Raw genomic sequence first — 288,358 nt, forward strand, 5'->3', positions numbered from 1 at the left:
CAGAATCCTGCATAATAATGGGGGAATACAAGTGAAAAGCCTTCATGTCTCAGATCTTATGTAAGATAAATTCTCTGTGGCAACCCAACAACAAAAGGGGAGACAAAAACATTTTAGTCTCTGTGACATATAGCTACAGCAAATAGTAGACACAGCTTAAATCCTAGGTGGATTAACATAAAACCTCAGGCCAAGGCACTGTGTGTTGTATTTTCCCTGATACATCATATTTTACAAGGCGTGTTAAAGTCAGAGAACACAGATTAAAGAGACAAAACAAGCATCATAACCCTACTCAGATATAGCAGAAACCTTGCAATTATTGAACTGGGAACTATCATGAGTATATTAAAAGCTCAAATGACAAAAACAAACAACATGAAAGAATGCACAGATAATGCAGGCAGAGAGATGAGAACTCCAAGAAAGAATTGAAAAGAAGTGCTAGAAAGAAATAAAAAAAAATGATAAAAATAAAGACTGCTTTGGATGGGTTCATTAGTAGACTGGACACAGTCACGGAAATAATGCATTTGACAATATGTCAATAGCAACTTTCTAAATTAAAACGTAAAAAGTAAAAAGAATGAAAAATATGGAAGAGCATGTTCTAGACATGTGTGAGTGTTACAAAATGTGTAATGTGCATAATGCAAATAATATATGGAGGAGAGAGAGAGAAGGGAACAGAAGAAAGAGTCTAAGTAATAATGGCTGATCCTTTTTCAAAATTAAAGACAGACACCAGATCACAGTTCTAGGAAACTCAGAGTAGCAAACTCTCTGACAAACATTTAAAAATCTACTTCCTGGCATAATATTCCAACTGCAGAAAATCGAACAAAAAGAAAATCTTCAAAGAAGCCAAGAAGGGGTGGAGGAAGCCAACACTGTATAGAATTATGTAAGCAAGAAGAGAATGGTGTAAAATTTTAGATATTTAAATAAAAACAAATAAAAATACAACCTAGAAGTCTGTATCAACTGAAATTCTTTGAAGAGGAAATAAGGACTTTCTCAGAAAAATGGAACTTGAAGTAATATTTTGGTAGCAAGCCTCCTTTTTAAGAAATATTAAAAGAAATTATTCAGAGGAAAAAAATGACTCATTTTAGAAACTTGGATCTATATAAAGAAAGAGTATTTGGGAAAAACTAAATGAAGGTAAAATAATGTTTTTTGGTTCTTAGAGGATACAACATAAAATTTGTTCTAATTAATAATAGCAAAAATATTTTGGATGGTTCTAGCTTACGGATAAATGAGAAATGAATGAGCAATGTTATATGTGATGACACAGGGGGAACTGAGACTACATTCATGTACCTGTAATGCCTGTGAAGTAAGGTAGTGTTATTTGAAAGTGGACTTGGATTACCCCTAAATGTATATTGCAAACTCTAAGGTAATCTCTAAAAGCAGGTAAAATAGAAGTAAAAAAGGGGTAAGAGAAAGTAGAATAATAGAAAATGCCCAATTCAAACTGGAAAAGGCAGTAAAATATGTAAAACAAAACAAAATGTAAAAACAAAAACAAGGACAATGGGCAGAAAACAGTTACAAATTATGGTAAGTATTAACATAAATATATCAGTAATCACCTTAAATGTGAATGATCTGAATATACCAATAAAAAGAGCCTATCGCAGTGGATTAAAAGCAAGAACCTACTATGGGTTGGCTACAAGAAATTCACTTTATATATAAAGACACATATAAATTAAGATAAAGGGATGGAGAAAGATATAGCATGCTAACATTAACCAAAAACATCTAGAGTAAATATATTAATTTCAGACAAAGTAGACTTGTGAGTAAGGAAAATGATGAGGCATTTAAAATAAGGGCCAAGCGTGGTGGCTCATGCCTGTGATCCCAGCACTTTGGGAGACTAAGAAGGGAAGATCACTTGAAGTCAAGAGTTTGAGACCAACCTGGCCAACATGATGAAGCCCTGTCTCTAGCAAAAAACACAAAAACTAGCCAGGTGTGGCAGCACATGCCTGTAGTTCCAGCTACTCAGGAGGCTGAGCAGGGAGAATTGCTTGAACCCGGGAGGCAGAGGTTGCAGTGAGCCAAGATTGTGCCAAGCACTCCAGCCTGGGCAACAGAGCAAGACCCTGTCTCAAAAAATAAATAAATAAATAAATAATAAATTTAAAAAGGTATTAACTCTCCAATGAAACACAATAATCCTCATTGTGTCTATGCCTAATGGAGTGTCAAAATACATGAGCTAAAAACTGATATAACTGCAAAGGGAAATAAATAAACCCACTATTATGGTTGAAGACTATGGTACCACTCTATCAGCGACTGACAGAGTCAACACACACCAAATAAGACACAGTTAATCAGAACAGCACCAGCAATTACCTGGTTTTAATTACATCATCTGACAACACAAAATATATATTCTTCCTAAGCCTACATGGCACATTCACCAGGATATACCACATTCTAGGTCACAAAACACAATTTAATGAATTTAAACTATTGAAGTTATTTAAGTATAGTGTTAGTCCACAACGAAAAAGTCAAAGTCAAAAATAAAAAGCTGAAAATTCCAAAATATTTGCAGAATACAATAAATTTTAAGCAATACATGAGTCAAAGAAGAAGTCTGAAGAAAAAATAAAAAGTTTGAAGTGAAAATTAAAATACAACTTTTCAAAATGTGTGGGATGCAACAAAACCAGTGATTAGAGAGAAATTTGTAGCACTGAATGCATGCATCAGAAAAGAAAGATCTAAAATAAATAAAAGCTTCTGCTTTAGAAAACTAGAAAAATAAAAGCAAAATCAATCTGAAGTAAGCAGAAGCAAATCTGTAATACAAATTAGGGCAGAAAGAAATGACATAGAAAACAGGAAATTAGTAGAGTAAATCAATGAAACCAAAAGCTAGTGTTTTTTGAAAAGTTCAATAAAATTGTTAATCCTCTAACCAAGCTAACCAGAAAAAAGAGAAAACACACAAATCACTAAGATCAGAACTGAAAAAGAGTAATTAACATTGACTTCATAGACATTAAGAAATTATGCATAAGTATTTTAAACAATTTCATGCTCACAAATTTGATAACCTAGATGAAATGGACCGATTCCACAGAAGACACAATATAAAAATTGCACACAAGAAGAACTACATAATCTGAATAGGTCTAATAAATTAAATCAACAATTAGTTACTTTTGAAAACAGAAAGCATCGGTCCCAGATGTTTCCAGTGGTGAATCTACCAAACTCCCAAGGAAGAATTTAAGTCAATTTTTTTTCAAACTTTTACAGAAAATATAAACATAGGGAATACTTCCTCTTTCTAGGTAGCCAGCAACACTCCAACACCACATCCAAAGACCTATCAAAAAATGATAATTACTAATATCTCATGAACATAAATGCAAAAATCTTCAACAAAATTTTGGCAAATCAAATCCACTATATAAAAGGAATTATACACCATGACTAAATGGGCTTTATTCCAGATATAACGGTTAGTTCAAATTCAAAAGCTGATAAATAACAATGTGAGGTAATGCATATGTTAATTAGTTATTTAGCCATTCAACAAAATATGCATATTTGAACATCGTGTTTTACATGCTAAATATATGCTTATTTGTAAAGTAAACATTAATTGGCCTGGCATAATGGTCCATGCCTGTAATCTTAGCACGTTGGGAGGCTGAGGCAGGTGAATTGCTTGAGCTCAGGAGTTCAAGACCAATCTAGGCAACATGAGGAAACCCCTTCTCTACAAAAAATATGAAAAAAAAAAAAAAAATGTCTGGCGTGGTAGTGTAGGCCTGTAGTTCCAGCTATGTGGGAGGCTGAGGTGGGAGAATCACCCAAGCTAGGGAGCTCGAGGCTGCAGTGAGCTGTGACCATGCCACTGCATTCCAGCCTGCGTGACAGAGTGAGACCCCGTCTCAAAAAAATTAATTAATTAGTTTTAAAATCAATGTAATTTATCACAGTAGGCTAAGAAAGAAATATCATACAATCATATCTATAATGCTGAAAAGGCATTTGACAAATCCAACACACATTTCTCATTAAAACGCCGAACAAGTTAGGCATAAAGGGGAAAAATTTCTACTTGATAACTACTTAAACATACAAAAACTATGTTTTTGTAGTTTATACCATAGTAAACAGTGTAAAACTGGATGCTTTCCCCCTAAGACAGAGAACAAGACAAGGGTGTCTGGTCTCACCACTCCTATTCAACATGGTCATGAAAGTACTAGCTTATACAATAAGAAAAGGAAATGAATTTAAACAGACTGGGGAGAAAGAACTAAAACTGCCTTAGTATGCGAATGTCATGATTTGCATACTACATAGAAAATTCCAAAGAATCAACAAAGAAGTTCTGTGAACAATGAAGTAATAAGAGTAGTGTTGTAGGATTCAAGGTTAATGTGCAAAAGTTGTTTTCCTATATACCAGCAATGAACACTTAGAGTTTAAAATTAAAAACATAAAATCATTCATATTAGCACAAAAAATATGCAACACTTAGATATAAGGCCTACAAAATATGTATAAGATCTACATGAGAAAAGCTGCAAAATGTTGATTACATTAAATCAAAGATGATTTGAATAAATGTAAAGATATGATCATGAATAGAAAGACTCAATATTGTCAAAACCTGAATTCTTCCCAAATTGATCTATAGACTGAATGCAATCTCAACCAAAATTCTAGTAATTTCTTTTGTAAATATTGACACACTGATTCTAAAGTTTATATGGAAAGGCAGAAGACCCAGCATGGCCAAACAGTACTGAAGGATGAGAAAGAGGACCTACCCTACCCAATTTCAAGAGTGATCACAACTGGGTGGCATCATTGAAAGAAGAGGCAAATAGATCAACGGAACAGAATAGACAGTCCAGAAACAGACCCACACAAATATAATCAATAGTTCTTTGACAAAGGAGCAAAGGCAAGTGAATGGAAAAAGTAGGCTTTTCAACAAATGATGCTGGAACAAGTGGACATCCATGTGGAAAAGTGTAAATCTATAAATGGAACTTACACCTTTCACAAAATGAAAAGTATTATTTATATATAACCCCCAATTATTTTCTATTTAGCCCTTTGTCTATTGTTTACAGTAGCAGCTCTCTTCCTCAGCTCTCTAGGTGTTGAGTTTTAATTGTATCCTTTGCTTCTGTCAGTTCATCACTTACCTTTCTTATTTTCCAATTATATTCTTAAACAATGTATGATTTTTATCACAACAAAAATATTTTTAGCTTCATAAAACCAGGATGCAAATATTCATACTTTATGTGAAATGATTTTTTTAATCTGGAATTTTAAATTAATTACACTGCTTTTTTGTTCTCACTTATAAGTAAGAGCTGAGCAGTGAAAACACATGGGCACAGGGAGGGGAACAACACACACCGGCTTGTCGGGGGATGGGGTCGTGGGGAGGGAGAGCATTAGGAAAAATAGCTAATACATGCTGGACTTAATACCTAGGTGTTGGGTTGATAGGTGCAACAAACCACCATGGCACACGTTTACATATGCAGCAAACCTGCACATCCTGTGCATGTATCCCAGAACTTAAAATAAAAATAAATAATTACACTGCTTTTCAATTTTAAAATATGCTTTGTTGCTCAGTATTTCATTTGACACTGATAAAAATACTAATGTCAATAACATCATAATTTAATAGATGAGGAAACAGAACACAGAGAGGGGAGATTACTTGTCAAGGTACAATATTCTGGCAGAATAAGAATTAAATTTGTGTCTTATAATATTTTTCCCTATTCTAAGGATCCTGGAGCCTAGCTTACTTTAGTATTAATTAATGTCTCAACAATTTCCAATAAAAACAACACATGTACAATAAGAAAATCAAAGAAAAAACCTCAAAACACATATAGAGCGTAAGAAGAAACAAAGTTAATGGACTTATAAAATTTTGATTGAATAAATTATTTGTTTCTGCTTGCAGATTTTTTGGTACATAAAAATATAATGTCAAAAAATATGACGCCTATTTCATAACATCAGTATAAGAAAATATATGAAAGTGAAAATGAACTTAATTCTTAGCATAAATTTCTAGAAGCACTCACTATATGCAGAGTAAGTATTAACCTTAATTGAAGATTATTAAGCACCTAATATGTCAAGCACAATGCTATCTTTGTTACTATTCTCTCTTTAATCTTTTGAAGTAGGTTTTGTCTCTATTTTATAGCTAACAAGCCTGAATTTCAGAGATATCAAGTGCTCTCTTCAAGATTACTCAAGTAAATGACAGAATCAGAATTAAAACACTTCCTTCATCTCAAGTCCAGTGCCCTTTTACTGTATATTACAGTTCAAGGTAAGGAATACTTAAAAGCATAATGGATGGTGTATTTCATTGTCAGTTTCACACTATGGTGGCTGATGAACTGTAGGGAAAAAAAATGGATGACGTGTTGGTTTGCTTTACTGTAGGATGAGCACCAGTAGTACTAATATTCAAAATCATAGTCATAATAGCAATCACTTCCTGAGTGGCTATCAACATACCTTATTTACACCATGTTAGGTGATTTCAAGCTTCTATCTCAGATGGCCACAGAAACTTTGCAATTAAATCATTATGATCCCCATTTACAAATGAAAAAAAGCAAAACTAAACAAAACAAAAAACTCATGCTTACAGTGACCAGGGGATTGTCCAAAGTTAGACAAATAAATATTGGAACTGAGGTTTGCTCCTCAAGGGTCCAAACTCTTTATCTATTTTAATTCTTTGTTAACCAAAATCAAAATGGTCATTTTCATCCTTTCTATTTTCCCTCTTGACAATAGGTTAAAATTACACTTGCAATTAAACATTTCTTCAGTTTGCTAATTGTGTGCCCAATTTCATGCTCTGGCTGAAAGCACCCACAATTAGCAAGCACTGATTAGATGCTTATGCAATTTCCAAAAGGATAACTTTAGTATGCATAAAAGGAGGCTACCTTTTAAGAAGTTGGCCTTTACTGGTATAAGTTTTAAAGGTTTTTATGTAGGGAAAATATCAATTCAAATACAACATCAAACTGCATTTTCTAAATGCATTTTAAATGCTCGCCACTGTGACAGGTCTCTATGTAAATGTTTATTGTATGAAAGCATAAACTCTGACAGAAAAGCATTTTTACAAGACAAAAGGAAGTGTAGAAGGCTACACAAGACTGCAGAGATGGCAGTAACTAGACATGAAAAACACAAATGTGCCCATTATTTCCAGGAACCTGAAAGACACATTTCTTGTTTGCTAGTTAGACTATCATCTCTGCCCAATTTTATGCATTTTAAAGCTAGCAGTTCTAGAAGGACCCTTGTGCATCATTGGATGTCTCAGCACATTTGTAATGGGTTTTGGGACCTTAAATTTTTAGGGCCCTGATTTGAATCCAATCTAAGTCACTACCATTTAAAAGCCATGTTTCCCTTGTTCAAAGTAGTCACTGAATTTGCCCATTTTATACATCTCTGAACACTGCTGAATTTACACGTTAAATAATTTAATTCATGCCAACTTGGCCACTGCAAGACACAGAGATTTGAGATGAGAGTCAGTGCAAAAGCAGGAGGAGAGTTTTGGCCTCGGTAGTATGGGCAGAATTACGAACCTGGCTCTAACTTTCAGTAAAGAAACAGTGGAAACACATAAAGAATCCTCTAATGCCTTTTTGTTAAAAAGGAAACTACAAACCATCCCCGACTTACAATGATTCACCTTACAAATTTTCAGCTTTATGATGGTGCAAAAGCAAAGGATTATTGAGTAGAATCATACTTTGAGTGCCCATACAACTCTGCGTTTTACCTTCAGTACAGTGTTCGATGAATAACATGAGATAATCAAGGCTTTATTATAAAATAGAACCTGTGTTAGATAATTTTGCTCAACTGTAGGCTAATATAAGTGCTCTGAGCATGTTTACAGTAGGCTCGGCTAAGCTATGATGCGTGCTAGGTATAAAACACATTTTCAACTTACATTATTTTCAACATACTATGGGTTTATTGAGTTGTAACTCCATTGTAAATCGAGGAGCATCTTTGCATGTTTTTCTCATTGAACATATTGCTTAGAGAAAAGAAACAGACCCAAATCAGTGGCTTCATATTTATCATTATGACTCAGTATTTTCCTAAAGAAGCTGATTACCCAATGGAAATATTAAGAAAATGGGGGAAATTGTGTGGTTAAAGTAGTTATCATTTGCACATAGTTAAACAGCTCTAGGTACACATATGGATATGCATCATATAACATGCAGGTATTAATTTGGAGAAGATTCCAAGACATATTACACTGAGAAATGTGCACCTTATTTTCCAGAATCATAGCATAATCAGATAATGATAAAGGTGTGACTACTGATTCACTTTAGGAACTGTTCCAGATGATAGTTTTTAATGTTCTTTCAAATCATTCTATATATTTTTAGCCCAGAAGACTGAACTAGTTGCTTCACAAATTAAGTTTCCTTTCCTCCTTTTCACCCAAAATAAACTGTATTAGAAATTAGAAAAAGAGAAACAGAAAAATTTTAAAAGCTTTTTTCTTTCAAAAATTATCATGACATATTTTCCTCTTTTCTAAGTAATTTATACATAAAAACATAGGAAACATTACCTTGTTTTTCATAGAATTGTCTGTGAACCATTGCATAATTTCTCGCAAATACTACTACCTTCTACTGGTCCAGAGCAGATTCTGGCTATCATATGCATCCAAAAAACTTGCAAATGAGGCCATTAAAGAGGTTTTACATATACAAAACATTTGTTTAAATCTTTGGTAATTTTGACTTTAATCTGGAGAAACAAAAACCTGTTAGTAAGATTCATGTTTTGAAGACTTGTGACCACTGTGAGCAAACTGCAGCCACAGGCATTTCGGGAGCTCCAACTGGTCAGAACACAGGAGAATGAAGTCCCGTCTCTGCATAAACTGAATTATACAAATTCTACATGCGCAGTGACCAATCACTGGAGACTTCGAAAGAAGTGACGTGATTGGTTATTGATCATGATGTATGTCTCCTCTTTATGCAGTGAATTGTGGACTGAAGGCCTAGCAGCAAAGTTTGTAATTTATGCAATTATGGTTGATATGCTGTGGACTGAAATTGAACTGTGTTGTAGAAGACTGGTATTATTTAAATCAATTCCAGTAAATGAAATTCTTGCAGATAGGAATCACACAAAGAGAAAATTTCCTGTAATTATGTGAAATGGAAGACTCACCAAATTTAGAAATACTGTGTGTGTGGCTATTTGCAAAATTGTCTTAAGGTTTACATAGATATATAAGTTTGATAAAAATGTCATAAAAATATTAATATAAAAATAATCAAATTTTGATGGAAACACCGTTCCTCTTCTTATAGGGAGTGTGTCATATGAGAAAAACTGATACCTTAGTAATAACTCATTGATATATCTATCCTGTTTGCTCTCTTTTACAAAAGAAAGAAAAAAGTACACAGTATTTCTGCATGATAAACTGTAGTATATTCACATAAAAGTCTCCAGAAAATAATTTAAATGTGAAATGCTTTTGATTCCCTGAAGAAACCAAATATATTCTTCAGTGTACCTCACAACTGCAGCTTTTTATCAGATTGCTTTAATAATGGCACCTCTGTTCAATTTGTTATATTTCATCAGACGTGTGTGGCAGTCAGCACAAAGGACAAGTTAGACTTTAAAATGAACTGGTGCAACTCTTCTGATAATAAAAGGAGAGTGACAGATGTAATTATAAGGTACGGACAGATAAATGTAGGATTCTCAAGGACGTTGGTGGCCTACTGTTTAGAGCTTATGGAACAAACACCACTGAGAAAATTCCTCTGTATTTTCCACTTCCTCCATTTTGTTTTTTTTTTCTTTCTTTTCTAAATTTCCAGAGAGCTCCTACTCTGGATGATCTCATGGTCACTAAGGAGGATATACATATAAACACATACTTATAATAATAATACAAATGTGATAAAATATGCATAACACATTTTCTGGCAATTCACTGCTTGATAACCCCTATCTTAATTTGGCTTTCAAAAGACAGAGTAGGCATTTTGATCACCACTCACAGAGAAGAAACTAAGGATTAGCCAAATGGAGTAATTTACTCAAGGTTACCTGAGTAACCTTGTAAAATGTTACTCATCAGAGAGCAAGTCAAAAGGAAACAATTTTTAGTAAAGTGTATACAACTGTATATAACTGCATATATGTATGCCTCCTAAATTCTGATACGAAGAGACTTTTCAAATACATTGGTGAAAAACTTTGAAAAATGCCGGCCGGGCGCGGTGGCTCAGGCCTGTAATCCCAGCACTTTGGGAGGCCGAGACGGGCGGATCACGAGGTCAGGAGATCGAGACCATCCTGGCTAACATGGTGAAACCCTGTCTCTACTAAAAATACAAAAAACTAGCCGGGCGAGGTGGCGGCACCTGTAGTCCCAGCTACTCGGGAGGCTGAGGCAGGAGAATGGCGGGAACCCGGGAGGCGGAGCTTGCAGTGAGCTGAGATCGCACCACTGCACTCCAGCCTGGGTGGCAGAGCGAAACTCCGTCTCAAAAAAAAAGAAAAGAAAAGAAAAATGCCAACATTTTTAGTTATTTTTTGAAGCATCGTGTAAGCTGTATAAAAAAAGATGAACATAGAAAGTTTTCATAGCTAAATACCTTAGTTTTGTAGCAGGACGAGTGGCAGACCAAACTCCTCAGACACCAAGTAACAGAAGGAAGGGGTTTCCTCGGCCGGGGGCATCGGCAAGACTTCAGTCTCACGAGCCGAGCTCCCTGAGTGGGCAATTCCTGTCCCTTTTAAGGGCTCACAACTCTAACGGGGTGCATAAATAAAATAAAAATAAAACTTGTAGAAGAACAGTTCTTATGATTATTGCTGTATAAGTTCACTCTGATTAATACTATTAAATAGTACAGAAATTAACAATGATTTATTACTTAAAATCAGTACCTTCCTTTATAAATGAATCACTTCATGGCAGTTGGTGTCTACAAATGCCTATTTAATGATGTAGGATTCCCTCTCCATTTGGGGTCAATACTACCTTTTGGATCAACAATGTCTATTCAGTGACATCTTTACTCTCAGCCATTTTTAGCCACAGAAACTAAGTTTCTGCATCTACACTTTTTTCACTGTAAAATACAATCCTCAGTTGATTATCATGGGAAAAGTTTGTGTTTCATTAGTAATGTAAAAACCACTTAAACTCACACACAACACATGCCATACACAGCTTGTGCTCTTCCCATGGAAAGCATCGGTGCTAGAATGCAGAACAACTGGGCTTATCCTATAAACAACAGATCTTGCAAAAGCAAAGAAAGTTTTGCTCATTTATATCTCTGTCTCTCTCTCCGCCCCTCCTGGTTGCATTGTCATCTCCTTATTGCTAAATATATTCCCTAAATGATCACATTTTCAATGTACTTTTCCATTTTCATTATTTTTTAATATCTGAAAATGAAATGATCTGATAACTTGATTCTTTAAAAAGCCATAATTATCTGTGCAAACACAAAAGCCTAAAAATATCACAAATCCACATCCATGTATTCAAAATTCATCTACTTGCATCATTTAGATGAGAACTACCAGAAAACTTTTAAGTCGAGCTGTTCCCTTCTTTTCTATGGTGATATGTGACAAAAAGGAGCAGAGGCAATGATGAGGACTGTAGCTAATATCTGTCATGTGCTTAGTTTGGCAAGACATTGTTGTCCATGTACTATCTCATTTAAACCTCCCAATGACCCTATAAAGCTGGTGTGACTTTTCTCTTTCTGTACATTAGGAAACTCAGGCAGAGAGAAATTCTGTTGTTGGTGGTCACATATTTACTTAGCATCTAAGCCAAGATTTCATTCCAGACAGTTTAACTACAGGGCCTAGACTTTTAACCAACAGTCAATATTTACAGATATTAAGACTATTTTTGACAAGTTCTGTGGCTTTAGAGAGCTAGGCATGGGATGTACTGAATTGTAGAGATACTTAACACTTGAGAAATGAAAATTGTCTCAGTGAACATAATGAAACTATGATTCAATGACACAATAATAGTGATCTCTCAGGTACCTCATGCACCTCTCTCGAAAAAGAATGCTAGTTAAATATATAAACTAATGCACCTTATTGGCAGAATAATTGATTCAAGAAATATAATCAACATAGTGTTTCATTTTTGTAGTACAGCACTGATTCCAGGAACGCCTAGCCACAGAAGCAGTGAGAACCATTTCCAGCATGCATCCCTATGTTATGGCAAACATTGGTTGAATCCCTTCCAAAGCTTTGCTGAAAACTACATCGACTGCATTTTAAAGTAGCGTGTAGAAATTGTATATGTCATTATAAAACTGCCAGATAATTAAATAAGTCAAGTAATATTTCTTTTTCTTTCTTTTTTTTTTCTTGAGACGGAGTCTCGCTCTGTCGCCCAGACTGAAGTGCACTGGCCGGATCTCGGCTCACTGCAAGCTCTGCCTCCCGGGTTCACGCCATTCTCCTGCCTCAGCCTCCTGAGTAGCTGGGACTACAGGCGCCCACCACCTCGCCCGGCTAGTTTTTTTTTTTTTTTTTTTGTATTTTTTTAGTAGAGATGGGGTTTCACCGTGTTAGCCAGGATGGTCTCGATCTCCTGACCTTGTGATCTGCCCGTCTCGGCCTCCCAAAGTGCTGGGATTACAGGCTTGAGCCACCGCGCCCGGCCAAGTAATATTTCTTAATAATAGTCTTTCTAAGAACCATGTGAGAAGCCGGCATTTTGTTCTCATATACCAACAAGGAAGTAATACTATGAAAAGTCATCAACAATGAAGGAAAATTAGAACTCCTTAAAACTTACATTTTAATTTCCTTTTATACTAAGTGTTGTGGACTGAATGTTTACATCCTTACAAAATTGATGTGTAATTTTGAAATCCTAACCTTCAATGTGATGATATTAACAGGTAGGGCCTTTTTGAAGTAATTAGGTCATGAGGTGGAACCCTCATGAATGGGATTAGCGTCCTTATAAAAGAAACCCCTGGCCGGGTGCGGTGGCTCCCGCCTGTAATCCCAGCACTTTGGGAGGCTGAGGTGGGCAGATCACAAGGCCAGGAGATCGAGACCATCTGGTCAAGATGGTGAAATCCCATCTCTACTAAAAATACAAAACTTAGCTGGGCGCGGTGGCACGAGCCTGTAATCCCAGCTACTCTGGAGGCTGAGGCAGGAGAATTGCTTGAACTAGGGAGTCGGAGGTTGCAGTGAACCGAGATGGTGCCACCGCACTGCAGCCTGGCGACAGAGCAAGACTCCATCTAAAAACAAAAACAAAAAAAACGAACCCCAGAGCTCTCTCACCTTCTTTCTGCCACGTGAGGAAACAAGATGTAGGCAATCTGCACCTCAGATGAGGGCTCTCACCAGAACCCAACCATGCTGGCACCCAGACTTTCATCTCCAGAACTGTGAGGAATACATTGTTGTTTATAAACCAATTTTTTATAGCAGACTGAATGGACTGAGGCAACCAAGTCAGTGAACTGGGAAAGTAGACAACCTGGCCATATAAAAAGAAAGAGGCCTCCAATCAATTGAAGCTAATTTAAAATACCTTTAAAGTTTTGGTTAGATTTTTTTTCCTATAAGAAGATAATAAATGCTGTTCACATGTATAAAAACCATCTCTCTACCAACATTACTACCATATTGATACGGTGTTGCAGAGATGATTGTTTTCAAATAATAAAATGTTCATAACAGAAACTTCTTATTCAGCTAAGTAACAATATTTATTTTATTTTAATGGGCATCTTTAGAACAAAAAACGAGCAACATTAAAATACATCTGGATCTAGGACAATGGACTCATAGCGACGATGTGATTCAAGCACCCAGACTCGCCGATTTTATGTGCCTGAGTCTTGTAGAAGATCTAGTTCCATGATAGAATACAGTCCCTAGGAGAGGAGTACGTGAGTCTGTATTTGTATCTCAGCGGCTAGCACGTATTTAGTCGCTAATAAATATTTGGGGGTAACTGAAGAAGTAAATTCTGGAAGATGATGATTCAAATTTCAGAAGTAGCCATGGAAATGTGTTGTACTCTGCACATGTAACACACACAGGCTAGATACAATCACACCGCTACTCTGTTCTGACTTCAATAATTGTTTGATTTCTCTTTTTTTTTTTTCCTGAGACAGGGTCTCACTCTGTCACTCAGGCTGGAGTGCAGTGGTGCAATCACAGCTCACAACAGCCTTGACCTCCCGGGCTCAAGGGATCTTCCTGCCTCAGCTTCCCAAGGGACTACAGGTGCATGCCACCACTCCTGGATAAGTTTTTAAAAATTGTTCTGTAAAGACAGTGTCTCAGTATGTTGCCCAGGATGATCGTAAACTCCTGAACTCGAGATCCTCCGGCGTCAGCCTCCCAAAGTGCTGGGATTACAGGTGAGAGCCATCATGCCTCACCTGGAATATATATATTTTTTAAATCCCAAGGTCAATATTACATTATTATTAAATAGATTAAACAAAGTAGAAGAACCAGTCAAATATATTTGCTAATATCGATACTACCATTGAGCACATAATTGGAGAGACATAGACTGAATGTTTTCCTCTTTCAGTTCATTTACACATACATCAATTATAAACAGTTCTTTCCATTTGGCAGATAATTATTTCTAAGTTTAATAGAAAATATATCAGTAAGTAAAATGAATATACACATGTCTTAGATGTCAAAAGCATTTTTTTCTAATTCACCTAGAAACCTTTTTAAACCATCTTTTGTACCTCAGGACAGAATAATTACTCCTTTCCACATTGTTATTACTACATAGGCTTGTTTTTCATTCAAATAAACTTTATCCAGTGCTTATTAGGTGAGAAACTCTGTTCTGTGTGAAAACAGAAATGCAGAGATAAATTGGGCATGGATTCTTTTCTCAAGATAGTGACAAAAGTCATATCTGAGAAAGGATGTATTTTTTTGGTTCTCCCACCCTTTTACCAGGAAGTCAACCAGCCCGTACCACCTTGACTTGAAAGATCAACCAAAACCCTAATGGTACATAATGTTCATATATGTCCATGCAATTCTCTGTTCTATTCAGTAATCTGATATGCATCTTGTTTGTGTGTCATTTCAAACATGCTGGCAATCACAAAATCATCTATATATAGGCAGGTTCCAAGTTGCATGTACTGTTGGTTCTTTTATAAGAAATAATGTGACACGATACCATGCTATCCTTTGAAATTGTCATGGTAGGGGATACAGCTTAGCAGTTAAAAAGCTTGTCATTCTTTTATGCCAACTTGTTTGGGACCATTTGTTTCAGAACTCACTCCTGCACTATTTAGCTGTATAATCCCTTCCCTTAATTTCTTCATTTTTAGAAAAATGTTGAAAATAATGGCGCCAGTGTATCATTCTTGTTTTATTATTTATGAGGACTAAAACGCTCTGTATTAACTGTCATTTGGTATGACCTTGAAGATCATTATTTTTAGTAACTTTCTCAATAAGATTTGTGTAACATTTTAAAATCTGTAACTCTTTAGCTTAACATTATTTAATTTACAACATCTGAAAACCAAACCCATGGCTTAAAGCTCTAAGGTCATGCTTAGCAAGGTCATGGAGCACCATTCATGAAGACAATATGAATGGTACTTTCTGGAGTTAGGTTTCCTGATTCTTTGAAAACAAACCTCAGTAGGGACATTGGTGTCCTTACTTGTAAAGTAAGTCATGTGATTTGAAAATGTCAAATAGGTAATGATAGTAATTGCACCAGGTCACATAGTCAATGACTGGCAGAGCTAAATCCTCCAGCACTTGGTTTTGTGCTGGCTCCATAATTGCTCAAAGCTGTTTTGGGGACATCCCATTCTGTCATGGTGATCTCGCCATCATATAAATATTAAAACTCACCATTTTCTAGTCTATTTGGCCCACATAAATTATGCCACATTATTGAATACTAGAAGTATTTTCAGAGATTTAGAGTAGCCAAATAAGTCTTTAAATTCAAGAATATCTGGTTCTGGAGGATATTTTGATTTTTTTTTTACCTCAATTTGCTTGTGTATAATTACACGTGTAAAAACTATCAGTGCATAGCTATTGATATATAAATAGGGGAGTTTTTGTTTTATTCTCACTTAGCTCATTGAAAACAGCAGTTCTTAAAGTTGCCTTTGCCCTGACTCTTCCTAGTGAGTTCTTCAGCTGGTTTGTGAACTGGTCTTATATTTTGGAATATGGTATGGTAGCCAACATCTCCACTTCTGGGAATCAAAATCATGGGGCAACAGGTCCAGTGTAAGGTTCTGCACTATGGAATTAGATTCAGCTCAAAAGTGATGGATCAAGGGAACCTCCTCTGAAAGTCAATGCACAGACTCTCCTGTTATCCTCTGGAGGACTTGCTAGAGAGAGAGCAGTAAGCCAAGAGACGGGCTTGTCAAAGGAGAGCAAGAATTTTTGAACCAGAAGGTGAGAGATGGAACTTGGGAAAATTCCCTGTTTCCAGTGAAAAGTGTAGCTGCTATGACTATTTACAGGATGGCAAGGGTCTCACAAATCGTGAAAGTGTCATTAAGAGCCTCAATTCTACACACCCACAGGGCAATGTTTGTACATACATCATTTTACCATACTTTGAGATAGGCTATCCTTCGAAATACGTCACTTAAGAGCATGAATTTCACGTAACTTATATGCCAAATGTGATAGGCTTAATGGCTTAATAGGAGGATATTTTAATTCATGACCCTCTTAGGGTTTTAAAAAAATCCTGTGACTAAACTCCTCCTATGGGGTAGGTGACTCATTGAACAAACATACAAATGCACAACACACAATAAATGCTGAGTAAACTCTTTGCATGTTTGTTTTAGCCTGTTTAAAGGAATTCCAGCTATTTGAAATATAATGAATGTCCAGTATGACACACAGAATTTCCAATGTCTCTTGTAGAACTGTAGTTTGAGTTTCTCTGGTCTTCTGAGAGTTTCAAATATAGTAATTATTATTGTAAATATCAAAAGGAAGATGATCTATAAAGAGATTAACCATTTGACACTTTTATTGAGGAAAATATTAAGCAACAAGGATTCCCCACCCCCCCCCAATAACTGAAATATTTTAGGTAATGACTTGGCCATGGGTGGTAGTTCACGCCTGTAATCCTGGCACTTTGGGAGACCAAGGCGGGCATATCACCTGAGGTCAGGAGTTCAAGACCAGCCTGGCCAACATGGTGAAACCCCATCTCTATTAAAAATACAAAAATTAGCTGGCATGGTGGCAGGTGCCTGTAATCCCAGCTACTCATGAAGCTGAGGCAGGAGAATCATTTGAACCTGGGAGGCAGAAGTTGTAGTGAGTCAAGATCGTGCCACTGCACTCCAGCCTGAGTGACAAAGAGAGAGACTCTATCTCAAAAAAAAAAAAAAGAAAAAGAAAAAAAAACTTTTTTAGACACTGTTATATATGTGTACAAACACAGGAAGTAGAGACAGATTAATGTGAGGGTGACAGAATAGCAGTTCTGCCATGTTAGCAAAGTATTTAATCTCAACTAGTATGTATTCATAATAATTGAGATAATAATGCCCGCCTATAAATTACTACCAGGATTAAATAATCTAGTGTATGGAACACACTGAGCTCAGATTATAATACATTGGGTACAAAAGAGGTCTTTAATGTTGCTTTTTTTCTTCCTTATCTATTAACTGATTATGCATAATGTGTTTCTGCTTAGGAATGCAAATATCTTTGCCCTGAAATGTCTGTTGACGAAAAATCTTTTTTCTTCTACGTGTATTTCAGTTACTGGTACAACTTGTACAACTCTTTTCATAACAGAGTTAGATTAGATCTAACGCTTGATGTTTTTCTGTGGTTTGCACTGCTTGAAAAAGAGAACTTACCTCTTCTCTGGTATGTACTTTGCTATTTTCTCACAGTAATATGTTTGCAACCCAGAAATGAAGGCAACTTGCCTCAAAGAACTGTAAAATGTATCTTATATATTAAATCTATGAACTAACATGCAGTTTGGCAATAATGTTTTGATTGTCACCTATGTAATAAGCCACTGAGAAAACCTGCTAACTGTTTGGAGGAAGGGAGGCAAGATGGCGCACTTCCGGGTTCTTCATCACCAACTTTTCCGGCACGTGAAATTGCAGCCGGCACCCGGAAAGGTGCAGACCAACCGGGCATGCGCCAGGTGACGTCAATCCGAAGAGACCGAGATTTACCTGGCCGCACCTACAGAACGCCCCTCGACACGCCCGCATCCCGCCTATTGCCCTCCCACTCCTAGAAAAGCCACTCCCGGCGAGACCGGCGGGGTGGGCTTCCTCAGCCCCTACTGTTGTTGGGACTGCATCAGGAACGCCGCCCGAGAGCTCCACCGGGCAACTCTGTCGGCCTCCTTTGCCGGAGGCCGACAGACCTCACCTTCCACACCTTCTTCCCTGAAGCTAGGTGACCAAATAATAAATTTGCAGTTTTGCTCTTAGCCTTGCCTACTCACTGGTTCTTTTGTGCTCGCTCTGGTGGTCTTAGAAAAAACAAATCACTAACATGGTCCTTACTATAAACAGTCCCAAAACTCTTAACTATTGAGCAGTGTTCAAAGATCAGTGTGATATAACCTTTGCTGGCTGAACGTTATGTTCTCACACTAGGCTTATCACTCTATAGGGAACGTTTCCTGGATGAGAGAGCACTTGCATTTTAAATTTAAAAATATACATATACATATACACATACATACATATATTGTCCTTCCACAGTGAGGAAACTAGGTCACTCTAATTAATTAAAATTTTGATAGAATTTATAAGATGAATGATAGATGTGAAATTTACTTTCTCTTTTCATAAAGCATCATTTTTACTGTCTTGTTCTACAGTGAGCAATGGTTCTATGACTTAAAACATCAAAGTGATGATATATGATGATGTAGCTTATACATATGTTTCTGTGCTTCTGACCTGAGAGAACTTTAGATGGTTTTATCTGGAAATAGGAGATATAAAAATATTCATTATCCTGAAATACCATCTGGAATACTTAGATACAGATGATGAATAGAAAACTAGCATAATTATTGTGGGGAAGGGGGTAGAAAGCATTAGAAGCTCTTACTTTCTGAATGTAACACATTAGCATATTTCTCTAACTTTTAGCAAGGCACTTAATCTTTCAAAGCTTCATATTCTCATATATGAAGTAGGAATCATCATAATTTTCCTGACAGCCCAAGATCTGGGTTAAGGGTCAAGATGAACAGTAGATATAAAAACGCTTTGCAAACCATAATTCAATATACTCAAATAAATACTTACTAAATGTCTGATACAGTGTTAAGTCCTGAGCAATTACAAAAATGTCTAAGATGTCATCAGAGGGACATGCTCAGATAAACCTGTGACAAATAATGTGAAGACAAAAGAAGCCCTTGGGAGAGAGCAGGAGAGTGAAGGATGGATCAAGATGACTGGAATGCCAACTAGTGAAGACAGGCCACACTGTCACTGCAGAGAAAGACAGAAAGAAAATCTAGCATTGAAATCCAACAATCATCTCATGCTTTTAAAGTGTCATCCATGGGCAAAACTTCACGTGAAACTTTCCAGTAGGAATTTAAAAAGTTAACTGGCCCTGTCATGCCAGTATGTAAGTTACCAAATAAGCAAGAAAATATATAAATAATAAAATTGTAAAATAGGGTGAAATTGTGCTTGTAAATGAGAAAATGGTAAAAGTAATGAGCTTTCATCAGTTTGTATAATTTTATACCGTGACATACTTTGATGAATTTTATAAAATATTATTTTCCATGTTAATAACTATAACCAGTGACCTTGAGAAATAAATCAAGTAAAAATTTTCCTTGGATTTCAGAGAAATCCCATCAGGAGTTTAAATTATTTACACAAATTAAAGTGTTTCAAGCAAAGGGAAAACTGTCAATCTGCATAGAGAAAAAATTTTCTTTATCTTAATAGTGATGTCACATATGAGGACCAATGACAATATTGTACCTAAATTTGCTAATCTACATGAGCAATCATCACATATTAAATAATTTTAAATTAAAAAGATTAACATTCTGGTAAACTAGATATACAATACATGTCATCAATAAACATGAAATTTGACAGACATTATTTTTACGTACTGATAATATTTGTGTTTATACAAATCCGGGTATATAGTAAAGTTATAGCTTCTTATTTTTTTGTGTGTGTCTTTTTTTTTTTTTTTCCTTTTTGTGGAGAACGGGGTCTCGCTATATTACCCAGGCAGGTCTCGAACTCCTGGGCTCAAGCTATCCTCCCGCCTCTGCCTCCCTGAGAGCTGGGATTACAGGCATGAGCCACCGCGCCCGGCAGTTATAGCTTCTTAAACGTTTATTTAAACTTCTTGAGATCATGGATTTTACTGCTCACATACACCTTCAATCAATTTATTTTCATTTTAACCTATGTCTTTCTTCTGAATATGCACTGATGGAAAAAGTGGCTAATAATTAGCCTACAATTGGTATACAGTTGAAAGAAATAACGATGCTAATTGATTGTCTCCAACTTGCAAAATAATTCATGCTATTTTGCAGTCAAGATTGGTCAATAAGGAACTAGTACCCCAAAGTAGATGGATTACATGTTCTGCAGATGAAGGAAATATAACTGAGCTGTCTCTAGAAAGAGGTCAGGTTGATAAGAAATACTAATATCCTTCAAACATCCACACACATGCTCATACACACATGCACGCATGCACACACAGCTAGAGATAGATGAATTTTGTTTAATAACATTGCAAGGCACTGAGAGAAAATTTATGTTTCATTGAACATTATTAGACTTTATAAAGGAAGCTACATTGAGAAGGGGAGAAAATGAAGGAGAACTAATATATATGGAGCTCCTAATATTTTTCTGGAATATGATAGGCTTTTAGGTATGTAATCTCATAGCAGAAATAAACAAGAAGAATAGGTTCTTAAAGAGACATTCTCCACATCTACAAGAATAATTGTGGGCAGAATTGAAACAGCTTATACTCATCCCTATTCTACAAAACTACATATTCTGCTAAATCAAATATAATAAGTAGCTGGTAGAGTATAATGGACCATTATTTACCCATGTATAATAGGGACAATGGATTTAGTAACTATCACACTATTTTTTACATAATGTTTCATATAAGAAATGGAAGCGTGGACCAACACAAGATTTAGGTTTGGGGATCAGGGTATGAAACCATTTTCTCAAAAACCATAAACAAAATTTTGAGAAGAAAGAGGCTTAGCAGGGGAGATCACAGTATTCTTCAGGATTCCTAGAAGCAAAACTAGGCATTTAGCACAATTTCTTTTAACTCTACATGCACACTTACGAAATATATTTTACATATTTGTGCTATATACATATATATTTATGCACATTTATTTAATAAAAAAAGTAACATTCCTTTTTTGTTATAATTGTTCTTCTTTTTTAAAAAAAAAAACCTTTATTTTATGCAGGTGCAGGTTTGTTACATAGGTAAACTTTTGTCATAGAGGTTTGTTGTACAGATTATTTCATCACCCAGGTATTAAGCCTGGTACCCAACCCATTACTTTGTTATTTTTCCTGTTCCTCTCTTTTCTTCCAACCTCAACCCTCCACCCTCCCATCCCCTACCCTCCCTTCACCATCCCAGCCTCCCACCCTCCCTCTACCCTCCACCCTCCCTCCACCCACCCACCCTCCATCCACCCCTCCTCCACCCAAAGGCCCTAGTGCATTTTCTGTCCCTCTATGTGTCCATGAATAGCACCATTTCTAAACACCCCCAAATAACTGCATACTCTCAAAGCAACTATAATCTGAATATCATCTATTTTATGTTTAAGCCGAGCCTCCCTGACCCCTCCTGTCTCCCAAAAGGCAAGACTCAACTATACAGGAAGTTCTAAAGTATTCTGGACAAGCCATGACTTAGCACATGTTGTACACTGATTTCTCTCCTTTCTCTGCAATAAACAATAATTTTTTCTGTGTTGCTTTCTGGGGCCCCTAGGCCAAAATTGATTATCCGCACTTTCTTACCCCATAGCACTCTGTTGACACTGCCACTAGGATTATTTTAGAATATTCAAAAGTTGTAGCATTTGGAAATTAGTAGCTCTGGCTTCTAAGGGCCAGTGTCAAACTTTGATTAACTGTTTTTTAGTATTCATCTCACTAGCTTTGATAGGAAGTTCCACAGTAATGCATATTAAGTCCAGCACCCTTGTAACACCTTCACACATGTTCTAGCAGATGAATAACAGATGCAGTGAACCTATGTAAGAAGGCCTTTGCTTGTGTCAGTTACAGGCGCGTGGATCAGGGATGTGTTTCTTTCTAGTATGTCCGCGATCCATGTGACTATAACTGCTGTGGCATTGCTGCATGCTTCATTATTATCATCTGCACACTGCAGAAGAGGAAATAGATGTTTTCAGTAAGTTTTTATTTCAGAACACATGTGCAGAAAGCCTTAACTCATAAAGTCAAATCACACATACTCTATGATATGACAGAGGGTTTGAATGTTTTGTATTTTTTCATCAATGAACTAAGGATAATTGAGGTAAAAGATTAAGAATGACTTCTGAGAAAACTAAATAAGGAGAGATGAGGCAAAACAGTATCTTCCTTTTTTCTCTCTCAAGAATTCTTCAATTGTTGTAATCAAGACTAAAGGTTTTCCATTATACTATAATACAACACTCCCTCCAGTCATCTGTTGAGAAAAAAGAGGTGCAAAAACTAACAGATAACATTTTGACATAGTCTAAAGAACAGAATTTAACTTTTAGCTTTTTTTTTTTAGGAGTTTTGTTTGCTTTTCGGTGTCTGGAGTTTTTGTTTTGTTTTTTAAATTTCCCTCCACACATAATATGTGGTTATATAATCTAAAAGTCTAGATTTGAATCTTGATTCTATTGCTCACAAACTGAATGCCCTTGATGAAATCACCTAATTCATTGTGCCTTAGGTCCTCACGTATAAATTGGTCATAATAATAATAATACCTACCTGAAATGAACAAAGCATATTTATTTAATAATTTAATAATAACAATTAAATCTGTTCCATTTTAGAAGTGCTTCTAAGGATGGTGTCTGACACGTAACAGGTACGACATACGTATTTTTAAATGACAATAAAAACGTAAATTGATATATTTGTTCTATATGACTAAAATAATACCCATTTCTTGGATATTATTCTTACTGACATTTCAAGGCAAAAAGTAGTTTAGAATGTCTTATAATTAATTTGGAATATAAATAAGTATAAAGATTTAAACTGGAAAAGTCCCATCAACTGATGTCAAGTAATGTTACTGCTATAATTGGGAATACAGGCAAAAGAGAAAAGAAAGAAGAAAGGAAGGGAAAGAGATTAAGAGAGAAAAGAGAGAAAGATAAATGCAGAATGAAGAGAGAGAAAGAAAAGGAGAAAGGAAGGGAGAGAAAGAAACAAGATCAGCTGGGCATGTTGACCCACGCCTGTAATTCCAGCACTTTGGGAGGCTGAGGCGGGTGGATCACGAGGTCAGGCATTCGAGACCAGCCTGGCCAACATAGTGAAACTCCATCTCTACCAAAAATACAAAAAATTAGCTGGGCGTGATGTCAGGCTCCTGTAATCCCAGCTACTCAAGAGGCTGAGGCAGGAGAATCGCTTGAACCTGGGAGGCAGAAGATGCAGTGAGCCGAGATCGTGCCACTGCACTCCAGCCTGAGCAACAGGAAAATGTGATACTCTGTTTCCAAAAAAAAAAAAAAAAACAACAACAAAATCGTGTCCTTTGCATGGATATGGATGACGCTACAGGCCATAATCCTTAGCAAACTAATACAAGAACAGAAAACCAAATGCTACCTGTTCTCACTTATAAGTGGAAGCTAAATGATGGGAACACACGGGCACATAGAGGGAAGAATACACACTAGGGCCTATCAGAGGGCCGAGGGTGGGAGGAGGAAGAGGATCAGAAATAATAACTAATGGGTACTATGCTTAATATTCAGGTGATGAAATAATCTATACAACAAGCCTCCAAGACACAAGTTTACCTGTGTAACAAACTTGCACTTGTACTCCTGAACTTAGAAGTTAAAACAAATAACACCTAATAGTCCTGAGAAAAGACAATCCTGAAAAGTGACATGATGAGTCAAATACTCAAGTTTCCATAACTTTTATAAGTGTTAGAAAAGTTTTATAGTAAGCAATTTATGATCTGAAAACAAATTTGTTATTATACGTATTAGAATGCAATTTCAAATTATTCCACCTACTTTACCTGTATATTGGATTTAAAATATTCAAGTAGTCTATTTTAAAATGTTCTATACTAATTGTCTATACAAAAGGAGGAAAGAAAATTGAGATTTTGTTAATGTGTTTTTTATAAAGTATGAATTAATTAGATGATTTCATAAACACTTTATGCAAAGTTAGCTTTCTCTGGAAACACATAAACTTTTAAAAAGTCCATAAGCATTAATTTGTGACTTACTAATATAAATTATTCTAATGAAACCTAATATGTCCTACTGCATACTGTGGAATTATTCCTTACTAAATTATATATACAAATTTTCAACAGTGTAAACTGGGCTATTACTAAGGCATATTAAAAATATAAATAATTGTTTTACATTTTTAAAGGTCCTTGAATCAATATCCCTTGGTTTTGCTTTAAAACATTTGAAAATAATAAATATCACAATTAAGGTAATAAATATGACATTTATGGCTGGGCGTGGTAGCTCACACCTCTAATTCCAGCACTTTGGGAGGCTGAGGTTGGTGGATCACTTGAGGTCAGGAGCTTGAGACTAAACCAGCCTGGCCAACATGGTGAGACCCCATATTTACCAAAAATACAAAAATTAACTGGGTGTGGCGGTGGTCACCTAAAATCCCAGCTACTCAGGAGGCTGAGGCAGGAGAATTGCTTGAACCTGGGAGGCAGAGGTTGCAATGAGCAAGACTGTGCCACTGTACTCCTACTTCAGCCTGGGTGACAGAGCAAGTCTCCAGCTCAAACTAAATAAATAATAAACATGCCATTTATATGTGTATAAATTATATGTATAAGCATTTCTATAGTCAAATGTCTAAATGTTAAGAAAAGTAAAATAGCTCAGAATAGCCTGAACTATGCAAGGTATGCAGGTCCAGAGAGATATGAGCGTGGGACATCAGTCATGCCTTCATCCTCCAACACTCCACATCCCAACCCCTGCACCCATGTCTGGGGGCAATTATTTCAATGCATTTTGTTCCTGATTAGCTGCTTCACCCCTTATCCTCCTGCTTCTGGAATTTCTGATATAAAGAACAATGTATAGCTAATCAATAGCTTAAGCTATTTTTACGTAAATTCTTAGTAAACAATTCAGGAACTGCCTCTTTCTCTCCAAAAAAAAATCACTGAGTATAGCATGTTCTCACTTATAAGAAGGAACTAAACACTGGGCACTCCTGGGAACAACAGACACTGTGGACTACTAGAGGGCAGAGAGAGGGAGGGCGTTGTGGGTTGAAAGGCTACCTATTGGATATGTAAACTAAAAATAGAATCCTAAGGCCCCCAGTCATCTGAATAGACCCCTCTTCTCAGCCAAGGGCATTCCAAAGATAACCTGAAAACACGCCTTGTTACCACTAACACAGACCTCAAGACTGATAGAAGAGACTCTTTAAGTCCCATAAGAAACATTTACAGTCTATTCTCTCAGAAGCCTGCTACCTTGAGGTTTTGTCTGCATGATCAGACCTTGGTCTCTACAACCCCTTATCACAAACCAGATATTCCTTTCTATGCATTCTAGGTCTTTAGATAATAACAAATTGCCAATCAGAAAATCTTTGTATCCACCTATAACCTGGAAGCCCCCCACTTCCAATTTGGAAGTCTCCAGCTTCCTCCACTTCCATTTCCACCTATAACCTGAAAGCCCCTCACTTCACCTTTTCAGACTGAATCACTATATACCTAATATGTATTGATTGATGTCTCACGTCTTCCTAAATGTATAAAACCAAGTTGTAGCCCAACAACCTTGGGCACATGTTCTCAGGACCTCCTGAGGCTGTGTGATGAGCATATCCTTGCAAAATAAACCTCTAAATTGATTGAAACTTGTCTTAGATACTTTTTAGTGTACAAGTGCCAATATGGTTTGGCTGTGATCCACCCAAATCTCATCTTGAATTGCAGCTCCCATAATTCCCATGTGTTGTAGGAGGAACCCAGTAGGAGATAATTGAATCATGGGGGCAGTTTCCCCCATACTGTTCTCATAGTAGTGAAAAATTCTCATGAGATCTGATGGTTTTATAAAGGATCTCCTCTTTTGCTTGACTCTCATTCTGTCTTGCCTGCCACCATGTAAGATGTGCCTTTTGCTTTCTTCCATTATTGTGAGACTTCCCTAGCCATGTAGAACTGAGAGTCCATTAAATCTCTTTTTCTTTATACATACACATTCTCTGGTATGTCTTTATTAGCAGCATGAAAACAGACTAATACAGGTGCTATGCTCATTACCCATGTGATGGGATCTGTACCCCAAACCTCTGCATCACTTAAAACACCCATGTTTACAAACCTGCACATATACTCCCGGTATCTAAAATGAAAGTTGAAATTATTAAAAAAAGAAAACAAACCCTTTAGCTGCCACAGATTGGAGTGTACATTTAGGAAAACTTGCATCTATGCTCCCGGGTTGTAATCTTCAAGCATTGCCCTTATAAATAAACACTCTATTAGTTTCACCTCAGTTTCTTCCTTTTAGGTCAACAATGTCTAACATCAGAAATACTATGGCCAATTCATTATAGTTTCCACTATATTTGCCAATGAATATTTAGGTTTGGCATATGTATTGATAATTACAAGTAAATCATTAAATTACATGAAAAACATGTATATCATAAACAAACTGCTTTGCAATATACATTTCATATTTATGAAGAATAAAACTTTCTCATAAATTATAGAAAAATATTTTAGAATATTACAGAACACAAGATTATAGAAAATATAATATAGCCTCGACTATCAAGGGTAAATTATATCCAAAAGAATCCAAACATTATAGAAAAATTTACCAAGAACGTTACATGACTGAAGTAGCTCGAGAACAAAATTTCACTTTGTGTTTCCTAGTATGCAAGAGAAATGGAAAACAGGATGGGGTATGAAATTCTATTTACTAATAAAATGAAGCATATGTATTGATAAGGAAAGCAAATGTTTTTCAATGACTAAATTGATAACAATGAATACAACTAAGAATATTGTCTTCAACAATGGATAGTTTTATATCTCATTTCCACTGAGCTTTTGAAAAAGTTAGTGTTATAACAAATGGTGACCAGTGAAAGTGTGTGAAGGGTTATACTTATATAATAAAAATGGCTAACATTTATTAAGCTCCTACTATATGGGCACACTGGAACCACTTAAAGTACATTCACCTCTTTAAAGCCCATGAAAACCAAAAATAGGTACTATATGGTATTCACTTATTCAACCAAACGTACTGAACGCTTATTTAGTTTCAGGCACTTAGGACTTATAAGTAAACCAACAGCAAAAAGCCTTGCCCATCATTTAAAATAAAATAACTGAGACTGAAGAGGCTAATGAAACCTAAGGTCATAGAACAAGTCACTTGGTGGAACCAAAGCTTGAAACTAGTAAGATTGTTAGCCCATGCTCCTAAATGTTAAGTCAGAGGTGCTTTCAATATGTAAATACATATCAGGTTTTTTAAGTAAATTTATTTCCGGTGATCCAAGATCAGAATTATTTCTGACCAAATAGGAAGGTATGTCACCAGTATGAGGGGAAAAATAGTGGGAGAAGGCCAATTTGGAGTGAAAATAATCTCCCAGAAGCCAAAAACGTTAAGTATCCCATTTATTTGTTTTTTTTTCTCAAATATCTACTGAGTACCTAACTCTGTGCTATGCACTAATTATAGACACCAGAGAAGTGTAAATAAATAAGATGTGATGTTTGCCTACCAACAGGCACAGTCTTGTTGGTTGGGGTGAAAGAGATCAGAATAGGCCACCCCAAAATATCCCACTTTAACGTAAGGAGTATTTTAAGCTGAAGGCAATTAGAAATAGCAAACACAAGATGAACTCTCTGTCTTCCGCAAGGCATGAATTTTCTGTTTGTAAAGGAAACTTACACCTGTCAAGGTGTCCTACTTTCTTAGGTCAGGAAGAAGCGAATAAGTCACCACCTGAGATGCCTTATGGCTGCATAACAAACCTTACTAAAGAGCCCTTATTCACTACACATTTCCTAGTCTCCTAGTCACCTTCCCACAACCTACCCCCGCCATCCAGGGATTAAACCCTCCTTTTCTTTGTCTAGTCTCTTCCCCACACTTTATCACACTTTGTTAAAATGGGATACAGGGCCTGGATCTAACTGCCTCTTTAGGGTATTCCTTGCGTTTAGGTGAGCGGCCCCCTGTTCCTCCCCAGCCCCTATATATGAAATAAATATGTATTCCTGCTAATCTCTCTTTTGTCAGTATAATTTACAGGCCTCAGTCACTGAACCTAAGAAGGAAGAAAAATGTTATTTATTTATTTATTTATTTATTTTTTTCTCCACAGACAGAGGCTCAGCAGGTTTAAAGTCCATCAGAATCATGATCAATATTGGTTTTACTATGCAATGTTTGCAATCTTAAACAACTTGTTAGCCCACCCCATTTTCTTACTTCTAAAATTGGATAAATACTATCTACTAATACTTCAAAATATTACTAAGGAAGTATGTAAAATGCCACTTATAAAATATCTGAAACCTAGTTGCTAAGTAAATAGCACTTTTCCCCATACTCCTATATATGTTATTTTGATTAAACTCTCTAAGGCAGTTCTGAGGTCTTGAAAGAGCACTAGAACTTAGACTTTTGAAGATTTTAGAAAGTTTCCTTTGAATTTTGGTCATGTTAGTTTAGTAGTTGTAGCTGATTGTTACTTCATGCATTCATTCAATCTTTCATTAGGCAAATGTTTGTTAAACAACTACCATTTGGTGACATCATGCTCAATACCAGGGAATGAAATTTAGCATCCCTGCTAGGGAAGAACTAAAAGTATTCACAACAGTAAGGACATAAAGGTTTTAGTAGAGAATATTAGTAGGACACACTCTGACTGGCTAATTTGATCTTGGATTTGTTTGCTTAGAAATTGATGCTCCAGCAGGTGCAATGTTTCATGCCTATAATCCCAGCACTTTGGGAGGCTGAGGTGGGAAGATCTCTTGAAGCCAGTAGTTTGAGATCAGCCTGGACAAATTAGCAAGACCTCTATCTAGAAAAAAAAATTTTTAAATTAGCTGAGCATGGTTCTGTGTACCTGTATGGATGCTGACGTGGGACGATCATCGAGCCTAGGATTTTGAGGCTGCAGGGAGCCATGATCTTGCTTTTGCACTTCAGCCTGAGTCATAGAGTGAGAAAAAAAAAAAAAAAAAAAAAAGAGCAAGGTGGTACCCTGAATTGGATCTTGGGAGAGGAGTAGGATATTAATGAAAAAACTGATGGAATTTAAATGATCCTAGAGTTTACTTAATGGTAATATACCAGTGAAAATAGTCTGTGCTAGGAAAGAAACTTTAAGGATACATTTTGAGGTGAGGCATTATTGGAAAACTTTGTGTTGTCCCTGGTGTCCGATTTGGTTGTAGTATATAGTAAGCACATACTACAAAGCTTTCATTTCCTTTTCTGTTTATTTTTAATTTCTTTTTTTTCTTTTCTTTTTTTTTTTTTTTGAGACAGAGTCTCGTTCTGTCGCCCAGGCTGGAGTGCAGTGGTGCGATCTGGGCTCACTGCAAGCTCCACCTCCCGGGTTTATGCCATTCTCCTGCCTCAGCCTCCGAGTAGCTGGGACTACAGGCGCCCGCCACCACGCCCGGCTAATTTTTTGTATTTTCAGTAGAGACGGGGCTTCACCGTGGTAGCCAGGATGGTCTCGATCTCTTGACCTCGTGACCTCGTGATCTGCCTGCCTCGGCCTCCCAAAGTGCTGGGATTATAGGTGTGAGCCACCGGGTCTGGCCTACAAAGCTTGTCATAGGTAAAAATACTTTCATCTGTTTTATAAAAGAAACAGGAAGTTTATGCAGATATGGTGCTAAATGACTTATTCAGACAAATTAAACAGTTTAACCGAGCAAAAAATGATTCACGAATTGGGCAGCTGCCCCTGCAAAACAAAATAGGTTCAGGGTGACACCATGGTACCACTGCAGGTTTGGAGTGGATGTATGGACAAAGGAAAGCCACATGCAGAAAACGGAAGTGAGGCACAGAAACAGACAAATTGGTTACAGCTGGTGTTTGGCTTATTTGAACACAGTGTGAACAGGTGGACCCTGTGTGTGATTGAAGTAGGACCCTGTGTGTGGTTGTCGTAATGGGCTGAGACTCAGCTACGTGTTACAAGAGTAGGCTATAGTTTGTTTACACATCCAGTTAGGTTACAGTTCACTATGTGTGGAAAAACCTTTAGGTTGAACTTAAAACACGTAAGACAGCATCTTTAGGCTAAACTTAATTCAACATTTCTGTTTCATTTCTGGCATAACTATTATATACAGAATGTAAATAGTTCTAATATACTTTAAGCGTATCATTATGTATGACATAGTATGAGTGAACTTTAGTTAAAACTGATATGAACATGGTAATGAGAAAAATTTACACGCAAGTGATTTTGAAAACAGAATGGATGGCTTACAAATTACTGGAAATGTTATAACACAAACCAGAAGAATTCAATGGAAGGCAGTAAGGTATTCTGAAATGAAAATTATAAAAGTATCAAGACCAATGAAGGTTATTTGAATATCAAAGATATTATGCATGAATCTATGATTTTGAACTAATGTAACAAGAAAAAATACTGTCTTAAAATTTATATCATTTAATGGAAAAAAAATTGAGAAGTGAACCAACCAGGAAGAATTTTCATAAGAAAAAAAATTGCAGAGCAATAGGCAGTAACCAAATCCATAATGATAGCTTTAAGTGGAAAATTACATTTATTGCCTTAATACATTTAAATTACAAAACAAAATCAAAGCCCAATAAAGAATATTGGTCCTATCTTATAGAAACATGAAGACACAAAAACAAATGATTTTAACACTAATATGAGGCTGCAACTGTACACATTAAAAACAAAAATATAAAATAAGCTTTTGAGAATAATGTGTTATGATTGTTTGGTTATTTTATCTTACTAAAGATTCCAACATTAGTGAAGTCTATTGTACCTACCTGATAAATAGTAAAGCTATGACTTTTTACTCTTAGGGATCTTGTAATCCATTTGAGTGTAATAAGAAGACTGGAAATATTAGTGATACAGTTTGTTTTCAAACAAGAGGATAACCCATGTTCCCATTCCATGTGGTTTTTTTTTTTTATGTGACTCTGCCGTGTTTCCCATCTCCCACATTCACACACCTTTAATCTACACTGGTCCTATGACTTGTTTTGGTCAAGAGAATGCGTGCAGATGCAGAGGTTGCACTGAATGATTTCTATAGGCATGAGCTTTTGGACATTTTAAAGCTTCCATTCTCACCCTTGGAGCTGTGTCTTTGTTCACAGATAACATGATTGTCTACGTAGAATTACTCAAAGAACAAGAAAACAACTCCTGGAACTAATAGAGAACTGATTTTGATATGTGTGTAAGAATAAGAGAAAACGGGAAGCAGTGAGGGCTGTTTCAACTAAGAAAGATTTGCAGAAGAGTGAATGGTCACTGCGTTTTGGAATGGTGATGTTTGACCAGGATGGGAGAGAGCATCTCTGATGGGTGTACAATGTGGAGATAACCCCTGATAAAATGAGAATACCACTAGCCGGGTGTAGTGGCTCATGCCTGTAATCTCAGCACTTTGGGAGGCCGAGGTGGGTAGATCATGAGGTCAGGAGTTCAAGACCAGCCTGGCCAAGATGGTGAAACCCTGTCTCTACTAAAAATACAAAATTTAGTCAGGTACAGTGGCAGGCACTTGTAATCTCAGCTACTCGGGAGGCTGAGGAAGGAGAAACGCTAGAACCTGGGTGGCAGAGGTTGCAGTGAGCCGAGATCATACCACTGTACTTTAGCCTGGGCGACAGTTAGACTCCATCAAAAAAAAAAAAAAAAAAAAAAAGAGAGAGAGAGAGAGAGAATACCATAGGTGTGGATTGGTAAAAATATTTTGATTAAAGTGGAAGGAGAAATATAAGGCTAAATTATCATTATCTTTATTTTTATTCTGGTTAACGCATTGTCCTGAAGGCTGCATAGGAATTATTTAACTTATTTATCACAAAATTTATGAGTTCACAATTATCAGAATACCACTTTTATGTATGAGAAATTTGAAGCTTAGAAAGTTAAGAACCCACAGAAATCATTCTCTGCATAACTAGTGGAGCTCTGAATTCTAACCCCAATTATGGTTTAGGCTTTATACAAGCAGTGAATTTTACAGGGTTGCTTTTGTATATGTGTGTCTGTGTGTCTGTGTGTGTGTGTGTGTGTGTGTGTGAGAGAGAGAGAGAGAGAGAGAGAGAGAGAAACAGGGACACAGAAAAAGAAAGAGACAGAGGTGGGATAGAGAGAAATAGTTCAAAGGAGGAGTATGATAGCAAAGACAGAGACTAAAAGTACCTTGTCTCTTATTTTCATTCCTTTCCAAAATCTAGGTGTATGGACTTTCACACAGGTGAGGGGTTTTGGGAAACCTCCTGTGTAACTAATAGTGCCTCTAGGAGTAGACTAATGACCTCACTGTCTAGAGAAGGGGAATACTAATCAATTACTTTTGTTTTGTTTTTACAGTTTAAGAAGAAAAGCCTCTTCATGTAATGAAGACATTTCTAGAGAGAAGGGTTGGGAGTTTTCTAACTCTGAGATAAATTGTTCTGGTCAAGAATTTGAGGAGCTGGATGGCACCTTTGAAATTCGTTGTGTTTATAAACTGGGAGTGCTACATCCTAAGAATTACCACTATTGGAGTGAACAGGTGGAAACTGTATAATTAAACTTAATATTAAGGGAATGGGGTTGCCTTCTCTCAAAACTCCTGTATGTGAATGAGATAGGGATCTTAGAAATAGGAAAGCGTAGTCTACCAGAGTAGGCAGAGCATAGGCCTCAGTTGCCAGTGTGGGAGTGCTAGCTATGACTATAGTGAGAATGGTCATCTCACTCCAGTCCTTCCCTTGGCTCTGAAAGATAGACTGCCCCCTCTGGCTTGGAACTGTGGAAGTACTGGGCTCCTTGCATAATTGGGAGTGATGTGATCAAGATAGACATGTGGAATATCCTGTTAATAAGTTAACACATGAGAATATACATCATTCAGAGGAATACATTAAAGTGGAGTGCTTCTTCTCACATCCCAAGTTTGTGGAAAAGGCTCTGTTTTGTTATGAAATAAAGCAGTGAAAGTATATTTTTTAATCCAAGTCTGTCTATAAGACTATAAACAGGGCAGAATTTTAAAACTTTTTTTGCTAGACTTTGCACATCTAGAAGTGAAAGTTTTGTTTTGTTCCCTTAGCTTCAATTTTAGGACTCTCTCTGGCTACATTCTTCAGAAACACAGAAAAAAAGTCCAAGGCATAGGCTGGAATGAGTTGCAGGCAAAATTGCCAAAGTGGACCCCTAGGTCAACGTTTAGTTGCTTCTTTAGGTGACTACAAGTGATATTCAAAGATGGGGTTGGTTCAAGCAGTATGTAACTAATGCTATGTTCTTAGCATATGTTGCCTAGGGAAAACTAAAAGACCTGACATTTCTAGTTAACAAAGAAGCTAAGGGAACAAAACAAAACTTTCACTTCTAGATGTGCAAAGTCTAGCAAAAAAAGTTTTAAAATTCTGCCCTGTTTACAGTCTTATAGACAGACTTGGATTAAAAAATATACTTTCACTGCTTTATTTCATAACAAAACAGAGCCTTTTCCACAAACTTGGGATGTGAGAAGAAGCACTCCACTTTAATGTATTCCTCTGAATGATGTATATTCTCATGTGTTAACTTATTAACAGGATATTCCACATGTCTGTCTTGATCACATCACTCCCAATTATGCAAGGAGCCCAGTACTTCTCTTTCCAAGTACAAAGAGAATGTACTTGGCCTAGTAGTATCTGGTTCTTCCTAAAATACTAGCTTCTTAAAAAGAGACAAAACTACACTGAACAAATACACTAAATATCAAAAGGGAGAGACGGTGGGCCTTTATACATCTTTCTTTAAAAGACCTGTTACAGATTGAATTCCCTTTGAACAAAACATTAATATATGTTCTTTTAAAGATTACAAAATTTGATTGCTCTCCAGAGAGTTTGAAAGGAACTAGCTATTAAAAAGCTATGTTCATTGCTTTTTGTCCCTCAGAATCTAAGATAAAGAACATGAAAAAATAGTTAAAATAGAACAGAACTACAAATTTGCTTTGTAAAATGTTGTAATACTTGCACTAAAGTTTTTTAAAAAGGTTGAAACCATTTTTTAATAAAGTGCATCAAATTTTCTTAACCTCTTTTAAATATCCAGGTCCTAGTTGGAGGGAGATGTTTTGACCTTCATATTGCTTCCACAAAATTACACTTTTGAAGTGTGATCCTTACAGCACTGCTGCTCCAACAGGGTGCTTTAGGTTTCTATGGGATTTTCAAAAAACAAAATTACCAAAGTTGGATATATTTTAAAAAGCATATGCTCTGAAGTACATGTCAATATATCCTAAGCAGCAGAATTTTTGCATTTGTTTTTGGCATGAGATTGGTTGCACACAATTGATGTTTTAACAAAGTTATTTTTAAATAAATATGCGTCTTAGACTGTCTCCTGTGAATATTACTTAATCCTTATTTGTTATCAAAAGAAATATTCTAAGAGTGGGTAAAGAAGTCTGAAGTTAAATAGGTTTCTATTTAGATTTGTGTCAAAACAACTACTGCAAAGTCTCCATGTCAAAGTAAATAGAACATCCTAATGGAGAAGGTGGGCTTACTACCTGTTCTTCAACCTGCTTCTACTGCATCCCAATAACTCAATTTCAAGGCTTTGAGAACAAAGCCACTGTGCAGTCAAAATGGCTATGAGAGATGAAAGTTGTTGTAAAGTTTCTGAATTTTTTAATTAGTGGCATAATTAACCCTTATGTTTAAGTTTTCCTGAATCATTCAAAATATATTATCAGGAAAATATTTTATCTATTTACTTGATATTTATAGAATATTCAGGAACAGAAAAATATACTCTTTTAGGTACATATGAAATATTTAACAACATAGACCACATTCTGACACATAAAATGAATTTGAAAAGTATTAAAATGATTGAAATCATACAATGTGGACTAACTAGCAATAAAATGAGAAAGAAAACCCAAATAAAAATAGAAACGAAAAAGGAGACATCATAACAAATACCACATAAATACAAAGGATCATTAGAGACTACTATGAACAACTATACACCAATTGAAAATCTAGTTGAAAACCTAGAGGATGTGGATAAATTCTTAGACATATAACTTACTAAGATTGGACCAGAAAGAAGGAGAAAACCTGAATAGATCATATGATTGAATCAGTAATAAAAAGCCTCACAAAAAAGAAAAGTACTTAACTGGATGGCTTCGTCACTGGATTCTACTCAATCTATGAAGGAGAATTAATACAAATTATTCTCAAACTATTTCAAAAAATTGAAGCTGAGGAATTCTTCCAAACTCATTCTGCAAGCCCAGTCTAAATCTAATAACAAAACCAGATAAGGACACACACACACACACACACACACACACGAAAATTACAGGCCAAAACCTCTGACAAATACAGATGCAAAATCTTCAAGAAAATAGTAGCAAGCTAATTCCAGCACAGATCAGAAAGATAATACAATGTAAGCAAGTGGCATGTATGCCAGGAATGCAAGGATGGTTTAATATATACAAATCAATAAACATCATACATTAAATCAATATAATGAAAGACAAAAATACAATAATTTTGATAGATGCAGAAAAAACATTTAATACAATTTAATATGCTTTTATGTTAAAAATCTCAATAACATAGGTGAAGGAAATTACCTCAAAATAATAAAAGGTACATATTACAAACATATAGGTAACATCATACCAAAAAAGAAAAAGCTATAATCTTTTCCTCTCAGAACTAGAGAAAAGACAGAGATGCTAACTATCACCACTTGCACTCAATATAGAACTAGAAGTCCCAGCCAGAGCAATTGGGAAATGAAAATTAAAGGACATCCAAATTCGAATGAATGAAGTAAAATTGTTCCTGTCTGCAGATGACATGATCTTATATATAGAAAAACTGAAACATTCTACTGAAAAACTCTTAGAGCTAATAAACCAATTCAGTAAAGTTGCAGAATACAAAATCAACACACAAAAATCCATAGCATTTCTATACACAAACAATAAACTAACTAAAAAAAATAAATCAAGAAGACAGTCCAAGTTACAACAGCTACAAAAGAAAGAGAAAAAGAAAACCTAGAAGTGAATTTAACCAAGGAGGTACAAGACTTTTAAAAGGAAAACTGCAAAGCACTGATGAAAAAACTGAAGAGGATACAAATGAATGGAAACATATATCATACTCATGTATCAGAAGAATTAATAATGTTAAAATGGCCATATTACCGAAAAGAATCTGTGGAGTCAATGCCATCTTTATAAAATTACAAATGACATTCTTCACAGAAATATAAAAAAGTCCTAAAATTTGTATGAAACCACAAAAGACCCAAACAGCCAAATAAATCCTGAATAAAATAAATATGGAAGCATCATATTACCAGATTTAAAAATATACTACAAAGCCATAGTAACCAAAACAGCATGGTACTGGCATAAAATCATCTATAGGCTAATGGAACAAAATACAGAATGCAAAAACTAATCCACGTATCTACAGTCAATTGATTTTTTGACCAATGTACTGAAAACACTCATTGAGGAAAGGGTGGGTTCTTCAATAAATAGTGCTGGGATAACTGAGTAACTCATGCAGAAAGTAACTAATCCCCCACCTCTCACCATATACAAAGCTCAACTCAAAATAGATCAAAGACCAAGATATAAGACCTGAAATGATAAGATCTCTGGAAGCAAACAGGGTAAATTCTTCAAGACATTGTTCTAGAAAATACTTTATGAATAATAAAAAGTTCCTCAAAAGTACAACAAAAGCAAAAATAAACAAACAGTATTATATCAAACTACAAAGCTTCTGCACAGCAAAAGAAACAATCAGACTGAAAGCCTACAGAATGAGAGAAAATATTTGCAAACTCTTCATCTGACAAGGGATTCATATCTAAAATACACAAAAAACTCAAACATCTAAACAGCAAAACAACTTGATTAAAAAACGGGCAAATGATCTGAACTGACGTTTCTCAAAAGAAGACATTTATATACCCAACAAATGAAAAATGCTCAACGCCGCTAGTCCCCAGGGAAATACAAATTAAAACCACAATGTGATAGCATCTTACCCCAGTTAGGATGGCTATTATCAAAAAGACAAAATGTAACCAATGCTTGCAAGGATGTGGAGAAAACAGAACTCACATACATTGTTGGTGGGAATGTAAAGTAGTTCAGCCAATGTGGGGAACAGTATAGAGGTTCCTCAAAAATTACAAAATAGAACTATCATATGATCCAGCAATCCCACTACTTGGCATTTATCCAAAGGAGATGAAATGAGTATATCAAAAAGACATCTTCATCTCTATGTCTATTGAAGCACTATTCACAATGACCAAGATATGGAATCAACTTAGGTGTCCAATAAGAGAAGAATGGATAAAGAAAACGTGGTGTATATACACAACGGAATACTATTTAGCCATAAAGAAACAGTGAAATTCTGTCATCTGTGGCAACGTGTATAGAAATAATAGATATTATGTTAAGTGACATAAGCCAGGAACAGAAAGTTAAACACTATGTGTTCTCACTGAAATGTGGATGCTAAAAATAGTTGACCTTATAAAAGTAAAATGTATAATAGAAGACACTAGAGGCTGGAAAGAGTAGGGAATAGGGAGAGAGAGTGAGAGATTTGTCAAAGGATACAAAATTACAGCTAGATGAGAATAAGCTCTTGTGTTCTCTACCACTTTAGGATGATTATAGTTAATAATAATATATTTTATAGTTTCAAACAGTTAAAAGGAGGATATTGAATGTTCCCAACATAATGTAATGACAAAGGTTTGAGATGATAGGTATGCTCATTATTTCAATCTGATCAATATACAGTGTATGTACTGAAGCATCACTTTGTAATAATTTACACATTATACATACATATTTTTATATCAGTTTAAGACAATATAATTTTAAAAGTGTTATAAAATAAAATAGAAATCAGTTACAAAAATGTATTTTTCTTTTTTTAATGAGACATAGTCTCACTCCATAGCCCAGGCTGGAGTGCAGTGGTGCGGTCTTGGCTCACTGCCACCTCCGCCTCCTGGGTTTAAGCGATTCTCCTGTCTCAGCCTCCCAAGTAGCTGAGACTACAGGCATGCATCACTACACCTGGCTAATTTTGTATTTTTGGTGGAGATGGGGTTTCACCATGTTGGCCAGGCTGGTCCCGAACTCCAGACCTCAGGCGATCCACATGCCTCAGCCTGCCAAGGTGCTGGGATTACAGGCGTGAGCCACTGCACCCAACCAAAATATATCTTAAAAACTCCAAATGTAAAAAAAAAAAAAAAAAAAAAAAAAAAAAACAGAACAGACTTCTAAATTAACCAAGGGTCAAGGATGTAGTCACAGGGAAATTATAATTTGAAAACAGATAAAAATAATAGAGAAAATAAGTGAAACTTAAAGCAGGTTCTTTGTAACAATCAATAATAGTGATAAACTATTATCCAGATTACTGAGAGAAAGAGAAAGGAATGATAAATGTCAGGATAGCAAGAGGCCAGGCCCCATGGCTCACGCCTGTAATCCCAACACTTTGGGAGGCCAAGACAGGCGGATCACCTGAGGTCAGGAATTAAAGACCAGCCTGGCCCACATGGTGAAATCCCGTCTCTGCTAAAAATCCCAAAATCAGCTGGGTGTTGTGGTGGGTGCCTGTAATCCCAGCTACTCGGAAGGCTAAGACACGAGAATCCCTTGAACCTGGGAGGGAGAGGTTGCAGTGAGCCAAGATCTGACCACTGCACTCCAGCCTGTGTGAGAACAAGACTCGATCTCAAAAAAAAAAAAAAAAAAAAAGGATAACAAGAGAGTATTACTAACCAATTTATGCTCCCCAAATTCAACAACTTTGATGAAATTGACACATGCAAAGATACAAACTAATATTTACTGAAGAAGAAATAGCATAAATAGTCCCATATCTATTGAAAAAATTAAATTATTGGTTTAACTTCTTTCAAAAAAGTAAATTTTAGGTTCAAATGACTTCAATAGTGAATTTTTTCCAACAATGAAGGAAGAAATATTACTACCTCTAAACAATCTTCCTAACAATAAAGAGGAGAAAAAAATTTCCAACTCATTTTATGAGCCACCATTACTACATAGAAAACCTTGTGGAGAAATTATGTTAAAGAAAACTACAGATCAATATACTTCATGAATATAAATACAAAAATCCTTACATTTATTATATCATATCCAGCAATATATAAAACAATTAGTATATCGTACCAAACGGAGTTTTGTCAGGAATACAGTGTTGATTTTATATTCAAAAACCAATCAGTGGGGCTGGGCATGGTGGATCACACCTGTTATCGCAGCACTTTGGGAGGCTGAGGTGGGCAGATTGCTTAACGTCAGGAGTTCGAGACCAGCCTGGTCAACATGGCGAAAACTCATCTCTACTGAAAATACAAAAATTATGCCGGCATGGTGGCACGTGCCTGTAGTCCCAGTTACTCGGGAGGCTGAGGCATGAGAATCACTTGAACTCCGGAGGTGGAGGTTGCAGTGACCCAAGATCATGCCACTGCACTCCAACCTGGACGAAAGAGTGAGACTGTGCCTCCAAAGAAAAAAAAAAAGTAGTTTCTTGTAACAACAAACTAAGAAGAAAAAGTATATGCTCATCTTTATGCATGATAAAAATTATTTAACAAAATTCAATAGTCATTTATAATAAAAACCCCTAGCAAACTGGTAATAGAAAAGAACTTCTTCAACCTGATAAAGAGTATCTACAAAAGCCTGCAGGTAATATACTTATTGGGAAAAGACTGGACGTATTTCCCCCAAGATTGGGAACAAAGCAGGGAGGCTTGCTTTTCTCACATTCACCTAGAGGTCCTAATCAATGCAGTAAATCTACAGAAATAAATAAATAAATAGGGACACATAGATTGGAAAGGAGCAAACATAAAATTTTCTTTATTCACAGTAGACATGGTGGCCTATATAGAAAATCCCAAATACTTTACAGAAAAGCTACTAAAACGAGTGAGAATAGCAAGGTCATAGGATACAAAAAGTATTCCATTATGTTTGCTTATATTAGAAATAACAATTCATGATCAAATGAAGGAAAAAGTATGGTTTAAAATACCAACAAAAATTAAAGCAAACAAAATACATACAAAATATGTGGGCTTAAAAATGCAAAACGTAAGAGATAAATTTAAAAGGCCTAAATAAATGGAGCTATATAATAGACAGATATATTGGAAGACTGAATATTGTTAGAGTGTCAATTCTCCTCCAAACTGAATTATACATTCAACGCAATCTCAAATATAATCCAGCTATTCTAAAGGTTACATGCAAAAGCAAAGGATCTAGAATGAAATTAAAAAAACAAATGAGAAAGTGAAACAACTAAGGGGGACTCGCATTAACTGATTTCTTTTTTTTCTTTCTTTTTTTTTTTTTTTTTTTGTTGAGATGGAGTTTCACTGTTGTTGCCCAGGCTGAGGTGCAATGGCTGATCTTGGCTCACTGTAACCTCTGCCTCCCAGGTTTAAGCGATTCTCCTGCCTCAGCCACCCAAGTAGCTGTGGTTACAGGCATGTGCCACCACAGCCGGCTAATTTTTGTATTTTTCGTAGAGATGGAATTTCACCATATTGGCCAGGCTGGTCTCGAACACCTGACCTCAAGTGATCCGCCTGCCTTGGCCTTCCAAAGTGCTGGGATTACAGGCGTGAGCCACCGCATCTGGCTCTGATTTCTATACTTATTCTAATGTTATGCAATCAAGACAATTTGGTGTTTGCCAAAGGACATAAATATAGACAAATGAAAGGTCCAACTACAGAGACAGACTAGAGCATCTGGATATAGACTCACAAATATATGGTCAACTGATTTCTCATTAAGGCACTAAGGCAATTTAAAGGAGAAAAGATGATGCTAAAAAAAAAAAAAAAAACGTTCAATTGCATAAGCATATGTAGAAAAAGACTCTCAACCAACTTAAAATGAATGATAGACCCAAATGTAAAATATGTAACTACAAAAGTTATCAAAGAAAACAGAGGAGAAAATATTTGTGACATCGTTTTACGCAACAATATTTTGTATGGCGTAAAAAATCACAAACTGGTCAGGAAAATCATTGATAAAAATTAAAACATTCTATTTGAAAGACACTGTGAAAATATAAAAAACAAACCACAGTCTGGGGAAAATATTTGCAAAAAACCTATAATTAAGGACTTGTGTGCAAATTATGTATAATGAATTCCTACAACTCAGTAATAGAAAACAACACAATAAAAAAACAAAACAAAACGAAACAAAAAAACTGGACCGGGCACGGTGGCCGATGCCTGTAATCTGAGCACTTTGGGAGGCCGAGGTGGGCGGATCAACTGAGGTCAGGAAATCAAGACCAGCCTGGCCCCGCCTCTGCTAAAAATAGAAAAATTAGCTGGGCGTGGTGGCAGGCGCCTATCATTCCAGCTACTGGGGAGGCGGAGGCAGGAGAATCGCTTGAACCCGGGAGGCGGAGGTTTCAAGGAGCCCAGATTCCAGATTGCGTCATTGCACTCCAACCTGGGTGACAGAGAGCAAGATTCCGTCTCAAAAAAAAAAAAAAAAAAAAAGACAGAAAACGAACTGAACTGTCTTCCCCAAAGAAAAGAAGAAAAGATAAGGATGGCAAACACTCACATGAAAAATGTTCAGCATCATTAACCATGAGGGAATTACAGTTTAAAACTACATTTAAAAAACAAAAAACACTACATCTATTAAAAGGGCTGTATTTAAAAGAGACAATACCAATTGCTGACAAATATGCAAAACAGCTAAAACTTTTACATTTTTCGGCTAGAAATGCAAAATGGTACAAGCACAGTTTGTTATTTTCTTATAAAATTAAACATACAAAAATGAACATATACCACCCTACCCAGCCATCTACTCCAACATTGTTACCCAACAATAATGAATACATATGCCCACACAATAATCTGTACATGGAAGCTTACTGCAGCTTTATTTAAAAAAAAAATAAAAGAGAGAAAAAGAAAAAATCTCCAATGTTTATCACCTAATGAATGGATAAGCAAACAACTCTGGCACATATATAAATTATGATACAATGGAAAAATTCTCTGCAAAAAAGGGAACAAACTATAGATCTCAAGAGCATCATAAATGAAAGAAGCAGAAATAGCATGGGTACAAACTATATAGTTTCATTTATGTGGCATTCTAGAAAAGGTCCAACTACAGAGGCAGAACGCAAAACAGTGGTGACCAGGGGCTAAGGATTGGGGGAGAGTATTGATTACATCAGAGCATGGGGGTCCTTCTGGGGCCACTGGTTACACGACTGCATACCTTTGCCAAAATTCGTAGAATGGTACACATGAAAATGGTGAATTTTAATGCATTAAAGTATGATTTAATGAACCTGACTTAAAAAAAAAAAAAACTAAACTAAACTAAAAGAAAGCCTGTAAGTATAGATGGTTAAAGTTAGTGAAAGTGTGGTTTCACCCAGGGCTGTCTGTGGATATATGAGCTAAAATGATAAAGAACCAGATGCATGATATTCAGGAAGAAATCAAAAGAGAGTGTGTTTTCGGGAGAAACCTTTCTGGAAACCCTCAACCAAGTGTGAGCAGAAAGATGCTTAGTGCCTCTGGAAAAATGCCAATCTCAGCACCGTGTGAATATCAGTAAGCCGATCAGAGCTGCTGAATCTTTCTGCCAAAAAACAAAGCTGGGGCAGTTCCAATGCTTTTTACCCTCCATTTCCCAGCCTTATCTCTGCACTTCAACCACTTAATCACAATCCTTCCACATTCCCCGCCTCACTTCTTGCTATGGGGAGGTGGCTAAGAGCCACGGAATACAAGCAAAGGTTGAGGGACTGGGTGTGTTCAGTCCATAAAAGAAATGATGGGTGAAGTTAACGATTCTTATTTTCAAATATGTGAAAGACTCTCAGTAAAAGATAAAAGATATAACATTTGTTATAAGAAGCCCTTAAGTCATAATGAGGATTAGCAGATGCATGATATTAAATTATAGAGAAATTTATCAGTTTATTATAGAGAAAATAAAATCAGTTTAATATAAAGCATTTCTAACCATTAGAGACATCTGATAGAATAACACTTCTTATTTATTGAGATAGTGTTATTCCCATTATCTCTTTTAATTTTGTAACAACAGTGTGAAGTAGGCACATTAGAATAATAACTTCTGTCATTTATTGAAATAGCTGTTATACACATTACCTCTTTTAATTTTGTAACAACAATTTGAAGTACACATTACTATCTTAAAGGTATACAAACTGAAATTTAGCTCGATGATATAAAATACTTAAGTTTACATAGCTAATGACCAACATAGTGAAGATTTGAACCCAGGTCTTTCTGACTTTGCTATCCTGTCTTCCAGTTGGCTGCATGTGGGGATCCTGAGCTTCGCATCATTGACTGTAGGTAAGATCACTGGGTTCCACTTGACTGGTCTGTTTTATAAGGGATTCAGTGGTGGATAAGCTAGATATCATCTACATACTGCTTAGATATCATCCAATCATTAGATATTATGAGATTATCAGTGAATTTTCTTACTTACATAATAAATGAATATGTATTGTCCTCCCTTATTACTGTCCAAGTCTTTATTTCTCTTGCAAATAAAGGAAAGCCATCCTCTCCATCACCCTAAATTACCAGAGGTATGTTCAGGGGAAAGGGATGACTTCTTAGTCACTAACAGCATAACCGTGGCCTTGGCAGTGTGAGTGGAGTTTGCCGATGGGATAACCTGCTCTCACATGCAGATGCTGCTCCTGGCCCTGAATTGTAAAGCAGGCTGGCCAGCCTCCATCCTTCAGCACTGTGCCAACGTCTGTGTGGAAGGAGGCACTTTTCCCTCCCTACTATGGAGTTCTTTCATATAGCTCCAAAGGCTTATTTGGAGCACCAATGGATATTTATAAGAAAAGTTTGGAATCCTGAAAAGGGCTGATAAGAAAGTCCTTTAATGTTCGTTTCCCACCTCATGTACTCATTATCCTCCAAGTTATTAAAACATGAGGACTATATTTAATTCTTTTGGCTAGTTACCTTTTATGTTTTGTGTATTAATTTATCTACTTTTTAAACACATTTTGTTATTTTTAGATGAGTGGTTTGGGAATCATAAAATTGTAAATTTTTAAGGAACATTAGCTGCCAACTAAGCCATCTACTGCCTACTATGAGAAGCTCTTCTAGAGAATCCCTGAAAAAAACAGCATTAAATTTTTGCTCAAACACCCAACATATTCAAAGAGCAGGTCATTTTTGCCATAAGCTCTAGTTATGAGGAAGTTATTTTTCACAAATACCTAAATTTCATCTCCTAATAACTTATATCATTTATTGCTCTTGGGAGCAACACAGAACTCCATCTGACTTTCCAAAGGCAGGCCTGAAAGTATTTATAGATATTAACCTTCCTTGACCATTAAAATTGGTTATCTCTATTATCCTGCCTAGATCTCTAACATTTAATCCTATTTGTGCTAGATGGTAACTAACCTTCTAACATTCCCATAATCTTCTCTGTGCCCTTTTCTTGGGTCACTGAGAATCAGAAAACTAAAATTTCTAAGACTCCCTTGTCAACTGTATTTCATCAAGTTTGGGGGTAAAATTGAAACCCAGAGAATAAACAAGGGATTGGGTTTCTGGCAGCAGCCTTCAGAAGTACCCACAGTCAGTGGCAGGAGGTCCTGTAGCCTTAGTAGCTGTGGTGTCTCCAGTAGCCGCAGGGGAGGTGGCTCCGGCTCAGAGGTGGAGAGAGTGTGGGGTTCTAGGCTCCAGCTCAAAAACTATAACACCTTCTAATCTCTGCCTAATACCACCTTTTCCCCTTTACCCTAGATCACATTTCTCTCCACCTTTAATCCATACACACATTTGTTTTATCAACTTGTACCCTGATGTAGGAGCTATTATTATTCTTTTCACACTGTGCATTGTGACAGTTTTCTGTGTCCACCACTTACCTCATCCCTGGATCAGTCATGAGAATCATACTTAGCATTTGACTCATAAATATTAGGTATGGACATTTCTCATGAATTTGCATCATATCTCCCTTTAGCCTTCTCTGCTTTAGACTACATACTTCCAGTATATTCAATGTCCCTCATAAAACATCAATTTCAAATGCTTCATCTTTCTGATCATCCTTTTCATGCCACTGTCTCCTGTTTCAATGGTTTTAAAAAATGTCCATGCAGAAATAAACAAAACATTCCAGATATGGTCCAATAACAAACTTCAAAATGAAAAGGACTAATATTCCTTTTAGCTGAATACTCTGCTTTCATTAATGCAAACTTTGTATTTGTTTTTTGCAGAAATCACCTAACAGGCAAAACTTATATCAAAATTCTGTCCAAACACCAACACTATAACTTAACTCAGAATTCCAAACTCTCAAAATAATTTCAGTTATTCATTCTTTGATTTTTACCATTTGTAAATTTAATGCGCTGCCATTCTATGCCTTCATTCAAGATATTGCAAGAATGTTGAATAAGAAAATCTAAATTCAGAGGATGCTATGCAAAGTTGGTGAATCTAGCCTCACTTTTAGCCGTAAGTTAGAGGTACCATTATCACTCTCAACTTCGTTAGCCCCTTACACTGAATGTTCCCAACTCTCGACAGTTTCACTAGTTTCTCACTAGTCAACAGTTTAGAAATTTAAAAATTATTTAAAATCTATTTATTGTATATGCATATACGTATACATGCTTGAATTTATGTTTTACAGGCTGAAATTTATTTTTAGGATTTGGCATTATTGGTTTTTTTAATGAGGAACTTTTGTCAAAAAGAAAATAATCATAGTTACCACTTGCTATTGTTGATATTTAATAGAATTAAAATTCCTAGCTATTTTGCATTCTAAAAGGTTTCTTTGACAAATCGTTGCTTTTAAAATTAGACTCTTTTTGACATGAAAATTATTGCTACAATAGATTTATGGTTCATGGCAGTCCCTGCAGGAGGTCTGCAACTCAGGTCTAAGAAACAAAGTCCAAAATCCCAAAGAAAAAACAGTTATGGCAAAAAACTAGTAGTTTAGAGAACAAAACCAGTATTCAAAGATAAGAGGGTCAGAATCTAAGAGACAAAATTTGGTATTCATGCAAAAGGAGAGAGACAGAGAGAGAGAAAGAAAGAGAGAGAAAGACAGAAACAGAGAAACAGAGAGTGACAGAGACATTGTGGTTAAAGAAATAAGAGAGCAACTCAAAAAACTTGTTTTCTGAAGTAGCTACTAGAAATAACATCCTCCACTAGGTACCTGAAGGGAGGCAAAGAAAGAAAACCACGGCCTTTTCTCTCATAAAGCTCATCAACTATTTGGAAATCTGTGATTGACTCACATGATAGATTAAATCTACAAAAGCAAACTTTCAACATCAATGCGAGACCACATTAAAGATCTAGAAAGCAATGCTATAGATGTAGGATGTAATACCGAGTAAATGATAAACAGGATAAAAGCTCAGGAGAAGAATATGCCATCTATTGGTGGATTAGTTAAGGAACAATGTTCGTTAGAAGTCAAGCCCAGATTGAGGATAAATGAGATCTTAGTATGTGAGGCTGTGAGGATCATTTTAGTTGAGCAAGTATATATGTATTTACACACACAGAGAGAGCTAGAGAGAGAAAGGGTAAAAAGATAATTGCATGTCTTCATTAGTAGCTTAATCTGTTTGCAGCAAAGTGATATTACATGAGTCAAAGTTGCAATAAGATATGGACAAAAAGAGGCATTGAATTGGGACCTCGATGTACAAAAAATTGTTTCATCTAAACGCCATGAGAAAATATCGGGGCTTTTTAAATAGGAGATTGACGTAATAAGCCACAATACTTTTGTTTTCTGTCTTGATTAGTTCAGTCTTTTGGGCAATCATTCTAGTAGTAAATATTAATCGACTAAGGTGTTTATAATTTGCCCTTTGAAGTCAGAAATCAAGGAAAAGAGTTCAAGAATATTTTTCCAAGGTTGACATACTTTAGTCATCAGTTCACAGAAGAGATCTGACAAGTAAGGTCTTGGCAAAGCCTCCCTAACGCCTTTAACAACAGCTGCTTTTGAGTTTCTTTCTCACATTGGCACACCTGTTAAGCCACTCAGCCCCTGTCTGTTTGGGAAACCAACAGTTACCCAGCCTGGGGGAAGACAAAATCTCATCCGTATGCTTACAAGTAGCCATTTATGTAAAATGTGAAAGTAAATTGCCTCAGTTTTATTTGCTGAATTTGACATGGATCAGTGACAATTTCTAACACTGAGCGGTTTCACAGAGTCAAATATATTGTTTCAAATTTTTGTTTTTAATACACCTGATTTTTTTTTTTGTTACTTCTAATTTTCATGATTCAGTGATTTGGAAGACGAAATGAATAGTAATGAAGATGAGAGACAGTTTTGCTTAGTTCCTTTGCCAGGTGAAACTGTTTGGAATGCAGAACAAGTGTGTGTGCAATGATCTTCGCAGATGGAAAAGAAAGGGTAATAAGAGATGAACTTTGGCCTTCAGCCAAAAGACCATAAAGGTGGAAACATGCAGAACCAGTCAGAATGATTGAAGGTTGTTTTGGTGTTTAACGGGGTTGTGGTTTTACTCTGTGGTTTGTCTTTAGTACAGGATAGTAAATGACAAATTTTTGAACACTGCCTGTTTGCCATCTGTTTCTGAGAAATTATAACTGATAACAGACAATACAAAAGCATGACCTTGCTATGCTTCAGTGGAAACCACCCAAACAAAACCTATCCCATTTTGTCCCTGTTTCTAGAGAGATGCTCAGAGAAGACAAGGAAAGAAAAGTACACAAACCATCATCACGTTAAATTTTATTTTATTTAATCAAGAAGAAATCATAGAATACTGGTCTTATGAGGATTCTATTTTACAATTAGCCATACATTCATAAGAGACAGTTTTCATGGATGTCTTTAAAAGGACTTAACAGATAAATAGAAAATCAAATAGTACTATATTTCTCAATGCTATTTATCAGAAACACCTGTTGTACTACATTAGACTCATTATTCATGTTCAATTTATTTTAAAAAGGTAATATGTAGAGAGATCAATTATTTACTGTACTCACAAGCATGGATGATAATTGGCATTTATCTGTTTCCAAAAATGAAGTACACCTTAGAATGGAAAAATATTTGCATTGTGGGCGATTTTTGAAAGAATATATTTGTAGAAAAGGAAAACAAGGCATGATTTCAGGCACTGACAGTTATATTGAAATAAAGATATATTTTTTCTTTTTTTTTTCTTTTTTTTTTTGAGATGGAGTCTCACTCTGTCTCCAAAGCTGGAGTGCAGCAGTGCCATGGAGACTCACTGCAACCTCTGACTCCCGAGTTCAAGTGTTCTCCTGCCTCAGCCTCCTGAGTAGCTATCACCACAGGTGCGCACCACCATGCCTGGTTAATTTTTTGTAGTTTTAGTAGAGATGGGGTTTTGCCATGTTGGCCAGGCTGGTCTCGAACTCCTAACCTCAGATGACCACCTGCTTCGGCCTCCCAAAGTGCTGGAATTAAAGATATCTTTAAAAAACGTGAAATATTCAGATAATTATGTTATGTTTATTTCATGTATTGTGGACTTATAACTTGAATATACTTAGTATAAACTAGGTTTATAAATTTATAATTATGTAATCTATAAGTTAACATGCTATGTTGAGCGATATCATTACAGATTTCTCATAAATTTGCCTATTAGATAAAGGGATTTAATTTTTCTAAGAGATTATAACAGAGCATTTAATTTTATAAAAGATCCACTTAATTTTCCAATTAAAATATCCATAAATGCATTTTGGATTTTCATCTAAGCTGCTAATAATCATGTGATTTCATAACAAATGGCTAAAACTTACTTCAGAGTTCATGAAAAATGACTTGTAGTTGAAACTGCTTCAAAAGTACAAAAAAAAACCCTAAAATAACTGTTTCTATAACAAGCCAAAGACATTATTTCTTATAACTTCATACCACAATCATTCCATTCAGGAAAGTGATGTATTAAACAAATACAACATAAACATTAAATTATGCAACCAAATCACTATATGGGACTAAATTCAGCAACTGCTATAACCACAAATTATGCAACTCCAAATATTTTTAACTATTTCTGTATATTACAGATACAAATAATATTATTCTTAATCCTTAATATTTATGTCATTTTGTCTAACTGAAAGTGCTTTCATGTGCATTGTATCATTTATTTCTGGGAAACCAAGCTATTAGTCTACTTGTCTCTCAATAGAAAGACACATTCTAGCGTGAGTTACAAGTGCTACGAACACGACACAACTCAATGTAATGATGCAGACTAGGGAAACCACACACATTCATCAGTGTAAACACAGGTGACCTATGCATGCCAGGCCAGCTATCTGCTTGGAGCTGCCATCCTGCTGAGACTGGCCCAGCTCCCTGACAGTAAATCTTTACGCCATTATTTTATCCTCTGTGGCTGACAAGACATCTCACGCTGTGAGGAGCCAAATGTTTATGTGCAAGGACATCGCGTCCATTATTGTTATTAGAGTTCTACCCCCATGCATTCGCAAGCAACATTAAAAACCAAATGGGTGAGAAAAAGACTTCCCCCTGGGCCTCAGCTTTACAAACAAAGCCCAGTTTCCATGGAATATGTAATGGATTTTTTTTTTTTTTAATATACAAAGAACTGTTCTGGGATAATTTCTTACCAAGCAGTCAGGGGAAGCAACAAACTTACAAGAGGACAGTAAGAAAGCACGAGATAAAGAGTCCAGAGATGTGATTTCTACTTCTGCCGCTAACCGGTTATGTGATCCTAGCAGATACCTTACCTTGGTTCTTCCTTCTCCTCTTCCGTTTCTTTCCCTTTTAATGAGAGGCTTCCTTTCAGCCAAAAATGTATTTAAGGACTAAATGTTCTATAATGCCCCACTCATCTTTCTATAAATTCACTTCCAAGAGAACATCCAATACTTCCTAAGATGATTTTCCCAAGTCATGATGATACAAAGGTACTGAAGAAAACTTCAAAATTGTTTTGAATTGGAACATTTTTTTCTAGTCATTGACCATCACAATAGCATTCAACTATGGACGACTCAGGTCTGGTTTTAAAAATGTAATGTTCCTTTTCCAAAAGACACTTTGGGATTTAGCATATTTTTCAAAGAGTAGTTTACATATATTGGTAAGAGTCAATACAAATGTTCTATTTTTATTAAACATGGAGACATACTCTGTAGATTGAAAATTTATACACAATCTGTCCAAGAAGCTCCAGGAAGGCAGTGACTATGACTGTCTTGTTTGCTATTATATTTTGGGGTGTCTAAAATAATATGACACACCACAAAGGGTCTATAAACATTGATAATAAAAATTAAACTACAATGACTCAGTAAAGGTGCAGAGTTAAGAACCAAAGAGATAGCTATGTGGAATCATTAGCTCATCTGGAATCAGGAGCTGGCAACACTGAGGAATGACTGCTTTCCCTGTGACTAGAGGAGTTAAGGAAACTTTAAAATGGACCAAAAACAGAAGCAGACTCTTCAGTGAGAAAGAAAAGAACATGAGCTGGCAACCTCTCAATTTTCATCATTTTGTTCATCTGTAACCACCGGAACAGAATTTCCAGCTGTATAAGTCATAGTATGCCTTGTAATAAAGCAAGTTACATTGTGTTTAAAACAGAAGCTGTGAATATGTAAGCCCTGCTGAGTAAAAGGGAAAGGCTTTTTCTACCATATTGGTTCCAGAAAGGCTCCTCACTCAGTCTCTGGATGGAAGCAAGGTAGTGACAACATAAGGAGGTTATCCAGCCTTCTTCATGACAACTAAGTCTTCAAAGCTGATGAAATATAGTTGCCTTCTTTCTCCTCCCAACCACAAAATTATAATGTCAAATCAAAATAGACTGAAATGATCCAGTCTCTTTACTTTCTTGCAATTCTACACTTTGATTTCTGTCATGATCTATTTGGTCTGAAAAGGCCTATATGTTCAAATACCCATTTCTACTACTTCTTGAAGTTCAAAGTTATTTTTAATGACTTGTCTGTGAAAGAAGTCCATAATATTCTATTTCTCTTCCTTTAAGAATAAATCAGTCATTAATAATCACCCAAACTGGAAACACATCTCCAGAAGTAAAAAGATTGTTAAAGGGGTCATGACAGTAAAAATTTTCAGTGAAGTCAAATGTCTTGAAATCCTACTTATTAATCATACTTGTCAAAAATCTTTTGTTCAAAATTTCAGCGGAATTCACACATTACATAATTCTGACAGCAGTTTGGTAATGAGCCCATATCATAAATGAAGAATGAAAAAGGAAGTAGCCCACAGTGAGATAATGAGAACCAATGGTCTTAGGTCTGTTTCCCAAAAGCCCCATGTCCTTGATAAAATTTTTTTTTTTTTTTGAGACAGAGTCGTGCTCTGTCACCCAGGCTGGAGTGTAGTGGCCGGATCTCAGCTCACTGCAAGCTCCGCCTCCCGGGTTCACGCCATTCTCCTGCCTCAGACTCCCCAGCAGCTGGGACCACAGGCGCCCGCCACCTCGCCCGGCTAGTTTTTTGTATTTTTTAGTAGAGACGGGGTTTCACCGTGTTAGCCAGGATGGTCTCGATCTCCTGACCTCGCGATCCGCCCATCTCGGCCTCCCAAAGTGCTGGGATTACAGGCTTGAGCCACCGCGCCCCGCCTGTCCTTGATAAATTCATTCTCTCCCCTAGAAGAAAATCTAGGTAGTACCATTCAGGACATAGGCATGGGCAAGGACTTCATGTCTAAAACACCAAAAGCAACGGCAGCAAAAGCCAAAATTGACAAATGGGATCTAATTAAACTAAAGAGCTTCTGCACAGCAAAAGAAACTACCATCAGAGTGAACAGGCAACCTACAGAATGGGAGAAAATTTTTGCAACCTACCCATCTGACAAAGGGCTAATATCCAGAATCTACAAAGAACTCAAACAAATATACAAGAAAAAAACAAACAACCCCATCAAAAAGTGGGGAAAGGATATGAACAGACATTTCTCAAAAGAAGACATTCATACAGCCAACAGACACATGAAAAAATGCTCATCATCACTGGCCATCAGAGAAATGCAAATCAAAACCACAATGAGATACCACCTCACACCAGTTAGAATGGCAATCATTAAGAAGTCAGGAAACAACAGGTGTTGGAGAGGATGTGGAGAAATAGGAACACTTTTACACTGTTGGTGGGATTGTAAACTAGTTCAACCATTATGGAAAACAGTATGGCAATTCCTCAAGGATCTAGAACTAAATGTACCATATGACCCAGCCATCCCACTACTGGGTATATACCCAAAGGATTATAAATTATTCTACTACAAAGACACATGCACACGTATGTTTATTGCGGCACTATTCACAATAGCAAAGACTTGGAATCAACCCAAATGTCCATCTGTGACAGACTGGATTAAGAAAATGTGGCACATATACACCATGGAATACTATGCAGCCATAAAAAAGGATGAGTTTGCGTCCTTTGTAGGGACATGGATGCAGCTGGAAACCATCATTCTTAGCAAACTATCACAAGAACAGAAAACCAAACACCGCATGTTCTCACTCATAGGTGGGAACTGAACAATGAGATCACTTGGACTCGGGAAGGGGAACATCACACACTGGGGCCTATCATGGGGAGAGGGGAGGAGGGAGGGATTGCATTGGGGAGTTATACATGATATAAATGATGAATTGATGGGTGCTGACGAGTTGGTGGGTGCAGCACACCAACATGGCATAAGTATACATATGTAACAAACCTGCACGTTATGCACATGTACCCTAGAACTTAAAGTATAATTAAAAAATTGAAAAAAAAATTCATTCTCTCTGTCATTCAGAAAATGTTCCTCTTTCAAGTAACTTTATATTACACTAGGAAGGCATTAAGAGTTTGCCATTTTCTTGTGTTAAAATTAACACAAATAAATGTAGGTGGCTTTAAAATGGGGTTAATTTTTGTAACTGAATTTAACTTTTTTCTTTTCTGTCCTTGTTTTGGAAGCATTTTGAGAAATTCCTTTTTCATTATTGTTCAATTTATCGTTATTTCTAATTGTTATACTTTTTCACCTTTCAAGTATCCTTCTTCACATACTTTATTTTTATTTCTCCTCCCACCATTTATGCTTTTTAAAATATTTTATTAGGATAGCCAACCTATCATAATATAAGCCCATCCAACCTGTGCACATGGTCTGTATCTGTTATTTGAAAAGGTTTTTACTTAGTGATGACAAAGGATACTTTACTGTGACAGACAATGGTTTTGCATTAAAACACACATACAAATTTCAGAATAATATCTAGCATTGATGACACACTATCTCAACCTTGCAATTTACGCCCAGATGAATTAGTTCATTGGTTTTTGTAGCCAGTGTCTAAGGAAGGGAGTGACAGCAACAAGAGAATATCATAATGTTGTTTCCACTCAGGAACTGCCTTATTCATTATCTTGGTGTTCTCTACAGGTAACAGTTTCTATGTCATAACATAAACAACACTAAGAAGAACTTCATAAAATGTGAAAGTTCTGAGTTGTAGAGTAATTCAATGTTAAACATTGTAAGACAAGAGAATGCTTTCTCCCCACATGTCCATACCAGTTTATACTATCAACAGCAAAGTACATAAGTTCCTATTATTCCGTATCATCACAACCCTTGGTCAGTCCTGTTATGTGACATGGCATCTTATACATTTTAGTTACATTGTCCTAATTACTAACGAGGTTGAATGACACTGCATATCTTACAGGCTATTCTTGTTTCCAACCTGTTAAGCGTTTATTATGGTCCCATGCTTTTCCTCCTTGAGTCAAAAGAGTTGTTTATAAACTCTGCATAATAACACACACATTTTTTGTGTTTTCTGATATTTTAAAATACTGTCTGTCCACTAAGTTGCTCTAAAAAAATACTCAATTTTTCAGTTTTTCACTTACTACCCCACACTGTTGCGAGCTCAGACAATGAGGTAAGAGGGTTTAGAATTCTCCCTGATTTCCTGTGATCTCAGTTACATATTAGAGTGTGATAGTCTGTTTTATGGAGGATCTAGTTGTTGTTGTTGTTTTTTTTTTAATTTTTTTTTCACTATGTTGCCCAGGCTGGACTGCAGTCACTAGCCACGAGTGTGATCATAGCTGAACTCCTGGGCTCAAGCAATTCTCACACCTCTGCCTCCTGAGTAGTTGCAATACAGGTGCGTACCAGTCGACCTGGCTGTTTTCTAATGAGAGGAACCTTCAGAGTAACCGATCTCCTATACCTCCTAAAGCTACAATTCTGCATATCTGATTATTAGCACTATACCATTTTATTTTTCCATTTAATTCAAATGTATGACTTCCAGCGTACTCTTTCTATTATACTGGTAGGGGTGAAATAATCAGATTTTATATATTTATTTATTTTTTATTATACTTGAAGTTATAGGATATGTGTCCTGAACATGCAGGTTTGTTACATAGGTATACAACTGCCGTGGTGGTTTGCTGCACCCATCAACCCGCCATCTACATTACGTATTTCTCCTAATGCTATCCCTCCCCTAGCCCCCCACCCCCCAACAGGCCCCACTGTATGATGTCCCCTCCCTGTGTCCATGTGTTCTCATTGTTCAACTCCCACTTATAAGTGAGAACACACGGTGTTTGGTTTTCTGTTCTTGCGATAGTTTGCTGAGAATGATGCTTTCCAGCTTCATCCATGTCCCTGCAAAGGACATGAATTCATCCTTTTTTATGGCTGCATAGTATTCCATAGGTTACATATGCCACATTTTCTTTATCCAGTCTGTCATTGATGGACATTTGGGTTGGTCCAAGTCTTTGCTATTGTGAACACTGCTGCAATAAACATACACGTGCATGTGTCTTTATAGTAGAATGATTGATAATCCTTTGGGTATATACCCAGTAGTGGGATTGCTGGGTCAAATGGTATTTCTGGTGCTAAATCCTTGAGGAATCACCACACTGTCTTCCACAATGGTTGAACTAGTTTACAGTCCCACCAACAGTGTAAAAGTGTTCCTATTTCTCCACATCCTCTCCAGCATCTGTTGTTTCCTGACATTTTAATGATCACTATTCTAACTGGCATGAGATGGTATCTCATTATGGTTTTGATTTGCATTTCTCTAGTGACCAGTGATGGTGATTTTTTTTTTCATATGTTTGTTGGCTGCATAAATGTCTTCTTTTGAGAAGTGTCTTTTCAGATTTTGTATATTTCTCTTTAAGATCTTTAAGACTATGGTTTGGGAAATAAATAGAAAGACCACAAGAAATATGAAGAGAAAAAGCCTGTTGGAATATTACTGTAATAGCCCAGAAAAAAGATTATGGAAATTTAGACTAAAATAACATCACCAAAAATGGAGAGAAATGAGCAGAACTAAAGGACTCATTTCCTATTGAGAAAGATGTAAATTTTTGAAAACATTTTAAATGAGTCTATTTAATAAGATGGTTATTCATATGCAATATTCAGAATAATTTCCAGTTTCTTCCATTTATTTTGGAATTGTCACTGAGGGAAAAAATCACAAAAATTTAAAAACAGCAATGAAAAACTCATGTTTTCATTTCACTGAAGTTTGAAATTATGACAATATGTAGCTATATGAAATTAATCCTCTGGCATTTATCATGTATTTACATCATGTCAAATGTATCATAAGTTCTGCTACTTTACACATGCATCACACCCTGTAAAAAGAAAATATATCAATATATACTGCAGAAGCTGTTCATTACCATTTTAATAGGGATTGCTGTAGATCAGTAAAACTTGGTTCTATTATTGCTCCAGGTATTCAGCTAAATTTATCAGCTGGAAGATAGATCAGCAGCATAATATCTTGAAAATAACAGTCATTCAATATATACTTATTAAGTTGTATATAAATCCCTTTCAAGTTACAAATGATTATCTAAAACCATAGAATATTCATTTACCAGATTTTCATTTGACAATGTAAAGAGGCAATGTTTCCTTAAGAGATCCACTTTGGTCATCATTTTCAGTTTGCTTTTTGATTTATCCTACTGACATTCTGAATTGCCTTTTAAATTTTTTTTTCTGTCTTCTTCTGTCTATTACAAAGCAAGAGAAGTATTTCCCATCATCTGTCTGCCAACAGTTAGATTTAATGTGATTAAATTGGGAATTATCCTGTGAACTATGGTAATCAGCCACTTCTCTACTCTGTTGATTTGATTCATTCCTATTCTTCTATTTCCATTTTAATAATTTTATCATTTCACATTAATTTGCTTCCAATAAATTAAATTAAATGCATCAAAGGGCCTCAAAGCAAATTATCTTTTTGCTATGTCAGGTCTTAAAGATCCAAAATATGATTGTGTTTTTTGTTCTGTAGGTTATAAATATGTATTACACATTGGGGAAAAAACACTTTCAAATTAATTTTTCATTGCTTACAAAATATCTGAGAATTTCATCTAGGCCCAAAGAAGTTTTAACATAAATCTATTTGGTCTTTTAGACTCAAAATCTTCATATGTTTATAAGATAAGAAAATATTAGTTTTTAAAAAAACATTTAAAGAAGCATTGCATGATAAAAAATTCTCATTCACAGCATAAAAATCTGGTTTGTAGACTTTTTTCTTTGTAGGTAAAACATTTTTCTAATTAAAAATGACCCCAAGCTACAGGTTTTATTATTTTTTCCTAATTATAACTACAAAGAGAAAAGTCATTTCCTTATAAAGTTTGAAAAAGTTCAGTTCTTTCCCATGGGAAAATATTTGTGTTTTGTCACACCCCATATCTTTGGAAAATAGAAAAGTAAAGGCATAAAAGTTTGTTCCAAAGGATCACTTGAAAATAACTTACTTAAAACACAAAATCTACCTTATAAAAGGTACTAAGCATTGCATTTAAGTCCCTGCAGTGGTCTGTGTACCCATGAAGTAGAGAAATACCAAAGTATTTTATGAGAGAGATTTATCCAACTTGTGATACTGAAGCCTCATTTTCCCGTGCAGTCTTGGCTCCAGGTCAGGTGAGGAAGTGACTATAGCCAGATCCAGGGTCTGATGGGATAAGACTTGTGGTGTGTTGGGTGATGAGTTGGAAAGGTTGGGAGCTGAGGCTGAGGGGTCAAAGCTGCACTGAAGTCTCCATAAATTAATGGAACTGCTAAAGTAACTGTGGCGTACAAATATAAAACATGTTCTTCATACATGGGAACCATTCTTAGGAGGTCTATAGACTAGTAGAGTAAAAGATTTCTTTTAAAAATTTCTAATCAAAGGAATAGGTAAAGAGAGATGAAAGTTGACAGGAGAGAATGATTGCTTCTAACTGTTGGGATCAAGAAGGTCAAAATGGAGTTTGAGCCCTGAATTTGCTATGCTATGTTGTTTATCAAATAAGACCTTATGTTTTTCTTTTTGCAGCCACCATGCTGAACCAGTCTGCCAACGCTTGTTGCTTCCCAGTGATTTCTCTTTATCATTGCTCATGAGGAATATGCCAGGATTTTAAACCTTTTAAATACATTTTTTTCCAAGATTAAACAATTAATGTTTTATAATATTTTTAATGGCCTAGTAACAACCAAAAAACAGACCAGAGAAAAATGTTTAAATATTAGGTTTTTATGTTTTCAGTTATTTGTTTTTTAACATAATCCCTCAGACAAGGTTCTTATAAAGATACTGAATTGTTCTTTCTTTCAGTGTACACCACAGACTAATATAAGATTATTTTTTCTTCTCCTTCTGAACAGAAGGACACCATGCTCAGATTTTCTGGCCATTCTTTAAAGGAAATGGGGTGAGGAAAGGAACTGGAGATAAAGTCCAGAATGGAGCCCTAAAGGTTGCTGTCAGACAACGAGGGAGCCAATTTGGACTGAGATGCTGTAGCACTGCTGGATTCCTCCTTCTCTGGAGGTAGCAACAGCTCCTGGGATTTACCTGCCTCTTGTTATCCCTTCACCCATTGGCACTACAGACTCTGCCCTCGGTCAGGCCTCAGATGAAACAAGGGCATAGGGCATATGGCCGGGAGTCCCTGTCCTCTTGCGACCATTGATATTGTGCCCTGGCTCAGAGCCTTTCTGACTAAAGAATCATTGCCCATTATTTCTCTCCAGGGTGCTCTAGGATTTGCTTTTTCATTTGTCCTGTGTCAAACTGGCTTGGATTCCATTTCATTTTTGTTCTTTTTCCCACTCACCAGCACTGTTTCACTAGCCGACTCTTGTCTTGACACCTTCTTTCTGGCACACTGACTGCAGGTCACAGAACACCAGCTTCTCTTGCATGTGATTATCATGAACAGGTTACATATCTTTGTAGAACTGATGACTCAAGACTCCACTCTAAAATTAGATACTGGTCAGGCAAGTCTATTTAGTGTGGATAACAAGAATGGTTTTAATCAGAAACTGAAACATTATTTTTGCCAGAAAATTTGAGAACAGTGTCCACAGAGGAACTTCCAGAAATGTACTTAAGGATGAATTAGCTTCCTCAATTATAATTTTAAAATACACATATTTAATTACTGTGTGTATATATGCTTTTACATGTAATGTATATTTATGTTATATAATTTATAGCTTATATGTTATATATTACTATTACTATATATTATACTTCTTATATAGATTTATTTATATCTGAACCCTCTGAAAATTTTAATGTAAATAATTAAAAATAATGGTTTAACTTATATACACATAAATACATGCATGCGTGTGCACACACACGCATACTAGCGAGCCTTCACATATATTTCACAAAGCTATGGTATTTAAGCACAGAAGCAGACAATGAACATGCTCAAGCTCCCTTCTCGAACATGTTCATGAACTACATTATGTTATTTTCTAAAAGGAGGATTTTTCTAGGCTTCATTTTGCCAGGCTTTTAAGCAAATATGTTTTCACTTTTACAAGAATGGGAGAGGCTTACTTAACCATGGCAAGGCACTTGTAAAGTGTGAATACAAGACTATAAATCATTAATGTGAATTTAATGTTGGAAACCGTTTTACTGAAAGTTTTAACACAGTAATTCGTCACCTGTAACAGTGACCTATATGACTTTTCCCATAGCTTCATATGAAATTTCAGACAGTATCTTTAGATAAAATACAGTTCAGAGAGCTCACAGGAAAAAAATACTCATTTTTTAAAGTATATTACCAACACTATTGCAGAGAGACAGATCTGGAAGTCCCTGCAGCTTGCATTCCCCACCCTAACCACAAACACCCACGTAAACATACACAAATTCACACACACAGACACACACACACAGACACACACACACACACCCTGGGTAGCTTAGTTGAGACCTGACTCCACAGATCTGACTTAGGTCAAGAACATACAATTCTGTGGATATACTAAAAGCCATTGAATTTTACACTTTCAATGGGTCACCTATATAGTATGTGAATAAATATATCTCAGTCAAGCTGTTAAAAAAATACAGTTATGCAGCCATTAGGTGCCAAGTGCCCCTCACCCCCAGCTCCAACAAGATACCTCCTCACTTCCGCAAAAAATTTTTGCTGTTTCATACCCACAGGCATGTTCCCTGCCCTCATTTTTCGTAGATACATATTATAGAACATGATGGGATAGAGACCCTTCTCCACTGGCGCTGTGGCCAGGGGGTATGCAGACGCTCTAAGTCTGACATAGAATGAGGGATGAGAATCAAGGTTATTATATGCAATCTACTACTTAAAGTTAAGTTCCCTCCAGCCCCCATGCAATGATCTGGCTTCTATCCGCACTACCTACTGCTAGTGTTATAACACTGTGCCTCTTTTGAATGGCAACCATAGCCATGATTTTTTTCTTGTGATACACACATTCATTCATTATTCATTCAGTGAATTGTAAATGTGGGGATAGAACAGCAAATAAGACAGACACCTGTCCTGATCTTCGGGGCTTACATTATCAAAGTACGTATCAGTGCATCCTTCAAGCCCTGCTTTTAGAAGTACTTGCGTATTTCACTAAATGATTTCTTAAAATTTCTTTAAAAAATTTCTATCTTTTAAATAAGTTATGATAAGCTTTTTTTTTCTTTAAAAAACAGTAACTAGGCCGGGCGCGGTGGCTCAAGCCTGTAATCCCAGCACTTTGGGAGGCCGAGATGGGCGGATCACGGGGTTCAGGAGATCGAGACCATCCTGACGAACATGGTGAAACCTCGTCTCTACTAAAAAATACAAAAAACTATTGGTGGCGGGCGCCTGTAGTCCCAGCTACTCGGGAGGCTGAGGCAGGAGAATGGCGTAAAACCCGGGAGGCGGAGCTTGCAGTGAGCTAAGATCCGGCCACTGCACTCCAGCCTGGGTGACAGAGCCAGACTCCGTCTCAAAAAAAAAAAAAAAAAAAAAAAAAAAAAAAAAAAAAAAACAGTAACTATAGCTTCACCAACCTAAAAGTTATCTTCAATTATACATATTGTAAGGTCATTCGTATTTTGTTTCATGTTTTTTTCTTGAATGTTCTCAGTTACGAACTAGTGCTAATTTTAAAACATTTTTTTATCTGACTCTCTCACAAAGCTTGAAGAACAATTTTTGTCTTCACAGTTACTGTGCCAAGTTTGCAAATAATAAAAACAAAACCATAAAATATTAGATTTTAATATGCTCACTGTTAGACACATATTCTTCTTTTTTGAATCTCTATGATCTTTGTAAAATTGTAATTCTCTATGCAGTGATGAAAATGTCAGGAAAAACATTTTTTTTTCTCTTTCCTCCCAAACACCTGCATGAAACTCTTGAGCAGAGATCAAAGAAAACACAATCTATTAGAACGTGATAATACTGGGCCACTGTCACACCAGCACCTGCCTTCCGTTACCCCACATAACCAGAGATTAAAGAGTACAAAGAGCTAAAGATTGAAGCTGACAGAAATAATCATAGAAACAGAAAAATAAATTAGAAGCAAAGAAATCCAAAGAGGAAAAAGAACTGAAACAGAATGAACTGTCCTGCTACTTCTTATAAAATATGGCCTATATTATAATTAACATAAAATATGTTCTTCTCTTATGAATTATTAGAAACCTGCTATTTTCTGCTTCTGGAAGACGTTTGTCTTTTTTTTTTTTTTTTTTTTTTTGAGATGGAGTCTTGCTCTGTCACCCAGGCTGGAGTGCAGTGGCACGATCTCGGATTAGCCAGGATGGTCTCAATCTCCTGACCTCGTGATCTACCCGCCTCAGCCTCCCGAAGTGCTGGGATTACAGGCGTGAGTCACCGCTCCTGGCCAAGTTTGTCTCTTTTCAATTGCAAAGTATTGGAAGGCTGCTATACCTTATTTCTTGTTAGGCTTTTACTTATTCACATTTTAGGCATTTTCTCCCTAACAAACATTAATAGATAGACCCTGATCACAAATGTTGTCTTCTTTACATTTGTTTACTTTTTTATTTTTATTTTATTTATTTATTTTTTTTGAGACGAAGTCTCACTCTGTCGCCCAGGCTGGAGTGCAGTGGCCGGATCTCAGCTCACTGCAAGCTCCGCCTCCCGGGTTCACGCCATTCTCCTGCCTCAGCCTCCCGAGTAGCTGGGACTACAGGCGCCCGCTACCTTGCCCGGCTAGTTTTTTGTATTTTTTTTTTTTAGCAGAGACGGGGTTTCACCCTGTTAGCCAGGATGGTCTCGATCTCCTGACCTCGTGATCCACCCGTCTCGGCCTCCCAAAGTGCTGGGATTACAGGCTTGAGCCACCGCGCCCGGCCTACATTTGTTTATTATTCTTTCCACATTACCTCTAACAGTGAGATTTGTTTCCTTTTCCTTTCTCCAAGCCTATTTATTATTTTCCTTTGCAGAACATCAACATCAATTCATCCTTCAAACACTGGAGTTTAAAATTTTCTCAGTCAAGATGCTTTATATTAAAGAAGAGAAAAATGCACCAAACAAGAGCACACTGGGACAACTGCAGGGATACTGACTCTTTTACAGGAAGCAATTACAGTAGGTGCTATGGAAAACCTTAGCCACAAAGGAAGCCCAATAGTAAAAGCCTCTTTTAATCAAATAGAAGTCTCCAAATACACACAATAATTCTCATTAATGTGTTAAATTTCCCTCCTCATGTACATTTTGCCACTCCACTTAGAGAGCATACTCTATGCATTGCAGGGAAAAAGGAGAATTGACGCATCTTTAATGAGCCATCAGGCTAATTCACCAAAGATGACCTTCCAGCCCTAAGGAGATCTTCAGATAATTGATCTCCAGTGTGCACATTATCAAACAACAGTGCAAATTAGAACCAGTCACCAAAGACAGTCACTCTCTAAATGATTTCCTGACATTTGAGAACATTAGAGAAGAAAAATATCTTTCCTTTGGGATTCACATCAGTGTTGTCAATATAATTCCTTTGCAAACTCCAGAAAGAAATATTCCAAAAGAAGAGAATAACAAAACAAGGCCATAAACATAAAAGGTGGCATATGTTTTTCATATTACAATGTTTTGCTAAGATATTTCATGAGAAGTTAAGGCTTTTGTAGTTTTCTTGTTTCTTCTCCTGATAACCCCAGAATTAGAACAGGTAGGTAGAGCACACAGGCAGGCATCCTGCCATGGAACTTAAGGAGGACCAGGAAGACTTCCTTATACTCTGACCCCATCTTTAAAAATGCACATCCTCAATAGTGAAGCTTTAAAAGCTACTAAGTCTTGGGTGCTGTTGGCTATTTCATAATAGTTACTAGAACAGACCATGCAGTCAGACTGCCTTCCTTCTTCTTCTGACTCTGTCACTTCTTAGCTGTGGTGTGGACAAAGACTTTTAACCTTTGTAAGTTTCAGTGTCCTTGTCTACTAAAATTGTGATAATAATTGACCCATGTCTTTGATAGATTCTGATTATTATATGAGATAATGCCTTGACCACAGTGCCTGGCACATGGAAAGATCTCAGCAATTGCTAACTAATGTCATTTTTACTTCTGAATACTCAGATCAACTCCACTCCCTGGAGGAGGGGTTGAGAAATGTGAGATCACAAGGCTCCTGTGCAGAGGGTAATAAATCCTTAGTAACTGTATCATAGTAAATGGTAGTGAGAGGCAAGAAAATATATTTTACACTCAAGCAAGTTTTACTTAACCTTCTGAAGTACGGTTTCCTCCCCCATAAAATGGGAATAATAACAGAATCTATCTTACATGATACTTGTGGGGATTCCATGAGATGCGATAATGCTTGTAAAATGGTTAGAATGCATAGGATGTGGCACAGGGCGAGTGCTCCTTGAAAGTTATTGGTTATCAGGTCTTTTGTTTATAGGAGAGAATGATATCATATTATGCTTTTTCCAGTAACGTGTTTCATCTTTTTAAAATAGTGAACAGAGCTTCTCTAAGTAAAAATAGCAAGCATTTTAAAAGATACATACAAAATAAATTGGTATGTTAGCCTTTTAGTCTCAAATATATAATGCTCATATAGTTGCTACCAGATGGAATCACATAATTGACACCTGAGGCATTCAGCCATACCCTGCCTAACTATGTTTCAGTCAACTATGCTTCACATATGCAATGGTGGTTTTGTAATACTATCATATTTTTACTGTACCTTTTCTATTTCAGATATGTTTCAACACACAAATACTTACCATGGTGTTACAATTGCCTATAGCATTAGTACAGCTGCATGTTCTATAGGTTTGTAGTCTAGGAGCCATAGGTTATACCATATAGCCCAGGTGTATAGTAGGCTCCGCCATCTAGGTTTTGGAATTACACTCTGTGGTTTTTGTACCATGACAAAATCAGCTAGAGTCACATTTCTCAGAACATTCCCATCATTAAGAAACACCAGACTGCCGGGCGCGGTGGCTCAAGCCTGTAATCCCAGCACTTTGGGAGGCCGAGATGGACGGATCACGAGTTCAGGAGATCCAGACCATCCTGGCTAACAGGGTGAAACCCCGTCTCTATTAAAAATACAAAAACACTAGCCGGGCGAGGTGGTGGCGCCTGTAGTCCCAGCTACTCAGGAGGCTGAGGCAGGAGAATGGCGTGAACCCGGGAGGCGGAGCTTGAAGTGAGCCGAGATCGCGCCACTGCACTCCAGCCTGGGCGACAGAGCGAGACTCCGTCTCAAAAAAAAAAAAAAAAAAGAAAGAAAGAAACACCAGACTGTATTAAACTGTTTGAATAATATTGTCAGATTCATGAAGATCTGTATATTTTAATATGCTACCAAATGAGATACCAGTGATACTCATCCCAGCCAAAATAAAATATGTGTATAAGAGCTGCCTTCATATCCCATCTACTTTGTCCAACAAACTGGAGGTCCCTTGTCAGAGCCTCAAGGAACTAAACACTGCAGGGATACAGGGATTTCTCCTAATGCTTAACAATTTAAGTCACTGTCAGTTCATCATTTTTTTTTTTTTTTTTTTTTTTTTTTTTTTGAGATGGAGTCTCGCTCTGTCTCCCGGGCTGGAGTGCAGTGGCCGGATCTCAGCTCACTGCAAGCTCCGCCTCCCGGGTTTACGCCATTCTCCTGCCTCACCCTCCCGAGTAGCTGGGACTACAGGCACGCGCCACCTCGCCTGGCTAGTTTTTTGTATTTTTTTTTAGTTTCACCGTGTTAGCCAGGATGGTCTCAATCTCCTGACCTCGTGATCCGCCCGTCTCGGCCTCCCAAAGTGCTGGAATTACAGGCTTGAGCCACCGCGCCCGGCCTCAGTTCATCATTTTGGATGTGATATCATTAGGGAATAGTCACAAGCTCCTCTTTAGTTCAGTCAGTTTCTCTTAACCTGGATATGACCTTACAGACAGAAATAGAACAACATTCAATAAAAGCAACCAACAGGTTTATTACTAGAACTGATCTGAATTGTTGTAGAACCTGCCTACACAGCATGAATTACTGCAACAGGTGTGCATATGACTAGATACAAGGTCATTATAGACACACTATATGGTCACATGGGTTATAGACAATATATGTGGATGTTATATAGAATAATACAAATTTATACAACTCGAATAACATATATGTTGGTTTTTGTTCCTTTAAAAAACCAAGAATACAGCAGACTGATGGGTCTTGACTCTTTATCCAGTTTGCCAGTCTGTGTCTTTTAATTGGAGCATTTAGTCCATTAACATTTAAGGTTAATATTGTTATGTGTGAACTTGATCCTGCCATTATGATATTAACTGGTTATTTTGCTCGTTAGTTGATGCAGTTTCTTCTTAGCCTCGATGGTCTTTACATTTTGGCATGTTTTTGCAATGGCTGGTACCGGTTGTTCCTTTCCATGTTTAGGGCTTCCTTCAGGGTCTCTTGTAAGGCAGGCCTGGTGGTGACAAAATCTCTAAGCATTTGCTTATCTGTAAAGGATTTTATTTCTCCTTCACTGATGAAACTTAGTTTGGCTGGATATGAAATTCTGGGTTGAAAATTCTTTTCTTTAAGAATGTTGAATATTGGCCCCCACTCTCTTCTGGCTTATAGAGTTTCTGCTGAGAGGTCTGCTGTTAGTCTGATGGGCTTCCCTTTGTGGGTAACCCAACCTTTCTCTCTGGCTGCCCTTAAGATTTTTTCCTTCATTTCAACTTTGGTGAATCTGGCAATTATGTGTCTTGGAGTTGCTCTTCTCGAGGAGTATCTTTGTGGTGTTCTCTGTATTTCCTGAATTTGAATATTGGCCTGCCCTACTAGGTTGGGGAAGTTCTCCTGGATGATATCCTGAAGAGTGTTTTCCAACTTGGTTCCATTTTCCCCCTCACTTTCAGGCACCCCAATCAGATGTAGATTTGGTCTTTTTACATAATCCCATACTTCTTGCAGGCTTTGTTCATTTCTTTTTCTTCTTTTTTCTTTTGGTTTCTCTTCTCGCTTCATTTCATTCATTTGATCCTCAATCGCTGATACTCTTTCTTCCAGTTGATCGAGTCGGTTACTGAAGCTTGTGGATTTGTTAGGAGACCCATCTCACATGCAGAGACATACATAGGCTGAAAATAAAGGGATGGAGGAAGATCTACCAAGCAAATGGAGAACAAAAAAAAAGCAGGGGTTGCAATCCTAGTCTCTGATAAAATAGGCTTTAAACCATCAAAGATCAAAAGAGACAAAGAAGGCCATTACATAATGGTAAAGGGATCAATTCAACAGGAAGAGCTAACTATCCTAAATATATATGCACCCAATACAGGAGCACCCAGATTCATAAAGCAAGTCCTTAGAGACTTACAAAGAGACTTAGACTCCCATACAATAATAATGGGAGACTTCAACACTCCACTGTCAACATTAGACAGATCAACGAGACAGAAAGTTAACAAGGATATGCAGGAATTGAACTCATCTCTGCACCAAGCGGACCTAATAGACATCTATAGAACTCTCCACCCCAAATCAACAGAATATACATACTTCTCAGCACCACATCACACTTATTCCAAAATTGACCACATAATTGGAAGTAAAGCACTCCTTAGCAAATGTAAAAGAACAGAAATTGGCCGGGCACGGTGGCTCAAGCCTGTAATCCCAGCACTTTGGGAGGCCGAGACGGGCAGATCACGAGGTCAGGAGATCGAGACCATCCTGGCTAACACAGTGAAACCCCGTCTCTATTAAAAATACAAAAACTAGCCGGGCGAGGTGGCGGGCGCCTGTAGTCCCAGCTACTCGGGAGGCTGAGGCAGGAGAATGGCGTAAACCCGGGAGGCGGAGCTTGCAGTGAGCTGAGATCCGGCCACTGCACTCCATCCTGGGCGACAGAGCGAGACTCCACCTCAAAAAAAAAAAAAAAAAAGAACAGAAATTATAACAAACTGTCTCTCAGACCACAGTGCAATCAAACTAGAACTCAGGACTAAGAAACTCAATCAAAACCGCTCAACTACATGGAAACTGAACAACCTGCTCCTGAATGACTACTGGGTACATAACGAAATGAAGGCAGAAATAAAGATGTTCTTTGAAACCAATGAGAACAAAGATACAACATACCAGAATCTCTGGGACACATTTAATGCAGTGTGTAGAGGGAAATTTATAGCACTAAATGCCCACAAGAGAAAGCTGGAAAGATCTAAAATTGACACTCTAACATCACAATTAAAAGAACTAGAGAGGCAAGAGCAAACACATTTAAAAGCTAGCAGAAGGCAAGAAATAACTAAGATCAGAGCAGAACTGAACGAGATAGAGACACAAAAAACCCTCCAAAAAATCAATGAATCCAGGAGTTGGTTTTCTGAAAAAATCAACAAAATTGGCAGACCGCTAGCAAGACTAATAAAGAAGAAAAGAGAGAAGAATCAAATAGACTCAATAAAAAATGATAAAGGGGATATCACCACGGACCCCACAGAAATGCAAACTACCATCAGAGAATACTATAAACACCTCTACGCAAATCAACTAGAAAATCTAGAAGAAATGGATAATTTCCTGGACACTTACACTCTCCCAAGACTAAACCAGGAAGAAGTTGAATCCCTGAATAGACCAATAGCAGGCTCTGAAATTGAGGCAACAATTAAGAGCCTACCAACCAAAAAAAGTCCAGGACCAGATGGATTCACAGCTGAATTCTACCAGAGGTACAAGGAGGAGCTGGTACCATTCCTTCTGAAACTATTCCAATCAATTGAAAAAGAGGGAATCCTCCCTAACTCATTTTATGAGGCCAACATCATCCTGATACCAAAGCCTGGCACAGACACAACAAAAAAGAGAATTTTAGACCAATATCCCTGATGAACATCGATGCAAAAATCCTCAATAAAATACTGGCAAACCAGATTCAGCAGCACATCAAAAAGCTTATCCACCATGATCAAGTGGGCTTCATCCCTGGGTTGCAAGGCTGGTTCAACATTCGCAAATCAATAAACGTAATCCAGCATATAAACAGAACCAAAGACAAGAACCACATGATTATCTCAATAGATGCAGAAAAGGCTTTTGACAAAATTCAACAGCCCTTCATGCTAAAAACGCTCAATAAATTCGGTATTGATGGAACGTACCTCAAAATAATAAGAGCTATTCATGACAAACCCACAGCCAATATCATCCTGAATGGGCAAAAACTGGAAAAATTCCCTTTGAAAACTGGCACAAGACAGGGATGCCCTCTCTCACCACTCCTATTCAACATAGTGTTGGAAGTTCTGGCTAGGGCAATCAGGCAAGAGAAAGAAATCAAGGGTATCCAGTTAGGAAAAGAAGAAGTCAAATTGTCCCTGTTTGCAGATGACATGATTGTATATTTAGAAAACCCCATTGTCTCAGCCCAAAATCTCCTTAAGCTGATAAACAACTTCAACAAAGTCTCAGGATACAAAATTAATGTGCAAAAATCACAAGCATTCTTATACACCAGTAACAGACAAACAGAGAGCCATATCATGAATGAACTTCCATTCACAATTGCTTCAAAGAGAATAAAATACCTAGGAATCCAACTTACAAGGGATGTAAAGGACTTCTTCAAGGAGAACTACAAACCACTGCTCAGTGAAATAAAAGAGGACACTAACAAATGGAAGAACATACCGTGCTCATGGACAGGAAGAATCAATATCGTGAAAATGGCCATACTGCCCAAGGTTATTTATAGATTCAATGCCATCCCCATCAAGCTACCAATGACTTTCTTCACAGAATTGGAAAAAACTGCTTTAAAGTTCATATGGAACCAAAAAAGAGCCCACATTGCCAAGACAATCCTAAGTCAAAAGAACAAAGCTGGAGGCATCACGCTACTTCAAACTATAATACAAACTATACTACAAACTTCAACTATACTTCAAGGACTTCAAACTATACTACAAGGCTACAGTAACCAAAACAGCATAGTACTGGTACCAAAACAGAGATATAGACCAATGGAACAGAACAGAGTCCTCAGAAATAATACCACACATCTACAGCCATCTGATCTTTGACAAACCTGAGAGAAACAAGAAATGGGGAAAGGATTCCCTATTTAATAAATGGTGCTGGGAAAATTGGCTAGCCATAAGTAGAAAGCTGAAACTGGATCCTTTCCTTACTCCTTATACGAAAATTAATTCAAGATGGATTAGAGACTTAAATGTTAGACCTAATACCATAAAAACCCTAGAAGAAAATCTAGGTAGTACCATTCAGGACACAGGCATGGGCAAGGACTTCATGTCTAAAACACCAAAAGCAACGGCAGCAAAAGCCAAAATTGACAAATGGGATTTAATTAAACTAAAGAGCTTCTGCACAGCAAAAGAAACTACCATCAGAGTGAACAGGCAACCTACAGGATGGGAGAAAATTTTTGCAATCTACTCATCTGACAAAGGGCTGATATCCAGAACCTACAAAGAACTCAAACAAATTTACAAGAAAAAAACAAACAACCCCATCAAAAAGTGGGCAAAGGATATAAACAGACATTTCTCAAAAGAAGACATTCATACAGCCAACAGACACATGAAAAAATGTTCATCATCACTGGCCATCAGAGAAATGCAAATCAAAACCACAATGAGATACCATGTCACACCAGTTAGAATGGCAATCATTAAGAAGTCAGGAAACAACAGGTGTTGGAGAGGATGTGGAGAAATAGGAACACTTTTACACTGTTGGTGGGATTGTAAACTAGTTCAACCATTATGGAAAACAGTATGGCGATTCCTCAAGGATCTAGAACTAGATGTACCATATGACCCAGCCATCCCACTACTGGGTATATACCCAAAGGATTATAAATTATTCTACTACAAAGACACATGCACACGTATGTTTATTGCGGCACTATTCACAATAGCAAAGACTTGGAATCAACCCAAATGTTCATCTGTGACAGACTGGATTAAGAAAATGTGGCACATATACACCATGGAATATTATGCAGCCATAAAAAAGGATGAGTTTGCGTCCTTTGTAGGGACATGGATGCAGCTGGAAACCATCATTCTTAGCAAACTATCACAAGAACAGAAAACCAAACACCGCATGTTCTCACTCATAGGTGGGAACTGAACAATGAGATCACTTGGACTCGGGAAGGGGAACATCACACACTGGGGCCTATCATGGGGAGGGGGGAGGGGGGAGGGATTGCATTGGGAGTTATACCTGATATAAATGACGAATTGATGGGTGCTGACGAGTTGATGGGTGCAGCACACCAACATGGCACAAGTATACATAAGTAACAATCCTGCACATTATGCACATGTTCCCTAGAACTTAAAGTATAATAAAAAAAAAAACAAACCAAGAATTAGGTAAACATGATTAATATTGATTTTTAAAATTAAACCAGTATCTTAATATTTTCCCATATCTTAGTATTTTGCCATTTCAAATCCAATAGCCTTTCTAAACCAGTCTGAGTTACACTTTAGGTGGGGTTTAGGAATCACTTCCTACTCTGCATAGGTCAGAGGCACTCTGTACATGCACATTACATACCAGTGTGCCAGTGTGTGTTCAACTTCAAAATCGGTCCTGTCCCTGAGAAAATACACATTAGAAAGGATCAAATCAAAGAGCATTTTCTAATAGTGATTATAGAACTCAAACAATATCGAGCAAGAGTAATACGTCTGAACTACTGAGAAAATTGTGGTGAAACTTAGAAAAGCACATAACCATTGAAGTGAACTAGGTGGTGGCTTCAGAGTTTCCTGCTGAAAAAGAAAAAGAAAATAAAATCCTAGTAAAAATTAAGGAAGAATGAAGAAAGCAAAGCAAGTGACACAAGGAACTTGCTTTTCCATGCTACGGTAATAGATATCTTGTCAATCAATGTATAAACTGCAAACCTAAGACTCCCTTTGTTTAATATAAAACTTCAGTTTTCATATGTAATATGTATGAAAAACGTGAAATTAAAAACCAGTATGCTTTTGTGTTTCTGCAACTTCACTATTTTACAAGGTGTCCGAATAAATGTATCAGAGAATCTATGGTCATAATGACTTATGACGCTACTGCAAGAATTTATGAAGCAATTCCTCTGATCATTTAAAGTGAGCCAGTCAGCAAAATTTCAATATTTGGTTTTCAGAAATAAACCACTATTACTCTCGAGGTTTTTATTTGATTAAATTTGTTGCTGACATTATTGCCCAAATTGTGAATACCGTATTAGATTTGCGAAGTTTAGAGATATACAATTTATATGCGTGTGTCCAATGACACTGTGATTATACATTTCTATGTATGCCTCTGGCAATGACTGTAGGGTCAATTTCAGTTTTATGTCTGGAATACAGTTGAAAAGCAACGTTATGAGGGGATTTTGAAATCACAGCTTAGACTTGGCAAAGAGACGCCTAACATTTTCTATACAAACAGATGAAATGCCAGAGCAGAGTCTCAATGTCAGAGCTTTTGAAGGAAATCTGGTTTGGCTCAACCAGAGTTAGCTGTGTGTGTTAAGACGATTTGACCTAGAAACAAAATGCTCTTTACAAATAATCAGTGAAGCTGAAGGGAAATTAAAATGATTTTAGTGGTTGACCTTCTTAGTTGCATACTGGACAATTATGAGAAGGTAATTACTACCTGAGCATAGGTTGTAAAATAATGACCATTGCTAGTACAAAGTTGCCAAGTAATTTCCGACTTCTTTTTTTTTTGAGGCGGAGTCTCGCTCTGTCACCCGGACTGGAGTGCAGTGGCCGGATCTCAGCTCACTGCAAGCTCCGCCTCCCGGGTTTACGCCATTCTCCTGCCTCAGCCTCCCGAGTAGCTGGGACTATAGGCGCCGCCACCTCGCCCGGCTAGATTTTTGTATTTTTTTAGTAGAGACGGGGTTTCACCGTTTTAGCCAGGATGGTCTCGATCTCCTGACCTCGTGATCCGCCCGTCTCGGCCTCCCAAAGTGCTGGGATTACAGGCTTGAGCCACCGCGCCCGGCCCCGACTTCTTTAGTTATTTAAACACAGAATTATAAGAGGGAAAAACTGGAAAACATATTGAAAAATCATAGCCCATTTCGGCAATTTTTTTAGATAAGGAGGAACTGGGCTTTTTTTCTAGTAACACCCCCTGAATTTCATGTGTGTATCTGTGTGTGTGTGTGTGTGTTTATCTGAATCTTTGGAGTAATAATATAATGCCTTTTGAAAATTCCTAAGTTAAAATATAATTTACATGCCATAAAATTCACTGTGATCAGCATACAGTTCCATAATTTTTGACAAATGCAAATGTTTGGTAATCACCAGCACATTCAAGATACAGCACAATCCCATCACCCCCCCCCCCCCAAAATTCCTGTGGGCACCTTTGTAGTCCACCTCCCCCCTACTTGTGTGTCCTGGAATTCACTGATTTGTTTTCTGTCTCCATAGCTTTGCCTTTATGACCCACTATTTAATGACAGTAAAAATGCACCTGTTGTTCAAGATGTTTGGTGGAAACAGTCTCATACTGTACTGTTTAATATTATAAGACAGTTTCCTAAAGTGAGCAAGCAGTACTTTAGGTGGCTCTATGCACTTGCCACTGGAACAGTCCCTCCTTTTTCCTGCCCTGTTTATTGACTCCTGGCTGGAGAAAGGCATTTGGGTGCTCTTAGCAGAGTAATTTGAAACCCCTTCAAACTGATACTCTAAATATTTTCTCAACATATTTTTTTAGAGATGAGTCCTGGCACCTGGATGAGAACAAAGGCAGAAAAGGAGGACTCTGGAAGGCAGCACACCCTGATTCTTACATCATCCACTTCACCAACCACAGCAATTATGAACAATTCCTGGAGCACACAGGCTTTGCTGTGAGTGGAATAGACAAAAGCCTCTTACAGTCCACCCCATGCAGCTTAACCAAGAGGTCCTTCTAATACAACCACTATTCTCTTTTAAGAAGAATTCTGATGAACACAATTTTCTTCTTTGCTTTACACTTTCAGAGATGTTTTATGGTTTAGTGTCTGAGGCGATTGCCTACCTCACCTCTTCTTCTCTATGATGTGTTATTCCTGTACCTCACCTAAGAATGTCCAACCAAAACCATGACAGCCCCTGACACTTCAGGAGTTTCATGCTCTCCTGTTACTAGCACAGCATCTTGGGGGCATTGACTGTAAGAGAAAAGCGTCACTCACTGCTGATGACTAAGGGGCAGAGGTAGGAAGAGAGCTGCTGTGTTTCTTAGAGCCGATATGGAATCTTCCATTAAGTTTTCATATAGAAACCAAGTTTAAATAATGATTAGATTTTATACTCTACCAGCATAGCACATCCAGGTATTTTTCATTCCTTCCTTTCTTCATCTAATCTTTATTTCATGTGTGCTATGTTTGAGGCCTTGTGCTTATTTCTGGACTAACACTTTCTTTGCCCTCAGAGGGTCTGGGGGAGTGAGATTAGATCTCTGATTTCCCACCATTCTTTGTTAAGTCATTTCTTGCAGAAAATGCATGACTAGTTTAAGTTCCAAACAGTAGCTTTACCAGTAAACTTTGGTAATCCAAAGCTGTTTATCAACTTGGAATTGCTTGCATATTAGAAATACACAACTGGACTCTATTAATTATTCATGTCTCATTCCTGTTAAATTTAAGTGACATTGGTTTAATTGGAATGAGTGACCAAAAAAAATTGCAGTTCCTGAGTTTTGGACTTTAAGAATTTATTTTTTTCCTTCACACATATATGTGCCACTGAAGATTTTACAAAAAGAAATAAAACCCAGATATTAAACTCATCTTGCTTGCTTATTCTTTCCCTGCAAATTGGAAAAGGAAGCTTGTCATCAACATTGCATGACTGGTTGCATTTTAATATTCAGTGTCTAATGACTGGCATGTGATAAATCTCTCATTAACATATTCATGAATAATCAGATTAAATGTCACATCTCCAAAGAAAGATCACCTGATCAGGGGTAAAATCAGTTAATTTCTTTATTTGTTTGTAGAGTACTACTAAAGTGGGAGCAATCAGTATAAAAAAACCTCTCTATTGATGTTTGAATTACATATAAATTATGCGGTACCTTGCTCTTGGAATGTCGGAGGAAAATCAGAAAACATTATTTCCTCCATTTTTAAGAAAAATGAACGAGATCAGTTTTCATTAATGTTCTAATTATTCTTTCCAATAATATGTTACTTCTGTATTGATTGTCAGCACTCTTCTGACTGAGGATTCAGCACAGGGAAGTATGGTTTTCAGAAATATTTTGAAGTAAAATACTCTAGATAATCAAGTACTTTGTTACAAAAGAATAGCAACACTGTAATCTCATAGTGAACTGCTGATTTCATTGACAGTCTTTGTACATAATTGGCAAATGTGTACCAATGTGTACCAGAAAATAACTGAAATTTCAAGGATGTGGTTGGGTGCTGTGGAGCTAGTGTTGGGGTATTGAAAAAAGGCATCTTGAACTCTTTCCAGGGGAGCTAGCAAGGCTCGTGGATTGGCCCACAGGGCACTCTTCCTACTGGATCAATCACATTGTAGGCTGCCTGCCAGATGGCAGCAAAGGGAGAAATGGAAGAAATGTCTATCATTTTTTTTAAGATGACTCCAAAATTACACCTACTGACTTCCTGCAATTTAGATGTAACTTTCTTTTTTTGAGATGGAGTCTCGCTCTGTCACCCAGGCTGGAGTGCAGTGGCGTGATCTAAGCTCACTGCAAGCTCCACCTCCCAGGTTCACACTATTCTCCTGCCTCAGCCTCCCGAGTAGCTGGGACTAACAGGTGCCCGCCACCACGCCCGGCTAATTTTTTTGTATTTTTAGTGGATATGCTAATGTACCATCCTTATATCTAATTTTTAACTCAATATTTTATATTCATTTTTCCCTAAAGATTATAGGTACCCAAATTCACATGCTGTGCAGATAGTGGCAGCATTTGTTCATGCAATTTATTATGAAATTATATCATGGCCTATCATAGAGCTTGTGATTAAGTTCACACTAACATCAAAGCCATATGGTATCCTATCCATTTACAGAAGAGAGCTATCTCCTTAATGTCATTTACTGTAGGTTAATTTATGATTTGCCAGAAATGCTGTAGAATGGTACCTCTTTTCAAATGCAGAATTTTTTAGCAAATGAAAATCAGTAACCCTAGTTAAACGGAAAAAAGGTGAAAATTAATACACAGTGGTGCAAGGCTCCAGGGCAAAAGGTTTCTGACTCCCAAACTTCTTCCTTTAATTAGAATTGTGGAAGTATTTGGTACATCTTGAATTGAGAAATCCATCTAGTCTGAAAAGTATAACCTACAGGGTGTACATATATAAATATTCCCAGGATTGGAGGCCTCCAACTAGGAAAGGAAATATGTTCATATTGCTAAACCAGAGGCAAACGGCTTACTAAAAAGGGACAAAGAAAAAAAATAGATGGTTCTCTTTTGTTTCAGAAAGTTGCTTTTTTAATGACATTGATTGTGGAGAACATTCATTCTCTCAGTCATTATTCCAATATTTTTTCTTTTTTTGCTTACTGAGTTTCTTTTGTGTATAGTCTTTCAAGCGAACACGTCATTTACAAATTAGCTCACCCAAATTGCTAATTCATGGAAACAATAAATCTTTGACTATAAATTCAGGATCTTTATAAATTCTAATGTGATTTTTGATGAGTATTCACAGATTATCACTTTAAATTCCTTATGACTACATGATTGTTTATAAATTTATATTCTTAAATTATATTTTAAAAGTTTGTGTCCTCTATAAATATAGGCTAATTTTTTTTAATCTTTGAAATTTCAGAACAAAAGCCTTTTGGATTGTAAATGTTACTCTACATTATGGTTAAGAACTTATCTTTTTCATTTTTTTCCAGAAAATGTTGATTTTTGAATAATTAACTTGAAAATATTCATTGGATACTCATAGTGTATAGATCTCAATAGTCTGTATATTACAATTCCATCTTTTGAACACATGGCCAATGTTACTTCAGTTTAAATAGATTTTAAAGTCTCTTATCTTAAAATCTCATTATTGGATGCCAGTATATTTGAGGCATTTCATATTTAGTACTAAAAATTCATTTGCTGTACTATGTTGCTCATATATTTTTAACATCAACATTTTCTTAATGGAAAATAACAAAAATATATTCACATGAAATGAAAATTTTAGTTTTTTATATCAAATCCTAAAAACTCTGGAATAGCTTTGGGAATAGGTCATGGGAATTTATCAATGAAAAACACAAACACTAAGAATCCACTCAGGTTTCCTGATTGAGCCAAACCCGTTCCTCCTCACACAACCAAACTCTCTAAATTTTCATTTGATGAAACTAAAGCATACAGAGGCATAATGACATGTCCATTGTCACTCCTGTGAGACCAAAGTCCAGACTGCCTTGTTTGCAGAATATGCTGTTGCTAATAAAATCTCTAACACATAGTAATTACATCATATGGATTGTTGGAGTAAATGATATACTTTGAATCAATTTTTATTTTAAAAAGTAAATTTAAAAAAGTATTTTCTGAATCTTCTGAGCAGGCATTAAATAAACTTACATTAGTAAGATTTTGAACATTTGCAGTTGGTAGAACAACAACAAAAGAGAGCACTGACTGACATGAAAACTTGGAGACTGGTCAAGTGAGTTAGTATATAACTGAGAGATTCTTACAAAAATACCAGCCAGTATGAGTTCACTGTGGAAATAATTTAAGAATTGGTCGAAAATTAAACAGCAGACTCAGTATGGTCCAATAGCGTGCCATTTTATCACACATAAAATTTGATCTTTTCAGAACTTTTGCTTTACAAAAGATCTTTGCAACCTAGAGAAAACTAACCAGAATTCAGAAGAGACCAGAAAACTTATCTCGTAAAGAACAAGTGAAGAACCTGGGGTCATTTGTCTTATTGGCATTCATCAAATACTCAGAAGGCGGTCACGTGGAAGAGGATGTAGATTTACCTTGGGGCAGAACTGAAAGCCTTGGGGGAGTTTTGGGGATGTAAACTTTAGTTCAGTGTACGATGCATGCCATAACAACAGATGCCCAGACATGAAATGGGTCCCAAACATCTAGGATTCCGGCAGAATTTATTTTTGAATTCATTAATTTCACCCTCTTTAAATTATTTCAATGTGGTCCACTTCGATTGACCATTTCAAATATTTGTTTTCCTTTCGATGCAGTCTAAAAATTTGTACTTTAAGAACACAGTCCTCTTCCATTGGTCTATATATCTGTTTTGGTACCAGTACCATGCTGTATTGATTGCTGTAGACTTGCAGTCCTGTTTGAAGTCAGGTAGCATGATGTCTCCTGCTTTGTTCTTTTTGCTTAGGATTGTCTTGGGTACACGGGCTCTTTTTTTATCCATATGAAATTTAAAGTAGTTTTTTTCTAATTCTGCAAAACAAGGCAATGGTCACTTGATGGGAATAGCATTGAACCTGTAAATTACTTTGGGCAGTATGGCCATTTTCACAATATTGATTCCTCCTATTTATGAACATGGATTTTTTTTTTCCATTTGTTTGTGTTCTCCCTTATTTCCTTGAGCAGTGGTTTGTAATACTCCTTGAAGAGGTCTTTCATGTCCCTTGTAAGTTGTATTCCCAGGTATTTTATTTTCTTTGCAGCAATTGTGATCACTCATGATTTGACTCTCTGCTTGTCTATTGTTGGTGTATGGGAAAGCTTGTGATTTTTGCTCATCATCACTGGTCATTAGAGAAATGCAAATTAATACCACAGTGAGGTACCATCTCATGCCAGTCAGAATGGCAATGATTAAAATGTCAGGAAAAAACAGATGTTGTCGAGACCGTGGAGAAATAGGAACGCTTTTACACTGTTGGTGGGAGTGTAAATCAGTTCAACCATTGTGGAAGACAGTGTAGCTATTCCTCAAGGATCTAGAACTAGAAATACCATTTGACCCAGAATCATAAGTGGGCATATACCCAAAGGATTATAAATCATTCTACTATAAAGACACATGCACACACATTTATCACAGCACTGTGTGCAATAGCAAAGACTTGGAACCAACCCAAATTCCCATCAACAATAGACTGGATAAAGAAAAGGTGGCACATATGCACCATGGAATACTATGTAGCCATAAAAAAGGATGAGCTCGTGCCTTTTGCAGGGACATGGATGAAGCTGAAAGCCATCATTCTCAGCAAACTAACACAGGAAAAGAAAACCAAACACTGCATGTTCTCACTCATAAGTGGGAGTTGAACAATGAGAACACATGGACACAGGGAGGGGAACATCATGCACTGGGGCCTGTCTAGGGGTGAGGGGGAAAGGGAGGGAAAGCATTAGGACAAATACCTAATGCACACAGGGCTTAAAACCTAGATGACAGGTTGATAGGTGCAGCAAACCACCTGTGTAACAAAGTTGCGTGTTCTATACATGTATCCCAGAACCTAAATTTAAAAAAAGAAAGAACACCATATTCTATGCATTGTATGGTCAAATTTATTTTATAAAATAAAATTTCTTAACTATCCAGTATATACCCCATCCTAAAATATGAAGGCTAATGCAATACAATATTTATTTCTCCCTAATGAATTCATCATCACAGTGTTCCCTATGTTAACTATTATTTGCAGTTTCTGCGTGAACCGGTCTCAAAACATAAGCCTCCAGTTTCTTCTTGTTGCCATTACTCATGCACAGTGTGCAATAACGTTTTGGTATTTTTCATGTAACAAATAACTTGCAAGAAGAAAATTGTTTTTTAAAAATACAGCCTAGTTTATAGTTCTAGTAACTAGTAACAACCTAACAAATATATATTTGATGATGATTATCAGGGTTATTGGAAATGTTAAATCATCAAGGAAAATTTCATTTTCAGGAAATCATATGCCATGATAATTCCTTGGTATAAAATATTCTATTATTTAAAAGATTTTATGTAGTGGAATATAACAAATATTGTTGAAATTTTATACTTACAGAAACCATTCAACTGCTCTGTTCCATATTTTAAAATACATGATATATTTTTTGATAAAGTTATAGCATTTTTAATGGATTTTAAGAAACCTTATTTAAAGAAAAGTATTAACTTCTGGCATAAGTTTTAGAAGGGTTATTATTAAAAGTAGTGACAAATATTATGATGAAGACATTATATTTCTCATGGCTACATTAGCCCATTTCTAAATTGTATGTGATTTATGTGTGTGACTGATGAGGAATGAGAGGGGTAACTGCCAGGAGACAGACTTGGGGAGTCAGCCCTCTGCCAATTGGTTTAAAATTACACACAATTTGCAGCATATGACATTCAGTATGTTATTTTTTAGGAAGAACATTTCTGAATTATGCTGAGTATGGAAGCAGATAACATTAGTCAAAAGCATGTATCATGACCTAAAAGATAATGGAAATCGACCATTATCATAAATAAAGATTATTTTGGTAGATAAAGTGGAACATTATCTCACAGGTATGTGAAAGTTTGAGCCCATGACTTTACATGCTTACTTCTGTACAATAAATTATATAGAGTGTGCAGGTTACTTAAGTTTCCATATTAATTCTTAAAGAATAACCCTCAAGTAATGTGGGCAAAATATAGTTCAGGAAGTATTTGAATCTGCTTAAATGATTCTTAACACTTTGATCTAGTTTCTGTGAGATGACTGTTTTGCTCCAGGGCTCTTAAAGTAGGTCCTTCTGTGCTCATACGCTTGTTCTAAGTACAGTCTCTAAATACTATGCTATTAATAGTAATATCCTATAATAATAATATAAATAAATAAATAATATCCTATTAATACTATCCTATTAATAGCAGGAAATTTCTGCTCTCTCTAAAGTGATTCATAGTTTTTTTTTCATGTTTTTTCTTTTTGTAAATTGACCTAAAATTGTATGTATTTACTATATGCCACATATTTTGAAGTATATAAACATTGTGAATGACTAAATTCAGCTATTTAACATATGCATTACCTCACATAATTATTTTTGTGATGACAATACTTTACATCCACTCTCAGCATTTTTCAATAATATATTGTTAACTATAGTCACCATGGTATACAATAGATCTCTTAAACATTTCTATTTAATTAAAATATTATATCATTTGATCAATATCTCCCCAAGCATCCCTTCCAAACTACTCTAGCCCCTGGTAACCACTATTCTAGTATCTACTCTTAGATTAGCTTTCATAGATTCCACATATGATAGACAAGGTGCTCTAAAATTTTGTTGGGACAATCTGATACTGTGGCTCTTGAGTTCTCTAATGTTATACTGAAGATTTATCAGTGACTTATCTTCCCTTGAGTGACCAATATTGTCTGCATGCTGAGGTGATAGGAATAGTCTAAAGCTCATTTCAGTCTAAGAAATTACTTCCTGCTTAAAGGAAGAGGAAAAAGATATCTCATATGAACAATTATGGATAACATAGATCTTCTATTTAGTGCTATTGAATATATCTTTGGAAAAACTGGTAAAAATATTTATTAATTTTAATTAATAATTAATTTTATTAATTAATAATTAATAATTAATTTTAATATTAATAAAATTAATATTTTATTAATATTAAATTTAATTAATAAATAAAATAAAATTAATATTTAATAAAAATAATTAATTAATAATTAATTTTAATTAAAATAATATTTTTGGTAAAAATATTATTCTATAACCAATCACAAAAATATACATGACCACACACTCATTGGCAAACAGACATAAATCTGTATATACATAATGTACCACTTTCCCAAACCAAAAAGAACAAAACTGAGGAAAGGATAAAGCTGAAACTTAAAACCAACTAAGTTATGTAAAAGAAGAAAGTAGTAACCATAGTCATTAATTTATTTTGTTCATTTTAGTGCTTCCTTGTGGGGAAAAACCGTTTTCTAAAATTTAATGCATTTATATTTTAGATCTTTTAAATCTTTTGTACCTAAATAATGAAGTTGATGAGCAGAAGATTATAACTGTAATTCAAACTTTGATCTGAGAAATTGATAATGCCCTAAAATAAAAGGTCGCAAAATGTACAGTATGAAGGTCATTACATAAAATTTTTAAGTTCCCTGAGTTAAAATTATACTCCCAATAGTACCTACGTCCATTTTCTATAAAGCTTTTTGAAGAACTAGACATTACAAAAGAATGATATAAGGAGGTAATTATTATATTTAGTATATTTCTAAAGTTTGATTTGGGATTTTATTCATTCTTTTAATGTTTACCAATTAAACATTTTCTTTTCTAGATACAATGCAAAATTGTTTTCTTTAGCATAATCAAACAGCTTTCATTTTACATGAAGTAATATACATTTTCATACATAATGTATACAAATATCAAGCAGTCAATTTAGGAAAGTGATATGGTTTGGCTGTGTCCCCACCCAAATCTCATTTTTTGAATTGTAACTCCCACAATCCTCACGTGTTGTGAAGGAAGCTGGTGGGAGGTGATTGAATTATGAGGGCGGGTCTTTCCTGTGCTGTTCTGGGGATAGTGAATGAGTCTCATGAGATCTGATGGCCTTAAAAATGGGAATTTTCCTGCACAAGCTCTCCCTTTGCCTGCTGCCATCCATGTAAGATGTGACTTGCTCCTCCTTACCTTCTGCCATGATTGTGAGACCTCCCCAGCCATCTGGAACTGTAAGTCCATTAAACCTCTTTTTCTTCCCAGTTTTGGGTATGTCTTTATCAGAAATGTGAAAATGGGCTAATATAGAAATAAAGAAAAATGAGTCTGGAATTGCAAAAGAAGTATTGTTATATTACAGACGACCCAAAGAACTTAGGCCTTCAGAATGACCTCCATTTTAAAGGTGTAAGGTTATAACTAGCATGTTGTTATTCAGGTGAAATGGGGTGAAATACACATAAAGAGCAATCCCCCATACACAGCAATAAATTTAAGCCCCACTAATTTTATAACTATTATTTTGATAAAGATATTATCTAAGAAAAAAGTATTTTGCTTTTGTATCTTTTTATTTTTTATGACTTTGATCTAGTCTTTAATCCATCATGAGTTGATGTATTTTGTATGAATAAATAAGCATTGGATACATTGAGTTTCCATTATCAATGATATTCTGTATTTACGGGCACACAATCATATGCTCACTGCCAGTAAGTATTCAGATTATACACAATTCTTTCTTATCTAGCTTAAAGTAAAATTAGTAACTCTAAGTCAACATATTTGATGAGAGTATATGGAGGTGTTTCAATTTACATTTTAAAGTATGCCGGGCTCCACTCACTACATTTTTTAGATTTGTGTTTTATTTATAGGTACCCATAAATCAACCCTCTCAGAACAGAATGATAGATACAAGCATAAGGACCTGATTTGCAAACCAACAAATTTTATTTTTAAAAATCCAATACCATTAATTAAGGAATTGAATCAAAAACATTTGCATAGCATTAGGGTACAAGACAATTTTGCTTTAATATATAACCAAACATTTTTAGAAAAGTAAAATTTCATTGTTAATGTGTTTTGTTGCTAATATCTATTGCCTTTATATATGGCAGTTCATTTGTTTTGTGCTTTGTGTGTGTGCAAATGTGAATCTAATCCTTCAATTAGATAAGTATCACAAGTTTGAAGCTCTGAAATTGAAATGTGAGCAAAAGCACAATGTACATCTTTCAGAAGAAATGAGAAATGATTCATCCATTTCCAAACTAGTGTATGAAGATAAATAACCTCTCATCATTTAATATGTAACTCATGAGTATGTATTGTGAGTGAGGCATTGTAGCTAATAAGATAGGGTTCTTTTACAGCTTCAAGTTCCTGGTAGCATCCCAGCTTGTGTGAGTACACTGGGAATAAATTATTCCTTTGTAGGAGAATTCATTACCGGCAGCTGATAGCTCATCGCTGAATTACTTACGGGAATTACTGAAACCATATTTTTCTGAAATTAAAAAAACATGGTCTTTTGAAAACCAACCTTTTGTTGGCATGTTAACAACCGAATAATTGTTTGGAATATTTGTGTCCTTATATGTCTTTGCCAGTCTTTCCTATCGATTACATTTTAGAATTTTTAAAATGCCTCTTTTATTAAGAAGAAAATCTGCCTTCACTCTCTAAATGGAACTTGGTCAAATATATAGAATTTGTAACTCACAGACCAATTCCAGGCTGTTAATTTGAAAATAAATTTTGAGATTCAAATAATAAGCCTGTGTTTTATTTTTAAAACATGTTATGATATTTTGATTATTATTTTTTCAAGTATAATTTGTGGGTAGAAGAGGGTGCCTTTCTAAGCCATTCATTTCTGGTCTCGTAACTTGAAACTCTCATTTTTTCAAAGTAGTCTTTTCTAATATCCCAGTTCTTTTATGCATCTCTATCCCTTCAAAATAGATTCAGCTTATTTCTTGTCTCATGTCCTTAATTTTTTCTCCACAGAGTCTTATGTTTAGCCTCCCCAATCTTCTAGTTAATAATGTGCTACTCCCTGAGTCTCCTTTCCTCTCTGACCGTATGTGTCAGTCTTCTGCACAATGAATTTTAATTTCTATGCCATCTATACTATTACAACAGCCTTATAGTTAATATATATCAAAATGTGTTCCAGTAAATTTCTTGTATGAATGCACTTGAAAACCTAATTGGCAAGACCCAGATACTTGTATATCTATTTAATCTTAATCTACGCTGTTTGTTGGATGGAGATTATTTTTCATTTTTGTCTTCTGGACCTATATAATTTATAAGACATATTTAACGAGGAAAGCATGTTAAAAATGGCACTTTTTTATTATTTCACAGGGTAAAAAGAAGAGGGTGTTGGAAATATCTTCCAAGTTTATGACTCAATACTTCTAAATGTCAATTCTTTCTACACTGACCTATAGATTAACCACAATCCCAATCAAACTCTTAGCAAGTTATCTTACTGATATTGACAAACCATATCTAAAACTTACATGGCAATGAAAAAGACATGAAATAGCTATCACAATACTGAAAAAAGAACAAATTGAAGGACTCATGCTGCTATATTCCGAGACAAATAAAGCTGCAGTCATCAAAACCGTGAGGGATTGGCAGAGGAATAGAAAATGGAGGAGATTAGAAATTCAGTAAAATAAACCCAGGCAAACAAAATTAATCTAATAATAATCTAACCATAATGAAAATGTATCAAAACCTCACTTATGTGGTGGCAGGGGAGAGGGGAGGTGCTAACCTAGGCAACTTTGGAAATAAATGGAGTTTGTAAGACTGGAGTCATTGCTCATAAATCCTGTTCTCTATTTGACAAAGTTATTCTCCAGGGGGCTGCCACTAACAATTCTGAAACTACCATAATGATAACTAGAATTTCACAAGTAATTAAATTGATGGCAATGGTGGGATACAGGTTTCTTTTTTCTTTTCTTTTTTTTTCTTTTTTTTTTTTTTTTTTTTGAGATGGAGTCTCACTCTGTTGTCCAGGCTAGAGTGCAATGGCACGATCTCGGCTCACTGCAACCTCCGCCAGCCGAGCTCAAGCAATTCTCCTGTCTCAGTCTCCTGAGTAGCTAGGACTACAGGTGCACACCATCATGCCTGGTTAATTTTTGTAATTTGAGTAGAGACAGGGTTTCACCATATTGGTCAGGTTGATCTCAAACTCCTGACCTCAGGTGATCCACCTGCCTCGGCCTCCCAAAGTGCTAGGAACAGGCATGAGCTGCCGCGTTCAGCCTGGGATCCAGGTTTCATACTATTGGGTGGGAATTTACAAATAGCAAGGGGAAAAGGTTAGAATGATTGACATGGTAATTGGTTATAGTTGGGTACATCAATATGAACTCACATTAAGTTAAATAAACATACACCTGAATATACATATAAACAGATGTGAAGACACAGATATAGAAATTTATAGATATGCATATATACATGGCTTAGTAGAAACACATATATCCCCTTGCACAATTATATTCCACTATCAATGAGCATACGTAGCATCCAGATACTGGTTTCTAGTAAGTACCATTATCCAACAACAACAAAAACCAGGATTCCTTAGAAGGTTGATTCCAAGACTGGAGCAAAAAACATACAACCTAAAACTGATGCAAGTTGTAATGCCAGAAAATAAAGAAATACTTTTCAAAAACTCTGTAGTGACGCAGGTGTGTCAAAAGGACACAGGGCAACTAAAAGAATTTCCGGTGGCCAGACCTGAAATTATTTGATCAAAAAAAGAAATAAGGTACTATTAGAATATAATCCAGATTATGCTAAAATCAAATTCATGTGTCCATACTGATGTAAATGAATAAATAAATGGGGGGAATAATCAAATTCTATACATGTCCCATGTAGAATAATTTATGTCAACACTGTGCCCTCAAAGAGGTAGACATAATAGCCTTACATGTGAACTGCACATAGGGACTTCCTTCCAAATACTACAGTATGGAAAGAGTCTGCACTGCAGTGGAGAAACCTAACAAATCCTACTTCAGCCAGGTAATTAAGATCAACATCAACAGTGACAAGTCGTGTTGCTAGTGGTGTATCTGAGATACAATGTGGTGAAAATGACACTTTGTATCTGTGGTCTTCTTCTCTAAAACCTATAATGCCAGTCTAATCATGAGAAAAACATTAGGTCAATCCCAATTGATGAACATTCTACAAAATACCTGACTAGTACTCTTCAAAACTGTCGAAGTCATTATAAGCAAGTAATAAAGTCTGAGAAACCGTCACAGCCAAGAGAATCCTAAGGAGGCACAATGACCAAATGTAATACGGTGAACTAGACTGGATCTGGATTCTGGAACTAAAAAAGCATACAAACAAACAAACAAACAAACAAACAAACACCCACAAGGATTTAAGGTAAAAACCTAATAAAATCTCAATAAATATTAGGTTAAATATATGCATATTGGCTCACTAATTATGACAAACGTTAGTACATTAAGGTAAAAAGTTAACAGTAGGGGAAACTCGTTGTTGGTGATAAGGGGAATGTGAACTCTGTATTCTCTCCTCAACTTTTCTGTAAATCTAAATGTATTCTAAAATAAAAATGTTTATTTAAAAATGAAGCAGCAAGACCTTATGTTAGCATATAACAAAACGAGGGTAGGGATAAGGTTCCTTACCACTAAGACTTCTTAAATTTCACTCTAGCTCGGCATTTGCTAAGAAAATTGGGCTAAAGTTGAGATCAATATATGGATATGTCCCGGTTCAATGTAGCTAAATGAGGAAAGCTCTATAAGAAGGACAACCGTAAGATGATATAATTAACGGAGAAGATAAATATTACAAATTTTGTAATTCCCAACTGTGAAAAGGTCACTTTATTTCCTTTTCTCCTGCCACATGATATTTAGAATTACTTGGTTTCAAAATATTTTTAAAATTATTCAATTAAATTACAAGCAAGAAAGTAAAACAGCAGAAAGGACTTGGAAAGGGGTGAGCACACACAGCAACATTAATAATAATGCACAGTCCTACCATTTTCAAAATTCTCTCTCATATGTACTCTCACTGGATCATCAAACATTCTTTTATGTTGAGTGTAATATCTCCTGCATATTCACAGCTAAATGTTGCATAATACATGGGGGATATAAAGGATCCGACTTTAAGGACTTACAAAAAGCTAAAGGAGTTACATATCTCAAAAATATTCTCTGTATTTTATGAACTGGAGATAAGAGTCACAGCAGAAACTTCCTCCATTAGTCCCCTTGGTAATATTGATTAACCACCTTCAGTCACAATTTTGTACAAAAAGAATAGAAATGTTAAAGAAATGCTTTGGGATTTCAAGGCTATCATTAACATTTATGAGAAGAGAGGTGAAAGAGCTAGCTACTAATTATCAATGTACTGCATTGCTCTACATCTCTGGCAGGAACCCAACTTTTTGGATCAACTAGCAGGCAGCACTCTTAGCCATGAGCTTCCAGGTCACAATGAGATTGTAGGTCTTGGCATGGTTCGGCAGGTGTCATTTATATGCAATGTCAGCTGCAGGAAAAATGCAGGGAGTATCATTCTCCCCGCATAAGTTCTCTTACGGAGACAACTCAAAGTCTTCACTAAATGATTACTCTTGTTCATTTTCAGTTACAACAATGACTTAAGAGTATCGTGGAAAAGCATCCTAGTGAACAGAACTGTTAGGATGAATAAAAATGTATAATGTCAAATATATATTTTCAACTATTTGCAAGGCTATATGAACATTTTTGAAAAACTAGTTACTTTGTTGTGAGAATATGAGTTTACATTTAATTTTTAAATAAGTTTTATTTTTATAAATCTTTAACATGTAGAACTCTCTAGCATTGTGTGGATCCAATTACAAAAATGAAACATATTTTACTAAAAATACATCTACATAGTATTCGAATACTCAAATGGATGTTGGCAGTGAATGGAGAAAACATATCAAAACCGAACAAATCTGGAATAAAATTACTACAAAATTAGCAAAACAGTTTCAGAAGAAAACTTTCAATGACATATAAAATACAAATATCATGAATGATGTGATCTCTCCTGATTTTATGACACACCCACTTGTTTCATATGCTTGAGGTCAGGAGTCTAAAACTGAATAGACACCTGCATTCATAATTTTTTATAATCACAGATCCTTATCAAATTATGCCATACACAATTTTTATATTACTATTTTCAGAGAGAAGAAGTAGGAATTCAAATACTCTAGTTTATAACATAATAGAATTACATACTATTAATGATTGAATAGACTACTTTTACTTGAATAATTATATTCAACAAGGTTAAAGGAACACAAAACTCACATAGGCAGTTAACATTAATAACAAAAATTTTAACCCTCTCTCACCTTTCTGTTTAGTAAAGTAAGTTTTCAATTACTCTAAATGTTACACAAAATAGATAATGATAATGAAGATGGAAAATTTTTCTTCATATAATATCTCGAGTTTGAGTTGAATTCACCACTTGGGTTTAGTATACCTTATATTTCACAAATGTTAAGAATATTAAAAAATTAGGGAAAGATAATTTAAATATTATACTATTCTCCGCTTAATATAAAAATGAACACTTCCATAAATTTCATGCCATTTTCATATTTTAAGTTTTTTAAACTGAATTTTTTCTTATTATTTTCGAAATTTCACCTTTTTTTGTTGTTTGTTTGAGATGAAGTCTCACTCTTGTCCTCCAGGCTGGAGGATAATGGCATGATCGTGGCTCACTGCAACCTCTGCCTCCCTCCTGGGTTTAAGTGATTCTCCTGCCTCAGCTTCCGAAGAAGCTGGGATTACAGGCGCCCACTACCATGCCCAGCTAATTTTTGTATCTTTAGTAGAGACAGGATTTCACCATGTTGGCCAGGCTGGTCTTGAACTCCTGACCTCAGGTTATCCACCTGCCTCGGCCTCCCAAAGTGCTGGGATTACAGGTGTGAGCCACTGCCCCCAGCCATATTTATCTTTTTATATGGTGTTTGACACAACTACCTTTCCCTTCTATGGCTTCAGTTATTTTCCATAATATTTATGCATTATTTTCAACAAAACAAGATTAAAGTCAAACATATATACTCATTAAATGAACTAACATTCTGCTCTTATAATTTAAAACAAATATGCAATGCTTATAAGTGCAGAGTTTCTTTGTTACCTTAGGATTGAATTTTAGAAATAAGTCAATTGCGCTTTGGATTTTGAAAAATATACTCATTCATCGTCATAGGAACAGTCTTCCCCAAAATTATGGCAATATTCCTCTCTTAGACATGATTGTAGTGTAATACAGATAGGTTGTAAATAATTTGAAAGCATCCTAAAAATAAAACATATTGTAATTGCTGGTTAATTTCATTAATCTTATGAAATAATATCCTCAAATGTACAATTAATGAGTCTTAATTGGTGAGTAGTTTGAGATAAATAACATACTTATGTAAATCAACAATAATTTTTTAATTTTACTCTAAGGTTCAAAATTATTGAACCTCTACACAGTTTCATCCTTTTCAAGCTTCTCTCAACAAGCAGCTTATTAAAAAGGTGATTCGTCTTCTGAGCTGTAGCCCATAAAATAATTGAACGTTCAGTGAGGCAGGATGTCTACCCCACACTGAGTAGTCAATTTGAAGATTCAAGGAATGATGAATATTTAACAAACTACTTCCTAAAGGGTTTTTATTACTCTAATTTTCTTTATTTTTCTTTCTTTTTATTAACCTTACGGATTATAAAAGAAAAGCAAACCAACTAAAACCATCACACCAATAAAAACCAAATACATATTATTGCAAATCAGACATATAGATATGAATTGAGATAGTACACTCATAAAAGGTAACATATCCATTTTTTGAGTATTTTATCATAGTCATTTTATATTTGCTGCTTTTACTAAGCCATTTTACATTATGCGGGACCTGAGAAATTTTACTTTTCAGACTTGACTTTTATGAGGTATTTTTAAAAAAATCTTTTGTTTCACTTTAGTCACTATTACTAGCAGTTTCACCATTCTACATTTCTTGAAATTTTAGGTGTAATTCAGCCCACAGTTTCAGTTTTTCCTAACATTTGATGTATCAATTTTAATTGGCCAAGAACCTAAACAGTTCTTTTAGTTGTGAAATACTTCATGGCTAGATAAACCATTATTTTAAGATCAGTGTAACTTTGATATTTATTTAAGGAACAAGTTGATTTCCTAGAAATGACTATTCAAAATTGCCAAAAAGGTAATGAGTTATAGAATTATGAATCACAGTACTTCAGAAAAAGTAAGATCTTCAAGGTAGTACAATTCAGCATTTCTTAAAATGTTTCAAATAACAGTCTGAGAATTTGATTAAAACTATGTTCCCTCTCTCGCAGAAAAATGCACAGGCTCACACATTTTTGCATTCAGTTCCAACACATTCGAAGCTATTCAAGAATGTTTGTAGTCTATTTATGAGCCAGAGGTAGTGGAATTTGGAGGTTTTGTTCAAGCTCATTTTATAGACAAAGAAACATTGGTCCTCCAGAGTTAGATGACTTTCCAAGGTTAACCAGCTAGGTATAGCTCAAGGTAAGACAAAAATACAGGTTTCCTGGAATACACACTTTTTCTATTATATCCAGTCACATAATTATAATGAACTAGAAAGGATTCACAATAACTAAACCCATTTTACAACAACTTTAGGTTTTTTTTTTCTTGTGGAATAAAGTATATCTAATTTCATCAACGCATGTTTCATTGTAAGAGATAATTGTGTAGAGATCACGACTCCTCAGTGAGATTGAGCAAATCTGATACAGAACAGGAATGCTACCAATGCCTCTTAAATTTTAAACGAATGGGCCTGCGTTGTCAGTGCAGTGGGAAAGTTGACATTAGAAGAGATGCTAGTCTGGGAAACTAGGTGTTTTCAGACAAAATCATGTTACAGGGTATTAAGCAAGTATGCAGATACTAGCTGATCATTAAACAATGTCTGCCCACCATCAGCTTTTTTTTTTTGACATATAAATTCACAGATTTATTGGATAATGAGTAATAAACCAAATCCATGTGGCACAATCTCTGAGAAACACCAATCATCTGAACAACTTCATCAAAGCTGGGGTTAAGCGAAGAAGAGGTAGCTTTACCCTAGCAGATGGTTTTGGTTAGAAAGTCCATCCTTATATTGAACAATCATCAACCTCACTGCAAATTTCTATTATTTGTACAGATTCTTCCACCTGAACAAATAAACATTTTTATTTATTCATTCATCTCTCTATTTCAAAAAGCTATAGTATTTGACATTACTCTTGCTCATTTTCCAAATTTCCAGCAAATCTTTTCAAAAGAATCATCTGGAAAATATTCCCCTCACCATGATTCTTTGCTTTGCGCACATTTTACTCTTCTCATCTCTGCTCCCGAGCTGTGATTCCCTCCTTTTCTGATCTCCCTTTTTATTTCTCTTTCCCGTTTCTCTCTCATCCCCTCTTATTTTTATAGACTCTTTGTGCTCTTCCTTCTAGATTCTCTTTCTCTTTACAATAGGAAAAACACAAATGGGTCAGTGGTGTTTTGTGAAAGTTTAAAGGATTACCATTGTAATACTAAAATTCTAACTTCCAGCACTGGAATTATAGATTACATTAAATTCCCCCAGAAGAGGAACTTCAGCAAATACATGAGTATTAATATTTTGGAGGGAGAGATGTTCCAAGGGAAGCACTGGTATGATTCCAAGGGGACAAGGAAGCAGTACGATGTTGAGATGTTGAGCAGACTACTGCTGCAGCACATGAAGACCTTTGGAACCCAACACCACTACTCAACTTTGAGAAGCAATGTATACTGTGTCTCAGGTTTCTCCCCACCAAGGAACAAAGGAACTAGGATATTGATCCACAAAGCTGCCAGTCATTGATTCAGGGCTGCTCCCAGGTGATATGAAGGCCTGGCATTTCCATTTGTCCTTCAGCTGAGCCAGATACCTTGGCCAGAAAAGCCTTCAGAAAGCATCTCAGGTGCTTCCAGTTGGAATGTACAAGGGTGATGTGGGTTGATGAGATATGGGTGAGTAACCAACAGCACCTGCGACCAATTATTTCCTTGCTACATTTTTGTATGTATTTAATATCTGAGCATTCCTTTTCCTCTGAAACACAGTAGATATTTAATATCTTGTTTCCATACTTCTTATTTCACAGGAAGAAACGTCTCGGCCCTTCGGACTGGCTCTAATAAGCACACTGGTGAATATAGTGATTCACAAGGGAGTCCAGTGGGGCAAGTTCCTATTTGGGGACATAACTGGCAAGACTCAGAAGTGAAATGTCTAGACTTTCAAGTAATGTGTAAACAATGTGAGCTTTACAGTTAGGTAGACCTAGTTTTTTAGTTTAATGATTGTGGACTGTGCAATTTAATTTTTTCAGGCTCAGGGGCCTTATCTTTTAAGAAGAAATAGTAATAGCACACAGCTGTGGGGACTAAAAGAGATCAAGCAAGCTAGGCAGAGGATACAATTTCATTACTTAGTAAAGGCTCAACTTTTGTTGGTCACTTCTGTCAGCTCTCCTCCCCCCAAATCACCAAGATTAGTAGTATTTTACAATTTATGGAATTGAAATTACATTTCCTAGTATACTTTCTTTTTTCAAAAGTTTATTTTTGCCTTCTTTTATTATATATTTCTTGTAGTCTGTGAACTATGGATATATGCAGGATAGAGATACAGAGATAACTGAATAGAATATTTAAAATAATCCAGTTTTGTGTTCATATGGTAATGACACGATTCGCTGGTTTATATAATGCTACCATCTTGAACTTCAATTTTTCTAGGTCACTCAAGTTATTGGCACTGTATAACTTCAAAGTTGTTATAGTACATTGTAATTGAGCCTAGTTTTCTTCTCCAGTATACATTAGTTGTGTAGTTGTCTTTGACTTTATTGCCTTTTTATCGGCATGCAGAGAAACAGATTGCAGACACAACATTCGACAAGACTACCTTAACATCTTCCCCGCAGGTTTGCATTCAGCTGGATGGTGATGTAATTACAGGGTGCATCTCCAGTAGACACGATTGTGACCCTTTTTCCCAAACACTGCATCACCTCTTCATACTCGTAACCAAACAATCATATTCTCTATATTTGGCTTTTTCTGGTGTGTCTGGATTTATTTGTTATATTCAAGGTGGACGCGTGTTATATGCCAGGCTGAAAACTTTTCTAAAATTTTTAACTTTGTCTAATTCATGTATAGTATCAGTATAATTGACAGTTTACTAACATTTATATGTATTTCCTTAACTGCTTATTTAGGAAGACCATAAACACGACTTATAAAAATAAAACCTATGCATAAAATATTGTGCATAACTGAATCAGGTATTAGTCAATTTACTGTTTTTACACATGACAATTTAGATACATTTCTAGGAGGAGCTTTAAGAAATTAACAGAAAATAAAAGGTTAACCATAGTACAACCAGAGGCATTCTACAAATGCATTGCTAAAAAATTAAATAGGACTCATCGGACATAATAAAAGCTTAAAAATGTATTTAAATATATCAAAGAGATAGTAGTAACCAAGAAATAAGAAGTATTCCTTGATGATAATAGGATAAAGGGCCTACACAGTGAATTCCTTCCCAGAACAGTCAAGAAGAAATAATAAATTACTTATTTTTATTTACTGCTAAATATTTCAAGGATATATTCACTTTCTACGTGGTTTCTTGGAACACATAGGTTAGAGGCATAAAAATCATTCAATAGAAAACTGTGAAAGAAAAGCTGAAAGAAGACTTAAAGATCATGTAATTTACATATTTTATTTTGGAATTGATTCCCACGGTGTCCCATATGGTAGTCATAGGTCACTGTTAATATCAAGCATTTGAAATGTAGCTAGTTCAAACTGAGGTGTGTCGCGAGTATAAAATACACCCTGACACTGGAAATGTTAATTCAAAAAATATGTCCAATATCCTACCTATAGTTTTCATATTGAACACATGTAAAAATCATTTTTTGGATTAAATAAAATGTATTATTTTTATCTTTTTTTTACTCTTTGGACATATTGGATTAAATAAAATTTATTAATTTTATCTTTTTTTACTCTTAATAACGTAGATACTAGAATATTTTAGAACACATATGTTAATTGAATTATATTTCTATAGGAATGTTGGATTTTACTATAATCAAAAATCACCATGAAAGTCAAATGAACAAAAGTTTATGTATGATGAATAAACCATGAAGACCTACTGTTAATTTTCTTAAAATTTGGAGATAAGAAATTAAGGGCATGCTAGCCAAAATGTAAGCTTCATTCTTACAGAATGTCTATCAGAGTTCTTTAGTGCCAGAGCCTTTGTGTGGCCCCAATGATGACCTGTGTTCATGGAAAGACTTCCAGTAATGACTCTAGAAATTAGACAAGTCTTCCTGTGACATTAGAGGTTTCAACAGCGGTGGATGCAGCCAAGATAATGTGTCTCTGCAAATGCCTGACACTTCTCATAGAGCTCTTTGAGAAAACAAATCTATGGATAGGGAAAATATAAGGAAGACAATTAGCTTGCTACAAGTCTCTTAAATTGTCATCATGTTGAGAACAATTAGTAGTGAGTGGGAGGACAAAAAGCGTGGATAGTTACTAAAGACAGAAACAAGAGTTTATGGCAAAAAAAAAAAGAAAAGAAAAAGAAAAAGATGTTAGAGCTATAAGTGAAACAAAAATGGTCCTAAGATTAAACAACATTGAACAAGCTCATATAGCAGTTTTTAAATGAGCTGATGGAGCAACATCACGAAAATACTCAGTTTTATAAAAAAATTATTCAGATTAAGGAAAGGCTAAAGTAATGAGTACATACCTAAGTATTTTTCTCTGTGTATATGAACAGGTTTGGGAATGACATGTGATTTTTTTAATGAGCAATTTAAGCTGTACCCGTCTTAATAATCAGTGCCGAGTTTTAAAAATAAATGCTTTTTCAGAAAATAAAAATGACGTCTTAAAGTAAAACTTCTAATCAATGTCTCTCTCTTGGAGTTCTACACCGTTTGCTCACTGCCTTTAAAATAAGCAAATAAGATCTGGATACTCAATAATCTCTGGTTTGATTTCCTGAAAAATACTGCTTTTTGTTCTTATATGAAACCATTGACTGAATCTCTTTTAAATACTTTTAAAGTAAATAACAATTTAGAATTTTCAGTTTTAAAAAATTATGTCTTGAAATGCTAGTTATTCAAAGAAGGAGAAAACTGAAATAATCTTTCACATCTTCTTATCATTCTCACCTGTAAACTAGTTTTGCTGTTAACATACTGCATGGAACAAGAAAAAAGATCCATGTGAGCATGATAGAGAGAGATCACACTATTTTACAACATTACTAATATAAATCACATATCTGTTAACAGTAACAACTCCTTTATTAAATATTTTTCATATCTACTAGGGGCTATTTTAGGCTTTTATCACTTTTTAGATTCTAAATCTAATCCTCTCAACACTATTACATGAGTCCTATTGTTGTCAATTTAAATAAAACTTGGGCCTCTTATCTGATGTAACAAAAATATTACTTTTATTGTAGATAGTGTTAGTTAGACATTTATCCCCTTGACTCATCCATGGACAAGGATAACCTTTTATATGTTATGTATATATCATCAGAGAACTGGGAAGTTTGAACAAACCCTTTCAATACTGGAAAGTCTGCAGGTGATTTTGCTAAAGAAGACTTTCTGTTTGGCCTGTGGACAATCCAAATATCCACTGGATTTCCAGGCTAAGCTGATCTACTTGAATATCAAGGTAGTCTGATGGCACAATACATGTGAAAAGCATTACTATTATAAGCTTCCCTAAAGTTATACCAAAAGATGTAATTTAAATTATATATTCCCTTGCAGAGTTTTCATAAGGGTACCTCTCACTGAAGAGACAGAACACACAAGAGAAAATTTTACTACTGAAGTGTCTACAACATATACAAGAAGTGTTCTTTGTAGATATAGTATCTTAAGATTCATTTCAATGACCTTTTTTGAATCTGCCTTTTTTGCCCTCAGATATACCTGATTTTAAACCTCAAATACTTTCACATGTGAAAGGGCAGCACATTTTATAAAATAATATGTATATTTTTCTTCTATAGCATTTCTACAAATAACATCATAAGAGAATTGTTTTCCAACTAAAAAACTAGTAGTTTATTAACTTTAAAAGCAAAATAGACCAAATGCAGTGGCTCACGCCTATAATCCCAGCACTTTGGAAAGCTGAAGTGGGAAGATTCCTTGAGCCCAGGGGCTTGAGAATAGACTAGGCAACATAATGAGACTCTGTATCAACAAAAAATAAAGCAAAAAAATTAACCAGGCCTAATGGGGTTCGCCTGTAGCCCTAACTACTCAGGAAGCTGAGCGAGGGAGGTAGAGGCCGTGATTGCACCACTGCACCCCAGCCTTGGTGACAGAGCGAAACTTTATCTCAAAAATGAAATAAATAAAAGCAAAATACATAAATAGCTTTGCTTATAGATATACAACTATCATTTTAATGCTCCCTAAAATCATTAAATTTTATTGGTAATCCTGCTTCCATTTTTGATGCTCTTTTAGCTTGTTTTAAATTTCAGATTCAAATCCCAGAGGTTGAGACTTTCTCATTTGCATTCATATACTTTCCCCTTAAGCATATAAGAAACTAAATTAATGTATAAACAGCATTGGGGCACCAGGGGCTCAAGGCAGGAACATAATTACTCTGGGGATGGAACATTTTCAAAACATATTCTAATTCAGAATAGGTTTATGTGTTAATGTGCTAACAGATGACTGGCACTGTTTCTAAATCTAGAATAACTAGTTGAGTTCAGAGACCAGACTACATGTTTAAAACAGCCAGAACCATTAGGGGTCTAGATTTGCACATATACAAATCAAGATTATTAGAGGAGAAGCTACTAATTAAAAAGAAAGTGCAATCATGTCTCAAAAATGGGATTTAAAATACTGTCATATTTTGAGATGATAGTAGAATATTATATCAAATCAACTACTTTCACTAATGCTGAATTCACTGTAGTTTTCCCTTTATTCTGACCTTGATATTATCTACCTACATTATGCTCTAGTCTTTTATTTCCTTCCATATTTTTAGCATTATCCCATTGTACTCCAAATTTGCACAAACACAAACTAAACAAAGCCAGTAATGTTTAGGTTCCAGACACGCAGGTTCTCCTTACCTGTCAAACGTGCACCTTCTTTTCTGCCATGTCAAGCCTTCCAAAACTACTCTATTTGGGTGATGCCCATGTTTCAGGCCTTTCCAATCATCCAGGGCCCTGCTCTCTGCTAGCAGACGACTACATGAGAATAAATCCCAACAAATGTGCGAATGGCTAGGCAAATCCCACATGTTTGCATTTTTTGTAAATTTACCAAGTACCATCTGAAAATGATGATTATTATTCAGTGATTCTCAAGCTTTCTCAATTTTGGCAGTGTATATGAACCACCTGAAGATTGTATTTTAATTGGTTAAAACAATGGTTCTCATTGAGTTTCAGCCTTCAGTGTGCATGAAACTCACCTGGGAGGCTTGTTCAATCACAGCTTGCAGAGCGCTGCCCTCCAAGTTTCTGATTCGCTGCGTCTGGGGTGCAGACCATTATTTACTTATCTACCACGTACCCAGGTGATGAGGTTTCTGGTATAAGCATGCTTTGCGAAGCACTGGTCTGGAGTTAGACGTAAGAAGTCTCCAGCTGATTCCTACACTATCTAAAATTATGATAAACTTTTCTAATAAAATGTAAGAAGGCCTACAATGGACATTTTTGCAACAATGCCATGCTAAGTATATTTTGTGTTATGGGGTGGAATAAAACTTACTTAGAAATAATTCTGTTTACTTGTATATATTTCTTAACCAATTACTATTTTCTATGTTTGGACAAACTCATCTGCCATGGTCCAAAATCTCTCAGCAGTAGTATCTGAGTGTTTTTAGGTACATGATAAAAATTTACATATCAAGACCTTCAAAAAGCTCAAGTATTTTACATTTGTCACAAAATGAACAGCAAACAGACTGACGTTTCAATTTGCAAATGTAGATATAGTGAATTAGTGGTCACAGTATTCACAGTAGAATACTGTAACAGTGTAGTATTGGGGTGACACATAAGAAATACTGTTTCCAGAATGACCTTGGACCATGTGGAAGAAAAATATAAAATCCTATTTGTTTGTGAGAGAAAAAATTCCAGAATCCTAAAATTAGAAATGTGAATAAATACTGCTCCAGCCATGCGGTGGGAGCAAATACAGATAATGCTTACCACAAAAGAAGACAAAACAATGCCACCTGGTCAACAGAATAAGATGCCTGCGAGTGCAGCACTAGGTACTTTTTATTGAAATTCTAACCAAACAATGCAAAACTTAGATGATCAATGTGAAGAGGCCTGGGTCATTTGAAGTGGGAAAGAGTAAATGAGACTTTTGAGACCTAGTAATAAAACAGACTGACAATTGCCGTAATCCTTGATTGTCTCCAAGTATGCATGGTCTTGGGAACGCAGTTCTATAGCACTACTTATTTATCATAGCTGGATTTCTGTCTTTATTTCCCTAACTTGGAAATAATTTTATTTAAAAAGAGTAAAAGCTTTGAATTATTTCTGCAAAAAAATAGGATGTAATCTGACTAGTTTAGGAGAAAGCAAAAGGTATGTACACTACATGTTGCTGAGACAATGAAATATGAAATTTAAAATTATACACAGAAAAAAGGGAGATTATCCCAAAGAAAAGATGGAATCACTAGAGATAGAACATATAAAATGAAATGGAATATCAACAATGAATATCAAAAGCCTTAAAAATATACAATTAATTAGAAGAAGTGCTGGGAAGACAAATGAAAATAAGTAGTGGAATTTTTAGTAGCACAAAGAGACAATACTTTATACTTACATCAATTATTTTGAGTGGTACATTCTGTAAGAGAGGAATATGAGGAGAATACATTGTCTTATGACTCTCTGCAATTGTGAACCCAACAATGTATTGTACTTTATACAAAGGAATTTGCTTCACTGAAGCATGTAATCTGTATTGTCATTATTAACTGAATAAAAAATTTCACTTCTTCCTAACCAGCTTACTCACGCGTATTTTCATTCTAGAGAAGAGAATTAAACTTGTTTAGTCATAGTAATAATTCAAATAGATCTGAATTATTAAGCATATTCATTCAACAAATATTGTATTAACATTATACACTGTACTAAATTTGTCTTAAACAAAGAAACATATAAGCATGTGTCTTGGCCTTAAAGAGTTTTAAATCTGGAAAACAGAACAATATATTTGCACAAATATATTCAATAGGACTGTATATGCCACTCAAGTGATATTGACAGGCAGCAAGAAGAATAGAATGCATCCTGCTGCCATGATCAAAAAATACTTTATAAAGGAGATTATTGTTTAGTTTAACATTAAAAGATGAACATGATGTTTAGTTCCAAATATTAATAATGCTTAAATATAGATAACATTGCAAGGAATTTTTATGTCCTTTTAATCTTTCTGCATTTTCTGCTTCCTTTAAATGAATGTGTCCTTTTTACAAAATGAAGAAAGCAATAAATATCATTAAAGCAAGTAAAGGGACTGAGGCATGGTAAACTTCAAGGAGAAAATTAAGAGAATATGTAAATTCAGAAGAGTCTGGAAGTACATGAGGGAAAATTTTAGGTTTGGATGATAAAATTGTGACAAATCCCAAGTCAATATAAGTGATTTAAGAAAAAAGATGGTGAAGGCCAGGCCCAGTGGCTCGTGCTTGTAATCACAGCATTTTGGGAGGCAGAGGCAGGATGATCACTTGAGCCCAGGTATTCGAGACCAGCCTAGGTAACATAGTGAGACCCCCAACTCTATAAAAAATTTTTTAAAAAAAGCAAGATCTGGTGCATGCACCTGTAATCCCAGCTACTTGGCAGGCTTAGGTGGGAGAAATGCTTGAGCCCAGGAGATTGAGAATGCAGTGAGCCATGATTACACCACTGTACTCCAGTCTGGGTGACAAAAAAAAGACCCTGTCTCAAAACATAATAACAAAAACATAAATTTTAAAAGGAAAAAAAAAAGATGGTCCATCTAGTTTTAGGCTTGTTGAGTTTGGGCTATGGCAGCCTAAATGCCTATCTGTGTGAAGTGGAAGCAAGGTAGAGGAGAAAGGGCGGGGGCTGGGAGTCAAGCAGAAGTGTGATCATTGGATACATGGGACATATCCAACATCTGATGAAGATAAATTCAGAAATATGTTGAAGATTAAACTTTGGGGAATGCTTCCACAGAAGATGCAAACCTTACCTAATATCTGTTTGAAATTAGCTCAAAACTTCACAGACTATCACTGTTTCTACATATTTTGTTTTCCTGTAGTACTGACTTACCCATCAGTACTAATCTAATAATAATGTTAAGGCCGGGCGCGGCGGCTCAAGCCTGTAATCCCAGCACTTTGGGAGGCCGAGACGGGCGGATCACGAGGTCAGGAGATCAAGACCATCCTGGCTAACACAGTGCAACCCCGTCTCTACTAAAAAAATACAAAAAAACTAGCCGGGCGAGGTGGCGGGCGCCTGTAGTCCCAGCTACTCGGGAGGCTGAGGCAGGAGAATGGCGTGAACCCGGGAGGCGGAGCTTGCAGTGAGCTGAGATCCGGCCACTGCACTCCACCCTGGGCGACAGAGCAAGACTCCGTCTCAAAAAAAAAAAAAAAAAAAAAAAAAAAATAATAATAATAATAATAATAATAATAATAATAATAATGTTAGAAATATTTTGAATTATAAGGAGGAAAATATGCCTTGGTCTGCCCCTTCCTTAGAAGAAATAAGACAAATAGTATTGTGTATTTATTGATTTCTCATAATAGCAAAATAAAAAGCCTGACCTTAGCCCTGGGGCAAACTGCTCTGCTGTATACTTTATGACTATGCAAAAGAGTTGTCAGCATGATCACAGCGAATTTCTGTAATGCCTGACAGAGCTAACTCCATGGAAATTATGACAGCTCCTTGACATCAGGGACACTCACCGACTACTTATTCACTTATTGAGAGTAAATGAATGTCAGCTGCCAGAAAATGGAGTGAACAATGTTGAAACCATACAAGACACTTTGCTTTAAATGATAATTTCAAGTACTCAATCTCAGGCACCTGCTGGTTTTGTTTTATAATTCCTCAAGCAAAATAAGTGGATTTTGTCAAATGAAAAGGTTATATTTCTGCTTGTTGAATTAAACATTGGAGGTCAAAGTAATAGCATAGATTCCACATAACCAAGCAAAAGAGACAAAACATAAAAATAAATGTTATATATTTATGGCTACGCTTAATCAATTCAATCAACAGACTATGGCAATACGACTGAAATTTTTCAATCTTCTTAATAACAAATAACAATATTCAATTATCTTTCTTCGTAGAAGTTGACATTGTACAATTTGAAAGGGTCACTCTTGGTTTCCTTATCAAAAATGTCATAATATCAATTCCTTCAATGTAGTAAAATTCTATGACTACTAAAATAATCTACAGGAAAATGTCTTGATGTAATACTTGTATGATACTCCATGGAAAACTCATGTCATTTTTTACATCTTTAATGCTCAAGTATACATACAATATAATTCAAAGTTGGAAAGAGGATTTAAAATATGACTCATTCTAATTATTCTAATTATTCACATTCATAGGCAGGAGAGTAGTAACTATATTAATAATTATGCCAAAACAGTAAATGGTTGGATGCCAACAATGCATTTACCACTTTAGCAAATTCATAACTGCAATCAAATCTGCTTCCAAAAATGTATACATACATACTTATGTTCTATGTAAATCAGAGGTTTATATTTAAGTTGGTCCTGGGGAATAACAACAGCTGATATTCCTGCTTTATAGATTATGTTTTACTTTTCTCAAGTCAGTAGAAATCTTATTCTCAACATGATAAACGTTGAGGAGTATACTAAATTCTATAGATTCATAACACTTGGAAGAAATTAGCTCACCACTTGAAGACTTTTCAACAGCCTTCGTGACAGATAATCATCTACTATCTGCCTAGTCACCAGCCGTAAAGATGAATAGTATCAGTCCTTTCACTATGCCAGTTATTCAAATATGCTCACTATTGAATTAAATTGTGTTACATCTACCACACTTCATTCTATCTTCTTTTTGTGGATTCAAATATTAATAATTAAAATAATAAGAAGCATAATTATTATCATCCATGATATGGAAAACCTCAAATATTCATGAGAGTTTACATACCTCTCTTATTTCTTCCTGAACTTACATTGAATATCTGTAGTTCATTACTGACATAACTTGGCTCTGAGACCCTCCATCATCTTAGAGTCCTTTTTCTTGCATACACTAAGTGCATTAACTTAACATAACTACACTAAGTACATTAATACAGTTCAGGTACTGAGGCAACACCATGAGGTGGCTAAGAATTTGGCTTCCGGAGTCAGAGTTATGTTTGATCTAGGGCAAGGTGTTTAATCTCCGAATCCATTTCCTCATTGGTAAAATGAAAATGACAATAATAATAAATCAACCATCTGATAATATGAGGTATGGAACAAGTACAGTAATACACAAAAAGGCCAGCCCCAGTTTCTAGCCATACAGTAAAATGAATACATGAAACAAGACATCGTCCCTATGTCCATGGAACTTTCAGTTTAGAAAGGATACAAAATAATTATTAAAAAACAGTGTAAAATGGGGGAAGATATCGCAGTATTTTTTTTTTCTTTTTTTTTTTTTTTGAGACAGAGTGTTGCTCTGTCGCCCAGGTTGAAGTGCAGTGGCGTGATCTCGGCTCACTGCAAGCTCTGCCCGCTGGGTTTACGCCATTCTCCTGCCTCAGCCTCCAGAGTAGCTGGGACTACAGGCGCCCGCCACCACGCCCTGCTAATTTTTTGTATTTTTTTTTTTAGTAGAGATGGGATTTCACCGTGTTCGCCAGAATGGTCTCGATCTCCTGACCTCGTGATCCGCCTGCCTCGGCCTCCCCAAGTGCTGAGATTACAGGCATGAGCTACCGCGCCCGGCTATCGCAGTGTTTTAAATTTACATGTAGTAAATGTATTTTAGTAAATTAGATTTACTTGTACATTTCTGTAAGTGCAGAGCCCTATGCTTGCTTAGATATGTCTTACTAGCATTTAAGTTACACAATCTAATTGTATCTTGCCACACTTTTAATGCATTTGGAAATTGAAGACAATGGCAAAATCACGCTGTTACCAGGGAATAACGGAAGAGATGGAACACGGATTCCTATGAGACCTTCAAGATAAAATCACGCTGGTGAATTTTTATGGTATTTGGTCTCCCCCATCCTATACAACCTTTGGTGTTTCAAACTTGAAAGTTTTCATTCTCCACTCTGTCTTACATTTGGAACACACCGAATATTTGAAACACATTGAAGGAGACTCCTAGCAGAACTGATTCTTAACAGACTTTAGTATAATTATGTTTTACCCTCTGAAATAAATCACTATGTGTATTTTCCAATCAGTGAAAAATTTAATTTTCACTAGTATGAAGGGCAATGTAGTTATGTCATATTTAACGTTGACAGGTGGCAAAAGTTTTGAAATGATGATTCATTAAAATACAAAGGAAATAAGAGATGCCTACAATTAATATCCTTTTAAATGTCAAGTAAACATTCTTTGTGGAAATGGAAATTGAAGAGAATTGAAAGTCATAGTGTAAAAATTACAAGGCACATCCCTGCATGTTCTTTGCTTTGCTGTCTTTCTATCTCTTATCTTACTCTGTATGAATAAACACCTATTGCAACATTAGATGCTGTTGATCACCTAATAAATTCCTCAAACTACCTCCTCCCTTGAGGTCTTGACATGCCTCGCCTATGCACTCAAGTTACTCTCTTACTTTTTATGTCTTTTCAGTGGATGCCACCAAAAACTCATCCTTAAGATTATAGCCACATTTCCCTCTATAGCCACATATAATCTTAAGGGTGTCTGTGCAAATGAACATACATCTTTCCTTAACATCAAACCCAGTTTTCATTCTGTGCATATGACTTCCTCAGGTTTCCACAAATTTTAACTGATTATTTACCTCAAGTCAATTTTGATACCAGTTTCTGCATCATTCCCAAAATAAAACATTTGTCTTCACCTACAAGTTTTTGTGGATTCTTGTTTTGAACGCTTAGTACATTCATCTGGGCTCAATCTTTATTTATTTATTTATTTATTTTTTTACTTTCTTTAAAATTATATTCACTGTTCTAATTGCTACCACTTTAGTTCATTTAAATCTTTTATTTTCTTGGAACTTTGCTTGTATAAGAAATGGTATATGGAGTCAACTTAATTTTTCTACTTTTTTTTTTGCATTCATACCATTTCCTATGTACAATAATTTTTCATATGTATTTGGGTGTACTCCTATTCTGTTTCTTTGAACCAATATCATACTGTTCTATTTATTGAGACTTCATCATATGTTTTAATATCTTATAGAGCTAGCTCTCCCATGTTGTTTATCTTCAACATAATTTCCCAGATTTTTTTTGCATACTTCTTTTGTCATATAAACTCTAAATTAAGCTTATTTTGTTCAAATAAACTGTTGGCTTATTTTTTACTTTTATATTAACATAAATATGGATTGATATGGGAAGAACTGACATATTTATAGTATCAAGTCTTCCTATCTGCGACCACAGGATAACTTACAAGTAAACATAATTACATTATTTCATACTGAGATTACAGTAAGCAGTAGAATTTTAAGGACTTTCACATTTCCAAGTTCTCCCGGCCTGTTTAGGTGACAAAATAGCTATTTTCACTGTACGCACAGCAATTATAAAAATTCTTCACACATTTAAGCCAAAATTTCTCAAATTTCATACTATACTTTTTCCTATATATAAGTTATCTGCCACATGAGACAGCACATTCTCAGAAAAGTACAGTATTCACTTCTGGAATTGAACTCAGTATGCAAAGTTCATTAATGTCATTCTCAACCTAGGTCTATGCCAGATAATACTCTAGTCACTCTATAAGTATTTATCATAATGCAATGTGCTTCTAAAATTAAGACATCAGGGGAGATATATGAAAAAAAGGAAATGGGAAAATTTGTTTATATCTTAAGCAGTGTTAAAAAAGATTGCCTTTTTTGGTAATCTTTAGTTTTTTGAGAGTATGATTAATGTAATGAACATTACAGCATCCCAAGAGGGAGTTTAGTATTCAGAGTATTCTGTGTGTGAAATCCTAGAATATTATTACTCACATATTGCAGAATTACTGTATCTCTGATAACAGTTTGTGAAAATCTGGCTTAGAGCAATATATTTCAGTAAAAATTAAAGCAAATTTACTGACCAGCTATTATATGTCAAGTATTAAGCCCGGCTTTGGAAAAGCATAGATGAATAAGGGAATATGCCACATGTTTTCTCACGGAGGTCAAATGGGTCATAAGAAAGATAAGTAAAAATTATATTGTGTATTCAGTGATGTAACAATACAAGTACTAAAAAGGTACTGGATACATATGCATGCCTGGATACATACACACATATATGCATATATGTAAACATGTACACGCCCAAAGCACAAGTATAATCAAAACACTATGAACAGATATTTTAGGGCCAGTAACTGTTTCCACCTCACCTTTTAGAATATGATTATATGTGTAAAAAACAGAGTAATACGTATCAGAAATGAAAATAGTGCTTTGTGAGCGATTTTAAAGTGTTTATTTTTATTTATTTTTTAAAAGTATTTTAAAAGTATTTATTATTAACTATTTTGTAAGTATTTTTAAACTGGGTACTAATGAGAACAAAAATAAGATTATTGAAATATATTTTATGTGGCAATTAATTTAATGTCAAAATGCAAATAACATATTTGCTGTATGTGAATTGTAATGAAAAGAAAAAACCCATAATTTTGCTACTTAGCACAGCCAGGTATCATGGGCACCCTAGGATTAGCCTGCATTTTCCTGCTCCTGAAAACTGACTATTATGGATTGTGGCTCATGAATGGTTGAGAATCATTGGCCATTGAAGTATCTCTTTAACAAGTATTGTGTGGAAAAAATTAACGTGTCTAGGTGGCCGACTTACAAAGAGGAAATGCTCTCAAAGATAAATGTTAGACCCCTTAAGTATGTTTAAGGTCATTTCACTCCCCAGAGAAACATGTTTCAGAAAGCATAATGGAAATTAATGGGAAGTATAAATCTCTATAAATCAACATTTTACACATAGTTTTACAGAATGCCATCAAAAGCATAGAGTACATAATTAATCTCTTAAGTATTTCATTCAAAAAATTATTTAGTGTCATATTCTAGGCATTGTAAGCACAAATGATGCAGTAGTAAATAAAACGAGGGATCTATCTATCCATCTATCTGCCTGTCTGTCTGTCTCTCTGTCTCTACATCTATCTAAATTTTGTGTGAGAGGGCTCACACAAGTAAGGAATAATCTGATGATAAGCCAAGTGTTGTGAGTGCTGGAATACATTAAAGCAATATGAGGAGGAGAAGAATTATGGGTGGTGGGGAAAAAGGGAGTTAGATTTTTATCTCCAAGATGATCAGTGAAACGGCCTGATTTGTGGATATATTTAAGTATAGACATAAAAGGAGGAAGGAAAGTGGCTAGCTCTAGGCACCGGTAGAATATGCCTAGCTAGAAGAAGAGTAGCACATAATGAGATCAGAGCATCTCATGGCATCCCAGAGATCATGGCATCCCAGACCACGTTAGACTTATGGGAGGCATTGTATAACCTGTTGCTTTTATTATGAGTGAGACAGAAAACAATTGGAGGGCTTTGGCAGAAAACAGTTGGAGGACTTTGAGTAGAGAAGAGACACAATTTGACCTAATATTGAATGATTATTTTAGCTAGTAGACTGAGCATAGATTATTCATGAATTCAAGGTAGAAGAAGAGAAAACAGGTAGCCAGTTATTGCAATAATTTACCTGAGAGAGAATGGTTTGCCCAATGGTGATAGTGCAAAAGTAATTAGATTCTAGACATATCTTGAAGGCAGAGACAACATATATTTTGATTGGTTATATTCGATATGATAGGGAAAGTAAGGAGTCAAGGGGAAAAAATGACTGAGTCCAATATTTTTGACCAAAGCTAAAAGGTTGGAATTGTCAATTAATGGGATGGGGAACTGGAACGAAGAGGCTTTTGGGGGATTGAAAGGATTTTCATTTTTAGTGCATTTAGTGCATTCTCCATTTGAGAATTTACATCACTGAAGTGGAGAAAATGAAGTTTAGATTTGAAAATACGGAGTTTAGGAAAGAGTTCTGAGTAAAGGTATGTATATATTTTTTCCTCAAAATATAAATAATATTTACAGCCATGATGCTGAATGAGATCACCTAAAGAGTGATTTCAATAGAGAAATCTGAGAATGAAAATCTGAGGCATTCTAATATTTAGAGGAAAAGAAGTTCCAGCCAAAGAGACAGTAAAGAAGTGGATAGGGAAGGGGTTCCAGAGGCCAAGCAAAAGTATTTCAGAAAAAAAAAGGATAACTGTGTTAAATGTTTCTGATAGGTCCATAAATGAGGAATGTGAATTGACTGTTGGATTGAGCAATGTGAAAACCATTGGTAACACTGACAAGACATATTTTGATGGGGTAGTGGGCACAAAAGCTAAACTTGAGGTGTTCAAAACATAATTGCTGCAGGAAACAGTACAGACAGTGAGTATAAAAAATAACTTTCTAGGAGATTCACCAAAAGATGTGCAGAGAAATAGGCAGGAACTCAACTAGCCTGTCAGATCGAGATTCCTTTGTTTTATTCGTATTTGAAAGGAAACATAACAGCATGTTATTATGATGATGGAAGTGATAGAGTAGAAAGGTAAAATCGAGAAACAGGAAAAAGAAGAGACAATTGCTGTGTCGACATCTGGAGTTTATGGATGTGCTGGATGGTGCCCCGACAGCAGAAAGAGCCCATTTAAAATCAATGGTCGTGAAACACAGTGAGACAAGTCATCAAAGTCGCATGTTTTTCTCCAGTCTGACTTAGTTGCCTCCATGATTAAATAGAGTAGGCAGGGACTGGATTTGATGTGAGCTAAGGTTTGTCCAAGTGAGTGTGACTGAAGAGAGGAGCACGCGTATGCCCAGAAGTTTAAAGGAGACCAAAGAGTTACGACCTCAACAAAAGATGCACGTGACTCTAAGAGAAGAGGTTCAGAGTAGAGAGGATTTTGCTGATTGTAATAATTTTAGCAATTTTGCGAGATGCTATTTCATAGTTTAATTAATGCTGTCATGTTTATTATTTTATTCTACCCACATTAATAAAAATAAAAACGTAAAATTTAAATTATAGTATATTTTCTCCATGATGTTGATCTAATTATTTATGTCCAACTTTAGAACTCATTCAAAAAAGCAGTATTGCCAGAAATGTCCATAGTGTCGGAGTCAAAATAAGTTGTATTTCCTTTTGTAAGTTGTGAAATAACATTGCTAAATATAACTAAGGTTCTGGGAAGATGAAGGATTAGTGAAACAGTGCATGAGTATTATGTAAAGCACCAAGAAAGGTGAAACATTACATTTATATATACTTCCATATACAAAACTTATATTTGGACATGTGCGTGTGTGTGTGTGTGTGTGTGTGTGTGTGTGAAAATAATTAAGCCGTATAATTTATGCTTGTGGTTCTGACACATGTATTCATTTTTTAAAAATTGCCTTTATGCACTCTCAGGTATTTATTTTATTTCTAAAGCCAACAATGAGATTATTTTCTGTGGACACGTGACCAGAGGTGATATGTTCACGGATATTATAGCAGATGATGCTATTATTGTAAAGCACACTAAATAATCTTTAAACTCTCATCCAAATCTATAATTCTATGATTTTGATTTACCCCAACAGCCACCAAACTATATGAAAATGGTAATGATGATAAAAGACCAGTGATGATCAATGCCATCTCTCCTATGAAGTTCTATCAAGAACACCTTAATAACTCCTTAATAAGAATACAGTGCTCTCCTGTGCTGCAATAACATTTTTCTTCACCTTCCTCTAAAGGGACATGAGCCTTTTTTCCTGGTTATTTCTGAAAGTATCTCGGATGGTAATGTGAATTCATTCAACCTCAACATTTATTTACTGTTACTGACACCCTACTTATTAGGCAGTGGGGATAAAAATAATGGCTGACTTTTTGGAACAGTTTCATCACAGTAGGCAGTGCCAAGGGCTTTCTTTGCATTATTTCATTTAACCCTCACAATGTCCTTATGAAATATGATATCATTTTAATCAGCATTTCACAAATAAGGAAACAGAGACATAAAGAGGTTAAGTTACTTGCCTAAGGTCACACAAGAAATGATATTGCTCACTTTCAAATCCATGCTGTCTGGCCCCTGAACCTAGTCTCTAAGCTACTATGTTATAGTGATGAATAAAACCACTCTGGCTCACATTAGCCCCTCCACAATTTCTCTCTCTCTCTTTGTCTCTCTCTCCTCTCTCTGTCTCTCTTCTATCTCTCTCTTTAAGGGAGGCTGGGGGTCGAATGTGGCCAAAAATTCTTTGAAAGAACTCTTTTTGGGATATAATGTAGGCACATTTATCAAAAAGTGGTGGTGGTTAGGGCTTAGCGTCATCAGCTCATAACCTATGCACTCTTCTAATCACAATGTTTTAGATTGCTAATTATTTTCTCTTCTCCTATTACTATTTCCTCTCATTATTATACAGCCTTCTTCATCACCTGGCATTGTGCTTCTGGGTGTCCTTGTACCAATTCTCTCCACCTCAGCTTGTCATAAAGCAGTTGGTTTCCTCTTATCACTCATCAATTTGATATATCTTGCAGAATTATCTAACCAAGTTTCCACATGATATTGTTACATTCTATTTACAGTAACTGAAAATCTATGTGGATAGACTGACTATAGACATATATAGCATAATTTATATGATTATTAGTTATAGATGTCTGCTTTGGAGCATGCTGCTATGCTGACACATGATCTCAAGCAAAATATATTGGCCTACTACTAATTTATCCACAGTTTCTAATAATTTTAGATAATCCATTGACAACTTTCAGTGCTACAATATCAATAAAATGATTTTCTTTCATGTATCAGTGATAGTAAATTTGCTTTATATAAAGGCCTCAGCAACTACCATTTACACCTGGACAAGTTAAAAAGCGTGACTATAAATCAACATCAAATAGAACAGTAAAGATCAACTATACCTCAGGAATAGCTGTTGAAAACCAGATTAGAGCTCAAGCTCTCCAGAAACAACTTTGATTTATGTATATGAAATTAAGACACTGCTCTACCATCAAGCAGCATTATAGGAAAATTATATATACTTAGGGAGACTAGATTTAGTAAGCAAGTATTTTGGATATCTTTGATGTTATGATAACAGGTGATAATTTAGGGAATGCTTGGCAGGTGTCCTGAATATAGGCAATTTTGCAGCTTAATGAGTATATTTCCACCTACTGTTTCAAGAATTGCTCCTGCCAGAGGCTATGAGCAATCGTATAAGATATTGAAATTTATCATGTACTGTCATTTTAGTCTGTGAATTAGTGGGCCACTGGAGGTATAAGCTTTAACTTCTCCAAATCTTTCTGAAAATATAATATTTCTCTTAAGGAATAATGGTCATGATCAACATAATTCCATGTATTCATACTATTATATATTTTCTCCCACATACCTTCCTTATACATTTATACAACTCAATAACTAGATTATTAATACCTTTGGAGGATGATTTGAGGCATTCGACAATGTTAGAAACTTGTAAAATTCAGTTTTAAGGAACAACAGTGATGAAATAATATATATAGTATGTTTCTTGATAACACGGGTCTGTAATCAATTTATTAAATTTTTATGCCAATTACTATTCTTGTTAGGCTACTGAGAGTGATTATATAATCTGAATATGCTGCAATCCATTTTTCTGGTGTGCTGGAGCCAACCCACACAGTGGTTGAGAGCTTATAATTAAATATTAGGAAGTTTCAAGCCAGTGGTTAAATGTATCCATCATTAAAAATTGGATTTTACTCTGACTTATGTCCTTGAGTTTATTCAAAGCTATCATATATGGATGGTAAAGATATGATGAGGTGTCACTACACACCTCTTCCTAACTCCGGGGTCAGCACTGTCATGTTGGTAATTAGAAATCTGCCATGGTGGGTGTATTTACACCATAAAAATCAGCAAACACTAGGAATTGGTATTTTTAATATTTAAACCAACTTTGCAAGATTCTTGCTACAATTAGACAATGCACACAAACAGAGAAATCTAAAAGTCAGGCCTAGATGAAAAAGAGTTCAGGGAAGCCTGATTGGAGTTTGGTCAAGAAGAAAATCTTTTGTCAGTTGAGATAAATAAAACTTCTAAAGGAGAAACAAGGAGGGAAGAGCATTGCAAATGAGAAATAGCATTAAATATTTACAGTATACGTTTGCCTGTAAGGCATGACATATCTCCTCTTCATTTATTATGAGTAGGTGAGATGAGAGGACACAAAATTACGAAGGATTGGAATTTATTTTTAAAACATCTCGGAACCACCGTGGCTCCTGAAAATCCTGGCGTAAGATTTTCTCAATAGTTAATACCATGAAAGAAACTCACTTTTAATGTAATTTGTGTACAAATCATCCCTAAAAGCCAGATGATTTGTAAATTTTTGAGACAAAAAAGAAAACAAAAAGTTTAATGTATTTACTCAATGATCCAAATATACCAAAATGTATGTTGGGTTATAAGGAGGCACGTTTATAAAAAGTGTGTGAGTGTGTATGTAAAGAGTAGTAAGAAAATAAGTTGTAGAATAAAGTAATAGAGGTGCAAACACCAAATAGAGCTGTAAGATCCTAGAAGAGATAATGATTACAAACCCAGGCTCATCTGGAAAAGCCTGAGAAGGCTACATATGGAAAATGACAAGATGGATTACTGTGTCAAATAACATTACAACTGGATGGTAGTTAAGGCAATAGAAACAGATTCTATTCAGTACTATTGCAATAGGGTAAAAGGGACCTCAGAACAGAACTGGGTTCAATTCCTGATACAGCATGAACAAGGGGGGATTACAGCCAAAAAGCACAGTGTGAGTCAGTGGATGGAAAACTACTTAGAAGTAATATTAGAAGTAAGGAGGAATTCTGTCTAAACTAACCTATGAGGATTCTTGCTGAAGACAGGCCAGGGTCACCACATATGATTCCTTTCACATCAATTGGAGGATAGTGGAGGGCAGGGAACCCAATTAGATATTGACAGTGATCAGATATGGAGCATGGGAGAACCTGGCTAAACCAACTCTGCAAGAGTCTTGCTAAAATTAAACCAACTCTGCCAGATTCTTGCTGCAATTAGACAATGCACACAAACACAGAAGTCTAAAACTCAGGCCTAGTTGAAAAAGAGTTCAGGGAAGCCTGACTGGAGTTTGGTCAAGAAGAAAATCTTTTGTCAGTTGAGATAAATAAAACTACAAAAGGAGAAACAAGGAGGGAAGAGCATTGCAAATGAGAAATAGCACGAGCAGAGATACAGAGATGAGGGAGTATTAATAGAAAGGTACCAATTGATTGTGACTGTTTTGCACAATCCAAAACATTTAATGAGTACTTGCCACATTCCACGCACTGATCTTTGCTCTGTGAAGAAACCAGGAAGCTTCTGGGATGAGATGGCAGTGTTGGAGAGAGTGACGCTGAGGACTGGCAGGTTTTAGGGTCTTGAATATTATTGATTTAAAAGTACAAAAATAGAGTTTTGACTTTAAGAACAGGGCTAAGATTCTTTTCACAGATACAAGTTTTTACATTTATACATGTTTCTCTTCTTCATTCAACCCTGTCTCCTGATCCCTTCTCCATCCTCTTTAGTGGGAGCTCAAGGAACAGAAGGGCTGGTTCAACATGAACCATTTATGCAAGCCAGCTGCCTCCTTCTTCACTGGAATATGGTCACTAACGGACTGGTCTAGCTTAGGAGTTCCCCTAGGGTTGGAAGCAATAACCAAGCTCTCAGGTAGGAAGACTTTCGGGGTATCACCAGTCAGGGATACATAATATTATTAATAATAATAATAACAATAATAACAACAAACATAGTGAACAGGGTAAATATACCCCTGCAAAGGACGGAGAAAGATGAAGTTGGAGGTTTTGGCCTGTGGAAGGGAGCAGTCTTGGTCAGGGTTACTATGGTTTATGAGAGATGTATCTGACAGCAATAACTAAAGCACACCCTGAGAATCGCCCTGTATGGCAGACATACCTGAAAGCAGTAAAAAACTTAAGAAATGAGGGTTGCTAAGGAAAGGGTGCTAAGTGAAAATGTTACGTAAACCACATGCAGTTTGCAAGCTGTAGCAGTTCTGTCCAGCCTGCCACCACTGGACTGTCCTGTAAGTATGTCCGCATCAAATAAACCCATGTTTCATTCACTGGCTCTGGGTCTCTTCCTCACCCTCTTGAACCTGGTACCATCCCAATTGAAGTTAATACGTATCTGGTATAATATATGGATATTTTTGCCTTGAATGGCAAACTGCAGTCTTTCCTCATTTTGATCTAGGAGATGATTTTTTGAACCTGAAGTTTAATTCCTACATTGGTTCTGATCTGTTCACAATAATATTTCGGTACCAGAAAGTAGGAATCTGGAAGATTTTCATGTCTGAGGAGTAATTTCTGGAATGACTGGATTCTTGGGAATTGGAGTGACACATGGCTTATAACTACAGTGCAGAGACTGAGTCACATATATCCACAAACAATACAGCTTCTCAGTAGACTCTGGAGCAGGCGGGAAAGCAGGCAGGCATACAGTACAGTGTGGAGTAACTTTGGTACCATCTGGTCCACGGGCAGTAATGCCAGCACTAACCACATATCTAAGGGGGACACTTCCACCACTGCCTTGTCCAGATCTTCTTTGCATTTCTCATTTTTCTGGTTTAGGGAGACTCTTTTCTCATGGATATTCTTCTCCTGAAGACCAGATGCCACAGAGCTCCTCAGCTCAGAATGAACCTTCTCTGTAGGAACCTGGGAGGCTACCAAGCCACAGAGATTTTCCATCCTACTGAACAGAGTTGGCACTGGCTTCGTTTTTTCCATCCAGGTTTCATGACAGCCAGATTTGGATTGGCATAATTGGCAAAAACAGACATTTTAGGCTCAGGAGCTGAAGCTCTTTCTTCTCTTGGTCATGGCAAATGGGTAAGAGGAAATGAAAAATGACTCTTTTGGCTTTGAAAACTGATGGACGATGATACTCCAAATTAATACAGCGAATACTGGAGAAGGGTGTTGAAAAGGAGAAGTGTTATCCTAAATTGAATTTGAGGCAGGTTAAGTTTCAGATGAATTCAGAACATCTTTGAGTAAAGATCAGCAAAGAAAATGCAGAAACAGGACTCAGACAGGACTGGAATTACAGATTCAGAGCATTTTATGATAGGTGATGATGCTGTTAGAGTAGTGGACACCACCCACAAAGGATTAGATGAACACAAAGAAGATAAAGGCATAACTTGCAGAACACTTCATCATAAATATAGCATTGGGAAAAAGAAGCCAATAAAATAGACAGTGACATTGCATTCAGAATGCAGGTTGATAATGGATGCAGGGTTTCTTCTACCTAATAAACCGAATGTAAAAATCATCCTAACTGCTCTACAGTCTCCGCATTGACCCTCGTATATGGCAGCTGAATAAGTGGTGTTTGATCAAGATTTTATCAATAGACTGCTAAAATTCCACATCTATTTTCATACTCAGATATTCTTGGCTATTTTCTCAATTATTTTATACATCATGAAATCCCCCGGCATTGACACAGCTCCACGTTTGCCACCTATTTTGACCCTTTAAATGTCACAACCAATTTCTTTGAAGAACCTGTTGTTTTTCTTCTGTGGTTAAGGCCTCATTGTGTGGGAGTACAGGCTGAGTATCCCTTATCTGAAATGCTTGGGACACAAAGTGTTTCAGACTTTGGAATATTTGTATACATATAATGAGATATCTTGGAGATGGAATTCAAGCATAAACACAGAAATCATGTATGCTTTATATATACCATATACACACAGCCTGAGGGTAATTTTATGTAACACTTTAAATAATTCGTGCATGAAACAAAGTTTGTATACATTGCACCATCAGAAAGCAGAGGCATCACTATCTCAGCCACCTCTGTGGAAAATCTGTGGTGGTTTGGTCTCACCATCATTCCTGACTCTGAATTTATATGCCACCAATAAGCAAACATTTTCTCATACTTAGTCATCATGTGTCAGGACTTAACCATAAAAAAATCTAACATACCATTAATATAAGAAAAACAATGTGTCCAGGGTAACTGTGTAACACAGTAGCATCACCAGAATATCTGTATCAGCTGTTAAAGAACAGCAGCAACCAACCATGGCAAGCTTTCAGTCCCTGCCTACCACGCTGTGTGTTACCCTTTGTGGGCATGATTGCATGGGGAAACCTAGGCATGCACAGAAACATACCACTGTTGAGGGAGGCGGAGAGAATCTCTTTGTCTTTGAGGATGCTGAATAAATGGTGTGTTGTGCATCTGCATTTTAGCTTCGGTCTATCACACAAGGTCCAGTATGGAATTTTCCACTTATGGTGTCATGGTGGCACTCAAAGAGTTTTGGATTTGGAAGTATTTTGAATTTCAGATTTTTGGATGAGGTACTCTCAACCTGTACCGTCATTGAGAGTTGGAGGGTGGCGTTTTGTTTCATTCATTAAAAAATTAATTTCATATTCTAGTGACTTCGATAGGAGCTATGTAATAATGGAGGGTAGACAGGCATGATCATTGTCATTAAAAACTTACAGTCTACTTTGGGAGATAAACATTCATCAAAAAAATTCTCACTGATGTTGAAATTGTATGTTATGAATAATAATATGTGTCATATTACAGAAGACATCCCTGATGACTAAGTGTTTGAATTGAGTTTTAAATGAAAAATAGAAGTCAGCTGGGCAACTTATGTAACGTGGGAAGCATTCCTTGTAGAAGAAACAACTTGTGTCATGACCCTGTAGTGCCTTCCGGAAACAAAACAAAGCAAAAGTCAATGTGGTGAGAACAAAATGTGAGAAGACAATGAAGCCAGAAAGTTAGGTAGAAGTCAAATCATATGAGCCTGTTCTTCTTTCCTCCTGGGACACAGCTAAAATTCATTCCTCCATAGACAGAGTCGAAAGACTGAGTTCTGGCCAAAGTAATGTGAGTGAAAGGGGCTCAGGCTTCTTCTACAGAAGCTCATGAAAATCTCTTTTGTGCTCTATTCTATTCTATTCTTTCTTTTCCTGGTCTACTATGTGGATGCAGAGGAACCAAAGGAAAACTCTGCTCCCTGTATCATGTGGAGGGCGCCTTCTGCAAAACACGAACACACATTTTAACCTCACTTGAATAACACATAAACTTACATTGCAACATTCCATTATATATTTGGGGGCTTTTTTTTTTTTTAATTATACTTTACATTCTGGGATACATGTGCAGAACGTGCAGGTTTGTTACATAGGTATACACATACCATGGTGGTTTGTTGCATTCATCAGTCCGTCATCTGCATTAGGTATTTCTCCTAATGCTATCCCTCCCCTATCCTGCCACCACCCGACAGGCCCTGATGTGTGATGTTTCCCTCCCTGTGTCCGTGTGTTCTCATTGTTCAACTCCCAGTTATGAGTGAGAACATGTGGTGTTTAGTTTTATGTTCTTGTGTTAGTTTGCTGAGAATGATGGTTTCCAGCTTCATCCATGTCCCTGCAAAGGACATGAACTCATCCTTTTTTATGGCTGCATAGTATTCCATGGTGTATATGTGCCACATTTGCTTGATCCAGTCTATTACTGATGGGCATTTGGGTTGATTCCAAGTCTTTGCTATTGTGAATAGTGCTGCAATAAACGTACGTGTGCATGTATCTTTGGGGCTTGTTTTTTTATAGCAGTGAGTGTTTTAGTACACCTTGTTTTGTATAGTAAGCCTATCTACACTCCAATTTCAATAGCATTCTTAGAGCAATATTGCTCATACTGTTTTATAAAACATTCCAAAAACTTTCTAGAAATGGGATGGGGGAGCTTGTGAGTATGTGAAATGAAGTAACAAGAAATATTTAAGGAAATGTTCTGTGGGTGTCTAAGGAGGCTAAGGAAAAGGAAAGAGTGAATGAGGTGAACTTTAAGAACTATAGTGACATGAAATTTTACAACTGAAGTGTGAAGCAGTTAAGAAGTATTGCAAATCCTTTGCAAATATTATATACAGCAGCTAAAGTATATCAGATCACTAAATAATTGTGATCTTACATCAGTTTCTATAAAAAGAGCTCAGAAGATTGTTGGTTCAAAATTTCATATGTGGGCCAGGCACAGTGGCTCACATCTGTAATCCCAGCACTGTGGGAGGCCAAGGCCGGCAGATAGCTTGAGCCCACGAGTTGGAAACCAGCCTGGGCAACAGGGCAAAATCCTGTCTCTACCAAAATTTTAAAAAAATAGACAGGTGTGGTGGCACACACTCGTAGTCCCAGCTACTCAGGAGACTAAGGTATGAAGATCACCTGAGCCTGGGGAGGTCGAGACTGCAATGAGCAGTGATCATGCCACTGCACCTCAGCCTGAGTGACAGAGTAAACTTAAAAAAAAATACATACAATAAGCTGTAATTTCTCACCTGTAGTATATTTTGTTTTGCTTACAGAATGTACTTTAATAAATATATTTTAAAATGACAGAAACATAATATTTTAAAAAGTTGTATCTCAGTCTACACATGAAGATTTAGTTTTCAGTATTCCAAAGATCATGTAATGGAATTAAAAAAAGTTTCCAAATTTATAAAGTAAAGAAGTGCTGCTCTCTTACGAATTTCCACTCTAAATTCATCAATTTAAGATACATGTGGCCTTTCTTTGTACTTTAAAATTTAAGAAAATTCAGAATACTTAATCTCATCCTTAATCCAAGTGTAATAAATTACAAACCACGCCCAAATCCCTGCCTACTGAAAACTTCTGAAGGTGGAAGAGAGTATAGAGACCACAGCTGACTCCCTACAATATTGTAAATGGCAACGTGAATCCATAGCAGGCTTAATTTAAAGCATCTATTTTCTAATACCATTGACATTTACACACACACACACACACACACACACACACACACACACCCGGTTTGTTTGAAAATTAATCATCAGGCTGAGCGCGGTGGCTCACACCTGTAATCAGCACTTTGGGAGGCCAAGGTGGGCAGATCACCTGAGGTCAGGAATTGGAGACCAACCTGGCCAACATGGTGAAATCCCCATCTCTACTAAAACTACAAAAGTGCGCCAGGCATGGTGGCGTGCACCTGTAATCAAGAGGCTACTCAGGAGGCTGAGGCAGGAGAATCGCTTGAACCTGGGAGGTGGAGGTTGCAGTGAGCTGAGATCGTGAAACTGCACTCTAGCCTGGGTGATTAGGGCAAAATTCCATGTCAAAAAGAATGAAAAATAAAATTAATCATCAGATGTGTATTAATCAAACACACGCACAAACTTGCAGACATATATATTAACATCATATGCACATATAAATAATGACATTTGTATGTGTGTGCTTGTGTGTGTGGTGGTGGTATTCCAAATATGTGTTTATAAATCACACTAAAATTTGATTAAAAGGTGATGATGTGGAGATACTTAGGTGTTTGGAGTCATACAGAGCTGAGAGCCAAGCAGCAGCTCTACACTTATTCTCTAAAAATTAGTCTTATGTCCTTCTTAGGGAGACCCCACTCCTCAGTTCCTCACTGAGCTAGCAGGATTACATGAAATTGATAAAAGATATTTGGAGAGGCTGTACAAATGAGAAAAGTAAGTTTTGTACCTCCAAGGAGCTGACAGTCTAGTAGAAACTATTTATAGCTAATAATTAATGGCCATATATTAGAATAGGTGCTAATAAAAAGGCAGGCCCATGTATACACAGGCCCCAAGAAAGGACCGGACTGGCAATATCACCATGGGTATGCACCCAGACACCTTTTGTGGTATCAAGTCTGGTGGCATCAGAAAGCAAACTGGAAGAAACAGTTCTCATCATATGACTTTAAAATGTAAAACTATAAATGAAGAGCAATGAATGAGTTTGTTAAAAAAAAAAAAACCCAAACGCTCATGTTTGGCGGTACCACAATATTTAATAAGAAATATTTAAGAATGTGTCATTCTTATTGTTGCTATAAAAAAAGTCTATCACATTTCAAAATAAGATTTTTCTTTCATAGCAAAAATGACCCTGACAATTATTTTTTGAAGAGACTGTGCCCTTGCTGGCAAAACAGTGCACGCTCATTAACAGTTAGGCTGGCTAACATCCAGCTGGGTCAAATGCTGATTAATTAGCTCATCTGATTGTCAGAGGAACAACCCTTTCTCATATGAACTGTCACCAACTTCGGAATTTCTCATCAAAGGTCCTTAAAGTCACCAAAATGCACTTACAATGGTTTTCTGTCTACTATTTTTGTTGTAAATGTATCCTTTATCCATTATCTAATTTTACTTTCACTGATAACATAGCATTTTATGAAGCGTTTGTATAGCCTCCCAAAAACACCTTTTATTAACCTGGTGTAATCCTGCTAGTTCAATGAAGTAGTGAGGAGGGACACTCACTCAGAAGGCCCGAAGCGTGATCTCTAGAGACTAAGCATAGAGCTGCAGCTTGGCTATCAGCTGTGTATGATTCTAAACACCTGAGTTTCACCGTGTCCTCATCTCTCAGGCTTGTATCATGCCAACTGCTCTTATTAAATGTTTGTGTGATTTATAATCACATGTTTGGAAGTTAACACCACCACATACACACAAATGTTATGGTTATTTATGTGTATGTATGTGATGTTAATATATATGTGTGTGTTAGTTAATACATACATGTGCATGTTTATGTGTGTGTTAGTTAATACATACATGTGCATGTTTATGTGTGTTAGTTAATACACACATGTGCATGTTTATGTGTGTGTGATTAATATGTACCTGATGGTTAATTCTCTTTGGTGAACCCTAACAAACCCTATATGTGTGGGGGGAGTGTGTGCGTACATGTGTGCAAATGTCAATGGTATTAGAAAATAGATGCTTTGGCCAGGCGCGGTGGCTCAAGCCTGTAATCCCAGCACTTTGGGAGGCCGAGGCGGGCGGATCACGAGGTCAGGAGATCGAGACCATCCTGGCTAACACGGTGAAACCCCATCTCTACTAAAAAATACAAAAAACTAGCCGGGCGAGGTGGCGGGCGCCTGTAGTCCCAGCTACTCAGAGGCTGAGGCAGGAGAATGGCATAAACCCGGGAGGTGGAGCTTGCAGTGAGCTGAGAACTGGCCACTGCACTCCAGCCCGGGCGACAGAGCGAGACTCCATCTCAAAAAAAAAAAAAAAAGAAAAAAGAAAAAGAAAATAGATGCTTTATGTTAAGCCTGATATTAATTCACTTTGCTATGTAGAATATTGTAGGGAGTCAGCTGTAGGCTCTACACTCTCTCCTAACTTCAGAAGTTTTCATTAGGTAGAGATTTTTGTGTGGTTTGTAATTTATTACACTTTGATTAAGGATGAGGCTAAGTATTCTGAATTTTCCTTAAATATTAAAGTTACAAAGAAAGTCCACATATATCTTAAATTAATTAATTTCGAGTGGGAATTCATAAGAGAGTAGCACTTCTTTAGTTTATAAATTTGGAAATTTTATTTAATTCCATTTAATAATATTTGGAATACTGCAAACTAAATCTTAATGTGTAGACCCAGATATGTTTTAAAATATTATTTTTCTGTCATTTCAATATATATTTATTAAAGCACATTCTTTAAGCAAAATAAAATATACCACGAGTGTGAAATTACAGCTTGTGGTACATAATTTTGCTTTGTTTTCTTTTGTTGGTTTCAGGTTTTGTTGTTGCTGTTGTTTGTTTGTTTTTTTGAGACAGGCTGTCTCACTTTGTCACCCAGGCTGGAGTTTAGCGGCATCATCATGGCTCACTACGACCTTCACCTCCCAGGCATAATTAATCCTCCTACCTCAGCCTCCTGAGTAGCTGGGACTATAAGTACACACTACCACACCCAACTCTTTCTCTCTCTTTCTTTCTTTCTTCCTTTCTTCCTTCCTTCCTTCCTTCCTTCCTTCCTTCCTTCCTTCCTTCCTTCCTTCCTTCCTTCCTTCCTCCCTCCCTCCCTCCCTCCCTCCCTCCCTCTCTCTCTCTCTCTCTTTCTTTTTTTCTTTCTTTCTTCTTCTCTTTCTTTCAAGGAGATGAGTTTTAGCCATGTTCTAAATTTCTAGGTCTATTTTGATAACTTGTCAATTTCATTTTTCATTGGTAACTCTGAATTCTTGAGATAACTTGATACTCATAGGAGAATAATGTAACAAAGTCATATACAGAAAATTAGTTTATCTTTTCAGATACACTTACCTAACTAAATATGTTGTAAAGCATTTGCACAAGTTTTTCATTTCATTCCATTACCTCGTTTAAGAGTCAGGTGCTGAAAATGGGGATGAGAGAGAGCAAAGATACTCAGGTTTAGGCCAGGTGCGGTGGCTTACACTTGTAATCCCAGCACTTTGGGAGGCAAAGGTGGGCAGATCATGAAGTCAGGAGATCGAGACCCTCCTGGACGACGTAGTGAAACCCCGTCTCTACTAAAAATACAAAAATTAACTGGATGTAGTGGCGTGTGCTTGTAATCCCAGCTACTCAGGAGGCTGAGGCAGGAAAATCGCTTGAACCAGGGAGTCGGAGGTTGCAGTAAGTCGATGTCATGCCACTGCACTCCAGTATGGTGACAGAGTGAGACTCCAAAAAAAAAAAAAAAAAAAAAAAAAAAAAAAAAAAAAAAAAAAAAAAAAACACCAAGATACTCAACTTTGGGCCAAGAATTTCAGGACTACCAACACATTGTGATCCAGTACATGAACTGAATTGGCTCAGATGGGACTGTTTTGGTTTCCTTCTTTGGTGTGAAGGAATAGGACCCCAAACAGGTTAAATATAGGTGTCACTTTGATGCCTCATCAGTGCCCTACTATTATTCCAAATTTAACTCTAATATTTTTGAGTATCATTCCCTTTGTCACACAGTGATTCAGAAGAATCTGACCCAACCTACAACCCCAAAAGTGACCCTAAGGATAATCCCATAACCTTTGCAATAATGGGTTTAAGAACATTGGCCAATAGGTCCTTGACTTTCTCCTAGCCATTAGGATTGCTTCAGAACTGAGCACAGTCATGCCATTGAGACACAGGAGAGATGGAGAGGCAGGGCCGGCTTCCGGAAGAAGAAGCTTCCTTACTGCGACAGGAGAGCTTATGGAAATAATGCACTCTCTTCCAATGAATGATGTAGTGTGAGGATGTGAAGGTAGGTTTCTGTAACTAGCCAACATAAAAGGGGGGCCCCAAAGACAACAAGCAAATAAAAGAATGCACCACTGTGGAAAGGAAAGCAGACTCCTTAAATCAATCATGACTGTTTCCCCAGCTCATGTTCCAAACTATGTCAGCAAATAAATTCCCTGGTTGTTTAAGCTAGACTTAATTGGGTTTTCCATTACTTGCAGCTAAAGGTACCCTTCTGATAGTTTTACTATGCACTAGGCACTGTATTAGCACTGACTAACTGAATTCTTTCAGTGCAGTGATGATTATCCACATTATACAGATAAGAAAACCGAAGCTCAGGTATCAGTGTAACATGGAAGTATCAGATACTATTATATCAGAATACTATTCAGATACTATATACTATATACAGAATACTATATCAGATACTATTATATCAGTATATAATAGTATCAGTGTAACATAGAAGAGCCCATAATTTTAAACAAGTGTTTGTTGTTTGTTTGTGTTCCTGACTCTAAAGCCTAGGAGTGAAATTGTTTTACTTTGAAAAATAACATTTAACAAATTATTTCAGTTTCCCTATGTCAGTACTTTTTAGGATTTATTAGTAATTTTGAAATATTTTGTCTTAAAAAAATAGATAGGAAAACTTGGGCTGCTAGGCCTGAGTTAATGATGTCTTATAAATCTAGATTTATAATCTATATCAGAGACAAATATATAAGACCCATACACTTGCCTACAAGAGAAGTGGCATTCAAAAATGCATTCATAAAAAAGGAACTTAATCCCAAATCGTTATCCAAAACCAGCTCTAGTACAAGGACAGTGTTACACAACTGTGTATAAATATGACTCAGAATATCTTTAGGGTATTTTTTTAAATTGAATTTCAAAGTATTATGTCATCTATATGAAATAGCAATATGAATAAAGCATATGGGCTAAGGTCATGCAAAAGTAATGCTAAAGGAAACTGATATTTATATAAATTGCATTATACTTAACAATGGAAAAATAAAAATGTAACAAGACCTGTATTAATCTTGTCACCTCAATGTTTTATAAGAACTGATTTAAAATATGTATTTTTTTCAATTATTTTATAAGCGATCTCTTGTTCTGAATTTCTTCCATTTGTCTTAAAAACAGCTGCAATCGTTTGTTAAAAGGCTAAACCCAAACCTTCCCTGATCCACTTCCCCTCTGGTGACGAGGAATCTGTGGGCCTTCTTTGCCTTCCTTCTCCCTTCAAATTCTCGTGCTCAACTTCGTTCCCCTTTCAACCCTCAGATATCTCACATTTTCCCTCACTGGGGTTTGAAAACTGATTGAACTACAATCAAGTAATTCAAGTGGTGATTTCAACAGCTGCCTCTATCCACTGTGCCTCGCTTCCCTTTCTTTCACAAGACGTTGTTCTCTTTCCTTCACTTCCAGGACCCTACACTCCTCCCAGTATTTCTCCTGGATATTTCTTGATCGCTTTCTCAGATTGCTCTTTTCTCCATCCTTCAATACCAGATCCTCAAAGTTATGTCCTTAGTTTTCTTTTCTTTCTATTAGACATTTCCCACCTAAGCAGTGACTCCAGCTGCTCCCACGCTATGGTTATCATCGCGTGCTGATGATTCCAAAGGCTCTCATGGGGGTAACGCATTCAGGCAACATACTACAAGATAACCATCTCCAATATATTAAAACATAGGGAACAAAATGCCTAGTGTTGCCTCATTATCTATTAATGAGCATTATATATTAAATATTACAAATATATTAATATGACTATGTTTAATATTTATACTTAATATCATAAATATATTAATATTATATTTTTATTTATAGATCAGAATGAGGATACTAAAGAGCTGCTCAGTATTTAGAAAAGTGATAATAAAAGCAAAAAAAGAAACATTTATTTTCCTTTTTAGAGACAGGGAAGTTTCACTCTGCTTTATTCTCTAACCTAAATATACTAGGTGAAATCTATGAAAATAGAAACACATTCAGAGTGATCTGGTCTCTGCATTGCTTGGGTTCATTTTCACCAATATTCCAGTAGTACCTTTGTGCTGTTACTCACCCTGAATAAGGCTTTCTAGAGTTGTCCATGTGAAAAACATCTTGATCACAAATCAACACCTGCAATTCCAAGTGTCTGACCCTGTGACTTTCAAATCAGGGCTTGTGCTATAAATCACTGTTTATTTTCTCTCCCTGTAGCATCTTAATTTCTATGGCACGTCCCTTATTATCAGCTGTTACAGCATGCTCTAGGATAATAGCCTATGTCTTTGGGGTGTCTTCTAAGGCTCCCCAAAGTGAATTTAAATGATGATATAACCTCTATTTTAACTCAGGTCACCCCAAAATATTCTCTTGAGAAAACCCAACCAGTTGTTTTTGTGCAATATAGCACAGTAACAGAAAGAGATAAATGTATGATTCTATATGCATGCAAAAGACAAAAAAAGACGTGAAAATATAATCTCAAAGCCTTTAGGAAGTTACACTTGATTTTGCTATGGGGAAATCTTTTCTTGAAGTCACCCACTCAAGACTAGATTTTTTTTGTGATGGTGGATTGATTACCCATTAACCTTCACTAGAGTTCTAGTAAGGCCTTCTTTAGAGGGAACAGAAATCTTATTTTCTCTGATTGCCAGACCACTCTTTTGTTCTTCATTGTTGCCATAGTCATTATTGTATTACAGCTATTTATGCATATGACCACATTTATGGATTGTAAACTCCTCATGGTCAGAATACCCTTATCTTATCAACTCTTACTGCATCATTTTGGGCAATAAGAAAAAACAGCATTGGAAACATTTCTAGTTGAGTTTAGACAATGCTACTATCATTTGGCAATCAACTTGGAAGCATGATTTCCTCTGTACTTAGCACCGTGTTCAACAACAACAAAAATGTATGATTAAAGTAGTTTAAAAACATAAATTTCATCTAATTTAATATGAAAAATATCTCTACATAAAATAAAATTGGATTATTCAAACAATCCTTTTTTCTGCTAAAAGTGGCCATCATTTCCTTGTTTATTATAATACATTACATTGAGCTTTGACCTTTGATAACCATTTTACAAAATTATGTTGGATTATGCACCTGATATTTTTGTAACCTAAATTTTCTCCTTTTTCTCTCAGCATAGGTCACTTTCAATTTTCTATCAGCAGTTAAAATATTATTGTTTTCATAAAATTTCAATTCTAAACCTAATTTGTATAATCTTGGAAAGCTCAGCTACTGCTATTATAATTTATCATTTTATTTCATTGGAATAACACTGAAACATTATATATTATTGCAATATAACAAAATAAAATAACGTATCTTAGGAGATGGCTGATTTTGACCCTTCTATCACCTGGTGGAGAAAGGCATTTCTTGCATATAATAACCTGTAGGAAAATGTTAGATCTTTCTGGAAACATACATTTTAGTCACTTAGGCAATGGAGACCTTATATTTTAAGAATAATTTACCATTCTGAAGATGAGTCTGGATTTCCACCAATTCTTTGGTCTGTGCGTTTTGTGGCATTGATTAAACACAGAGGGTGTGTTTGTTAACCAGCCTTTCCTTGAAAGGTTTAAAGTTGCTTAAGACTCAGAATTTTAACCTTCATCATGATTCAGTCATATTGTTCTGAATTATGTAATATTTGACTAGTGGTTCCATCAGCTGAATTAATTTTTCAATTGTCTAATTGCCTTTTATTTCTTGGGGTGATTTTTCACACAAATTCGAGGTGAGAGTGTCATTTGGCCAAATGTATCTAAGCTTCCCATTTATTCAGCATTTATTAACTAGCAGCTACTATTTTCCAGACACAGATTGACCTAGGTAATGGGGATAAAGCTTTGAAGAAAACATACACAATATCCAGCTTACCTTGAGCTTATGTTTTAATAATGTGTACCACAAAACAAATCAGCAGTTCTAACATTTCCTAAATATGATCTCAATTGACAAACATTCTTCATTACATGCATTTAATAAAGCAAACATCATATATTAAGACAAAACATGCACTTACAGGAGTGTGGGCTAGGAAAGAAGAAATAATGAAATACGCAGAAAATAGTTTGGGTTTTGAGCTCAGAAAAATGTGATTTGTTTCTAATTTGTTTCCATATATTTAGATCTTGCCAAAGTACTTACGAAATCTCTTGAATCTTTTTTTTTAATTGGAGATAATACCTCATTTGTTTTCAGAGTTGTTCTGAGGATTCTGTAACTGTAGAAAATATTTTCTTTTAAAATGTAGCAATTAATCAAGGTAATAAGAGTTACATAAAGGTGTGGTCACTGCCTACTTTCACTAACAAAAACTTTATCATTTGAGATGCAAACTTCAATAAAAAACAAACAAGTCATATAATGCATGTTACTTTCAACAAACAAGTCATATAATTCTGGTTATCTAAGTAAAGTATGAAACCAATGGTTATGAATAAAATTCCCCTGTTAAATTTCTACCACTGCAGAATTATTCTATACATTAATAAACCAGAAAAGCTATACATTAGCATTTAGTGTTTAACAAAAAAGTCATGCTGTCTTTTTAACTGCTTACTGAAAATACGTGCTTTAAGCATAGGAAATATAATTGGTTACGTGAGGGGAAAGAGTGTATTTGGGGGTGAATTTTGAGCTTGCTGTCTTTGTTGCATCTAAAATTGTAGAATCATGAGCTTCTACAAGCAGCAAGTTAAGAGTCAAGAAATTGGATCAGAAAGAGGTTTAAGAGAATGTGGGTTAAAAGTGAAAGGGGATATTCTCTGCAATATTATGTGCACTAAGAAACTTCAAGGCAAAGTTGTTATTTCCACATAAATAATTTTATATTATATGATATTGAGGCACCAAAAATTACGTCTTATTTTCTACTCAATGCCATTTGTATTTTTGTTTGTTTGTTAGATTCATGTGAGGGGGTTGAAATTAAACAGCTTGTGTCTAGGGTAATTTTTAGTCTCTTCCTGGAACCAAATTTGTGAAGTGATTAATGATGAACTACGTATCTTTCAATGAGTGAGTCTCTAGCGGGCAGTCAGCAGCAAACAGAGTACCCGTTAGACTGATGTGAAAGCTTAAGTGAAGGTTAACAGTCTGTTCAATTTATGGAGCTTTCTGGAGGGTTGCAAACACTATTTACCATAACGTTAACTTCTCAGTGGGCTGGCATTTTGGCAACACAAAGAGGTCTGAGGCACTTCCTATTATAACATTCTCATTAGTCAACAGAACGTGGTATATAGGTGGCTATAGTATCATCAATACAATCCATCTTTAAGATTTCTAGAGGCTGTTTGCTTATTTAGGTTTATAGATCCTATCATATCTTTCCTCTGTAGAGTTCAGAAAGGAATGGAATTTTGAGAAGTAGCTGTTTGAGACTTAATGAAAATAATACTTGTTTAGAAAATGTTTAACAACAACAACAAAAAAAAAAAATAAGAAGGAATCAGATATTGGCTATACACATTCCCAAGTGAAATGTATCAAGACCTGAAATTTCTCTGTTGGATCGAAAGTGTAATGAAATCATCTATGGAGAGTGATTTTATATCATTATGAACAGACCTTTTTTCCCAGCAAAAATATATTTAGTAGACAATTAAATAAACACAAAGTAAAACACGTCAGCTACGATTTTGGAGACCCAGGTCTCAAGGGATTGGTCATCTGTTTTACACTGTTAAAAATTATTTAAAGGACTTTTTCTTCTGGAAAATTATAGGAAGTATACTACGAAAAATAGAAAAAATTGAAAGGGGAGTTAATGGAGCAGGGACTTTTAAAAAATCTGACTTAATTCAGATTTACTAGCTGTCTATAGCAAGTAACAAATTCACAGTTATAAGTGCATAACATGTGGTAAGGAGTGTAAGTTTTGAAGTTCACATCCTGGAGCTTAGCAGTTACAGGTTAGATGATGTTGAACACATTCACTTCTCTGAATCTTTAATTTTCTCATTTATAAAGTAGAGATAAAATGAAGTTTGGGAGATACTTAAAAAAGACAGCACATAGAAAATGCCAACATATTGTAATTATTCAATAAAATATAGTAGAAATAAAATTTAAGTACACTGAATATACTGTAACCTTTTATGGAATCCTTTCTTTTCAAAATAGCACAATGTAACTTAAAACAATTAACTACCTCATTTGAAAAATAAATGGTATATAATATTCTTGTGTATCTTAGTTAAGGTTGTGTTTTCCTGGAGCTGAGGATGAACAACATGCATCTGCCTAAGACGCAGGTACAAGATCCAAGCAACAAACATTGTATAATAAGAAATTAAATATTCAGTGCTTCAAATGTTCTCGGAGCAAAATTTAATATAGACTCACTAATTAACACTTGGGGAAGTACAGATTTACTAGTGGCTCCAGGCAAAACTATCATCTCACTCAATTAAGATTACACAGTTTAAATTCACGTTGTTGGGTTTACTTTCTGGTACCTGGAAAATATATTATAACTTAGAAATATTATTTAATGGGCAAAAATAATTTAGTAATACTTTAAAACTGTGAAAAGTAGTCAATATTAAAGAAAATAGGAACAAATTACTAAATTTATTAGAATAATTAATAAGCAGGCATACAAAATTAAAATGATTGTCTATGGAGACTAGTCGGATGGTGACTTCTATGCTGCAACATCTTTGACCTGGGTTTCTACTCCCACACTTACCATATCCAGGTCCCTGTATCTATACACATGTCCTTCTCTCTCCCAAGCAACCCTGAGTCAAAAACTGAAAACAAAATCACTGATTTTAACTCTTCACTTTTCAAAAGCCATGAAAAATGAACATACTTGTGTTCATTATAATTAAAAATGAAATTAAATATTAATGTGTTCAAATTTGTGCATGTTTAATGAGTAAAGGAAATGGCTTTACAAATATTGATCTTGTTTATGGCCTTTATGTAGATATTCAAGAGTTTTATTTTTATACTAAGCTTTTTCTGTATGTTATTCAAAAAGAAATCCACTTTTTTTAAGTTGAAAATATTCTTGATTCCCTGAATATATATTTTAAATGTAATCAAGAAACAAGAAAGTTTAGAAGTCTAATTAGATGAAAACTGTGATATCTTGTTTAAATCTGCATGTTGGATTCTTGATAATTACTACTACTATTTTGTTCTATAGTCACAGTGGAAGTGCTTTACATTTTGAACTTCTTAAAAATTAAAATTAGATTTTTGAGGAAATGCAGCCCGTATTTCTAAAGGAATGTGTATGTTTGTAAACATAGGCAAATCTCTGCAGAAGGAAACTCTAAATCTAGTCTCAACACTTAGGCAAAAACTTAACTGCCAGTAAAAGAGAAGTCACAGATCCCTACCTTGTTACCCCTGTGCAGAACAACATTTTTGTTTCTATCTTTATTAAGTAAATAGTGTTTTTAACGAGCAAAAGCATTACTAAATTCACTCTATATTCTTCACTTTAAATATTACATAAAAATAATGTAATGAGAATGTATTAAATTAGGCTGATCTAATTCAGCAATCTAAGATATAACATTTCAAATTTGCAAAAATGAATGTTGACAGGTGATAAGATTATCAAATAATAGGTAACATTTCTTAAATTTAGAAATTCCAAAAGAAAGCCTGATTGTAATGATGTACCATCTGCAGTTATTACTGTGGAGCCCTCACCACTCAGGATTTAGGTATTTTATCAATCATCTACATATAGTGCTCCAGCTAAAAATAATTATATTCATTCACTGAATACATGAAACTAGAAAAACGGTCATTATCCATCAAGATAGATGTGAATGTACTATTTTACAAAATCATCTCTAGAAATTTCCTGATTATGAGGAAATGGTAAAGAGAAATTCTAAGGCCTCAGTTCCTCATTTGCTTCAACAGAAATGTAGGAAAATCTTCCCCAACTTTCTGACCTGGGAGTTTACCAACTTGATCAGCACTTGTGTCAGAGGAAAGGTGACAAAATGGTGAGTTACTGCCTAAAATATCACAATAGGAACCATAATCAAGAAGCACAAGAACTCTAGCCTTTTTAGAGACAGGGAAGGAGGACCGGAAGTACCCTTCTGACCTGCCTTGAGGCTCAAAGCTAACCCCACGATGACTCCTGCTCCCACTCTTGGTTCTTCTCCATGGGCTCTCCCAAGGGCACTGGGGGTTACATAAATTTGAACTGTTGTACAATGTCCATATCTACCCCAATAAAACACATATCCCCTAAAAGTGTGGAAGATGTAAGCTGGTTGGGAAAATTCTCTTTTAAAATAAGCTTTCCTCTAGAAAGCACTTTCCAATGTTTAAAGTCTATTAAATAATGGTTCCGGATAAAACCTTAATAGCAACCTGGAAAGAAAACCCAACAAATCTTATCACCATATCACATGGGAGTCACATGTCCCGAATTATCCATTCATTATCTCGCTTCTGGATCCTTTTAGTACGTTAACAAGGCCATATATTCAGTGACAGTATACAGTTCTTCACTGTCATGGGCTCCCACTGAAAATTACAAACAGATGTTGGTTGCTTTCAGGCCAGATGCCAGCACATCAGCAGGTGTTGAAGCCTATTTATTTGTACACAGAATATGTTGCAGGCTTGAATCACAATCAAGGTGTATCTTCACCTCCTCCCATAGTCACTTCCTCTCTCCTTTCTTTTCCTTTTTTGTACACCTTTTGGTACAAAAGGTACAAAAGATTTTGTATGCCTTTTGGTACAAAAGATTTAAGCCATATCGGTCATTATTGATATTTGTGGATTAAAATGGCCCAAAACAAATTGTCAAAATTAACTGTCATGTGGCTGCTAGGAAGTTGCGTTCTTCTATTTTTCTACCGTGTTTAGAAAGATGTTATTGCCTTAGAGACATTGGTAATAAAATCGTGTTACATTTCTTTCAAACTTTGTTCCCACTGACAACATATTTCAGTTTTAAAAGTTGGCAATCTGGCCTTTTCCACCAGTATTAAAATTCCCTCAAAGAGAAGTAACCACTGCTGTCTCACTTGCTTTTATAACTTTAATATAGTAATAGACCAGTTTAAATCAGATGTACTTAAATATACAAATGTAAGTAATGGATCAGCCCTGAGTATTTAATTTTTAAAAATCTATTCCCCAATAATTACTAATTAATTACAAGTAAATACTTACCAAAAGGTGTTAACTTTTTAAAAAGTTCCTCTAGGCCGGATGCGGTGGCTCATGCCTATAATCCCAGCACTTTGTGAGGCTAACGTGGCGGATCACAAGGTCAACAATTTGAGATCAGCCTGGCCAACATGATGAAACCCTGTCTCAACTAAGAATACAAAAACTAGCCAGGCGCGGTGGTAAACACCTGTAATCCCAGCTATTCAGGAGGCTGAGGCAGGAGAACTGCTTGAACCCAGGAGGCAGGGGTTGCAGTGAGTTGAGATCACACCACTGCACTCCAGCCTGGGTGACAGAAAAAAAAAACAAAAACAACAACAAAAAACAGTTCTTCTGAAATACCAGGGTGTAAATGTATCACTAAAGCTTAAATAAACAGTTACTGTATATGCTGAGACTTTTGAGGATCTAAGTTTTTATTCTAAGCCACTAGCCTTTTGTCAAAGCTCATCATTCTCTGACGCAAAAATGTATGAGGGGAAAAAAAGGAAGAAAGAAAGGCAGTTTGCAAACTTGCATGGCAACCTGATGTTTCAGACTAGGATGTTGAGTCGACAGGTAGCCCCCTCTGGTAGTGGGGATAAAAGTCTAGCAATTGTGTCAATCAGTAGGTCATTATCTACTGTTTCTACTGCTTTCAAAAAATGAAGAAGAAAGTAAGAAAGAAAAAGAGAGAGAAAGAAAATTAGATTCCGTTTTCACATACATTTTATAAGAAATTGTGTTTTGGGGTTGGTTGGTTTGTTCTTCTTTTGAGACAGAGTCTCGCTCTGTCATCAGGCTGGAGTACAGTGGCACGATCTCGGCTCATGGTAACCTCTGCCTCCCAGGATCAAGCAATTCTCCTGCCTCAGCCTCCCACGTAGCAAGGACTACAGGCGTACACCACAACTCCCAGCTAATTTTTGCATTTTTAGTAGAGATGGAGTCTCACCGTGTTGGCCAGAATGGTCCCGGTATCTTGACCTCGTTATTCACCCGCCTTGGCCTCCCAAAGTGCTGGGATTACAGGCGTGAGCCACTGCACTCGGCCAAATTGTATTGTATGTATTAACCAGTTGGCTTTAATGAATATTGCATGCCTGACTTTAAAACAATTTAACTTTATGTCAAAAATGGAATTGTGAGATAATTTTGCTCTATGTGTGCGTGAACATGTGTGTTTGTGTAGAGTCCATTGTAATAAAACAAAACAAAAACAAATACAGACAACTCATCACAGAATTCTATGAAGAAAAATACGTGTTATTTTTGTTATGTTTTGTTTTGTTTTAAAGAACAGAGAAGTGAAGGGATTAAGGAGAAACACTTTAAAATCATGAAATCCCAGGATTGGAATGACATGTAGACATGGTCTTTATCTCCAGACTCGAATCCTATCAAGCACACCTCATATGACAGGTATCTCTTCCCTCCTCTTAGCATGTTCCAGTGAGCCTCTATTTCTTGTTAAATGGGGTATCCAGAAACAAAGTTTCCAGATACAAACAATTAAGACAACATAATAACATCGAATGTTATTAAAATAAAGCCACATTTTTTATGTGCCAGATAATATAACATGTATTTTTTTTAACACCTATCTCATTTAGTCCTCTTAACAATCCTATTTAACACAGTAAGAAGAGAAACTCTATGAAGAAAATATTTAATTGAAAAACACTTACTTAGGATACTGACCAAGAACACATAGCTAATGTCAGAGCCTGGATTTACACCCAGGATATTTGGCACCAAAGCCTCAGGAATGCAAAATCCTCATACTGTGCTGTTGTAAGCCTGATAAGTAAAAATAACTGATTCCTCTTTGTGTGCACTGCTGCTAAATCATTCTCAGGTCTTTATGCGGGTGTTCTTTTCCAGTCAAATATAGGAGAGCACATTTAAACACTATTCAATATGATATTTGAAAATTTATCACAGTGTTTGACATGCTTGAGTTGTGCTTTGGGTCATAATTCTGTCAGGCGATGTTTCTGTCATCCCTCCAGCCCTCCAGACTTCCTTGTCCAATCACTAAAAACAAAACAATAAAAGAACTGGCCAGGCGCAGTAGCTCCCGCCTGTAATCCTAGCACTTGTCGAAGTGGGCAGATCACGAGGTCAGGAGATCGACATCATCCTGGCCAACATAGTGAAACCCCGTCTCTACTAAAAATTCAAAAATTAGCCGGGCGTGGTGGTGTGCGCCGGTAGTCCCAGCTACTTGGGAGGCTGAGGCAGGAGCACTGCTTGAACCCGGAAGGCAGAGGTTGCAGTGAGCCGAGATCGCACCACTGCACTCCAGCCCGGGTGACAGAGCAAGACTCCATCCCCAAAAATAAAAAGGACCAGCCAAATAAAAAACTTAGGAGAGTACATCTGTGTGTCTTTTTCTAAAGCACTGTATGAAATGTAGAAACAGAAGGACCCAAAGAGACACATGCCACTTGATATTTACTCCTAAGTTGACATTGTATATTAATATTTTTTGTGTACTCCTGTATCATTCATCTGTTTCCAGCTTATCTACACAAATTTCGCAAAAACCCATATCACCAACTTGTTAAACAATCCTTTCTTTCTTTTCCATACACAGTTCTTTTTCTGCTTGTTTCAACTTTCATTTTACCCCTGACACTGACTCCAATTATACAAACACATTTTTATAGAATATCGTTATTTTTGTCCAAGGTCACAAGAAAAAAAACAAACGTATTATTATATGTTGGGGATTTCAACACGTAAAATCACACCATCTTTATCTACTTTTTAATGATACTGCTTTTCATACTGTTTTATCTAACATAGTGCCATTCTAGTCTTGACAACCATAATGGCAACACACTACTTTAAAAATTTTATTGAAACTCCCCTGGCTTTGGAGAATGTGTTAATGTTCTCCTTGTGCCCTGCCCCCTGGATACATTGGGATGTCCACAGTGTGGGCAAATATTCGCACTTTCCCGTTACTTGACTGATGGTTTTCTCAGCTCTATTCATGTTTCATAGTTTTGGTTAATAGCAATGTAACCCATTATGAAAGGTCAAGTAAAGGAAATGAAGGAATTAAATAGTTTATCCAAAGAAAGACATCCCCAAATCTGGGACTGTAAAGAAAAAAGATAGGAGACCCAGTCTTCAAACTCAGGAGGCATTGCTTTCTTTCCCAGGGATTTTCAATGTCGTTTCCTTTGGATGTTTTTAGGGATTACAAAAAAACAAACAAACAAACAAAAACAGAAATATAGAGAAAACAGACTTGCTGCTCAAATAAGTTTTGGCAACTCTAGGTTAAGTGGTCTAGAATAAACAATCCTCTGGACTTTCTGACTTTTCATAAACCTTAAAATGTGAATGTGAATTTTAATATTCAAGGTGCAATAGAGTACTTAGTGTCTTTAAATTCAAAGAACCTTAGAATATATTTTTCCAAGCAACCCACACAACTCATGTTCTATTGAAAAGATTTTTGGCCGGGTGCGGTGGCTCACGCCTGTCATCCTGGCACTTTGGGAGGCCAAGGTGGGTGGATCATCTGAGGTCGGGAGTTTGAGACCAGCCTGGCCAAAATGGTGAAAGCCCATCTCTACCAAAAATACAAAACATTAGCCAGGTGTGGGGGTGGGCAGCTGTAATCCCAGCTACTCAGGAAACTGAGATGGGGGAATCACTTGAACCTGGGAGGTGGAGGGTGCAGTGAGCCGAGGTCACGCCTCTGCACTCAGTTTGGGCGACAGATTGAGACTGTATCTCAAAAAAAGAAAAAAAAAAGAAAAAAAGAAAAGTTTTTAAATGTTTAAATGCCTACGCGACGGCACTATTGCCTGCAGAACTCAGAACTCTATGTAGAATGGACATTTAGAAAAATTCCAATGCATCGTTGTTTTGTTTCAAAATCAACAGGTTGACATATGAAAATTGCATGAGATGGAAAGGCTGGTGTTGAGCTCATAGCTAGACAAAAATCATAACTTTTTGAAAACTACTTCCCAAACAAAAGTCCTATAAACTGTTCATGATATGCAAGGTAATTTTCTAGTACCTGAAATGAAAGCAAAACAAAAATGTTTATTCAATTTTCTGGTGGCATTTAAGTTGACCTCTGAATGGATTAAATATTTTCATCTGAAAACATAGCATTACACTAGATAACAATTATGTAAAATAATCATTCATTCAAGAAATTTTTTATCACATGTTCCCTGTATGTGAGCAGAGTGGAGATCCCCTATTAAAATACCTCCCATTACATTCTGCAATCCTTTCCACAGCTCATATGCAGTCTGCCAACAGTATTATTTTGAGTACATCATGAATTAGATCTTCTTAAAAACAGATACTTAACTAAAAAGTCTAATAGAGCCAATGAGTCAAAACAGATTCCAGAATATTCAGAAGATACCTTTTTCAGGTTTATAAGAAAATATCTTCTTGAATTCTTTATTACAACACAGAAATGTTATCTATTTCTTAATTAAAGAAAATGATTTTCTAAACATCTGGAAACATCACTACATTTATTTTTAGATAAGTGGAATCTAAGTACTTTTTTATTATTTGGCTAAATGCTAATAAGTCAGCTAAAATATTACTTCTGTATTTTGTGACTAAATTCTCTTTTATTACCTAAGTGTTTTACTTCTTATTTCAAATTTTTTGGTTATATTCAAAATGTTTAATTATTAATATATTTTATAAATAAATACAAATCTGCTGATAGGGAAATCGTATTGTGTTCTAATTTTATTATTATTACTGTTCATACAACATCAATTCTTACACGTCATGTTAACATACAGTCTAAAATGACAATCTGGATTTATAACCTTTAGCATATATAGACAATTTCATATAGGATTTCAGCTTCACTTTCCAACCTTTAGAATTTGAAGAGGAAGATGTTAAATGTGCACATTATGAAAATCATCAACCATTATTAGTTTACTGAGAGATATACCTGCTTCAATTTTTAGATGTCTCATAAAAACATCTAAGGTCTAATATTCATTTTTTTGTAGAATATTATCCCAATATTTATTGGAAACATCCTCTTGAAAAACTTCATAAACATAATTAAAATACCTGTTGTTATATTAACTAAATATTAACATTCCAATTAAAAATATAATTCCTGAGGATATTAATGCTATCACTATGATTATGAATGGAATCTTAATCTAGACAGTTTTTATTTTATATTTATAATACCTATACTGAAAATGTTGAGATAGCAACTTTAGACATTTACTAATCTTTTATGGTAAGCTGACTTTCTTCTTCCAACAAAAACACTCTAAGTACTGAAAGTGATGAATAAGCTCTATGTTTACATATGTATTCTTATAGTTTCCATAAACAAGGCTACTATTCAGAACCAATATGTACCTTGTGAAAATAATAGCATAATAGGTCTAACATTCATTTTATCCTTAGTACAGGAAAAAATTCTGGATTAAAAAAAGGTATTTAATGAGCACAGATACAGATATCAATTATTTGATACAAGACAGAGCATTACGTCCACACAAGCTACCCCAAAATTTAGAATAGTGGGACCAAGAAATCAAAACCGACTGTTCAAAAATACATACTCGCTGTATTCTGTTCTGTGAGAGAAAGTTATATATTACATTAGCCAGTGTTTGCTGGTGAGCAAATTACTCCTTGATAATCAAAGGTAAACAGAAAAAAAATGGGCTGTATCTACAGACCAGTGCATTAAAGCACTTCAGATTTCATCATGGAATTTTTTTCTGTAGTAATGAGGTATATTTATGTACAAACAGTGCTGAAATAGGGCAAAGAGAACTCCAATAGCTAATATCAGAATGAATTAGAGAAAAAGCACATTTCTTGTCCTTGCAAATCAGTGGAGTGACTTGCACACCTTGATATGTCTTTGGAAGGAAAAAGATATATACATGTAGCCCCTGAAATAGGCCTTGGGAGCTCATGCATTTAATTACTGTCAGATCTGTAGAAAGCTACAATGGTTTTTCATAAAATATTTAAATATACACTTGTGAGGCCCTCTCATTAACAAATCTTGACATTGTCTTGTCAGGTAGGGAAGTTAGAACAATGTAGATAAAATTGCATGTGACACTGTCTTATAGGAAACTCTTTTGACCATCTGCCTACCTGAATAGGAATTTTGCCTTTTTTTCCTGTAGTATTATTCACAAGGAGCAGCACAAATGCTTTTTGCCCTTGTCTGTGAGCTTCGAAGTTGTCAATAAGCTTTGGGCTACCCTACCTAGAACAACTCAGTTTCCACTGAATTTATGAAAATGAAAATTATTGCAGTATTTTTCAAGAAGAACTATAATACCATAGGGGTGCTGAGCTAATAATCAGAGCTTCGGAAAGGATGAACTTACTTTACTGGAAAAGAAACACTCAAATTTTTATGAGAATATCCATGAGGAATATATCAGGAGCTAGTCCTTCTTTCTTTTCACTCAAAGTGTGAAATGTGAAATATATGTAAGTGAGTGTGGAATAAACAGAAAGATCCCCATGGTGAAGATGGCACAAAGATTTTCACTGTGATGACTTCCAACATTAGAAGTAACCACAGAGAGGCCGGGCGGGGTGGCTCACGCCTGTAATCCCAGCACTTTGGGAGGCCGAGGCGGGCGGATCACGAGGTCAGGAGATCGTGACCATCCTGGCTAACACGGTGAAACCCCGTCTCTACTAAAAATACAAAAAATTAGCTGGGCGTGGTGGTGGGCGCCTGTAGTCCCAGCTACTCGGGAGGCCGAGGCAGGAGAATGGCGTGAACCCGGGAGGCGGAGCTTGCAGTGAGTTGAGATCCGGTCACTGCACTCCAGCCTGGGCGACAGAGTGAGACTCCGTCTCAATAAATAAATAAATAAATAACCACAGAGAAAAAACAAGAAGGGAACTTGTGATTTGCATGACTTTGGGACACCCATAAATAATCTCATTTAATCCTAACAGTCACACCTTGGGATAAATATTAATATCATATTATCTCCATTAAGTTTAGGAAGCAAATTGTTATTGTTGTACAGCTGGAAACATGGGAACCAGGATTCAAACCCAAGTCTGTTTGGCTTCAAAGCCCAACATCTTTCCACTACAGTATATGGAAAGAGTTTTCCAAGTAGTACACTGGTTAAAAGTTGGTTTCTGTTTACCCAAAATCAGTAGAATCTGTAAAATCTCTCCTGAGGCAGAGGTACAGAAACCATGATTTTTTGAATCAAGAATCCATATGCAGATTTCACAAGTATGCAGCAAAGTAAGAGAAAGATTTTAAACCTGCATGATTTAGAGTAGAACATAGGAACAAATATTGTTAGAGCAATAGAAGCAAGCATAGTTTATGAAAAAGTGTTTTTAAAATTTGAACATTAAGCAATGAAAGAGGTTGATAATCCTACACATCAGTAAATTAATGACAATATAAAGAAACTGCTCCTTTCTACTGACAAAAGAGGTAGACTAAAATGTCTACCTCTGCAGGAAATTAAGAGAATAACAGAAAAAGGATGAGGAGAAACAGACAAGAGCACAACCAGAGATACTGCCTTATCGAGACCTGACTAAAGGTTTTGTTGCTACCCTAATTAGGAAGCTTTTTTTTGTTTGTTTTGTTTTCTTGTTTTTTTTTTTTTTTTTTTTGAGACGGAGTCTGGCTCTGTCTCCCGGGCTGGAGTGCAGTGATGCGATCTCGGCTCACTGCAAGCTCCGCCTCCTGGGTTCCCGCCATTCTCCTGCCTCAGCCTCCCGAGTAGCTGGGACTACAGGCGCCCGCCACCACGCCCAGCTAATTTTTTGTATTTTTAGTAGAGACGGCTTTTCACCGTGTTAGCCAGGATGGTCTCGATCTCCTGACCTCGCGATCCACCCGTCTCGGCCTCCCAAAGTGCTGGGATTACAGGCGTGAGCCACCGCGCCCAGCCAGGAAGTTTTAATTACAGATTATGTATGCTGTTCATAGTGTGATTTCAGCCTTTCCTCGATCCTTCTGTCATCTCTACTATATCTTTGGAAAGCCCGAAGTTAACGGAAACCATATGGGTCTACTTGACATAGGTGGATCTATCCAATCACCTCTGTCATCAAGATGCTGGTGCCCTGACTGATCATACTATGTGCCAAGATAGGTCAGAATCTAGGTGCTAATTGGATTGAGGTATACACATTTCTTGAGATAAAATATTTGGAGTAAATTTTACTTCTCTATGTTGTCAAATTTGAAAAATACTTTAATATATAACAATGTTTTAAGTCAACATTATATCTGTTTGAATTAAGCTAAGTTTTAAACCACATGGCACTAAAAAATCTTATTTAAAAGTTAAAGTGCCAATTTAGTGGGTTTTCTGATACGTGCTTGACACTACTTAGAATAACCAGGAAAGAAAATATAGCTTGAAAATTTAGTGCAACAATAAATTTAAATAAAACTAAATTATATCAAAGTATCATTCTACTTTAAAGTTTCTTTTCATCAAATGCAACGAAGATAGGTAAACTATAATCTAATAATTAAGACTATATAGATTTTTACTATTATAATTTAATATGTAATTAAATTGATTTTCAAATCTGACTACATTTATTGTTTTAGAAAATTGCTTTGAAGGTATTCGTATAGTCTACTAATTGTTCCTTTTATTTAAAACGTGATTCTTTTAAGATAAAAAATGAGACAGCATATATTATTATGATGTGACTTTTAAAAATAACTTTTGCTGATGAAGAATGCAGTATGCCAAGACAGACAAAAAAATGAATTCCTGTATTGGGCTATTCCTGACACATTCTTATCGTTCTAGTGTCTAGTGTTGTTCCTATACTGTTTATTACAGAAGGGTGGCAGAAGTCTGTTCTCAATTTCATTTTTGTCATGCAATTTTATTATCTATTCACAACTATCCAGTATGATTACATCCCATCACTTAAACCAAGAAATAACTAAGGTTGCTGTCTATTGTTTCCTGGGTAGTTCTAGTCAGTTGCTATGAAAGTAGAAGAAGCCATAAGTTCATTAAAAAATAAAAAATTTAATAAATGACGTATATATGTGTGTCAGGTGATGGATATTTTTCTTTTAGTTGTTGTCTCAGACACAAAAGTCCAAAAGAATCCTTATACTATGAAGATCTTTCTAGGATCATAGAAAAATAAATTTGCAGGGGAAGGGTTATAATCCAACTAGGTTACTTGTAAATATTCTACATTTTCTTTTTTTAATTTTTAAAATTATTATTATTAATAGTATTATTATTATTATTATTATTATTATTATTATTATTTTGAGACGGAGTCTTGCTCTGTCACCCAGGCTGGAGTGCAGTGGTGCGATCTCAGCTCACTGCAACCTCCGCCTCCCGGGTTCAAGCAATTCTCCGGCGTCGGCCTCCTGAGTAGCTGGGACTACAGGCGCCCACCACCTCGCCCAGCTAATTTGTTTTGTGATTTTAGCAGAGGACGGGGTTTCACCATGTTGGTCAACCTGACCTCGTGAGCTGCCTGCCTCGTGACCTGGTGATCCGTCCGCCTCAGCCTCCCAAAATGGTAAATATTCCACTTTTTTTAGTGGAATCTTTCAAGATGAAAGCCCTTCCACTAAGTCTAAAAATTTGAGAAATAATTTTTAAAGAAAACATTATTATGAGGTGCTTTTTATTTTCCTATGAAATAACAAAATACCTAGTCACTTGCTTCATGGAAATTGAAAGATAAAATCTTCATTAAAAATATGAAAGGTCATCTCCCCTTAGGAGAATTCCAGTTGTGACTTGGATAGCATTTATTGCTATGCATTCACTCTCATTAAAAAGATGCTATCTTAGGGAAGACTAAAGATGCTAGTTCAAGGACTGCAGCACCCAGCTGTAATAACAAAGCTGATGTTCACTGCCCAGAGCCTACACCAGCAAAAGGCAACCTGTCTGGTGGGGGCCTGGCCCACTGTGCCTCAATTGCAAGGAGGCTGCAGCCATTAGAGAGTCACTGTGTGATCTGCTGGTGAATATGCATGAGAAGCTAATTTGGAGGATTCAGTGAAAAGTAAGTGTTTTGATGAGGAAGACTGAAATAACAAGAAGGGAGGAGTGAGGAAATGGGATAAATATACCATAATCCTTGATTACTCTGCAAATATAGCAGGCATGAGAGTTTATCTTTTCCTTAAAGCTTGCAGTTTTATTTCCTTTCATATTTGAAGTATAGCATGGGCCACTGGGAGAAAGGAGTCAAAACCACTCACATCATTTATTCTAAATAGAAAATGAACAGCTCATGTGCAGACTTCTAACAACTTTAAAACTCATTGTGTATGCCTACATTCTGAAGGGATGTTTTTTGTAGCAACAAACTTTCTAATTTACCTATAGAACACAAATGGTTTTCTGCATCTAATCAGTCTTATTCACTAGTTTTCCACTGATTTTCTATTTTTTAAAAAGCAAATTACTTCGAACAGAACAAAAAAGTGTAACAATGTGAGTTCTTTACCTCCATATCTTTATTATCTCTGAAACTGTAGTACTGTTTCGTTAACTCTAACATGGACTGCATTAACAAAAAAGAAAATGGCTATGAATATACTTTCAGGTGAACAGAATAAATGCCTGAAGAGGAATACTTACTTTTTTTTCTTTTTAATTGAATTTCTCTAAATTACAACAATAGTTGAAATTGAAAATGTATACGCAGCACATGAATAAGTAGATCTACACAATTTCTTACAAAAGCTTTGCCTTGTATAAGCTGTACCTCTCAGAAACGTTGGAAGTATAAATCTTGCCCTTAATGTCGTGTGTGTGTGTGTGTGTGCGCGCGCGCGCGTGTGCGTGTAACTTTATAAATGTCTAACTCTAGTATTGAACAAAGCAGAAATGGCAATTTGAATGTAGTGAAAATAATAAGCCTTAGAGTGAAAGGAAAAAGCAGACTGAAATATTGTAGTAGGAGAAACACTAGATTAGAAATTGGAAGACTTAAGTTTCGACTTTGGGTAAACTCCTAGCCATGTGACCTGGAGCAGTCACTTAAGTTCTAGATGCTCAGTTTCTTATCTATAGAATATATATAATGAGACAACATACTTTGTTTATGGGGTTCTTAGGAGGATCACATTCAATGATATATGTAAACATATTTTGTAAACTGCTAAGTACTGTAAACACATTATTTGTTTTTGTAAATGTAATTGGTAGTGTCTGACATGCATGTCTTTGTAGCTGTTTTCCCATCAGGAAAATGGAAGGGATGGGGTTAAATACTCTGTCTAGAGTTGTTAGGAGATCCAAAATTAATTTTTTAAATCAAAAATGGATCATGGGCTGAAGGTATGGGATACAGTAGTTGTAAAGTCAAAGAAAAAGGGCAAAAAATTCAGGGAGAGGGCTATCAGTGTGCTGGGGCTACTGTGGTATGTTGGAAAAGGACACGGTGACCATGAATACATATGCCATGTTAAAAGGTTTTTGTCAATAAAATTATTCAGGAAGAATTACGACTTAATTCAGATACCAAAAATTACCAGGACTGTATACTAATGACCATGTGAGCCTTGGACTTATTGACTTGCCAGTCTCTTTGTGTAACTCTGATTGGCTTTTATTAGATTTATATCTTCTTTATTTCCCTCTCATTTTTAACTTTATTCAGTTTACAAATCCTGCCATTTGTCTTCACGTACACATAATATGTGTAAGTACATATGAAAACCTGCCTACACCTAGATACCATTGATTGCAGCTTCTGGATTCTAAAATGTGTTCTGACACAAAGATGCAAAAATCATATAATTGATGGCCAGGAGGGAGGTCAAACTTCTAATGCCAGGACTATAAATCCAAATTAGAAAATAGCTTAAATACAGAAACTGTCTGATTTTCATTGAGTAGAGAAAACTCTAAGCTTTCCCAGAGAAAAGTAAAGAAAATTGGCAAAAGAAGAAATCTATTCATTAACAGACTGTGAAAATCTACCAATGATCCATTACTCCTTATGTTGTGGACAGCCAAAAACTAAGTTACTCAAATAAAATTGAAGTAAACTATTCTAAATATATGTTTATACATATTTTTAGTTTTTAAATAATATACTATATTTTTATATTATATATGCTATATAATATAATATTACATGTTGCATTCTGTATTTATTTTGCAAACTATATTATATAACACATATTATATAATATACAAGTTGAATATATAATTATATATAATATATAAAATATATATAAAATTTGTATATTAAGTACATACTCTGTGCCAGAAGATATCTAGTTTAATTGCCATGGCTACCCTCTCTGTAACTCAACAGACATAGATATAGATACAGATAAGGAAATAAAGGTGTAGAGAAGTAAATTATTTGCCTAAGGCAATATTGAGAGTAAAGAGCCGAATAAGACTTCAACCACAGGTCTTGACTCTTATGCGCTAAGCAATGTTGCCTCTCTAAAATATCAAGAGGTAACATATCATTATTAGCCCCTACTTTTGTCCATGTAGCTGGTTTCTGTGCTCCCAAGATATTTTTCTTCCAGGAAATTGTACATTTACTTCTACAAAATGTTAACAGAACTTCTAAATATCAGCCAGAACTTCCTTTCTGATCAGTTGATTAAATAATAATAAGTTGGATCTCCAGCCTTGCCTACTGGTTGATTTGTAGAATTTGAAGAATATGGGCATTTGACTTATACATTAATTCTGGACATGAGATGGGAAATACAAGGATCTCAGCAATATCTCTGTGCCCAAGATGTTGTAAGGCAAGATCACCAGGTAGTATCTCCATGGGCAAACCTCTCTGAATGAATTAGGGAGACAATGTTCCATTTATTGGGTGACTGTTACTATTTTTCCTGACAAGTCGTCCGCAGCTTATAAAGGGAATTCATAATATGGGTTTGTGGCTGAAATGAAAGATTCTGTGAAGGGCAAAGTAGCGTAACCTCTATAAGCTTTCCTCAAAATTAATTCCTTTGAACTGGTCTCAAGATATTGCATTGCCTGTTCTTATGATGCTAGCAGACACCATAACATCAAGAAGTTTACTTAAATTCTGTGAACCAAACAGGTCTCTGACTGTACTATATTATATTAGGACTCCAGGAAAATCAACACTACTAAGAATGTTTCCAGGTACCAGCTACTGGAAGTAAATAAATATTGACTAGAACATTTCTATGTGACAATTTCTATAACATGCTCTCTGGAGGATACTGAGAAAGTAGACAACATGTTCTGTCTCAGGGGTCTGATGATATGCAGTATTAATAATACCATAAGATGAGTCTCTAAGTTCCCAAATGAGAAAGGTAAAAGCTGGGATAGTTCGTAGTGTAATGGTTTGGAAGTCTTCTTTGACTATGTGGGTTTCAGTTGGCCTTGAAGGACGAATAATATTTAAAGGACAGGAAAAAAATGAGACCTTCCAGCCATGAGGAAATGTAAGAATATAGTTGCAGAATTGACAGCATTGGTCATATTTAAGGAACAACAATGAAACAAAACATTTGGCTGTAACAGAGGGTCTGTGTTGCCCAGGGTATTCCTGCAAACTTAACTGCAAAGTTAATCAGTTAACTTGCATATTTTCTTTTAGAGTCACATAAGAATGATTTAAAATTCTGTGTGTGCAACTAGCTAATAACCTTGGACAAGTTGATTTCTCTAAAGTTTTATTCTCTGTCTGTAATATTAGAGTACTTTCTCACAAACTAGGGGAGTATGTATGTGTGATTTTATATATATAAAAACCTAATAGAGTGTCTGCTGTGTAGTTCAGACATCTGAATGTTATATTTAAGTAATGATAATAAATATAATAGCAAGCTTGAATTAAATCCTTACTAATTTGAAGTTTTGGTTTCAATCGTTTGATTGAATTGTAAAATTCCTTTTTGATTAAATAAAAAAACCTAGAAATTTAAATTCAATTTTAGTCATAGATTTCATGAAAAAAAATCTTTTGGAAACTGTATTTTTTGTTTCATTATCATAAAAATGAAGGATAATAACCATATAATTTGACTGGGGTTTCAAGGACATGCACAGCAGTGTTAAACATAATTTAATTAATGTTAAATCATAGTTGTCATTAAGTGTTGAGACAAAGCCCAGTCTTAATACATTTAATCAATATTTCTTTAAAGTCAGAATATCGTTACTACATTTTAGCATTTATTATGTATTTGCCTTTAAATGTGTCATGCTGTTCCTTGCTCAATTTAAGTTTTGTTTGTCAAGTACACATCCTGTAAATTAACATGTATGTTTTCTATATTTGGCATTTAAAATTGACAGGCAAACCTTTTTAATTCTTAGAACAAGTTTTAATTAGTGGAAGACTAGAATCTTATTTTTAAAACTTACCCTATCAAAAAAATGAAAAATTTTTTAAAAAGTAAACTTTATTTTAATATCTTTTTCCCAAAAGGAAAAACTCATATCTAAAATAAATCTATTATAATGTAAAAGTCTTTTATATCAAATCTATTAAACAGTCAGAGCAGTTTTATAACTAATTCCAGTCCTCTGTTTAAATGGTCAGTGAAAATAAGAGTGGTGATTTAGAAACAAGTTAAGGAGATTCAAAAATGTTTTTGGGCCGGGTGCAGTGGCTCATGCTTGTAATCCCAGCACTTTGGGAGGCCAAGGCATGAGGATTGCTTGAGCCCAGGAACTTGAGACCAGCCTGGGCAACATTGTGTAAGCCCATTTCTACAAAAAATATTACAAAATAGCTGAACATTGTGGTTTGTGCCTGTGGTTCCAGCCACTCAGGAGGCTGAGGTGAGAGGATCACTTGAGCCTGGGGTGGTTGATGCTGCCGGGAGCCATGATTGTATCACTGCACTCTGACCTGGGCGACAGAGCAAGAACTGTCTCAGAAACAATAAACAACAACAACAACAATTTGTAGGAATAACTTTTATTTTTAAAAGTTTCTGGAATTTCATATCATTTTCACTACTAGTATTATTGACTATGGTTATGCAGGAGGTCATTGTGATTTTGTGGAGTTCCTTTGTTTCACTTTTTTGTTTTGAGACAAGGTTTGGCTCTGTCACCCAGTCTGAGTGCACTGGTTCAATCACTGCTCACTTCAGTATGGAATTCCCTAGCTCAAGCGATGCTCCTGCCTCAGCCTCCCAAGTAGGTAGGACTATAGGTGTGTGCCACCACGCCCTGCTAATGTTTTTCTAAAAAATGTAGAGACAGGGTCTCATTACGTTGCCCAGGCTGGTCTGGAACTCCTGAGCTCAAATGATCCACCTGCACTGGCTTCCCAAAGTGTTGGGATTACAGGTGTGAGTCACTATACCCAACCTTATTGCAATTTCAGAAGAATCTCTCTATTCTGACCTGTGTGCCATACTTTTGTAATGGCCCCTTTTATATATGCTGGCCAGTCAGGTAAATTCTGGTTGTAAAATTTAGATATTGCCGGTGGGGGTGGTTGGAAAGTCTTACTGACATAGAGGGGGTGGGTCCTCTTCTACTGTCTTCTACACAATTTTCTATTATTAAAGAAAATATGGAAGGGAAATGTAGAAGGTACGCTTAAGGATGGTCAAGACAACCTGGACGATAATGGGCAATTTCTTCCTACCTTTAACATTATAATGCAGACATGTTTTTAAAAATGTTTGTGATTGTGTGTTTATAATATGTAATTGACACTAGAGTTGTGAACTTAAGGAAGGTTTCACTGAATTCCTTATGTAATGAAGGCTGGAATTGTTCCAGCATTCAGTAAATTCGTTTCACTAGGAATTTTTCTGATAATACAACCATGAGAAATAAGTCAAGGTCCTTTGAATTGACATGAAAGAGGAAGACCAACAGATGATCAAATAATGACAGAAGAGTATATTGAAGCTTTGGAATAGAGAGAAGTACTAGCTGCTAGAGATAGGCAATGGAAGTGGCTGACATTTTCTTGGTTAGAAAAAGACAAAGGGAAGGTCAGGGACTTCTCTTTAAAGATGTCAAATATCACTCTATTAATACGAAAACTGACATATTCTCACTCTACTCGATGCAAAAGTATCATCTCTTTTTTCTACTCTAATATAGCAGGATTCTGAAGGGAACTCAGGGATGATTGGCTAGAGTAGGACTTAGGTTGATAGTTGTGCATGGTAAAGCTGGAGAAATACTTAGTCATATATGAAATGCTTATAAGAAACTCTTAGCCAAATATATATACACACATATAACACACAGACATATACATATATACACACACATATATACACACATGTATATACACACACATATATACATACATATATACACACACACATATATATACATCATCATGATAAATACCCTGGCTGTTTTAAACCTCTAACGATTGAGAGTAATTTATATAATTTTATTTGTACTTGCATGAACTCATTGGCATTAAAAAGAACCTATCAAGCAGGACGCTTATTTAACACACTTTCCACCTGCCTGCATCTTGACTTGGTGGAAGCAAGATAGAATCAGATAGCAACCTAATTACCCTGCAAAGGAATTCAGTGATGGGAAGTGAGATTAATATAATAACCAAATTCTGGCTAGAATTTACTGCAGTGTCTGCTACTGTTTTATTAGAAAATGATTATGTTTCTGCAAGCAAATAAAAGTGTTTTAACTGATGAAAGATAATTATTCATTTTAAATACAGAAAAAATGGATAAAATTATAATTTGTGGGACGAGTTGACATGAAAAGGTATAGATATGTAAATGTGTGCGGGTGTGTAGTAAGGAAAGGGGCATTTAAGTTCCATCTATTTAATATAATTGTGTCTTTTTTTGCATGTAATTTAAATGACAACAGCATTCATCAAATAAAACTTATTTATCCAAAGCAAAATGGAATGGTCTTTGACACTGCATGAAACAAGAAGAATGGATGATTAGCAATAGGCTGAAATATGTCCAAAATATGATTGAAATAAATATCAAACTTATGATATTCAAAAAATATTCTGTTATACAGGCACTTTCCATATTAATTTATATAATGCCTTATACATAGGAAATAAAATAATTCGATTTTTCTGTTTTGTTTTATATATATATATACACATTCTTTTTTTTTTTGAGACAGAGTCTCACTCCATTGCCGGGCTGGAGTGCAGTGGCGTGATCTCGGCTCCTTGCAGCCTGCGCCTCCCAGGTTCAAGTGATTCTCCTGCCTCAGCCTCCCTAGTAGCTGGGACTACAGGCACATGCCACCATGCTCAGCTGATTTTTGTATTTTTAGTAGAGACGGGGTTTCACCATGTTGGCCAGGATGGTCTTGATCTCTTGACCTTGTGATCTGCCCAACTCGGCCTCCTAAGGTGCTGGGATTACAGGTGTTAGCCACTGCGCCTGGCCAAATTAGCTGGGACTACAGGCACGTGCCACTACATCCAGCTAATTATTGTACTTTTAGTAGAGACAGGTTTTCAACATGTTGGCCAGGATAGTCTCGATCTCTTGAGTTTGTGAGCTGCCCCCCTCGGCCTCTCAAGGTGCTGGTATTACAGGCATGAACCACCACACCCGGCCAAATGAATATTATTTTAATTGATAAATTATATACACTTATGGGGCACAATGTTACAGACATATATGGTGTGTGTGTGTATATATACACACACACGCACAATGTGAACTGATGGTCAGGTATTTGAAACCTACTCTCTTAGCTATTTTGAAATACTCAATATATTATTGTTGACCATAGTCATCCTGCTGTACAGTAGATCTCAAAATATATCCTTCCTGCCCAACTCAAACTTTGTTGTTTGGTATATTTAAAAAAAGTTATTTTAAATGCATATTAGTTTTATGGGACAGTTGGCAAATCTTTGAAAAACTCTAATACAATAAACATACTGCAGAAAATGTCAGGATCTGGGATGCCAATCAAAATCCCACACTCAGGCAACAGAGATGAACCTGGTAGACATTGTGCTAAGTGAAATAAGCCAGACACAGAACAAATACTACATGGTACCACTTAAGTGATGACTCTAAAGTAATTAAACTCTAGAAGCAAAGAGTGGAATGGTAGTTGCCAGGGGTAGGGTCAGGAGAGATATGGGAGAAGATAGTGTTAGTTGAGATGAGCAGATCACGAGGTCAGGAGATCGAGACCATCCTGGCTGACACGGTGAAACCCCGTCTCTACTAAAAATACAAAAAATTAGCCAGGCGTGGTGGCGGGCGCCTGTAGTCCCAGCTACATGGGAGGCTGAGGCAGGAGAATGGCGGGAACCCGGGAGGCGGAGTTTGCAGTGAGTGGAGATCGCGCCATTGCACTCCAGGCTGGGTGACAGAGCGAAATTCCGTCTCAAAAAAAAGAAGAAGGAGAAGGAGAAGGAGAAGGAGGAGGAGGAGGAGGAGGAGGAAGAGGAAGAGGAAGAGGAAGAAGAAGAAGAAGAAGAAGAAGAAGAAGAAGAAGAAGAAGAAGAAGAAGAAGAAGAAGAAGAAGAAGAAGAAGAAGAAGAAGAAGAAGAGGAGGAGGAGGAAGGAGAAAAGGAGAAGAAATAAAAAAGTTTGGTTTTCCAAGATGAATAAGTCTTAGAGATACAGCATCCACCTTGGGTTAACAGTACTGTGTTGTGTGTTTAAAAATTTGCTAAGAATGTAGCTCTTATATTAAACGTTCTTATTTTCCCCCCTACAAATAATAATAATAATAAATAAATCAAAAGAAAGAAGGAAACTGTTGAAGTTGATGGATAGGGTTATGACAGATTGTGGTGATGGTTTCAAGGGTCCATACTTATCTCCAACTTTGTTGAGTTGGATACACTAAATATGTAAAGTTTTTATATGCCCATCATACCCAAATAAAGTGGTGTTAAAAATAAAGTACATGCCAGATGTGGTTCTTATAATCCATCAACTATGCTGATATCTAATAACCTTCAAAATCTTCATTATCATCATGCAGAGGGGCAATGATTTCTCATTGCTGAAATGTTTCATGAATGACATAAAACATGTGGACTTGCTAAGATACCATGTGGGGCCTCTGTCATGTGCACAGTGTGTCCCAACACCTAGAGTGTCACTTCCACTCTTCACCCCGGCGCCTCGGGCTACGAATGCTCACAGGTCCTATGAGCGACTCTTCCAGAAGATGCTTTGGTCTGATTCCAGCTACAAGGTAACCAGGTCCTGCTAATAGAAAACTGTCACATCTGTCTAAGTGAAACTATCATGCCCGGAGTTTGTCACAGTGCTCAAAAACACAAAGGTTGAGACTTAATTAAACTTACAGGGTAGATTGTATGACATTTTCTGTTTCATTGCTAATAAGTGTTTGAAAATGTTGTAGAATTTGATTGTTGTGATTTTTCCCTCATTTTAACATGAGATGATAGTGTGACCAGGAAATAGAACTATAACTCTCACCTCTAACAAAAGGCTACCAAAGATATCGAAAATAAATGTATAAATTGTAAACAACAAAATTAGCTTAGGCCAACTTGCAACCTAGACAATCACACACAGGGAGCATATAAATATTCTGGTTTGCCTAATTAGTGAGTTAGAAAATGGTTAATCAGTCAGTAAAGAAGCACTGGGTACTGGCAAGCCTCCTAGACTGAATATTAAGACATGCAGGATCTAGTTTTATTCTCATCTGATTTGAGCCAATGGAAATTTCTCATAAGGCTTTTAACTTTCTGTGAATTCTAAACTATATGACGTATTAGGCCTCTTATCAGTCCTAAAAGTCTTTAATTCTATACATTTTACCAAAGAAATTTGGTATATACACTTAACTATATACTCTAATATACAATAGAATTAATTATAAAGGCACAACTTTTCTGGAAAGACCTTAGAGTATACAGTGAGATTCACTTGCTACCTTTCTTTCCCTTGCTTCTAATAAGGAACACCAAAAAACGATCATTAGCAGTTTACAACAGTTTTCCACACCTCCAGCCTGGGAGGGTAACAATATAGTACATACTGCCCCTGTCTTCTGAGTCCTCTCCTTTTTAAAATTCCTTTCTTACCTTCTCCATAGCTTCTTTCCTTTCATAATCTAAACATCAGGAGTGAGTTTAGTCCACAATCCTTCCCTTACGGCTAATGGCACTGTTGGGAGAAGAGTCAGAAAGCATATATACTAATCAAATAGATCATTTGGAAAATAATCATTATTGTGTACAACTACGTTAATTTAAATTGTATGTAGTTTTGAAATATGTTTTGTCGGTTGTACAGTGATGCTCATATGCCTACTCCAATTCTTAATATATGTACAACTTTAAAAGGGTTATTTCCTGTGTGTTTAATCAACCAGAATAATCTGAAAAGAACCTAGGTTTGTAGAGCAATATCCCTCAGGGCTAAAGCTCCCATATTTCTCTTCCATGTGGAATTAACTGTACTGGAAGCTAATCCCTTTCACCAAGGGAAGAGAGATTTACTAAATGGTGCCAGCTCACCAAAGGTCAGATTTCACTAACTCTTTTTGTTCTTATGCTGCCCTCTTTGCCCCTGTAAATATTACACTTTGTTTCCTAAATAAACCACGGCAGCCATTCTTATCGGTAATGTTTGTTTCAAGCAAACATCAGTTTCAGTGAAATGATCAGAACTTTCAACAATCCTGTCTTCTCTATATGAGTTTTTCTCACTGGCTCTTCTTAACTGCCTTAGTATTTCTGCCTTGCTTCTTTTGTTCCTGGAGATGTTATGATCAGAAGATTAGGGATAGAGAAGTAAAATAAATTAAAGAGAAGAAGGGGAATTAACATTTATTAGGCACCTATCATAATACGTTGTTCTACATAATTTACATGTGCTATGTTTTTACCCCTTCTATCGGAACTGTGAGGTAAATACTATTTTCCCCATTTTTATCTCACTCAAAACAAGGTGAGATTAAGCAATTTATCCAAAGTCACACAGCTACCAAGAGGCAGATCCAGAAGCCAAGACCACGTCTGTCTGGGATGCAATCCCCTATACTTCCTGTGGTGTTTTGCTGTCCCCTCCTTATTCTAAGTACTTTAAAGGAATACAGTAGTTTTAGGTTACACTGGTGTTTTTCAAAGCAAGTTTTAATTACTACTTGAGAAAAAAAAAGACTGATATTTTACATTAGAAAAAAAGTATAACAGTGAAATATTCCATTTCTTTATGTATTTGTTGAAAGAATATTTGTTGAAATCCAATCAACATTGCCTACAAAATATTGCTATGTAACAAAATAATTAGACATTGCTATTTAATGAAGCTTATTAAGAATTACAAGTGTGGAAATCTGCTCTCTTTTTTGAGAGTGTATTGTATGCTAGGCACTGAGCTTCAGCTTTATAGACAACATTAATCACTTAGTCTTTGTAACACTTCTATTAGAAGACTTTATAACCATCCCTTTCACAAGACAAAAAAAATGTGTATGTTGAAGAAGTTAGACATGTTCTTCCAAGTCACCCAATATTAATTGGCAGAGCCAAGATTTGTACTCAGTCCCTCTGATGCCAAAGGCTCTGTTTTTCTACCACATAATCAACTTTCCCTCAGATGTGGTACCACTTGCTCACCCATATACTTTTTTGGATGGTGATTTCATGAAACACAATACTGTTTTGTAGTCTTTTATTGTTCTCTAAATGTTTACATATATAAGTGTTCCTCTCCTACAGTCTACAATCTTCCTCGTGGCTTCTTTTTTGTGAATTAGGTGTTGAAAAGTGATATAGGATAGAGATAGATAGATAGATAGATAGATAGATAGATAGATAGATAGATAGATACATGATACAGAATAGATTATAGATAGATGGATAGATTGATAAATAGATGAGATAGAAGATTAGGTAGATGGATAGAATAAAATATTAGGTATATAGATATATAGACAATACAGAATAGTTTATAGATAGATCGATAAGTAGATAAGATAGAAGATTAGATAGATAATTCAATAAGTAGATGATACAGAATAGATGATAGATGGATAGAATAAAAGATATATATAGATATATAGACAGATATAGATAGATATAGATAGATAGATAGATAGATAGATAGATAGATAGATAGATGATAAATAAAGTCATACGTTAGTCTAATGCATGATTTAATTAATGTTAACCTAAAGCAAAGGTTTCTTTTCAAGGTGGGGGTGAGATGGTGTGGGAAGGTGTGTCTGGAATTGCTGATGTAGCAGTTGTCACACAGTGCCTTTAGCTTTTCAGGTGACTGTACCAGTGCTCCTTGAAGAAGAAAGAAGGTGGGAAGGAGGGACTCATGAAAGGAGGAGTCTGTGCCATTCACTCCACGATGCCTGCTCTGAGCAATAGAGGAGGCTGAGTTGCTGAGGGAAGAGTAAGAAACCTGTAGCAAGAGGGTTTCATCCACTATCTCTTATTTGGCAAATAAGTTAACCTCTCTTAGCCCCATTTTCTTTATTTGGAAAATGGGACAAATAATACGTAAGTAGATCTCAGGATGATGATGAGGTTCAGTGAGAAAAAAGGAGGTGAAATGCAACTATGGACACTCAAGTGCTATATATGTGCAATTTCCTCATTTTCACCCTGGCTAATGCCTATTTTGTTAAAACGGTCTTGCTGGCTCTTACGCTACCTTACCTCAGGGACTCTGTGCAGTGCACACCAGCTGCCTGGGCAGCTGTCTGGGGTCGGTACCCTGCACACCGAGTTTAGAGTAAATAATAGCAAGAGCTGGTAGCACTGCCCGCCTGGGAGCTGTGTCCACTGCTCTGCAGAAAAGCAAATAAGCCAAACAAACACTCCTCAGAGAGCCAAAAATCTTTTAAACATTATACCATCCTTCATCTCCATGTACACTATAACACAACAAACTAAGAGAGAATAGAGAAGATTTCAGAAAAAAATATGTGGGACTTCTAAGGAATTTGTAGAAGAAAGACATACAAATGGCTAAGCATATAATCTTTTAAAAAGTATTACAATTTTCTTAATACGAAGGATTGTAAAAAAAATAGTTACCAAAAATGTGTTGATATGGGTTTTAATTATTATGGAGCAAAATTTTTTTAAGACAACTTATTTTGAAATCCACATGAACCCAATCTAAGGGTTTGAGGCTGAAAAATGACTTCCACACAAAAGACAAATATTGTTGTTAGAAACTATAAAATGAGTGTTTTTTAGGGGTTTCAGATCTCACTAGTTCAGAGTAAAAGCACTGGCAAAGCTATATGCCGAGACAGGAGGTCAGAACGTGGCCTCAAATGGTTCAAGCAAGGCTCCAGTGGTTTGCAGGTACTTTTTGGCCTTAGATTCAACGTTAGTTACACTGCATTCTCATCAGCTTGAGGGAGACGAATCGGTGTTAATACAGGTATCTGACCAACAGATGGAATGCCCAAAAGAACAAATTTTTAACTGTTTTATATGGTGCTATGTGTGTGTGTTCAACCATTTCATGTATTTATTTAAACCAAAGGCACAGTAATAATGTTCATGTCAGCAAAAAAGAAGAAATCACATAATTTTATATTCACTGATTACAGTCAGCACTTGTGTAAAACTATGCCGGTCATGAGAACGCAGACCACATAATTCTCACTTCTATTATGGAAGTGAGAAGAGCTCACATTTATATATGAATGTATTTTTTTTAAGAAACAAAATCTCAACATTTTTAGAATGTTCCATTAAAATGTTCACCATGTGATATAGCAACTTTTAAAAATATATTCGCATAGTAATCTTTTTATAATATCCTATGTTGGATTAATTTTAATTTTCTTTCAAATTTAAATGAAATTGTGAGTCCAACTTTTATGAATACCAATTCTTTCCTTGAAGAGAATGCAAATTGGCCTTTCTTATCTACAAATAGACAAAAAGTGCATCTAATTAAGTCCCTTCTAAATTTTAAATGTGAATAATTAGGATGAATTATAGGAAAACACTTATCTATTTTACTTAATATTTTTCTTGGTGTATGTCTAACACTAAACATTGAGACATATTCCAAACAAATAAAGGTACCGATAGAAACTATTTAGTGTTTACATCAGTACTTTTAATTTGATATTCTCAGAGCTCAAAAGAACAATCCAATATATGGATTATATAAGAAATAAAAGAATGGAGTTTTCTATGGACTTGCTACATGTTATGATTCAAGAATAGACATAAATATATGTTATAGTATTTCAAATATAATTAGAATGATTTCAAATATTGTCATAACATAATTTCATATATTCATGTATTTGACAAATATTTACTGAGTGCCTATTATGTATCAGATACTGACATATGAGGGAATATAACAGTGAACAGAAGAGACTAAAATACATGTCTCAAAGAGCTTTCTCTCCAGTAGAGAGAAAATAATATTCCCAATTATCAAAAACCGCAATTACTTTTGCACCAACTTAATAACATAGTACAACTGGGACTATGAAATAGTTTTGGAGAGAAGGGGTAAAATTTTAGACAGTGTGGCAAAGTAAGCCTTTACTGGAAAGTGGCCTTTGGAATGAAGATATGAAGAGAGTGAAAGGAGTGAGGGAGCCAGACATGCATTTATCGGAGGAAAGGCTTTTCAGGCTGAGCACATTGCATGCATGTGCAATGTCAGGAGAATGCCAGGATATTCATAAAGCAAGGGGACCATGGTCTGGGCCTTAGTGTATTTCAGATTCTCTTCAGGTGTCACTTCATTCATGAAGCATCCCCTGAATATTTCTCTTCAACGTCCTGTAGAACAGGTTTACAAATCTGAATGGTTCCAAGTGTCTTGTCTTATTAATTAGCTTATTTATGGAATATCCTCTATATACAGGCTCTGTGCTGATCATTGCGAATAGAAAGAGAGAAAATAAGTTCTTAAAGATGTTCTTTGTCTAGTACATAAAACGTCTTAATACTGAAGTAGAATCAACTGTGATACATACAAACATTGTAACTGTACAAGTTACAGTCATAATACACAGGGAAATAATTGTTGGCATTTTGGAAAAAGGAAAGGGAAAAATAGACACACACATGTGTGCACACATACACATATTTTATTTAAGCAGCAATGTTTCCAAATCAGGAACTATGTTTTTCAGAGAAGAGTTTCCCAAGCACCCATATTATCAGAACCATCTCAGGTACTTGATGAAAAAAAAAAAAAAAAAAAAAAAAAAAAAAAAAAAAAAAAAAAAAACCAGATTAATGGACTTCACTGCTATAAAGTTAGACTCTGTAACTCTGAGTTACTGCCAATAGAATCTGTATTTAAAAAGTTCTCATTTTAATGTCAATGATGAGTTGAGTTTGGTTACCAGAAGAGTCTCAGGCAAATCAGGTCACCCTACTTGTAGGTTGCAGATTGGTGACCCTTAGGTACATGGGGGCATAACTTATTTCTATCAGTCATGAAGTTTTGCACAAAACTCAATAGATCTTCAAATAACATAATTATCAAATCTACTAGTCCCGTTCCCCTAAGTTTCATCAATCCAAGTTTAAGCCCTTTAATTTTGATGTTTGAAAACCTAGAAGTGATTGCTTTTGACTGGAGTTTTTTAGGTTCCATGCTTTTCTTTTTGATACTTACTTTATGTGGATCAAATTCGTTGAACCTTCGAATATCAGACTAATAACAACATGGAGACTAAATCAATAACACAGCATTAAGGTCATCCTCAACCTGTTATAGTGTTGATTCTACTGCAGGTGTGATGCCCTTGACAGGGAGGTTGATATACGGTTGTGTTGTACTTTGACAGGTTTCTGCTTCTCAGGGCAAAGAGTTTTCAGCAAATGATTGTTTTGCTTATTGATGTTGTTTTTTTTTTTTTTACTCTTTCTTGGGAAAGATCAGTGTGCTGTGTCTCTAGATTAACAGGATAAATCTAAATTAATAACATTTGTTTTAATCTACTTCAAAGTCACATAAACATGAATTTATAGAAATTATAGCCTCCTTCTGTGAAACTCAAAATCGTTTTTAAATAATGATTTTTGCCATAGCCCTTATGCCAGAGAGTCTGCAAATAGATATATGTGTATTCCACAATCTGACAGGCACAGTCAGGGGTTCAAGTGACTTAGTCTAAACTATTAATCAAAGTAACTACTAATGTTTCCTAATAATACCCAAGGTTTTCAATAAATAAACATAAAATTGTATTTTCCTTAAGGTACAGATATTTCAAATATATGATCATATTTTCGTGTGACGATTTCCTTAATATTGATTCATTATAAACAAATAAGATACATTTTTCTCTGGCAGAATTAAATCAAAATTAGAATGTATCTGTAATTGAAATACTAAAAATATCAAAGAATTACAGTAAAGACATAACAGAACTTAATCTGGCATGTGCTATCTATTTAGTAATTTAAACTGTTCATCCTAAGCATATGCATCTCTCATAAAATGTATACTGTTAAAATTCTTGTTAAAATGGCTTGATGTCAAAAATAGGAAAGTGGGTAAAGATAGTCTCTTTAACAAATGTTGTTGGCAAAACTGAACATCCACATGCAAAAAGAAAAAAAAAGGAAATTGGACTCTTATACCACACATACAAAAATGAATTCAAAATGGATTAAAGTCCCACATGTAAGACCCGAAACTATAAAACTCCTAGATGAAAACATATGGAAAAGTTTTATGACATTAGTCTTGGCAATAATTTCATGACTCTGACACCTAAAGTACAGGCAACATAACCAAAAATAGACAAGTGGGAATACATCAAACTAAAAAGCTTCTGTACAGCAAGGGAAACAATCAACAAAATGAAAAAAAAAAAAAAAAAACCGAGAGAATGGGAAAATATTTCCAAATCTTATATCTGATAAGGGAATAATCTCTAAAATATATAAGAAACTCCAACTCAACAACAAAAACAACAATGGTAACAAAAACTTTATAATCACATCAACAAAAATGAACTAAAGACTTGACCAGACTTTCATCCAAAGAAGACACACAAGGGCCAAAAGGCCTGTGAAGAATTGCTTACTGTCACCAGTCATCAGGGAAATGCACATCAAAACCACAGTGAGACACCACCTCACTTCTCTCAGGATGGCGATTATGAAGAAAGCAAAGGGCATGTGCCTTTATAACGGAATGATTTATGTTCCTTTGGGTATATATCCAGTAAAGGGATTGTTGGGTCGAAGGTGTATATTCTTTGCAACACTATTCACAATAACAAAACCTGGAATCAACCTAAATGCCCATCTGTGATAGACTGGATAAAGAAAATGTGGTACACGTACACCAAGGAATACCATGCATCCATAAAAAAGAACAAAATCATACCCTTTCCTGGGATGTGAATGGAGCCATTGGACATTATCCTTAGCAAATTAACACAGAAAAGGAAAACCAAATACCACACGTTCTCACTTATGAGTGGGAGTGAAATGGTGAAAACACATGGACACATAGAGGGAAATAACACACACTGGGGCCTTTCAGAGAGTGGAGGGTGGGAGGAGGGAGAGGATCAGGGAAAATAACTATGAGTACCAGGCTTAATACCTGAGCGATGAAATAATCTTTATGAAAAAAACCCATGACACAAATTTACCTATGTAACAAACCTACACATGTACCCCTGAACTTAAAAATACAAGTTGAAAAAAATGCAATAGGCAGCAAGTGTCTGTGAGGATATGGAACCCATGCATGGTGTTGGTGGGAATGCAAAATGGTGCAGCTGCTATGGAAACCAGTATAAAGATTCCTTAAAAAATAAAAAATAAATAAAAACACATGATAAAACAATCCCACCATGGATATCTATTCAAAATAATTAAAACCAGGATCTTGAAGAGATATTAGCACTTCCATGTTTATCACAGCAACATTCAACAACCTAAATGTTCATTAGTGGATGAACAGATAAAGAAAATGTTGCATATACACACAATGGAATGCTATCCAGATTTAAAATAAAGAAAATTCTGCAATATGTGTCAGCGGAGATCGTGCCCCTGCACTCCAGTCTGGGTGACAGAGCAAGGCTCCATCTCAAAAAAAAAAAGAAAAGAAAATTCTGCAATATGCAACGTGGATGAATCTTGAGGATATTATACTAAATGAAATAAGCCAGTCACAGAAAGACAAATCCTGCATGATTTCACTTGGAGGAGGTTTCTAAAATAGCCAAATCAAAGAGCATAATGGTGGTTTCCAATACATAGGTGTAAAGTTTAAGTTGTGCAAAATAAGTAAGGTCTGGAGATATGCTGTGTAATATTGTGCCTCTAGTCAGCACTACCACATTATATATTTAAACATTTAAGAGGATAGATCTCAAGTTAAGGGTTCTTACCACAATAAAATAAAATAGAAATTTTTTTTAAAAAGGCTTAAAATGTGTAAATTAAGAAGAAACATAATAAAAATTACAGTTCAAGGTCACATGAATTTACAATTACACACTAAAGTTAATTAAGGTTTTAAAATAATAGAAAAATTATAAGAACACTAGATTCTTATGCAAAACAAAGATGCCATTGGGATTAGGATAAGTCCTAGCAAACCTAAAATCCTGTCCACCTGTGAAATTTGGGCTTTCAGGCCTTTGGACACACCTGAACTTAGACTGTGGCTGAGAAGTCACACTAAGCACCTATGACCTAAATGACTCCCTTGCCTGTCTCCCTCTCTGTTCCAGGCAGATACATCAACAGAGATACCTATTACTATTCGAATGACCTGTGATATGGTTTTGCTGTGTCCCCACCCAAATTTCATCTTGAATTATAATTCCCATAATCCCCAAGTGTTGTGGGAGGGACCTGGTGGGAAGTAATTGAATCACAGGTGCGGTTACCCCAGTGCTGCTGTTCTTTTGATAGTAAGTGAGTTTTTACAAGATCTGATGATTGGATAAGGGGCTTTTGCTCAGCACTTCTGCTTTCTGCCACCATGTAAGATGTGCTTTTGCTCCTTCTTCACCTTCTGCCCCGATTGTGAGGCCTCCCGTCATGCAGAACTGTGAGTCCATTAAATCTCTTTCCTTTATAAATGACCCACTATTGGGTGTGCCCTTACAGCAGCATGAGAACGGAGTAATACAACCTGTTATGATAATTTCTGAGACCAAGTATAACTTAGACAGTACCAATTAGAAGAAATAGAAGGGTAGGCAGCTCCATTACAAGGAAAGCCAATTTCCTCACTCCTCCTACAGGGAAGGTGATTTCGAGACCCGAGCTTCAGGTTTCAACTCTGGAAACATTGTTTACCCTGCAATGCCTTCAGTTCTTCAGTCTTTTGTATCTTGCTATCCATCCAAAGCTCTTGCTAATACCAATCTTTGCATTCTAGAAAACTTGAATGCCACACGCAATAATGCAAACATTATTTTCATCAGACCACTCTCCTGCTTAAGAAGAATTGGAAATTTTCTACCAAATCAATTTCAAAATTACTGTCTTGTCATAGCTATCAGTCATATCTCAGAACCTCCCAACATCAGTCTCCCCTCTAAGCTACACACACAAACACACACACCATGGCCTCACACTTTTCAACTTGAAATGATTTACCCTAAATCTCACTGTAGTTCAACATCCATGTTTCCTATGGGAGGATGCTCCATTTCTTATATAAAGCCTTCTCTGAATGCCACAATGCCCCCTGAAGCCCATTTCTGAATGAATTCTGATCATACGAGATAGAATATATCATGATCCATTGTTTTCATTTTAAAAATCTATTTGCTATATTTGTTTACCAGTATTACCATAAAACCTCTGAATATTGTGAACAGTGCTGCAATAACCATACATGTGCATGTGTCTTTATAGTAGAATGATTTATAATCCTTTGATTATATACCCAGTCATGGGATGGCTGGGTCAAATGGTATTTCTGGTTCTAGATCCTTGAGGAATTGCAACACTATCTTTCACAATGGTTGAACTAATTTACACTCCCAGCAGTGTAAAAGCATTTCTATTTCTCCACATCCTCTCCAGCATCTGTTGTTTCCTGACTTTTTAGTAATTGCAGGGACATAGATGAAGCTGGCAACCATCATTCTTAGCAAACTAACATAGGAACAGAAAACCCATCACCGCATGTTCTCACTCATAAGTGGGAGTTGAACAATGAGAACACATGGACACCGGAAGGGGAACATCACACACTGGGGCATGTCGGGGGGTGAGGGGCTAGGGGAGGGACAGCATTAGGAGAAATACCTAATGTGGATATCCAGATGGGTTGATGTGTGCAGCCAACCACCATGACAAGTGTATACCTATGTAACAAACCTGCATATTCTGCACATGTATCCCAGAACTTAAAGTATTAAAAAAAAAAAAAAACTCTGAATAAATCAGTTTTTGTTTTTTGTGTTACAAAGAGAACTTGGAACAGTTCACGGTACCTGATATTACAATCTGTCATCTTACACTTCTCCAAAAAATATTTTGATAACTCCCACTCCCTCAGGAAAGAAAGAAAATTACACTGAATAAAATGCAAGGGTAAATGATTTCATCCCCTACCTCTGTCCCACTCAATTTTTCTCCAAATCCCTTAATCACTGCCTTCCCATACTCCCTCCTACCTGAGCTTCTCTGTGACTATGGTAAACTACCCCAGAGATACCTTGAATCGGTGCCCTATCCGTTTATCTTTGCGATTTCCCCTGCCTAAACACCTTTTTGCTTTGCTTATTCATATATGTACTAGTTCTTCAGGCCTAAGTTTCAGAAACTTAGAAATAACTTCCTCTAGTCCAGAGGGCAGGTCCCCTAATATATACTGCTCCTATGCTACAAGAGTACTCTGTGACGATTCCTATACTGTCAACACTGTCTAGTGACTTCTCTGTCTCTGAGACTGGTTGGCAATCTTCCTTAGCAAGAACCACATTTTTACTATTGGTCCACTAGAGCCTGGCTCAGTACTTCGCAAAAGAACGCAACCTGCTTCATATCAACTCCTTCAACTCTGCCTCTTGTGGTAAAGGCCCGGCTTTTCTTGTTCTTTAAATATAGACTCTAATTTCCTATTAAGTTTAAAGCCTAATCAACTGAGATCCTAGTTATCTTTTCTCATGGGGGGTGAGGAAGCCATCCCAAGAAGTAAGGGAAAATGTAAGTATGCCTTATTTCTATGTAGGGGGAAAAAAAGAGAAGAAAAGCAAAATTGTTAAATTTCCAATCAAAATAGTGTTATCATTCATATTTCGTTACTCAGGGAAGCACAATTATATAATTCAGTAAGATGTAGTGGAAAATGTGCTTTTAAAGGCAAAGTCCTCACTTACCTGGACAAGCAATTTAGACTTCACCTCAGAAAACTCAGGTGAAAATGCAAAATACATAAATAGGTAAGACGGTGACACAGATAAATGAAGCGTGGCTGCATGTGGCCATATTGTCAGAAACACAGTGAGTCACTGGTTGTGGCTGTAATAAAGAACATATTCACTCCTCAGTTTCCAGTGATTACAGAAGAAAAGTGAGAGCTCAGTGTTATTAGACATTCTTCCGTTTCGAGAAAACTCAGGGTACTAAATTATCACTCAGAATTGTCCCAGTTTGAATTATTAGCAAGTAATTTAATTTTTCAACTAATTTTATGAGAAGGAAAAACCAACTCTGTGGATTGCATTTAGTCAGCAGCCCACATATTTGTAACCCTGATAATTAAAACCAATGAAGACTTCATAATCAGATCTGTGTAATAGAGTCAGGAGTGGACTGTAAAATGAGGTTCATTAGCTATGAATTCCCAAGGAGTGGTTTTTAAATAAATGAATAAATAAATAAGAATCTAACGACAGAGACCAGTCTGGAAGTTTGTCCACATAGTTTAGATAAGTATTCCATCAGGCCTGAATTAAGGTAGAAACAGTAGAAAGTGGGGTTTTGGATATATTTTGAAGTTTATAGTTTAGTTGCTATTTATCGACATGTTGATGAATGATAGAAGGAATATCAGTAAAGAGGGTTTAGGAAACAATGAATTTGTTCACAACTATGCCATTAACTTGCTATGTGATCTTGTTGATCTCAAGTGGAAAATTAGGGTATTACAGAGAAATGTATCTGAAGAGCTTCTCAAAGCTGAAGCTCTTTCATTCTAGGTTGACATTTTTGGATCTCATGTCAGTCATCTTGAACAACCACTCTAGTGTGCGATTTCAGTCACATGAAGGTCAAGAACAGGCAAAATTAATCTATGGTGCTAGAAAAACAATGCTTACTTATGGGAGGGGGCAGAATGGAAAGGGGAATGAGGGAACATTCTTGAGTATGGAGTATACCTTGACTGAGGTTTACGTATGTCAAAGTCACTCACCATGGACCTATCCATTTTACATATGTAATTTATAATATAATTTTAAAAATGTTTTGTTGAAAGATGTTAATATTTTAACTTATAGTTTCTCATATTTGGTTGCACATTAGAATCACCTGGAGAGTTTTTCCTAAATAAAAAATTATTTGTTAAGTGCAACACTATGTTAGTATATGCATATGTATAGTGCAATTGTTATATTTGGGTAATTAACATTTCATTATCTGATGTAGTTTTATCATTTTTCGTGGCAAAAACACTTAAAATCTACTCAACCATTTTCAAGAATACTACATTATTATTAACCACAGTCATCATGTGGTACATTTCTTGAATTTATTATTCTTATTTGACTGAAATTTTGTATCCTTTGACCAACATCTCCCCAACTCCCATCCCCTCTTCCCAGCCTTTAGTAATCACCATTCTACTCTCTGCTTCTATAGAGGCTTTAAAAGATATTGTTACTTAGCTCCAAATTGGAGAAAGTTTGATTTAATACATATTTAGAGAAAAATCCTAGAAACAAATCATATAATTCAACAGCTTATTTATCATAACTTAGATGATTTTTACTTATAGTTATCTCTCTAATCCTTCCAGTATTTTAAGTCAAAGCCTTCCAGCTAAGAGCAACCAACACCATTATAAAGTTAGGCTTATTAAAATGCTTGACAGGGAGAAAGCATATCACGGGAAGTAAGGGGGTTCTGTAAAGGACAGAGTCAGGGAAGGATACCTTTAGAGTTTACGGCCCAAAATTACACGATAAAATGGCCTTAGCAGGGATGGGTCTCAATTTTCAAATAAAGAGACTTGACTGGAACCGTTGTCTTTAGAACACAAGTCTAGGTGGTTTCTGCTGGATGGGTTATCTGTGTTCTCACCTTGGAACATGTAGATCTAAATGAGCTGGTGTTGAAGAGTATATTCTTAGATCATCTGTGACTCTTGTGTGGTTTGCTATAATTTATGTGTTTTACAAGTCCTGTTGCAGTCGTTTTATAAATCCTGGTTTCTGTTTCAAATCTCAGCACTGCCCTTGGAGCCTAACTGACAGCCAGAATGTTTTTCACTCTATCACGTTAAACTAACGGAACACAAACATTTGCCAGATCTCCCCATCAAAATTGATTTTTAGAAGAACTAAACAAGAAGACAGTAGAATAAAGAAGCTGCATGTGTTTGATTTCCTTGAACACCCTGCCTGACTTTCCCTGTCTTGCCGACACCTTGTGGTAGGCACACTTCACCTCATTTTTAAGGACCTGAGTCACCTGAAAAAAAAAGTCTCTTTTCATGGGTAGACTAAAATAATAATTTCTGCCCTGAGGTGACTGCAATTTTCTGGTATATCAATCCCATGGTTAGTTTTTGTTACTAAGAACATTAAATTAACAATATGGGAAATTCAAGAATATTTTGGCAATAAATCATTCAAGAAGAGTACATGCAAGGCAGGGCAAAGGAGAGGTGTTCTGGTGAAAAGGTTACTTGCAAGATTCCTATTGTCTTTATGACATAATGTGCTTCTTGTCTCCTTGTCTTCTTCAGTGACAAGAAGGAAGCCTCAGCTTGTATGGCTGGCAGTGAGAGAGCAGCATCTTCTCTGGATATGTATCTTTTACAAATGCCCATCACTCTGTGTTTTGCTGTTTAATAACCTCACTCTTAGAGGTCTGACATTTGCAGTAATGAAGCAGAGTAACAACAAAAATAGGAAAACATCAGGCCTATGGAAGTCCATGAATGTAAAGAATACTCCTACAGAGGCAAAATTAAGGAGCAGAGGTGATCTGCAGATGCTTACTGTCATATGCCTCATCTTGATTCCATTGGGGACTTTTTTGAGTCATGTTAATGACTTCAAAATGTAATGAAGCTTCTCCAAAGATCTTTGTCCAAGGTAAATTATCTTAAAGTGTTAAATCCATAGACCAGATAGAGCTCTCCTTATTAGACCTGAAGGAGTAAATGTAGGATGAGGTATATTTTATTCAGTAGGGAGAACAACATACTGGTTAGGAAATCCTATATAAGACTGGCATTATATTGTGATTTCAGAATACTTCTCTCACCAAAACCCTTGACAGGGCAATTACTGGATGATTGTTTCACCCTCCTGACAGAAGCAATTCTGTATTCATTCCTTAGCTTTGAAGTACAAGGAGGAAGAAGAGAAGCAGGTGGAGGCAGAGGTGATAGACTACTTCTGTTTCAGTATGTTCTGAAAAAAATGAGACTAAAAGGATTAATAGTGGAGATATTTTAGAACAATTATGGTTTACAGGTTTCTTAGAGTCAGACAAATTGCCATCAAAACATCCAAATGATAGAGACAAGTTATCTGCCTGATGGCAATTTGGGGCTATAAAGCTTGACAAACACTCCCTAGGTCAAATGAGGATTTGTAAATCATTCACCAACAGGATATGCATAATGAAACACGCATTCTGTAATGGCAACATTTCCCCTCAAAAATACAGTTAACATTTTTCTAATAGCAAGTTAAAAATAAAAGAAACAGAAGTACACAAGATCCCTTAATTGGCGTTAGCCCTCAAAGAGCAGTACTGCATGCCGTATTGTTTGAGGTATTTTTAAATTTTGCTATACCAGGAGTATTGGTAATGGCCAGCTTCTAACCAATGGGGGTAGATTTTAATCATTTCCTCTCTTTGGAGTCAATATCTATTCCACATTTTGGAACTCATAGGCCAGAAGAAAATTAAATGATAGGTATGGGAGCCAAGAAATCAGAGGAAGTAGCTTCTGCAGTCTTGCGTAACTTCGTTATTGGATCTTCTGAAGAAGACAGGGTCATTGTAATACTTCTTGTTGTTATCAGCCTTTCATGGATTATAATGTAATTCCAGTTTCAGCTTCTGTTATTTCTTGATGTGATGTCTGGCAGAGAATGATACCAGAGTAATCTTCCTTATCTGGGAAGTTTGGGACATGGAGCAGATATCTCTAAACTTGGGTGAAGTTTTCTCCCAAAATTTCACAGAATAGGTAAATTCTCAACTGAACATTGAAACGGACACCATTCTCTGACCCTATGTTAAACAATACTGAATGCAATAAAGATAATTTAACTGCTTGCTTCTGGAATATAAGTCCATGAACCAAGTAAACAGCTTAGCTGTCAAGATTAAGACCTTGCTCATGTAATCACATTAAGGCTCTTGCCACACTGTGCTCACCAATCCAAAGGTATTAAGTTCTAAACTCTGCCTGGCCTTATCCAGTGCTCTGTCTTGCAAGACGCCTTAAAAATCACTCAGCTCAGAAGCTGCACCTGTGTAAACACCCTCCTCTGACTTCCCTTTTCAAGACACTCCTTTGTCCAAGTAGTGTTCTTTACCACAACAGGCTTAATAAACTCAGTCTTGCCTTATTCAACTATTGCTGTTGTTTTGTTTTTCTTTTAGGAAATTAACAGTCAGCACAACAAACATTTCTTGACTTCCATGACTGGTGACTTTGAGGACTATTTTACTCTCAAGAGAGAAAAAGATAACACCTCTATAATCAAAGGAAATTTTAGGCAGAAATTCAATGCAACAAGAAAAAAAGAGTGTCCCTTTTAAACCAGGCGTTGGGGAGATGATGCCCCTCTTCTTCCTCATCTTATCTGAATTCAGCGTTCTTCAGCACCTTGATAGAAATCAAGTTAAAAAGAAAGCAACACTGCTCCATAAAATGCACAATTTAGCCCTGTTTTCTTTCCCACCCTGCCCATAGCCTATGTATTTTTTTCATGTTTCTACTGTAGCTTTATGTCTCCGGATAATCATGAACGTATATTTAACCATTTTACCAGCATTTGCAGCCTAGCAAAGGTTGAATTCCGTTGAACTGGTAGATTGCTTTTTAATTTTCTGCTTGGATGGGTTGGTTTTTGTCCTGTGGTTTCCAAAATATTTTATGAGCCTTGATGGAGAGGCTAAAATGCTTGCAAATTTTGCTGATCTCTGCCAAAAGCTGATTAACGCTCCCTCATTCTTCAGAAACCCATGTACCAGAAGCTTTAGTGATGTAAGAAACATGATATATCATTATGAAAAAGGACTTGCACAGGGATTGCAGAATACTACATCTACACAAGGGATATATATGTTTATAATTATTCTGTGGCTATTTTATACTAGTTTGCTTTTTCTATAGTAAAGGGAAATATTTATGACACTTAAAGATGTGAAATACAAGACAGCCTGAATATCACCATTCTTTAAATGTAGCCGATGGTCTGTGAATAAAAATTATATGACTTTAAAATGGGCTATGTGTATGAATACATGTATTTTCATTATCCGCTGTTAATTGTTCTGAATTGGGTGGTTATTTCATTTCCAATGAAAATGACCTGGTACCTTATTTCCTGTCATTTGTACAGTTGATCAGACCTTTGATAACTTAGGTTTTCTATGTCTTATAATAAATCTTTTACGATAATGTTTAAAATAATTCCAATATCACATCACAGTTTGTTATTATGATCAATTGTTTGGCTGCTTTTAAACTTATTCTACCTGCTATCTTTCCCATCTCGGTGGACAGTGACTTCATTTTTCTAGTTTGTTAGGAGAAAAGCCTTGATTTCTCTTTTCTGCAACGTTGAAGATTGTGTTGTGCTTGCCAAATGCTTGCTCCCTTCTCTGTCAGATAAAAGAGACCTGAGAGACCTCCCATAGGAGAAGTGGTTGTCCCTACGCAGTCACATGGGCTTGGCCACATTGCTTGGGGCAATGGAATGTAACCAGGTGTGACTTATGCCTTGACTCCATAGGACTTTTAAGAAGATTGCCCACTGTGGCTATGGCACCCCTCCCTGTGCCATGAAGAGAGCATTTCTGTAATAGAAACTGCTCCCACAGCCTGGATTCTAGGATGCATGGTAAACATTAGCACAAGTCAAGCAGCTCCAGGCTGACCTTCAGGTGAGCAGAGCCAGACCCACAGCTGCTTTATGTAACTTGAGCAACGAATCAATGCTCATTGTTGTAAATTACTGACATTTGGGGGAAGACTTGAGGTGGTTTGTCATGGCCGCATAAACTAAAGTTGATTAATATAGCCCACATCCAAGATACTGGATAATCCTATTAGCTCTTCCTTCCAAACCTTCTAAATATTTCCAAAACCAGATTACTTCTCATCACCTTTGTTGCTATTACTGTGGCATAGGCTACCATAGTCTCTCATATGATTATTCAAATAGCCTCCTAACTGGCTTGGATGTTTCTTCCTTTCTTTTTTGACTCACCACCTATTTTCAACATAATACTAGAATAATCCTTTTCAAATGTAAATCAGATTATGTCATTCCTGTGCTCAAATCCCTTCGATAGCTTCTCACATCAATCACATGACAGCCAAAATTGTTATAAAGACTTACCTAACCATTGTAGGTTCATTCAATCCACCTACCTCTGTGCCTGCTCCCTCCCCAGAGTCATCTGCTACTAATATCCCCCTTTACTCAACTCAAGGCATACTGGCCTGTTACAGCTCGAACCTGGCCAATGAATGCCTACCTCAGGCACTTACTTGCATTTGCTCTTCCAGCTCTGCCTGAAATGCTCACTGTCCCAGGGAACAGTAAGGCTGATTTTTAGTTGTTTAGTCCTTTATTTAAATACCATCTACTCAGTGACATCTTCCCATACCACCCAACTGAAAATCGCAAAGCCTCCCCACCAGAAAAGCTTCCCTCCTCCCTTCCTTGTGCTGTCTCCTTGGGATTCACCACCTGACATGATGTATTTTACTAATTTACTTGCCTGACTCTATTAGACTGTGACTCTCATGATGACAGGCTCTTTTTAAATTTTACTTTTTTAATTGAAGCCTGTAACATTGATACAAACTTAGCAAGTAAAGTTGTTGCACGAATAAAGAAAGAAATTATATGTTTAGGAAATTAAAATGTAGGTATTTTAATGTTTTAAAATAGGCCTTAATTTCATTTTACTCAGAGATGCCTTTCTTATTTTGAAAACTTTTTTTAATTTAACATTTGTAATAATAGACAGTAATTCTGTGTCAGATTTATCTCCTAAATACCTTTTCTCCCTCCAAATAGGACACATTCATAAGGTTGATAGGATACAGGTATTGTCATGTATATTTCAGAATCCAACAAAATTTCTTGTCTATCAAAACTTACTACTGTATCATTGTTGGCATGCCTAGCACCATAAATGGTTAATTTTCTCCCCCAATCCATGCCTTAAGTTATTAAACACTAGGGGACTTGGGGTAATAATTTTAACCCTTCAAATATAAATGTCTTTACCTTACACAAGATTCACTATTGAAAAACAGCTAATTTCATATTTGGGATTATTTTAATGGTTAAGTTCTAGAGTAATTATTTGATTAAAAATACTATGCTTTTGAACCATTTGCAAATAAAGAGGTTTCTCAAATTAAAAAGATTGATGATTCTTTTTTGCATTTGTTAATATTTCGGGGAAATGTGTTGTCTGTGGTACATTTCCGCAATCACAGCATCTAACGAACACGACCCTGTGTGTCCTTGACCCTTCGCAATGTGACTAGAGATGTCCTGGAATGTTTTATCACACAGCAATAAACAACTGATGCAAGTACATTATTTATTTTTTTCTGCTCTAGATGCATTAGTTTCTTTTCCATAAAGCTACAAATGATTAGTCTTTAAGAATGGTGGTGGGGGCGGGGACATGGGGGCAGCAGCAGTGAGCAGTCAATACTCTGCTTTTCTCATCCCTCCTTACTTCCCTTCCACCTGCTTCTCCGTGTCTCTCATTGCCTCGCCCTCCCCCAATGGATCATTAAAACTGGAGAGGAAAGAGTACTCAAAGACTTTCCTGTTTCTTCTTCCTTTGGACCAAAATACTGAATCTCAAACATAAATCCCCATTTGGAAAGGGTTTCCTTTATTATTATTAATACTCATATTAATGATGTGGAACTAATGCTTACTCTTAGCTGCTCTCTTCTATGTATATAAGTAGTGGCAGACATTGCTTCTAACAAGTGAGCAATTGCAGAGAGAAAAACGACTTAGAATGAAACATACAGATTCCAGTGAATATTGCATAATTCTGAGTGCAATTTGCTGTTCTTTGCTAAACATGTTTTGAAATAACAATCCATCATCAGGTGGCAAAACTTTAAATTGGATTAGGAATCACACGTGTCTGCTTTTTTCTCATTATAGAATGAGGGAAAAAGGAGAAAACAAACATGGATATTGGATGATTGCAATGCTGTTGCAGCATAATACTTACTTCACTGAAGCTCCTGATGAAGAAAATTCCTTTTACATATTTTCTCTTTTAACCTTAATTTTCATCATATTTCTTTGTGAGCATAATTAAATGCCACCATCAAGGAAACTCCGTCCATCTACACCGAATGATCATAAAGTAGGGAATACAGTCCATGTGAGATGAATTGTTTTTTAAAGCATACTTTTTGAACATAAATATGGGGACAATAGACAAAGGGAACTACAAGTGGGGACAGTAAGGGAAGGGGAAAGGGTTGGAAAACTGCCCTTTGAGTGCCATACTTACTACCTGGATGAAATATTCAATTGTACCCCAAACCTCAGCATCACACGATATACTCTTGTAATTAACATGGACATGTAGACCTTGAATCTAAAATAAAAGTTGAAAAAGCTCACATTGCAACATACAAATGTATACAATTGTCAATTACAATTAAATAAAAAAATACAAATTAGAAAGTTTAAAGTTTGTATAACTAAATAAATGTTGGTTGATTCCTTAAAAAAAGTAAAAACATTCTTGTAAGAGATTTGAATGGCATGCCTGTCAGGAAAACCTACCATGACCATATATATATGAAAATACTTTTAGGTAATGTATATTGTATCATTTTTTAAAAAATTAAAACTACTTTTGTTTACAAAAGTGGTAAATAGGAAAGATCATGTGGCATGTCTAAATGTCTATGAGGGTGTGTGTGTACATCAACTATGCAGAATTTTAGGATGTACACAAAATATTTCTCTTATATTGCATCTCAGCAATTTTATGCCTAATCATTAAGTGATACTATTTTTGTTTATGAGCTATGGAAGAAAAACTTAATTCTGATTGCCTAAAATCATAATGGCAGTAAATTGCACAGCTTGGATTTAAACTCTAGTCCTGGGTGTAAAGCATGCAGTATAGACAGACAGGAGGTATTGACTTCATAGGAACTATAGAATAGAATTCTACTGGTAATGTCTAAATTGTAGTAAGTTAAGAGTAGGTCTGAAAACAATCCTTATTATTACTTTAGATAGTATGTATCTGCATACAATATATGAAGTCCCCTGTTTCCAATGGCCAGGAAAGATTAGAAACCTGTTGTTCTCATTTTCCCTTTTGATTACTGAGCATACGGTTCAGATAAACAAAACTTTTCTATCCACAGGGTCTTTTAATCTAGGTCAGACATATTTCTACAACACTCTTGACAAATTGCTGGCTGCATACACAGTACATTTGCAATTGATAAATGCGGAGACTGTCAAAAATAAAAGACACTCATATTGTATCACTGTTATTTCTACGTCAGCCAAACCCCCTTTCATGACAGGTGTTCCTAAAGCCTCAGGAGTCTGGGAGGTTTCTGTTGCTGTCTTTGGCACTCTGAATATTTTACTTCCTTTCAAAATATTATAAAGAAAATTAACTCAGAATATGAGAAAGTATCCACAGAAAACAATCAAGTTCAATTTTATTTGTAGGCTTGAATTCTATATTTTTACTCTCACCAGAAAGTCCTCCTTTCCCCCATTTTTCTCCTATGCAGACTGTTTTACTATCAGAAGGCTTTCAAATGCAGCAAGTCAGCCATTTGATCATCCTCTGATAAAATGCAAACTTCCATTATAAATTAACTTACACCATCTAAAATGACAGATGACTCGTGTAGAACTTTATATTAGGTCTGATTTTCCCAATAAGATTGGAATTTTATGTAGACTATTTTTAATTCAATGCATTTCTAACTTAACTTAAATATTTACATTACTCTTTACTTATTGCCAAAAACATCTAGTATTTTATCTATAATTAATAAATAATTGTTAAGAAATACAGCTTGCAATCTTGGGTTAAAACAGAGTAAAGAGAGAGCAAACAAAACTGAATATTACATGCAAAACTCGCCCAACATAAAGCCAAGAAGATGGTTTTCCATCCACTTGGAATCATAACAGCAATGGAATCCAAAGATGGGGTCAGGAACAGGGAAATGACACAGACGGACTGAGAGGACTCTGAAAATGAACTGGAATTATCTTATTTTTATTTCAAGATTGACTCTGAAGCAGAAATGAATATGAAGAATCATGAAACACGAATCTTATCGTATTCCAGCAAGGGTAGTGTTTATAAGACTTTGTACTTTACAATAAATTATTGTTCTATTAGGAACAATCACTTTTTCTTTAAGATTCTAGTTCTCCCTTCAGCAATACACAAGTGAACACATCGAATAATGTTAAAATAAAGTTACTCTGGCCGGGCGCGGTGGCTCAAGCCTGTAATCCCAGCACTTTGGGAGGCCGAGACGGGCGGATCACGAGGTCAGGAGATCGAGACCATCCTGGCTAACACAGTGAAACCCCGTCTCTACTAAAAAATACAAAAAAATAGCCTGGCGAGGTGGCGGGCGCCTGTAGTCCCAGCTACTCGGGAGGCTGAGGCAGGAGAATGGCGTGAACCCGGGAGGCGGAGCTTGCAGTGAGCTGAGATCCGGCCACTGCACTCCAGCCCGGGAGACAGAGCGAGACTCCGTCTCAAAAAAATAAAAATAAAAAATAAAAAATAAAGTTACTTTACATCTCATAATGTTTACATTTCCAGTGTTTTTCCTTTGGTTGTTTTATCTTCATCTTTTCTATAACATGGCTAAATTTTTTGGATTGTCTTTCCAAATTCCCTTACCCACAAATAGGCATTAGCCTATAGGTAGATTTATATGGGCACATACGATGTTTGAGCTTCAAATTTCCCACTTCCATAGGCCACCTTTAAAGCCCTGGGTAGGAAACTAGGCTTTCACTTAGTCATTTGTTTTTCATAAAATTTTTGAAAATTTCTAGAAAAGTGCAACTGATTCAGAGGGCTGTATGATTCAGCTTTTGTTGTTGTTGTTGTTGAGACAGGGTCTCACTCTGTCGCCCAGGCTGGAGTGCAGTGGCTTGATCTCTGCTCACTGCAACCTCCACCTCCCGGGTTCAAGCAATTCTCCCGCCTCAGCCTCCTGAGTAGCTGGGCTTACAGGTGTGCACCACCACACCTGGCTAATTTATTTTTATTTTTATTTTTTAGGAGAGATGGGATTTCAGCAGTTGGTCAGGCTGGTCTCGAACTCCTGACCTCATGATCCACCCGCCTTGGCCTCCCAAAGTGCTGGGATTACAAGCATGAGTCACCGCGCCCGGCCAGTTCTGCTCTTAATTCCCTCTATGACCTTCTCTTCTGTCAAGTGGTGGTAGAGTGTCTGATGATATTTCTAGAGTCTGAGTAACAAAATGTTAAATTGGAGTACATTTAGTTTCAGTTAGTAAGAGGAAGTTAAACTGTTTGTAGTTACTTCCATATAGAATTAAGCTATTGCTATCTATTTTGATATAGAAATGAGTTCCAATATATGCTTACAGAACATTGTGCCAACAGACCCCAAGCTGTGACATAAGATTGTGGGGCTAGGTGTCAAATTCTGATAGTTATATCACATAAAATTGTGTCCTATATAATAACACTCCAAGTATCAGAAGAATGTGGGAAGAATAAAGAAAGTTGGAAATGTTCAGAGCCTGAAGCTAGTCAGTGAATAAATCTAATAACCAGCTGCATGAAATTATAAGCAGAGAACTTTTGCATCCCCCATCAACATACTTTTCCATATTTTTATTTTAATCATGCAATACAGAATTTATTGAAATCCCTGTATATTTTGAAAGCATATACTGTGGAATACTAAAATCATAAATTTTGAAGAACCATGAAAAAAAAGCCTAATCTATTTTACTCTGTTGAAAATGTTGACATTTTGTTGTAGTGTTAAGAAGAAATCAAAGTATATTTTCATTTCTCTCCTCATCATAAATAAATATTCACTTTTTTGAAGTGTGAACTTTCTATTACTTTTTAAAATTTTACCAAGCCTTTTTCCCCTAGTTCCAGCTCTTTATCACCAAGATTATAATTTTTCTTTTTCTTTTTTTAATGGAAACTGCCAGTACTTTCTCAATATACCTCCCTCAATCTTGTCCAAGTTGATTCCAAGATATTTCATCATTTTTCACTTCAGTAACTAAATAGTGCTCTTTCTGTTTCTTCATACATCTTTTCTGCCACGTGCTCAAGAAGTTTATGTTGTTTAAACAAGTTATAGGGCCGGCATGGTGGTTCATGCCTGCAATCCCAGCACTTTGGGAGGCCGAGGCAGGTGGATCACCTGAGGTCAGGAGTTCGAGACCAGCCTGGCCAAACCGCAGCAGTAGAAACCTCGCCACTACTAAAAATACAAAAATTGGCTGAGTGTGGTGGTGCATGCCTGTAATCCCAGATACTCGGGAGACTGAGGCAGGAGAATCACTTGAATCCCGGAGGCGGAGGTTGCAGTCAGACAAGACCATGCCATTGCACTCCAGCCTGGGCAACTGAGCGGGACTCCGCCTCAAAAACAACAATAACAACAACAAAAACAACAACAACAACGCTATAAATGATTAGCATCTTTATAACATTCTAAGTCAACCTATGCCTTCCAGGCATTTACTGATTACCTTAACATGAATATTTAGAAGACCATATATTTCATATACGCTTTGCCTTTGTATAGAACTTCCCTAGATTTCCTTTGCAAGACAGCTTTTATTTTTTAACTTTTACTTTAGGTTCAGGGAAACATGTACAGGTTTGTTACATATGTAAATTGTGTGTTCACAGGGGTTTGGTGTATAGATTATTTTGTCACCCAGGTAATAAGCATAATACTGAAGAGGTAGTTTTTCAATCCTCATCCTCCTCCCTCTCTCCATCCGCAAGTAGTCCCCAGTCTCTGTTATTCCCTTTTTTGTGTTCATATATACTCAATATTTAGATCCCTTTGATGAGTGAGAACATGTGGTATTTGGTTTTCTGTTCCTGCGTTAATTCGCTTAGTACATTGGCCTCTAGCTCCATCCATGTTGCTCCAAAGGACATGATCATTCCTTTTTATGAATGCACGGTATTCCATGGTGTATCAAATGTGTACCACATTTTCCTTATCCAGTCCACTGTTGATGGGCATTTAGGTTGATTCCATGTCTTTGCTAGTGTGAACAGTGCTGTGATGCACATATGTGTGCATGTGCCTTTATGGTAGAATGACTTATATTCCTTTGGGTATACACACAATAATGAGATTGCTGGATGGAACGGTAATTCTGTTTTGAAGTTTTTCAGAAACCATCGAACTATTTTCTACAGTAGCTGAACTAATTTGCATTCCCACCAGCAGTGTATAAGCATTTCCTTTTCTCTACAACCTCACCAGCATCTGTAATTTTTTGACTTTTTAATAATCGCTGTTTCTGACTGGTGGGAGATGGTATCTCATTGTCATTTTGATTTGCATTTTTTTAATGATTAGTGATGTTGAGCATTTTTCATTTGCTTTTTGGCCATGTGTATGCCTTCTTTGGAAAAGTCTGTTGATGTCTTTTGCCCACTCTTTAATGGGGTTGTTTTTCGCTTGTAAATTTGTTTAAGCCCCTTATAGGTTCTGGATATTAGACTGCTTTTGGATGCATAGTTTGTAACTATTTTCTCCCATTCCGTAGGTTGTCTGTTTACTCTGCTCTTTTTTTTATTTTTCCTGAATAAAAGCTCTTTAGTTTAATTACGTCCAATCTGTCAATTTTTGTTTTTGCTGTCACTGCTTTTGATGTCATCATCATGAAATCTTTGCCAGGTCCTATGTCCAGAATGGTATGTCTTAGGCTATCTTCCAGGGTTTTTGTAGTATTAGATTTTACATTTACATCTTTAATCCATCTTGAGTTGATTTTTTATAAGGGGTAACGAAAGGGTCTAGTTTCAGTTTTCTGCATAGGGCTAGCCAGTTATCTCAGCACCATTTACTGAATAGGGAGTCCTTTCCCCATTGCTTATTTTGGAAGACAACTTTCTTTATCTGCCACTTTGCCAGATTCTTTAGTACATTCTAAGGTTTCCTTTTGTTTTACAAGAGGAATTTCCCCCTTTTGCAGAGAACTTCCTTTGTATCTAATTTTTTTTTTTTTGAGATGGAGTCTCGTTCTGTCAACAGGCTGGAGTGCAGTGGCATGATCTCTCGGCTCACTGCAATCTCTGCCTCCTGGGTTCAAGAAATTCTCCTGCCTCAGCCTCCCGAGTAGCCGGGATTACAGGCGTGTGCTACTATGCACAGCTAATGAGACAGGGTTTCATCATGTTGGCCAGGATGGTCTTAATCTCTTGAACTCGTAAACTGCCCACCTCAGCCTCCCAAAGTGCTGGGATTACAGGCATGAGCCACCGCACCCGGCCCTACATTTTAATAATTAGCCAGTTCAGTATGTTGCCTGCTTTCCTGCCCATGTGAGCTTAGCACTGCTTTCTTCTAAACCATTACCACTAAAAGCTAATCCATAAATACAAATGGCATGCCTCATGTGTCCATTAGTCACATTTACTTATTTTTCTCCTGATCAGTTATTTCTGAGCTTTGAGGAAAGGGATCATAAATGTTCTTGAGAATCAGATGAAAGCTCTGAACTATCGCCCTAGAGTACCATCTCATACGCCAAATATTTTAATCTCAAGAGTATTGACCCCATGTTAGGAACCCCTGCTCTGGACGCAGAGACAGAAGTTATATACTGACCATTTTATCTTCACAGAGAGACATAAAATCATCTCCCAATTCATATTGGATAATTTATTTTATTCTTATATTTTTTCTTTGTTAATATACAAAAAAACTTGAAAACATTTATACTGAACAAATAAATATGAAGTTTCTCATAAGAGGGACCACATGCTATAGACTGTGCTGGTCCATATAAGAAAGGTATATGAAAACCAAAAAAAAAAAATACTTCTAATTTTCTGTGTAAATTTACTTTCATATGTATTTATTTAGTCTATGCTTTTAGCATTATCTTTCTTCACAGTGCACAACAAAATGCATTTTGTCCCAGCCCTTTTAAAAACACACAATATCAAGATATTTCGCTTTAATCTCTTCTTAGATCTCTGTATATTATTTCATTGAACCTTGCTTCAGCTTTCCTGATATATTATTTATATTTTAACTAAGGCCTTTTCCTCCTTTTCTGTAACTACAGTGTGATAAAGCCAGCATTTGGTATAACTGAGCTCATCCTGCATATCACTTTCTCTCTCTCTTTCTTTTAATCTTCACCCTCCAATTCTCATATGTTGACAAGAATGTTCTTATGAAACAACATGGATACTCTAAACACCATTGATGAGTATGTGGCCAGTCTTATTTTATTTCCTCTCCTACCCATTGTTATATAATATCCTCACTAATTTCAACAGCATTTGTGATATGCAGTATCTTTCCAAGCTTTGAAGAGTAAAACAATCTCTCTATGCCTGGTTTGTCTAATTTATTGCACTAAGTATAATACAATTATAACTCGTCTTAGTCTTCAGGCCTATTTCATTATTTGTTCTTAATATTAAGTGTGAGATTTCTGGGTGGTTGACTATTACTAATGGTAACTTCTGAGCCTATACTATAAATCTCAATTGTATTTGTTACACTGTATGCTAAATGGTCTTCACGTCTTATTTCATTTAACCTTCATAGCAATCATAGCAACTGTGTTACATTGCTTTGTAGATGAGAAAACTAACAATATAAAAGAAAGAACAGTGCACAGAACAGGAATGAACCCAACAGGCTTCCTCCAGAGCTCACATTTTTGCCAAAACTCTCTAACCCATCTTTACAAATTTTACATCAACTTGTCCCATTTATAAGTAATTTTTTTTCTGTTCATGTCTTCCCCAGGGTGGATTTCTCTAAGTCCCTATCCTACTTTTTCATTTACTCTTTTTAAGAAAGCTCAAATGGAGTAAAAAGGACCTTCAGTGCCCTAAGAGAGTTTTTAATGCCCTCTTTGAGAAGACTCTGGTAATTATATCAATAGAAAGAAGACAATAAAATGACAATATTTTTCTTTCTATTCATTCACATTTTATCATCGACTGTAGTGGTAGATAAAATTAAAACAAAAGCCATAAAATGTAATATAAGGAGTTAAATTTCCCAAATGAGGGTTTTGATTAAGAAAATGTGTCCTGGACATGGTCACATAAAATAATTCAGTTTCACTCCTGTGGAAATAAAGTCTCCAAATTTCAATTTTAAATGATTTGGTAACATTTAAAATAATTGAGTATTTTGTTCAAGAAACCCAGCAATAACATTATACACTTATCGAATATTATATTTTTGTGATCTAATGTTAACATCCAAATAAATAGGTGATCAACTTTGAACTATGCCTAATTCACTATTTTCTTACATGGATTCTGATGCATAGGCTGTCAAGAGATTATTTATTCTTGAAGTAAAATCCATTCCTCAAATGTGACATGCAGAAAATTAATGTGAAATCATCAATTTCCAAGCTCACCTTATTTTTGGTCTGTATATACCACCTACAAATGCCATCTGTGTAAAGATAAATTCCAGACATATGACATTGAGCCTGATATTCAACTGGTCCCCTTACCTTGCTGTCTCATGCATAATACCTGAAATCTTCTCTATCTTGCTTTCCTTTGCATTCTCAAAAAATGAGAAAATGCCTAATACAAAACAGGTATTGAATAAAAATTTACTTTTAAAATAAAAAAAAACTCTGTTTTTGGAGTTCACAATTTAGTGGGAATACAAGTAGGTGACTACTTAACACTTACATAAAATCTAAGCTGTCTTCTTGGGGTTCCTTGTGTTGTTTTAAGCCATTTAGTTAATATTATTCATTATGTGATTCCAATTGTGGAGCTTTCGAAGTTAATATAAACCGTGTTAGAAACTGGACAAGTAAAATATATGCAAATCATTACATATTTTGTAAAGAAGTGGAGGGATTGGATTTTTTTTCTAAAAATAATGTAAGAGGAATTTTTTATTATAAACTATCACATCATGGCTGAGCAGGGTGGCCTCTAATCCCAGCACTTTGGGAGGTCAAGGTGGGAGAATTGATTGAGTCCAGGAATTTGAGACCAGCCTGAGAAATATAGTGAAACCTCATCTCTAGTAAAGAAAAAAAATTAATAAAAAATTTTTCAATCCTATTTTATCATGGCCACCATGTAAACTGACATAACTCTTTTATCACATAGCTTGTGTATGTATGTAATGAGCCTTAAAATATTTAAATTTAAATAAACCCAACTTCTAGGAACTTAACTTGAAATATGGCAAAATGTTTGAACAATTCAGTCTACACGATCTTCGACAGAATTATTTATCAGATCAAACAATTGGAATAAACGAAACAGACAGTAGTAGGTGATACAGTTTGAATGTGCATCCATCCCCACTAAAATCTCATGTTGAATTGTGATCCTCAGTGTTGGAGGTGGGGCCTGGTGGGAGGCCACTGCGTCATGGGGGAGGATTTCTCAGGAATGGTTGAGCACCATCCCCTTGGTGCTGTCCTTGTGATAGTGAGTTCTCAATGAACTCACTATTTCAATGACCAGAAGATCTGGTCATTGAAATGTGTGTGGCACATCCTCACTCCCACTGTTGCTCCTGCTTCTGCCATGTGACATGTCTGTCCCTCCTTCACCTTCCACCATAAATGTAAAATTCCTGAGACCTCCCCAGAAGCCGAGCAGATGCCAGCACCACACTTTCTGTAAAGCATGAAGAACTGTGTGCAAATTAAACATTTCCTTATAAATTACTCGATCTTAGGAATTTTTTTATAGCAACCCAAGAATGGCCTAATGTACCAGACAAAAGTTTAAATAAAGCACTGTGCATCATCAACTATGTTGTCCATAAACACATATGCACATTAGACAGAAAGAGTTACATGTAACCCAAATTTCAGCAATAATTTTCTTTGAGTAGTGAAGCTGTGGGTTCCTCTATTAACTCCTATTTTTGTTTTCCTTTATAATCTTAGTTTTTTTACCCTAATATATATTTATTTTCAAATCAGAAATAAAAGCTTCACTCAATTAAATGTTTCATGTTTACTGTCTGTTTATGCCCTCTTTGTCTCTTATGAACAACTTCCTCCAGTGTCCTCATGCGTGATTCTGATCCACTGTGTGGCTCCATTGACTAACATAAGCAGATACAACATGGAGATTGGATTTGTGTCACATTAATGACAAATATTATCACTGGTGAGAGTTGCATTGATACGGTAAAGGAGCTGATATCCCAAGAGGATAGAGTTGAAAGGATACTAGCACGACTACAACCAGTGGTGCTGCAGCTGCCAACTCAGCTCATTCGCAAGCCCATCAATGCCCAGATGCCCTGGAAGCTGCCTATGGAAGGCCTCGAAGCAACATCTCTGGGCAAAAACAGTATCACTGAAGCATGTATCTTATTTTACATAATAAGCTCATGCCTACCACAATCAATGAATCGATCCATCAAGATAGATAGATAGAGAAACTGAAAAGACAGAAAATGCAAAGAATCATTTTTACTCTTTTACCACCATTTTATTACATTTATTTGGTCAAACAGTCATTTCTCTTTCTCAGTTTGGTATTTCTATTTGATGCAAAGCCACGTTGAATTATGATTAGAAACCCATTTTTAAATAGTTATGCCATTTGTGTTTTTCACCAGTAATTCTCAGATGTAAATGTGGCAACATGAAAATATGTAAGTGGCATTGTTACAAAATACTTTTCAAAAACAAGTCACTAGAACAAAAACTTCATTTCTTTCTCTAACAATTAGTGCTTTTCAGTTTGCTTAAGTGAGAACCAGGAGCTTTAATCTATATGCATGAATAGCACAGGATTACCAGGGCCCAAATAATTCAAATTTACCAAGTAATAACAATATTATAATCTACCTACCCCTGATCAACTTATTTCATTTTTTTCCAGCTAAAACAATAACTGGGATCCACTGACCATCTGTGCTTTTTATTCCAGAAAATACCTCAGAATTTCAGTTGTTTAAAAGTTTCTTTGCTTTTCCCATGAAAGCTTCACAATTTTAAAGCAGGCTCTCGTTTTTAGAAACTCCAGGGAGATAGTTTTTAACCCTAGGAAATATCATGAATCTTTCCAACTCAGGAAGAGCCCTTGAACACTCTCCTTAATTGAAATAATGTTTGTAGAAGGAACAATAATAATATTGTATCAAGAAATCACTGTTTCATGTGATTTCCTATGGTTTATTTTTAAAAGGTGTCATAATTGCATACATTTTGCACCTTGTATTTATAATATTCTTATATCTCCTGAAGAGTCCTACTGTTCAAATAACATGAGATGAGATATAAGTTGACTAGTGACACCGTGAGCTCTGTGCTCCCTTCTAAGGCATTGGGGTGGGAAAACAAGGTGATTCTAGATAGGAATCTGGCATGACGAAGACAGTATTTTATGTTGAGAAACATAAATTGTTAGGAAATAAACAAATAAAACAGAAGAAAAGGTCAGATACAATTGTGGTCAGTTGGAACCAAACAATTTTTTTTTCAGTTCTAGGACAGGAAAGCAAATGGCAGTGAGTAATGAAGACTCTTCAATATGCTGTCAAGCAACTATGCTACTATCACACAAGGGCACAGACATGGAAAAAGATGACATATAGTCATTATGATTTCTACCTTGAGACTCCTATGAATGAGGAAAGATGGTCTCAGGTAGCTCTCACCCATTCCTAAACTCTCTAGTATGACTTGAGGTAAGATAAAGAGCAGATATTTTACCAGAGATAAGGAAAAATTATGGGATTACAGATTCATAGCAACTTTTTAAGTGCTCTGAATTTTCTTTATGGGCCTCATATGGGCCATCGACATAGTGAGTCTATGTTTCAACCAGGCGTTTGACAGACTCTCGTGATACTCTTGTGAGCAGAATGGCAAAAAGTTTGGTAGAGCTTTAACAGGTTTAATACTATGCCCTGGGATATTGATGAATGCTTGATGCCCATCTGGAGTTTAGCTTGCTGGGAATGTGCCACAGAGTTTTGCTTGGACTTTTCAGATTGGAGTTTTTATCAACAACTTGAATAAAGGCACAGGCTGAACAAGCAAAATTAAATGTAATAGAAAAAAAAAAGTACTATAGAGTAGAAAATCAATTACACAAATATGAAATCAATTAGACTGGTGACTTGATAATAACTCAAATTAAAAACAAATAAGTTTAGTGACTGAATTGAAAATGATCAGAATTAGCCAATAGTTCGACAGTGTTGTTGTTCAAACTTTCATAATCTGAAGCTTAAACGACAGGCATTCACCATTTAGGTCAAAAGATGTATTAGAAACAATTTGTCTTCCTGACACTCTATATTTGTATTATTCTATTTACTTTATAAGCAATTTTAAAGAAAGACCTTATTTTATAAATGGTGCACATCCAAAACCACACTGATAAAAGGAAATCATAAACCTTATTGTAAAAAAAAAATGGATAAAGGAGGTTGGAAAGGTTATTTTGGACATGATATGATTGAGGGTTGGTGGTGGTTAAAATTAGTTTTATGTAAATATTTTAAAGGTTATCCATGAGAAGGAAATAGACACTCTTTCATACAATAAGGGAATATTGGATCCAGGGAGAAAAATTACAAGGAGTCATATTTTGTCTTAAATGAAGATTCCTAAAATTTTTAATCATAAAAGTAGAGTTCTGTCTAGTACCAAAAGAAGTTTTAGAAATGAGAATTGGACTGAAATTCTACTAATGATATATAAATGTTTAGCCATCTAAATTTACATCTGGCTATTCTATCTAAGCTATGAGGACAAAAAAGTATAAGAATGAATCAATGGACTTTGGGGACCTAGGGGAAAGAGTGGGAAGGGGGTGAGGGATAAAAGACAACATATATGGTGCAGTATATACTGCTTCGGTGATGGGTGCACCAGGTTCCTACAAACCACCACTCAAGAACTTACTCATGCAAGCAAATACCACCAGTACCCAAAGAAACTTGGGAAATTTAAAAAAAATAAAAATAAACACTACAAAATAAAATAGAATAATAGATATCATTCTATTATGATTTCTTCCTTGAGATGCCTATGAATGAGGAAAGATGATTCCAGATAGCTATCACCCATTTCTAAACTATATAATGTGACTTGAGATAACATAAAGAGCAGATGTTTTACCAGAGATAAGGAAAAATTTGGGGATTATAATTACAATAGATATTATTCTATTATTTTAAATAAAATAGATATTATTAATAATAGATTTTATTTTGCATAGCATTATTTGCTAGTACAAAGTCAGACTGGAGCATTTTGAGCTAATTTTCTTTCCTTCTATTTTCCTGATACCATAATATCCAAAAATGCCTTCCTGGAATTTCAAAATTTAATTGTGGGTGATAGGAAAGTCATCATGGCCTTGACCTCAGTATTTTTATATGTTTTTTTCATTCTTAGGCTGCACTGCTCAAAAGTGGTAGACACAGAAGAGTGCTTTCAATGAACATTTCTGCTATTTCCTTTAGAGTTATATGATGTAGTTATCACAAACCCTAGTTCTATGTGCCAAATAATGACACCTGCTGTGCTAATGAAATTTAGAGTTCTGACACATCGCAGTTCACTATTTCTATTTGGAAATGTAAAGCTTGACTTGAGATAACTAAATTTTAATAAAATTTGATAGTTTTGTCTCCAGCATGACAGAGTGTTTTATGAACAAGGGGTGCTTCAATGATCCCTCTGTATGGAAATTCACAATCTCAGACAACATTGTTCTATGTCATCTCTCAGGAAATAAAACATGGAAACATCGAATACAGCAACTTTATCTACTGCAAGTATCTCATTAAATTGCCTTTCGCTTTTAAGGAAGAATGACAGTCCTTAAAGTATGATGAGAGTCTAGCTATTGAAATTCATCAGAAAATATTACAAAAAAATAGGGAGTGTAGCACTTTTGTTTTTCAATGTGCTCTATTAAGCAAAATGACTGAGAATTGCATTGATTTACTCTTTATTACTAAAAACAGTGAAAGTCATCATTTGTGTGTTTTACAATTACTGAGAATTGCCTGTTACAAAATTCTCTGGCACTGAAAAACACTAGAGGGAATTAAAGTCTTTGAATGTATTTTAGAATTTTTTAATCTAATACTTTTCTTAACCAGCCCAGGATTTGGAAGCAGATGATCAAGGTTCAGATCTTAGATTTGCCACTTCCTATTTAAGAGGTCTACTTTATCTTTCTAAATCGGTATTTCCAAAATTTCAAAAATGGTGGATGATTTTAAGGACTAGGTTAAATATTTGTTGAATATAAGTGCAAATAATGCTTCACAAAGTCTGATAGTTGGGGTGTTGTGTTCTCTATAGAAATACAAAAATTTCGGTGTTTAACATAGTGACAGGGTATATCTATTTTATCAGATATTGCCTGTTTTGTATTTGTAATTTCTTTTTGTAACTTTTCTCACTATTTTAAGAAATTGTAAATGCAGTTCACCTTCTTCCAGAGAGATTACTGTAGAGTAATTTAAGGAAAAAAAAATATTCAGTTGATTTTGGAAATTTCTGGTACAAAAAAATTGTCTGAATGAAAGATATTTTGTATGCTATACTCAAAGATTATTCTATAAACCATGGTCAACAAACTATATCCTGCAGACCAAATTCAGACTACCACCTGTTTAGTAAATAAAGTTTTATGGAAACACAGCCACATTCATTCATTTATGTTTTGTGTGTGGCTGCTTTTGTGATACATTAGCAGAGGTGAGTAGTTGTGACACAGACTTTATGTGCTAAAAAGCTTAAAATATTTACTCTTTGTTTCTTTATAGGAAAGGCTTGGCAACCTCTGTTACAGACCATATCATTTAAGAAATAATCATTGGGTAGGAGCCTGGTTTGCATTTCTTTCTCTTTGACCCCACTCCCACCTCCAAAATTGTTCTTGAACTCTTGTTCCTCTACTAAGAAGAGATGAGTGGTCAGAGAAGTCAAGTTTTTTGAAGGATAATTAAAATGCCATTCACATTTTCAGGAATATAAGGATGGAGAGTATTGGAGTCAGAGTCCTATCTGGTACTTTGAAAGCTGGAAACTGCACAAAAACTGTGGAGCTCAGCATTGTGTATTTTTTGCATTGATGTAGGAGGGCACTAGAGTAACACAACCCATTTTTGGAGACATCCAGGATAGAATTTCTTTTTTATTTAAGAAGCCCTTTCCAGATTCCACCAGTTAAGAGTTGGTTGCTTAAGAGTTCATAGTTTGTTAGATTATACATTTGTTCATTTTGTAAAGTACTGTATCTTTGTACTTAATTATAAAAAGAAACAATATAATTATAGCTAACAGAGTGGATTCTGGAATTAAAAGGCCATTTCCTCCATCCTGTATAAAGAAGACCTTAGAAAAAGCAGTTGCTTTATAGAAAGTGATCAGTATGTGTCATCTATAGAGTATCTAGCTTAGGAAATGAATTTAGAGTCGAGAACAGTCTCACCAATCACTTAGGGGAGTCTACATTCATTCAATTTAATTCAGCATACATTTGTTGATTAACTCTATTACTATCTTTTCCCATGGTGATGAGTGTCATTCTCCTCTTCAGAGAAAAATTCTCTCTCTCTCTCTCTCTCTCTCTATATATATATATATATATATATTTCCTAAAATTTTTAATCATAAAAGTAGAGTTCTGTCTAGTACCAAAAGAAGTTTTAGAAATGAGAATTGGACTGAAATTCTACTAATGATATATAAATGTTTAGCCATCTAAATTTATATCTGGCTATTCTATCTAAGCTATGAGGACAAAAAAGCATAAGAATGAATCAATGGACTTTGGGGACTTAGGGGAAAGAGTGGGAAGAGGGTGAGGGATAAAAGATATATATATATATATATACATACACACACACACACACAGAGAGAGAGAGAGATTTTTGTATTTGTAATTTCTTTTTGTAACTTTTCTATTTCAAGAAATTGTAAATACATATATATATAGAGAGAGAGAGAGAGAGTATATATCTAGATATCTAGATATATATTTTATAATATATATATAACAATGCCCAAATACTGTAACATACAAAAGGAAGATGAAAATTAGTAGATTTTTTGCCTAAGTTGATAATGTTATTGTCAACTTAATTATTTAATTAGGATATATCTTTTTTTATTCATTAAAGGTTTTGAGTTATTGTAGAAATTGGCAAGAAAAAATATTATGCTTATGTTTACTTGTGTATCAAGGCTAATTATTGGGGAAAGTGGGTTCATATTCATTTTATATTCTAAGTCTCTAAGAAAACAGCTTGTATATTTAATATACTTTATTCCTTCATTCTATATGATTTTTTAATATAAATTTTAGTTGCTTCAAGTTTTAAGGGTTTTTTTCCTATAAAATTTCCTGAATTCCTCAGAGAAGCTACAGAGGTAATGATATAAAATATTAATGAAGACATGTACTGCTATGTTGATACTTATTTCACGGGGTTTCATGATTACTGAATTTATAAACCAAAGAACTGATTATGTATGTACTATTCAAAAGCCAGCTTCTCAGATTTCCAAGTATGCTCAGGGAGATGATACAGAAAATATCCTCCCCTGTGTGTCTGTTTGCTGCTTGGCTTTGATTCCTTGCCTTTACTATACTTCTAGATTTATCCTACATTTCAATTCACTTCTGAAAGTCAACATCAGAAGATCTGCAACAATGAACTATAAAATGGATTCTCAAAAAGCAAAGAGAACTTTTTAACCTCTTTCTGAGTTATATTGTGAAAAAATTGACTGAATGTGAATGCCTCAGTCCAGTACATTCTGTTGTGCAAAGCTGTCTTTATGATTTTACTTTTAGATCATGAAGTAATGGTGATATAGGTAATAGAGCTATTTTAAAATTCAAACTTTGAAATGTAGAACCATAGATGAGTAGAGTTGAAAAACTCCTGAAGACTTCCCCAACCCATCCTTCCTCTCTCATCTACTCCCTCTTCTCAAGCCTCAAATGGTTCAGGATTTGCCAAGACTGTAATTCTAATACTAGGATTAGAGGCCCTGGTGATCTTGTTCTCTTCAGAGATGCAAATTTCCCTAAACACTTCTCGATAGATCTGGACATTTAGAATTCACAGCAAACTGCCTTACATTATCAATATTCAATATTAATGATGGCCCAACACTGTTTAAGACATTACACCAAGCACTCTGGACATGACATAGTCATTTTCCTGAAGGAACACATGCTCTTATAGAGATGGAGACATGTGAATCCAAACAAGCATAACAAGGATTATTATAAATTGTTTAACGTAGAAAGAAAACCTTCACAGATATGACACTGACAGATTGAAAGATAATTAGCAACTGTGTGACCATGAAGTTAAAGAAAGTCATTCCATGCAGAGGGAACAGCACACACAAATCACAAAAGCACCAACACGTGGTCTTGTTTTCCCAACTAGATTTTGAAGCCATATTATAAACAAGAATTGTGCAGTGTGTCTTTAACATTTAACATTACCCGCTATCTTCTACTTGTAACTCAACTCAGTAAATAACTGAGAGTTGACTGAATCCTAACAAGCATATAAGTTGGTATCATTCATTCCGTTTGAGTTGCATGCATCTATGATTTTGTTTCAAGTGTATGTGATACATTTGGACAAAATGTTAGAATTTTTAGGGACATAAATAATTTTTTTAAATATTTTTCTCTCTCAAAAAAAAGTTGTATTAAGAAGTAAGCAATTCCCTCCAAATTAAGCATCTGCCAAATTATATTCTACATGCAGAGCTCATGGAAGATTTAGGTGATTCAGGATAAAGTTTAACATTTTAATGAATACACTGAAACTTAACTGAAACTTAATAATCAGCATAAAAACGAACAGGCTACTGAAAAATTTACTGGATGCATAACTTTTTAAGTTGAGTTCTGAACTGCATAGCCAAATTTTATTGGTTTATTTAAGTTATTCTCCTGAGTTTAATTTTGATTTAAAACCAAAGAGTGGTTTAATTATCAAATATCACCTGATTCTTACAGGTATTCCTATATATTTTTTCAAACCTGTTCTACTCAAAACTAAAAATGAAAATTCCATGAAATGATAACGTTGAATTCTATGGTAACTTGAATATATATTGGAACTGCATACAGAATTATTTTCGTATATTATACTTATTCTTACTCAAAAATTAAAACTGAACTGAAATGGGTCATAGTTTAAAAAGCAAGGTGAATAGAACTATTTATTATTCTTTAGTACAGCCAGGCTACCACCTTATGCGTTTTAAATAGATAGTCACAGGATAAATGTAAATGAAGACAATTTGGGAAGCAGGAATCTTAATAGTGGATCTCAGAACACACTTGATTGCTTAAATTTTAAAATTCCTCTTCCAATGTTTAAATAAGTCATGGTGCATTCATATAATGGGCTATTATGCAGCTGCTAAATAGTATCAAAATCATTTTGTTATGTCTCCAAAATATCCTAAATCAGGCCAGTTCTCTCCATCTGTATGGCTGGTAACCACCTCTCTGTTGTTTTGTGCTATCAATTGAACTAATTCCAGAGTTCTTGGAGTGGTCTCTGCTTCTATTCATGCCCATCAGACAATCCTTTCTTTACAAACCTGCCACAGTGATCTTTTAAAATACAAATTAAATTATGTCACTCAACTGCCTATATCTCCCAATGGCTTCCAGTTACTTTCAGAATTAAATCCAAACAAATCCCTGAATCTCTCCATGATCTGTGCTATGTCTACCCTCTTATCCCATTCACTGTCCATCCCACATTCAAGCCACATCAGACATTTTCTGATGCTAAACTTACTTTCACCTCCCCACTTTATATTTTATTGTCCTAGATTACTCTTCTCCAACATCAATACCTAAGTGGCATTCAAGTTTCAGCTGAAATGTTACTTCTTCATAGGAGTCTCCTGAAAATCAAATCTCATGTGCCTCTTCACCAAGTTTTTATTACAGAATAGTGGATTAATTTTAATATAGTAGTCCCCTGTTATCTGTGGGGGATACATACCAAGACCCCCAGTCGATCTGAAACCATGGATAGTAGAGAACCCCATATGTACTACGTTCCTTTGATCTGATAACCAAGATGGTTACCAAGTGGAAACAGGCAGGTGGCCTGTACACTGTGGATACACTGAACAAAGGGATGATTTATGGTCTGTATGGGACAAAGCAAGATGACACCAGAGTTCATCACATCTCACTCAGAACAGCATAGGCTTTAAAACTTATGAATTGTTTTCACTGGAATTTTCCATTTAATATATTTGGACTGCAGTTGACCACGGGTAACTAAAACTGTAAGAATGAAACCGTGGATACGGGAGGACTACTGTAATATGTATCAATTTTTGAAAAAGGGGATAAAACTACTGCGCATACAGTTGTTGTCACTGCAAGAAAGATTTTGAGAAGGAGTTTCCCTTTGGGGCACTGTTTGAATTTCCTTTATAGCCAATAAAATGCTGTTAGAAAAGCAAAGAAGATTGGCAAGGGAAAGGGGGTTCAGGCAACAGAGGGGAGATGAATAAACCTTGTATTTAATCTACATGTTCATAATCTCTCCTAATGCATTCAGGAGTGTTTTGGGATTTGGCCAGATCACTTTTTCTCTTCAGGAGTTAGTTGCAGAGTCAAGAGATATGACCCAGCCATCCCACTACTGGGTATATACCCAAAGGATTATAAATTATTCTACTACAAAGAGAAAGATTAGCTTTAATGGTCATATAGATTACAGACATAGACTAATAAGGAGATGAACTTACATTCCCTCTTGACGTGATAAACTCACTTGCTACATAGCTATAACATATGAAAATTCAATATTGCCACAAAATGCCCATTCCCAGACTATCCTGCTATAAAACATTCAATTTTCATATGAAGATAATTTATTTTAAATAACTAAAATAGGTTCTTGCATTACCTTTTCCATTTAACAAAAACAGACCATTGGAAGTATTGAAATGGTTGCGAATTTCTAGGGTTATATTCTGGTCTGTAAATGTGTGTACCAATGCATGAATCAGAAAAACGTAGATACATTTCTCTTTCTTACAATGGTTGTACACAATAGTTGACTCAATCTGGCACCATGTGCTTTTTCCCCCATTACTGACCAGATTGACCACTGCACATCTAATTTCTACCTATGATAGCAAAGAGGCTCTTGAAACAGTTTTGTCTGTGCCTCTAATCAGAACACAGCTACTCTGTCTCATTACTTTTTCTCTCATGTTGAAACTGCAGTGGAAATGAGAGTTATCAGGTATAGACCAATCCCTAGTAAAAAAATGTGTGTTAAGTTTAAGACGATCTACTTCAGCTATCATAGAAGGTGATTCAAGTTGTCATTAATGTATTATATATTTACATTTGAAAAGTAGTTTAGAAAGTACCAGTACAGCAATTTTCCTGACATACTGAGATAGGAATCTATAATGATTAATGATATAGCAGTAAATATAATTGTCTAAAAGTGATCACAGGATTTCACTCTGGATTTCTTGGGCAATGAGCCAGCTAGGATTGCCCCCACCTCACACCTCATGATTTGGAGGGAATCAGCTCATACTTAGTTTTCCATAGGACTAGTGATTTTCTGACAATAAGAACTACAAATTCCCTTTGGGGCCAAGGTATTCAGGTACTGGGCATCCAATAAATCTATACTGCCTAGCTGTTAACGTCTTTGTTCCTCAATATTCTAGCTTGCTCTTAAGATTCTTTATAAATAGGAAGAGCAACAAAAGGGGTAGTGGTGGGTGATGTCACCAAAAGGATGGAGCAGAAACAATTTGGCATCACTCTCCTTCACAAAATTACAACTGAAGCAACTATTTGGCACCAAAACTATCACCAGTAATATCCAAAAACTCAAAATTTAGGCTGTGACAATCCATAGGGCCAAAGACAAGTGATAAATTGTGAACAGACACTACAATAAATAGATATCTCTATGCATGATGCCAAGCACTATGCAGAAAATTTCCCCTCAGACATATGTGTCTCACTGGAAAAATGAGATCAAAGCGGACAGCCAGCTTCTCTATTATCTTGGATTTCTCTGCAGGAAGTTAACTCTTGCCTTAATGCAAGAAGTGTTGGGAAGCATTTTGAAGGCCTGTAGGGGGAAAAAAAAAAAGAAACCAGAGTACAGCTAGAACCAACAGTGGAAGAGGGGCTTGCAACCGTAGTGTGAAAAATTTAGAGACTCTCTCTACAGAAATACTAAATCAGAGAGGCAGTTCAGCAGCACCATACAATGGGAGGCATGCTCCACGGATCCTCTTAGCATGAACCCATAGACAGCCTTTTCACATAGCTGGGATATTTCATTTGGGAAGCCCATCCCATTAAAGAAAGGTGGCACCTTAAGCTTTTGCAAGAGCCCTGGCAAACCTAGGATTGAGGTGACATGTAATGCTAATAAGCAGGCCACAGTCTAAAGTTAAGGGAATTCAACGAGTAAGCTGTACAGTACACCTCTAAGCAGATATAATCCAGGAAGAAATAACCAAGCCAGAAGGCAAAGACTACAATAAATAACCAATTCTTCAATGCAAGAATATCGATGTACATATATAAGAAACAACATGGCCTCCTCAAATGTACAAAGCAAGAAACTAGTGATTGACACTAATGAGAGAGTATGAGTTGAGTTACTGGAAGAGAGAGAGAAAAAAAAAACACTTTGGTGAGCTTCCAGAAAACACAGAAAAGGAATTCAGAAATTTATTACAGAAATTTAACAAAGAGATTAAAGTCATTAAAAATATCAAACAGAAATCCTGGAACTAAAGAATACATTGAATTAGCTGAATAATGCATCAGAGATTCTCAGCAGAATCAGTGAACTAAAAGACAAGCTACTTGAAAATAGAGTCACGGGAGAAAAATAATGAAAAGAAATAAAGAACACCTATGAGATCTAGATAACAGCCTTGAAAGAGCAAATATAAGAGTCATTTTCCTTCAAGAGAGAGTTGAGAGAAAGCAAGGAGAAGAAAGAGTATTCACAGAAAGAAAGAAAACTTTGCAAACCCAGAGAAAAGCAGATATATTCAGTTACAGAAAGGTCAAGTATCATCAAGTAAATACAACCCAAATGATACTATCCCAGGTCATATAATAGTCAAACAGTGAAATACCAAAGCAAGAGAGGACCCTAACGTGGAAAGAGAAAATAGCAAATGACATAAAAAGGAGTTCTGAAAATTCTGAAAACAGACTTCTCAGTGAAAGCTCAGTGATTCTCAGTGAAAATCAGGCCAGGTGGAATGGAATGATAAATAAAAGGTACTGAAGTAAAAAAAAAAAAAAAAGATACATAAAAAGTACTGAAGTAAAAAACATACTAAACAAAACATACTATACTCAGCAAAAGTATCCTTCAAACCTGAAGGAAAGAAGGAGCTTTTCCCAGAAAATGGAAGCTGAGGAAATTCACCAAGACCAGATCCTTTCTTAAAAGAAATAATAAAATGAATTTCTCAGTCTAAAAGACAAAGACACTAATGCACAGTTAAACAACATCTTAATGTATAGACTCACAGATAAAAGTAAGTACACAGACAAATTCAGAATATTTTAACACTGTAATTGCAATGTGAAAACCACTCATATCTTTAGTGGGAAGACTGAAAGACAAATTTAAAAAAAAATAATAACTATGAGAACTTGTTAAGAGATAAAAATATCCAAATTGAGATAACAAAAGGTCAGTACATTGGGGGGATGAAGTTCAAAGACCATTTTATAGTTTTCTTTGTTTCTCTATCTTTTCTTTGGTATCAAAGTTAATTGTCATTTGTGTAAAAGAGCTTTGTATAGCTATAAGATTTTTTTTATAAGCTTCATGTTATAAGAAACACACAGAATAAAAAGCAAGGAATCAAAACATACTACCAGAGAAAAATTACTAAACCCAAACGGAAGATGGTAAGAAGGAAGAAATGCCAAGAGGAGTTTACAGAACATCCGGAAAACAAATAACCAAATGGCAGTAGTAAGTCCTTACCTATAAAAAGTAACATTGAATGTAAATGGACTAAATTCTCCAATTAAAAGATTAGAGGGTAGATGAATATATTTTTTAAAAGATCCAATTATATAACTATATACTTCTAACAAGAAACTCACTTCACCTATAAAGACACACATAGGAAAAAAGTGAAGAAATGGCAAAAGTTTCCATATAAATGGAGAAAAACAAACAAAAGAGGAATAGCTATACTTGTATCAGATAAAAATAGACTTCAAGTAAAAAAACTGTAAAAAGACACAATGAAGATCACTATATAATTATAAAAGGGTCAGTTCAGCAAGAAGATATAACAATTGTAAATGTATATGTAACCAATGCCAGAGTGCCTTATATTTAAACAAATATTAGTAGAAACTAAAGGGAGATATACGCCACAATAAAATAATAGTACAAGACATCAGTAACCCTCTATCAGTAATGGCCAGATCATCCAGACAGAAAATTAATGAACAAATATTGGAGTTAAACAAAATTCTAGAGCAAATGACATTTAGAGAAGATTTTATCCATTGGCTGCATAATACACATTCTTCTCATCAGTACATGGAATACTTTGTAGGGTAGATAATATATTAGGCCACAAAACATGTCTCAATGTCTCAACAAATTTAAAACAGTCAAGTATTAAGTATCATTTCTGACTACAATAGAAAAAAATTATAAATCAATAATAAGAAAAACCTTGGAAACTGTACAAATATATGAAAATTAAGCAACATACTCTTAAACGACCAAAGGGTCAATGAAGAAATTAAGAAAATTTGAAAAAAAATGAAACAAGAGAAAAAGTGAAAACAACATACCTAAACCTATGGAATACAGCAAAAGCAGTATGAAAGGGAAAATTTGTAGCAATGAACATCTACATCAAAAAAGTAGTAAAGCTTCAAATAAGCTGCCTAATGATGCACCTAGAGAAACTGGAAAGGGAAGAACAAATCAAACCCAAAATTAGTATGAGGCAAAAAATAATAAAGTTCAGAGCATAAATAAATGAAATTGAGACTGAAAACATACAAAAGGTCTACAAAATGAAAAGTCGATTTTTAAAAACAGATAATCAAAATTGACAAAGCTTTAGGTAGACTAAGGAAGAAAAAAAGAAGACCGAAATAAATAAAATAAAAAATGAAAAAGGAGACATTACAGCTTTGAATTTAATGATACCACAAAATACAAAGGATAATTATAGTCTATTATAACAACTATATTCCAACAAATCAGAAAACCCTCAACAAAAGAATTCAGAGAAAAAATTAATGGGTATATACAACTTACCAAGATTGAAACATGAGGAATTAGAACATCTGAACAGACCAATATTGAATAAGACAGTTGAAGCAGTAATAAAAAGCCACCCATATAAAATCCCAGGACTTAACGGGAACTGCTGAACTCTACTAAATTTTTAAAGAAGAACCAATAACAATTCTTCTCAAACTCTTCAAAAAATATTTAAGAGGATGAAATACTTCCAAACTCATTTTATAAGGCCAGCATCATGCTGATACCAAATCCATGCAAGGACAGCATGAAAAAGGAAACTGCAGGTAGATATTCATGATGAATAAAAATGCAAAATTCTCGACAAAATACTAGCAAACAGAACTCAATAACATATTAAAAAGATCATTTATCATGATCAAGTGAGATTCATCCCAGTGATGCAAAGATGGTTCAACATATGTAAATCTGTAAATGTGATACATCATATTAACAGAATTTTAAAAAAATGTTTATTTCCATAGATGCTAAAAAGTATTTGATATAATACATCCTTTCAGGATAAAAGCTCTCAATAAACTTGGTATAGAAGGAACATACTTCAAAACAATAAAGCCATATGTGACAAACACATAGCTATTGTCATACTAAATGGAGAAAAATTGAAACCCTTTCCTTTGAGATCTGGAACAAGATTAATCACTTTCACTACTTTTAGTCAACATACTACTAGATAAATACTAGCCAGAGAAATTAGGTATGAGAAAGAAATAAAGGTCATCCAAATTGGGATTGAAGAAATCAAAATATTTTTGTTCACCTTATGTTTAGAAAAACCTAAAGACCACCCCAAAACTATTACAGCTGATAAACAAAATTAGTACAGTTTTAGTATACAAAAATTAACATACAAAACTCAATAGAATTTATGTACACCAACAGCAAACAATATGAAAAAGAAATCAAGAAAGAAATCCCATTTACAATAGCTACAAGAAAAAATACCTGGGAATAAATATATACAAAAAAGTAAAGGATCTCTACAAATAAAATTATACTGATCAAATAAATTGAAGAAGAAACCCCCTAAAATGGAGAGATATCCCGTATCTGTGGATTGCAAGAATTAATATTGTTAAAATGACCAAAATATATAAAATGATCTAAGGATGGAATGCAGTCCCTATCAAAATACCAATGACATTCTTCACAGAAATAGAAAAAGCAACCCTAAGATGTACATGGAATCACAAACAATACTGAATAGCCAAAGCAACCATGAGCACAATTGGCAAAACTGGAAACATCACACTACCTGACCTCAAAGTATATTACAAAGCCCTAGTAACTGTAATGAATATGACTGTGCATTAGTCATGAGTAGGCCAAGGCAGACATCCAGTACAGCACGACACAGCAGGTTTGGAGTGCAGGCACACAATCCCATGCACTATATAATCATATTTATGTACCAGTTAGTGTAACCTGTTTGAGCTCATATCTGGCCTTGAACTACTGTTGTCTGTGAGAAATATAACTGCACTACTGACTCTGTAGGAGGGAGAAAGAAGAGAATAAAGCCATGTCCCAACGGCCTATGGTCCCTTGAGTGTTCTTTCAGCTGTCTGCCACCTGTTCACCAGCTCCCCTCAGACCCCAGCTTAGATTGGAACCTGACAATTGGTGTAGTCAGCAGGATTCTGAGGTGAGTGAGCCCTCGGCCCCTGATGATCCCAGGTCAGCCGTGTGGCCCCAATATGGGTTATGGTACCCAGTCACAGCCATGCTGCTAAGATTGGCCCTGGTGGAAACATGGGTGGTGGTGAACAAGTCCCCTGTGAGCATGGATAAGGCACTGAAGCACCTGGAAGCAGGGATCACTATTGGATGGGTGTTTTTGACTGCACTATGGGAAGTGCATGCTCAGTCCCTGCAGGATGCAGCACAGGTAAGGACCTGTAGGCACAAGCAGAGAGCCTGAAGGTCCAGGTACACAGGTTGGAATGAGAATTAGAGGCTGCTATTAGTGTGAGCTTGGGCCCACCATCCCCATCAGAGACCCCTGCCCAATCTGACCAATCTGACACAGAGGAGGAAGAACCTCTGTTGTGGCCTCCCCCAGTGGTTCATCAGAAAATAGACCAGGAACAGTCATTGGGGCCCCAGGGATGGGCTCAGAGACCCCCTACCTTGACAGAGCACAAGTCATACACTGCCTATATGCCAACGAATTTGTAGGAATAAGATAAACAGTGCTGGCAGCGCTCGGGGGGAAATCCCACCTGCCTAGATGCTTCGCCTTTGGGATGAGGGAGCCAACAGTATTGTCTGCTCCACCTCTGAGATGGAAAAGTTGGTCTCCATTATGACTCATCCCTCCCTCCATCAGCAATTACAGGTGAGCAAGTGGTTAGCACAGGGGGAAGGCAACCAAATCGTAAATGAACGGCTGATGGAGGCCATACAAATGGTGTGGAATGATGCCAGAGAAATACCAGAAACTGAGTAAATGGCGGTTATATACAGATGTGGTGCAAGTAAATCAGGAGATGGGTATGCAGCAGGCTATGTTTGATCTGAATACCCGAGGGCCAGATGATGAACACTTCACCTCCCACATGAAGGACGTTGTGTTGTGCTCTGCATCCCTGAGTGCCTTTGGCTCCCTGGCCACCGTCAATCTGTATGTGGGGTGCTGCATGCATGAGGTGACTACTGCCATGGCTGCCCTTGGGGAAGCAGAGGACTCTATGCCACAAAAAAGGGGAAGCCATCCTTCTGCAGGGAGCCACCTCATGGGACAAAATGGGCCCCCAGTGGATGACTCACACACATAAGTGGATTGGTTTGACTTTGGCTGGGATTGACTGAGACAAAACTGAGAGGCAACCCAATGAAGTGCTGTTAACTTTGTGGAGGCAATTGTCCCTGAATCACCAATTCCAGAAAATGCCCAAGAGGGGGTAGGATGATGCTGCTTGACCCTGTCCTTCCCAGATGCTCCATATTTGCAGATGGGTGAAGGTATAGAGAATTTTATGTTTGATTAGGAAACAGGTCAAGGTGCCCAGCTTTGGGGGACACCAGACAACTGGAGGCCACTTGTGGAATTGGCAATCCACTGGTCCCCACCAATGTACAGCAGGTGCCGCTGCTGTTAGACATTGGCACAGATTGTAGCCTCATCTATGGGAACCCAGAGAAGTTTCCAGGCAAGGCTGCATACATAGACGGAGGCCAGTCAGTGGGAGTGAAACCTGGATTTTTGCACGTTGGCTTCAGACACTTGGCTTCCCACTTATAAACTGTGTATATCTCCTCCATGCTTGAATACATTCCAGGGTAGATATTTTTAACAGCTTGGTTTTACAAGCCATGGTCAGACAATTCAGACTCTGAATACACGTGGTTAAGCCATTACTGGGTGGACATATGTATAACTGGCCCCAGGTCCTGCCACAACCCCGATAGGTTATTTCTACCCATCAATACCACTTTCCAGGTGGGCATATGGCGATAACTGAGACTATTAAGACGTTAGAGGAGGTGAAGATAGTGCATGGCATCCACAGCCCCTATAATTCTCTGGTATGGCCAGTCAGCAAACCTGACGGAACTTGGCAGATGATGGTGGATGACTGAGAACTAAATAAAGTAGCACCCCCTTTACATGCAGCTGTGCCTTCTATCAAGGATTTGATGGACCACTTGATGATGGAATTGGGACAGTACCACTGTGTGATGGACTTGGCCTATGCATTCTTCCCAATTGACATCACACCAGAGAGCCAGGAACAGTTTGCCTTTACATGGAAAGGGCGACGAGAGACTTTCACGGTGTTGCTGCAGGGCTGTGGGCATAAGCCCACCATATGTCATAAAGGGGACCCACCTATTCCATTATAGTGATGATAATATGTTATCCTCTGATTTTCTTGCAGGTTTAGAAATAGCGGCACCCCTCTTACAATAACATTTAGCAGCATGCGGTTTGGCTGTGAACGAAAACAAGGTCCAAAGGCCTGGACTGTCTGCCAAAGTTTTGGGAGTTATCTGGTTGGGTAAGACAAAGGCCATACCAGAGGCCATCATTAATAAAATTCAGGCATATCCCAAGCCCACAATAATGAGGTAACTATGGACTTCTGTGGGCCTCTTGGGATATTGGCGGGCATTTGTGCCCCATTTGGCTCAGAAAATAAAACCATTGTATCAGTTGACAAAAACAGGAACTACTTGTGATTGGGATGATGAGGCTGAGATGACTTTTCTGGCAGCCAAGCGGGCCATACAGCAATCGCAGGCCCTACAAGTAATTGACCTGGGGCACCCATTTGAACTCGATGTGCAAGTGACCACAGAGGGTTTTGGCTGGGGCCTATGGCAGTGCACAGAGCACTGTAGAACACAAGTAGGCTTTTGCTCCCAACTTTGGAACGGAGCTGCACTGTGCTCTTCATTGATAGAGAAGGAATTAGCAGCTGTATATGCCACCCTTCAGGGTTGTGAGAGTGTGACAGGAAGGGCTACAGTCACTGTGCAGACAACTTACCCAATAGTTGGGGAGTAAGCATGCTCCTGGGTAATGAACCCCCAGACTGGGATGGCATAGACATCCACCTTAGCAAAGTGGGGTTCCTACTTAGAACAGCAGAGTACCCTGAGTACAAGTCCCTTATCAGCAGAATTATAAAAAGTCTTGGGACCTGTAGTCCTGATGCAAGATAAGGCCATGGGTCAGCCTGAGGCACCCCTAAACCCTGAGTCATCACCATTTCAAGAGGGGCACCCCCCATTCCTGATGAGGCATGGTAGACAGGATGGGTCCAGCCAGGGTGCTACTGCTGCCTGGACTGCTGTCATGGTCCAGCCTAATACTGATACAATATGGTTTAATACCTGCTGTGGACAAAGTAGTCAATAGGCTGAACTCAGGGCAGGGTGGATGGTGATCACTAAAGAGGAGACACCTATGGTAATCTGCACTGATAGCTGGGCAGTTTATTAAGCCCTAACCTTGTGGTTACCTACCTGAAAGTTACAGAATTAGCTAGTTGGTCACAGGCCCATCTGAGGTCAGGCCATGTGGCAAGACCTATGGGAAATGGGCCACTGAAAGGTTGTAACTATTTAACATGTGCCTTTCACTGCCCTGGGCAATGATGAGGCAAATGCCTTGGCCAGGTCCGATGGTTGGAGTCAGCACCTACACAAGATGTCGCTATATGACTGCAGCAGAAATTGGGCCATGTTGGGAGTAAACTAATGGAATAGGTCAATAAGTGCTATGGTCTATCTTTGTCTATGTAAGGTATCTGGGAGGTCTGCCAGAAGTGCCTAGCATGCACACAGACATACCCCAGACAGAGACAGCTGCCCAGTGTTACACAACAAGTAGCAGTAGGGCAGATGCTTTTGACTAGATGGCAAATAGTCTACATCAGGCCACTGCCGAGGTCGCAGGGGCATGTGCATCTGCTGACAGCTGTAGATATGGCCTCCGGTCTGCTGTCTGCCTACCCTTGCAGGATGGCTGACCAACAATATACAATTCAGGCCCTGCAACACTTGTGTGCCCCATACAGTCATCCCCTGACTGTTGAATGTGATAGAGGAACACATTTTCCTGGATAGCAGGTACAACAGTGGGCACAAGGGATGGACATAAAGTAGAGGTTCTATATAACCCACAAGCTGCTGGTATTATTGAGTGATATAAGGGACTACTGAAAAACGAGTTACATTTGCATGTTACTCCACCTCTTTGTGGGGCTGGAGTTCAAGGTTGGACCTGGTGCTCCAAACCTTGAATGAGCAGCCATGAAAAGGCACCCAGGCCATGGTAGAAGCACTCCTACACTGGGTCACTGCCCCCATCTAGTTACAGATACAAACAAAAGATGACTTCCTCCAACTAGGTATGGAGACAACGGTAATCTGTTGTTGCCTGCCCCAATGCCTCTAAAGGCAGGGGAACAAAAAACCAGACTTTAGCCATGGACCCTCCAAGTCCACCATTGCATATGGTTGGCTATTGTAGCCCCCTGGGGGAGAGCCTATAGTATGATTTACATGTCACTCATTGGGTACTTAATATGTGGCCTCTATGATTGACCGTTCGTAGGGGAATGGCCAGGGAAGGAACTCTCCTCCAGGGGACATATGTATTTCCTGTGTGGCCTATTATGAGCTCCCCAGTTACTCTGGCACAGATACAGACCCAAAGGAACCATGGGGTGCTGAAAAGTTGTGGTACCATCACCCAGGGCAGAAGTTCTTTGTCATTGCATTGTTATCTAGGGATGAAAGGTTGGCCTGTATTTTGCCTGAGGGGCATGATTTACCCCTGTGAGTACCTGTGCCTACTTTGTCATTTTGACCATAGGTCGACATGCTCCAACAGCATTGCTCCACACCTACGCTGAGTTGACCAATGTGTCCAAATGTTGGATCTGCACCACCCCTCAAGCAGCAGCTGGGTATGTCTTGCCCTGGCACATACATCCAGCTTCTGGGGAAAACTGGACATGGATGGAGAGTTGGGGTTCCATGGCTGACGTCTGGAATGCAACATGGCCAGCTTTGGATAGGGGGTGCCACAAAACCCATGGCATGCCTGCTTCCTGGCTGACCTATAACGTCTGTGATGGATGGGGCTGGTTAGTGGGAGAACACATGGTGCCCCCAATACAGGTATCACGATGTATAGAGCAACACTGGGGTAATATCACTATGGAGTGGTTGTCTGCCATAGTCTGAAAACACATATATCATGTGTCACCACACCAAAGGTGTGATGGAATAGGTGGCCTCATCAAGGCTGGGCCTCAAAGGATTTTGTGCCCCCTGGGAGTTTATGGGTCTGTGGAGATACGGGATGGTCATATTTGCCAGCAAATAGGATTGGCCACTCTACCAGGGGGTGGCCTTATGTGCCTGCCACTTTTATTTCTACATTCCTTAGAGACCCACATAACTGGAGGGTGCTACTTTCCTGGTTTTTGCAAGTGTGATGAGCCCCCTGGTGGGTCCACCTCTTAGCACTAACCATCCCTGGAACAGGTGTCATAACTGTAGAAATACAAGTTATGGCCCTTCTGGAGCATACCACTCGGGCCTTGAATTACACCCAAGTTGCCCTCCTTCTGTTGACAGATGACATTGATCAAACCAGGAAAGTGGTAGTGCAGAACCAGATAGGCTTAGACATGTTAACCGCTGCCCAAGGTGGCACCTGTGTTCTTTTGGGAATGCCACGTTGTACCTTAATCCCTGACAATCAACAAAACATAACAGCAACTTTGCAAGGAGTTTCCCAGGAAATCAAGGCAGCTGAGAGCCTTACTGATGACCCCCTACAGACATGGTGGGTGTCTCTGGGCTCTGGCCTATGCTGGACCCTAATAATTGTGGGCAGCATAGCAGGAATACTAGCAGTGAGTTGTTGCTCACTGCATTGCTGCTGTGGCCTCTGTGTCCAGGGTTCTGCCCCATGGGCATGTCTTCCTGCTAGGAGAACTTCCTTGGCCTAGAGGATGGAGTGTAAGGAAAGTGGCTGTGAAGGAGAAGGCCGAGGCAGACATCTGGTACAGCATAACACAGTGGGTTTGTAGTGCAGGCGCACAATCCCATGCACTATGTAATCACATTTGTAGCCATTTAATGTAACCTGTTTGTGTGAGCTCGTATCTGGCTTTGAGCCACTCTCGTCTGTGAGAAATATAACTGCACTGCTGACTCTGTATGAAGGTAAGAGAATAACACCATTTCCCAACTGCTTATGGTCCCTTGAGTGTTCTTTTAGCTACCTGCCCCCTGTCCCCTCAGATCCCAGCTCAGGTTGGAACCTGACAGTAATCAAAACAACATAGTACTGGCATAAAAACAAACACATTGGCCAAGGGAACAGAATAGAGAACCCAGAAATAACTCCATGCATTTATAGCCAATTCACTTTTGATAACAGCACCAAAAACACACATTAGGGAAAGAACAGTCTCTTCAATAAATGGTGCTGGGAACATTGGATAACTATGTGCAGAAGAAAGAAAGTAGAGCCACTCTCTCACCATATACAAAAATCAAATAAAATGGACTAAAACTTAAATGTAAGACCTTACATGTAAGACCTAAAACTCTGAAACTAGTAGAAGAAAACATTGAAGAAATGTTTCAGGACATTGATCTAAACCAGAGATGTACAATCTTTTGGCATCCCTAGGCCACATTGGAAGAATTGCCTTGGGCCACACATGGAATACACTAACACTTATGATAGCTGATGAGCTAAAAAAAATTGCAAATAAATTTCATAATGTTTTAAGAAAGTTTACAAATTTGTACTGGGCCATATTCAAAGCCATCCTGAGCTGTATGTGGCCGATAGGCTGCGGGTTGGACAAGCTTGATCTTGGCAAAGATTTTTTTAGTAAGACCTCAAAAACACATATAACAAAAGCAAGCAAACAAACAAACAAACAAAAAATTACATGTGATTGGATCAAATAAAAAAGCTTCTTTACTACAAAGAAAATAATCAATAAAATTAAATTACAACTTACAGAATGGGAGAAAACATTTCCAAATAGTCATCTGACAAAAAACAAATAACCAGACTACATAACGAACTCAATAGTAAAAAAAAAAAAAAAAAAAAGTCCAATTTTAAAATGAGCAAAAGATCTGACAAGACATTTTTCAAAAAAAGACAAACAAATAGCTAACACATATATGAAAATAATACTCAACCTCACTTATCATCAGAAAATTGCAAATCAAAATCACAACGATGGCAGGGTGAGGCGGCTCTTGCCTGTAATCCCAGTACTTTGGTAGGCTGAGGCAGGCAGATCACTTGAGGCCAGGAGTTCAAGACCAGCCTGGCTAACATGACGAAACCTCATTTCTACAAAAAATACAAAAGTTGCTGCACGCTTGTAGCTTGCCTGAGCAACACGGGAGGCTGAGACATGAGAATTGCTTGAACCTGGGAGGCAGAGGTTGCAGTAAGCCTAGATTGTGCCATTGCACTCCAGCCTGGATGAGAGAGAGGGACTTTGTTTCAAAACAACAACAACAAAATCACAATGAAATATTATCTCACTCCAGTTAAAATGACTATTATGAAAAAGACAGAAAATAATAAATGTTGGCAAGGATGATGAGAAGGGCAACACTCGAACACTGTTGGTGAGGATGTAAATTAATGGAGCCAGTATGGAAAACAGTATACACGTTTCTCAAAAAACTAACAATGGAACAACAGTATGATCCAGAAATCTCCCTACTGGTTCTATAACCAAAATAAAGGAAATCAGTATATCAAAGAGATATCTGAACTTCTGTTTATTGTGGCACTATTCACAACAGCCAAACTATGGAATCAACCTAAATGTACACACACACACACACACACACACTCACACACACACACATATATGTATATGCACACAATGGAATATTATTTACCCATAAAAATAATGAAATCCTGTTATATGCAGCCACTTGGATGGAAATAGACAGTATGGTAAGTAAAATAGGCCAGGCACATAAAGACAAATAGCACATGTTCTCACTTATATATAATGCTAAAAATATTCACTTCATGTAGTTAGGAGTAGATTGGTGGTCATCAGAGGCTGGGAAGGATAGGGGAAAGAGAGGAGTAAAGAGAGGTTGGTTAATGGGTATACAAACAAATACCTCCTTGTTTGTTTCAGCTTCTGGTAGCCCCAGGCATTACATGGCTTGTTGATACATAACTCTAATCTCTGCTTTCAGCTTAACATGGCCTTCCCTCTACTCTTGTCTAAGTCTTCTCTTTTGTCTGTTTCAAATCACTTCTGCTTTGTTCTTATAATGGCACTTGTCATTAAATTTAGGATGTACGTTGATAATACAGGATAATCTCATTCATAATCCTTAAACTAATTACATCTGCAAATACTCTTTTATCAAATGTTTCACAGTCACAAGTTCTAGGTGGGCATATATTTTTAAAGGCCACTATCCAACACACTACTTTGACAAAGAGAAAAAGAAAGAAGACTCAAATGACTTAAGGTTGAAAAGGAGAAGTCAACAGCAATATTACTAGACATTCCCAGCAGCATTTTAATTACAAATAAAAAGGCTTACAAAGGAATAATATAAAAATCCTATGCCTACAAGTGAGATAAACTGGGAAAAATGGGCAAATTCCTAGAAAGACACAAATTAACAAAACTGTATCAAGAAGAAAGGTAAAATTATAATACACCTAAAACACATAAAGAGATTGGATTAGTAATAAAAAAAATTTCCACAACAGAAATTTCAAGCCAAAGTAGATTCACTGGCGAATTCTACCAAATGTTTAAAGAATTAACAGTAATCCTTTGCAAACATTTCCAAAATATAGAATAGAAGAGAACACTTCCCAGTTCATGCTCTGAGTTCTATATACCTTAATACCAAAAGTATATGAAGGCATCACAGAAAAAAACTATGAATCAATATTTCTTATTAATATATATGTAAAAATACTCAACAAAAATACTGGCAGACTGCATCCAGAAAATATACAAAAATGTATACACCAGGACCAAATAAGTTTTATCAATTATGCAAGGTTAGTTTAGAATATGAAAATCAATGAATATAGTATACCATATCAATAGAATTAAGAAAAAAATCATCAAGACCATCTCAATAGATACCAAAAAATATTTGGCAAAATATTGCACCCTTTCATGACAAGTAGACTCAACAAACTAAGAATAGAAGCAAGTTGCCTCACAATAACAAAGGCCAACAATGAACAACTCATAGTTAACACAATAATTAATGGTGAAAAATGAAATGCATTCCTCTGAAGATTAGGAACAACACATAAATATCTGTTCTGCCCACTTCCATTCTACACTGTATTGGTGGTCCTGCCCAGACAAAATAGGCTAGAAAATTAAATTAAAGATACCCAAATTGGAAGAAAAAAGTAAAACCATACCTTTGAAGCCAACCCAACAGTCTCACAGACAGTTGTCTTTGGATAAACATAGAAATTGACCCTGCTGGTCTTAAAGCTTGAAACTTATGCTTGTTTTATCTGAGTTCCTTCCTCAGGAAAAGATCTCCAGCCCTCTCAAAAAGTATGAAAGAACTGAAACTCACCAGATTATAGCAACCAGACAATGAGACTCTGGTCTGCTCATTTATCATGATTACTCCCTTACCTCCCCTGCAACGAAGTCTCTGTTTTCTCATATATAGTTACATTTCTTCCCTGCTATACAAACTCTTAATTTTTAGTCTACCCAGCAGATGGTTTGAGACTGAACTCCCATCTCCTTGACTGTAGCTCCTGATTAAAGCCTTCTTCCTTTGCAATGATAATCATCTCAGTAATTGGCTTTCTGTGCTGCAAGCTGCAGGACCTAGCCTGAACCCCTGCTGTTTTGGTAACACCTATTCTCAGATGACATAATCTGATATTTAGGAATTCTAAGGAATTCACACAAAAAAGATCAAATTAATAAATGAGTTCAGCAAGATGGCAAAATACAACCTCAATATAAAAAAATCACTAGCAATAAACAACCTGAAAATAAAATTAATACAAAATTTTATTTACAATGATATAAAAAAGAAAATATTTAGGAATAAATTTCACACACATACACACAAAAGTGTAAGACTTATATGCTAAAAACTGCAAAATGTTGTTGAAAGAAATTTTTAAAGACCCAAACAAATGAAAGAATGTTCAGTGTTTATGGACTGTAAGAGCTACAGTGTTAAGACAGCAATACTCCTCAAATTGGCATATAGCTTATAGCAGAACATATAGCAGAATTAGAACGCTAATCCTGGGAACGATCATTCTCAGCAAACTAACACAGGAACAGAAAACCAAACACCACTTGTTCTAATTCATAAGTAGGAGTTGAACAATGATAATATATGGGCACAGGGAGGGGGAAGATCACACACTAGGGCCTTTGGGGGTGTGGTGGGGGCAAGGGGAGGGATAAAAAAAGAAGCTAATTCTAAAATTCATATAGAATACAAATGACACAAAATAGTCAAAATGTTGTTAGGGCATAAAAGTTGTGAAACTCAGTTTCCAATTTAAAACTTACTACCAAATTACAATAATAGACAGTGTGGTGCTGGCTTGGGGATTTGGCTTATGATCAGTGGAATTATACATTAGTGGAATTATAGATTAGTGAAACCCCGTCTGTACTGAAAATACAAAAATCAGCCAGGTGTGGTGGCGTGCCTGTAATCCCAGCTACTCAGGAGACTGAAGCAGGAGAATCGCTTGAACCCAGGATGTGGAGGTTGCAGTAAGCCAAGATTGCACCACTGCACTCAAGCCTGGGCAACAGAGCAAAACTCTGTTTAAATATATATCTATATATTTATCTATATAGATATATCTATAAATATATCTATATATTTACATATAAATATATAGATATATATTAGACTGCAAAGAAATTATAATACTCTTACATTGCTGGTGAACTGGAAAACAGTTCAGCCAGTTTAGAGAATAGTTGGGCAGTTCCTCAAAATGTTAAACATAGAGTTACCATAAGACCCAGCAATTCTACTACATGTATACACAAGATAATTGAAACCATATGTACACACAAAAACTTGTAATGGAGTTTATAGTAGCATTATCGATTATGACCCCAAAGTCAAAGCTACTCAAATTTCTTCAAGTGACAAATGGGTAAACATAATTGGTATATCCATTTTGGTATATACATATCCATGCACTGATAAAGGAAGAAAGTACAAATACATTCAACGCGGATGCACCTTGAAAATATTATGTGAAAGACATCAGTCACAAAAGACTACACATTACATGATCTCATTCATATGAAACATCCAGAAATATCAAATCTATAGAGACAGAAACTAGATTAATAGTTGCAAGGGGCTGAGATGGGCAGAGAAATGGGGAGCGATTGTCTGATGTGTATGGGTTTTCTTGAGGATAGTGAAACTGATTGTACGACATCTTTAAATATACTTAAATATACTTAAAATATACTTAAATATACTTAAAAATATACTTAAAAGGGTACACTAAATTGTACCCTTTATAATGGTGGATTTATGGTACGTGAATCTAAATAAAAATTTTTTTTAAACAACAGTGAAACTGTCTTCTGACTTCTATTCCTGTGTTTGATTCTCTTAGCAGTAAACTTTTGTTCTTAAACAAAAATTTTTAGAGAGAGACTATATGTGGTATTAGTCTAAAGATAATGTCTGCCAGTGTTTATTTAAAATGGTGGTGTAAAAAAAGTCCTACTTTGTTATATATGATATTGTTTCAGCAAGTATAGAACACATACACAGTAATTCTCCACACCATATTCCAGTCAGTGGCAGAATGTTTATATGATGGTTTCATCAGATTGTAATACTGTATTTTTACTGTACCTTTTCAATGTTTAAAAATGTTTAGATGCACAAATACTATTGTGTTACTGTTGCCTTCAGTATTAAGTACAGTTACATCATGTACAGGTTTGTAGGCTAGGTGTGTAGTAGGATATATCATCTATGTTTGGTTAAGAATATTCTATGATGTTTGCATGACAGAATTGCCTAACGATGAATTTCCCAGAATCTATCCCCAGAAGTGAGTTGTGACTGTATGCGCATTGCTTTGTGAAGCTAAAAGACTAAAAGAGATTTCAAATTGCAGCTTCTACATATATATACAAATGAAACATAATTCATGTCAATAGACAGATCATTGGCAGAGTGCAGATACTCTATTTAAGATGGAATATGAAGAAGTCAAGCCAACAAGAAATTATACGGAAGGCTGAGTGTAGAGGACTTGCTTTGAGACACGTAGATTTCTTTTGAATACTATGTGTACTTTTAAAAACATGACATCATAAATCATACTTCTTGATCTTACCATTTAGCAGACTGTTTGGCTAGATTAGCATATTAGTGCTCTTGAGAGAAAATTAATCTAAGTCTTTTCAACCCCATTGGAAATGTGTTTCTGTGCTGTTTTTCTCTCTTTAAATTGATATATGAACCATCTACTGGAGTGAAAATTAGTTCTCCTCTCCAGAAACTAAGGAACATGATTCAAAAGGCCTTTATCTAAATGAACTCTGAACTGACATGATTTTTTTTTGCAACATTCTTCCTATACAACTTTGTTTTATTATTTTGTTCACAGTGTATATAAATGAATCGAAGAAAAAGTCAATCTAAAATGCTTAATTTTATTACTTATTGTAAATGGAATTGAAAATGAACATTTCTAAAGTCCAGTTTGATCCAATTCTCTGAGTCTTGGGGTAAAAGCACATAGATTTTAAGTAATGTGAATTAAATTGTTTTATCTTACAAAAAGTATTTTTCACAAAATACAACCTGGTTTCAAGCATTGCAATCTATGGTGATTTCTGCTAAAAATGGAGGGCTCTGTAGAACAAAACCAAAACAAATTAGGGCAGGCTTACAGGGGAGGCAATTTTGATGTTTCTCTCTATGAAGTAATTGGAAGATGGCCAGGGAGGCTCCCAAATTCTTCATCACAGTTCCTGAAGTCCCATTCTTTGTGGGGAAATGCAGATGTGGTCTAGGCAGACTCATGCTATCATTTCTCCTCAGATATTCCTTCTCATGTTTAAATTTCCAAATCCTTCTTCTTTTAGAAGCAGTGTGAATGCTAGTTGCACTGATAGGCTCTCCAAGATCATCATCTCCAGATGTATTTCCTGCTTCTGAATTCAATTAATTCTTTATCTATATAGACTATGTGCCATTTATTACTTATTGTACCTTTAACTTCTCTTACTATGAGTTCCATGTATCTTTTTCTTTATTTTAACTCTAGTTTCTTTTATTCAACTCTTGTACAGTATTTTAGTAAGTAATCAATTATATATATTAGAATAAACATATATGTAATTGTGGATATATGTTAGAATAAACATATATAATTGTATATATGTTAGAATAAACATACATATAATTATATATATTTATATATAAACCATATATATGATTACTTAAATATATAGTATAGTAAATTATATACATATATAATTGTATATATGCTTATATATAAATCATATATATGATTACTTAAAAGTAAGTAACCGTATATTACTTAAAAGTAAGTAATCATATATATGTTAGAATAACTGGAAAAATATCATTTAGGGAGAACTTGAGAAATCACATCATGAAATATTCAATAAGAATCCATTTGATATCTTTTAATTCTGATGGATAGAAGAACACTAGAAAGGTAAGAATTTTGTTGGAGAAGGGAAAGTATAGAATGAATACAGATTATGAAGGATTTACTTACGAAGACAAGTTTGGGTGAACTATACCGTAGAATCAGGAACTAAGAAGCCTGAAGTTGGCTAAAATCATTGAATTCTTCAAAAAAAGAAAAGTGTTATTTACTGGAAGGCATAAGCATATTAAAATATGACTTATTTATTAATAAATATTAAAGTATACATTTCTAATTGGAAAATATATTACCTTCAACTCTTGATAAAAATGATTATACAAACCACAGATACAGATAAACAACGTTTTAAGCAGAAAACTAGTAAATGTTTTTCAGAAATGGGAAATTTAAGTGCATTCATACTTTTTCAGTGTTTAAGATTTTAATCAATAGACACAACTTTAACCCAAATTTAGAAACAGAGGAGATAAAGTACTAAGTTATGAGACCAGATTCAATAAGCAGAAGTGGTAAGGAGGTGCATGTACAAGAAGAGCAGAGACAGACACATGGACACATTGCTCACTCTGAGCCTCAGTTTTCTCGATGGTAAAATGAACACAATAAAATAGGGTCATTAAGAAGTGGAAAGGAGATTACATGTACTGTGTACTTTGTTATCCCCTAGAGGTTAATGCCCACTGTACAATTCCAATGAGAAGTTTCTGAATTTACCCCTTAGTAGGGTAAGTGGCATTAGATTAACTATATAACTCATGAACTGAGGACACATTAACAGGTGCTCTGCAGTCTGATGATTTAACTCCATAGAATGTGACAAAATTAAAGATGGACTGCTGACTTCCATTTTTGTTATACCTGAATGTCTAATATGCTCATTTGGCTGTTATTCTCAAATATCATCTAATAGTTCTTCAATCCCCATGAAATAAATTATAAAGTCTACGAAGTGCCTGGTAGACATGGATTTGGTCTTTGATATTGTTATGGGAAAAAAAGAAGACTTTTGGGGAATGAAGTAAGTGAAAACCAGGAAGGCAATAGCCTCCAATCAGCTTGCCAGAGCCTTGGAAAACAAAACCCTTCTGAGAAGATCACAAGGGATATCTTACAATGTTTCATTTCTGACTGGCAGAATTAATTTGTGCTATTTTATTCTAGTTCACTGTAATTTTTATTTTAGTTTCAATTGTTCTCCCTTAAAATTTCCCTAATCACAAAAGGGAAGTCAAGTCATTGTTTTAATAGCCATAAACCAGACAGGATTGAATTCAGTGTATTTACCATCATTTGCTAAATGGGTGAATGTCTCTTAAAACATCGATTTTTAAAACTCAAGGAACTGACAAAGTAAATGGAGAGCTTCTTATGTTTCTAACTTTCTTTTCCTTTAGCACGTTTCCACATGGACATCAGCACATGTCCACGCACACTGTGCATTTTTGAGAAAGTCATCTCCACCTGAACTCAGCCATGTCTAGAGACCATTTAGGCTTAGCAGACTTGATCATCACCCAAGAAGGCTCTATGCTTTCTTCACGTTGCATGGGTTACAAATACACTTGGAGACACGCATCAAGCAGTGAAGGGCTATGGCGATGTCCCTTTCAACAGAGCGTTCACACTTTTTTGCCATCCGCAATCAAGGCACATTCAGGGCCTCTGTTTAGACCCGGCAAATATAAGATGTAGGAAGGAGCCTCACTCCACACTCCCTCCTAATCCAGTACTCACAATTTGGCTGAGTAGATATCTGCTGCTCATTTTCCTCTTTTTTGACCCTCTTTTGAAATTCCAGCAAGGTGTTTTTTGAGGCCTACCTTTGAAGAAGGTGATTTGGCCTTACCACTTGTACCCATAAGCCTACCTTGTTTACTCTCCTATGTCTTTATCCTCCTGCCTTACCCTTTCTCATTTCTTCACCATCATCTTCTGCACAAGCTAGTCTTGGAATGCAAATGGAAATAACAACAACAAAAAATTTAAGGTTACCATTCAACCTAAAAAAAACCGAGCATACATTTATCCCTATGCTGTTCTCATCCCGAAAATACTCACTATACAAAAGTAAATTTAATGCTTGTATTGTAATGCTTTACCAAGGCAAAAAAAAAAAAAAAAAAAAAAAGACCTGTTAGAGGTGGCAAAAACCTTCCATTTGATTCTGCTTGCCTTCATTATTCTGCAGGGGAGGAAACTGAAAATGAGGAGATAAAAGTGATTCACCTAAGGTCATAAGGTGACTAATTATCAGAGGCAAGGCCTAGACACAAACAATTCGCCTGATATAATCCAGTTAACTTTCCCCCACATCATGAATGTTTATTGTCTCTATTCTATGATCAGCTAGAACAAACCTTAATTAGAAGCAAACACACAAATATGTAATGTATGCTTTACCTACTCTACATGGAAATGAGAAAACAATAAAGGGTTGTTTTGGGAAATCTGTTCTCTCCCTTGGATCCAGAGGCATGTCAAACATAAGAAAATGACATTGTAACTAGGGTCCCAGAGGAGCTGACCTGCCGAGCCGGCATCACAGGCGTATCACAGATTTGACAACCTCAGTCATAATTTTATCAAGAAATGCTCTATTTCTACATTGCCCAAAGCGCCTCCTTCAATTTAATCACTTATAAAACTCCATGGCTTCTGCTAGAATGGATGATAAATTGATTTTATCCTCCGGTAGTTGGGAATCACTAATCTTGTTTAGCTTTTGCTGTGAGGGTTACATGCAGTTGGTAAATGCTCATGGAAACATACACTAGATTTGGAACATATTCCTAAATGTGCAGATGCATTGCCTTCATAAGATAGCTCATCGAATTATTTTTGAAGGGAAAATAAAAACATATATTAATCAAATTGCCTGTGTAGTAAATGTATTTTAAAGAATTCTACCTTTTAAAGGGGGTATACTTAAATATAAAGTGAGTAGAATACATTGCAGTGTAACAGTTGAACAGGAATCCTTTGAGACCCACACTCAGGTTAATTAGAACATGTATTTCAATCAGTGTAAATGAATCTATAGCAGTCATACATATATCACACTGTACTATACCCTCCTGACTGTTGGTTATTTGCCTTTCAGATTCAAGTCTTATGCTGTTCTGTAGACAGGGTATCAATGCTACTTCATTTCGTTAAAAAAATTTATAAGTAAATCTTCTGTAACAGAATTTTAAAGATATTCTTTATGCTTTCAGGGAAACTATTTTATTTTTCACTCCTTAAAATAATATTATTTAATATTTTCATAACTTTTAGTGTTTTACTACATACAAACCATTTTAATTTTTACAATTTTTTTATTTACTACAATAGATTTGGGGATACAAATGGTTTTTGGTTACATGGATGAATTGTATAGTGGTGAAGTCTGAGATTTTAGTGCACCTACCACTGAAGCAGGGCACACTGTACTCAATATATAGGGTTGTTTTCTCCCTCATACAAAACATTTTTCTTTTGCAAATAATAGCTAATTTAATGTTTCCCCATTCTATATTGAAATGCATGGTGAACTTTGTCAATAAAATTGAGCAGATGTTTTTCAAAAGACTGTGTATTTTTATCTTATTCTCTTTCCTTTTTCTCGGTAATAAACTTTTAAGTGTCTGTTTTTAGCAAGAACACACCCAGAGACAATGTGGATGCCTTGAGATGCTAGATGAGAAAGTGAAGCTGTCTTAACTACCTTTAATAATCCTTGCTCTTTATCAACTTTGTAAACCTGGGCTCTTTATTTTCCTTACCTGTCTCAGAAACCTAATTTCTGGGATTAGAAACATGCTGTCTTCTGTTTTCTAGTTCTCTTATTTCACCTCCTCATAGGTTCTTTTTAGATCACTCCAGGAAGCACCGCCTTAACCACAACAGAAATAACAATACAACCTTTTTCAAAATCTACCACATTTTGTTTTCAAAATGTTTAAAGTGATTCAAGACACAAATATGACTCCAAAACAATTAACTCATTTTAGAGATTCAACACTATTGAACTTCTGCCTTATAGAATATTTCATTTTCTAGATTTTTTTGAAACCATGCTATCCAGGAAGAGCAAAAATGGGACACTTGCCAGGGATAGATTTGACATCATTGAACAGAACCTACAGAGCTTTATTCTGTTGCTAAAATCAATTTTGACCTAATACTTGTGGATAAATGGAGGTATATAGATAAAAAGAAAATGTCATGTTCAAGACTGATCTCAAACTGAGTTCACTTCAAGGAAAGTAAGTTAGAAAGCGTGTGCTTCCTTTTACTACTTTATTTACAAGGGTTGTTATTTAAATGTGTCTGCCTGGATTGTAGACTTATCCTTAAATTGCTCTTAGATTACTCAAGTATTCATTACATCACAAATCTCATTTTGTTTGATGTTGTTTACTCAGAAGAAATAAAGACCTAGTAAATATTTGTAGACTACTTCAAATAAAATCACAGAAAATATTTATTAATATTTTATTGCATTCAGGATTTTTGTTAAATGAGTTGATTATAGCTGCTTATGCCACAAAAGGAAAAAATGTTTAAGATGATGGATATTTTAATTTGTTCTCCTATAATATACACTTTACTGTATATGCATATCATATGACATCATGTTGTATAGCTTCAATATACACAATACAGTTTATTTAAAAACAAATAAAGCAACTGAAAAACTAAAGCAAGATGAAACAATCATGAGCATTAGTTCTCACTCATCTCTGTGCAGAGATGAAGCCTGAATCTTGCATATACTCATCTGTTTTAGAGTTGCTTACAAGTTGCTTTTGGAATTCTGCCAAAGGAGTTGGTTTCACACCTGCTTAAGAAGATATGAAAAGATTTACAAATTGATGTTTAGAATAACAACTCAAAGGAAGAACCAAGGAACTCAGATGAAACTCCAAATGTTTAAAAGGTGGATTGATTTGTGATGTATAACCTTAATAAAATAGTTTCCCAAAGACATTTTTATGAGCAAGATGAATGTGAGGAAGGGCACAGTATTTGCCAAGTGAATGTTGGCTTGTCAAATTCTATTTTTACATTTTGGAAATCGTATTAGTTACTCATGCTTTCTCTCTCTCTCTCTCTCTCTTTCTCGCTCTCTCTCTCTCTCCCCCCTCCAGCACGCCACCCCCACAACCCCCGTCTTCTCTCAACCTTTTATATGTATTTGGGCTTAGCAAACATTTCCAATTGGCAGTGCACCATTGTGTGCACAAGGATGAAAACTAGCAAAATAACTTTTCATGTTTGTTTTTACTCACGTTCAAATCACCACCTTTCTAGAGACATTGTGTTTCTTAGCTATAGAAAATCAGAGCAGTTTTAATATCTTGGAATTCAGAAAATAAAACAAGATAATAAGCTTCTCTTATTTTTCCAACAGTCACAGCCATTTTTGCATCCTCATATCTTTAGATTAAGGATACAGAGTTTCAGTGAGGTATCACTTTCTGCAGGCTTATATAGAACTTCCCACAAGCAGACACGTAATAGAAGATGAATTATCTTTTTCTGGAAATTGTGAGAAATTTTGTTTCACGAAGTAGGTAGAGGCTGACTGTACAATTTCCAACTCAAAATAAAAAAAATCAGTATTTTCTTTACTTCTTTTGTATCCGCAGATATGAGGCATTAGTTTCATCTCAGCTTCTGAATCCATAGAAGATTCACTAACAGCATTGGGTTTGTAAGAGAGTAGGAATGTTTTGATGGGTGCCTGGACTCCGCTCTAGAAATGCTCTCCAATTACCGAAGTGACAGAGCCTTTCGTGTGCATCCTTCGTGTGAGTCACCATTGTACCCTTTGGGGAGTTAATCTTTGGGGAGTCAGTCTCTTGACACTGTGGCTCAGATAAGAATTCCAAAACGCCCTAATCTGAGTTGCAAAAGCTCCCATGAGAAAAAAATATATATAATATATTAAAGGAAATAAAACTTACTTTCTGATTTCTCTTTACTTTGGGATCACATTTTTTTTTTTTCCTTAAAAAGAAGAAAAACATGATGATACACTTCCCATGAGCATTGTTATGTTATTACACCAGAGAAGTGAGCAGAACCCAACCCTCCAAAGCTCACGCGGTGTGGGTTAAAAGGAGCAATTACAAGATTCCATTCTGTGATGAAATTCCATGCTTTGAATGCCAGTGAAGTCTTCTTGTAGTTAGAATTATTTAGTTGTACATAGAGAGTTTATTTTAATATAACAGCCTTCTAATTTCTCATCTTTGGGTTTTTTGTTTTCTTGTTGTTTTGTTTTTTTCGGGGGGGAGTGTGCTTTGCAAAAATCTTTATGCCTCTTTTATATAACACACACTCTAGAAAGAATATTTTTTTAAAAGATTGAAAGAAAAAAATCATATTTATGAATAAATGTCTACAACTAATTATAGCATATTTTTCCATTTGGATAATTATATAATTAGCTTAGATTTTAGACAGTAAAGTCACCATTACAAAGTGAGAAAAAATTATCTGCTTCACCATTTATCAGTACTGTATTCCCATGATAGATACAGAATCTTACTGCTCATTGAAAATCCTCATTTTTAAAGTGGATACTGAGGTTCAGTAAGGTGAATAAACTACTTCAAATTCCAGTATTACTTTGGGAATTTAAAGATAATTTAAAAAGAACTCTAAAAATATGAATTTACTTTTACCTAAAGTGATCAATTATGTATTAACAAATATATATGATATTTTAAGTGCAGATACACTTTTATCTTAGTATTTTCCCATTGGGTACTCGAGAACCTTACATATAGCACGTGCTCTATAAATAAAATGTTAAATTGAACTCTGCACTTAAATGTCTTACTGTTTTTATTTACACCTGTCTCACTCAGCAAACATTTATCAGCCTTTACTCAAAAGTTATGTCATGGGAAAACATGCTTAGACCATTTTATCCAAACCCACAGTCTTTAGACTTCGTGTTTCCATTCCGTGATTGTTTTTTCTTTACTACTTTACCAATACTTATCACAGTATATATTTTTCTAATTTCTCTTGTATGTTGCCTTTTTCTTCCTTTGGAATATAAGCTTCATGAGGACAGACATGTTTATATTATTCACTGCCATATTCTTTCCTAGTGCTTAAAACAGTGTCTAAAATATAAAAAATAGTAGCTGTTCAATAAATATTTGTTGAATTAAAAAAAAAACTAATGATTATCGAAACTCGTGAGGTGTTGATAGTGGCAGGAGGCAGACAAATGACTAGGCAGGTAGTGGCAGGTCCCCAGTGAAATCCTGCCTCCAAGTCAAAGACAGTTTAAAGCCTGAAAGCAAAGCTACAAGTCAAATCTATGGACTGGATTGAGAACCCAACTTCTCATTTGATGTGCTTTCTTCTGATTGATCCCCACCCATCACTGATTTTACATATACCTACCTTTCCCTAATTCATTTTATTTTATTATACTTTAAGTTCTAGGGTACATGTGCATAGCGTGCAGGTTTGTTACATATGTATACTTGTGCCATGTTGGTGTGCTGCACCCATCAACTCGTCAGCACCCATCAATTCATCATTTATATCATGTATAACTCCCCAATGCAATCCCTCCCCCCTGCCCCCTCCCCATGATAGGCCCCAGTGTGTGATGTTCCCCTTCCCGAGTCCAAGTGATGTCATTGTTCAGTTCCCACCTATGAGTGAGAACATGCGGTGTTTGGTTTTCTCTTCTTGTGATAGTTTGCTAAGAATGATGGTTTCCAGTTGCATCCATGTCCCTACAAAGGACACAAACTCATCCTTTTTTCTGGCTGCATAGTATTCCATGGTGTATATGTGCCACATTTTCTTAATCCAGTCTGTCACAGATGGACATTTGGGTTGATTCCAAGACTTTGCTATTGTGAATAGTGCTGCAATAAACATACGTGTGCATGTGTCTTTGTAGTAGAATAATTTATAATCCTTTGGGTATATACCCAGTAGTGGGATGGCTGGGTCATATGGTACATCTAGTTCTAGATCCTTGAGGAATTGCCATACTGTTTTCCATAATGGTTGAACTAGTTTACAATCCCACCAACAGTGTAAAAGTGTTCCTATTTCTCCACACCCTCTCCAACACCTGTTGTTTCCTGACTTCTTAATGATTGCCATTCTAACTGGTGTGAGATGGTATCTCATTGTGGTTTTGATTTGCATTTCTCTGATGGCGAGTGATGATGAGCATTTTTTCATGTGTCTGTTGGCTGTATGAATGTCTTCTTTTGAGAAATGTCTGTTCATATTCTTTGCCCACTTTTTGATGGGGTTGTTTGTTTTTTTCTTGTATATTTGTTTGAGTTCTTTGTAGATTCTGGATATTAGCCCTTTGTCAGATGAGTAGATTGCAAAACTTTTCTCCCATTCTATAGGTTGCCTGTTCACTCTGATGGTAGTTTCTTTTGCTGTGCAGAAGCTCTTTAGTTTAATGAGATCCCATTTGTCAATTTTGGCTTTTGCTGCCATTGCTTTTGGTGTTTTAGACATGAAGTCCTTGCCCATGCCTATGTCCTGAATGGTACTACCTAGGTTTTCTTCTAGGGTTTTTATGGTATTAGGTCTAACATTTAAGTCTCTATCCATCTTGAATTAATCTTCGTATAAGGAGTAAGGAAAGGATCCAGTTTCAGCTTTCTACTTATGGCTAGCCAATTTTCCCAGCACCATTTATTAAATATGGAATCTTTTCCCCATTTCTTGTTTCTCTCAGGTTTGTCAAAGATCAGATGGCTGTAGATGTGTGGTATTATTTCTGAGGACTCTGTTCTGTTCCATTGGTCTATATCTCTGTTTTGGTACCAGTACCATGCTGTTTTGGTTACTGTAGCCTTGTAGTATAGTTTGAAGTCAGGTAGAGTGACGCCTCCAGCTTTGTCCTTTTGACTTAGGATTGTCTTGGCAATGCAGGCTCTTTTTTGGTACCATATGAACTTTAAAGCAGTTTTTTCCAATTCTGTGAAGAAACTCATTGGTAGCTTGATGGGGATGGCATTGAATCTATAAATAACCTTGGGCAGTATGGCCATTTTCACGATATTGATTCTTCCTATCCATGAGCATGGTATGTTCTTCCATTTGTTTGTGTCCTCTTTTATTTCACTGAGCAGTGGTTTGTAGTTCTCCTTGAAGAGGTCCTTGACATCCCTTGTAAGTTGGATTCCTAGGTATTTTATTCTCTTTGAAGCAATTGTGAATGGAAGTTCATTCATGATTTGGCTCTCTGCTTGTCTGTTACTGGTGTATAAGAATGCTTGTGATTTTTGCACATTAATTTTGTATCCTGAGACTTTGCTGAAGTTGCTTATCAGCTTAAGGAGATTTTGGGCTGAGACAATGGGGTTTTCTAAATATACAATCATGTCATCTGCAAACAGGGACAATTTGACTTCTTCTTTTACTAACTGAATACCCTTTATTTCTTTCTCTTGCCTGATTGCCCTAGCCAGAACTTCCAACACTATGTTGAATAGGAGTGGTGAGAGAGGGCATCCCTGTCTTGTGACAGTTTTCAAAGGGAATTTTTCCAGTTTTTGCCCATTCAGTATGATATTAGCTGTGGGTTTGTCATAAATAGCTCTTATTATGTTGAGGTACGTTCCATCAATACCGAATTTATTGAGCGTTTTTAGCATGAAGGGCTGTTGAATTTTGTCAAAAGTCTTTTCTGCATCTATTGAGATAATCATGTGGTTCTTGTCTTTGGTTCTGTTTATATGCTGGATTACGTTTATTGATTTGCGAATGGTGAACCAGCCTTGCATCCCAGGGATGAAGCCCACTTGATCATGGTGGATAAGCTTTTTGATGTGCTGCTGAATCCAGTTTGCCAGTATTTTATTGAGGATTTTTGCATCGATGTTCATCAGGGATATTGGTCTAAAATTCTCTTTTTTTGTTGTGTCTCTGCCAGGCTTTGGTATCAGGATGATGTTGGCCTCATAAAATGAGTTAGGGAGGATTCCCTCTTTTTCAATTGATTGGAATAGTTTCAGAAGGAATGGTACCAGCTCCTCCTTGTACCTCTGGTAGAATTCAGCTGTGAATCCATCTGGTCCTGGACTTTTTTTGGTGGGTAGGCTATTAATTGTTGCCTCAATTTCAGAGCCTGCTAATGGTCTATTCAGGGATTCAACTTCTTCCTGGTTTAGTCTTGGGAGAGTGTAAGTGTCCAGGAAATTATCCATTTCTTCTAGATTTTCTAGTTGATTTGCGTAGAGGTGTTTATAGTATTCTCTGATGGTAGTTTGTATTTCTGTGGGGTCGGTGGTGATATCCCCTTTATCATTTTTTATTGTGTCTATTTGATTCCTCTCTCTTTTCTTCTTTATTAGTCTTGCTAGCGGTCTGTCAATTTTGTTGATCTTTTCAAAAAACCAACTCCTGGATTCATCGATTTTTTGGAGGGTTTTTTGTGTCTCTATCTCCTTCAGTTCGGCTCTGATCTTAGTTATTTCTTGCCTTCTGCTAGCTTTTAAATGTGTTTGCTCTTGCCTCTCTAGTTCTTTTAATTGTGATGTTAGAGTGTCAATTTTAGATCTTTCCTGCTTTCTCTTGTGGGCATTTAGTGCTATAAATTTCCCTCTACACACTGCTTTAAATGTGTCCCAGAGATTCTGGTATGTTGTATCTTTGTTCTCATTGGTTTCAAAGAACATCTTTATTTCTGCTTTCATTTCGTTATGTACCCAGTAGTCATTCAGGAGCAGGTTGTTCAGTTTCCATGTAGTTGAGCGGTTTTGATTGAGTTTCTTAGTCCTGAGTTCTAGTTGGATAGCACTGTGGTCTGAGAGACAGTTTGTTATAATTTCTGTTCTTTTACATTTGCTGAGGAGTGCTTTACTTCCAATTATGTGGTCAATTTTGGAATAAGTGCGATGTGGTGCTGAGAAGAATGTATATTCTGTTGATTTGGGGTGGAGAGTTCTATAGATGTCTATTAGGTCCGCTTGGTGCAGAGATAAGTTCAATTCCTGGATATCCTTGTTAACTTTCTGTCTCGTTGATCTGTCTAATGTTGACAGTGGAGTGTTGAAGTCTCCCATTATTATTGTATGGGAGTCTAAGTCTCTTTGTAAGTCTCTAAGGACTTGCTTTATGAATCTGGGTGCTCCTGTATTGGGTGCATATATATTTAGGATAGTTAGCTCTTCCTATTGAATTGATCCCTTTACCACTATGTAATGTCCTTCTTTGTCTCTTTTGATCTTTGATGGTTTAAAGTCTGTTTTATCAGAGACTAGGATTGCAACCCCTGCTTGTTTTTGTTCTCCATTTGCTTGGTAGATCTTCCTCCATCCCTTTATTTTCAGCCTATGTATGTCTCTGCATGTGAGATGGGTCTCCTGAATACAGCAGACTGATGGGTCTTGACTCTTTATCCAGTTTGCCAGTCTGTGTCTTTTAATTGGAGCATTTAGTCCATTAACATTTAAGGTTAATATTGTTATGTGTGAACTTGATCCTGCCATTACGATATTAACTGGTTATTTTGCTTGTTAGTTGATGCAGTTTCTTCCTAGCCTCGATGGTCTTTACATTTTGGCATGTTTTTGCAATGGCTGGTACTGGTTGTTCCTTTCCATGTTTAGGGCTTCCTTCAGGGTCTCTTGTAAGGCAGGCCTGGTGGTGACAAAATCTCTAAGCATTTGCTTATCTGTAAAGGATTTTATTTCTTCTTCACTTATGAAACTTAGTTTGGCTGGATATGAAATTCTGGGTTGAAAATTCTTTTCTTTAAGAACGTTGAATATTGGCCCCCACTCTCTTCTGGCTTGTAGAGTTTCTGCCGAGAGGTCTGCTGTTAGTCTGATGGGCTTCCCTTTGTGGGTAACCCGACCTTTCTCTCTGGCTGTCCTTAAGATTTTTTCCTTCATTTCAACTTTGGTGAATCTGGCAATTATGTGTCTTGGAGTTGCTCTTCTCGAGGAGTATCTTTGTGGTGTTCTCTGTATTTCCTGAATTTGAATGTTGGCCTGCCCTACTAGGTTGGGGAAGTTCTCTTGGATGATATCCTGAAGAGTGTTTTCCAGCTTGGTTCCATTTTCCCCCTCACTTTCAGGCACCCCAATCAGACGTAGTTTTGGTCTTTTTACATAATCCCATACTTCTTGCAGGCTTTGTTCATTTCTTTTTCTTCTTTTTTCTTTTGGTTTCTCTTCTCACTTCACTTCATTCATTTGATCCTCAATCACTGATACTCTTTCTTCCAGTTGATTGAGTCGGTTACTGAAGCTTGTGCATTTGTCACGTATTTCTCGTGTCATGGTTTTCATCTCTGTCATTTCGTTTATGACCTTCTCTGCATTAATTAGTCTAGCTGTCAATTCTTCCACTCTTTTTTCAAGATTTTTAGTTTCTTTGCGCTGGGTACGTAATTCCTCCTTTGGCTCTGAGAAGTTTGATGGACTGAAGCTTTCTTCTCTCATCTCATCAAAGTCATTCTCTGACCAGGTTTGATCCGTTGCTGGCGATGGGCTGCGCTCCTTTGCAGGGGGAGATGCGCTCTTATTTTTTGAATTTCCAGCTTTTCTGCCCTGCTTTTTCCCCATCTTTGTGGTTTTATCTGCCTCTGGTCTTTGATGATGGTGACATACTGATGGGGTTTTGGTATAGGTGTTCTTCCTGTTTGATAGTTTTCCTTCTGACAGTCAGGACCCTCAGCTGTAGGTCTGTTAGAGATTGCTCGAGGTCCACTCCAGACCCTGTTTGCCTGGGTATCAGCAGCAGAGGTTGCAGAAGAAAGGATATTGCTGAACAGCGAGTGTACCTGTCTGATTCTTACTTTGGAAGCTTCCTCTCAGGGGTGTACTCCACCCTGTGAGGTGTGGGGTGTCTGACTGCCCCTAGTGGGGGATGTCTCCCAGTTAGGCTACTCAGGGGTCAGGGACCCACTTGAGCAGGCAGTCTGTCCGTTCTCAGATCTCAACCTCCGTGTTGGGAGATCCACTCCTCTCTGCAAAGCTGTCAGACAGAGTCGTTTGCATCTGCAGAGGTTCTGCTGCTTTTTTGTTGTTGTTATTTATCTGTGCCCTGTCCCCAGAGGTGGAGTCTACAGAGACAGGCAGGTTTCCTTGAGCTGCTGTGAGCTCCACCCAGTTCGAGCTTCCCAGCGGATTTGTTTACCTACTTAAGCCTCAGCAATGGCGGGCACCCCTCCCCCAGCCTCGCTGCTGCCGTTTCCGTTAGATCGCAGACTGCTGCGTTAGCAATGAGGGAGGCTCCGTGGGCGTGGGACCCTCCCAGCCAGGTGTGGGATATATTCTCCTGGTGTGCCCATTTGCTTAAAGCACAGTATTAGGGTGGGAGTTACCCGATTTTCCAGGTGTTGTGTGTCTCAGTTCCCCTGGCTAGGAAAAGGGATTCCCTTCCCCCTTGCACTTTCCAGGTGAAGCGATGCCTCACCCTGCTTCAGCTCTTGCTGGTCGGGCTGCAGCAGCTGACCAGCATGGATTGTCCGGCACTCCCTAGTGAGATAACCCCAGTACCTCAGTTGAAAATGCAGAAATCACCGGTCTTCTGTGTCGCTCACACTGGGAGTTGGAGACTGGAGCTGTTCCTATTCGGCCATCTTGCTCCGCCCCCCTAATTCATTTTTTACACTGTCACACGCACCTTTAAGTAGTGCTTTGTTTTAACCTTTTTTGCATACTCACAAACCAGTCAGCACACTCCCCTATTCTGAGCCCATAAAAGTCCTGAACTCAGCCACACTGAGAAAGAAACCACTTGACTTCAGGGGTAGGGGACCACCCCCACATGCCTTCTCTGCTGAGAGGTATCCCTTTGCTCAATAAAATTCCTCTCCACTCATCATCACCTTTTGAATTATTAGCATATCCTTATTCTTCTTGGATGTGGGACAAGAGCTTGGGAACTGCAGAACATGGGTACAAGCTGTTGCACACACAAGCCAAGTGGGCAGGGCACTTCCAATGGTAGGTCTAAGGCCAAGTGAGGCCCTGGTAGCAGGTGGGGGGGGGGGGTGTCACTGGCCGTGGAAGACCCCAGTTGGCAAATTGGTAGAGAAATCTCCTGCATCAGTGTTACACAGAGTTCTGATGTAAGGATAACATAAAACTTATTTATATTTTACAGTCTTTCGCAAGAACCATACACATTATTATTACTACTAAAAGAGCAGTAAGAGAAAGGTTCTGTTTTCAGTTAGACAAGTTAAAAACTAAATTGACTTTTTGTAAAGCTCTTTATAGCTTTCTACTTGATTTTCTACTTGTTTTCAGTGGAAATTCCTCATGTGCACAAGACTAAAGAAAGAAAAGGGCAAACCACGTGTCTGACTAGATGTGGTGATACAATTTGCTGGAAAAAATGCAAGGTATGCTCCAAATATTCAAAATTAACAGATTCAAAAATTTGAAACAAAGCGAGACCTCTGAAGAGTGGGCTAAATGTAGATAAATGATATTTGGTTTTAGTCATTAGTCTTTTTTTTAAACACTTCTCAGACTTGTTGAAAAAAATCTTTGAACATTGACCCGCAATTCTATTAACCTTTAATGTCCCTTACAGATTGGTTCGGGTCTCTCTCTGTCTCTCCACACCTCCATTTTAAACAGGGCTGACTCTAAGCAAGATTGTAAATGAACCATGTGGAGCTGGGCTCTTGCTTACTTTTCCTTATTTCTGTCTCATTGTGCTTCTTTGAGTACCAAGTGCCCATGAACTGAAAACCATTCACTGATTACCTGTTCTAGTACACTTCCTTGGCTTTAGGATGCTGCATAAGCCTCTCTTCCCCAGACTTCATGGCAATCATATATTCTGAATTTTCTAGAACATTCTGAATGTCAACTATCTCATGTTCATTTTCTTTTCTCAGTTTGCTGTGGGGAACATTGATCACCAAGTCCCTCCTCTGCCCTCACTTTTCACTCTCAAATATAACTTACCTACACTGTTCATTAAAGAAATTAAAGATATTAGCATTAAGTTGTAGATCACTCTAGGAACAGATAAGCATAGTTTCCTTAGGAGGACGTTGCACTTTTCCTTTTTAAAAGAGGAGTTTGTCAACTACAAGACATATATTTGCAATGATTTCATTTCTTACAGTTTTTATTTCTTGGGTACATTCAGAAATCTTTTAAATGTCGCCATTAACTAACCTCTCTATTTACAAATAAATCCAGACACGCTTGTCAGAATAAACTGGGCATTAGTGTAACATTCCTAATAAAATTAAGTACCAATCATTGTTTGGCACTGAAACAACTTAGAATTTACATTCTAGTCTATCATAATCAGTTTTCGTTATCTTTTAATACAGAAAAAATGAATCAATGACTTATTTCAATGAGATCATGGCTTATACGTATTAGTATTTAATTGAAGAGAATGTGGGTCCTAGCGAATCTCATTCTCTAAAGAAAAACATTATTCTAAGTTTAGAAATGTCATTTTGGTAATTCATGCATAAGAGAGACATCTTAAGACCTCTTCATTTTCATCTGCAATAACATTGCATTAAATTCAAGTCGCAGAGTGAAGCTACAGTACAGCTGGAAAAGAAGCAATGTTTTCTTAGAGAAAACACTTGGCATCTAGGTGAGGGGAATACATAGAAAAGTAATACTTAGGGAGCCAGGAACAGATGTGAAAAAATGAGACTGGAACCTTTTGATTCTTTCAGGCTTGAGGCAAAGTCCCATCTGTCAAGCACATCTCTTGGCTCTCCCGAAAGTATATGCCTCCAGCTTTCCAGATTGTCCTGGCAATTAAACTTGCTCCCAGACCTGTCACATTTATCATCGTAAAGTTCCAACAACAGGCTTCCACGGGCGCTCTGATTTTCTATGATATCTGTTATTTCATGACTGGCCAATGGCCTGATGGCCTGGGTATCCAACCTACCCCGAGTTTCTCCTAATGAAGTTAACGCTGTAGCAGCCAGAACCAATACCACCATAATCCCTTCTTCCAGACTCTAGAACCTATAAGAAGAGATAGAAAGCACCTGTGTCTCAGACAACTTTTTTCTTTTTTCTTTCTTTTAGCTTTAATACAACCCTAGCATGATTATCTCTACATTTCTTAGACAGAGCAGAGCAGATTTTTATCTTATTTAAGATTGCTGTGAGTTGGGTACATTTTTGGTTTCTTTGTAATGAATGTACTACTAACTGATACAAAGAAAAACAAGCAATCTTACACTTGAAAGGCATATTTTTATGAAGTTTAAAATCTATTTAACTATATGGATAGATTCTATATCAATTTTTAATTTTTTAACTTTTAAGTTCAGGGGTACATGTGCAGGTTTCCTAATAGGTAAATTTGTGTCATGGGGTTTTTTTATACAGATTATTTCATCATTCTGTTATTATTTAAGGAAGATTCATGGCAGGAGGGTGAGGCGGGAGGATCACCTGAACCTGTCGAGGTGGAGGCTGCAGTGAGCCAAGATCACACCACTGCACTCCAGCCTGGGTGACAGAGCGAGACCCTGTCTCAAAATAAAAGCTTCATGGGATTATCTTTTCTCTATATTCTGAAAAGTTATCTGGGAATTGCATCTTTCAAAAAAGTAAGCATTCCGTCATGACAGGAAATATGAAGGAAAGAGCATGTGTTCAGAAATCAGACCCATCTGGGTCAAATCTAGCTCTACCATTTATCACTGGTAAGTGTATCACATAAGAAATTTTGCTATACCTCTGAGCTGACGTTCCTCATCTCTCAGTTGGTATCATTATTCAAATTTCTTAGAATTGCTGTGGACATTCATTGGGATAGAATAAAAACACAGGACATAGCACAGATGACTAACGCATCTTACATCCTCCCTACCAGCCTGCCTGTCTGCCATGGCATCCCCCTATGAACAAGTGGTTAATAAAGGCTGCTTGATGATGGTGATGTGTTTTCCACTCTCTGTTTTATTTTTTTAACATTGCAACAGTGTACTTTCCAACATTGCAAAAAAATATATATAGCAATTAGTAGTTACTTTCCCATTTTTGTCATATCTTTGCAAGATCATAAAAGCCTAAAGTTAAGAAAAGAGGATAATTACTGCCATTTGTAAGGTTACCTGGCAAAATCAGAAAGAACAAAAAAACCTAGTCTTGCTCTTTTTCATGCATAACACACATTATTATAATGCTATAATAAAAGCTTTTTTATCTTTGGCCATTGTATTCTTATCAGCATGATCAATTTCTAAATTTATGCTTTTTGAACCAAGAGTAAAGAAAATAGAAAATAACTATATTTTAAAAACTATACCTTAAAAATAAAAATATGTAAGGGTTGGAGGAAAATCGTAATGCTCCAACTTGCAGACTGAAGAATCTTTAGCAAGGGGTCAAGAAGAAATATGCCACAATAAATCTCTAACCATGGGTTGTAGCAATAAGACAACTTAGGTGTTAACAAAGCTTCTGCCTTCCAAAAGTCAAAACAAGTGTGCTTTCAAAGCAGACATGTATTTCTTTTTTCTTTCTTTCTTTCTTTTTTTTACTGATGCAGTTTCAGAGTTTTTTTTTTTTAGTATAATGTCTTTTTTGTCTATTCCTATTTTCATCCTTATGAAAAAGATTTACCAACTCTTTTTTGAATATAAATAACTCAGGATAATGTGGGTATTTATGTTATCCTGCAAATCTGATGAATGTAAACAAAAAAATTTAAAACAAAATCTCATACATAAAGGAGGTAGATCCTAAACGCCATTTATTTTATAATTCTTAGTTTTAGACAGCATTCAGACTTTTCCAATATAATATTTTTTACTTGTCAATAACAATTTTATGTTCTGAATTTTGGTGAGCATAACTACAGTCATGTGTCACTTAACAGTGGAAAAATGTTCTGAGAAATGTGGTGTTAGGTGAATTTCATTATGTGAACATCATAGAGCATACTTAACCAAACCTAAATGGTACACACCACTATACACCTAGATTATATGGTATAGCGTATTGTGCCTAGGTTACAAAGTTACACAGCATGGTACTATAGTTCATTGTAACACAATGGTATTTTTGTATCTAAATATACATAAACATAAAAATAGTACAGTAAAAATATGGTATAAAAGATTATAAAAAATGGTACACTTGTATAGTGCACTTACCACGAAAGGAACTTACAAGACTAGAAGTTGCTCTGGGTGAGTCAGTGAGTGGGTGATGAGTGAATGTGAAGGCTGACATTACCGTGCACTTCTATAGACTGTATAAACACTATACAATTAGGTTATACTAGATGTATAAAAAACATTTTTCTTCAGTAACGAACTAACCTTAGCTTACTGTAACTTTACAAGCTTTTAACTTCTTTAACTTTCAGACTCTCTTGTAATAAATCTAACTCGAAACACAAACACATTGTACAGCTGTACAAAAATATTTTCTTTATATCCCTATTTTATAATTTTTTCTATTTTTCTTTTTAACTTTTAAACTGTTTTTGTAAAAAATAAGACGTACATTTACCTGGTTAAGATTCCTTATTATATTTAAAAACTTTTTTTATTCTTGGAATTATTTATAAACTAATTTTAAGAGCACATTGAGATCACAATTTTCCAAAATTCCCGATTACTAGGAAACCAGAAAAATCTCACACACACACACACACACACACACACACACACACACACACACAAATAGGCTTTAAAAATAAGACCTGTGTTAGAAACCAGCTCTTGAACTCTTCCTTTGGCAATATGTATGACCCTCATTTATTTAACTGTAAAATTATGTAATAATGCATGTGTCTCAATATGCAATAATGCATGCTATTCACAACTCTGTGCTTAAAAATATTTTTTTAAATTTCCAGTGCAAATAAAATATATTGTATTGAAGAGATAGTAAATGAGAAACACTTTTAATAATTTAAATATTTATGGACATTAAATAATGTCACTGTTGGAAGGTTTTTTATTTCCTGACCGTATATATAATATCCCATAATATCTATTTCTTCAGTCAAGGTCTATTGTTCTTCTAAATCTGATATTCAGAAAATATTTTGTGTTTAAATTATGCCAATTTTTTTTTTTTTTTTTTGAGACAGTCTTGCTCTGTCACCAGGCTGGAGTACAATGGCATGATCTCCAGTCACTGCAACTTCTGCCTCCCAGGTTCAAGTGATTCACCTGCCTCAGCCTCCCGAGCAGTTGGGATTACAGGTGTGCACTACCACGCCCAGCTAATTTCTGTATTTTTAGTAGACACGGAGTTTCATCATGTTGGCCAGGATGGTCTCAATCCTTAACCTTGTGATCCGCCAGCCTTGGCCTCCCAAAGTGCTGGGATTACAGGCATGAGCCTCTGTGCCTGGCCTAATGTGAGTATGAGTGTATGTTTGTGTATACACATGCACAGATATATATATATATACACACACACACACACACACATACATTCCTCTATATGCATTCACATACAAAACATAAAATCATCTATATCCAAAATGAATGTATACCCTTAATTTACCTTTTCTTCACGAACACTGTACTATCCAGAAAGCTCTCCTCTTTTGCTTCTTTTGTAACTTTTATTTTACAGGAGGTTTTTTTTTTTTTTTTTTTTTTTCATTCTTGGCCTTTGGCTCTTTCATTTAGGTCTTAGATTCAGCTTGTCAACTTTTATGAAGCACCCACTAGGAATCTTGGTTGGAGTCTTGCGACTGTTGCTTTGACTCACTCAATGTTTTTGCTTTTCTTTATGTTTTTAAGTTATCATTACTTTTTATTATTGATAGTTTTACTCCTAGTAAGTTGAGCTTTATATATAGCATGCTTTGAAGCTGAGATTGAAGGTGCTTTCCTCCAGAGATTTGTGTTTGCTTTAAACAGGCTTCTGAGGGCCTGTCACAGGCCCTCAGTGTGCAACTGGGACACTTACAATAAATTCTTGGTGAAGTTTTCACCTCTATTCAAAGTCAAATTCAAGTAAATTAGTGTACTTGTTCTTGTCTACAGGAGATGCCCCTCAACACCACCTCTACTTTTTCCTTATGATGTAGCCCATTGGATCTTGGTTGTATTTAAGAGTGTAATTCCAGGCTAAAATGACTAAAGCGATAATATAATATTAGCACAAGGAGCTAAGGATAATTAATTTCATAAATCTGTTACTCCAAGCAACAGTAAAACTCATTGCATATATTTTTCTACAAGGCTTAAACCTTTCAGTAGAATCTGAATAATGGTTGAAAATAATCGTAATAATTCCAATGATGATGATGAGGAGGAGGAATACATTTACTGAACAATTATTATGTCCTAAAAATTGTTCTAAGTGCTTGACAGTATTATTGAGTTCAATTGTCACAAAAAACATTATGCAGTAGATGGTTTCCTTATATCCATGTTACAACTGAGGAAATGGAAAATAAAAGACAGTGAGTAACTTGCAAAAGGTCACATAGTGATTGACGTGGCATTAAACTTCAGATCTGTCTGTTTCTAGAGCCACTGTGCTACATTGCCTTGGAAAATATATCCTGTATGTACAGATAATGTACCCAAACATGTCTTCTAATGCTACGAATACGTAAAATGTAAATAAAATGTTGATTAGGACTTGTGAGGACTGATTAACAAGAACTACAAAAGGAAAATTAGGAATATTGGGAGATAAACCAATTGAGCTACAATATACCAATTTACGTTGCAATAGTATTAATTGATGTATTTCACTTGCTCAGAGGAGTTGATAAACCATTTACTACTGGCTGGCAGTTTCAGGTTAGGAGAAGTATATGATTTTGGTGACTCAATTTTTTATCTAGTCTTTACCTCTGAGATTTCAAAAAAAAAAATCATTTCATTAATATACCAGGTTCTGGGGACTGGGTGCGGTGGCTCATGCCTGTAGTCCCAGCACTTTGGGAGACCTAGGTGGAGAGATCACGAGGTCAGAAGATCGAGACCTTCCTGGCTAACACTGTGAAATCCCGTCTCTACTAAAAATACGAAAATGAGCCGGGTGTGGTGGCGGGCACCTGCAATCCCAGCTACTCTGGAGACTGAGGCAGAAGAATCGTTTGAACACGGGAGGCAGAGGTTGCAGTGAGCTGAGATCGCACCACTGCACTCCAGCCTGAGGGACAGAGCAAGACTCTGGCTCAAAAAAATAAAAAAATAAAATAAATAAAATATACGGGGCTATGATTTCTACCTACTTAATTGTATTCTTCTAAAAAGTATTAACTTGAAACAAGTTTTGTTTTGTTTTATTTTGTTTGGTCCATTAAGCTGATTGTTGACTCTATACTTATAAAGTTTATAAAATTATTTGTCTATAAAGTTGATAAACTTAATTTTTTATAAATTAATTGTTCGCTCTATGTTTAGACACAGAGTAGAGTTCTTTTTACTTTTTATGCTTTTTAGCATAATAATCTCATTTATTATGTAAATACATCATTTTTTAAATACAACTGTTTTAAATTCATTAAAATGTTATAGATTTATGTGATATAGCTAATATGAAAGACACCTAATTAAACACTTTAATGAAATGAATATTTATCATCAGACAGGTTTAGTTTAAGAAATGTCAATATACAGAATGCCTCTATTAAACCTTTTTCCTGATGAATTTAAGAGATGTGTTTATTGAAGAGAAGCACAATTAATAGATAACTCATCTTTACAGGGTGTCTGTTGCCATGGTAACAGTGATGTGACACCGTTTGCAGGAAAGTGTTTGTTCTAAAAGCAATGATGAGTAACATCCTGCAGCCTCCATTCAAAACTAAAGGTGAGTAGGTTGGGCTGTTTTCCTAGACACAGACAAGAGTATAGAATCCTCACAATCTCTCTGAAGTGCACCTCCTTGTCAGACCCTATCATCACCTACCAGTCAGAAATAAGTTCTTTTACTGTATCAACGTTCTTATGTTTTCCTGCTTCAATATTAAATACGCAATTGTAAAAGTATTGCATTGAGTAAAGAACAGAAAAGGAAGGAGTTTACCTTCAATAATGGGTACTATTTGTTGTAATAATTACTTAGAAAGTAGACCTCATCTGTAATTTACATATTATATAACTACATTAACTGGAAGGACAACTTTAAACTACATGTTAATAGAAAACTCCCTTAAATTACTCGAGCCCCCAAAGTTTTCACTTTTCAAATGTCTCTAAATCATCCATGGACTCTACTATTTATTCATTTGTGTGTTTAATATGTGCTGTGCATGCATGCCTGCCTGTGTGTGTGTGCGTGTGTGTGTGCGTGTGTGTAGCAGGGAAGAGGGGAGGGGTTGGTTATCTGGATTTCTGTACTTGAAGGAGAAGCTAAGCATAACATTAGGTGGCACTTAGATGACTCATTGGTGTGGAGAATTTTAAAAACATATTTAGTCAAATTAACCTATCTTCCCACATGTGGAGCTAATACCGAGATCTCATGACAAAGCCCATTACTGATATGAGATCAAATCGAAGAGGCCCCACTGGGAGGGTGTTGGTGTCCAGGAGGCAAAAATATCAAACCAGCTTAGAACTTAATTAGTGCTGTTAGATATTGATCACCCTCTCCTGGTGGATTTTTGTTTGTTTGTGTGTGTGTTTGTTCATTTGTTTTCTTTTTCTTTATTCTCACCATTCCCTGCTACTTGCTGGGTTTTTATTTCCTGCATTCCTCTTACTTTCTCCGTTCATTTTGTGTCTCCACTTTTTCTTTTGATTTCTTCTGTACTCTCCTCTCAGGCTTGAAAGGGTCCTTAGGAAAATTAATTGATGAGATATGAATGAGGAAAGAAGATCCCCAAACTCAGACTAAACCTCCACAGTCTGCCATAAAACTGCCTCAAATTCGTGTTTCTCACCTGTGATACTTTCCTAACCAAACTCCAAGCTTACTCTCTGTCTGGGGCTACAAAACAGTTAAAGTAACTTTTCCTACCACTTAGTCTTTCTGAGGCTTTTATATTCAGTGCTTATTTTGTGTTATGAGGGGCTGTATGTAATTGTGGAGGATGGTGGAACACACACAATAATTTAATACCTGCTATAACTTGGGCATTGTATTACTCACTTTCTAACCCTTATCTCATTTAGTCCTAACACTGACCATCTAATTTAGGTATTATTGTCTTCCTTTTAAACATAACGCCACAAATCTTAATCTGTGCAGAATCACAGTCTCTAAATAATAAACTTTGTTGGTTACAAATTAATTTCAGTCCAAAATATATAAATTTTTAGCATACAATCCAGAAGATGTGTGTGTGTGTAGTGTGTGTGTGTGTGTGCGTGTGTATGTGTGTGTTTGTGTGTGTGTGTGTTTGCTGAAGAAGAATGATTACTGGAATCTTTGAATAGAGGAAGCTCAAGTTCAATTACAAAGTAATAGTTAAATTAAAAATGGTTGAGATTAATCCAGCACAACTTCATGTATTACGTAAAAAGATTACATAGATAATATGGCATCCCTTTTTGTAACAAATCTCTGTGCTAGAGATCACAGAAAACATTAGGAAGCTTAACATTTTATCATTCACTTAAAAGTAAAATATATATCATTGAATCCTTGATGAGACAAATAATAAAACTAGAATGATCTTAGTAGCACATTCACAAGGCAGTTAGAGTCTTCACAGTCGTTTTATATGTATGACCTTATTTTGTTTTGTTTTGTTTTGTGTTGATATATCTGAGTGAATATTACACTGCCAACTGAGGTCCTTAGTGAAATATCAATTCATTTCCTCAATTTCATGACTAGGTAGTGGTTCAGTTGAAACTAGAACCTGAATTTCCAAATACTGAGTTGTTGCTGATCAATTTGTAACAGATGTAATTATACTAACTAATTGAAAACTTTCTCCTTCTCTAGGGTCATAGTTAATGTATTCTATTATTCCATGAAATAAAATACTTTGCAACTCAAGTGTCTGGGGAAAATAAGTAGTTCATGCAGCACTAGCAATCTTACTTTTTTTAAAAGTAGGAAAACTTGCTAAGACAGTATTCATAGTTTTATTCTCTACCTTCGTTTAAAATTGATAGAAAACTTTTGGAAGCAGCAGTGCTTGTGTAGCCATAGTTGCTAGAGCATGTGTGTCTATGATTTACCTAATTTTTTGTAGCCCTACTCTCCAAGTAATTTCATTCATGAGATTTTAACTAAGGTTGCACTTAATAGGACATATTCAGTTTTTCTTCTTTAAACTATTGTTATATCTACTTGTCTCAATATTTATTAGATTCTCCATATATGGTCTTATTTGAACCAAATCAATTTAATCTTATCCAGTTGTTTCAAAAAAGATTATCTTCCTTCTAGGTAGAATTTTCATCTGTACTCTAGCAGACATTTTAGGGAAAGGAAACATGAACACAAATATTTTCTGAGTACAACGCTACGTTCAGTTCATAGCACAAAATGCTTGCCTCTCCAAAAATTAAAAAAAAATGATAATAATTACAGTCATACAAAAAAGAAATAAAAAATCAAATCTCATACCAGGAGTGAGTTATGCTGCCTTTATTTTCCATAGCAGCTATAAATTCTGCAGTATCTTCAAAAGTCTTCAGTTTGGATAAACAAGTGTATAATTTTCCTTTTGTTGAAATTTTGGATATCAAATGGAATTGCTAATGAGTATAAAATATTACAACATTCCTTGGGTGAATATTGCAATTACTTGGCAATAGACATTGACAACCTACTCTAAATTTGTTCTTATAACTAAAGAAGAAAAAATTTACATTTGTACTTAAAGGCAAAAGAGAGAAAAATAAAGGTGAAATGGATACTTTACTTTACCTGAAACTAGTACAAATGACTAGGTTTATCCTGAGGAGTAGAAAGCCTAATGGGGAACGCATTTCAGTGAGAGCTGATTCCGTTTTCAGTTTCAACAATCACCTGTGTAGAGACAGCTTTCTAATCAATATCAACTCACCTGACATTTCACGTGGGTCACCTTTCAATTTAGAGTGCCTTTAGGATATTTTAAATTTCCCAACATAAAAATCATAAATTTAGTCGAAAACTAAATTCTTCAGCTTCTCCAAGACTTCTACTTTTCATGTCTGCTGTCAAACTGTGACAACATCATTAGCTCCAAATCCCTAGCCAAAAATATATGTGATATTTTGGGGTATTGGGAGGACTGGAAATATGATCAAATACTGTCAGTTACCTCCTTGCCATCTATCTCAGATATACTCATTCTTTTTCATTTTTCTTGTCACTATTGTGATATAGGCTCTTGTCACTTCCTATTTAGATTACAACTGTTTCCCAGTGATCTTCCGTCTGTCAATCTTGGTCTCCCAAATCTTGACTGTATACCATTCGCTGCCAGAATAATCATTCTCAGACTTCAATTTCATCATTATACCATCCTGTCTAAACCACTCAATGGCTGGCCCTGCCTCCTGAAAACTAATATTTAACACAGACTGATCCTAAAGGCCTCTTCACTCCAAATTTTGTTCTGCCCGTTTCCAAATGAAAACCACTTCATTCATTGAAATTGGTCTCTTCTCATCCTCAAGATGTACTATAATAAATTTTAATGCAGGGCTTTCCTTCTCTATGTTTGAACTGAATTTCCTCTGTTCTACCAACTGATATCCTCTTCTCCCTTTAAGACATGAGCCCCATCTCTTCCATGAAGCTTCTTCTAATCATTGCATTGCCAGGTGACCTGTTAGAAACCTGAACCCAGCAAGCTAAGAACAGCTAGAAAACATACCCAGTATATTAGAATCACATCATCATGTAAATTTGTTACACAAAAGTTCAAAATATTTCAAATATGTGCTTTTTTGACATCCATTCTGCAGAAAAATAAATTATATATGTATCTTCACACAAATATATAGCATGTACGTATTTATTTAAATGTAAGTATGTGTGTGTGTGTGCGCGCGTGCACGTGTGCACTCAAGCATATGTTTCAAGCCAAATTTACAGGTTAGGGATCTAAGCTCCAGAGAACACAAGTGACTTACCCACACCTAAGCTGGTGGCAGTTAAGTCTTAAACCCAGCCCTCTGGTTACAGTGATAAGCAGAGATGAGAAGCAGCATCAGATTGAACAACACATTTCTCCCTGGACATAAATGCCAACATCTTTCCTCAAAATCTAGATACAGTCAGGTCTACTCTTATTTTTCCTTTGTTTATTTAATGATACACTATAATTCTTACATAAAATACAATCAACATAAAACTGATGTTAGTTTTTTTTTTGAAGATGTGTTATTTTCATGATTATAACTAAGGCTGTGCTATTTTCAGATCAATTGATGATTTACAGTTCATTTAAAATCAATAATGATTCTTTTGGCAATAACAGAATATTGTATATAACACAGGAAATATGACAGTATAGAATGCCAACTTCCTCCAGTGCTAAAGCTCAAATTGTGTAAAGAACAACAGCATTCTCCTTCACTGTTTGAGAAGATACATGAAGGAATATATGAAGAGAGGTAGACCATAGTAAAAATATATAAATAAATAAATAAATAAAATAAGAAAGACTTCTGAAAAATTCTAGCAAAGGTCCTCAAAATTGTACCGAGATGAGTGGTAAGTATATGTTTTGGGGAAAATGAAATATATATATATATAAAATTTTATGTATATGATACAAATCATTTATTTGGAAAAGTAGGTTAATAAAATGAAACAAATATAAGTGCACTTTGAAACTGAAATAATACCTACACAGAAGTCCTGAAATATATTGGAACACAATGTGCAGAAATATTGATTTAGCATTCAGAATCTCCAAACACTCCAGTTTTATCTTTATCCCAGTCACGGAGAGTCCATTCCAACCTAGGCCTCTGTAGAGGGTAGAGAGGCCAACCACATTTACTAGCCAACCACATTAAAATGACCTCGGCCATCCACCCGGTTAGCTAGGTCAGATTCTTACTGACAGATGGCTCTTACTAAAAATAAATTGCTGATTTTTGTACTGTGGACACAATCCTGAAATCTTTTTTTGACAAGACAGAAGTAATCATAAAGTAAATATGAATTTTGAAGATGTTATTTTTGGAACACTTGAGACAAACCTGTGGGATCCCATTGTAGATTACTGAATTGAATAGAAAAATGGGGGGAAAAAACCATACAAAATAGATATTGGGAGATAAAGTATAAATTGGAGTAAAATTAAAAAGTAAAATTAAAAAAGTAAAACTCGGAGATGTCCCTTAGGACAGTTTTACGTATTATCCAGCGACCTCTTTCCACTCCTGTGCTTCTAGAGTTGTCTATGGGCACCTTGGGCATTGACTGAAAGGAATTGAAGTCTTTTCTTTTCCTGACCCAGCCAGAGAAATTTTTCCCCACAGAGCCTGTAGACGTTCCTTCAGAAATGCTAGATCATGGACAAAAAAACTCCCATGACTAAGGTGTAGGCTCAACATTTCTTTAAATCTCAGATGTTGAAAATTCATGCCAAATATAGATCTACTTCTCTCAGTATAAATATAATTCTTCCCTATCCTCTCTAAACATCTACAAATTCTGCAAATAATGTTAAGCACACTTATTATTTGGCTTCACATATCTAGTATCCCACTGCTAATGCCATTACATTTAAAATGAAAAGATGTAACATTATAATATATTAAAATGATAATATTAAAAGAGGTTCTAAGCTCAAGGAGCAGAATTACAAGTGCATTGGGTTGTGCGAGTATGATCTACTCAAATTAATTCGACTCTTAGCTAGGCTGATTGACCTTGCAAAATACAACTATATGACTAAGAAAGGAAAATATACTCAAATCTTGTGTAAAACATGTTTTCATACAAGAAAGAGGCAAGAGAAAATATTTGAATGTGCTTGTAGATAATCTATATTGATTTAAAGTTTGGATACACATACTATATATATTTCCATCAACTGTTGTTAGCTGTAGTGATTTTACTTTTTCGTATTTATCGTATGGTTACATAAGTGTTGGGTAAAAATACATTTTTAGATTAATGACGAACAAATAGTCTGAAACAAAATTGATTAGAACTATTATGCTCTGAGGTCCTGGTGGCTATCCGAGTGCAATGGAAGTGTATTGCTTTAACTTTACGGCTGCATATTATGTTTAGTTCAGAAATCCGTTATCTACTTAGAGAGCAATTTTCTACAGCAGAAAAGATGTGATTTTGCTTTAAAATATGGAACATAATAAGTGCAATTATTTGGATACAGAATATACAAAACTTCACTGTAAATGGTGCATAAATGTGGACTCACTTCTTACTGATTTATGAGCCGTATATAGCATAGCCCTCCATATTCCCTACACTAGGTATAAATATATTAATGTGGAACTGTGTAGTCATATCCACCCACTGTGAAACAGAACTACCTGAAACACCATACAGAACAGTGGCCCATGTAATGGTGCATTTGTAGAATGACGATAATGTAGGAAAGCTAAATTGAGCTACATAAAATGTTTATAATATTTTTCCAAGCCAGGACGCCCATGAGAGCTTTTATTTTTGCTACTTAGGGGACATTTTCATTCAAACTTGCAAGTTCATTTCAGATTCTTAAGAAATCTGGGAAACTGACAGAATCTTTTGGAATTTTCTTCATTCAGCTACCAAAATTGGTCCCCACTTCCCACAAAAAAAAAAAAAAAAAAAGATTTATGGATCTTAATTTCTAATCACTTGCTATCCACAGAATTCCTGCAATTCTCAAATTTAGGTAATAGCCAACACTCACTTATAGGAATTAAAAAGTCAATTTTCTGGATAATTCGAAATGTGCCTAAACTATCTAAATAGCTATCATTAAAATGATTTTGTGTTAACTATATCTGTGTTACATGATAAGTTCAAACACGCAATTTATCTTATTGAGATTTCATTTGAGCATTCATTTGTTATTGAATCTGCAAACACAAATTGAGAAACTACTATGTGTGAGGCATTCATTATGCTGGCACAAGGCCACATGGAAATGGAACAGAAAGGAGTGCTCTGTCACAGCAAACATCATGGAACTCATTACATTTTTGCCATCAAAAAAGACTATTGGGTCTGATTAAACCCAGCAGCTATTTCTCCATTGCTGATTCACAGCTGGTATGCTTTATAGCATAGAAGCAGAGAACCAAGAATATTTTAAGACTTAAAAATGTATACAGCTCATACAAGCTAAGAAGGAGAACTGCAAGCTATCAAAGATGAGAAACTAAGACTTGTCTGAAACTCTGATTCAAGGAAGTGACTTCCATGTTGCAGGATGTGACCCGACAGCAGAAGGCCAGTAAACAATGCAGAACAAGTTCTCAACCAGATCATGTTTTCATCAAATTTTCTAGTGAACTGGGATTAAGATTTTTATCAGATCCACCTGTATTGTTTATTGCTTGTTTTCAATATAACTTATAGTTTACCTAACTCTTTTCGGGGAATAATATGTGATTCTCATTCCACTCCCAAACATTCTGTGAATGTTATATTTTTTATTAACCCATGTACGTATTGTTACAAACAGAAAATTGGTAATTGGGTCCATGGTTCTGAAAGCCAAGGTGGTAAGACTTTTTACAGAATTCTTGTTAGTAAGGCTTGTTCTTATCTGGCTGGGCTGTTTAGTAAAATAGATACATGGGATTTAGATAAAAAACTAAAATATGGGTTGGGCGTGGTGGTTCATGCCTGTAATCCCAGAACTTTCGGAGGCCAAGGCAGGCAGATCCCGAAATCAGGAGATCAAGTCTATCCTGGCCAACATGGTGAAACTTTGTCTCTACTAAAAATACAAATATTAGCTGGACGTGGTGACACGAACCTATAATCCCAGCTACTCAGGAGGCTGAGGCAGGAACATTGCTTGAACCCGGGAGGCGGAGGTTGCGGTGAGTTGAGACTGTGCCACTGCAAAACAGCCTGGCGACAGAGCAAGACTCCATCTCAAAAAATAAAACAAAATAAAATAAAATAAAAATAAAATAGAATACGGCAATTAGGGATAGGAAGAAACACAACCAAGAAAAGTTAGAAAGATTCATTCAGGAAAGAAGAAGAGATGTCTGCGCAAGTCTCCACCAGGCAGAGAAAGGAGAAAGGAACATATCAGGTAGTGGGAGTCATATGTGCTAAGCATTTTGCAAGTAGAAGTTGTTTCTCTATACGCCCTTCCTTTATCATGTTTATCTATTGTCTCTTTATTGTTTCCTTGTGAACTAATCTTTTATTCCCTTGCACCTTCAGTTGCCTTGGTAAAGAAAACAAAATAAAGAATATCAACAGACTAACTCTATGTATATAAATTTCAAAAATATGCAAAATAAAACATGATGTTTACAAATACAAATACGTGATTAAATTTATAAAGAAAAACAGAAGCAGTGATTAGTTTAAAAGTCAAATAAGGCCGGGATCAGTGGCTCACGCCTGGAATTCCAGCACTTTGGGAGGCCTAGGCGTGTGGAGTCAGGGTTCAAGGTTCAACTGGCGGTCAGGAGTTCAAGAATAGCCTGGCCAACATGGAGAAAACCTGTCTCCACTAAAAATAAAAATAAAAAATTAACCAGGCCTGGTGGCAGGCGCCTGTAATCCCAGCTACTAGGGAGGCTGAGACACGAGAATCACTTGAACCCAGGAAGCATAGGTTGCAGTGAGCTGAGATCGCGCCACTGCACTCTAGCCTGGGTGACAGAGCGAGATTCCATCTCAAAAAAAAAAAAAAAAAAGGTCAATTATTAAGAAAGTGGTTACCTCTGAAGTTGGTGGAAACAATTTGAGAAGAGAAAGAGCATGTATGGGCTTCAAAGGAAATGGTTATACATATTCCATTTCTTTAACTGGGCAGTGGCACTATTTTTTTTTTTTTTTTTAATACTTTCAACATTTTCTCAGGGTATCTTCTTTAGGAAGCAGTCTCTGGGACAGGGTTCATGTGCAGGATGGCTATTGGAGTTTGCTTTGGGGCAAATACTGCTGAAAGGGAGGGGAAGGCAGCTAGATTGGTCAGAAGGAGAAGGGTTGCTGTGATGTGGGCTTGACCCTCAGCCAGACTCTCAGGGAACCCCAAAGCTGAATGGCCGGAAGTGGTTGGGTATTTTCATTCTCCCTCATCTGTCATTAGACCTGAGCCATCCTCAAAAAGGCATGATCTGATGTACCTGAGGTTGCCCCCAAAGGGGGTGACAGGTAAAGGCAGTTCACCTTCAGCACTTCCTGCAACTGGGACAGCAGACCTTCCTGGAAGGAAGAGCTGGATGCTGCATATTACTTTGCAACAACACAGTATTTTATGAAACGTTTTAAAAATTGCCCCAACCTATAAATTTATTGCCTTTAGAATCTGATCATTTCTTTTACTTGACATCAAAGAAAACAAGCGTTCTATACAGTATCCTGTGCCTCTTTTTCTTCCACAGTTTTTTTTAAACATATTTTCTGATTCTTCAGTATTTAGGCATATTATTAGGTTCTAGAGACTAATCTTATTTAATTTGTGCATTCCCTTATTTTTGCTTCACTATCTCAGTCTATAATTTCATTTTGCAGAGTTTTTTAAACTCCTTCTAGATTCCCAACTGTTTATTCTTGCTGAGGAAGGTAGAAGCAACACATGAATCAGCTTTGCCATCTTTTTTAAGTTGCAACTTAGAATTTTACCAACTTTCCAAAGCAGATAGCTTATTTTTTTGTCGAAATTCTTTAAAAAACAAACAACCAAAAACAAACAAACAAACAAACAATGTGTTGAGCATTTTTTCATGAACCTCAACACAACAGCAAGACTAATTCCTACTGATATTTATCAGAGTCAGTTCAATCTCACAGTCTTTTGACACTTCCTTGAAACTCATTAGACTGGGTTGTACACTCTCTTTGCACTTCCTGTGTTACTTAGATCATTGCCTTCTTCTTTTTTTTGGTTTTCTTTCTGACTTTGATTTTAGATTCAGCGGGCACATGTGCAGATTTGTTACCTGGGTGTATTGCATAATTCTGAGGTTTGGAGTATGAATTATCCAGTCGCCCAGGTACTAAGCATAGTACCTAACAGGTTTTCAAATCTTGCCCCTCTACTCCTCCCTGCTCTAGTAGTCACCACTTTATTGTTTCCATCTTTACGTCCATGATGTGTGTTCTTACCTACAAGTGGGGGATCATGGTCTTTATACTGTGTTATTATTCTTAGTTTTCTTCGTTGACTTTCTCCAGATTGAGATAATTTTGATGTACTTTTTAAAAAATTTTAAATGTCTAATATTATGCTTTCCCTTGCCCCCAAAATCCTTCTATGCTGTCTATAAAGATTTCTGTTTTATCTCTAGCTACCTTTTGTCTTTTACCTGATTGTATTAGAGAACACAAATGCACCTTCTTTATGAAATTGTTTAACTCTTGAACAAGTTTTTCCCAAAATAAAAATAAGATGCTTGTTAAGTCTACCATGTATGCATGTATTTTTAATCAATTACTATTACACTGAACAATATTGCTCTCACTACTCCAAAGTATTATTCAATATTTCAATAACATGAAAGTATTATAACTTTGTGCCAAATAATCAATAATTTTATCTAGCATATGTAAATACAGTTATGTGAGTACTAGATCAACGTTACTTGAATTCATTGTTTTCCTTCAGATGCACAGAATTTGTATTTCATTTGGGATTTATTCAAATAGTTATTTTTCAAGGAAATTCAATAATTATAAATCAGAAAATTAACACTCTGAAATATATTCTTATTCATAGAAGTAAATAAAAGCACCCAAAACCATTTAATCTAAGGATGCACTTTCTCTAAAATCACCCAAATTATTTCCTGTAGAATTTATTGAACAGGCTGTTCCAAGAGACGGATGTACAGTCTGGAAAAGATGCAGAATGATCAATTGAAATGACAACCACATTTAACTTGATCAGAAATGACCTGAAAGCCTATTTACTACCGTCATTTTTTGCATTAGTCTGTGTAATATTGCTTTTAATGAAAGCGACAAGCATTCTTTAACTAATTACTTAGAGACACTGAACTCAGTCATGTCAATGACTCCATCACAAATACTTTGTTTTTGTATTAGTTTTTCTTAAAGGCAAAATAATTACCAGAACATTCTACATTTTAAGGAATAGCAGACCAGATGGTAGTAATATAGTTAAGAAGTGGTAATATACTTGAAAACTTATTAAAATTGATACAGTAACTTTCAAACATGAAAGTGTTCAGAAATTCTTTACAAATAGTTTAGGCTACTTGAATGATGGAAATCTTTCATATATTATAATTTGTTAGTATTAATTTATTAAATAGCCATGAATCCCCCAATGATGCTGCTTCGTAATTAGAACAGTTTAAAGAGGGACAAAATAAAAGTATATTGAAAGAAATTTGAATGTATGAAAAATGTATTACGGAAGAGATATGTGTAAACCATATTAATTTTCACAACTATGCACAAAATCATCAAAAAACTATAGCTGTCTTCACAGGTACAGTAGTGTGCCAAGCACAATAAAGTATGAAGTAGGGATGTTTTAAATCAGACTCTTTCGTTTTGGGATTAATTAGTTGTCTGTCAATAATTCAACAATTGGTCTGATCAGAAGATCAAGCCTAATCAGGCTTTTCAATGATTAAAATAATCAAACCATTATGAGCAATTTCAGTCATTTATTATGCTTAAGACTATTATTCTTTTATTATGCTTTAAATTCCTGATTACTTCAAAATCAGCATTTTCTACTGGAATCTAGAATAAATATTATTGGGGAAAGTTGTCCAAATGAATAAAGGAAAGGGAATATGGGGAAAGGGTGAAAAGACAGATTAAAGGTACTCACTAATCTGTAGTAACGACCCTTTCTATCAGTTTGTATTAGGTAAAATTTAACAGAGTTAACCAGTGTTGAAAACAACAGTATGTTGAAACACATTTGGTAAGCATTGTCTTAGTTCAAATGCAGCCCTGCTGCAATGAAATTGTGTGTAGGGAAGATGAAGTTCTACAAAACAGCACCAAATTCCTAATTAGTGGTGTTGCAAAAACCTATTTGAAAGCCACTCACATGAAAGTCAGAATTCTCACATCTCAGATCCTCTGACATGGTGTATCCTTCTCTTTGTATCAGCTTTTATCAAAAAGAAACGGAAGTGAAGGGAACCTAATCCCCTCACTTGGTATTCTTGGTTCATTGCTTCTTTGCTGGTTAGTTGGAAGTAAAAGCAACTTTTTCATTCTGGTTTGAATCATCATTTCCCTCAGTCTTTAGACCCCAACCAGATTTATGGTACAGCTCAACGTAAGCAGTCAAAACCAGACCACAGGTCCAATCAAAGACCTTGAATTCAAATGCCCACGACTCAGGTAAGTAGCAAACACTTACTATTTAAGTCAATAAGTGACTCAACAAAAAAGTAAAGAAAATAATTTCCAAATTCCAAATAATAATTTTCACACACCATATATATGATAATTCCTGACAAAATTGATTTCAATAACTAGATTAGATTCTAAATGTCTTAGCCAAAGAATCATAAAAAAAACAACATAAACCAAATAAGTTCTCATTTTCTGGACTATAAAAATATGTTTCATATAATAACCTATCCTACAGTATCAATCTCTAGACCTCTGATACAACATAGGTCTGAAGACAGCATGCAAAGCTTCAGAATATTCCATTTTTAAATGCCTCTCCAGAAGCTGGTTAAATATTTACCATCCCGTGTAAAGGGAACTGATTCTGTCACACATACATGAAATTCACAGAAATTCTACCATTTGATGATTTAAAGAGACTAGGGAACAGCCGACCTAATACTTTTCTACAAATGAGTCCTAGGACTTCAATTTACCTTACACATCTCACTAAAAGTCACATTGAATAATTAGAACTGGAACTGCTAATAGCTCTGGAACTTAGATGGCAGGAGAACATGACCCACAGCGGGGTCGGTTTCCGACTGTTCTATGCTGCAGACTTGCACCTTAAGGCTTGGTTCAAGGCCACTCCGCAATATGAGTCCTTTTTGCTATCTTGTCACATTTTAATCCCTTTAAAAAAACAAACATCATAATCTTTGTTTTTTAGTGGGGAAAAATTTAGCTAGCTACTGTTGCTTTTATAGTCTGTGAGTATTTCTAGTGCAATGTCTTGCACTGGAAAACACAAACACAAATAAAGGGCTATGTGTGTGTGCGTGTGTGTGTGTTTAGACTAGTCGAAGATGCTTCAGCTGGGGATACTGTGATGGGCAGGGCTTCTGACCATCTTTCTGAAAAGCTCCAATATAACTGAACAAATCACAAAAGCAGACCAGTTAAAGCAGACATCAGACTAGGTCCGGAAACAGAATGATCATAGACTGCAAAAAAGGCAGTTAGAAAAATGGAAGTAAAGTTGATGGGGTCCCAGCACTGAGGCAGGCTCCGAAATCATTAAAATTCAGGAGAGTATTTGCAACCAGAATGATACAGTGAAACAACTCTCAAATTCATTCCCACTTGCCCAGCCAATCCAGAAACAACTTTTTCTTATCATATTTTGTGATCAAAATCATTTATAAGGTTTTCCAACATAGTGTGCTAAGTGTGGTGCTAGGCTGCTCATTTATGAAGCGCTCAATATTAGAATGCATGATGAATCATTTCAGAATAACGTGTTCAGTATTAAAAATGATGATAAGTTCGCAAATAGTGAAAATATTAGCTGTGGAATTGGAGGAGGAGGAGGAGGAAGAGGAAAAGAGGGAGGAAGATGCAACTATGTATTTATAGACTTATTTCAAAAAGCAATTTTCCCATCTACGCATCTAATGGGTTTTATGGATTACTGTTAATCAGCTTAGGTTTCCAATTTCCCCAACACAGATGAGTTAACGAATAAGAGGTTTTCTTCTGTTCTTTAAAATAATTCATTTTAGGGCCATATATTCAGTATGATTTGTTATGTAGATTTCTTCTGCCATCACTGAGACAATTTCCCTCCAAAGCCACACCCTTATTAAATATTCTGATAGGGAGGAGGAAAGACAATAAATCTGTCTTAAAAACTTTACTTCTATTGGCAGGGTTTTTGCGGTTTCATTTATTTGTTGTTTTGAGAGAAAGGAAAGAGAGTAAAAAAAAAAGTTTCAAAGGAAAGACATTGAGCAAAATAAAAGTATTCTGTTGAGATGGTTCATTAACTGTTTTTTTTGTGTGTGCGGTCAAAAAATGAGCGCTTTGTTTTGAAAATGCATTGTGACCAAGTTGAATATAAGAAAATAAGTAGGATACAATTTAAAATAATAGCAGGATTAAACACATTGTGTATCCATGTTTCGTGATCTGGTCTCAAATTCAGATACTCTAAAGCATTGCTTCTCAAATCATTCTTCCCAGGCTCACCTAAAATAGTGATCCACACCAAACAAAGGATATCAACCTTTTTCTGTTTTTATGGGAAACAGATAAGTGAATGGATTGGATTTTATTATTTTTTACAACTCTCCCATTGTTTTTTAATTTTAGCACTTGTTAACACTATATTAGAATCCAGTATTGATGAAAAATTATTTTTGTCAAAATATTTTAGGTCACTCTGTCTATATATATATACACACATATACACATATGTATATATCTGCATATCTGTATACATGTATATACATATGCATACATGTACATATGTATGTATGTGTATATATGTATATATTACTTGTATGTCTACATGCATATATATGTATATACATGTGCATATATGCATGTGCATGTATGTATGTGTGTGTATTGTATATATTACTTGTATACTGTGACTGCTAGTTGCTTTGTCACAACTGCATTTAAGAACAATGTTCCTGATATGTAGTTAATGGGTTGGCAAGATAATATAACATACTGATTCCACTGGACAGAACCATTTCTTTATATTGAAGAGTAGATTACCTTTGCTTAGAATTTGGAACTAATGGGGGTAGCAGGAGACAAAAAGAAGGGAAGGAGGAAGAGACAGAAGAATTCAAAAAGAAAGGTGAATACATGGAGATCGTGGCAACAGTACTCATAATTCTGGCAAAACTCTTTTAATATAACAAAGCCCTTGAGAAAACATAGAATAGATTATCAAAGACAGGAAGAATTGAGCAAGATAATAGTTCTCTTCCTGTATTCATCACTGTCCTTTTTGTTTTTATTTCTATTTTAAGTTTTTATTTCCAGTTTTGTTTTCCCCCCTCTATTTCTTCCCATTTATCCTCTAATACTTTCTAGTCTATCCAACTTCCTCTTTTCCCCCCTTCCCTTGCTCCCACGAAGAACTGGGGGAAGGCTAATATCTGATGTGTTGTTTCCCCCTCCATCAATCTGGTTATTTCCCTCTAAAGAAGACTTGAGGAAATAGCCTGATGTTAGTCAATTTAAAAAATTTTTAGAACAATTACTAATTTCTGAACTATTCAGAAAGAAGTGATGAGAGATACCCAAACTGTTGCAAGGGATTAATAATGTGATCCACAATGCTAATTAAGTAAACAAACTATTCCCCGCTACAAGGAGCAAATACGTTTTTCTAATGTCAAGAACTCTGCGTGGGCCTCATGTGTATTTATCCAGTAATATTGATATATTTTGACTACAAAAAATCTCCTGTCTTGATATTGCAGAACACATCTTATTTTGTGTGCTATATTATATCTGGCTTTAATAAGAGATATTCTGAAAACAAAACGTACTAATGGAGTGCATCTCACACCAATATCAAGAGCAGTATTACCTTAATAAAGAGATCAACTAGTGATTATTATCCTGAAATGCTCGGAAAGGAAAACACCGAAGTCAGAAGGGAAGACAGTGTCTAGATAATAATAAACTTCCCTTTATGTGTGAAGTTAGAAGGGGGAGAATGTGGCTGTGCAGGGAAATAGAGGATCATCTGTTTTCTTTATCAGGGCTCTGCATATGAGTCAGAGCTAGTAAACATACTAATTCTCATTCAGGTCTCTTCCTGAAGAAAGAGAAGAAAAATTGTAAAGGAGCAACAAAGAAGAAAAGAGAACTGATAAATTATACAACAAAACAAGGCTATACTTTGGTTTAAGTAGAGATAAAACAGTGTGTTATACACCAAGAAGTATTAATGACCCCAGGTAGTGACATGTGGTATTATTCTTTTTGGCTCCAAACTATTCTCTGGATTATATCACCTATTTTTTGGCGGTCCTCTAACTCATTCAAGCCTCAGAGAATATGTCTTTTCGCTATGTCAAATAGAAGTTTCTTCAATGAAAAACTCTAAGAAAAAATTTGAATATTTGAAGTAATGTTTGCACTGTATTCAAAAAATAAAAATATCCATGGAGCGTGGGAGAGGCTCGTTAGGAAGCAAGAAAAGATTTTATCTTTCACATTCCTGGTTCATTTTACTGGTGACAGGTTGCATTGACATAAAAATAGCCTAGTCTACATTGATTTTCCTTTTTCCAGAACACTGACCTACAAATGATTATGTGAAAGCATTATGTGACTTTTAATGCTCTCTAGTGTGGGTATTTAAGTTGTCTATTCCCAATACACTTAAATTTAGACAGGTACTGAATCCTATTTTTCATGTATTCTTTACCACATACAGTGTATGGAGTCAAAAGATAAGGGACCAACATCTGATTCTACTCCTCACTAGATCTGAATTCAGACGATTCACCTATTCTTGTCTAAACACGTTCTGCTACAGTTTTCTAACTCCCTTAGATAATTTTTCTATGAGAATCACATTTATTTTAAAACTTTAAAAATTTTTGCAAAGCAATAAACAAATGCTATTAAAAGTTATTACTGTATCTTCTTACTAAATTTCTCTTTTTGTTTTCCAGCTTTATTAAGGTATTATTAACAAATAAATATTATATATTTTTACGGTGTATAGTAGTGATGTTTTGAGCTATGTGTACATTGTGAAATGATTAAGTTCACCCAAGTAACATATCCATCACCTCCCATACTTGTTTTTGTGCTGAGAACATTTGGGATCTATGAGATTTTCAAAAGTATAATACATGGTTACATATTATTTTAAAGTATAGTTACCATGTTGTACAATACATCTGTAGAATTGACTGATCTTATGTAACTGAAAATCTGTACCCCTTAACCAGTATTTCCCCATTCTCTGCCCTATACCCCAGACCCTGACATCCACAATTCTACATTCTGCTTCTGTAAGTTCACTTTTTAAGATTTCATATGTAAGTGAGATGCAATATTTGTCTTTCTGTGCCTGGCCTATTTCACTTAGCATAATATCCTCCCAGTTCATTCATGTTATCACATAGGACAAGATTTCCTTCTTTTTAAAGGTTGCATAGTATTTCATTGCATGTTGTAGTATATTCGTTATATATGTGTATGTTGTAGTATCATACAATTTATTTTATAATTAATTTATTATTTATGATACATATGTATCATACAATTTATTTATCCCTTTATCAGTCAGTAGCATTTGCGTTGATTCCATATCTTGGCTATTGTGAATAGTGCTTCAATAAACATGGAATACAGATATCTCCTTGACATACTAATTTCATTTCCTTTGGATATATACCCAGAGGTAAGATTGCTAGATCATAGAGTAGTTCTATTTTTAATTTTTTGTGAAACGTTCATACTGTCTTTTTTATAATGGCTGTACTGATTTACATTCCCACCAACAGTATACAAGAATTCCCTTTTCTCCACATCCTTGTTAACAATAACAATTAGTAATCCTTGCTATAATTTTTTATTAAAACAAGCAATGTTTTGAACTGCTTTTGCTGTGAAACTAGACTTCATTCTCCTGACAATTTCAAAATTTTATATTAATTTATATATAAGCTATCACAGGTATTGTCAACATCCTCCTGAGATTTGGTCAGTTTAGAAATCTGATCTTGTTCTAATAGTTCTAAATCTCAAGCTTGGCCACCATTTTGTTGTTAAACTTCCTCTGTTCTGCCTCTCACAAGCATCCAGTAGCTCCTGTTTTTGTTTTGTTTTGTTTTGTTTTGTTTTTTGTTTGAGATGGAGTCTCATTCTGTCACCTAGCCTGGAGTGCAATGGCCTGATCTTTACTCACTGCAACCTCTACCTCCCGAGTTCAAGCAATTCTCATGCCTCAGCCTCCCGAGTAGCTAGGACTACAAGCATGTACCCTCATGCCAGGCTACTTTTTGTATTTTTGTAAAGATGAGGTTTCACCATGTTAGCCAGGCTGGTCTTGAACTCCTGACCTCAAGCAATTCATCTGCCTCCGCCTCCCAAAGTGCTGGGATTACAGGCGTGAGACACCGTACCTGGCTGGTGGCTCCTGTTTTAAAACCTCCTTGTGGCTTTTTGTGCCTCCTTCCCTTTCCTCTGTCCATAATAATTAGACAATCAAACTTTATCCAAATGTCATGTTCAGGAAATATTTTATTCTCTGACACTCCATGCACTTTTTAGGCTTGGGTAAATTTGCAAGAAGGTAGTTCATTTGAAGCAAGGAGGCAAGTAAAGAGAGTGACCTGAGCTACAGGCAGTTTGTGCTGTGACATTGACACTATAACCGGGTTCCATTCCTGAGTCTTGGCTCTATCACCGTTGCAATTGGAGCTACCTGAGGGAGTGAGGTGAGGTGGCAATACCTGCTGAGCTAATATCACATGAGTGGTGCTAACAGCACGTGGAAATTCGGATTCTTAAAATGCACACACATGGACCTATACACAATAATCTATATATTTTCTCCTTCTTGGAAAACCATGGAAGGAGTCAGCATCCATGGGACAAATTTTAATTCTGATGCTATTTTGAGAAAATCAGTTTCATCAGTAAGTAGAAGTCATGTAAAGATGATGTAAATGAAGCAGGCTTGATTTCTCCATTACCTCGTAGGAATTAAAAGGGGAATCAGTGAGTTACATCGGAAAGAAACTTAATCTTGTTGCCTTCTGATCGTTAAGTAGTATCTGGTGCTGAGAGAGTTTTTGATATTCAAGAGTATTTTTATAGCCAGCAAGAAGTGAAATATTTTAGGTGGGTATTGTATTAGAGTTCTCCAGAGAAGCAAAACCAATAGGATGTGTGTACATAGAGAGAAATTGACATATTACAAGGAATTAGCTCAGCAAGTCCTAAGTCTGCAGGGTGAGCATTCTGAAGGAGAATTCTTTCTAGCTCATGAGAAGTCCATCTTTTTGCTTGATTCAGGCCTTCAACTGATGGGAGGAGACCCACAGACATGGAGGGCAGTCTACTTTACTCAAAGCCCACCAATTGAAATATCAGTCTCCTCCCGAATATCCCTCACAGAAACACCCAGACTAATACCTAACCAAATATCTGGGTACTCCATGGCCCAGTCAAGTTGGCACACAAAATGAACCAGGTTTTACATATATATTCGTATGTATGTATATGGATGTGTATAGGACACTTGTAAAATCTAATGCTCCACAAAAATTCCTGTACCACATAAACCCTACTGTCTAATGTTGTAGTATGTGCTACAAACCCGAAAAGAAATTCATGTAAGGGTGACTGAATGTTTGATTTTGTTATTGTACATTCCTGTTTTTTTCTTAATAGACATTTATTAAATGAAATCAATTATATATCAAGAATTGAACATGTATCTCACAGTCCTTTTTTCTTTTTCATCAACTTTTATTTTCAGTTCCAGGGTACATGTGTAGGACGTGCAGGTTTGTTATAGCGGTAAGTGTGTGCGATGGTGGTTTGCTGCACAGAACAATCTATCACCTAGGTATTAGCCCAGCAACCACTAGCTATTCTTCCTGATGCTCTTCATCCCCCCATACCCCTGACAGGCCCCAGTGTGTGTTGTTCCCTTCCATGCGTTCTCAACGTTGACTCCCACTTATAAACGAGAACATGAGGTGTGTGGTTTTCCATTCCTGCATTAATTTGCTGAGAATAATGACCTCTAGCTCCATTCACGTCCCTGCAAAGGACATGAGTTGGTTGCTTTTTATGGATAGTTTAAGTAGCCTTCAAACAAGTGTATGACATTAACTCATTATTGAATGATGATCATATTTTATATTAATGCTTTCTAAAAATAATTTTTGATATTTTCTTATGTGCCTTAATAAATAAAAATAATTTTTGCAAATTATACATAAAAATATATTATTTGGACCAGGCGCAGCTGCTCACGCTTGTAATCTCAGCACTTTGGGAGGTGGATCATGAGGTCAGGAGATCAAGACCATCCTTGCTAACACGGTAAAACCCAGTCTCTACTGAAAACACAAAAAATTAGCTGGGCATGGTGGCAGGTGCCTCTAGTCCCAGCTACTCAGGAGGCTGAGACAGGAGAATCTCTTGAACCCATGAGGCAGAGGTTGCAGTGAACCAAGATGGCACCACTGCACCACTCCAGCCTGGGCGACAGAGCAAGACTCTGTCTCAAAATAAATAAAAAAATGAATGAATGAATAAATAAATAAATAAGTGTGTGTGTGTAATTTGATTCATTTATAGCCTCAAAATGAAGATACTATCATCAGTTTTTGGAATATTCACCCTGATTAATTTTCTGTTCATTACTTTTATTCATCACGTGCAGTCTCTTGATGACGTTACACTTTGCCTCAGCTTCTAAAACAATCATAACTATCTATACTTTATGTACCTCATATGTTCATCGCTTTCTGTAAAGATCACAGAAGTGTTGAGAATATGAAATCTAATTCAACACTTCTAAAAATGCATCTGTGATTGCAGAGTTGTCTTTAAGACATTTATCTTAAATTACAGCTTGATATTGCGTTTAGCAAATGACAAATGATGATTCTGATCTCTCAGGCTTGATTCCATAGTGCTTTCCACATCAAAATCTGTAAAACTTTAATCTGAATAAGGCCGGTAGAATAAAGATCAAGGTCTCATGTAATGCAGTTTGAAAAAAAATAAATTTAAATAATAATTAAATTATATAAAAAATTTATATGGATGAAGAATAGAAAGTTGTCATTTATACTTTGTGGATTAGATAATTTCTAAGAATATCTTTCCTACCAGTTTCTTTATACTAATTAGATCTGTTCTCTATCCCATTAATGCAAAATTACAAATGGGCTATTGCATGTATAGAAGCATAAATCATCCACATTCAGCTGAATGCTTATAGACACATTTATTTTTTGAGTGAAACCCTAAGATTTATTTTAAAGGGGTACTGACCTCTTTTAGGCCTGATGCTGACAAGGCATTGCTTAGTAGCATCACAGCTGGAAAAACTATTGTGAGGCCTTAGGGAGAACTTGGGAAATTTGGGAGAAGATTATGTAAAGATTAAAACCCCCAAAGAATAAGAAAACCAGGTCTAGACTGCTCAGATTTTGACGAATCCGGAGATTTTATTCCTGTTCTCAGTAACAGCAAACCCTTTGAAAGGATTTGTGAGATTTCGGAAAATTTATATAAAGCCCAAGCAGAGGAAGTTTTCCATACCTAAAGTTTCAGATATGGATGAATCTGGACCTTTTCATTCTATTTTCAGTTCTTTCAAGCAACTTGCCTTCCTAGTTACACCCAAATCATAGGTAGATAAGAACTTTCGTTTGACCACCAGACTTACCTGGAAACCTTGTTATGATTTGTGAATCTGCTGTTGCTTTTTGTGTTTCTAGTTGGCTTTGCTGAAAACATTAAAATACATGTATACATACATACCAAAAATATCTTACTTCTGATTTTGGAAATCAACCACATTTTCTTTTCTGGCATTAACAAACTTCAAAAAATTCACATTTAATCTGACACCAGCCAAGAATTCCCATTATTGAGATCAGCAAAGAATTTCATTTATTAGGAATGGAACAAGTATATTGAAACATAAACATTTCCGGAAATTTTAAGATAAAACTCTTTAAAAAACTGTACAAAGGTGAGTGATATGTATGCATGTGCTCAGATTTCATATCAATTCATGGTTTATAGCCAATATGGTATAACTTCAGAAACTTATAACAGTATAAATGGCTTATGTGTTTTATATATTTCATGTTGTCAGTCACTTTTAAGGTTACTCTTGTATGATTTTTAAATTACTTTTCCTCTCATTGGCAGTTTTCCTTAATAAAAATACAAAGAACAACTGACCACTACTTTCTTCGGTAACGAGTTTCCAATGAGCGTTAAAAGCTGTTAAAATATGCAGCTACCTAATTATTGTATTTTCTTTATGCCCAGGAAAAATAATAAGTTGGATAGATTAAATTATTTTTCCACTGTAAAATGAGTTTTTATTTTATATTCCACACAGTGGTTTCTTCCTTTCCACATAAGACCCTATGAATTTTAAATTATAAACATTATGTATGGAATGAAAGAAGATCTTAGAAGAACTAATTCAGAAACAAGACAGGGATACCTCCTGTGTCCTTAACCAGATGCCTGACCTCACTCTCATTTCTTCTTGCCTGAAAAGGACACAGATGTTTGTTCCAAACTAGTACTTGTGTCCCAACATCTACCCCACATAGGAGAGACTGTGAATGGACATTTTGAAATAGAAGGGAAAAGCACACAGATACTTAGCCCTGGGAAAAATAGAAGGATGTAGGGTAGAAAGAGATGGCAGATACAAGGATGCATATGTGAATAAAAATTCAGGATTAAAATGACTTTCTGAGATCATGAATAAAGTGATCTCAGAAATATTTCTTTTCAAGCAGAATACAGTTTCCTTTTGTATACCCTTATAGAGAAATACTGTTCTCTGCCAGGGTATTTGCCATGATTGATTTACATCTAGGGCAATGTCACATGCGTATAATCATTATCATAAGATGCCTTAGTGCTAAGGAGGATGTACAGATGAGGAAATTAAAGGATAAAAGGATTTGACATAAAACCACAGACTGAGAGAAGAGCCCGAGGAGTCTCCAGATGGTGGTAACAGCAGTGGGTCTCAAAGAGCCCACATTCAGGGTGCAAAGGAAGGTGAGTAACTGCATAAGGATAAACTGCACAGCCTTATAAGGACTGGCTATTGTTATACACAGCCTGGTTTCAGAGAAAGTAAGGAAATATGAGGGAAAAGTTTAGTATAATTTTTCCATTAATGGATGCCAGTTCTAAGCTAATATATACATTTATTATATTCACTTTATTTCCAAATTTCTGCAAAATAATTATTTTTATCTATTATCTATCTATCTGTGTATCTATGTATCTATCATTTAATCTATCTTATCTATCTATCCAATCTATCTATCTATCTCTCTTATTTTGGTTTGCAATCAGTTTTACAGTTCAACAATGCATTCAATATAGCTGCCTTATGAAAATAATACTTCATAAAGTATTACTCATTTATATGCTATTTATTTTTATATATACTATAATGTATATACTATTTATTTATACAATACTTCAAAAAGTATTATTTATTTATACACTAAAGAGGACTTTCATAAAGTTCTCTTTTTAACATGTCCCAGGATTAAGTAAATGGAGTCACACTACCTTCCCAACTTTCTTACTACACAGTAAAATTTTAAAAGTTGAGTCAGTTGACCATCAGCTAGTCCATTACATTATTGAAAACAAGTCTTCCTTTTGCAAAATCTCTTGCTTCTGCATAAACAAACTGGAACTAAAACTTTTATTTCAAAGTTATTTGTTATATGTCAACTACCTTCCTAGAAATATGTAAAGGGGTAAGAAATACTTCATACTAAGGAATACTAAGAAATGACCGACAGATCTAAGGTTTTAAAAATATCTATAGCAAGAAATGATTTGATTTGATAAAATGAATCTACTAGTATAGAATAAGTAGCCATTTTGTGTATGTCACTATGTTGAGCTACATTCAATACTACTCAAGAAGTTTATAGCATAATTTTAATTTTTATCTTTATCTTTAGATTTAACCAATCTGATAAAGATGTACTTTAGCTTTTCTCATTTTTTTCGAACTTCAGTTGTTTTGAAATTTTTATATCTTTGAATTGATAGTTTTCATCCAATTTGGAAATTTTTCACTCCTCATTTCTTCAAACATTTCTTCTGCTTCTCCACCCTTTTAGGACCCCAAGTTGCCCCTTAACTCACTGATGCTCTGTTAATTTTTTGTCAGTCATTTTTTTTCTCTTCTTTTTTCTTTTTGAATGGTTTCTGTTGCAGTCTTCAACTTCACTCTTCTTCTACAATCTCTAAGCTGCCAACAGTCACAGCTTATGCATTTTATAATCTCTAGAAGTTAAATCAGGGTCTCTTTTATATCTTCCATATCTCTGATTTTCATGCCCGCTCATCATTCTCACTTCTTGAATATATGGAATGCAATAATAAAACAAAAATATTCTTGTCTACTATTTTGATTATCAGTGTTATTTCTTGGTCAGTATTGATTGATTGTTTTGGATTTTTTTCTCCTCATTCTAGGTTATATTTTCCTGTTTATTCCATACTTGGCAATATTTGATTGGATGGTAGACATTGTGAATTATACCTTGTTGGGTGTGGACATTTTTGTTTCCTGGAAATAATCCAAGCTTCGTTTATGACAAGTTAAGTTACTTGGAAACATTTTGGGTCTTGCTTGAAAGTTGTTAGTTGAGATCAGAGCAGCATTTAGTGTAGGGTTAATTTTGCTTTACTACTGATGCAAACTCTATCCCATGTCCCATGAATTATGAGACTTTTCTCTCTGGATGGTGGGAATAAGCAGTGGGTAGTTCCAGCTCTATGCGAACTTCAGGAATTGTTCCTTTTAATCATTTCAGTAGTTATTTACCTGCCTCAGATAGCTTCCTCAAACACTCCCGAATCAGTTCTCCACTGAAGATTCCAGAGGGTTTCTTTTTAGATCTCTGGAGCACCCTTGCTGTGCAGTGCTCTCCTCTCCGCCACTCTTCTCTAAGGACTATGGCCAGCTTGGCCTTTCAAGACTGCTCTGCCTCAACCCAGAGAGAGAGCGGACAATCTCCTAGACCTGTATGACATCCTGGAATCATTCTTTCCACATAGCTTCCTGGACCTGCATGACATCCTGGAATCATTCTTTCCACATAGTAGCTGGGGCTGTTGTAGGTCTCTTCTAATTTGTTTCCAGTCTATCAAAGATCATGCTACTTTATTCATTTACAGCTTTATGGACTCATGTTCAGTGTCTTGCAAAATCACTATTGCATATTCTCTTTTCTCTGAGTTGATGTTTTCTTCAGAGCATAGAGCAAATTTGGTCCTTGCTACTCCACCTTGGCCAGAAGTAAAAGCTTCTACAAGGACTTAGAATCTAGTGTTAGATGAGTTTCCAAATATAAGTTAATAAAACATACAGAATGGCAAATGTTAAGTAAAAGCAAATGTTAAACCACATGCATGGCTTTTATTTTTATTTATTTATTTTTATTTATTTTTTTTTAATTATACTTTAAGTTCTAGGGTACATGTGCACAATGTGCTGGTTTGTTACATATATATACACACATATATATATACACACACATATATATATATATACATACATCTGCCATGTTGGTGTGCTGCACCCATTAACTCATCATTTACATTACGTATATCTCCTAATGCTATCCCTCCCCCCTCCGCCCACCCCACGACAGGTCCCAGTGTGTGATGTTCCCCTTCCTGTGTCCAAGTGATCTCATTGTTCAATCCCTACCTATGAGTGAGAACATGCAGTATTTGGTTTTCTGTCCTTGCGACTGTTTGCTCAGAATGATGGTTTCCAGCTTCGTCCATGTCCCTACAAAAGACATCAACTCATCCTTTTTTATGATTGCATAGTATTCCATGTTGTATATGTGCCACATTTTCTTAATCCAGTCTATCACTGATGGACATTTGCGTTGGTTCCAAGTCTTTGCTATTGTGAATAGTGTGCATGGCTTTTGTTATCTCTGAGAAGTTAAAGAAAGAATTTAAGTTTAAAAAACTTTATTTATTTTAAAAAACTTTAAAGAAAGAATTTAAGTTCAAGCAATAACTGTATAAAGGATATTGAATAACTGATAACAAAATATGTCTTAAATTTCCAGTGAGGATCAAAGAGAATTAGACAAAAATATAACTGAGCTGCTTCACTACAGATAGAAGGCAAACACTGTTATCAAGAAAATTTACACAGTATCTCAATGTATAGTGTTTTAAAGGATACATAACTACATTGTATTAATTTATTCACTTGTTCTTTGATTCAATCAAATATTTATTGAATATTTACTATACATGTCATAGAGTCTGTATTTGGAAAATGCTAAGTGGGTAATAATGAGTAGTATGCTTTTTAAACCCAACTAATGGAGGATGAAAATGAATACACAAATAATAATAAAATAATTATGATAATAGAAGTTTATGGTAAGTGGTATGAAGACAAAGTATATAGAAGAGGCCGGGCACAGTGGCTCACATCTGTAATCCCAGCACTTTGGGAAGCCGAAGTGGGTGGATCATGAGGTCAAGAGATCAAGACCATCCTAGCCAACATGGTGAAACCCCGTCTCTACTAAAAATACTAAAATTATCTGAGTGTGGTGGCACATGCCTGTAGTCCCAGCCACTTGGGAGGCTGAAGCAGGAGAATCACTTGAACCCGGGAGGCGGAGGTTGGAGGTTGCAGTGAGTTGACATTGTGCCACTGCACTCCAGCCTGGATGACAGAGTGAGACTCCGTCTCAAATAAATAAATAAATAAGTAAATAATAAGTAAATATACATACACACATATATGAGACCTTATTTCTTCTTATTCCTTCTATTGCTAGGTTAGGGAATCAGAATAATTTTAAAAATCAAAATGATATTTAAGCTGAGTCTTGAAGACTGTTTGCAAACTTGTCAAGTAGAATATTGTGAGGTACAGAAAGCTCATTCTAGACATAAAAACAGGATTGGCTTATAATCTGTGCAGTGTAGTGCAAAATAAAAATGTAGGGCCCCTTGTTAAAAAATGATTAAGAATTTCAAGACAGTGACAGCACAGCATTAAACCTAATATGAGGCCTATTTGGGTTCAGCACCCTGTGGAATGCATAGACCGCATCCCTATGGAGCTGGCCTTGTTGTTTATGTCGAGAGTGTACACTGTGGAGTGGTGGAAAGGTCTGAGATAAGCCTGGAAAATATATACAACACATGAAGGAGTGAGACGGTTTGATTGAGTTAATGCCAGAGAAAAGGGAAATTGACTGAATACTCTCAAAATCTCTGTTATTGGGCATAGATTCTCTAAACAACATTATAAAGGCTCAACTGCACTAACCAATTACAATTATTTAGAAATAAACAGTTTTACTATTAAAATAACAGCATCTCTATTTACAAATTATGAAATAAGCAATTCCACTCAATCTACATGATGTATTAAAAGATTGAAAATTGCTTACTTAATTTACAAATTATTTGTAGAAATCCCTGAGATTCAAAAATGTTAATTTTTCAAGGGGAAAAAAATGGAAGATAAGATCACGAAACAATATCTTTTATTCCACATGCCTTTTACAATAAAATTGGGTCTTTTCCCTCATCAAGAGATGGAGTCTATCCCTTTTCTCTTAAACCTAGGCTGGCTCAGTGATTTGTTTTCACCAGTAAAATATGACAGAATAGATAACATGTGGCTTCATTTAAGAGGATTTGTAGGGTTCATTTTTGTTTGCTCTTAGAAGTCTGTTTCGAATCTTAAGGAAAACAAAACTAACAAAGTAGAGAAGCCACATGAGGAAGTTAGGTACCATATAAATTAATAAAGTTTTCTCAGAAATTTCATCCCAGCTACCAGCTTAATGCAGGAAATGAGTAAATCCTGTCCACCCTTGTGGAATAGACCTAACCAGCTTGGCCCAGACAGAATTCCATACTTACAAATTTATAAGAAATAAATTATTGTCATTCAAAATCTGTCAGATTTGGGGTGGTTTGCTATGCAGCAACAGATAACTGAAACTGCCATAAGATATAAAACACAAAGTATTAATATATCTAAATGTCATATTTACTTTAAAATGCAATATTGGCTTGAAGGTAGCTCAAAGATCATGTTATTAATTATTAAAAGGAATTACGACTATTACCTTTGTCGTTGTTGTTGTTTTACCTCCTTGGAAAAGAAAAGCTTTTTAGAAAAGACACAACATAGAAACAGTGTTGATAAACACCTTGCATAATGTCCGTATTTAATAATGTAAGGATATACCGAGGAACAGCAGGAATGAGATTAAAATTGTGTTCTGTGTAGAAATAGTGGACTGATAACTGTAACTAGGCAGATTGGATGTCAGTGCTCCACAGAAATCAGTTGGATTGCACATCACTAACAAAAATAATCTTCATTCACATGAATAGATGGAACATGGTTCTGCACTGACAGGATAGTGCTATCTCTCAATTGTCACTGATTGAAATCTGTAAAATCACAGGTTTTATATTGCTGCCAGCTAAAGCTTGTCATCATACTAAAAGGCATATCAACCAGTTTAATATTAGAGACATTCGTGAAACATGCAAAAATCTGTCTAAGGAGCCATCTGAAATGTCTTTTTAAGTATATTTCCTTTCTTTCAATAATACCCATTATCACATATGTGTTTGTGGTATCAAAGGGCTAGCTAGGGCTACTAGTTCAACTCCAAGATGGAGTACACATAATTTCTCTATTCTTTCTGTTAACTGCAGCCCCGAGTCATTGATACTGTAGATGAAACATCCATTAAGAAGATTCTGAAAAGCAGAGAAAAGGTAGAGTCATTAGGGACATAGGGACCTGAGGATACACGGCAGTGAATTCCTTGGATTTTCTTTTTGCTTCATATATTTTCTTATAGAGAGAAGCCAATAACCCAGAAATACCAACATGCACAGGAGGAAAAAAGGGCCAAAAATTACATAATATAATGGAAAAATACCAACACCATGATAACACAGAAGATGGGATTATCTGACAAGGATTTTAAAGCAGCCATCATAAAAATGTTTTAACAAGAAATAATGAACAGTCCTGAAACCAATGAAAGAAAGTCTCAACAAAGAAATAGAAGATATAAAGAAGAACCAAATGAAAATCTTAGAACTGAAAAATATAATAAGCAAAATAAAAAACTCAATAGGATCTACTCAACAGCAGAATGTATAGGGCAGAGGAAAGAATCAGTAAATTAGAAGATAGAATGGTATCAATGACCCTGTCTGGGCAACACACACAAAAAGACTGCAAATAAAAATTAACAGAGTCTTAGGGAGCTGTAGGACTGTAATAAAGGATTTAGCATTCATGTCATCAGAGTAACAGAAAAAGAGATGAAAGAGGGTGGAACTGGGATAATCAAAGCTGAAAAGGACTTAAAGGGAGTCAAGGTTTCTACATGCAGCAGACTGACATAAGTTGTATGTATAAGACTGATGGGTGACTTTTTTAACCATAAAGGTGTAGTGTGAAGAAAAGTTTTGTGTTAATGGAATAGTTCTATATTCCAATTGCAGTGATAATTATGTGTGATTGATATTATACAAACATCATACCAATATCCATTTATTATACTAGTTTGGTAAGATATAACCATTAGAGGAAAGTAGTTGAAGAACGCATGGAATCTCTGTACTATCTTTGCAACTTTCCATGGATCTATAATAAGTTCTAAATAAAATGTTTTAACAAACACTTACTGTAAAAATCCTATATTCTTTATCCTCCTTCTGAAATTACAGAGTATAGGGGAAATATTTTGAGCTGGAAGGCAGGAGACCCAATTGTAGTAGCCACTTTATGGAATGACAAACTGTTTTGTCTTAGAAAATTGTCATTACTTTTCTGTGTTTTTGGTTTCGCTAAATGTGAATAAAAGGATGAGAGTTGATTTCTGGGGCACCTCTTAATTTATAACTTGATAATTTTGTCATAGTTAACTCATTTCTCAATCATTAAATATGTATTGGTGTTGGCAGCATTAACCATTTTTCTTCACTCGGTAAATGTTATTTCAAGTTACATACTTCATGGGAACCTTGGGAATTAAATTAAGAATAAGAAGAAGCTTCCTGTTGAAAAAGATAAGCTGTTAGAGACTTTCTCTTATTATCATCCAATTTTGGAAGCCAATATTATTAACAAAAGGTCACAAATTGTTATCCCCATTTTTTCAGATGTGCGTATTATGTAAATTCAAAACACTGAGAATTAAGGAACAAATGCATATGGAACTTAAAGACAGATTTTTTTATGATTCTATTTCAATCCCCAGAGTAACAAGCAAAAACCATTGATATTCTTTTATCATACACAAACCATTTTAGGATGTTTATTAACTGTAACAGCTTTCTGCTTGGCCTTTGAAACTATTACAATAAATAACTTCTGTGATTATTGCAATCTGAAATATTCCTTCATCAAATTGTTAAACCTGAATTTGTAGCACAGGTGTTAATGAAGCATGAAAACTTTTCCAGTCTGATTTGCAGATGCAAGATTCTCATATTTTATAACAATGCATATTTTTTGGTTTACATAATGTCAAAGAAAAGAAAATTGTCTTTGTCAGTATATACTCTATGTTACATCATAAACTAATAAAAATGTAGGAAACAATTTAAAAATTGTAAATTGGCTCTAAAATAAATATAACACAACAGGTAAAACTAAAATATTATAGCCTTTAGAAGGGTCACTCATAATTTGGCAAATACTAATGCATTGCTGAACCTCAACTTCAGAAATGCACATTTCTTTCTTTAATATCAAATAAGAAAAGAGCTAGTTATTGAGACAATAAAATAGCTCATTTCTTTCACTGAAACCATATTCTTGGCATAACTGTGCTGTGGCATGCACTCTCAATTAAGCAATAAAAGTTAAGCACAGAACAGCATTTAAAATCATATTAATACATCCCTTTGTTCCCCCAAATGTTAGATGCAGCATAAATCTAGCAGAAGTATATTCATCTAAAATGTAACTTGAATAGCATAATATGACCTGTATTCTTAGGCAAGTTGACCAGTGCATTTATAAGATACTGTTTTGAATTTATCTCTTTATAATAGATGACTTTTAAAGCAAAATTAACAATAAAATAAAAATTAATATTGCTATGCATTGAAACCATAGTTAGTATAGATTTCTACTTTTTGAATACCTAAAAAGTCTAAAATTAATATGCTGTATACAGAGCTGGACTAAGATAAATTTTGTAAGCAGTCCACTTCCATAGTCTTTTGGGCCTTTATGTGATATAGAACAGTAAAAGTAATGGAATGATTTGTTGAGGTAGGGCAGGACTCACAGGTGAATATACTGTATATTTCAAGAAGATTTCTCTCCAGGCATCTAAATAAAGCTCTTCAAGAATTGCTCAAGTGTTCTGTGAAATGCTAAATATTCAGAGTTGAAAATAAATCAGCATGTGACAGAATCCACCTGGGATTTACCTTCAGCAACTTCTCACTCACTGTTTCAGCGTCTCACATGTTTTGTTTCATTTTTTCCCCTAAAACCAATTGGTCTTTTTCTTAGCTCGGTGACCACTGAGGCAAAGAATAATAGGGATTTGTTTTTAAGAATAAATGTTCACTGATGTGAATCTGACATCATAGTGTTCTGAAGAAAGTACTAGTCTGGTTGCAAATACAATTTTTTTTTCTTTTATTTTCTGCAACACCCTCAGCCTTGGGCATTGAAGAAAGGGGTTTCTAGACTGTAGAATATGTAGAAGATTTCTCTAGATAATTTGGAGCTGAGTGGGATATTAAAATGTTCACAGCCACCATTCTCTAAATTGATTTAGTCCTTAATATAGTATAGTATTTAGTCCTATAATACAGTATAGCAACTGTTTCCAAGATTGTTTTCTAGTTTTCAATATATTTGCTTCATGCTGTGTCATATTATCATGATTATTATTAGAGCATAATTTTTTTTTATTTAAGCAGTAGCACTTCGCATTTATGTAACCTCATGATTTCAAGTTAAATTCCTTGGGGCAATCTTGCCTTCAGCAATCTTTCTCAATTTACATGTAAGACCAATTAATTTAGTAAGAATGATCTATGGCTCTTTTCTGCTCTGGAGTTAATGTGATTCTTCTTTTTCAAAATGTACCAATCAGCAAGAAGCAACTTAGTCGCTTTACCAAGATTAATCCCATCACCTGAAGGATAATTTAGGGAATATATCTTCTTAGGGTTGCCTGTAATAAATTTCCTACCCAAGATACTAGAATTCTATTTAAAACAAACAGTAACAGACAGTCGGTAGAATTTCAAGTTAACCTAGCATTTATAAGAACTCCTACTGTCAGTGCTACAATAAAGCAGGCTTGTAGGAAATGTTGCTTCCATTACCAATCCATTCTTTCTCCCTCCCTCATTCATCTTGCTCTACTACTTGCTATCTTTATTTAATACAGATTTTGAAAATGCTACGAAAATAAACTATTGGGAAAATGTCTAGATAATGCAAGCACATAAACAGCAAGAAGAAAAGAAACTATAAAGACATACACACACACCCTCTCTTCAGTTATTTGATTCTCTCATGGGGAAATGCTTTCTTGTCTTGAACAATTTTAAAATTTCCCTCCATCCTGTACTTAAGTCTTCCAATGATCTGGAAAAACTCTGGGAACTCTTTTGTTACCTCATGTGAAATTGCTTGCTCTAGGTTTCTATCATATAAGGTATTCTGTTTCAAAGATGAGAATGGTGTCATGTCATAAGGAGAGGCAAGCATTTCTAGACATTAAAGGGAATTTTGATCACAAGTAAATTTCTCTTTTTTTCAAAGCTACCATGTATACAACAGCTACTCAATCTATGATACTTGACTTGATTTTTGCCCCATTTACAGTTACAACATCAGGCATAAAGAACAAAATCGTAATATTTACTGCAGTATTTATTACAGCAATCTCATTATACTTTGGCCACATGGAGAGGATTGGGTTGAGCACAGCCTGGTTTTATTTCTTTCCCTGGATAAAAAGCTTTGGTGACTCTGGTACAAAATCTGACCCTTCCTGGAAACTGTACTGTCTATTAGAAGGAAGTTCCTTGTTTATGAAATGATTTGAACAGAATGTCCCTGGTGTGGAACCACTTAGGTGAACTCACTTATAATCCATGGGCTGAGTGCGGTGACTCACGTGGCTGGGAGGGGTAGCTCACACCTGTGATCCCAGCATTTTGGGGAACTGAGGCGGGTGGATTACTTGAGGCCAGGAGTTCAAGACCAGCCCGGCCAACATGGTGAAAGCTGTCACCACTAAAAACACAAAAAATAGCCAGGCGTGGTGGTGGGCACCTGTAATCACAGCTACTCAGGAGGCTGAGGCAGGAGAATCGCTTGAACCCAGGGGGCAGAAGTTGCAGTGAGCTGAGATTGTGCCACTGCACCCTAGTCTGGACAACAGAGTGAAACCCTGTATCAAAAAAAAAAAAAAAAAAAAAGAGAATCTATGGATTTATGAAGCATGTGCTCTTAGAAAATGTCATGTAATCCCTGAATGATCAGCAAAGTGGCAACAGTTCTTGATACCTCTGGCTATATGAGGTGAACAGCAACCTTCATTGCAATGGTTCATCTATGACTTTGCTCCAGTAGATGTATCCAGTCCAGGATGTATCTATCCACCTAGGACAATCCTGGGTCCTTCAAGCCGTGTACCACCTGCATCTATGTATTACCTCTACACTTTAAATTATTAGTAAATCTTTACACTACACAAGTTTCTGATTCATGTAAGTCAGTTCATTTGTACTGTGTTAAAAAATGTGATAGGCTGGGTGCAGTGGTTCATGCCTGTAATTCCAGCACTTTGGGAGGCTGAGGCGGGTGGATCACTTGAGGTCAGGAGTTTGAGACCAGCCTGGCCAACATGGTGCAACTCCATTTCTACTAAAAATACGAAAATTTGCCAGGTGTGGTGGCGAGTGCCTGTAGTTCCAGGAGGCTGAGACAGGAGAATTGCTTGAACCAGGGAGGTGGAGGTTGCAGGGAGCCGAGATTGTGCCACTGCACTCCAACTTGGGCAACAGATCTAGATTCTGTCAAAAATAAACTAATAAATAAATCAATAACATGATAAATACAAACTAACTAGACAGTTTATTCTATTGAGAAAATGAGATATGGATTAATTTTTCACAAACTGAAATTCAGCTAATGTATACAGAACACTGTGATAATACTGGCCATATTCACAGGCGATACTTACTTCATTCTGCTTAATGCTCAAACCAGCTAGAATGGGGCCTTATATTATTAATTAACAAAGATAAAATTGGGGCACAGAGAAGTTATGTGGCTTAAAGAAGATCACACTACTGACAGCGCTAGGATAGCAACTCTGTCTTTTGCCTCTTGATCTAGATGTCTTCTTTATAAAAAGTGGTTCACAGGCAGACAAAACCTGAATATAAAATATAGCTCTGCTACTTACTCAATTTTGGGTTTTGGTAATTTTCCAAATAGCCTTTGTTATAAAATGATGACATTGTGGTAAGTAATGTTATGAGCTAGATGTTAGATGGATTAAATTATGTAACACAAAAAATTAATGTAAATACTGGGAGCAGTAAAAGTTATGACAGCTTTGTCCTAATGTTTCCTTCTTCTCACTCTGTATCTCAGTAGTAGTCCCCAAATTCCTAAACAGGAAGGCCTGAGAATAGTGGTATGAAGGAAAGGAGTGGAAAGAGCAGAGGCACACCCTGAAACTCTCTTTTATTCTAAATACGATTATGCAATTTCCATTTAACCTTACAGAGAAAAGATGGTCATAAAATATAATTATATTTAGTTATGTCTGCTTTCTCAAAACCTGACCACGTATTTATTTGTTTATTTATTTATTTTGAGTCTCACTCTGTCACCCAGGCTGGAGTGCAGTGGCGCGATCTCGGCTCACTGCAAGCTCCGCCTCCCGGGTTCACGCCATCTCCGGCCTCAGCCTCCCGAGTAGCTGGGACTACAGGTGCCCGCCACCACGACCGGCTAATGTTTTGCATTTTTAGTAGAGACGGGGTTTCCCCCTTGTGTTAGCCAGGATGGTCTTCATCAACTGACCTCATGATCCGTCCGCTTTGGCCTCCCAAAGTGCTGGGATTATAGGTGTAAGTCACCGTGCCCGGACCATGCTTTTATTTTTAATGAAAACAAAACTTCAAAAGCACAAGCCGTGGAGTATGAACGAATCTTTGGAAATGCTGTGAAATCTGCACCCAAGAGAGGAAGAATGCTTAGCACTTACCCTCACCTCCTCAGTCCTGAAGCCTCAAGTGCTGATGTTGGAATTCTGAAGGCTAAATCCACGCAACAAGTCTGGGTGTGCTGTGCAGGGCTAGTAGGATACCACAAAACGTCAAGTGAGCAGGAGGGGACTCAAGGATAAGTCACACTCAATAGCTCCTTCTATTGTGATAAGCTGTCCCCATTCAAGATGGACCACAGAGGTTAGCTGGCTGTCAGGCTCTCTCAAGAGGTACCAATTCAACACAGAGAGTTTTTGACCTATTGAGTTTTTTTGTTTGTTTGTTTGTTTTGTTGTTGTTGTTGTTTTGTGAGGCAAAAGGACCTGTAAGATTAAAATGTGGAGGAAGGTGTTTCACACACACTCACACATACACACACGCATGTGCACACACACACAGACACACTCACATACCAAATGGATTCTGAGGATTTTTCCTAGTGTCCTCTATTGCATTTGTACCTGTCTCACCACGAACACGCATAACATTTAGAATTTAAAACCTACGCTTAGATGTATCATAGTCTATTTTAAGTAAAGAAAGTGCAAACATTCAAAAGGCTTCCAGAAACAAGGAACAAAAATTAGCTGGGCATAAGAAACCCTGGATGCAAGAAGGTAAGGATGAACCCTTCTAAAGTGTAAAAGAAAAAGAACTTGTGGCTTACAGTTTTACATATAGCTATTTCATCACTTGAAAGTGAGGTTGAAATATATATACTCTTGGGAATAGAAGACTTCAAAAGCTTTGCCACACACAGAAATATACACAAACAGCATTTGAAAATTACTCAGAGAAAGTACTCCAGCAAGAGAAAAAATAATTCCAGAAGAGTAAATAATGACAGAAGACATGAGGGATGTGCAAATACAAGACAACACCTTTGTGTTTTGAATGAGAATGATGTACTGTCAAGCTTGCAAGGAAGATACAAAAAATTAACATCCTTACATGTTTTATATTTTCCAATTTTACCTTTTTTTTGGATTTCTTCCATGAGACTTCTTGGGAAAGAGACAATAGTGCAGAAACTAGTAAATTTCTGATCATCTCTGTGTCCTTGTCTCCTGCTGGAGACACAGGAGTGAAGACAAGAGAGACACAGCAGAAGGGATGAGAGGTGACGCTGAGAGGAGCTCCATGCCTCCTTCTCAGGTAGAGTTTTTGGGAATTGGCAAAAACCCAGAGAGGAATGTGAGATTCAGGAGTGAAGAGGACCTTCCTCGGTAGACTCCAGAGCATCAGCAAGAGGAAATGCTTGGTGGGTTTAGGCCAATGAACTCATCTTGTAGACACTCACATCCATGGATGGAAACCAGAGAATGATCTCCATGGCCATGCATGTAATCAGCAGCAGAGTGGGCCACTTTAAATGAAGGGAACAGGCGGGTAGGGAAGAGAGTTGATGTGTATTTGTAATTGAGGACCAGATAGTGAGACAGATCTTTCAGCAGATATCTGCATAGAGAGATGACTTTAAGACAACATGCATATTAATTGTCTTGCAATACGAAAGCCCCCTGAAACTTAGTCACAAACCCCCCCAAAATTTTTTATTTTGCCAACCCAGAAGAATGGGACTCAAGAAAGATATTAAGTTGTCTTCCAGAGAAGAGTTTTTGCACAGCTGAATTTTTGACCTGGCAGTCATACTCATTACATATGTTTATAGTTTTATTCTGAAGTTTTCATACTGACAAGGTTTAAATAAAGGTCAAAAACATTATTGAATGTACCCTCTGATCACCTCGTTCATCTCTCCAAAATCTTCACTGCATGAGTAAGTGAAAAACACCTACAATTCTGACAAAACTGACTCTTACTTTAGACATGTTGGACAAGTTGTCAATGTAACATTTTGATTTATATCCAGTGGGAACAAGAATGAACTGTGTGACATTCCAAATGTATAATCAACAATCACATTACATATTTGCTAATGAAGATACTGTTTCACTGAACTGACATCTCCCTATCTTAAATTCTAATATTAGGTTTTTCGGGTAACTAGACAAGATATTTATGTAAAATAATAATTAGAACAGAATCGGAAATATGAATCTAGGTATTTGTATTAGCACAAGTGAGGCATGGGTACTTCTGGGTTGTGGTATAAAAGATTTGGGAAAAATACTGAACAATACTAAGTAACCTCTCATCAGCAAACTTTAAAACAATGGAAAACTGTGAAATATTTGCACAGATGCATTGTTTTGCTGGAGAGCTAAGTAATGAAATTGTCAAGAGTCTGATTTAAAAAAAATGAAGATATACGCACAGACGTATAACCAGTGCAACTTTAAATTTTCACGTTTTCTCTTTAGGTAAGAGACATACCCATCCACTTCATTAAATGTCAGGCTATATTACTATTTCACGGTCACTATCTTAAGGGCTTTCATTATACTCTTTGGATTTTAAGTTGAATGTCAAATAGAATTTTGGTAAAAGAGAAATACATGATCTAGTTTCTTATGAGAAAAGTTAATGGGTAAATCTCAGCACTTTTCATACACTTAATTGAATGTTAGGTTAAATAAGTTTTAACTGACCACACTTTAAATTTTAAAAGTACTTATCTTCATCTACTTTTTCTCCACTACGTTTCTTATTACTAAAGTCTATGTTTTCAAAAACCAATGCAAAAAGTAGAGCAATGGGTCTGTCCGATTTTAATAGACTTATGTTAATATAGGACAGACTATTTGTTTTGTTTTGTTTTGTTTTGTTTTGTTTTGTTTTGTTTTGAGGCGGAGTCGCTCTCTGTTGCCCAGGCTGCAGTGCAGTGGTGCAACCTCAGCTCACTGCAACCTCCGCCTCCTGGGTTCAAGCGATTCTCCTGCCACAGCCTCCTGAGTAGCTGTGACTACAGTTTTCCACCACTACGCCCGACTAATTTTTGTATTTTTAGTAGAGACAGGGTTTCACAATGTTGGCCAGACTGGTCTCGATCTCCCGTCCTCAGGTGATCCACCCGCCTCGGCCTCCTGAAGAGCTGGGATTATAGGCATGAGTCACCATGCCTGGCCGAGAGAATATCTAAATGTGGGATGGTTTCATAAATCCAGAAAAATACACTAATTTTGCATATAACGTAAGGAAAGGTGTTTTTTTTTTTTTAAGTACCTCTCTAAAGTGCTTAATCAAGTTGGAATCTTTGTGACTAGGAAAAGAGTCATTCTGCTCCCATATATGTGAAAATAAGGAAAAAAATCTGCTTTGTGGAAAATTTTAGAAATTAAACTTCAAACATGAGGAAGTAGATGCGGATGGCATTTTGTTTTGGGGGCATCTGGAAATATGGGGTGAGTTTTGAGATGAGATTTGGACAGAACATATACTTTTCAAATAATCTACTTGGAAGTAATGATTAAGGCTAAAGTAATATATATAATACTAGGAGAAAAGAAGAGAAGACAAACAAAAAAATGTCCAACAAGTTCCTTGATGAATATTCAAACTTAAGGGACAAAAGAAGGCCAGCTATTGGCTCTAAAAGCAGTATGAGAAATAAAGAATAAGAAATACTGTTTTTACGTCAAGGAAGTTACTGGCATCTACATCAATAGATAAGCTACTAAACACTTTGACAAGCATATTATATGAGAGAAAACATAACTTTGGTGTATGTCTTTGAAACTGAAGAGAGTGTTTTTTAAAAAATGAATATCTTAAACACTGGAAATATAAGGAAGGGATAAATATTCCCCTTCTCTGGGCAGAAATGTGCTCTCTAGTTTTAAAAAAGAAAACAGATGTATTAATGTTAAGATACTCCATCCACCTGTGGTGGTACTATATACTTTTTTCAAATAAATAATCCAAAAAGTGATCTAATGAAATCCCACACTGTTTTTGAAAATGCAATGTAAAGCAAACATGAATAAATAAGAAAAATAACTTCTTAAGGTATGCAAATAGCCTGAAGAATAGAAATGATTTTAGAGGCATTAAAATCTATGCTCAGGATGACAGACCTTGTTCAACAAGTCTGTGCCGGAGAGAAAGAACCAGATGGCAAAATGAATCCCTATTTTTCCAGTGTTCCCTGGTGTCCACTCTAAATGTTTTGAGATATCAACCAAAGCTCAATAAAATACCTATCTTAGTCTTTTAGAAATCATATTGTACAACCATTGTAAAAAAGTTTTTGTAGCTCAATTATGAGTAAGAGAATTCTAGAAAATCCAGGAAAGAACAACTAAATTAATTAAAGACTTGGAAAACTATTTAAAAAGAAACCTTAGTACTATTATTGCTATTTTCATGAAAGTAACCTACCATGTCTGAAAACGTGAAAAATGAGATACGATTAAAATGCAAACTAATAAAAGAAATATAAATATGAACACAAGTTTTCAGTTCATTATAAATATGTAGCCCAAACTCCTGAAAGTAATATTTGGGCAAATATAGACTTACTCTCTTATCCAGTAGAGAGTAAACCTTCACAGTGTTTGATCCCGTGTTGTTAAAAAGGATAATGAAATAAATAAGTTGAAAAAACACCTAAAACCAGTGTTTCACAAACTGTATTCCATGGAACCCTAGATCAAGGGGATATGAATAGATTCTTTAAAAAAAGCTTCCATAGAGAAATAAGTGTAGGATACGTGACAGAAACAGTTTGAGAATTCCCTGTATTGCATGAAAACTAAGAGTTTTTATTATATGATACGAATTACACATATGTATATTAGGCGCTCAGGGCTTGCTATTAAGATATACATATGTATAATATATAACATATGACCAATGTAAGCTAGATTATATCTCGATAGCAAACCCTGAACTCCTAGGTGCTTAACAATAAAGATGTGTATATTGTTAATGCTATGTCCCCATCATGGGATAGCAATGATGTTCTGTTCCATAACAACCCCTGGCTAATACAGGTACTGCTATTTTGTGGTTGCACTATCTGCAACATGGGGCTTCCTCCCTTACTCCGGTAAGAAAGGGAACAAAAACAAACAAAAAAACAAGATTGGGGAATTGCACAGGAGTTTTCCAGTGTCTTAGTCCAAAAACCACTTCACTTTTGATCACATTTTTTTGTCCATAACTGCTCACAAAGTTGAGTGCCCAAAACAGGCTAGAAAATACAAGGAAACAAATGGAACGTTTAGCAGGCATTAGTATATTTATCACAGTATCTAAGGGGGAATTTTAAAGTTCATTATTTACCAAACTTATTTTAGTGTACAATTATTTTTTTAGTATACCATTTTATAGGATTAAGTGTCAATGAAGCACACATTAAGAAATACTGGTTTAAATAAGCTTATGTTTAATGAGAAGGATTTTTGAGCAATGCACTTATAATCCAACCATAATATGTTTGTATGAATGCAAGGGAGAAGGGTAAATAGATGCCAAAATTATGTCTAGTCACCTTAAACATGGTACACATTTCACTAGGTAATATGAAATATAGTTTTGAATCAATATAGCATTTATTATTTTATTCTGTGTTATATAGTGTACCACCCACACATACATACATGAGCTATGCTTACATCTTTGAAATAGCAGTTTTGTTGTTTAGAACATGGTCCCCAACATTTTTGGCAGCAGGGACTGATTTCATGGAAGACATTTTTTCCACGGACAGGAGGGTGAGTTTGGGGTAGATGGTTTCAGCATGAAGGCGTTCCACCTAAGATCATCAGGCATTAGCTTGATTCTCATAAGGAGCGCGCAACCTAAATCGCTCTCATGCACATTCACAGTAAGGTTCATGCTCCTATGCGAATCCAACGCCAACGCTCTCTGAAGGGAGGCAAGCTCAGACAGTAATGCTCACTTACCACCGCTCACTTCCTGCCGTGCCGCCTGAGTTCCTAACAGGCCACACACCAGCATCTGTCTGTGGCCCGGCAGTTGGGCATCCCTGGTTTAGAATCACAATTTATAGAGATTCTTGTCCTTCTAATATTTCTACAATGTTAACAAGTGTTAACAATGCAGCTCTAGATATTGGTTGCCAACAGGGCAATCTACTTTGCCTCGTCTCAGTTTTATATTCTTCATTCTTTAATATCACAGAATAACATGTTTATAATGTTCCATAGAGTTTATACACCAAGCACCTGCTATCGTCCTGTTAATTTCATAAATTGTTTTCACAGTACATCCTTCAAAATTAAAGTTACGTTCTTAAAAATATTTATTAAGTTTTAGAGGTTTCTGTTTCTAGTACACAAATAATCTCTGTGTTTTTGTTTCTTCTAAACTGTGGTTTATTGTTTTTAGCTTTTCTGTAAATATTTATCATTTTGCTTTATGTCACCTATTTTATTTTATAAGTATGTGAATTTTAAATTTTCCTATTGTCTCCACTTATTGTGATTACTTAGGTGCTTATTTTTAAAACTAAAATAGTTTTATATTAAATTTGGAAAATATGTCAACACAGATATTTTCACATGTTGTTTTCTAATATACCATGTGAAAAATTATGAATCCACATTTTTATTATCACCACTGCAACATATATAGCCACACTAACATGCCTGCTAATAGCAAGAGCATACCTCTTTTGTAGACCCTGATTATTAATCTAAGTCAAAAATCATCTATTTGCAAGGGGGAATGAATATTTTTTTTACTCACCCATCACTAAAAAACATAAAATCTCTGAAGTATTATTTGGACATAACCCTACGATTTATTCTGACAGTATTGCTAAGAGAGATACATGGTGCTAGTTATAGGTGATTAACAGTATCTTCTATACTATAAATTCAGAATAATGTAGACATTCCCTAAACTGTCATATTTTTGCTGAATAACTCATCTGCATTATAGGGAAATGTGATCAATAACTGGATTGTTTGCAAAAAGAAAGTATATACTGGGAAATATACAAGCTTAGGCTTTGGATTCAGCCAAATGGTGGCATATCATTTACCAAGTATGTTATTTACTAGCTGTATGTATATCTTGGATTTGACCAAAACAATCTACTGCAGAAAAGCTCCTTTTGAGAATTGACTCCATTTTCTAACTTAACTTTTTAAATTATATGATACCATGATCATATCTTGTTGTGAGGAGAGGAATGTCTCCTACAACATATGTCCAAATAAAAGCATTAAATAAAGGGGCTTGAAATATATATTTACTAAAAACTGATTAGCATACATGACATACCCACATATTTATCAAGTCTCTCAGATGCACTAAGTGCCTATATAATATACTACCTGATTTATACTCCCAAACATCTCCAAAACACTGGTCTCATCAATGCCCCGTTATGAATAAGGAACTGAGATTTTAAAGTTCTACTAGAGATGTTTATGGCTGATAAATAGCTAATGGATGTAAAATTAGATGTTAAGTCTAACTCATTTCACATCATTTGTTCGTAAAAACTCTACCCTTACAAAGGCACACGATTTTTTTAACTAGAAGTCACAACAAGCAGAACTGAAATGGAAACTCAAAATGTTGGGCACAGTTTTTTAGTAGGATCTAAAAGCAGCTGGTACTCACATTGTCAAGCACTTTTTGCAGTGGTGGAAAGAGGAGTTAAATTTATGAGAATTATAACTAAAAAAAGTTATATTATTGGTGCAAAGTTTTAGGTTAAAAGAAGTTAGTGCAATATAATGTTAATAATGCTAAATTTTAAATTAGACCATCTGAATTTCAGATTTTATATACTCTTCCCACTAGCGGTGTTGGCCAAAGGCAAGTTAATTAACCCTCTGACCATGAGACGATCCTGTAAAGTAACATCTATTCCCCTCAAATTAGAAATTTCTCAAAAGCAGAAACTTTAACTTCTATACCTTTTGATTTTCTATATCAAATAAGAAACTCTCAGGGCTCCTGAGTTGCACAACGGACAGAAAAAAGTTTGCATTAAAGTTTCTGTGAATTGCACACTTTTGATTTGTGTATCACAAAGCCCTGCAGAGTGGCCCTGAATGAGTGCCTGGCACACATAGGGAATCCAATAAATCCTATTGCAATCCACTCTGAACTGCCACAAGTTTCTTTTTCTTTTTCCCAGGAATTAAGTACAAAGCAATATATACTAAATTTCTAATTTACTATAAAGAAATATGCTATTATAATTTCTATTGTTTTAACCCTCTCTAATGTAGTTTTAATCCATTGCTGAAACAGTTAAGCAGAAACTACATAATTGTGCCATTATTATTAACAATATCTTCTCTTTTTGTAATCTAAACAAATTTTGATTCAGAATTTGTTTCAATATTTCTTCACCCCCTGCCTACAATTTGTGCTCACACCTCTTGTGAAGCGTATCATGCCTGCAAACTCTGTTCTATGTTTTATAAAGAAACTTAGATTATTCACATAAATGTTGAGGGTTACGAAACAATAGTAAGATAAAGGTAAGCGTAATTTTAATCCATGCTTGAAAATTTCAGATTGCTGTGAAAATTTGCCAAGGGATCCAGAGAGTCCCCTGACAACATGCATTCAGGATGGTATAAAATCTGTGAAAGTACCACTAATGCTTTAGCCACACTAATAAAGAAGAAAACTAATAAGATTGCCTCTTAGAAATTCTGTTGACTACATTGGCTCTTCTTTTTATGTCACTTTATTGAGTAGAACCAACCCAAATGTAACCTCACAGTGTAATTCTCCCATGAATAGCTCCTGCAGATTTAGATTGGAATGGTATCTGGCCATAAAAAAAGCAGTTTAATGCTACAGTGAACACCATTCACTAATCCTCATGTATCATTTGTGAAATTCAGTCTGTTTGGCAAAAATAAATGCCCTTTGCCCTTAAATACTCTGTAAAAATGCGGTTTGAAAACCATACCCAGGCCATGGTTGCTTTTCTGGAAGAAAGTAAAGAGCCACAATAGTCAAGACCATTATTTTCTTTCCAGCAAACCAATGCAAAATAAATTCCTTCAGCACCGTAAGAAGGATTTTTGAAAGGTGGAAGCTGTGATTAGGTTTGCTGCTTATGCCTGTAAGACTGGGCTTCTTCTAAAATGATCACATTTGTGTACATACATTCATTCAACTCAACATATCATGACTGAGTTCTCAATTGTACCAGGCAATGCATGGCTCAAGACACAAGACTCTGCTCTCCATGTTTTCACAGTTGTCTGTACGATACTCCACAACACAGCGGGACGAGAGACCATCTGTATAGAGAAGCATTTTGCAACCTTTTTTGAACTCATGACTTCATGCTTGCTTTCTCATTCATCTTCCACATTCCTCTGCTAGGCTATATATGGACTCTCTGGATCCACAGACTAATTTTTACAGCAGTCTGAAAGAACACACACACACACACACACACACACACACACACACCCTAGAGTTTATATTGTGAAAAGCAGAAGTAAAGAGAATGTCTTTGTCAATCTATATTTTCAATCCAAATCTCATTATGGAAATTCTCCCACTGTGGGTTTCATTATGTTTAAGATTTGTCTCCTCGAGCTTTTCTACTCTCCATTTACTGAGCATCACAGCTCAAGAGTCACTGAAATCGCATTCTGAATTAGAAGGTGTGGACCAGACCCCAAACAAATTAAGTTAAAAGAGACCAAGAGATAGCTTTTATGTTTTGAATTATTAATTTGATTTCTTTGTTGCATACAAAGGCCCCGGGGATCACCTGTAACAAATATGCTAAATTCAATTTAGCAGAGAGAACATGGATATTGGGATCATTAATCACCCTATGTTCTGGAGCCCCCAAACACTTTGTAGTCCAAACAAAAGCAATTACAATAGAGTACTGATGGTTTGGAAATGCAAGACACTTCTCAGTTTAGAAGGAAGGATAATTCAGCTACTCCAGACACCATTGTTTGGGGGTTGAGTTGATTTTTGTTTTCATTAGCTCCAGTCTCTTTCATTAGCTCCTTTCATTAGCTCTTTTCTCTGTAGAGAAAGGCCTAGGCCATGGCATGATACTGGTTTAATAAATGCACTTACACCTCATTAGTGCTCCAAAGTCAACTGGCATGGAGAACACAGGCTTTGATTCTTATGAGACCAGTGCATTAACACAATAAACTATATTAAAGAGAGTACAGCTAATTTCAAGTACCTGCAGTTTTGGTTTTGCTCTTCATACTTTAAAAATAAGGAACAAATATCACTTATCTAATAATGCAACTAAAGAACTAAATGGAATTTGTGGTCACTTAACCCTATTCCTTTATTTTAACAAATGAAGAAAGAGGTGAATTAGTGACGGAGTTTGTTTAGAACCCTCATTTTCTACCTGGCTAGCATTCCTTCCACTAGAATGGACATTTTCAAAATCATTTGAAAAAGACTGATTTTCTTTTGATCACCAAAGAGCATTCTATATATTATTTGTTCCATAGTTTGTACATTTACAGAATTTCATAATGAAAATTCGTATTTAGAAGAAAATAAAAAATGCTAGAAATCTTAATGATCAACAAATACAGAATTCAATTTATATATTTTACTGAACTTCCCAAGACAAGAAAGTAAAACATGTCTTAAACTTTATAGTATGTAAAAATAGTGGGCATGACTCAAGATAATAATACATAGCAAGATGTTCTATTGAAAAACTATAAAAACATTCCTCTTTAATTAATAATTATTTAACAGGAAACACCTCATTCCTTGATCATTGATCATTTAATTCAAATACGTTTTTTTTCCTGTTTCTACATCAATGAGTCAATTGAATCATCTGAGTTTGACTTTTCACTGTGACTGCTGAAATTAGTTGGTTTTGCTCATAAGAATTTCTTTACTGTTATTACTTTTTATAACAGGGCATTGGACAGGAGTTCTTGTTCTTAATGACTTTTCAGTAGGACTACAAGGAGGGAAAGAGCTATCTTCGCCACCTTTAATGATTGAGCATTTATGTTTTTCCTTTGTGTGAAATCTCAAAGGACAGCAAACAAATATGTTTGATGTAATAATATTTCTCAGATTCTAGGAAAGCTATTTTTAAAAAAGAACTTAGAGCTAGAAAGATAATCCAATAACTGGGTATTTAATAAAGCACAAAATAAACGTCTTAGTCTAGAGCCAGGCTGTCTGAGTTTGAATTCTGGCTCCCTGTTTAACTAGCTGTGAGACTTTGTTCCAACTGTCAAACCTTTCTCTAAGTCACTAACCAGCTGTGTGACTTTGGTGTGACTTTTGTCTATTAAATCTGATGATAACTCAATCCCCTCATTACAAAAATGGAAATGATAATACCACTTAACTCTCTAACCTATTATAAAAATTAAATCATTGATTCACATAAAGCATATAGAATTATGCCTGGCAAATAGTACACACTTCATAGGTTGACTATGAATATTGCAGTCATAAACATAGAAATCATATGAAGAATAATGCAATTTTATATACAAGATAAGATAGCTCTGAGCAGTTATTCCAAAAGGCAAAGCCAAAAGTCAACAAATGGAGGTTGCAGGACCACAGACTTAAATGAAATCAATGGAAATATTGTTTAATAATTAAAATTATTATTAACCATGCACTCTGTACACACTGAAGATGTTTAAGAAGAGAATGCATGATAAATTTTCAAAGATATTAGAAGGCATTTCTTGCTACTAAATGACCATAAGTGCCTTTCTAATTCTATGAGGTTATATTTTTTAAATGGAGCAAATCTTACTAGAATATATGTATTACCTGGACTTTGCATTTCTCTAGACCTAGGCGCTATCAGACCTAACTTCTGCCCACTCTAACAAACTTTTACCTCCTCTTGCCAGATGGACAGATTCTTCTTAAAATTTTACATCTAAAACTGAGGATAATACTATTACTTTACTAACATTGAAAAAGGGACAATTACAGCAGTTCTCAATATGTAGTCTAGAAAAAGAGATATAGGAGCCTTATGAAATACTTCTAATATTTCAAACTGCCTAACAGAACATTTGCTATGTCTCACTATGGCGAGGAAGAGATTAACTAAACTGTTCAATTCCTTTGTTTTTAATGGAATTATGTTAATTGAACTGTATTATTTCAGGTTCTTGATCATATGAAGCTCTATTTTCATTATCAAAATCAAGGAAAAATTAATCATTGACTTATACACAGAGTTTAGTACTTAGAAACTCTCAAAACATGCAATTATTTGGTAGAAATATAATTACAGTTGAAAAAGGATCAAGTAGATTGGTAATCACCCTGTATTTCTATTAAAACAGTCAATTAAATGTTAGCTGTTTTAGGTGTGAAAGTATCTTGTAGTTAGAAGAATTGAGGTGCAGCCAGGCCATGCTGATTAATTGTTCTGAGATCCTGAGCAAATTATATAACATCACTGAATAGCTGTCACTGCCTCCATAAAATGAGGAGAATGTCTGCCTTTGCTTATGTATTCATTCATTCATATCCTGTCTACTTCTATGAAAGATTTGATGAAGACTACCAAGTGAAAGGTAGGTTATATTACAAGTGGTATATAGTCTAAAATTGGTTTTACCTTAGGAAATATTTTTACTGCTGTAAGATACTCTAGTTCCCAAAAAATATTTTGAACAAAATTACAGATTTTTAAAGACATAGATATACTTTCCGTGATTATTTGGACATGTGCATTATTAGTAGACTTCCTCCATGCACTGTTGTTTCTTAATGCACTAAAACATGCATTTTACTTTTTACAATAGGGCATCGGACAGGATTTCTTGTTCTTAATGACTGTTCAGTAGGACTACAAGGTGGGAAAGAGCTACCTTCTCAGAGATCAAAAAAAAAAAACAAAAACAAAAACAAAAAAAAAAAAACTTCAGGCAAATATCCTTGATGAACATTCATGCAAATATCCTCAATAAAATACTGGCAAACTGAATCTAGCAGCACATCAAAAGCTTATCCAACACGATCAAGTTGGCTTCATCCCCAGGCTGCAAGGTTGGTTCAATATATGCAATTAATACATGTGATTCATCACATAAACATAACTAAATATAAAAACTGCATGATTATCTCAGTAGATGCACAAAGGCCTTTGATAAAATTCAACCTTCCTTCATGTTAAAAACTCTCAATAAACTAGATGTTGAAGGAATATACTTCACAATAATAAGAGCCATCTATGACAAATCCATATCCAATATCATACTGAATGGGCAAAAGCTGGAAGCACTTCCCTTGAAAACCGGCACAAGACAAGGATGCCCTCTCTCACCACTCCTTTTCAACACAGCATTGGAAGTTCTGTCCAGAGCAGTCAGGCAAGATAAAGAAATAAAGCATATTCAAATAGGAAGAGAAGAAATCAAATTATCTTTGTTTGCAGATGACATGATACTATATCTAGAAAACCCCATCATCTCAGCCCAAAAGTTTCATAAGCTAATAAGCAACTTCAGCAAAGTATCAGGATACAAAATCAATGTAAAAACATTTCTAGCATTGCTGTATACCAACAACAGGAAACCAGAGAGCAGAATCATGAATGAACTCCCATTCACAGCTGCCACAAAAATAATAAAATACCTAGGAATACAGCTAATAAGGGAAGTAACGGATCTCTTCAAGGAGAACTATAAACCACTGCTCAAAAAAATCAGAGAGAACACAAACAAATGGAAAACACTTCATGTTCATGAATAGGAAGAATCAATATGAAAATGTCCATACTGCCCAAAGTAATTTATAGATTCAATGCTATTCCCATTAAACTACCATTGAACATTCTTCACAGAATTAGAAAAAAAAAAACTATTTTAAAATTCATATGGTGCCAAAAGAGAGTCCAAATAGCCAAGACAATCTCAAGCATAAAGAAGAAAGATGCAGGCATCACAATACCTGGTTTCAAACTATGCTACAATACCACCATAATCAAAACAGCATGGTACTCATATGAGAATAGACACATAGACCAATGGAACATAATGGAACATAATAGAGAACTCAGAAATGTGAACGCACACCTACAACCATCTGATATTCAACAAACCTGACAAAAACAAGCAATGGAGGAAAGATTTCCCACTAGCCATATGCAGAAAATTGAAACTGGACCCCTTCCTTATACCAGATAGAAAAATTAACTGAAGATAGATTAAAGACTAAAATATAAAACCCCAAACTATAACAGTCATAGAAGAAAATTTAGGCAATAGCATTCAAGACATAGTCAACAGGCATAAATTTAATGATGAAAACACCAAAAGCAATTGCAACAAAAGCAAAAATTGACAAATGGAATCTAATTAAGCTAAAGAGCTTCTGCATAGCAAAAGAAATTATCATCAGAGTGAACAGACAAACTACAGAATGGGAGAAAAATTTTGCAATCTATCCATCTGACAAAGGCCTAATATACAGAGGCTACAAAAAACTTAAACAAATTTACAAGAAAAAAAACCCATTAAAAGGTGGGCAATGAACATAAACAGATACTTCTCCAGAGAAGACATACATGTGCGAACAAGCATATAAAAAAAAGCTCAACATCACTGAGCATTAAAGAAATGTAAATCAAAACCACAATGAGATACCATTTCATAGTAGTCAGAATGGCTACTATTAAAAAGTCAAAAAACCACGGATGCTGGTGAGGTTTTGGAGAAAAAAGGAATGCTTTTACACTGTTGATGGGAATGTGGAAGACAATGTGGTGATTCCTCTAAAGACCTAGAGGCAGAATTACCATTTGACCCAGCAGTCCCACTACTGAGTATACTCCCAAAGGAACAGAAATCTTTCTATTATAAAGATACATGCATGTGTATGTTCATTGCAGCACTATTCACAGTAGTAGCAAAGACATGAAATCAACCTAACTGCCCATTAATGATAGACCACATAAAGAAAATGTGGTGTATATATGCCATGGAACACTATGCAGTCATAAAAAGGAATGAGATCATGTCCTTTACAGGGACAGGTATGGAGCTGGAGACCATTATCCTCCGCAAACTCATGCAGCAACAGTAAACCAAATACCACATGTTCTCACTCATACGTGGGAGCTGAATGATGAGAATACATGGCAGGGAACAACACACACTGGTGCTGTTGGAGGTACGGGGAGATGGAGAGCATCAGGAAGAATAGCTAATGGATGCTGGGCTTAATACTTGCTGATGGAATGATCTGTGCAGGAACCACCATGGCATATGTTTACCTATGTAACAAACCTAAATATCTTGTACATGTCCCCCTGAACTTAAAAGTTGAAAACAATTTTTTAAAATAGATATGTTAGTTGATAAAATAATAAGCATATATAACTACAGACAACATAAAGTATATAACTATAGGCAAAAGAAAGACTTTAGCAAGGCAAAGCAATCACATATAATTCTAGCAGTTTCTTGTTATCCAGATCCAGAATCAACATACTATGGCTCTTGGGCAAAATTCTGTTCAATGGCTAGATTTCTAGAGTCCTCAAACTCAGAATGCTTTTTATGTTTCTTAATGGTCAACAAAAAAAGTCAAAAGAAGAATAAAATTTTGTCACATGAAAGAACTAAGTGAAATTCAAATTTTAGCATTCATAATAAAGCTTTTTTGAAACACAGCCACACTTATTTACATATTATGTATGTCTACAATGGTGGTATTGAGTTGTGACAGAGATTGACCCATGAAACTTAAAATATCTGCTATCTGACTCTTTCCCAAAAATATTAGTCCCTTAGCTAGGTGGCAGAGAATTAAATCATTTCCAGTAAAGACTATCTTATCACTTATTTCCAAGTCATTAAGTACATATGACTTTGGAGGTGAAACTTAAAGGCAATCTATTTAAAGATGCATATGTAAATAATCTTTTTAATTATCATGGAGGAGAGGTTTGCCTTCTGTCTGAAAAATATTTGCTTTTCAGATATTTAATGTGTGGAAGCACTTAACTATAACAGTTTTTGTTTTCTTTTTATTTTAGATGAATAGTGGAAAATAAGCAATTTTTTTCATTGACAAGTAAAATTGTATATATTTATGGTGTACAGCATGACATTTTGATATTTGTATGCATTGTGGAATGGCTACCTCAAGCTATTTAACATATGTAGAACCTCACATACTTATTATTGTTTGTTTTGTGTGTGTGTGCAGTAAGAACACTTACAATCTACTCTTTTATCAATTTTCAAGTACATAATACATTATTAACTGTAGTCCCCGTGATGAATAATAGATCTCTTGAACTTATTCCTCTTCTCTAACTTATGTTTTGTGTCTTTTGACCAACATGTCTCCAATCTTTCCACCTCCCCAACCTCTGGCTTCTGGTAACTAGCATTTTACTCTTTCTTTTTGTAAGTTTCACTGTGTTTTGCTTCCCCCTCCTACTCCTGCAGGCGTTATTGAAATCAGTCACTGCAATACCTTTGGCTTAAAACTGATTTAACTGATTAATGCTCTCAATTTTTTTTAAGTTTTAAAAATGTTTTATCACATATACATATGTACAAATACATATATATGTGTATATATGTGTGTGTATATACACACACACATATATACACACATATATTTTATATATATATATACACACATATATATGTGTGTGTGTGTATATATACACACATACTTTACTTTCATACCTGCACACAGAAACACCCCAGAAAGACACTGAGGCAAACGTGAGCCTAAAACAGTAACACATGAACTCTGGCACCGTGGTGCTAGTGCTTGAATGTCCGCTCTGCTCCTGCAGTGGGTACTTGGGTAACGATAGCTGATCTCAGTTTCTTAAGCTTTAACTTTTTTTTTTTTTTTGAGACGAAGTCTCACTCCGTAGCCCAGGTTGGGGTGTAGTGGCACAATCTTGGCTCACTGCAACCTTCCCTTCCGAGTTCAAATGGTTCTCCTGCCTCAGCCTCCCACATAGCTGAGATCACAGGCTTGCGCCACCACGGCCAGCTAATTTTTGTATTTTTAGTAGAGATGGGTTTTTACCATGTTGGGCAGGCTGGTCTCAAATTCCTGACCTCAGGTGATGAGCACACCTTGGCTTCCCAAAGTGTTGGGATTATATGCATGAGCCGCTGTGCCAGCCTTTTTATTTTTATTTTTTAACTTTTAATTTAAATTTCATTTTTTTATTGTTTGCTTGTAGTTTCTTCATCCTCAAAATGTGGAAGACAATAATCATAATAATAAAAACCTACCACATAGGGTTCACTTAGAGAATGACATGTGGTTACATACGTAAAGCGCTTAGAACGCAGTCTGGCACATCTTATCCCTCAAGAGTGTTAGTCAATGATTATGCTTGTGATTGTTGTTACTGTGACATTTCAATTTCTTCATCATCCACAAGGGTCTTCAGATATAAGAAAATACATTCTGTGCCCTATCTCCTTAGCTTAGGAAAGCAAAGTGCCCAGTATCCTGAATATCTCACTCTGCAAAAAATAATTATTGATATACTAAAGTACATGGATGGTAGAGAAGGGACCACAGCCTCAAAGATGTTTCCCTTTTTATCAGCTGTACCAATACTGATTGCTCTCAAAATGCCTGCTTGCCAATTCTTTGGTTTTATTGGAAAGGGGTTTTTATGAGAAGAAAAAAGAAAATAACTTTGGACATTTTCTACTTTCCTAGGAGCTTTATGGCAATAGTTCAGGTAATGGAGATTTTTCTTCTCCTAACAAGTTGGGTTTTATAGTCATCAAAAAACACAAATGACATAATATTAAAATATCCAAAAAATATAAAAGTATCAGGAAAGGGTTAGAAAAGGGTGAGGATATTCTAATAACCAAATCCCAAATGAATGCAAAGCTAAACTAAAAACATCCTTTTGGAGAAAAGAGCTTTTTCATTATTATTTGTTCTGTTTCTTGTTTATTTGTTTGTTAAATCTGGTGTTGTGTTTATGGATGTCGTGTTGGATCTATCACATTTCCCCTGCTGAATGTTTTTATTCCTAGTGATTAATAACAAAATGTAACTAAATTGAAAATGTGTTAGATTGTGAACCACTGATAATTATAAGGTTTCATTTGTAAAATGTTTTTTTTCAATATGTCAGAGAGGTTGGCAGCAATTGTTTATTGACAATGTTTTAATGACTACATAGGAGAGAACTAGTATTTAAATAATAGATTTGCTGTTCATGTTGGCTCTACTCTCTGAGCCCTTCCCTTAAACTCTTTTCTGCTGTTGTTAGATGAAATCTATGCAGAAACAAATTAACATAGTAAGCTTGAGACTGATATTCTTAGTATGGACGGCTTGCAAAGTTAGTGCTTGACTGGCATTCAGTAACTTGAAGGGTAAATATTTCCCTACACGGATATAAAACTTTCTCTAAATGATAATAGGAGCCCATTGTGCTTAAACTGTTTGTAAAAACTAAATAATTTACATTGAATAACTCCTGAAAGGCTAGAAATTTGGTATGTATTTGACAGAAGGCGTTTGCTGAACCATGATAGAAATCCTAGACTTCTAGTTTTGAGCAAGATTTCCTAGTAGACATTTCGCACACGTTGTCACAACTCATTGCTGGAGGAATTACGTGTCTCCCATCTGACTCCAGTACGAGAAGCTTCTCGGAAGATTGCACTGAGTTTTCTCTGGATGTGGCTTTTCCCTTTGCTGATCTTGCTTTGTGTCCTTCTGCTGTAATCAATCATAGCCATTAGTTTGGCTATGTGCCCAATCCTGTGAGTTTTAGTGAATTACAGAAAATGGGCCAGGGGGAGTTTGAAGATCTCAAAAGCGTAGTTCAATTCAACTTTATTGAGAATTCGAGGCAGATGAATCCCATTAAGTACAGCTGTTTCATCATTTTAGATTAATTTTGACATTGAATGTCTTCATTTTACCACCATAAATTGGGAGCATCATGAAATTTCCCCCAAGCTCTCCTTGAGGATATTATGAAAAAAACTAACAGTTACTAAATATTATTAGTGATTCAGACATATTATCTCATTTAATACTCAAAAGAATTAATTGAGGAGGGTCACATCATGTCTCCAGCATGCCTATAACAAAAAGCTGAGAAACATCACAGAAATTGAGGAACATGATATATTTCATAGCCCTATTATCTGAATTTAAGATTTATCTGACTTTATATACACAATTATATTGTGTAATTTTTCCTGAAAATTAAAAAGAAAAGATCTATTTTCTGATATATTCTAGAAATGTTTGCTATAACTGTTTTTATGAATTTAAGTGCCGCTGAGCAAAACAAATGCTTAGTGTAAAGAAATGCCATGCCTAGAAGACCCACTTGGAGACACAAAGAGGCCAGTCCGCATGATGTAGAGCATTTGGACATTCTTCTCATATGTCGCTGTCACTAGTATTCCCCTTTCAGGAGCAGAAAATCAGGCGGTTGCTAAAAATTAGAGCACAAATATCCTGCCTTTGTCAATGAGGTGCTCAAGATGGAAGAGAGTCGGAATCGATCACTGACCTCTCTAGCCCGTTTTTCCTTGCACACACACTTCTAAAACTTCTGACATTTTCTTCCATGGCTTTTATCTGCACTTCTTTTCTCCAATTATTCATAATGTTATATCCATTAATCATAAAATTCTTGAGTGGAAGAGCCATAATATTCATTTTCAGAAAAAATAAATATGAACAAAGCAGCGAAGGAAACAAAAAATCTATTCATATAATTTGATCTCTACTGTAATTATAATACACACTAAATATTTAAAAGACACAAAGTTCAAAATGTTATTTTACATATGACTATTCTTCCTTCCCAAGGGAGAACAAATAAAGCAATGAGAATTGGAACCATAATAAGAAAAGTTGCACAAGAGATGAAAAGACTGGAAAGAAAC

The sequence above is a fragment of the Rhinopithecus roxellana genome, chromosome 6 (assembly GCF_007565055.1).
Source record: "Rhinopithecus roxellana isolate Shanxi Qingling chromosome 6, ASM756505v1, whole genome shotgun sequence".
In the NCBI taxonomy this organism is placed as follows: Eukaryota; Metazoa; Chordata; class Mammalia; order Primates; family Cercopithecidae; genus Rhinopithecus; species Rhinopithecus roxellana.